General features: G+C 44.8%; 1 protein-coding gene across 2 annotated transcripts; it reads right to left on the bottom strand.

Moving 5' to 3' along the window:
- Window positions 1-61,457: 61,457 nt before the first annotated feature.
- ankhb (ANKH inorganic pyrophosphate transport regulator b) lies at window positions 61,458-252,540 on the bottom strand. Of its 2 annotated transcripts, XM_068058489.1 has the most exons (12): window positions 252,134-252,539; window positions 182,916-183,132; window positions 173,948-174,066; window positions 156,721-156,804; window positions 153,939-154,109; window positions 146,962-147,096; window positions 141,412-141,504; window positions 125,953-126,039; window positions 90,215-90,344; window positions 82,454-82,577; window positions 77,401-77,500; window positions 61,458-63,932 (listed from the first exon to the last, which is right to left on the bottom strand). In XM_068058489.1, the coding sequence occupies exons 1-12, from the start codon at window positions 252,230-252,232 to the stop codon at window positions 63,819-63,821; spliced, it is 1,473 nt and encodes a 490-aa protein (XP_067914590.1). In that variant the 5' UTR covers window positions 252,233-252,539; the 3' UTR covers window positions 61,458-63,818. The 2 variants fall into 2 exon arrangements, with proteins under 2 accessions (XP_067914590.1, XP_067914597.1); XM_068058496.1 differs by lacking the exon at window positions 77,401-77,500 and having other exon boundaries at window positions 252,134-252,540.
- Between the last annotated feature and the right edge of the window lie 35,818 nt (window positions 252,541-288,358).

Genomic DNA, 288,358 nt, shown 5'->3' with positions numbered 1-288,358 from the left:
TATTCCATTTTCATCCATATGTCTATCCAATGACCACTTAAATGCCCTTAAAGTTGGCGAGTCTACTACTGTTGCAGGCAGGGCGTTCCACGCCCCTACTACTCTCTGAGTAAAGAAACTACCTCTGACATCTGTCCTATATCTATCACCCCTCAACTTAAAGCTATGTCCCCTCGTGTTTGCCATCACCATCCGAGGAAAAAGACTCTCACTATCCACCCTATCTAACCCTCTGATTATCTTATATGTCTCTATTAAGTCACCTCTCCTCCTCCTTCTCTCCAACGAAAACAACCTCAAGTCCCTCAGCCTTTCCTCGTAAGACCTTCCCTCCATACCAGGCAACATCCTAGTAAATCTCCTCTGCACCCTTTCCAAAGCTTCCACATCCTTCCTATAATGCGGTGACCAGAACTGCACGCAATACTCCAGGTGAGGTCTCACCAGAGTTTTGTACAGCTGCAGCATGACCTCGTGGCTCCGAAACTCGATCCCCCTACTAATAAAAGCTAACACACCATATGCCTTCTTAACAGCCCTATTAACCTGGGTAGCAACCTTCAGGGATTTATGTACCTGGACACCAAGATCTCTCTGTTCATCTACACTACCAAGAATCTTCCCATTAGCCCAGTACTCTGCATTCCTGTTACTCCTTCCAAAGTGAATCACCTCACACTTTTCCGCATTAAACTCCATTTGCCATCTCTCAGCCCAGCTCTGCAGCCTATCTATGTCTCTCTGTACCCTACAACATCCTTCAGCACTATCCACAACTCCACCGACCTTCGTGTCATCCGCAAATTTACTAACCCACCTTTCTACACCCTCTTCTAGGTCATTTATAAAAATGACAAACAGCAGTGGCCCCAAAACAGATCCTTGCGGTGCACCACTAGTAACTAAACTCCAGGATGAACATTTGTCATCAATCACCACCCTCTGTCTTCTTTCAGCTTGCCAATTTCTGATCCAAAGCACTAAATCACCTTCAATCCCATACTTCCGTATTTTCTGCAATAGCCTACCGTGGGGAACCTTATCAAACAAACGCCTTACTGAAATCCATATACACCACATCCACTGCTTTACCCTCATCCACCTGTTTGGTCACCTTCTCGAAAAACTCAATAAGGTTTGAGAGGCACGACCTACCCATCACAAAACCGTGCTGACTATCGCTAATGAACTTATTCTTTTCAAGATGATTATAAATCCTGTCTCTTATAACCTTTTCCAACATTTTACCCACAACCGAAGTAAGGCTCTCAGGCCTATAATTACCAGGGCTGTCTCTACTCCCCCTCTTGAACAAGGGGACAACATTTGCTATCCTCCAGTCTTCCGGCACTATTCCTGTCGACAATGCCGACATAAAGATCAAGGACAAAGGCTCTGCAATGTCCTCCCTAACTTCCCAGAGAATCCTAGGATAAATCCCATCTGGCCCAGGGGACTTATCTATTTTCACACTTTCCAAAATTGCTAACACCTCCTCCTTGTGAACCTCAATCCCATCTCGACTAGTTGCCTGAATCTCAGTATTCTCCTCGACAACATTTTCTTTCTCTACTGTAAATACTGATGAAAAATATTCATTTAACACTTCCCCTATCTCTTCTGATTCCACACACAACTTCCCACTACTATCCTTGATTGGCCCTAATCTAACTCTAGTCATTCTTTTATTCCTGATATACCTATAGAAAGCCTTAGGGTTTTCCCTGATCCTATCCACCATGACTTCTCGTGTCCTCTCCTTGCTCTTCTAAGCTCTCCCTTTAGATCCTTCCTGGCTAGCTTGTAACTCTCAAGCGCCCTAACTGAGCCTTCACGTCTCATCCTAACATAAGCCGCCTTCTTCCTCTTGACAAGCGCTTCAACTTCTTTGGTAAACCACGGCTCCCTCGCTCGACAACTTCCTCCCTGCCTGACAGGTACATACTTATCAAGGACACGCAGCTATGAATTAATGCTGAGTGACATTTGGGTGGACCATGGTTGTCCAAACTAAAGCATCTTGAATAAATTGACGTCATTTGGTGCAATCAACAGCAGGAGGTGAAAGTAGAGAAATAAAATGGTAGCGTTTGTATGCAGCGGTGATAACATGGGAAGCTAACATGCAATTCATATTTGAATGCAACCTGTTATTTACATAATTGGAAGTGAAAGATTTGCCAACTTTCAAATAAGCGCAAACCAGGCACCCCTCCCATTTACAAATACTGATTTACCTGTTCTCCTGAAATGATAGAATGGCCTCCTTCTGTGCTGTAACCATTCGGCCCATCATGGCTCACTGCAAGAGTAACTCAGCTAGTCCCACTCCTTTACCCGTAGCCCTGCAAATTATTTCTCTTCAGATAATTAGCCAGTTCTCTTTTGAAAACCGAGTGGAGGGAAACAGCACAGCTTAGTGCTAGCGGCCAGAGAGCGGTGTGACACAAAGCGAGGAACAATCGGCCGGGGAGTGGGGGGGGAGCAGCGAGGACTGGAGCGAGCGGCTGAGGGGAGGAAGTATCGAGGCGTGGAGCAAGTTGCCAGGGGGTGGGGGAAGAGCTCCAGCTTCAAAGTCTGCCATTCAGCTGCTTCTTCCAGCTGAGTGGGGGACTGGATACCCGATGACGCTTTATTGTGCACATGCCAGGATGGACAAGGCGCGGATAGGTTATGCCATTGGCGCAGCGCGATGATGTCATCCAGCGCAGGTGCCACTTAGCCCTGGCAAGATGTAGCAGCGCATGTGCCCAGTTTGGCGCACTCTGATGATGTCAGTGGGCTGCTGCATTGTCAGGAGTCACTTTGTTCAGAAAAACCCAGGTTGCCAAGCAGGTTAGTCATGTGACTAGCTGGTCTGACCACGTCTGTTTGTGGATTATCTTGGCTTAGCCGGCCCTGGAATGTCTCTTCTTACACACAATACCTGGTGCTCAAAGTCCATTGTGGGTTAAGTTGTCCCTCCAAGCACCGTCTGTTAGTATGCAAATGTTTTTTCCAGTCACGGCTGATCTTTTTAACAAGTCATTTCCTCGTTTCCTCGCTCCACCAACAGTTTAAAATCAATGTTCATATGACAAAATGAATATGCCTCATTCTTGGCAGGTGGGGGGGGTTTGCAAGTCCCCTCCACACCCAGTGGAATGAAATGTGATTTGAGAAAAGCGCATTTCATTAAAAAGCGTTGAGATGTAAAATATAAGATACAGGAAAAAGCATGCGTGGGTGTGTGTGTGTGTGTGTCTCTCTCTCTCAGTCATTCACATTCATTCATAAACCCTAAAACTTATTACAGCCTGTGTTTTCTCGTTAGCAGTGCTGCCTTAAACTGCCCTTTTTGGCATCCCAATAAACGTGGTTCTTTGGGGAGGTTTTTCTTCAGTTTGCCCATTTCCATGACTGCCTCGGCTCTTTGTCCCTATTGAGGTCTGCAAAAAGGCTGGGGTGGGGGGGGAGGTGGGGTGTTGGGGGTGGGATTTAATTAGCCATAAGTTGGAATTCTATCGCACAGGAGAGTCAGTATTGTGCGGGTCTATCCTGAACTCTCTCTCAGCTTTGCTGAATCATGCAAAGGCTTTTGACTTCAGGGGATGGGTGGTTATCTTTTTTCCTGACTGGGGGTGGATTCTTTGCTAATCTCCCCTTTGTCTTCTGGGGCACTCCTGCCTGCAGATATTTGTGCAGCCTCTACTACACTCCCCTGTGGCACTTTCAGGGTGAGGCATCACCTTCAAGGTTTCTCTACCCCCTAGAGGTCTTTCTTTGTTTCTGCAGGGTCCTGTAAACGCTGTAAGCAACTCTGTTGGGGTGCCTGTAGTGTCTGCATTTGCAACGATGGATGTGGGGTCTAATTTTTCAAATCATTCGGGGTTGGCTGACATCGCAGTAGGGGTTTTCATCTGGGCTTCTTCAAGTCGCTTCAGCTCTCTCTCACCCAACTCTTTTTCTCGATCTTCCCAGCTGCCATGCTCCATCTGACTGGAGCCAGGCTCCCTACTGGAATGCAGCTTTTTATCGAATGGGCAATAAACTATTTAATCTCAGACAACTTCAATCAAAAAGTAAGACCATCCCGACTTCAGTCATTGAGCTCCAATATGCTTATGACGCTGCAGTAAGGGCTATGTCAGAAATAGATCTTTAGAGAATCGTCAACGTATATATTGAGGCATATGAGAAGATGGGACTTACACTCAACGTTCAGAAGACAAAAGTCATTCATCAGAAAGCTCCAAATACAAACGCCCCATTGATTAGGAATCATGATGAGTGCCTGAAAAATGTGGAACACTTACAGTATAGAACATAGAACAGTACAGCACAGTACGATGTTGTGCCGAACCTTTAACATACTCTAAGATCAAACTAACTACCTACCCTTTGTTCTACTATCATCCATGTACCTATCCAAGAGTCGCTTAAATGTCCCTAATGTATCTGCTTCTACTACCACCACTGGCAGCGCATTCCACGCACCCACCACTCTCTGTGTAAAGAACCTACCTCTGACATCTCCCCGAAACCTTCCTCCAATCACCTTAAAATTATGCCCCTGGTGATAGCCTTTTCCACCCTGGGAAAAAGTCTCTGGCTATCCACTCTATCTATGCCTCTCATCATCTTGTACCCCTCTATCAAGTCACCTCTCATCCTTCTTCGCTCCAATGAGAAAAGCCCTAGCTCCCTCAATCTTTCTTCGTAAGACATGCCCTCCAGTCCAGGCAGCATCCTGGTAAATCTCCTCTGCACCCTCTCTAAAGCTTCCACATCCTTCCTATAATGAGGCGACCAGAACTGAACACAATATTCCAAGTGTGGTCTAACCAGGGCCTTATAGAGCTGCAGCATAACCTCGCGGCTCTTAAACTCAATCCGCCTGTTAATGAAAGCCAACACACCATACGCCTTCTTAACAACCCTATCAACTTGGGTGGCAACTTTGAGCGATCTATGGACATGGACCCCAAGATCCCTCTGTTCCTCCACACTACCAAGAATCCTGTCTTTAAGCATGTATTCTGCATTCAAATTCAACCTTCCAAAATGAATCACTTCACACTTTTCCAGGTTGAACTCCATCTGCCACTTCTCAGCCCAGCTCTGCATCTTGTCAATGTCCCGTTGCAACCTACAACAACCTTCCACACTATCCACAACTCTAGCAACCTGCGTGTCATCGGCAAACTTGCTAACCCAGCCTTCCACTTCCTCATCCAAGTCATTTATAAAAATCACAAAGAGCAGAGGTCCCAGAACAGATCCCTGCGGAACACCACTGGTCACCGAGCTCCAGGCTGAATACTTTCCATCTACTACCACCCTCTGTCTTCTATGGGCCAACCAATTTTGTATCCAGACAGCCAAATTTCCCTGTATCCCATGCCTCCTCACTTACTGAATGAGCCTACCATGGGGAACCTTATCAAATGCCTTGCTAAAATCCATATACACCACATCCACTGCTCTTCCTTCATCAATGTGTTTTGTCACATCTTCAAAGAATTCAATAAGGCTGGTGAGGCATGACCTGCCCCTCACAAAGCCATGCTGACTGTCTCTAATCAAACCATGTTTTTCCAAATAATCATAAATTCTGTCTGTCAGAATCCTCTCCAATAATTTGCCCACTACCGACGTAAGACTGACTGGTCTATAATTCCCAGGGTTATCCCTATTCCCTTTCTTGAACAAGGGAACAACATTTGCCAACCTCCAATCATCCGGTACTACTCCAGTGGACAGTGAGGACACAAAGATCATCGCCAAAGGCGCAGCAATCTCTTCCCTCGCTTCCCGTAATATCCTTGGGTATATCCCGTCTGGCCCCGGGGACTTATCTGTCCTCATATCATTCAAAATTTCCAGCACATCTTCCCTCTTAACTTCAACCTGTTCGAGCATATCAGCCTGTTCCACGCTGTCCTCACAAACGACAAGGTCCCTCTCACTAGTGAATACTGAAGCAAAGTATTCATTTAGGACCTCCCCTACCTCCTCCGACTCCAGGCACAAGCTCCCTCCACTATCCCAGATCGGCCCTACCCTCACTCTGGCCATCCTCTTGTTCCTCACATAAGTGTAGAACGCCTTGGGATTTTCCTTAATCCTACCCACCAAGACTTTTTCATGTCCCCTTCTAGCTCTCCTAAGTCCATTCTTCAGTTCCTTCCTGGCTACCTTGTAACCCTCTAGAGCCCTGTCTGATCCTTGCTTCCTCAACCTTAAGTAAGCTTCCTTCTTCCTCTTGACTAGCTGTTCCACATCTCTTGTCATCCAAGGTTCCTTCACCCTACCATCCCTTCCCTGCCTCATCGGGACAAACCTAACCAGCAGTCGCAGCAAGTGCTCCCTAAACAACCTCCACATTTCTGTCGTGCATTTCCCTGAGAACATCTGTTCCCAATTTATGCTCCCCAGTTCCTGCCTATCTTGGAAGTTATCTTTCATAGGAGGCTGACATTGTTGACGAAATCCAGCATTTCCTGAAATCTGCTGGTGCAGCCTTTGGCCACCTGAGGAAGCGAGTGTGTGAGGATCAGAACATCAAAACTGAAACCAAGCTCGTGGTCTGCCATGCTGTTGTGATCCCTACCTTACAGTATGGGGCTGAAAGATGGGCAACTTATCAATGCTGCCTGCGGAACATCTTACATATCAAGTGGGAGGACAAGCGCATCAACATCAGTGTCCTCTCACAAGCAGCACCACAAGCATCGAGGCTATGATTATCCACCATCAGCTTTGTTGGGTTGGTCATTTAGCCCGGATGTCAGATACCAGGCTCCCAATACAGGTGGTCTTCTCCCAGCTCAGACAGGAAAGATGCACCAGAGGAGGACAGAAGAAGCTCTTCAAAGATGTGGTGAAAGCCTACATGAAGGAATGCAACAGTGACATCAGCTCCTGGGAGACCATCACCCTGGGCCAAACCTGAAGGAGGCAGAGTGCGTGGGAAGGATCCCAGTATTTTGAGACCCAATTATGTAAAAATGAAGAGGAAAAGAGAGAGGTGAAAAGAACAAGCCACCCGAACTAATAATATACGACCAGCCAACCACATGACAACAAACGCCTACGTGCCATAAAGTCTGCAGATCCCAAATCGCCCTCATCAGCTATCTTCGGACTCATGGAAGACAATGATCCTCACCTGCGAGGGATAGCCAATAATATTAATAATGAAAGTTCAGAGCAAGAAAAATGGTGGGACTAACAAATCCAGAGCCTGGAGAGGATAAAGAGAAAAAGGAAAGCTTATAACAGATACTGAAGGCTCAAAACTGCAGAAAACCTAGAGGAGTATAAAAAGTGTAAGAGTGAAATTAAAAAGGAAATTAAGAAAGCAAAAAGAGGGCATGAAAAAATATTGGCAAATAAAATCAAGGAAACCCCAAAGTTTTTTATTATAAATACATAAAGAGCAAGAGGATAACTAAAGAACGCGTGGAACCTATTAGGGACCATAGGGTAGCCTGTGTGTGGAGGCAGAGGATGTGGGTATGGTTCTTAATGCATAGTTTGCATTCACTTTCACAAAAGAGAGGGACAATACAGACATTGCAATCAGGGAAGAGGCGTGTAAAATATTAGGTAAAATAAACAATGAGAGAGGAAGTATCAGGAGTTTAACATCTTTAAAAGTGGATAAAACCCCAGGCCAGTAGAAATGTATCCTGAGGCTGTTAAGGGAAGCAAGAGAAGAAATAGCTTAGGCTCTGACCATTGTTTTCCAATCCTCCCTGGTTACAGATGTGGTGCCGGAGGACTAGAGGACAGCTAATGTTATACCATTGTTTAAAAGGGGAGAAAGGATAAACTGGCTAATTACAGACCAGTCAGCCTAACTTGGTGGGAAAATTATTGGAACAGATTCTGAGGGACAGGATAAATCTTCATTTGGAAAGACATGGATGAATCAAAGACAGAGAGCACCGATTTGTTAAAGGAAGGTCGTGTCTGACTAACATGATTGAATTTTTGAGGAAGTGGCAAGGATAGTCAATGAGGGTAGTACATTTGATGTAGTCTATACGGATTTTAGAAAGGCTTTTGATAAGGTCGCACATGGAAGATTGGTCACAAAAGGAAAAGCCAATGGGATCCAAGGCAAAGTGGCAAGTTGGATCCAAAATTGGCTCAGAGACAGGAAGCAGGTTGATGGGTATTTTTGTGACTGGAATGGTGTTTCCAGTGGAGCTCTGCAGGGCTCAGTACTAGGTTCCTTGCTTTTTGTGATATATATAAATGATTTGGATTTGAATGTAAGGGGTGTGATAGAGAATTTGGCAGATGATACAAAAATTGACTGTAGAAAGCTGGAGACTGCAGGAAGATATCAATGGACTAGTCAGGTGGCAAATGGAGTTCAATCTAAACCTCCTGCACCTTACCTTAAGTCGATGCACCCTGATTATTGACCCCTCCGCTAAGGGAAAAAGTTTCTTCCTATCTACCTATCTATTCCCCTCATAATTTTGTATACCTCAATCAGGTCCCCCCTCAGCCGTCTCTGCTCTAAGGAAAATAACCCTAGCCTATCCAGTCTCTCTGCATAGCTGAAATGCTCCAGCCCAGGGAACATCCTGGTGAATCTCCTCAGCACCCTCTCCAGTGCAATCACATCCTTTCTATAAGGGGCGACCAGAACTACACAAAGTACTCCAGCTGTGGCCTAACTAGTGATTTATACGGCTCCATCATACACTCCCTGCTCTTATATTATATGGCTTGGCTTATAAAGGCAAGTATCCCATATGCCTTCCTAACCACCTTATCTACCTGTGCTGCTGCCTTCAGTGATCTATGGACAAGTACACCAAGATCCCTCTGACCTGTACTTCCTAGGGTCCTACCATCCATTGTATATTCCCTTGCCTTGTTAGTCCTCCCAAAATGCATCACCTCACACTTCTCATGATTAAATTCTATTTGAAATTGCTCTACCCATCTTACCTATATCGCCATGTAATCTAAGGCTAGACATGATCTCCCCCTGACAAAGTCATGCTGACTATCCTTGATTAATCCCTGCCTCTCTCAAGTGGTGATTAATCCTATTCCTCAGGATTTTTTCCAATAGTTTCCCTACCACTGATGTTATTCTCACCGGCCTGTAATTACCTGGTTTATTACTGCTACCCTTCTTGAATAATGGCACCACATTCGCTGTCCTCCAGTCTTCTGGCACCTCTCCTGTGGCCAGAGAGGATTTGAAAATTTGTGTCAGAGCCCCTGCTATCTCCTCCCTTGCCTCACATAACAGCCTGGGATACATCTCATCTGGGTCTGGGATTTATCCACTTTTAAGCCCACCAATGCTGCTAATACCTCCTCCCTTTCAATGCTAATTTGTTCAAGTATATCACAATCCCCCTCCCTGATCTCTACACCTACATTATCCTCCTCCATAGTGAACCCAGATGAAAAGTAATCATTTAAAACCTCACCTACGTCCTCCTGCTCCACACACAGATTGCTAATTTGGTCGCTAATGGCCTACTCTTTCCCTGGTTATCCTCTTGCCCTTAATATACTGAAAAACCACCTTGGAATTTTCCTTTATCTTGCCCACCAGTGTTTTTTCATGTCCCCTCTTCGCTCTCCTAATTACTTTTTTAAGTACCCCCTACACTTTCTATACTCCTCTAATGCCTCTGCTATTTTCAGCGCTCTGAATCTGCCATAAGCCTTTTTTTCCCTATTCAATCCTCTATATTCCTTGTCATCCAGGGTTCCCTGGATTGTTGGTACTACCCTTCACCCTTATGGGTACATGTTGGCTCTGAACTCTCACTATTTCCTTTTTGAATGGCTCCCACTGATCTGATGTAGACTTTCCTACAATTAGCTGCTCCCAGTCTACTTTGGCCAGATCCTGTTTTATGATATTGAAATTGGCCTTCCCCAATTCAGTACCTTAACTTCCAGTCCATCTTTGTCCTTTTCCATAACTACCTTAAATCTTACAGAGTTATGGTCACTATCCCCGAAATGATCCCCCACTGACATTTCTACCACTTGTCTGGCTTCATTCCCTAGGATTAGGTCCAGTACTGCCCCTTCTCTTGTAGGACTTTCTACGTGCTGGCTCAAAACGCTCTCCTGTATGCACTTTAAAATTCCGCCTCCTTTAAGCCTTTTGCTCTAAGACTATCCCAGTTAATATTGGGGAAGTTGAAATCCCCTACTATTATTACCCTATTATTTTTACACCTCTCTGAGATTTGCCTACATATCTGCTCGTCTATCTCTCCCTTACTATTTGGAGGCCTGTAGTACACTCCCAGCCAAGTGATTTCCCCCTTTTTGTTTTTGAGTTGTGCCCATATGACCTCATTTGAGGAACCTTCTAAGATATCATCCCTCCTTACTGCAGTAATTGACTCCTTGATCAATAGTGCAATGCCACCTCCTCTTTTACCACCCACCACCCCCCATCACACCTGAAGATTCTATACCCTGGAATATTGAGCTGCCAGTCCTGCCCTTCCCTGAACCATGTCTCCGTGATAGCAATAATATCATATTCTCATGTGTTAATCAATGTCCTCAATTCATCTGTCTTACTCGTAGGACTCCTTGCGTTAAAATAGATGCAATCCAGCCTTGCATTATTCACTTGTGTCTTATCAGGTCTATAGTTGCTCTGCCTTTCCAATTCTATCTTTGCTTTCCTGTGTGCTATCCTATCTGTTCTACTCACACCAACACTCTCCATGGCTGATTCAGCAGGTCGGGCATAGACAGGGAGCACTTGAATGATGGCACCAGTCTTCCCAGCAACTCCCGCCTCCCCCGCGCTCCTATTCGATTGAGGTCTGCGTGTAGCCAAATAATTCGCACTTTTGATTGGTGGATTGGGGGACGGATACAAAACTTTGGCGGGTTGTAGGGCCTAGCCCGATGCCCCAATGATTCAGATCCTTTGTAATTATTTTCGCTGCTGGTAATTTTAAATGTCTTGCTCCAAGCCTTTAAGCTTCTGTTTCAAAGGTTATTTAAAATTACCACAGCCGCCAATGTTTTTACCATGGATTATGGTGTCCGTGTACAGACACGTTGCCGATCCCTGCCTATAGAATACATCCAGTAGTGTAATGTTGTTCCTTAGCTCTAACCAAATAGATTCTGTCCCTGACCCCTCTACAACATCCTCTCTCTCCAGAACTTTAATATTCTTCAATACTGCTACCCCATTTCCTTTCTTTCCCTCCCTATTCTTGCCTGACACTTTGTATCCAGGAATATTTAGTACTCAGTCCTGCCCTTTTTGAGCCTTAACATCTCATACCCATGTGGCTATCTGCGCTTGCAGCTCACCAATCTTATGTACTACACACCATGTATTCACATACACGCACAGTAAACCTAATTTAGACCTAATTGCATTCCCTCTTCCTCTGAACCCACCTAATACCTTGTTATTTCTTCCTCTAGTGCTATCTGTCTCTCCCAATTCTTTGTCCATCTTGTTTTTCCTCTCTAATGTTACCTCCTCGTTCCCAACCCCCTGCCAACTTAGTTTAAACCCTCCCAGTAGCACTAACAAACTGTCCCACAAGGAAATTACTCCACGGGAGTAATCCAGAATCGAAACTTTGAGGTCCTGCTTGCTAGTTTCTTTCCTAACTCCCTAAAATCTATTGTTATGGCCACATGAAGCGATGTGAGTGATTGCCACTGTTCAACTCCTCACCGCAGCAAGTGTTTTGTTATTAGGGTTTAATCCCTTGTTGTTTAATTTTCAAACAATGACAGGTTTTCTTGTAGGTTTTAAAAATCAGAAAATCAATTGTTTATTGATCCTTATCGCCTTATCCCGAAATTGTCACAACTGCTTTCACACGTGCATTTGTTCTCTCGTGTGCACACACACACACAAAGAGACAGATAGAGAGGGGATAAAAAGGAAGGTAATTTTTAGTGGGGGGAGTTCACAATAAAACTATTGAATTTTCTTGGAAATCAAGTTCTCGATGGGTGCTGGCCTGAGATGATTGTAGATTTCTCTCTTGATTGAAAGTTCGGTTGAAGATGGTGGGGCATGTCTGGTTTACTGCTGTCTAATGCAGATGTAGGATTTTACAGCAGGGCACTTGCCTCTGGCTTTCTGGAAGACAAGCTGCTAGATATTGCTTTTCTTTCTCTCTCTCTCTCCGGCTGTAGGCTGTCTTTTTTAAGGTAAAGCTGTGTCCTGGTAGGACACCTTCTCATCTCTTCCCCATGGCGATTGCACAATGGCCCAGGGATGGTTACTTCACACCTTCTTTGTTTCAGAAGAAGACATTCAATTCTGGAATGCTTTTGGATGGGGTGCAATTGATACCTCTTAGCTTTGAAGATTTGTCCTTTGTTTTTGTCAGACAGTTTGCATACACAAAGGCCAGTCCCTTTACCTTCGGTGGCCATTTTGGACCATTGTTCACTTTTAAAAATAAAGGTTCACTTTTTTTATAAGGCAAAGTCAGTTTTTCATAACTCCTCCCAAGTTAGTCCATAGCACTGTACTTCTTGTGTGCGTGACAGCTTCCACAAAAGGAGAAAAAATGAAAATCCTTGGATTTAATTTTTTTATTGTTTCTTTTTGTGGATTTAGAAAGAAGGGAATAAACAGTAAGAAAGTTTAAGTTTAAGAAAATTTATTTCATTCCACCATCTTACAACTGCTGCAGATGACATTGTTTGTAGCAGCCATTTCAGGTTCAAGTTTAAGTTTTTTTTTAATCATCCTTCTTTTGGATGAGGTACCATTAAAATTTGCATTTCTTTTGGATATGTCTTGTCAAGTAGGGTTGTAGGTTCTCTTGCACCAGTTTGTACTACTTTAGGTACGTTAATCTCCAGGATCAGGTGAATCTTGGTGAAGTTTGTAGTGTGCAAATTTCTTTTACAGCTTGTGGCAAGGTTCCCTGTCTGTACAAACTTTAACCCCTTAACTACTGCTTTCACAATACATTGCAAATACCATTCAGGTTCTGGCGCATTTCTAGGGTGATACTTTTTTTTTTTAGCCCCTGCGAGGTGCCTGGGATTTCCTCCTGCCCTTTGTTCTTGCAGAGTTCTGAATCTAAATTGTTCGGTTTGATTTGTTTTGGATTTGAAACCTGAGTGTTTGAGTCTTCAGTGGGTAAATCTGCACTGACCTCATTTTTAGTTTCCCTGTGATTTTCATATGTTTAGTTTAGAGATACAGCACTGAAACAGGCCCTTCGGCCCACCGAGTCTGTGCCGACCATCAACCACCCATTTATACTAATCCTACACTAATCCCATATTCCTACCACATACCCACCTGTCCCTATATTTCCCTACCACCTACCTATACTAGGGGCAATTTATAATGGCCAATTTACCTATCAACCTGCAAGTCTTTTGGCATGTGGCAGGAAACCGGAGCACCCGGAGGAAACCCACGCAGACACAGGGAGAACTTGCAAACTCCACACAGGCAGTACCCAGAATTGAACCCGGGTCGCTGGAGCTGTGAGGCTGCGGTGCTAACCACTGCGCCACTGTGGTTCACTTTAGGGTATGTTACCTTCCCTTTTCCTCTTACTTCGGAGTTAAATGTTTCTCAAATCTGCCCCATGTTCTCTGGGACACTACTGCTCACAGGTGGTTGTCCAGCTTCCACTGCACTTCCCTGTGGCACTTCAACTAGGTGAGGCATCTCCCTCGCTCTTGGCTTTCCTGTTTGAGAACTTTCCTCATCCTTATTTAAACCTTTGAAAAAGGTTTCAGCTAACCATATATCTGGTGCTTTTCCTTCAACCTGTATGGATTCTATCTTTGCTTCTTGAAATATTTTTGGCTCTATCTGGGCCCTTTTAAATTTTCCTGGCTCTATCGCCCACTTGTGGGATTTTTGGGACTTCCCCAGGCCTCTGCAGCTTTATAGAGTTTTGTTTGCTCCCCTCAGTTTCTGCAGTCTTTGTAGACTGTTCTGAACCTCTGAATACAATACTGTGCTTCCTGCCAGGTCATTGCCCAGCAATAGGTCTACCTCCTGCATGGGTAAGCTCGGGATGATTCTGATTGTCACTACCCCAGTGACCAACTTACTCTGCCAGGTAAATTTTAATTTAAGGGAACCATTTGCCAGTAAGCCCTTTTGCGAATACCATGGTATTTGTTCTGCTTTCTGGTGACATTTCTGTCAGTTTAGCTGCCAGTATGGTTTGATAACAACCAGTATCCCTGAGGATGGTTCTTTCCTTGTCTGGTGTCTGGGACACAAAAGGAGTACATTTTCCTTTGTGTAAAAAGTTTGGTGATATTAAACACCGGCTTACCACTTTAAACGCCACAGATACAAGCTTGACTGCAATGCCTCCTGCTGGTTTTTTGGCATGCCTGGACATGCCCAGATTTGCCACACTGGAAACATGTCGGGCAGACCCCGATTGGTTTATCACCTGGATTCCTTCTTTTAAAAGTTGGAGACTGGTCGAGCTTTTCTTCCCTGCTCTTCTTTTATCTCGAGCTCATTTCTGCTTCCTCTGCATCCCTGCTATCTTTCCCCAGCTTGTAAGAATTACTAGACCCAAATTTATTCTGAGTTAGAGATTAGTGTATTAATTCATAGTTATGGCCATTTTAGCTCCTTCCTTACTCTTTTGACTCTTTGTTCTTTGATGTGGGTTCTTACACTACTCAGGATGCTATTTTTAAACTCTTCCAGCATCATCACTTCTCTCAAATTTTCATATAAGGATTCTAGCTTGAGAGATCATATCCAGCGATTAAAAGCCATGTGTTTAATTGTTTCGAATTCAATGTATGCCTGTGTGGTTCTTTTCCGGGTGTGTCGGAATTTCTGTCTATATGCTTCAGTTTGAAAGTAAACTTAATTTCCTTTTGTTTTCGGCGGAGGCCAGGGGGCTGCTGGGTAAGTAAAACACTATATATTTGGGCGGTTTAAAATAACTTTCCTTTCATTGCAGCAGCTTTTTCGGGAGCAGAGAGTGCGAGCGAGTGAGCAGCTGGGAAGGTCAGTTTGAAAGTAAACTTAATTTCCTTTTGTTTTCGGCGGAGGTCAGGGGGCTGCTGGGTAAGTAAAACACTATATATTTGGGCGGTTTAAAATAACTTTCCTTTCATTGCAGCAGCTTTTTCGGGAGCAGAGAGTGCGAGCGAGTGAGCAGCTGGGAAGGTCAGTTTGAAAGTAAACTTAATTTCCTTTTGTTTTCGGCGGAGGCCAGGGGGCTGCTGGGTAAGTAAAACACTATATATTTGGGCGGTTTAAAATAACTTTCCTTTCATTGCAGCAGCTTTTTCGGGAGCAGAGAGTGCGAGCGAGTGAGCAGCTGGGAAGGTCAGTTTGAAAGTAAACTTAATTTCCTTTTGTTTTTGGCGGAGGCCAGGGGGCTGCTGGGTAAGTAAAACATTATATATTTGGGCGGTTTAAAATAACTTTCCTTTCATTGCAGCAGCTTTTTTGGGAGCAGAGAGTGCGAGCGAGTGAGCAGCTGGGAAGGTCAGTTTGAAAGTAAACTTAATTTCCTTTTGTTTTCGGCGGAGGCCAGGGGGCTGCTGGGTAAGTAAAACACTATATATTTGGGCGGTTTAAAATAACTTTCCTTTCATTGCAGCAGCTTTTTTGGGAGCAGAGAGTGCGAGCGAGTGAGCAGCTGGGAAGGTCAGTTTGAAAGTAAACTTAATTTCCTTTTGTTTTCGGCGGAGGCCAGGGGGCTGCTGGGTAAGTAAAACACTATATATTTGGGCGGTTTCTGAACCCGAGACACCACACTTGTAGTGTCTCCCACCCGCCCTCCCCCTCTAACCAAAAAAAAGGACTCGGTGGGGTTTATATAAGGTAAGGCTTTTTCTATTTCTCTGGTTTTATCGTGATTGGTAAAAACTTTTCATTCCTTTTTCATTTAACTAAGTTAAGCTTAAGATTAAAAATGGCAGGAGATCTCAGACCCGTGTCATGCTCCTCTTGCTCAATGTGGGAGCTCAGGGACATGGCTGATGTCCCTGACTCCTTCACGTGCAGGAGGTGTGTCCAACTGCAGCTCTTGTTAGACCGCATGACGGCTCTCGAGCTGCGGATGGACTCACTTTGGAGCATGCGCGATGCTGAGGAGGTCGTGGATAGCACGTTTAGTGAATTGGTCACACCGCAGATTAGGATTGCTGAGGGAGAAAGTGAATGGGTGACCAAAAGGCAGAGAAAGAGCAGGAAGGCAGCGCAGGTGTCCCCTGCGGTCATCTCCCTCCAAAACAAGTATACCGTTTTGGATACTGTTGAGGGAGATGGCTCACCAGGGGAAGGCAGCAGTAGCCAGGTTCATGGCACCGTGGCTGGCTCTGCTGTTCAGAAGGGCGGGAAAAAGAGTGGAAGGGCTATAGTCGTAGGGGATTCGATTGTAAGGGGAGTAGATAGGCGGTTCTGTGGTCGAAAACGAGGCTCCCGAATGGTATGTTGCCTCCCAGGTGCACGGGTCAGGGATGTCTCAGATCGGCTGCAGAACATTCTAAAGGGGGAGGGTGAACAGCCAGTTGTCGTTGTGCACATAGGCACCAATGATATAGGTAAAAAACGGGATGAGGTCCTACAAGCAGAGTTTAGGGAGTTAGGAGCCAAGTTAAAAAGTAGGACCTCAGAGGTAGTAATCTCAGGATTGCTACCAGTGCCACGTGATAGTCAGAGTAAAAATGAAAGAATAGTCAGGATGAATGCGTGGCTTGAGAGATGGTGCAGGAAGGAGGGGTTCAGATTTTTGGGACATTGGGACCGGTTCTGGGGGAGGTGGGACTATTACAAATTGGACGGTCTACACCTGGGCCGGACTGGAACCAATGTCCTTGGGGGTGCTTTTGCTAACGCTGTTGGGGAGGGTTTAAACTAATGTGGCAGGGGGATGGGAACCAATTGAGGAGATCAGTTGACAGTAAGGAGGTAGTAACAAAAGACTGTAAGGAATTAGATAATGAAGTCAGTGTGACTAAGGGGAAGAGCAGGCAGGGAGCAGATGATGAATGTAAAGGGACTGGCGGTCTGAGGTGCATTTGTTTTAATGCAAGAAGTGTAGTAGGTAAGGCAGATGAACTTAGGGCTTGGATTAGTACCTGGGAGTATGATGTTATTGCTATTACTGAGACTTGGTTGAGGGAAGGGCATGATTGGCAACTAAATATCCCAGGATATCGATGCTTCAGGCGGGATAGAGAGGGAGGTAAAAGGGGTGGAGGAGTTGCATTACTGGTCAAAGAGGATATCACAGCTGTGCTGAAGGAGGGCACTATGGAGGACTCGAGCAGTGAGGCAATATGGACAGAACTCAGAAATAGGAAGGGTGCGGTAACAATGTTGGGGCTGTACTACAGGCCTCCCAACAGCGAGCGTGAGATAGAGGTACAAATATGTAAACAGATTATCGAAAGATGTAGGAGCAACAGGGTGGTGGTGATAGGAGATTTTAATTTTCCCAACATTGACTGGGATTCACTTAGTGTTAGAGGTCTAGATGGAGCAGAATTTGTAAGGAGCATCCAGGAGGGTTTTCTAGAGCAGTATGTAAATAGTCCAACTCGGGAAGGGGCCAGACTGGACCTGGTGTTGGGGAATGAGCCCGGCCAGGTGGTTGTAGTTACAGTAGGGGACTACTTTGGGAATAGTGATCACAATTCCGTAAGCTTTAAAATACTCATGGACAAAGACGAGAGTGGTCCTAAAGGAAGAGTGCTAAATTGGGCGAAGGCCAACTATACCAAAATTCGGCAGGAGCTGGGGAATGTAGATTGGGAGCAGCTGTTTGAAGGTAAATCCACATGTGATATGTGGGAGGCTTTTAAAGAGAGGTTGATTAGCGTGCAGGAGAGACATGTTCCTGTGAAAATGAGGGGTAGAAATGGCAAGATTAGGGAACCATGGATTACAGGTGAAATTGTGAGACTAGCGAAGAGGAAAAAGGAAGCATACATAAGGTCTAGGCGGCTGATGAAAGACGAAGCTTTGAAAGAATATCAGGAATGTAGGACCAATCTGAAATGAGTAATTAAGAGGGCTAAAAGGGGTCATGAAATATCTTTAGCAAACAGGGTTAAAGAAAATCCCAAAGCCTTTTATTCATATATAAGGAGAAAGAGGGTAACTAGAGAAAGGATTGGCCCACTAAAGGACAAAGGAGGAATGTTATGCTTGGAGTCAGAGAAAATGGGTGAGATTCTAAACGAGTACTTTGCATCGGTATTCACCGAGGAGAGGGACATGACGGATGTTGAGGTTAGGGACAGATGTTTGATTACTCTAGGTCAAGTCGGCATAAGGAGGGAGGAAGTGTTGGGTATTCTAAAGGGCATTAAGGTGGACAAGTCCCCAGGTCCGGATGGGATCTATCCCAGGTTACTGAGGGAAGCGAGAGAGGAAATAGCTGGGGCCTTAACAGATATCTTTGCAGCATCCTTAAACACGGTTGAGGTCCCGGAGGACTGGAGAATTGCTAATGTTGTCCCCTTGTTTAAGAAGGGTAGCAGGGATAATCCAGGTAATTATAGACCGGTGAGCCTGACGTCAGTGGTAGGGAAGCTGCTGGAGAAGATACTGAGGGATAGGATCTATTCCCATCTGGAAGAAAATGGGCTTATCAGTGATAGGCAACATGGTTTTGTGCAGGGAAGGTCATGTCTTACCAACTTAATAGAATTCTTTGAGGAAGTGACAAAGTTGATTGATGAGGGAAGGGCTGTCGATGTCATATACATGGACTTCAGTAAGGCGTTTGATAAGGTTCCCCATGGCAGGCTGATGGAGAAAGTGAAGGCGCATGGGGTCCAAGGTGTACTAGCTAGATGGATAAAGAACTGGCTGGGCAACAGGAGACAGAGAGTAGCAGTAGAGGGGAGTTTCTCAAAATGGAGACGTGTGACCAGTGGTGTTCCACAGGGATCCGTGCTGGGACCACTGTTGTTTGTGATATACATAAATGATTTGGAGGAAAGTATAGGTGGTCTGATTAGCAAGTTTGCAGACGACACTAAGATTGTTGGAGTAGCAGATAGTGAAGGGGACTGTCAGAGAATACAGCAGAATATAGATAGACTGGAGAGTTGGGCAGAGAAATGGCAGATGGAGTTCAATCAGGGCAAATGCGAGGTGATGCATTTTGGAAGATCCAATTCAAGAGTGAACTATACAGTAAATGGAAAAGTCCTGGGGAAAATTGATGTACAGAGAGATTTGGGTGTTCAGGTCCATTGTTCCCTGAAGGTGGCAACGCAGGTCAATAGAGTGGTCAAGATGGCATACGGCATGCTTTCCTTCATCGGACGGGGTATTGAGTACAAGAGTTGGCAGGTCATGTTACAGTTGTATAGGACTTTGGTTCGGCCACATTTGGAATACTGCGTGCAGTTCTGGTCGCCACATTACCAAAAGGATGTGGATGCTTTGGAGAGGGTGCAGAGGAGGTTCACCAGGATGTTGCCTGGTATGGAGGGCGCTAGCTATGAAGAGAGGTTGAGCAGATTAGGATTATTTTCATTAGAAAGACGGAGGTTGAGGGGGGACCTGATTGAGGTGTACAAAATCATGAGAGGTATAGACAGGGTGGATAGCAAGAGGCTTTTTCCCAGAGTGGGGGATTCAATTACTAGAGGACACGAGTTCAAAGTGAGAGGGGAAAAGTTTAGGGGGGATATGCGTGGAAAGTTCTTTACGCAGAGGGTGGTGGGTGCCTGGAATGCGTTGCCAGCGGAGGTGGTAGATGCGGGCACGATGGCGTCTTTTAAGATGTATCTAGACAGATACATGAATGGGCAGGAAGAAAAGAGATACAGACCCTTAGAAAATAGGCGACATGTTTAGATAGAGGATCTGGATCGGCGCAGGCTTGGAGGGCCGAAGGGCCTGTTCCTGTGCTGTAATTTTCTTTGTTCTTTATTCTTTGTTCTTTGGTACGAGCTCATATACATTTACAATTGCAGTTTTAGTTTGTTCATAGTCTGAGGAACTTTCTTCTGATAACAGGGAAAAAGCCTCACAAGCCCTACCCACAAACTCGCCTTGTTTGGAGAGTCCAAAATTCTTTCAGCCATTTTAGCCTGGTAGCTATTTTCTCAAATCAGATAAAATATGACTCAACCTCCACCACATTAAATTTTGGCACTCGTCTCGAGTTCCTCAGTACATCAAAGTTTTGCTCTGAATTGGGGATAAGGTTTGAGTGGCTGGCAACATGCTCACCTTGTGCTTGTAGCCTTTCTAGCTCAAACTTTCTGGCTGCGTCCTCTCTTTCTTTCTGAAACTGAATCTCTTCCCTTTTCAACTGCAGCTGTCTTCTCTTTCTCCTTCTAAAACTGCATCGCTTCCTTTTTCATCTGTAACTGGATTCTAGGTAGAATTATTTTTTCAGACTCTGATGCTAGCCTTTCTTCTAGTTCAGGGGTAAGTTTAAAATAAGCGACATGGGGAAAAACTTTTTCACACAGCGAGTTGTTAAGGTCTGGAATGTGCTGCCTGAGAGTGTGCTGGAAGCAGGTTCAATTGAAGCATTTAAAAGCCTGTTATATGAAAAGGAAGAATGTGTTGGGTTACGGGGAGAAGGCAGGGGAGTGGCACTAGGTGAACTGCTCATTCAGAGAGCTGGTGCAGACACCATGGGCCAAATGGCCAAATGGTCAGGGAGTCTAGAACACGGGGACACAGATAAGGAGTCAATCATTCAGGACTGAGATGAGAAATTACGACATTCAAATGGTTGTGAATCTTTGGAATTCTCTACCCCAGAGGGTTGTGGATGCTCCATCACTGAATACATTTAAGTGTGGGATAGATAGATTTTTGGTCTTGCAGGGAATCAAGGGATATGGGGAGCGGGCAGGGAAGTGAAATTGAAGCCCAAGATTAGCCATAATCGTATTGAATGGTGGAGCAGGCTCGATGGGCCATATGGTCTATTTCTGCTCCTATTTCTTGTGTTCTTGTGTTCTTCTGCGCTGTAACAATTCTGTGATTCTAGTTGGCTAGATTTTTCACCAGTTCAGGATTATTTGCTTATTGTCTGAAAGTGCACCTCTGTAGCTAAGCTTATAAATTTTCAACACATAATTTATTTAACTTCTCATGGGATATCTCTCCCTGGTCTACAAACTCCTTAGCATAAAATGTGGTTATCTCTTTTGTTTTTACCACTGTAGGGAAAAAAACAGAAGAAAACCTGTTTGTTTATTTTTCCACAGTTTTAGAGGTCAAATTTCCTCCCGTATGCCAAATCTGTTGTTTGTCTGGTGGTTCAGATCCTGGCTTCGAGCCCCCAATTTGTTACAGCCATGTGGTGTGATATGGATGGTTTCTACTGTTCAACTCCCTACCTGACGGCAGCAAATGTTTTGTTTTTGGGATTAATCCCTTGGTGTTTTATTTTTCAAATAGACTGCGACAGGTTTTCTTGTAGGTTTTAAAAAACAGAAAATCAATTGTTTATCAATCAATGCACCTTATCCCGAAATTATCACAACCGTATCCACTCATGTATTCACTCACATGCTCGCAGCACACATACACACACACACACATGAGACAGATAGGGAGGGAAAAAAAGGAAGGTGACTTTTAATGTCGGGGGTTGTGGAGGGGAGGGCGGGTGGGGGGGGAAGGCCATGATAAACCTGTTGGATTTTCTTGAAAATCAAGTTCTTGATGGGTGCAGGCCTGAGATGATTGTAGAGTTCTCCCTTGATTGAAAGTTCAGTTGAAGATTGTACGACACTTCTGGTTCACTGCTGCCTAATGTAGATGTAGGATTTTACAGCAGGGCATGTGCCTCTGGCCTGCTGAAAGACAAGCTGTAAGATGTTACTTCTCTCTCTCTCTGGCTCTAGGCTGTCTTTTTAAAGTTAAAGCTGTGTTACTTCTCACTTCCTGGTAGGAGATGTTCTCATCTGTTCCCCGTGGTGATTGCACAATGGTCCAGGACGTGGCTACCTCACACCTTCTTTGTTGCAGAAGAAAACATTCAATTCTGGAAGGTTTTAGAATGGGGTGCAATTGACACCTCTTAGCTTTGAAGATTTGTCTTTTGCCTTTGTCAGACAATTTGAATATGCAAAGGCAAAAGTCCCTTTTGCTTCGGTGGCCATTTTGGACCATTGTTCACTTTTTAAAATAAAGGTTAATTACTTAGACAAAGTCAGTTTTTCATAACTCTTCCGAGTTAGTCCATAGCATCGCACTTTCAGTGTGTGTGACACTATCTGCTGGACCTCATCTCTCTTTCTACCTATGTCATTGGTACCCATATGGACCATGACCACTGACCGTTCACCCTTTTCCCTCAAACTGCTCTGCAGCTGCTCAATGACATCCTGGACCCTGACACCAGGAAGGTAACATACCATTCTGGAATCACATCTGCGGCTGCAGAAATGCCTGTCTGGTCCCCTAACAATAGAATCCCCCATCACTATTACTTTCCTAATCTACCTTCTGCCCCTCTGTACAGCTGAGCCAGCTGTGATGTCGTGGACTTGACTCTGGTTGCACTCCCCACAGTAACCATTGTCCTGAGTGAGATGCACTCCAGGGACTCATACACTACATGCCTGGTCTTCCTTGACTGCCTGCTGGTTACCTATTCCCTCTCTGGCTGAATACCTTTCAGAAGTGCGCTCTCCACGAAACTCTCAGCCTTGCAATGCAGTAACGCCAGCTGCCGTTCAAGCAATGAAACCCGGAGCTTGAGCTGCTCCAACTGGTGAAACTTCCTGCACATGTGGTTGTCCAGAACATGAGAAGCATCCACCTGGAACAGGATGTGCACTCCTCAGGACTGAGATGCCCTGCCATGCCTTTATTTATTAGACAATTAGCTGACTTAGCAGAAATAAACTTAAGACTTAATACTGCTTTGGCTTATTTTCTGTGCTTCAATTTCCTATGTTTCATTGGTGAATGCTGTATTTGTATTGGACAGTTATAATGATAAAAAGGCGAACAGGCCTTTCATAGTGTCACAGAGTCACTACGGCACAGAAGGAGGCCATCTGACCCATTGGGTCCATGCCAGCTTTCCGTAGAGCAATCCAGTCAGTCCCATTCCCCTGCTCTATCTCCATATCCCTGCAAGTTTATTTCCCTCAAGTGCCCATCCAATTTCCTTTTGAAATCATTGATCATCTCTCCTTCCTCCACCGTCGTGGGCAGCGAGTTCCAGATCATTACCACACGCTGCATAAAAGGTTCTTCCTCATATCCCTCCTGTAACTCTTACCTAAAACCTTAAATCTGTGTCTCCTGGCCTGGTCCTTGTGTGATCAGATAATGGGAACAGCTTTTCTTTGTCTACCTTATCTAAAAAAATCATAATCTCTTGTGCACCGCTATCAATCACTGTTGCTCCAAGGAGAACAACCCCAGCTTCTGCAACCTAACTTTGCAGCTAAATTCGCTCATCCCTGGAACTATTCAGGTAAATCTCCTCTGCAGCCTCTCAAGGACCCTCACATCCTTCCTAAAATCTGGTGATTGGAACTTGACACAGTTCTTTAGTTGTGGCCTAACCAGAGCTTTATAAAGGTTCAGCATATTTTTTGTGCTTTTATACTCGATGCATTTATTTATGAAGCCCAAGATCCCATATGGTTTACTAACCACACTCTCAATATGTCTTGCCACCTTCAAAGTTCTATGCACATGAACCCGCAGTCCCTCTTTTCCTACACACGCTTTAGAACTGTGCCATTAAAGGTCTCTCTCTATCCCTTCTGCCAAAATGCTTCTCTGTATTAAATTCCATTTGCCACTTGTCTGCTCATTCTCCTAGCCTATATATGTCCTTTTGCAGTCGATTGGTGGTAGCTTCACTGCCGCAGCTCTAAGTTTGGTTATCATAGGCATATTTTGAAATTTCACCCTGTGTTCCAATTTCCAAGTCATTTGTATATATTAAAAAAAGTGGTCTTACCACTAAATTTTGGGGAACACCTCTGTCTACCATCCTCCAGTCTGAAAAACATATACCATATACCAGGACTCGCTGTTTTCTGTCCTTAGCCAATTTTTTTATCCAATTGGACACAGAGCCTCCTATTTAATCGGCTTCAGTTTTGTTAAGCAGCCTTTTATGTGGTACTTTATCAAATGCTTTCTTAAAACCCATATAGACAACATCCACTGCACTCCCTTCATCAACCTTTGCTATTGCTTCATCAAACTTTCAAGTAATTTACTTAAACACAATCTGCCTTTTACAATTTGGTGCTGGCTCTCCTTAATGAACTAAAACTTCTCCAAATGCCTGTTAATTTTTCCTGAATATCGGTTTCAAAAACCTTACCCACTACTGATGTTAAACTGTGGTTACTAGGAATGTCCTTCTTCCCTTCCTTGAACAAGGATGTTGATGCGTGGCGGGCTGTCCTGTTTGGAACTGTGAAACCTTTGGGGTTGCGCCCTCACTCTGCTGCTGACAAGAGAGCAGTGAGTGGTAGGTGCAGGTATGGAGAACTCTGGGCAGATGGTGTCTTCTGGTGATGATCAGGTCAAATTGGTGCCAATGGCCAGATCTTGGATGACGCCATGATACCTTGTGGCGCCATTTGCTCTGAAAGAAAGTGTCGTTGATGCAGAGCTCACACTGGGCACAATGCTCAAGAAGTCGTCGTCCATCGTCATTGATCTTGCCCCAGCCGATGATGACGTTGGTGGCGAATCTCCATCCGATCCAACACGTGCGTTGAAATCACTCCAATTGAATAACTTCTCACCATTTGGAATATGCTTCAGAACGTCATGTAGAGAGTCATAGAATGGATACTTATCTAAGAGGTTGGTATTCAAAGTTGGTGCATGAGCACAGATGATGTTGGCAAGGCCTCGATCAGACAATAGATGTAGAGAGATGAGGCGTTCAGAAGTTGCTACCAGTGTCTCAATATGTTGCTGAGTGCAAAGACTACTTCATGTTTTTGAGGTGCATTCAGGAGAACTTTTTTGGCCAGTATGTAGCAAGTCCAACAAAAGAGGACACAGTTTTAGACTTAGTTTTAGGAAATGAAGATGGGCAGGTAGAAGGAGAGCATTTTGGTGGTAGTGATCATAATTCAGTCAGTTTTAACATAATTATGGAAAAAGATAAGAATAGAACAGAACAGCAACGCACCAAGGCTCCTTAGACAGCACCTTCCAAACCCACGACCTCTACCACCTCGAAGGACAAGAGCAGCAGATGCATGGGAACATCACCACCTGCAAGTTCCCATCCAAGTCACACACCATCCAGACTTGGAACTATATCGCCATTCCTTCACTGTCGCTGGGTCAAAATCCTGGAACTCCCTTCCAACAGCACTGTGGGTGTACCTACCTCACATGGACTGCAGCGGTTCAAGAAGGTAGCTCACCATCACCTTCTCAAGGGCAATTAGGGATGGGCAATAAATGCTGGCAAAGCCAGTGACGCCCACATCCCATGAATGAATTAAAAAAAAGTTAGAGTTCTCAATTGGGGCACGGCCAATTTTACTAAGCTGAGGAGTGATTTAGCAAAAGTGGACTGGAAGCAGCTACTTGAAAGTAAATGGGAGGCTTTCAAAGGGGATATTCAAGGGGTTCAGAGTAAACATGTTCCCACAAAGAAAAAGGGTGAGACTGCCAAATCTAGAGCCCCATGGTGTCAAGGAGCTTACAGGGCAAGATAAGGCAGAAAAGGAAACCTTATGCCCGACACAGAGAACTCAATACTACAGAAAGCTGAGAGGAGTATAAAAAGTGGAGGGGTTAAATCAAAAAGAAAATTAAGAAAGTAAAGAGAGGCCATCAAAGAATATTGGCAAGCAAAATCAAGGTGAATCCAAAGATGTTTTCTCAATACATTAACAGTAAGAGAATAACTAAGGAAGCAGTAAGGCCCATAAAAGATCAAAGAGGTAAACAAGGAGTAGGGGCGGAAGATGTTGGGATTGTTCTTAATGAATACTATGTGTCTGTCTTCACAAAAGAGGGGGACGATGCAGATATTGTAGTTAAGGAAGAGGGGTGTGAAGTATTGAATGTGATCAACATAGGGAGAGAGGAAGTTTTAATGGGACTAGCATCCTTGAAAGTTGATAAATCACCAGGGCCGTATGAAATGTACCCCAGGCTGTTAAAAGAAGCAAGAGAGGAAATAGCGGAAGGTCTGACCATCATTTTCCAGTCCTCACTGGAAGAAGGTGTGGTGCTGGAGGATTGGAGGATTGCTAAGGTTGTACTTCTGTTTAAAATGGGAGCAAGGGATAGACTGAAAAATTGCAGCCAGTCAGTCTAACCTCAGTAGTGGGCAAATTATTAGAATCTATTGTGAGAGACAGGATAAACTGTCACTTAGAAAGACACAGATTAATCAAGGATAGTCAACATGGATTTGTTAAGGGAAGGGCTTGTCTGACCAACTTTATCGAATTTTTTGAAGAAGTAACAAGGAAGATAAATGAAGGCAGTGCAGTTGATGTGGTCCACATGGTTTTTAGCAAGGCTTTTGACAAGGTCCCACATGGCAGACTGGTTATGAACATACATACGAACATAAGAATTAGGAGCAGGAGTAGGCCACTCGGCCCCTTGAGCCTGCTCCGCCATTCAATAAGTTCATGGCTGAACTGAATACTCCACATTTCCACCTACCCCCGCTAACAAAGAACAAACAACAGTACAGCACAGGAACAGGCCATTCGGCCCTCCAAGCCTGCGCCGATCTTGATGCCTGCCTAAACTAAAATCTTCTGCACTTCCGGGGTCCATATCCCTCTATTCCCATCCTATTCATGTATTTGTCAAGATGCCTCTTAAACGTCATTATCGTACCTGCTTCCACCATCTCCCCCGGCAGCAAGTTCCAGGCACTCACCACCCTCTGTGTAAAGAACTTGCCTCGCACATCCCCTCTAAACTTTGCCCCTCTCACCTTAAACCTATGTCCCCTGGTAACTGACTCTTCCACCCTGGGAAAAAGCTTCTGACTATCCAGTCTGTCCATGCCACTCATAACTTTGTAAACCTCTATCATGTCACCCCTCCACCTCCGTTGTTCCAGTGAAAACAATCCGATTTTATCCAACCTCTCCTCATAGCTAATACCCTCCAGACCAGGCAACATCCTGGTAAATCTCTTCTGTACCCTCTCCAAAGCATCCACGTCCTTCTGGTAGTGTGGCGACCAGAATTGCACGCAATATTCTAAGCGGGGCCTAACTAAAGTTCTGTACAGCTGCAGCATGACTTGCCAATTTTTATACTCTATGCCCTGACCGATAAAGGCAAGCATGACGTATGCCTTCTTGACTACCTTATCCACCTGCGTTGCCACTTTCAGTGATCTGTGGACCTGTACGCCCAGATCTCCCTGTCTGTCAATACTGCTAAGGGTTCTGCCATTTACTGTATACTTCCCATCTGCATTAGACCTTCCAAAATGCATTACCTCAGATTTGTCCGGATTAAACTCCATCTGCCATTTCTCCGCCCAAGTCTCCAACCGATCTATATTCTGCTATATCCTCTGACAGTCCTCATCACTATCCGCAACTCCACCAACCTTTGTGTTGTCCCCAAACTTACTAATCAGTTTAGAGAGAGATACAGCACTGAAACAGGCCCTTCGGCCCACCGAGTCTGTGCCGACCATCAACCACCCATTTATACTAATCCTACACTAATCCCATATTCCTACCACATCCCCACCTGTCCCTATATTTCCCTACCACCTACCTATACTAGGGGCAATTTATAATGGCCAATTTACCTACCAACCTGCAAGTCTTTTGGCTTGTGGGAGGAAACCGGAGCACCCGGAGGAAACCCACGCAGACACAGGGAGAACTTGCAAACTCCACACGGGCAGTGCCCAGAATTGAACCCGGGTCGCTGGAGCTGTGAGGCGGTGCTAACCACTGCGTCACTGAGAGTGAGAGTGCCAGAAACAGTAGGTGTGGAAAGGTTATCTGGCTGGTGGGCCAATCAATGCAGCTGCTATAATCTGAATGTGGTCATGCTGTGTCACTCTTAGTGGGAGCTAGGACAGGCAATGCCATGCCACACCACATAGTTGCTGCATGAAAGCACCTGATCTACCAGTCAACATCAATCTCTGCCCTGTTAGGTACCTCCGAAGAAGTGAAGGAACTTAGTGTAATTGAAACTTGCAGATGGAGATATTTCACCCTATATTCATTGTTCTGCTTATCGTGAGGATTCATATGCGCCACAGCCAAAACCAACAGGCAAGGTAGAGGCCCCTGGCGTGAGCGGCACCAGCCCCCAAGGCAAGCTCACCACTACAGATCGCCGCGCATCTACAGGTCCCGTATGAAATACGTGCAGATGTCTGAGCACCAGTATCAGAGGCGACTGCAGATGTCAAGAGAGGCAGTGACACATCTCTGTGCCCTGCTCAACGAAGTCCTGCAGCCCATGGGATTTGGTGGACATCCAATGCCTGTAGCCCTCAAAGTGACAGCAGCTCTTAACTTCAACGCCTCTGCATCATTTCAGGGGCCCACTGGAGAGCTTTGCGGGGTCACATAATCAGCAATGGACCACTGCATCAGGGAGATCACCGATGTACTGTGTACTGGAGAGTAGGTGACTATGTCCACTTCACAACGGACCCTGAGAGCCAGGCCCAGAGGGCCATTGGTTTCGGTTCCATCGCGGGATTTCCACAGGTGCAAGGGGTCATAGACTGCACACATGTGGCCATCAAGGCTCCCGCCAGGTGACCAGCTACATATGTAAACTGTAAGGGCTCTGGAGCTGCGGATGGACTCACTTTGGAGCATCCGCGATGCTGAGGAGGTCGTGGATAGCACGTTTAGCGAATTGGTCACACCGCAGATTAGGATTGCTGAGGGAGAAAGGGAATGGGTGACCAAAAGGCAGAGAAAGAGCAGGAAGGCAGCGCAGGTGTCCCCTGCGGTCATCTCCCTCCAAAACAGGTATACCGTTTTGGATACTGTTGAGGGAGATGGCTCACCAGGGGAAGGCAGCAGTAGCCAGGTTCATGGCACCGTGGCTGGCTCTGCTGTTCGGAAGGGCGGGAAAAAGAGTGGAAGGGCTATAGTCATCGGGGATTCGATTGTAAGGGGAGTAGATAGGCGGTTCTGTGGTCGAAAACGAGACTCCCGAATGGTATGTTGCCTCCCAGGTGCACGGGTCAGGGATGTCTCAGATCGGCTGCAGAACATTCTGAAAGGGGAGGGTGACCAGCCAGTTGTCGTTGTGCACATAGGCACCAATGATATAGGTAAAAAAACGGGATGAGGTCCTACAAGCAGAATTTAGGGAGTTAGGAGCCAAGTTAAAAAGTAGGACCTCAGAGGTAGTAATCTCAGGAATGCTACCAGTGCCACGTGATAGTCAGAGTAGAAATGAAAGAATAGTCAGGATGAATGCGTGGCTTGAGAGATGGTGCAGGAGGGAGGGGTTCAAATTTTTGGGACATTGGGACCGGTTCTGGGGGAGGTGGGACTATTACAAATTGGACGGTCTACACCTGGGCCGGACTGGAACCAATGTCCTTGGGGGTGCTTTTGCTAACGCTGTTGGGGAGGGTGGCAGGGGGATGGGAACCAAATGAGGTGGTCAGTGGACAGTAAGGAGGTAGTAACTAAAGCCTGTAAGGAACTAGATAATGAAGTCAGCGTGACTAAGGGAAAGAGTAGACAGGGAGCAGATGATGAACGCAAAGGGACTGGTGGTCTGAGGTGCATTTGTTTTACTGCAAGAAGTGTAGTAGGTAAGGCAGATGAACTTAGGGCTTGGATTAGTACCTGGGAGTATGATGTTATTGCTATTACTGAGACTTGGTTGAGGGAAGGGCACGATTGGCAAATAAATATCCCAGGATATCGATGCTTCAGGCGGGATAGAGAGGGAGGTAAAAGGGGTGGAGGAGTGCATTACTGGTCAAAGAGGATATCACAGCTGTGCTGAAGGAGGGCACTATGGAGGACTCGAGCAGTGAGGCAATATGGGCAGAACTCAGAAATAGGAAGGGTGCGGTAACAATGTTGGGGCTGTACTACAGGCCTCCCAACAGCGAGCGTGAGATAGAGGTACAAATATGTAAACAGATTATGGAAAGATGGAGGAGCAACAGGGTGGTGGTGATAGGAGATTTTAATTTTCCCAACATTGACTGGGATTCACTTAGTGTTAGAGGTCTAGATGGAGCAGAATTTGTCAGGAGCATCCAGGAGGGTTTTCTAGAGCAGTATGTAAATAGTCCAACTCGGGAAGGGGCCATACTGGACCTGGTGTTGGGGAATGAGCCCGGCCAGGTGGTTGAAGTTTCAGTAGGGGACTACTTTGGGAATAGTGATCACAATTCCATAAGTTTTAGAATACTCATGGACAAAGACGAGAGTGGTCCTAAAGGAAGAGTGCTAAATTGGGGGAAGGCCAACTATACCAAAATTCGGCAGGAGCTGGGGAATGTAGATTAGGAGCAGCTGTTTGAAGGTAAATCCACATTTGATATGTGGGAGGCTTTTAAAGAGAGGTTGATTAGCGTGCAGGAGAGACATGTTCCTGTGAAAAAGAGGGATAGAAATGACAAGATTAGGGAACCATAGATTACAGGTGAAATTGTGAGACTAGCGAAGAGGAAAAAGGAAGCATACATAAGGTCTAGGAGGCTGAAGAAAGACGAAGCTTTGAAAGAATATTGGGAATGTAGGACCAATCTGAAACGAGGAATTAAGAGGGCTAAAAGGGGTCATGAAATATCTTTAGCAAACAGGGTTAAGGAAAATCCCAAAGCCTTTTATTCATATATAAGGAGCAAGAGGGTAACTAGAGAAAGGATTGGCCCATTCAAGGACAAAGGAGGAAAGTTATGCGTGGAGTCAGAGAAAATGGATGAGATTCTAAACGAGTACTTTGCATCGGTATTCACCGAGGAGAGGGACATGACGGATGTTGAGGTTAGAGACAGATGTTTGATTACTCTAGGTCAAGTCGGCATAAGGAGGGAGGAAGTGTTGGATATTCTAAAAGGCATTAAGGTGGACAAGTCCCCAGGTCCGGATGGGATCTATCCCAGGTTACTGAGGGAAGCGAGAGAGGAAATAGCTGGGGCCTTAACAGATATCTTTGCAGCATCCTTAAACACGGGTGAGGTCCCGGAGGACTGGAGAATTGCTAATGTTGTCCCCTTGTTTAAGAAGGGTAGCAGGGATAATCCAGGTAATTATAGACCAGTGAGCCTGACGTCAGTGGTAGGGAAGCTGCTGGAGAAGATACTGAGGGATAGGATCTATGCCCATTTGGAAGAAAATGGGCTTATCAGTGATAGGCAACATGGTTCTGTGCAGGGAATGTCATGTCTTACCAACTTAATAGAATTCTTTGAGGAAGTGACAAAGTTGATTGATGAGGGAAGGGCTGTAGATGTCATATACATGGACTTCAGTAAGGCGTTTGATAAGGTTCCCCATGGCAGGCTGATGGAGAAAGTGAAGTCGCATGGGGTCCAGGGTGTACTAGCCAGATGGATAAAGAACTGGCTGGGCAACAGGAGACAGAGAGTAGCAGTGGAAGGGAGTTTCTCAAAATGGAGACGTGTAACCAGTGGTGTTCCACAGGGATCCGTGCTGGGACCACTGTTGTTTGTGATATACATAAATGATTTGGAGGAAAGTATAGGTGGTCTGATTAGCAAGTTTGCAGATGACACTAAGATTGGTGGAGTCGCAGATAGTGAAGGGGACTGTCAGAGAATACAGCAGAATATAAATAGATTGGAGAGTTGGGCAGAGAAATGGCAGATGGAGTTCAATCAGGGCAAATGCGAGGTGATGCATTTTGGAAGATCCAATTCAAGAGTGAACTATACAGTAAATGGAAAAGTCCTGGGGAAAATTGATGTACAGAGAGATTTGGGTGTTCAGGTCCATTGTTCCCTGAAGGTGGCAACACAGGTAAATAGAGTAGTCAGGAAGACATACGGCATGCTTTCCTTCATCGGACGGGGTATTGAGTACAAGAGTTGGCAGGTCATGTGACAGTTGTAAAGGACTTTGGTTCAGCCACATTTGGAATACTGCGTGCAGTTCTGGTCGCCACATTTCCAAAAGGATGTAGATGCTTTGGAGAGAGTGCAGAGGAGGTTCACCAGGATGTTGCCTGGTATGGAGGGCGCTAGCTATGAAGAGAGGTTGAGTAGATTAGGATTATTTTCATTAGAAAGACGGAGGTTGAGGGGGGACCTGATTGAGGTGTACAAAATCATGAGAGGTATAGACAGGTTGGATAGCAAGAAGCCTTTTCCCAGAGTGGGGGATTCAATTACTAGGGGTCACGAGTTCAAAGTGAAAGGGGAAAAGTTTAGGGGGGATATGCGTGGAAAGTTCTTTACGCAGAGGGTGGTGCGTGCCTGTAACGCGTTGCCAGCGGAGGTGGTAGACGCAGGCACGATAGCGTCTTTTAAGATGTATCTAGACAGATACATGAATGGGCAGGAAGCAAAGAGATACAGACCCTTAGAAAATAGGCGACATGTTTAGATAGAGGATCTGGATCGGCGCAGGCTTGGAGGGTCGAAGGGCCTGTTCCTGTGCTGTAATTTTCTTTGTTCTTTGTTCTTTGTTCACTCAATCAATGTGCAGCTGGTATGTGATCACCGGAAGTGCTTCATGCAGATCTGTGCCTGCTTTCCAGGCAGTTGCCATGATGCCTTCATCCTGCGCCATTGCCGTTCACTGAACTGGCTCAGATGGAGGAGTGGCTTCTTGGAGACATGGCTCCTGACACCAGTGAGACACCCCACTACTGCTGCAGAGGACAGATACAACGCCAGCCATGGAGCTACAAGAGCCACCATCGAGCAGGCGATCAGCATCCTGAAAATGCGCTTCCACCACCTGGATAGATCAGGTGGTGCCCTGCAGTTCAAGCCAGAAAGGGTAGCTTGAATCGTTGCTGTTTGCTGTGCTCTGCACAGTTACGCACTCAATATGGGGGAGGCCTTGCAGGATGGGGAGAGACGTGAGCAGGACTCATCCTCAGATGATGAGGATGCTGAGGACTTACAGCAGGAAAGACGTGCAGGAGGGCAGAGGGCATCCAGGCGCTGCATGCAGGGTGAGCAGCAAGCTAGGGATGCACAGCAGCGCCTTATTGATCAAAAGTTCTCCACTGCATAGAAACCATGAGCTCTGCAAGCCACACAGCACCCTCTCTCACCTGCTGTGTAGCAGTCTGCATCTGCAACATCTTTCTCTCAACCATTAGAGGCAGCAGCAGACTGAGCCATTATCCATATTACTGCATTTGTGGATACGCACATGAGTAATGCTGGCATGACAATGATGTTATTCCATACACTGGCAGTTCTGAAAGGCCAATGATGTAAAGGGATGAGACATAAGGTGTACATGCTGACACACGTCATTCACACAATAAAAAACACACATATATCAGTGAAAAACATTTAGTGATATACTTATTTACACTGTTGTGGTACATGTGCATTCCCATTTGTGTCAGTGTGTTTTTTTAAATGCTTGTGTATGCTCTTTCACAGAGCCACCTGTGGACTAGCAGCCTGGCTGGAGGGAGACTGCTGATCTGATTGCCCTTTGGCTGTGGATGACTTGGGCGGTTGTCCTCTGCGTGCACGAGGCCTGGGGGGCCCTGGCTGGCTGGGGGAATCCTGTGTCAGCACAGAACTCTCCTCTGACGTCATGGCTGCTGGTGTTTGACTCACAGGTGGAGGGGAGGAGGGTCCGGCGTCCACATTGGAATCACCTTGAGGGAGGACCCCAAATATGGTGCGCTGGCTCGCCTCCTCCATCTCTGGGCTCATTTGAACCCCTCTGGTCTTCCAAGAAGGACCAGGGGCAGGGACAGTCTCTTGCCTTTCCACCGCTGGTTGGATGTCATGGCTGCGGTGGGGGATTGCAGGTTGGTGTGAATTAATGTAATTTGGCTCACCAAGGGAGCCGCCACCATCTCAGTGGATGATGCCAGGCGCTCGTATGCCTGGGACATGGCAGCTGTCATGGCCTGGATAGACTCTCCCATCATCTACTCAAGGCTGCGCATGGTATGTGGCATCTCCACCAGATGCCAGGACTGCTGCTGCAACTCAAGCATGCCATTTGCTGTCGACAGCAGAGGGTCATCAGTAGCCTGGGGCTCAGCATAAGCCTGGCCACCCACAGCCCTCCGACTGTCGGGGGCCTTGGCTGTCTCAGCCTCAGTCGGCTGCTCGGGCATGTGTGCAGTGCTCTCCCAGCTTGTGACTCAGACTCTAAGGCCCACCAGATTCCCACTGAGGTGACAGTATCTGTGCTGGTGGAAGGTCCGTTCGTATCATGGAATGCTGCTTCCTCGGAGGATGCCTCTTCCTTCGAGGTGTGGGAGGTGTTGTGGGCTGCCAGGGTCGATTCAGAACGCTGACCTGGAAGATACAATGGGAAGAGCACACTGTCAGTCTTGATGTTGCGTATATCACAATTATAACAGCATTGGATCACACAACAGTGATCACTGTTTATATCAAGTGGACGTATGTTCACCCAGGACCCTGAGGTCTACGTCACCGAATGAGCATTCCACATGGCTAGCCGATATCTCCAGGGCCTCCTCCTCAGTGTCTGTGAACTGTCTAATGTCTGGCACTCCTCCGCTGGTACGACTGGCCTCCCTTGTATTGTGTGTCGTCTTCACCTGGAGGAGCAAGGAGGCAGATATTAAGCATGGCAGATCAACAGCACGACACGTCACAAGTGGGGTGCTGGGCACAAAGGCAGTCACTGGGAATCAAGCTCTCCACTGGTTGCATTCATACCTAGCATATAAGTCAGAGCGAGACCAGCGGTGTGTAAAAAATGCAGTGACAGCGGGAAAGAAGGAGACTGAGTGAGACCAGTGGTGTTTAAAAAGAGCAGCCACAGCGGGAAAGAAGGAGACTTGAGCGAGACCAGTGTGTTTAAAAAGAGCAGTCACAGCGGGAAAGAAGGAGACTGAGCGAGACCAGCGGTGTTTAAAAAGAGCAGCCACAGCAGGAAAGAAGGAGACTGAGTGAGACCAGCGGTGTACGAAAAGAGCAGCGACAGCGGGAAAGAAGGAGACTGAGTGAGACTAGTGGTTTTCAAAAAGAGCAGCCACAGCAGGAAAGAAGGAGACTGAGTGAGACCAGCGACAGCACGCCTCAGTTTTGAAAAAAAAAAGCCAACAGTGACATCACAGGAGAGCTGCAAGGTGATTGGTTGGTCAGTAGCAGCTGTTAGAATATCTTAAAAAAATAAGGAGTAAGTTTTTTTTGTTGAAAATAAAACCTCTGGTGATGAGGTGAGTACTACTAAAGTGTTTTTTTTAAGGACTTTAGATTGGAGTGCGTAGAAGAAGGCCCCTACTATAATTAGTATTTTTTAATTAAGGGAGTAACTAATTAACCTAAGGGTAAGTCATGGCAAGAGAGCTCAGCCCCGTGATAGGCTCCTCCTGCGCTATGTGGGAAATCAGGGATGCTTCCAGTGTCCCTGATGACCATGTGTGCAGGAAGTGTATCCATCTGCAGCTACTGACTATCTGCATTACGGAGCTGGAGCTGCGGGTGGATTCACTGTGGAGCATCTGCGATGCTGAGGACATCGTGGATAGCACGTTTAGTGAGGTGGTCACACTGTAGGTAATGGCTGCACAGGCAGAAAAGAGATGGCTGACCACCAGACGGAGTAGTATGCACAGGCAGGTAGTGCAGGAGTCCCCTGTGGCCATCCCCCTCTCAAACAGATATACCGCTTTGGATACTGTTGGGGGGGATGACCTCCCAGAGGAAAGCAGCAACAGCCAAGTTCGTGGCACCACGGAGGGTTCTGCTGCACAACAGGGGAGGAAAAGGGTTGAAAGAGCTATCGTGATAGGGGATTCTATCGTAAGGGGTGCAGATAGGCGTTTCTGTGGCCACAAACGAGGCTCCAGGATGGTATGTTGCCTTCCTGGTGCTAGGATCAAGGATGTCTTGGAGCGGCTGCAGGACATTCTGAAACGAGAGGGTGAGCAGCCAGAGGTCATGGTCCATATTGGTACTAACGACGTAGGCAGGAAGAGAGATGCGGTCCTCCAAAGTGAATGGAGGGAGTTAGGCAGAACGTTAAAAAGAAGGACCTCTAGGGTTGTAATCTCAGGATTACTCCCTGTGCCATGTTCTAGTGAGGGTGGGAATAGGAGGATTAGGCAAATGTATGCGTGGCTGAACAGCTGGTGTAGGCGGGAGGGCTTCAGCTGCTTGGATCATTGGGATCTCTTCTGATGCAGAGGTGACCTGTACAAGAAGGATGGGTTGCATCTAAACTGGAGGGGGACCAATATCCTTGCGGCAAGGTTTGCTAGCACTACTCGGGAGGGTTTAAACTAGTCTGGCAGGGGGGTAGGACCCAAAGTAGGAGCGTCTCAGATGAGATAGTTGAGGCAAATTAGGTTAAAGCAAACAAGTCCAGTAGGCAGGCCGGGCAGGGGCAGGACAGGAAGCGTGGAAGGTCTGGTCGGCTAAACTGCATTTACTTTAATTCAAGAAGCTTTACAGGTAAGGCAGATGAACTCAGAGCATGGATCGGTACATGGGATTGTGATATTATAGCTATTATGGAAACGTGGTTGAGGGATGGGCACGACTGGCAGCTCAATGTTCCGGGGTACCGATGCTTCTGGCGTGACAGAAGTGGAGGTAAGAGAGGAGGGGGAGTTGCACTATTGATTAAGGAGGTCATCACGACAGTACTTAGAGAGGATATCCCGGGGGGAATGTCCAGCGAGGCCATATGGGTAGAACTTAGAAATAAGAAAGGGGCGATCACTTTGATGGGATTATACTATAGGCCTCCCAATAGTCAGAGGGAAGTGGAGGAGCATATATGTAGGGAAATCACAGATAAGTGTAGGAATTATAGGGTTGTTATAGTAGGTGATTTTAACTTCCCTAATATTGACTGGGACTGCCTTAGTGCTAAGGAATCAGATGGGGACGAGTTTGTTAAGTGTGTCCAGGATAGTTTTCTGAAGCAGTATGTAGATGGCCCTACTAGAGAAGGGGCTACACTCGACTTCCTCTTAGGAAATGAGGATGGGCAGGTGGTTGATGTGTCAGTGGGGGAGCACTTTGGGACCAGTGACCATAACTCTATTAGCTTCAAGATAGTAATGGAAAAGGATAGGACTGGTCCTCAGGTTGAAGTCCTAAATTGGGGGAAGGCTAATTTCGATGACATCAGGCAGGAACTCTCAAAAGTTGTATGGGAGAGGCTGTTTACAGGTAAAGGGACGTCTGGCAAGTGGGAGGCTTTTAAAAGTGAGATAGGAAGAGTTCAGGGCTGGAATGTTCCTGTTAGATGGAAGGGCAAGGCTGGCAAGTTTAGGGAACCTTGGTTGACGAGGGATATTGAGGGTCTGGTCAGGACAAAGAAGGAGGCATATGTCAGGTATAGGCAGCTGGGATCGAGAGAGTCCCTCGAGGCGTATAGGGGATGTAGGACTACACTTAAGAAGGAAATTAGGAGGGCAAAAAGGGTCCATGAGATTTCCCTGGCAGATAAAATAAAGGAGAATCCTAAAAGATTCTATAAGTATATTAAGAGTAAAAGGGTAGCTCGGTCCCCTTAAGGATCAGTGTGGCAATCTATGTGTGGAGCCATGGGAAATGGGCGAGGTCTTAAATGAATATTTCTCGTCCGTATTTGCCGTGGAGAATGTCGTGGAAGCTAGTGAGTTCAAGGGAGGGAACACCGGTATCCTGGAGCATATCAACATTACAAAGGAGGAGGTGTTGGAGGTTTTGAAGTGCATTAAGGTGGATAAATCCCCAGGGCCTAACCAGGTGTATCCTACTATGATATGGGAAGCAAGGGAGGAGATTGCTGGGGCTCTGGCAGAGATTTTTGTATCATCGTTAGCCACGGGTGAGGGACCGGAAGACTGAAGCATAGCTAATGTTGTGTCTTTATTTAAGAAGGGTAGCAGGGATAAACCAGGGAACTACAGGCTGGTGAGCCTCTCATCAGTGGTGGGAAAATTATTGGAAGGGATTCTGAGAGACAGGATTTATATGCATCTGGAAAGGCATGGTCTGATTAGGGATAGTCAGCATGGCTTTGTGTGTGGGAAATCATGTCTCACGAATTTGATTGAGTTTTTCGAGGAGGTGACCAAGAGTATTGACGAGGTCTGGGCGATGGACGTTGTCTACATGGACTTTAGCAAGGTCTTTGACAAGGTTCTGCATGGTCGGCTGGTCCAGGAGGTTCGAACACATGGGATCCAGGGTGAGCTAGCAAATTGGATACAAAATTGGCTTGGTGATAGGAGGCAGAGGATGGTAGTGGAGGGTTGTTTTTCAGATTGGAGGCCGGTGACCAGTGGTATGCCGCAGGGATTGGTGCTGGGCCCTCTGTTGTTTGTCATATATATTAATGACTTGGATGTGAATGTAAGGGGCATGATTAGTAAGTTTGCAGATGACACCAAAATTGGTGGTATAGTGGACAGTGAAGAAGGATGTCTAATGTTATAACAGGATATAGATCAACTGGGAAAGTGGGCAAGGGAGCGGCAAATGGAATTTAACGCAGACAAGTGTGAAGTGATGCATTTTGGGAAGTTAAACCAGGGCAGGACATATACAGTGAATGGCAGGGCCCTGGGGAGTGTTGTTGAGCAGAGAGACCTTGGGGTGCAAGTACATAGTTCCCTGAAAGTGGCAACACAGGTAGACAGGGTGGTGAAGAAGGCATATGGCATGCTTGCCTTCATGGCCGAGGCATTGAGTACAAGAGTTGGGACGTCATGTTACAGTTGTACATAACATTGGTTAGGCTGCATTTGGTGTACTGTGTGCAGTTCTGGTCGCCGCACTACAGGAAAGATGTGATTAAGCTAGAGTGGGTGCAGAAAAGATTCACAAGGATGTTGTCTGGTTTGGAGGGCTTGAGTTATAAAGAGAGATTGGATAGGCTGGGTCTGTTTTCCCTGGAATGAAGGAGGCTGAGAGGGGACGTGATAGAGTTATATAAAATTATGAGAGGCATAAATAGGGTAGATAGCCAGAGTCTGTTTCCCATGGTAGGGGTAACTAAAACTAACGGGAATAGATTTAAAGTGAGAGGGAGGAGGTTTAAAGGGGATCAAAGGGGTACATTTTTCACACAAAGAATAGTGGGTATCTGGAATGAGCTGCCAGAGGAGGTGGTGGAGGCAGGAACAGTAGTGACATTTAAGAGGCATCTGGACAGGTACTTGAATGAGCAAGGCATAGAGGGATATGTAATGAATGCAGGCAGGTGGGATTAGTATAGATAGGCATTACGGTCAGCATGGACGCAGTGGGCCGAAGGGCCTATTTCTGTGCTGTACGGCTCTATGACTGTGGTTGCTGGAAGCTAATTATGTCAGCCCCAGGATAACACTGCAGAAGTTCCTCAGGGCAATATCCTAGGCCACCCATCCTCAACTGTTTCATTGACATTCCCACCATGATCAGGTCAAAAGTGGGGACAATCGCTGATGATTGCACAGTGTTCCGTTTCATTCACTACTCATCGGATACTGAAGAAGTCTGTCCCCTCATGCATCAAGACCTGGACCACATTCATGCTTGGGCTGATATGTGGCAAGTAACATGTACACCACTGAAGTGCCAGGTAATGACCATCTCCAACATGAGAGTGTCTAACCACCTTCCCTTGACATTCATCGGCAATACCGTCACTAGCTCTCTGACCATCAAAATCCTTCGGGGTCACCTTTGACTAGAAACTTAAATAGAGCAGCCAATTATATATTGTGGCTGCATGAGGGCAGTGGTTGGGGTAATCTGCAGCAAGTAACTCATCTCTTGACTCCCCCATCTACAAGGCATAAGTCAGAAGTTCCTCAGGGTAGTGTCTTAGGCCCAACCATCTCCAGCTGCTTCATCAATCATAAGGTCAGAAGTGGGGATGTTCGCTGATAATTGCACAATGTTCAGCACCATTCACGATTCCTCAGATACTGAAGCAGTCTGTGTAGAAATGCAGCAAGACCTGGATAATATCCAGGCTTGGGCTGATAAGTGGCTAGTAACATTCGAGCCACATAAGTGCCAGGCAATTACCATCTGTAACAAAAGAGAATCTAACCATCTCCCTTGGCATTCAATGGCAACGCGATTGCTGAATCCCCTACTATCAACATCCTAGGGGTTACCATTGACCAGAAAGTGAACTGGAGTAGCCATATAAATACTGTGGCTACAAGAGCAGGTCAGTGGCTAGGAATCCTGCAGTGAGTAACTCACCTACTGACTCCCCAAAGCCTGTCCACCAACTGAAAAAGATAAGAAAAATAGGATTTTTATATCGGAGCTCTGTGACACAGAAAAAAGCATTTGCATCAACTACTTGCTCAGTTTTTGAAGGAAACAGCAGATGAGATATGTTGTTCCAAACTAGTATACAGTCTAACTTCTGAGTACGGAGATAGGTGCTTTAAAAACAGTTCTTTTACAGGCGGCGTTGAATAGCAATTTAGTAGGCCTTCGTAAAATGCAGGAAGAAGACGAAATGACACACTGAAATTCACTGAGTCTTTTAGGGACTTGTGAGAAAACGAGATGGGTTATAATCTTCTGTTCTTCCTTGGAATTCTTTCCTTTTTCTCTCCTTCTTTGGCACTTTAGCAGCCCTTGCCTTTTCTCCTTCCAGACTTGACACATGCACACTCTGACTAACAGCCGAACAGCTTGGCAGTTTTCTGTCCCTGTTGCCATGGCCTCCGCTCATAGCCTAGCCCGAACCAGGTGACAAACAGTAACACTGTTGTGATCCAGCCCTCACTGTCCCCTTGACTAAACATTTATTTAGCCTACTAAAAGTCCCTTTTGTAAAAAAATTATATTTTAACAGAACAGAGCCACTTTCATAACAAAAGCAGGATAAGTATTGAAGCAAAGACAGAAAGCTATTGGGAGAGAAGTCAGTGAGATTAATTTTGGATCGGAAAAGCAGACATGATGTGATTAATAGCCTCTTTCTGTGCTGTAAATGTCTTCGGCTCTATGGTTAAGTGTGAATCTCTAATTTCAATTAAAAGCTTTGTTCTTTTGAGTTGTTTTCTCATCTCTGATAATCTTAATTTTGTCACTCCAGTGTCCTAAAATGTTGGTACTCTACAGTTTTGTAACTTAATCGTGACATTACTTTGCAGAAAGAGATCACCAGGAGAATCACAACATTGGAGAAGAATCTGCTTCAATGACGTGTTACGATAACAAATCTGTTTAGAAGGAATATTATAAAAATGAACATCAAACCTCTGAATAAGCTAAAATTTCATGTTGCTAACAGCTTACACCAGTAATTATTCAAAAGCTTGTGGTGACCTGCATTATTTCAACTATTCACTTCATCAGTTAAAGAACTGGAATACTCTTGCTGCCAATTTAGGGAAAGTTCTGCATTAATAAAAGCACTCCCCAGTTCTCAAATGTAAATCAGGCAAAATGCCAGCATCCCCATATCACTATTTAATAGGAACATGGTGTGCTCCTTTTCACAGAAGACAAGAGTATTTGATCTCTGTCTATGGCTCTATAACTTGAGTCTTATTCCTGTTTATCGAGCAGCTACTTTTCTTGGGAATCTGCTCCACAGCTGTACAAAGGAAGAGCAGGGACATTCTTCTAATGTAGATTCAGTTAGAGCTCGTCAATCACAAACTTGTTGCTACTTGCATCACCTGCATCAATATGTCTCGGTAGAAGATCCAGATCATGCTCTCTCTTGATCCTTTCCCCAGTGTAAATAGTGCTTAAAATTGTTGGCCCCAAATCATAAGCATCACGCTAAGCGTTAGAAAAATAAGCCAATGGGTTGGCTGCATGTAATCTGGTAAAGTTAGCTAGTTTGTACAAAGTGCTTGAATGTTACTGGTGTTTTTCAGTGAACCGACCCTTCAGATACTTATAGCCATGTTTGATGGTCACATTCTATATGAAAGGCATCTTCAAGTTCATGTTTACTATAAATCAAAAATGTACAATGTTAGGCTAGCAAATGTTTTTTAAATTGTTATTCTGCTCAGAACACATACTGTCCATCTGACTGCTCACCACCTCTGGTCCAGTACACCTACTCAGCATCTATGCTCCAACACTCTGCTCCCCATCTGAAGCTGAAGACCAGTTCTACAAGGAACTCCATAATATCATTAGTAGCATCCCCAATACCGAACATCTGTTCCTGCTGGGGGACTTTAATGCCAGGGTTGGGGCCGACCATGACTCATGACCCTCCTGCCTTGGGCGCTATGGCATTGGAAGGATGAATGAGAATGGACAGGGACTGCTTGAGTTGTGTACCTATCATAACCTCTGAATCACCAACTCGTTCTTTCATACTAAACCCTGTCACCAGGTTTCTTGGAGGCACCCAAGATCACGTCGTTGGCACCAGCTGGACCTCATCGTCACAAGGCGAGCCTCTTTAAACAGTGTTCAATCACACGCAGCTTCCACAGTGCGGACTGCGACACCGACCGCTCCCTGGTGTGCAGCAAGGTTAGACTCAAACCAAAGAAGCTGCATCACTCCAAGCAGAAGGGCCACGCGCGCATCAACACTAACAGAATTTCTTATCCACAGCTGTTACATAAGCTTCTAAATTCACTTGAAAAAACCCTTCAAAATACTCCCACAGGTGATGCAGAGACCAAGTGGGCCCACATCAGAGATGCCATCTATGACTCAGCAATGACCACTGATGGCAAACGTGTGAAGCGGAATGCAGACTGGTTTCAATCTCACTTTGAAGAGCTGGAACCTGTCATAGCGGCTAAGCGCATTGCACTGCTGAACTTCAAGAAAGCCCCCAGTGAGTTAACATCCGTAGCACTTAAAGCAGCCAGAGGCGCTGCACAAAGAACAGCCAGGCGCTGCGCAAACGACTACTGGCAACACCTATGCAGTCATATTCAGCTGGCCACTTTCACCGGAAACATCAGAGGAATGTATGATGGCATGAAGAGAGCTTTTGGGCCAACCATCAAGAGGATCGCCCCCCTCAAATCTAAATCAGGGGACACAACCAATGACCAACGCAAGCAAATAGACCGCTGGGTGGAGCACTACCTAGAACTGTACTCCAGGGAGAATGTTGTCACTGAGACCGCCCTCAATGCAGCCCAGTCTCTGCCAGTCATGGATGAGTTGGACGTACAGCCAACAAAATCGGAACTCAGTGATGCCATTGATTCTCTAGCCAGCGGAAAAACCTCTGGGAAGGACGGCATTACCCCTGAAATAATCAAGAGTGCCAAGCCTGCTATACTTTCAGCACTCTACGAACTGCTTCGCCTGTGCTGGGACGAGGGAGCAGTACCACAGGACGTGCGCTATGCCAATATCGTCACCCTCTACAGGAACAAGAGTGACCGCAGTGACTGCAACAACTACTGTGGAATCTCCCTGCTCGGCATAGTAGGGAAAGTCTTCGCTCGAGTCACTTTAAACAGGTTCCAGAAGCTGGCTAAGCGTGTCTACCCTGAGGCACAGTGTGGCTTTCGAGCAGAGAGATCGATCATTGACATGCTGTTCTCCCTTCGTCAGCTACATGAGAAATGCCGCGAACAACAGATGCCCCTCTATGTTGCTTTCATTGATCTCACCAAAGCCTTTGACCTCGTCAGTAGACGTGGCCTCTTCGGACTACTAGAAAAGGTCGGATGTCCACCAAAGCTACTAAGTATCATCACCTCATTCCATGACAATATGAAAGGCCCAATTCAGCATAGCGGTGCCTCATCAGACCCCTTTCCTATCCTGAGTGGCGTGAAACAGGGCTGTGTTCTTGCACCCACACTGTTTGGGATCTTCTTCTTCCTGCTGCTTTTACATGCGTTCAAGTCTTCAGAAGAAGGAATTTTCCTCCACACAAGATCAGGTGGCAGGTTGTTCAACTTTGCCCGTCTTTGAGCGAAGACCAAAGTACGGAAAGTCCTCATCAGGGAACTCCTCTTTGCTAACGATGCTGCATTAACATCTCACACTGAAGTGTGGCTGCAGAGACTCATCGACAGGATTGCGGCTGCCTGCAACGAATTTGGCCTAACCATCAGCCTCAAGGAAACGAACATCATGGGACTAGACGTCAGAAATGCTCCATCCATCAATATCGGCGACCACACTCTGGAAGTGGTTCAAGAGTTCACCTACCTAGGCTCAACTATCACCAGTAACCTGTCTCTCGATGCAGAAATCAACAAGCGCATGGGAAAGGCTTCCACTGCTATGTCCAGACTGGCCGAGAGTGTGGGAAAATGGCACACTGGCACGGAACACAAAAGTCCGAGTGTATCAAGCCTTTGTCCTCAGTACCTTGCTCTACGGCAGCGAGGCCTGGACAACGTATGTCAGCCAAGAGCCAAGTCTCAATTCATTCCACCTTCGCTGCCTCCGAAGAATCCTTGGCATCAGGTGGCAGGACTGTATCTCCAACACAGAAGTCCTTGAGGTGGCCAACATCCCCAGCATATACACCTTACTGAGCCAGCGGCGCTTGAGGTGGCTTGACCATGTGAGCCGCGTGGAAGATGGCAGGATCCCCAAGGACACATTGTACAACGAACTCGTCACTGGTATCAGACCCACCGGCTGCCCATGTCTCCGCTTTAAAGACGTCTGCAAACGCAACATGAACCTGTGACATTGATCACAAGTCGTGGGAGTCAGTTGCCAATGATCGCCAGAGCTGGCTGGCAGCCATAAAGGCGGGGCTAAAGTGTGGCGAGTCGAAGAGACTTAGCAGTTGACAGGAAAAAAGACAGAAGCGCAAGGGGAGAGCCAACTGTGTAACAGCCCCGACAACCAATTTTATCTGCAGCACCTGTGGAAGAGTCTGTCACTCTAGAATTGGCCTTTATAGCCACTCCAGGTGCTGCTTCACAAACCACTGACCACCTCCAGGCGCTTACCCATTGTCTCTTGAGACAAGGAGGCCAAAGAAGATTCTGCTTAAAATAAACTATTATTTTACTGTTTTATTTTTAAAAATCTTTCAGTAGTGCAGAAGTGACCTTGCAGACATATGCTATTATGATCCCCGAAAAGTTGCTCTGGAATCCGACTGGAGGATGGTAGTATAGTGGTAATGTTACTGGATGAGTGATCCAGAAGCCTGGACTAATGGTCTAGAGATATGAGTTCAAATCCCACCATAGCAGCTGGGGGAATTTAAATTCAATTAGCTAATAAATCTAGAATTTAAAAAGCTTGTGTCAGTAATGATGATCATGAAACTACTGGATTGTTGTAAAAACTCATCTGGTTCACTAATACCCTTCTGGGAAGGAATACCTGGTCTGGCCGACATGTGACTCCAGACCCACCAGTAATGTGGTTGACTCTTAAACGCTACTCAGTTGTATCAAACCACTACAGAAAAGTTAAAGAATAAAACCAGACAACATCAACCTGGAAACAGCAAAGACCTCCTTTCATAGAAGCAAAATACTGCGGATACAATAAATCTGAAATAAAGAAAGAAAGTGCTGGAAAAACTCAGCAGGTCTGGCAGCATCTGTGGAGAGAGAAGCAGAGTTAATGTTTCACATCAGTGACCCTTCTTCAGAACTGGCAGATATAAGAAATGTAAAAAGATTTTAAGCAAGTAAAGTGGGGGTGGGGCAAGAGATAACAAAAGAGGTGCTGATAGGACAAGGTCAAAGAATAGCGAACCAGGTCATGGAGCAAAGGCAAACAATAGGTGTGCTGAAAGACAAAGCATTAATTAATAAGTAGAGGAGTAACTAAACCAGAGGGAGGAGATTACTGTATTTAGCATTTAATATTTATAGCAGAAATCTAGTGCCAGGGACCATATAGTTAATTGTAACTTAATTTAGTAAGGATTTAATAAGTATTTATTTCAAATTAATTTATTAATTAGTGCTAGAAATGTCAGTTAGAGGGGTAAAGTGCTTCACCTGTGAGATGTGGGAGGTCCGTGACGCTTCCAGCGTTCCGGACAACGACATCTGCAGGAAGTGTACCCAGTTGCAGCTCCTCACAGACCGCATGGATCGTTTGGAGCAGCAACTGGATGCACTTAGGAGCATGCAGGTGGCAGAAAGCATCTTAGACAGGAGTTTTAGAGACGTGGTTACACCCAAGGTGCAGGCAGATAAGTGGGTGACCGTTAGAAGGGGCAGGCAACAGTGTAGGAATCCCCTGTGGCTGTCCCCCTCTCTAACAAGTATACAGTTTTGGAAACTGTTGGGGGGGATGGCCTATCAGGGGAAAACAACAGCAGCAGCCAGAGCAGTGGCACCACGGCTGGCTCTGTTGTTCAGCAGGGAGGGACAAAGCGCAGATGAGCAATAGTTATAGGGGACTCTATAGTCAGGGGCACAGATAGACACTTTTGTGGACGTGAAAGAGACTCCAGGATGGTATGTTGCCTCCTTGGTGCCAGGGTCAAGGATGTCTCTGAATGGGCAAGGGGCATTCTGAAGGGGAGGGTGAACAGCCAGAGGTTGTGGTACACATTGGTACGAACGCCATAGGCAGGAAGAGTGATGAAGTCCTGCAGGGGGAGTTCAGGGAGTTAGGTAGTACGTTAAAAAACAGGACCTCCAGGGTTGTAATCTCGGGATTACTCCCTGTGCCACGTGCCAGTGAGGCTAGAAATAGGAAGATAGTGCAGCTAAACACATGGCTAAACAGCTGGTGCAGGAGGGAGGGTTTCAGATATCTGGATCATTGGGATCTCTTCCGGGACAGGTGGGACCTGTACTAGAAGGACAGGTTGCATCTAAACTGGAGGGGCACAAATAACCTGGCTGCGAGGTTTACTAGCGTCACTCGGGAGGGTTTAAACTAGTGTGGCGGGGGGTTGGGAACCAGAGCAGTAGGTCAGCAGGTGAAGTAACTGAGGGGGAACTAGTAAATAAGGCCAGTAAGATGGAGAGGAAGAGCAGGCAGGGAGATGTTGCTGAGCACAGCGGGACTGGTGGTCTGAAGTGCATTTGTTTCAATGCGAGAAGTATAACATGAACTTAGAGCTTGGATTAGGACTTGGAACTATGATGTTGTTGCTATTAGAGAGACTTGGTTGAGGGAAGGACAGATTGGCAGCTAAACGTTCCAGGATTAAGATGCTTCAGGTGGGATAGAGGGGGATGTAAAAGGAGTGGGGGAGTTGCATTACTGGTTAAGGAGAATATCACAGCTGTAGTGCGGGAGGACACCTCGGAGGGATTATGCAGCGAGTCAATATGGGTGGAGTTCAGGAATAGGAAGGGTGCAGTCACAATGTTGGAGGTTTACTACAGGCCTCCCAACAGCCAGCCGGAGATAGAGGAGCAGTTATGTAGACAGATTTTGGAAAGATGTAAAAGCAACAGGGTTGTTGTGGTGGGTGCTTTTAACTTCCCCTATGTTGACTGGGACTCACTTAGTGGCAGGGGTTTGGATGGGACAGAATTTGTAAGGAGCCTCCAGGAGGGCTTCTTGAAACAATATGTAGATAGTCCAACTAGGGAAGGGGCCGTACTGGACCTGGCATTGGGGAATGAGCCCGGCCAAGTGGTCGACGTTTCAGTCGGGGAGCATTTCGGGAACAATGATCATAATTCCGTAAGTTTTAAGGTACTTGTGGATAAGGATAAGAGTAGCCCTTGGGTGAAGGTGCTAAATTGGGGGAAGGCAAATTATAATATTAGGCAGGAACTGAAGAATTTAGATTGGGGGGCGGCTGTTGGAGTCTAAATCAACATCTGACATGTAGCAGTCTTTCAAACATCAGTTGAATAGAATCCAGGACCGGCATGTTCCTGTGAGGATGAAGGATAAGTTTGGCAAGTTTCGGTAACCTTGGTTAACGAGGAATATTGTGAGCCTCGTCAAAAAGAAAAAGGAAGCATACGTAAGGGCTAGAAGGCTGGGAACAGTCAAAGCCCTCGAGGAATATAAAGAAAGTAGGAAGAAACTTAAGCAAGAAGTCAGGAGGGCTAAAAGGGGTCATAAAAAGTCATTGGCAAACAGGATTAAGGAGAAACCCAAGACTTTTTATACGTATATAAAGAGCAAGAGGGTAGCCAGGGAAAGGGTTGGCCCACTCAAGGACAGAGGAGGGAATATGTGTGGAGGCAGAGGAACAGTGGGGCGGCACAGTGGCGCAGTGGTTAGTGGCGTAGCCTCACAGCTCCAGCGACCCGGGTTCAGTTCTCGGTAATGCCTGTGTGGAGTTTGCAAGTTCTCCCTGTGACTGCATGGGTTGCCGCCAGGTACTCCGGTTTCCTCCCACAGCCAAAGACTTGCAGGTTAGTAGGTAAATTGGCCATTGTAAATTACTCCAAGTGTAGTTAGGTGGCAGGAGAATTGAGGGGAGGTGGGGATGTGGAAGGGAATATGGGATTAATGTAGGATTAGTATAAATGTGTGGTTGTTGGTCGGCACAGACGTGGTGGGCTGAAGGGCCTGTTTCAGTGCAGTATCTCTCTATGACTCTAAATGGGCGAGGTGCTAAATGAGTACTTTGCATCGGTATTCACCGAGGAGAGGGACATGACGGATGTTGAGGTTAGGGACAGATGTTTGAATACTCTAGGTCAAGTCGGCATAAGGAGGGAGGAAGTGTTGGGTATTCTAAAAGGCATTAAGGTGGACAAGTTCCCAGGTCCGGATGGGATCTATCCCAGGTTTCTGTGGGAAACGAGAGAGGAAATAGTTGGGGCCTTAACAGATATCTTTGCAACATCCTTAAACACGGGTGAGGTCCCGGAGGACTGGAGAATTGCTAATGTTGTCCCCTTGCTTAAGAAGGGTAGCAGGGAAAATCCAGGTAATTATAGACCGGTGAGCCTGACGTCAGTGGTAGGGAAGCGGCTGGAGAAGATACTGAGGGATAGGATCTGTTCCCATCTGGAAGAAAATGGGCTTATCAGTGATAGGCAACATGGTTTTGTGCAGGGAAGGTCATGTCTTACCAACTTAATAGAATTCTTTGAGGAAGTGACAAAGTTGATTGATGAGGGAAGGGCTGTGGATGTCATATACATGGACTTCAGTAAGGCGTTTGATAAGGTTCCCCATGGTAGGTTTAAATTAGATTAGATTAGAGATACAGCACTGAAACAGGCCCTTCGGCCCACCGAGTCTGTGCCGACCATCAACCACCCATTTATACTAATCCTACACTAATCCCATATTCCTACCAAACATCCCCACCTGTCCCTATATTTCCCTACCACCTACCTATACTAGTGACAATTTATAATGGCCAATTTACCTACCAACCTGCAAGTCTATTGGCTTGTGGGAGGAAACCGGAGCACCCGGAGGAAACCCACGCAGACACAGGGAGAACTTGCAAACTCCACACAGGCAGTACCCAGAATCGAACCCGGGTCCCTGGAGCTGTGAGACTGCAGTGCTAACCACTGCGCCACTGTGCCGCCCTGTAGGCTGATGGAGAAAGTGAAGGCGCATGGGGTCCAAGGTGTACTAGCTAGATGGATAAAGAACTGGCTGGGCAACAGGAGACAGAGAGTAGCAGTGGAAGGGAGTTTCTCAAAATGGAGACGTGTGACCAGTGGTGTTCCACAGGGATCCGTGCTGGGACCACTGTTGTTTGTGATATACATAAATGATTTGGAGGAAAGTATAGGTGGTCTGATTAGCAAGTTTGCAGACGACACTAAGATTGGTGGAGTAGCAGATAGTGAAGGGGACTGTCAGAGAATACAGCAGAATATAGATAGACTGGAGAGTCGGGCAGAGAAATGGCAGATGGAGTTCAATCAGGGCAAATGCGAGGTGATGCATTTTGGAAGATCCAATTCAAGAATGAACTATACAGTAAATGGAAAAGTCCTGGGGAAAATTGATGTACAGAGAGATTTGGGTGTTCAGGTCCATTGTTCCCTGAAGGTGGCAACGCAGGTAAATAGAGTGGTCAAGAAGGCATACGGCATGCTTTCCTTCATCGGACGGGGTATTGAGTACAAGAGTTGGCAGGTCATGTTACAGTTGTATAGGACTTTGGTTCGGCCACATTTGGAATACTGCGTGCAGTTCTGGTCGCCACATTACCAAAAGGATGTGGATGCTTTGGAGAGGGTGCAGAGGAGGTTCACCAGGATGTTGCCTGGTATGGAGGGCGCTAGCTATGAAGAGAGGTTGAGTAGATTAGGATTATTTTCATTAGAAAGACGGAGGTTGAGGGGGGACCTGATTGAGGTGTACAAAATCATGAGAGGTATAGATAGGGTGGATAGCAAGAAGCCTTTTCCCAGAGTGGGGGATTCAATTACAAGGGGACACGAGTTCAAAGTGAAAGGGGAAAAGTTTAGGGGGGATATGCGTGGAAAGGTCTTTACGCAGAGGGTGGTGGGTGCATGGAACGCATTACCAGCGGAGGTGGTAGACGCAGGCACGATGGCGTCTTTTAAGATGTATCTAGACAGATACATGAATGGGCAGGAAGTAAAGAGATACAGAACCTTAGAAAATAGGCGACAGGTTTAGATAGCGGATTTGGATCGGCGTAGGCTTGGAGGGCCGAAGGGCCTGTTCCTGTGCTGTAATTTTCTTTGTTCTTTGTTCTTTGAGTACTTTGCATCAGTATTCATCAAAGAGAAGGACTTGGTGGAGGATGTGTCTAGGGAAAGGAGTGTCGATAGTCTGGGTCATGTTGATATCAAAAAGGAGGAGGTGTTGTGTGTCTTGAAAAACATTAAGGTAGATAAGTCCCCAGGGCCTGATGGGATCTACCCCAGAATACTAAGGGAGGAAATTGCTGGATCCTTGACAGAAATCTTTGTATCCTCATTGGCTACAGGTGAGGTCCCAGAGGACTGGAGAATAACCAATGTTGTTCCTTTGTTTAAGAAGGGTAGCAAGGATAATCCAGGAAATTACAGGCCGGTGAGCCTTACGTCAGTGGTAGGGAAATTATTGGACAGGATTCTTCAGGACAGGATTTACTCCCATTTGGAAACAAATGGACTTATTAGCAAGAGGCTGCATGGTTTTGTGAAGGGGAGTTCTTGTCTCATTAACTTGATTGAGTTTTTTGAGGAAGTGACGAAGATGATTGATGAAGGAAGGGCAGTGGATGTTGTCTACGTGGATTTCAGTAAAGCCTTTGACAAGGTCCCTCATGGCAGACTGCTACAAAAGATGAAGTCACACAGGATCAGAGGTGAACTGGCAAGATGGATACAGAACTGGCTCGGTCACAGAAGACAGAGGGTAGCAGTGGAAGGGTGCTTTTCTGAATGGAGGGCTGTGACTAGTGGTGTTCCGCAGGGATCAGTGCTGGGACCTTTGCTGTTTGTAGTATATATAAATGATTTGGAGGAAAATGTAGCTGGTCTGATTAGTAAGTTTGCGGATGACACAAAGGTTGGTGGAGTTGCGGATAATGATGAGGATTGTCAGAGGATACAGCAGGATATAGATCGGTTGGAGACATCGGCGGAGAAATGGCAGATGGAGTTTAATCCGGACAAATGTGAGGTAATGCATTTTGGAAGGTCTAATACAGATGGGAAGTATACAGTAAATGGCAGAACCCTTAGGAGTATTGACAGGCAGAGAGATCTGGGCGAACAGGTCCACAGATCACTTAAAGTGGCACGCAGGTGGATAAGGTAGTCAAGAAGGCATACAGCGTGCTTGCCTTCATTGGTTGGGGCACAGAGTATAAAAATTGGCAAGTCATGTTGCAGCTGGACAGAACCGTAGCAGGCCGCACTTGGAATATTGCGTACAATTCTGGTCACCATACTACCAGAAGGATGCGGAGGCTTTGGAGAGGGTACAGAAGAGGTTTACCAGGATGTTGCCTAGTCTAGAGGGTATTAGCTATGAGGAGAGGTTGGATAAACTCGGATTGTTTTCACTGGAACGACGGAGGTGGAGGGGCGACATGATAGAGGTTTACAAAATTATGAGTGGCATGGACAGAGTGGATAGTCAGAAGCTTTTTCCCAGGGTGGAAGAGTCAGTTACTAGGGGACATAGGTTTAAGGTGTGAGGGACAAAGTTTAGAGGGGATGTGCGAGACAAGTTCTTTGCACAGCGGGTGGTGAGTGCCTGGAACTTGCTGCCGGGGGAGGTGGTGGAGGCAGGTACGATAGCAACATTTAAGAGGCATCTTGACAAATACATGAATAGGATGGGAATAGAAGGATACGGACCCCAGAAGTGCAGGAGGTTTTAGTTTCGACAGGCATCATGATCGGCGCAGGCTTGGAGGGCCGAATGGCCTGTTCCTGTGCTGTACTGTTCTTTGTTCTTTGCAGATAGGGTGTTAATGGACTGAAAACTGAACAGCCACAAGCACAAACAGGAAAAAAAACAATGGGTAGACACAGTAGAAACAAACTAAAATAAAACATACACACACAAAAAATAAAACAGAAAAAAGAAAAATAACTGAAGATGAAAGTAAAATGGGGGGGGGCCCGTCATGCTCTGAAATTATTGAACACAATCTTCATTCCGGCAGGCTGTAGTGTGCCTAATCGGTAAATGAGATGCTGTTCCTCGAGCTTGCATTGATGTTCACTGGAACACTGCTGCAATCCCAGGACAGAGATGTGAGCATGAGAGCAGGGGGGTGTGTTGAAATGGCCAGCAAATGGAAGCTCAGGGTCATGCTTTCGGACTGAGCGGAGGTGCTCCAGTCTGTGTTTGGTCTCCCCAATGTAGAGGAGACCACATTGTAAGCAGCAAATACAGTATACTACATTGAAAGAAGTACAAGTAAATCTCTGCTTCACCTGAAAGGAGTGTTTGGGGCCTTGGATAGTGAGGATGTAGATGGACAGGTATTACACCTCCTGCGATTGCAGGGAAAGGTGCCGTGGGAAGGAGATGAGGTGGTGAGGATAATGGAGGAGTGGACCAGGGCGTCGCGGAGGGAATGATCCCTTTGGAATGCTGAAAGGGAGGGGAAGATGCTTTTGGTAGTGGCATCACGCTGGAGGTGGTGGAAATGGCAGAGGATGATCCTTTGGATGTGGAGGCGTTTGGGGTGGAAAGCGAGGACAAGGGGAACCCTGTCGTGGTTCTGGGAGGGAGGGAGGGGAAGGGGTGAGAATAGAAGTGCGGAAAATGGGCCGGACACGGTTGAGGGCCCTGTCAACCACAGTGCGGGGGGAATCCTCGGTTGAGGAAAAAGGAAGACATATCAGAAGCGCTGTCATGGAAGGTAGCATCATCAGAGCAGATGCGTCAGCGACGGAGAAACTGGGAGAATGGAATGGAGTCCTTACAGGAGGCAGGGTGTGAAGTCGAGGTAGCTGTGGGAGTCAGTGGGCGTTTAATGAATATTAGTGGACAGCCTATCCCCAGAGATGGAGACAGAGGAGTCGAGGAAGGGAAGGGAAGTGTCGGAGATGGACCATGTAAAGGTGAGAGAAGGGTGGAAATTCGAAGCAAAGTTGATAAAGTTTTCCAGTTCGGGTCGGGAGCAGTAAACGGCATCGATAGTCATCAATGTACTGGAAAAAGAGTTGGGGGAGGGGGCCTGAGTAGGACTGGAACAAGGAATGTTCGACATATCCCACCAAAAGACAGACATAACTAGGGCCCATGGGATCCAGGGTGAGCTAGAAAATGGGATACAAAATTGTCTTGGTGATAGGAGGCAGAGGGTGGTTGTGGAGGGTTGTTTTTCAGATTGGAGGCCGGTGACCAGTGGTGTGCCGCAGGGATTGGTGCTGGGCCCTCTGTTGTTTGTCATATATATTAATGACTTGGATGTGAATGTAAGAGGCATGATTAGTAAGTTTGCAGATGACACCAAAATTGGTGGTATAGTGGACAGTGAAGAAGGTTGTCTCAGGTTACAACAGGATAGAGATCAACTGGGAAAGTGGGCAAGGGAGTGGCAAATGGAATTTAACGCAGACAAGTGTGAAGTGATGCATTTTGGGAAGTTAAACCAGGGCAGGACATATACAGTGAATGGCAGGGCCCTGGGGAGTGTTGTTGAGCAGAGAGACCTTGGGGTGCAAGTACATAGTTCCCTGAAAGTGGCAACACAGGTAGACAGGGTGGTGAAGAAGGCGTATGGCATGCTTGCCTTCATGGCCGAGGCATTGAGTACAAGAGTTGGGACGTCATGTTACAGTTGTACATAACATTGGTTAGGCTGCATTTGGTGTACTGTGTGCAGTTCTGGTCGCCGCATTACAGGAAAGATGTGATTAAGCTAGAGTGGGTGCAGAAAAGATTCACAAGGATGTTGTCTGGTTTGGAGGGCTTGAGTTATAAAGAGAGATTGGATAGGCTGGGTCTGTTTTCCCTAGAACGAAGGAGGCTGAGAGGGGACATGATAGAGGTATATAAAATTATGAGAGGCATAAATAGGGTAGATAGCCAGAGTCTGTTTCCCATGGTAGGGGTGACTAAAACTAACGGGAATAGATTTAAAGTGAGAGGGAGGAGGTTTAAAGGGGATCAAAGGGGTAAATTTTTCACACAAAGAATAGTGGGTATCTGGAATGAGCTGCCAGAGGAGGTGGTGGAGGCAGGAACAGTAGCGACATTTAAGAGGCATCTGGACAGGTACTTGAATGAGCAAGGCATAGAGGGATATGGAGTTAATGCAGGCAGGTGGGATTAGTATAGATAGGCATTATGGTCGGGATGGACGCGGTCGGCTGAAGGGCCTGTTTCTATGCAGTACGACTCTATGACTCTCTGTGGGTACCCATAGCAACACCTTTTACTTGAAGGAAGTGAGTGGAGTTGAAGGAGAAGTTGTTCAATGTGCGAACGAGTTCAGCCAGGTGGAGGAGGGTGGCTGTAGATGGGGGACTAGTTGGGCCGCTGTTCAAGGAAGAAGCGGAGAGCCCTCAGACCATCCTGGTGGGGGGCGGAGGTGTAGAGAGATCGGATTTTCATATTGAAGAGGAAGCAGTTGGGGGCCAGGAAACTGGAAATTGTCAAAATGACATTGGGCGTAGATGGGAAGAGACTGGATCAGCGGAGACAAGATGGAGTCAAGATAGGAAGAAATAAGCTCAGAGGGGCAGGAGCAGGCTGAATCAATGGGTCTTCCGGCACAGTCGTGTTTGTGGATTTTAGGAAGGAGGTAGAAGCGGGCTGTCCTGGGTTGCGGGATTATGAGGTTGGAAGCTGTAGAGGGAAGATCTGAGGGCGGCACAGTGGTTAGCACCGCAGCCTCACAGCTCCAGGGACCTGGGTTCGATTCCGGGTACTGCCTGTGTGGAGTTTGCAAGTTCTCCCTGTGTCTGCGTGGGTTTTCTCCGGGTGCTCCGGTTTCCTCCCACAAGCCAAAAGACTTGCAGGTTGATAGGTAAATTGGCCATTATAGATTGTCACTAGTATAGGTAGGTGGTAGGGAAATATAGGGACAGGTGGGGATGTTTGGTAGGAATATGGGATTAGTATAAATGGGTGGTTGATGGTCGGCACAGACTCGGTGGGCCGAAGGGCCTGTTTCAGTGCTGTATCTCTAATCTGTGGACAGTCACTTGATGTTTGGCGGTGGGGTCATGGTCCAGGGGGAAGTAGGAAGAAGTGTCTGAGAGTTGGCACTGAGCCTCTACAAGGTAGAGGTCGGTACACCAGACAACAACAGCACCACCCTTGTCTGCAGGTTTGATGACAATGTCGGGGTTAGACCTGAGAGAACGGAGTGCCTCAAGTTCAGAGGGGGACAGGTTAGAGTGAGTGAGGGGGGCAGAGAAATTGAGATGACCAATGTTTCACCGACAGTTTTCAATGAAATGATCAAGAGCGGGTAAGAGGCCAGAGGGAGGGGTCCAGGTAGAGGGAGAATGCTGGAGGCGGGTGAATGGGTCTGCTGGTCGGGGGGAGGACTCCTGGTCAAAGAAGTGAGCCCGAAGGCGGAGGCGATGGAAGAAGAGCTCAATGTCATGCCAAGCGCGAAATTCATTGAGGTAGGGGCGTAAGGGGATAAAAGTCCTTTGCTAAGTACAGAACGTTCAGCGTCAGAGAGGGGGAGGTCAGAGGGAATAGTGAATACACGGCAAGGGGTCAGATCAGAAGGGGTGGGGTCAGAGGCAAGTGAAGGGGAAGAAGGATCTGGAGGGGCATTAGTCCCCATCAGCTGCTGGAGCTTGTGTTCCTTGACACCTGAAAGGAAGAAAAAAAGTTTTTTGTTAATGCGTCTGATGAGACAAAGAATGGTGGGCGCAGTGGTTAGCACCGCAGCCTCACAGCTCCAGCGACCCAGGTTCGATTCTGGGTACTGCCTGTGCGGAGTTAGCAAGTTCTCCCTGTGGGTTTTTGCCGGGTGCTCTGGTTTCCTCCCACAGCCAAAGATTTGCAGGTTGATAGGTAAATTGGCCATTATATATTGTCCCTAGTATAGGTAGGTGGTAGGAGAAGGTGGGGATGTGAGAGGGTATTGGGATTAATGTAGGATTCGTATAAATGGGTGGTTGATGGTCGGCACATACCCAGTGGGCCGAAGGGCCTGTTTCAGTGCTATATCTCTAAATAAAAAAAAAAAATGAAACTGCGGAGTAGAACAGCTTTGAGATAAGGTGAGGTGGTGCTGCTGGAGAGAGAGGTCCAGTGTGCAGAAGTGGCGGCGCATGGCACTGAGTGTGGATCTCAGGATGCGGTAAGAACAGCAGTCCGAGGAACGTTGTATTTCTTGGAGATACCTGTAATCCTGGGTGGATTCAAAACATTATGGGTGAAACTGCAGTTGGAATCCACGTGGAATAAGTCGGAGCTGGAGACAGTCACTGAGGAAGGAGATGTGGCTGTGAAAACGAGTTTTGGTAGACACTTTATCAAACACCAGGAGGGAAATAGAAAATAAGGAAGGTGAACAAGGTGAAAGAGAAAAACAAAAATCCCGGAGAAGAGCAGAACTTCTGAAGCAGAAGAGCAAAGACCTCCTTACCAGCATCTGGGGATGTGCCAAAAATGGGAGAGCTGTCGCACACACAAGTCAAGCAACAGCCTGACCTGGTTATGCTCACTGAATCACACCATACAGCTAATGTCCAAGATATCATCTCTGGGTATGTCCTGTCCCACTATCAAGAGAGACCCACCATAGGTGGTGGCACAGTATTATATAGTCGGAGGTGGTTCTGGGAGTCCTCAACATTGACTCCAGAACCCAGGAAGTCTCATGGCATCAGGTCAAACATGGTTAACGAAACCTCCTGCTAATTACCACCTACCAACATCCCTCAGCTGATGAATCAGTACTCCTCCATGTTGAACACCACTTTGAAGAAACACTGAGTGCAGCAAGGGCACAGAATGTATTCTGGATGGGGGACTTAGAGTCATAGAGCCATACAGCATAGAAATAGGCCCTTCGGCCCACCACGTCCATGCCGACCATAATGCCTATCTATACTAATCCCACCTGCCTGCATTAATTCCATTTCGAACTTCAATGGCACCAAGAATGGCTCGGTAGCACACTACTGACCAAGCTGTCCGAGGCCTGAAGGACATATCTGCCAAACTGGTTTGTGGCGGGTGGTGAGAGAACCAACAAGAGGGAAAAACCTATTTGACCTCATCCTCACTGATCTACCTATCGCAGATGCATTGGTAGGAGTGACAATTGCACAGTCCTTGTGGAGACAAAGTCTTGTCTTCACACTGAGGCTATGCTCCATCGTGTGTGGCACTACCACTTTGCTAAATCGGATAGATTCAGAACCAATCTAGCAGCTCAAAGCTGTGCAACCATGAAGCATTATGGCCATCAGTAGCAAAAGAATTGTATTCAACTACAATCTGTAACCTCTTGGCCCGGCATATCCGTCACTCGACCATTACCATCAAGCCTGCAGACCAACCCTGGTTCAATGAGGAGTGCAGGAGAGCATGCCAGGCATACCTCAAAATGAGGTGCCAACCTGGTGAAGCAGCAACAAAGGACTGTGTGCACACTAAACAGTGGAAGCAATTGTAATAGATAGAGCGAAGCGATCCTGCAACAAACGGGTCAGATCAAAGCTCTGCAGTTCTGTCACATCCAGTCATGAATGGTGGCGAACGATTAAACAACTAACTGGATGAGGCTCCACAAACATCCTCATGATAGTGAAGCCCAGCTTTTCAGTGCTAAAGACAAGGCGGAAGTATTTGCAACCACCTTCAGCCAGATGTGCTGAGTGGATGATCCATTTTGGCCTCCTCCTGAGGTCCACAGCATCACAGATGCCAGTCTTCGCCCGATTCGATTCACTCTATGTGATATCAAGAAATGGCTGAAGGTACTGGATACTGAAAAGGCTATGGGCCCTGACAACATCCCAGATGTCGTACTGAAGATTCGTGCTCCAGAACTAGCTGCACCCCTAACCAAGCTGTTCAAGTATAGCTACAACATTGGCACCTACCCGACAAGGCGGAAAATTGCCCAGGTATGTCCTGTCCACAAACAGCAGACAAAATCCAATCCGCTCAATTACTACCCCATCAATTTACTCTCAATCATCAGCAAATTGATGGAAGGTGTTGTTGACAGTGCTGTCAAGCAGCACTTACTCAGCAATAACTTGCTCACTGATGCTCAGTTTGGGTTCTGCTAGAGCCATTTGGCTCCATACCGCATTACAGCGTTGGCCCAAACATGGACAAAAGAGCTGTATTCTAAAGGTGAGGTGAGAGTGACTGCCCTTGACATCAAGGCTGCATTTGACTGAGTATGACATCAAGGAGCCCTGGCAAAATTGAATCAATGGGAATCAGGGGGAAAACTCTTGAATGGTTGGAGTCATACCAAACACAAAGGATGATGATTGTGGTTGTTGGAGGCCAATCATCTCAGTCCCAGGACATCGCTGCAGGAGTTCTTCAGGAGAGTGTCCTAGACCCAACCATCTGACCTTTCATGCAACATAAGGTCAGAAGTGGAGATGTTCACTGATGATTGCACAATATTCAGTACTGTTTGCAGCTCCTTAGATACAGTTGGAAATACTCAGGAGGTCAGGCAGCATCCATGGAGAGTAAAACAGAGTTAATGTTTCAGATCCATGTGACTTTACATTTCTAAATTTTGCCAGTTCTGATGAAATAGGTTTTGAGCAAGTAAGGTGGCGGGGGCCAGGGGGGTGGGGAGGGGGAGAACAAAAGGGAAGGTCTGTGAACCTGTGATAGGGCGGAGGGCAGAACAGATTAAATGACAAAAGCTGTCCAAACGTTTACACCATGTTTCTCTCTCCACAGATGCTGCCTGACCTGCTGAGTATTTCCAGCATTTTCTGTTTTTGTTTCAGATTTCCAGCATCTGCAGCATTTTACTTTTCCTCAGATACTGAAGCAGTCCGTGCCCGCATACAGCAAGACCTGGACAACATTCAAGTTTGGGCTGATAAGTGACAATTAACATTCATGCCACACAAGTGCCAGGCAATGACCATCTCCAAGAAGGCAGAACCTAACCATCTGCACTTACCATTCAACAGCATTACCATTGCTCCCACCAAAGTCCTACGGGTTCACCACTGACCAGAAACTTAACTGGACCAGCCAAATAAATACTGTAGCTACAAGAGCAGGTCAAAGGCTGGGAATTCTGCGGCAAGTAACTCACCTGATTACAGAAAGCCTGTCTGCCCTCTGCAAGGCACAAGCTCGGAGTGTGACGGAATACTCTCCAGTTGCCTGGATGAGTGCAGCTCCAACACTCTAGAAGTTTAATACCATCCAGGACAAAGCAGCCTGCTTGATTGGCACCCCATCCACCATTTAAACATTAATTTCCTCCACTATGGCACAGTGGCAGCAGTGTGTACCATCTACAAGATGCACTGCAGTAACTTGCCAAACCTCCTTCGACAGCATCTTCCAAACCTGTGACCTCTACTAACTAGATGCACAAGGGCAGCAGATGCATGGGAACACCACCACCTGCAAGTTCCCCTCCAAGTCACACACTACCCTGACTTGGAAATATATTGCTGTTCTTTCACTGTTGCTGGGTCAAAATCCTGGAACTCCCTCCCCACATCACCCAGACAGCAGTGGTTCAACAAGTCCATCACCTTCAAGGGCAATTAGGGATTGCCAGCAACACTAACATCCCACGAATGAATAAAAAAAACCAGGATTGCCCTAATTACAGAACTTACCATTGGCAGTATTTGTGGTTGTATATTTGGGATTCGTCTGTGATGACATTCTTGTGTTTGATATTTTTTAAATGGGTGCTAAGAATGGGCTGCTATCTTCACTAAAATAGCGGACAAAGAAATACCGTTCAAATGAGTTGAGCATTCGACTATTATCAACAGTAATTGTTTGACTCATGCTTTTGTGCAACTAGTGGACATTACGCTCAAATTATGTAGAAGTCTTTTTCTCCTTTACTAAAACCAAATGTTTCAGATTTTTTTTTTAAAAACATGATGATTCCAATGAAAAGCTGCACGAGCCACTTTTATATAACAGTGAACCCAAGACATCTTTTCCCCAATGTCTGTACTTCCCCTAACTTAAAAGATATTGAAGCAACGTCCCTAACTGTAAAATGTCTTACTGCAGTTTGTCTTAAATTGTGTTTGCTGGAAAACTGCTGAACAGAGTCAGGGAGGAGGAACAAATTGGAGTAATGTTCATGTATGGGTTAAATGGGCTATAGAGTCACTGATCAACTCAGGGTTGCTGCTGTCATTCTCATGTGGATACTACATAGAGTTGAACTGCCATAAGGGGGAAGGGTAGACAGGAGCAAAGAATAAAGGAACAATTTCAATACGTCATCACACTGAGTTAACGTTTCAGGTATGTGTAACCTTTCATCATCACTTGTTCTCCAAAGGATTGGGTAATATCCACCTTTTGTGCTTACTGCTTTGTTATTGTGTGTAACTAACATTACTTGACCAGTAAAATTTAAAATTATTGTGTCACCGTATTGGTTGGCTTGTTAAACTGATCTACTTACATAGGAACATAGGAGCAGGAGTAGGCCATTCAGTCCATCGAGCCTGCTGTACCATTCAATACGATCATGGCTGATCATCCACTTCAATGCCTTTTTCCCACACTAGCCCCATATCCCTTTATGCCATTGGTATTTAGAAATCTGTCAATCTCTGCTTTAAACATACTCAATGACTGAGCTTCCACAGCTGTCTGGGGTAGAGAATTCCAAAGATTCTCAAACCTCTGAGTAAAGAAATTTACATTGGGGGGGGGGCTGCGGTTTCCTCATCCAGGGGAGGAAAGTTCAATCTCACTATTACAAGTCATAGCTGATGCTTTGTACCAATCATTTCCCACTCAATAAATGTAGTGGGTTGTTAGGAAAGTGGTCCAATCCAGCAATGCATGCTTAGTATTTTTTCTGCAGCAATGCCAGTTGGCATAATTTTCTCAAGTACATATTCCCTGGCAGGGTTGACTGAAATTTGGATCATGAATGCTATTTTACATATGCAAAAGTTTTATATACAGCACTATGAAAACATAATCAAGGCAAGAAATAAATCATTTTAATTGAGTAGCCAACTGAAAAAAATGGTACAAGCTCAAAGATCCAAAATAATAGATTCAAATCTATTAATACCATGAAAAAATATACATACATTATATATAGAAAGAACATTCTATATTTGGCATTTTAAAATTATGCTTGCATATTAAACATAGTACATCGTCAACTGCTTTAAATATAATTGATGGAAACTTGTAGTTTTTAAAAAAAAACTATTCATTGCTTAGTGAGATTTGAATTAAAGCATGTTGTATAACCAGTTAGTTATAATAAAGAGGACTGTTTCCACTCAACTACACACAACATTCATAACTTCATTGACATGAAATATCTAACAAATTAGCAATAATGTCAAGAATCATGTTAAGAGAACTTGTGATGGTTAAATGCAAGGAAAATAGCCAGCGGCCTCCTTCATTTTCTGAAAATTATACAGGAGAATACAGAAAATTGTGAACTTGAGTATTTGGAATTCACAATAGAGCCTGACCACTTGTTACACTAATTAGAAAATGTTTTCACTCCCCGCAAAACACTTTTGCAGTCAAACCCTTTTATACCCTGCAATTTGCTCACAAAACATTTTGAGTAACGATATATCATTACTGCAGTGCCTGCACTGAAATTCCATTAACTTCCCACCTGCTGCAAAGTGTTTCTAATATGCACTATTATTCGTTTACAAAATGGGTGACTGTGTGATTTAAAAAAAAATCTTTTTTGTTTTAACCTATTTTCCCTAAATTCTGCTCAAGGAGTCGGTGCTGAAACTTGGAGTACTTTCCACTTTGTGTCCCAATTGCAGCATCAAGCACTTTCTGGCCAAATGTAGTACAGTTAGCTAGAGAGTAAAACTTTTTCTACTCTGCCCCAGGGGCGCTCTTCTGTCCCAAACTCAAGAGTGCACCCTACAATACCAGAGTGACACATTCCCATTTCAAACAGTCATCCATGTGGCCTCTAAATGATATCGCTATTTTAGCAACAAATTAAATTATTTGATGTGGTTCCATACTCATTGTGAACTGGAGCAAGACTACCCAATTGGTATGAAAGGGTTTTCTACTGTATAACATTGTAATTATATTTATTCATCCAGTGAAGCAAATGAAGGCAAGGAATGATGAGATTAAAATAGTTTCCTTTAAAATGAATGTCAGCCAATCTGGGACTGGGAACAAATGGTAGAGGTTATCTGAAGCAAATTGGGAGCTTCTCAAATGGATTGTGCACATCCTCAGTATAGTCACCCAATAAACACGGATTGAAAGCTAGGCAGCTTTGAGTCCTTGATATAATGTGCAGAGAAAAATGTTGCTTTGTGCAGTAAAGGGGTATTGGTACAACTGGACCAGATCTGTGCACAGAAACCAAACAAGAACGGAGCTGTAACATTCGTCATCTGTAAGAAACAGCCATTCCTTAGCATGTAAACCCTTCGCTCTAACAAACTACAATGGAAAGAAAATAGAGTATGCATTTGAATTATATGGTACCCCCTGCTTTACAATATGCAATGCTTAAAATCAGTATACGTGTATCAAAATGGTGTCACACATTTGTTTATACGTGGGTAACAAAATGTTTTTGAACACATTAAAAGTTGTCAAATTTCACACCATCTTAAAATCTAATTTCTTTCAAGTATTGTTTTCTCATGTCATTTAATATTACGAGTTCATGAATTTCAAGTCAGGTCCTTGTTTTTCCGTATTAATTTCCCTATGTTTACTGTTTTACTTACAAGTCACCACCACATGCATACCTTTCTCAATATACTGCTATCAAACTCTTCCGGTATGTAAAAAAATATTTCGATATGTTCAACTTTGTTGTTTTTTTAAAACTGTGTCCTTTGTAGTTATGGTGCCTCGAGCTCTCCATCTCATGAGCAGCAACATTATGGCAATAAGTCACACAGGTCACTGGAAACCTAACTGCAATTGTACATTTAAAAAAACCACAACATAATACTATTCAAGCAGTTAAATAAAACAAAAATCCCAAAGATACACCCTTAGTTTATCAAAAGATATCAATGGAGAACAAGGCGGCAGTATCATCAACAGAAGAAAGGTGAAGGTGCTTTGGTTTTAGATGTCAGCCAACTTAACTGGAAGACTTTCTGGATGTTCTCTTTTGAAGTTGCTTTCATCCATGTATTAGCCAAAATGAAACAACACTGCATGCAAGAAGGTCCCTCCCTGTCTGAGCCTGTTTGATGGCAAGAGCAATTCAGCAACATAATCAGAAGTTGTCTTTGGTGTCGGCAGACACTTACCGGAAAAATAAAATGAAGAATGGAAGCAGGAAAAGTGAAGGGAATACTCGGTTTAACATTATATTGTACCATAATGATGCCTGCAGTGTGTAAATGATGCTCACTCATCTTCATCCAACTCCACTACCTCAGACATTTCCTCAGGGCTAACTGCGGAATTCATTGCCGAGTCCTCCCCCTCAGCTGCTGCTTCATCCAGGGATCTCTTCTTTTTCTGTATAAAAACACAATTTCAGCATCACCGATTACAATTCAGCAATTTGATGCCAATCATTGAATTCCATTTATACTTGTTTCTGCATAGGGCAAAATTTGGGGCTGTAAGATTGTACTTCATTCCTTTGACTTAGAATAATAGTCATTTACAGCACAGAAGGAGGCCATACTGCCCATTGAGTCCATGCCGGCTCTCCGCAGAGCAATCCAATCAGACCCATTCCCCCCCTCGATGCCCGTAGCCCTGCAAGTCTATTTCCCTCATATGCCCATCCAATTTCCTTTTGAAATAATTGACTGTCTCTGCTTCCACCACCCTCATGGGCAGTGAGTTCCAGGTCATTACCACTTGCTGCATAAAAAAGTTCTTCCTCACATTCCCCCTGCATCTCTTGCCCAAAACCTTCAATCTGTGTCCCCTAGTCCTTGTACCATCGGTTAATGGGAACAGTTCTTCCTTGTCTAACTTATCTAAGGCTGTCATAATCTTGTACACCTCTGTCAAATCTCCCTTCAATCTCCTTTTCTCCAAGGTTAACAACCCCAGATTTTCTAACCTAACCTTGTAACTAAAACCCCTTATCCCTGGAACCATTCTGATAAATCTCCTCAGCACCCTTTCAAGGACCCTCACAATTTTCCTAAAGTGTGGTGACCAGAACTGGACGCTTTACTCAAGTTGGGACCTAACCAGAGCTTTATAAAGGTTCGGCATAACTTCCCTGCTTTTGTACTCTACTCCTCTATTTATGAAGCCCAAGATCCCATTTGCTTTGCTAACCACTTTCACAATATGTCCTGCCCCCCCAGGTCCCTCTGTTCCTGCAAACTCTTCAGAACTGTGCCATTAAGTCTATAATGCCTCACCCTATTCCTTTGGCCAAAATGCATCACTTCACATCAGTCTGTATTAAATTCCATCTGCCACTTACTTGTCTGCCCATTCTGCTCATCCATCTACCTCCTGTTGCAGGCGGTTCACATCATCCTCACTGTTTGTCACTCCTCCAAGTTATCAAATTTTGAAATTTTACTCTATATTCAAAGATCCAAGTCATTTATATGTAGCAAAAAAAGCAGTGGTCCTAGCACTGATCCTTGGGGAGCAGCACAATCTATCATCCTCCAGTCTGAAAAGCAGCCATTTACCGCAATTCACTGTTTTCTGCCCTTAAGCCAATTTTTTATTCAATTGGATACTGACCCTCCTATTCCACGAGCCTCAATTTTGTTAACCAGCCTTTTATGTGGAACTTTGACAAATGCTTTCTTAAAATCCATATAGACAACATCCACTGCAATCCCTTCATCAACCTTCTCTTACTTCATCAAAAAATTCAATTAGATTAGTCAAGCATGATTTGCCTTTTACAAATCCGTGTTAGCTATCCTTAATTAACTCAAACCTCTCTAAGAGTCTGTTGATTTTTTTCCATGATTGTTTCTAAAACCTTATCCACCACTGATGTTAAACTGACTTGCCTGTAGTTGCTAGAACTGTCCTTACACCCTTTCTTGAATAAGGCTGTTACATTTGTCATTCTCCAATCCTCTGGCACCTCCCCTACATCCAGGGAAGATTGGAAGGGTTTAGCAAGCCCTTCTGCTATCTCCAGCCCCACTTCATTTAGCAACCTAGGATGCAAGCCATCCAGACCAGGTGACCTTTCTACCCTAAGCATGGCCAGCCTCTCCAGTACCTCCTCACTGTCAATTTTTACCCTATCCATTGCCTCTACTCTCCTCTTAACATTTTGTCAGATTCCTCTTCCTTAATAAACACTGATACAAAGTACTCATTAAGTATTCTAGCCTTGCCCTTTGCCTCTAAGCATTTCTTACTCTCTTTGACTCTAACAGGCCCCATTCCACCTTTTACTACTCGCTTACTATTTACATGAAGGTAGAAGATTTTGGGTTCCCTTTTATGTTGACTGCCAATCTATTCTCATATTCTCTTTGCCAGTCTTACTTTCCTCCTCACCTCCCCTCTCAACCTATTGTATTTGCCCTGGTTGTCAGTTAAGAATTCATCTGACATGCATCATACACCCTTTTTATGTTTCATCATAATCTCCATTTTCATCGTCATCCAAGGAGCCCTGTTTTTGGTTCCCCTACCTTTCGCTCTTGTTGGAATGTGCCTAGCTTGTACTGAAGCATCTCTTCCTTAAGATAACCCGTTGTGCCACTACAATTTTTCCTGTCAGTCTTTGGTTTCATCTTATCCTGGCTAGATCCCTTCTCATTGCATTGAAATTAGCCCTCTTCCAATCTAGCCATTCTATCTTACAGTGTTTCTTGCTTTTCTGCATTACAAGTCTAAACCTAATGATATGATGATCACTCTTACCCAAGTGCTCCCCCACAAACCCTTGGTCCACCTTATTTCCCAACATCAGATCCAGCAATGCCTCCTTTCTAGTTGGGCCGAGAACATACAGATGATGGAAGTTCTCCTAAACACATTTCAGAAATTTCTCCCTCTCCTTTCCCTGTACTCTAAAGTTATCCCAATCGATATTTGGGTAAATTAAAGTCCTCCAATATCAACACTCTATAGTTCTTGCACATCTCTGTAATTTCCCTGCAGATTTGATTAGATTAGAGATACAGCACTGAAACAGGCCCTTCGGCCCACCGAGTCTGTGCCGAACATCAACCACCCATTTATACTAATCCTACACTAATCCCATACTAATCCCATATTCCTACCAAACATCCCCACCTGTCCCTATATTTCCCTACCACCTACCTATACTAGTGACAATTTATAATGGCCAATTTACCTATCAACCTGCAAGTCTTTTGGCTTGTGGGAGGAAACCGGAGCACCCGGAGAAAACCCACGCAGACACAGGGAGAACTTGCAAACTCCACACAGGCAGTACCCGGAATCGAACCCAGGTCCCTGGAGCTGTGAGGCTGCGGTGCTAACCACTGCGCCACTGTGCCGCCCTATCTCTATCTCTCTCTCACTATTTGGAGGCCTAGAGAATATCCCGAGTAGTGTGATCATATCCTTTTACAAGAACACAAGAAGTAGGAGCAGAAGTAGGCCCATCATTTTGCTTCTCAACTCTAACCAAATGGATTCTGTCCTTGCACCCTCAAATACATCCTCTTTCCAACACAACAATATCTTCCCTAATCAGTACTGCCACCCCACCTCCCTTTATTCCTTCTCTATCTTTTCTGAACACTTTATATCCTATATTAAGCACCCAGTACCAATCATTTTTAAGCCACGTTTCTATTATTGCCACTACATCATATTCCCATACTATTATTAGTGCTTGTAGCTCACCAAGCTTAGTCACCCCACTTTGTGCGTTTACATACATGCATTGTAATCCTGTGTTTGCATTCCTCGTGGCCCTTCACAATCTACTCCTATTTAATATGGAACTACTACTTTCTCAAGTACAGTCCAACACTCACATTGGGCATTTTACCCCTCTTTTCTACTTCTATATGCTGGTGTCCATCCCCCTGCCAATTTAGTTTTAACTCTCCCCAACCACACTAGTGAACCTCCCTGTGAGGATATTGGCCCCACTCCTCAAGGTGCCAACCATCCCTTTTGAATAGGTGCCTTCTGTTCTAGAACTGGTCCTAATGCCCCAAAAATCTGAAGCCCTCCCTCCTGCACCATGTTTCAAACAACACATTAATCATCTTCCTACTTCTACGCTTGCTAGCATGTGGCACTGGGAGTAATCTTTGAGGTCCTACTATTTTCCTCCCTAGCTCCCGAAAATCTTACTGTAGGACCTCAATACCCTACCCTTTCTATGTCATTGGCACCGACGTGTACCACAACTTCTGGCTCACTCCCCTCCCTCTGAAGAATATCCTGCACCCTCTCCATGATGTCCTTTATCCTGGCACCAGGGAAGCAACACGCCATGTGAGACTCATGATGATGGTTACAGAAATGCCCGTCTGTCTGCCTGACTATAGAATCATCCATAACAATTGCATTTCTCCCCTTTGCTGCTTGCTCCTGTACAGTCCCTTGCCCATTGTTGCCGTGGACTGGACTGCACTCCTTCAGGGTATCGTCACTCCCAGCAGTCTCCAATGCTGAGAACCTGTTTGAGAGTGGCACACACCCTGAAGACCTCTGCACCTCATCTTCCAAATGGCCACCTACCTAGTATCCTGAACTCTCACTGCAAGTGGAGTTGACCACCTCCTGGAAAGTACAATCCAGGAAACTCAACTGTTCCCTGATTCTCGGCAGTGACTCCAGTTGCCCCTCAAGCTCAGAAATCCTGAGCTCGAGCTGACGCAGCTGGAGACACTTCATACACATGTGGTCGCCCAAGACATGTGAAGTGTCCTGGAGCTCTCACATGGCACAGGAATTGCAAGCACCAGGTTGCAGCTGCCCATTCACGATCTAACAAAAAAGCTCTAGTTGGTACCTTGTTTGAAACTATTAATTTTATAATTTTATTTTTGTTGTCTGCACCTGATCCCGCGCTATTCTATGACAGAGCTGGAGAGGTGGCTGACAATCTGCTGCACTTAATACTGAAGATTAGAAAATCTCTACGTGAAGAATTGAGGTACATGAGCTGCAGCCTATTGTTCTGTGCCACATGGGGCTGCAATCCCAATGTTCTGTGCCTTTGCTTATTGGAGGCTGTACAGCTTTTGTCAGCCAGATCATTCAGCTTTTTATGATACATCTAGCCAATTAACGAAAACTGAGATATTTACCAGACTGTATTTGAGGGCCAATTCAGAAGTCTGCAGCAAGAATGGCAGAAGGAAGACCCTGGGTGGCCCCACAGTTCAGAAATACCTCCTCCAGACTCTCTTCCAGGCTGCAAGGGCAAGACGGGAGGTCCTCTTCCCTTGGACTGGAAGAGACTGGCCCACCTGACTAAGCAAGCCTGGATGGGGATTGCAGAGGAGGTCAGCAGATGTGGGGTCACCCAGAGAAACTAGATACAGTACCCCAAGCACAGAGCTTATTCGGTTTGTCAAGGTGTGTAGTCCATACTTCTTTTCACTTTGGGGCTTGCAACTGGCAACATGATAGGGTGTGTTTGGTGGAAAGGGAGTCACCACCCAGTTGGTGCCAAAGGGATCAGGAAGAAGCATATCCTGTCAGGTTTATGGCTGCATTTCAGTGAGAGTGCCTGTCTGTCATTGCTGACCCCCACAAAGTCCCTCAAGGTTGACCGCAATGCAAGGGCCATTCGTGTGCCTCCATTCCCCATCATGGACCGCTGGGCTGCCACCAGCAAAGGCGTTGCGCTCATCCCCATGGAGAAATTAACAGTGTTCTTTCCTGTTCCTTGGCTGCATAAAAGTAAGGCTTTATTGGAATTTTTGGTAAAGGGCATAAAGGTCACAAGAAACTGCAATCTATTTATGCGTCCTGGGCCTCCATTGTGTGTACCTCACTGCGTCTTGCGCCTGTGGTTCAAGGAGTCCCTCATCTTGCATTGCCTGGTTAGCAGCCTCCTCCACATCCTCATTGTCGGAGGAGGCATCATGATCGCGCTGTCATCATTGTCCAACACCTCCCCTCTCTACCGCCAGGTTGTGCAGTGCACAGCAAATCAATACGGGAGACTCTCCCTGGGGGATAATTGAAGGGCTCTATGGCATCGATCAAAGCACCTGAATCACATCTTCATAAACCCAATGGCCTGCTCGATGGTTGATCAGGTTGACCCATGGCAGGTGTTGCACCTTTCCTCTGCATCTGTGTGTGGGTTTCTCAAAGGCGTTAGTAGCCATCTCCGATCAATTGGGCTGGAAATGCTGTGGCACCTGGGGCTGCTGAAGTATGTAGACATTGTGGCTGCTTCCTAGGAACTGAGCATACACCCGAAGGAACTGCTGTTGGTGGTTGCAGATCAGTTGAACATTCCGCGATTGGAAACCTTTTTTGTTGATGAAGGCCACTGGCTGGACCATGGGATCCTTGATGGTCACATGCGTCCAGGGGCAGGGGGAATCCAGCAATGGCCCCGAACCCAATGGACCTCTCCGCCTGATTGTCTGGATCTGTGTGACAGAGCACATAGTTGTCGGCCCTCTTGAACATGGCATTGGTCATCTCCTTGATGCACTGATGGGCTGCAGACAGGGAGATCCCACACATGTCCTCAGTGGATCCCTGGAAAGACCCTGAGAGCCAGTGATCTTCAGCACCACTGGCATTGGATATCCACCAACCCCCATGGATCACAGCTTGTCCTGCAACATGGCACAGAAATTAGTGATTGCTCTTTGCCGACACCACTGCTCAGACCTCCGGAGCTAGTTCAGTCTCGGACAGTAGACTCTCTCCTGGGGATAGCTTCTTCTGCAACCTCTTGCTGGTCCTTAGGTTGCTGAAGTGGCGCTGCTAGTGCCTGGACCTCCCTCCCTCTCAGCTGCTCCTCCTCCTCCTCAATGGAGGCCCTGAAGCCTGGATGGATGGCCTCTCTCCTAGTCCTCGGCCTTCCATCCAGATGGCCCCACCTGCTTTCCCTGAATCGTTCCTTTGCAGAAAGTGTTACTGCTCCATTTCACCTTGGCAGCACGTCCCCGCAGTGCTGGCACCTTTTATCCCCTTCTGCTGTTGAGTGGCAATGCCCTCTGTGCACCACCCTCCTGGCTCAGCACCCTGGCTCTCTTGATGGCTGGCTGAGAGCGCCAGAATTGTGTTCCTGCTTCTTTGCCACCTCCTTTAACCAGGTGAGTCTCTGAAGCCCCATGGGTCACATGCACCATCAGTTATATCAGAAATGTGCCATAAAATTCTAGGTAATTGGCCTATTAAATATCTTAATTGCTGTCCTGCCGCACCATGTTTGCCAGCGTCAGTAAAATCCAGAAGCGACATAAAGATGCTGAATTTCTGGCCAAACCTTTTCCATTCGGATTTTATGGCAAACTCCTCCCTGACCCACGGCCTCCAAATGCATTCTAAGTGGCCCAGTAAAACTCCACCCATAGGGCCAGAATTTTAAAGGCCGCTGGGGGTGGGGGTGGGGGCAGGGGCAGGCACGCACGCGATTTGAAGATCGTGTTCTCAGAAGTTGGCGCTGGATCCCACCGTGTCCAGATTGCGACGCCATTTTTAAAGGGGCGACACAAGGGAGGGAACAGCAACCCCACACGCCTCCAATTAAGTGCCTGTGGAGCTCATTGTGGAGTTCGTTAACTGGCTTGCCAGCAGCTGTTTGAAGTTTCTAAAGGTAGGGAATGTGAAGAACATCATGTCTGGAACATGGCAGGGTGCACAAGTCATGAACACTGTGGGGAGGCCATGAGGGATATGGCTAGGTGTTAAGACCAGGTTTGAAGGGGTCTAGGGTTCCCTCTCAGTCTTCACCTGGTCTTACCATAACAGGGTTTCATTTTAAACTCCCCTGTGTTTTTAGCTCCCCCTTGGTGAATCCTTGTTCACTGCTTTCCAATTATAAGACAAAGAAACCAGCCAAACAGGTTTTCTTAGGTTTAAAGAAGAAAAGTTGAACTTCAATAAATTTAAACTCTAATTCGGTTAACGACCACGGATCCACGATGCGTCCACGCTAGCATGCATACGCAACACACACATGCAGATACAGAAAAGAGCAGAAGAAATAAAGTGTAAAAGTTTGAGGCAATATCTGAAGATGGCTTTGGTTACTGTTCTTCGAGCTTGCGGTAGAGTCTTGCTTTTCGTTAGGGCCCAGTTCTTCTTGAACTTTGCCCGCTGTAGGAGACTTTTCTCTCTTGAGGTTCACGTCTTCAGTGGATTTGGAGTTCTGTGAGAAAGAGATGGGAGCAGACAGGAGGACGTCTCAGTCTAAGAGCAAACAGTCTCTCTCCCAAACTCTGTACAATTAAAAAAAAAACTCAGGTTGCCCAGCAGGTTAGTCATGTGATGACCTGGTTTGACCACGTCTGTTTGTGGATTCGGCCATCTTAGAAGTCATCCTGGAATGTGAGCTTTCTCACCTTCAATGTCTGGTGATCAAATTCCATTGCGGTTTGAATGTGTCAGGGAATGGTCCTTTGTCTCCACAAGCCCTGTCTGTTGGTATGTAAATGTTTTTTTCCAGCCACGGCTGATCTGTTTAACAAGTCATTTCCTCTTTCCAGCAATAGTTTAAAATCAATGTTCATTGATTAACATGCCTCATTCTTGGCAGGTGGGGGTCTGCATGACACAAGGGCTGATTAAGATAATGCAGAGGTACAAAATAAAGCTCAGCTGCTTCAAAAGTGCCAGAGAGTGGCCATTGCTGGAGCTGTAAGACTTGCTTTTCTCAGTGGTGAGTGGCAGAATCCAGAGAGAGACTTGAAGTTGCTAACGTCACTGGGGCACCTGGGCTTGGCAGGGGAAGGAAGGCCTGTTGAGTGCACAAAGCCCAGCTGAGGACATTGATATGTGAACAGGCTACTCTGACATTGGACAGAGCAGACAGGATGAGCTGCAGCAGATGCAAACTCCTGGACAGCAGGAAGCCAGAGGAGCACAGTAGGGGCTGCAAGGGGAGGAAGGCGCTACTGAGACATCGGGTCTACCACCCAAGATTCAGCTACCTGCAAGTGACAGAGCACCAGTGCCTTGGAAGCTATGCTTATCCAGGCAGATGGTCTTGGACTGTGTGCTCTGATCCAAAATGACCCGAGGCCTCGCAGCCTTCATGGCAGTCCCTTATCTGCAGTCGCTGTTATCCTGAATTTCTATGCAACCAGGTCATTCCAGGGATCAGCTGCGGACCTAGCTGGCATCTCGCAGTCGACAGCTCAGCACACCATTAGGCAGGTGACGGATGCCATTTCAGGAGGGTGGGGGACTACACCCATTGTGACAGAGATGGGCTTTGCTGCCATCGATGGATTCCCTCAGTCCCAGGGAGTCATCGATTGCACCCACATAGCCATCAAGGCACGCTGTGACCAGCCAGTGAGATCCATCAACAGGAAGGGCTTCCACTCCCTCAATGTTCAACTGGACTGCAACCACAACAAGAGCTTCCTCCATGTAAGCGCTCCCTTTCCTGGCAGCTGCCATGACTCTTTCATTCTCTGCCAGTCCAGGCTGCTTCAGTATTTAACTCTATCCACCAAAGTGCATGGATGGATGCAAGGGGACAAGGGAAATCCCTCGAAGAGATGGCTACTGACCCCTCCATGGGAGCCCCAGACAGAGGCCAAGAGGCGATACAACCAATGCCACCTGCTCAGCAGGCCAACTATTCAGCAGGGCATTGGGCCTCTGAAGATACGATTCCAGTGCCTGGACTGATCGTGTGGTGCCCTCCAATGCCATCCTGCAATGGTCTCTGTCATTGTGGTGGTCTGCTGCGCTCTCCAGAACATGGCCCTCCAGAAAGGTATCGACCTTGAGGACAGTGAGGCCCTGGAATAAGACAGCTCATCGGGGGAGCATCAGGGGGTAAGACAAGAGGAGGAAGATGGGGTGGAGGGGGATAACACTGAACAGAGATGTGTCTCTTCAGCATGACAAGGTGGCCTCCTCCTGCCATCCTCTGGGAAGAGGGCCTCCCTCCTCTCTCTCATGGCCCTAGCATTATATCCAGGCGGGCATCAATGAAGCTAGGGTCTGCCCTGCCCCCAATGTCAGGCCTCCAGCTCCCCTGTGACATTTCACTTCCCTCTGGTGCTTTGGAAGGCAGATCTCTCCCTCAGGACAACCAGCGAGCTCAGTGATGACTGCCGTGGAAGTCTACATGAGTCCCACACTTGATCTGACTCATCTCTATTTCCGGTCCCACTGGCTCTAAGTGGACAAGAAACCTGTCGCCATACCAACTAAGGGCTTATCCATTTGAAAATCTAAATCTGATATACTTTCCCACCGGAGGCAGTTTTCTAACCCAAAACCAGATCCAGTTCCTGTTTCCCGCCTCCTTAATGAAAATCCAGCCCATAGTGTCAAGAGAATAGACCCACCTTCATAGGCCTTGGCTATAGCTGCCATAATTTTTTTTTTTCCTTTCAATGCTTTTTAGAGCCTCCGTTTCAATGAGGACTGTCCAAAACGGAACAGGAGCAATTGGGCACTGACTTTTTCAGTCTATCGGACCTCCTGATTAGGACTAAGGCCTGAATAGCTGGTCTTTGCTTCTGTAGGCCTGCCATAAAGAAGAAAAAAAAGGATCTGCAGCCTGTCTCCTTGGACAAAGAAGCTGTGTAGTTCAAAGAGATTACATTGGATAATACAGCATGGAGAAAGTATGTACTTCATTCTTCCCATACTAAAAACCCATATACGACAACATGTTCTGTACAACTCGGACTAGATTATTTTTCTTTAGGCATCCTTTCTGTTAATTTTCCTATTCAATCAGGCAATAACCTGTGTTTGTGTGATAATGGATAACGCACTCAACTTTTCTCAGCTTGGTACTTCATTTGTCTATTAGTTTGTGGAATCTTTGCTGTTTGTAGTATATATAAATGATTTGGAGGAAAATGTAGCTGGTCTGATTAGTAAGTTTGCGGACGACACAAAGGTTGGTGGAGTTACGGATAGTGATGAGGATTGTCGGAGGATACAGCAGGATATAGATCGGTTGGAGACTTGGGCGGAGAAATGGCAGATGGAGTTTAACCCGGACAAATGTGAGGTAATGCATTTTGGAAGGTCTAATACAGGTGGGAAGTATACAGTAAATGGCAGAACCCTTAGGAGTATTGACAGGCAGAGAGATCTGGGTGTACAGGTCCACAGGTCACTTAAAGTGGCAACGCACGTGGATAAGGTAGTCAAGAAGGCATACGGCATGCTTGCCTTCATCGGTCGGGGCAGAGAGTATAAAAATTGGCAAGTCATGCTGCAGCTGCACAGAACTTTAGTTAGGCCACACTTAGAGTATTGCGTGCAATTCTGGTCGCCACACTACCAGAAGGACGTGGAAGCTTTGGAGAGGGTACAGAAGAGGTTTACCATGATGTTGCCTGGTCTGGAGGGCATTAGCTATGAGGAGAGGTTGGATAAACTCGGATTGTTTTCACTGGAACGACGGAGGTGGAGGGGCGACATGGTAGAGGTTTACAAAGTTATGAGCGGCATGGACAGAGTGGATAGTCAGAAGCTTTTTCCCAGGGTGGAAGAGTCAGATACTAGGGGACATAGGTTTAAGGTGAGAGGGGCAAAGTTTAAGGGGGATGTGCGAGGCAAGGTCTTTACACAGAGGGTGGTGAGTGCCTGGAACTTGCTGCCGGGGGAGGTGGTGGAAGCAGGTAGCGACGTTTAAGAGGCATCTTGACAAATACAGGAATAGGATGGGAATAGAGGGATATGGTCCCCGGAAGTGCAGAAGGTTTTAGTTTAGGCAGGCATCAAGATCGGCGCAGGCTTGGAGGGCCGAATGGCCTGTTCCTGTGCTGTACTGTTCTTTGTTCTTCATCTCTCCTCATAATTTATCCCTTGGAGTCCAGGTATCATTCTCTTATATTTCATTCTCTCTAATTCGCTTTCTGAACCTGATTTGACATGGAATTAAATATTCTAACACTTCCTCATTCAGATTCTGCACTGCTTATTAACCATTCTATATCTCTGTCAATTAGAGTGCATGGTTGCTTGCCCTGTTCACACAGTTTCTGGATGCCCTGCAGAGGGTGCTGTGCTGAAATGGCTTTCTAATCATGGTGAGCTCCAATACAAAATCCCATGTAAAGTTTGCAAATATAATGATCAGCTGACATTTGCCACTGAAGCAAAATTCGTCTCCTTGTGTTTTAATCGGCTGATTTGCACACCTGCTGAGAATGCAATTTGAATAACTTCTGGTTTCAGTTTACTATGAATGTGATTGTGGTCTGGAGTCATTAGCCCATTGTTCTGCTTTTCTCCACAAGTTTTCCATCAGCAGTCCAGGTTTTCAGTTTTCCTTCCCCTCCACTCAGAATCTCAAGTTTCCTAGGAACCTGCTGTTGTCATGTAGTGACCTTTTACTGGAACAGGGAGGGTGTATCATAATAAGGAGGTCATTACCAAAGTTTCACTTTGAAGTTGGAATTTGGTATTTAGTTATCACTATATGAATATTAGTAAAACTTAAGTGACATGGATATGGTTGAAACAGAAGATAAAGCTGCACACATGAGGTTGTCAAACCTCGTGAGTCACTCAGCAGCTCTGCAATTTCAAAGTAGAAGGCGTTTTGGATGGAATATTTTTGACTTGTCTAATGACTACAGAGAGATCACCTTCGTATCAATTTATAAAATGGCATGGTGAGGAAAAGTCTTGACTGTGTGGGAATGCTTCTACAATAAATGTGAAAATGTTTGGTTATAAACATGTTGTTGGATGTGGTGTTTAGTTCTGATTCTAGCTGACACAAAAGCAATTTAATCACAAGCAGCTTTGACTCTCTGTTTAACAGCTTTTGGTTGACAATGCAATGTAACAAAGACAGCATTTTCCTGGTTTGTGTATTCTTGAGATAATTAATTCAGGTAACAGAGAATGGCAAAGATCTACACCTTTTCCAGTATCTTTGACCAGGAAAGGTTGATTCCAGGGGATGAAAAGAGGTCAACTGAAGCATCTGAATACATCAGAGTCGTCAATACAGGAACATTTTTATGTCTGCAATACTGAGTTGAATTTTCAATACATTATTAAATTCACACAGAATTAGCAATGAGGTAACACCAATGAGGGCCTCGATGAGACTGCACCTGGATTTCAGTGTACAGTTTTGGTCTCCTTACCTAAAGGAGGATATACTTGCCCTACAGGGAATGTTCAGTAGGTTCAGAGTAGGTTCAGTAGATTGATTCGGTTTACGGGATTGTCCTTTAAGGAGAGTTTGAGTAGACTAGGCCTATATTCTCTGGAATTTAGAAGAATGAGAAGCAATCTCATTGAAACTTATAAAATTCTTCAGGGGCTTGACAGGGTGGATGGGATAGTTCCCCTAGCATGGGAGTCTAGAACTAAGGGCAACAGTCTCAGAAAAAAAAGGTTGCCCATTTAGGACAAAGACGACTCAGAGGGTTGTGAGTCTTTGGAATTCTCTACCTCAGAGAGCTGAAGATTCAAAACAGAAACTGATAGATTTTTTGGATACTAAGACAAGCAAGGGATATGGGAACAGTGTGAAAAGGCTTCGCTGAGGCAGAAGCTCAGCCGTGATCTTAGTGAATGGTGGAGCAGGCTCGAAGGGCTGTACGGCCTACTCCTGCTCCTAGTTATTATGCTCTTTATCCTTCTCTTTGGGGGCTGTTTTAACTTTTATCGCTAGGTGAAAGGCGAATGATAACGAATCGGAAGCTTGTTTGACACCTCTTTTTCATTGAAGTCATTTGCTATCACCTGTTTTTCACTTAAAAAATTAAAATGACCTCTATAACTCTCTTGCAAAAGCTGAAATAGTGCTACATCTTTAGGGCACAATTTTGCAGGTAACTGTTCCTGTTACACACACTGGCACAGTAACAAAATAAAACAGCTATCAAGAGAGCTGAGGAAAAACTTTTACCTCTTTACGATAAACATAACAAGATGCTATTGCTACCATGGCCGATTCTCCCAGAAAACCAGCAAGAAGTGAACCAACCCCTAAAGAAGCTCCATGGATCCTGAGAAATACAGAAACACTTTTATAAGTAGATGTAGCAGAATCATTGCAAAAGAAAAGGAAACAATTCAGAAGTCTCATTACTAGCTGCAGGGTGCAAAACTGTCTAAAACATGATAAAATCCAACTAGTTTAATATTATTTAGTTTATTAACTAAAGGACAGTGATTACTATATTTGTTGATCATCTATTATTTTCTATTGAATGCAACAAAGGAACCTCGAGGACATTTCAAAGTAGAGTGTTTATTTGGCCAGTGATTACTTCACTGTGAATAGAATCCATTTTAGGGAACTGAAATTACTCTAAAAATTACCAGCTCCAATATCTGCTATTTTAATAGAGTGGTTAACCTTTTCATTTTAAAGAAGTTAGAGGGTAGGATGAAGGAGAAAAAGGGGGCATATGACAGATATCAGCTTGATAATACAAGGGAGAATCAGGCTTAATATAAAAATGTGCAGAGCAGAAGTGAGAAAGGAAATAAGTGGGCCAAAAAGACAGTACGAGAGCAGATTGGGAATTAAAATAAAAGGGAATCCAAAAATCGTCTATGGCTTACGAACAGTAAACAGGTTGTCAGAGGAGCAGTGGGGCTGATTAGAGACCAAAATGGATTTCTATTGGTGGAGCAAAAGGCATGACTGAGGTACTTAAAGGAGTACTTTGCCTCAGTATTTACCAAGGAAGAGGACTTTGCTAAAGCTACAGCAAACAAGGAGCTTGTCGGCATACCAGATGAAATAAAAATAGTTAAAGAAAAGGTACTAGAAAGGATGGCAGTATTTAAAGTGGGTGATCCAGATGGGATGCATCCTTGGTTGTTGTGGAAAGAAAGAGTAGAGTCATAGAGTTATACAGCACAGAAACAGGCCCTTTGTGTCCGTGCCTGCCATCAAGCACCTAACTATTCTAATCCCATTTTCCAGCACTTGGCCCGTAGCCTTGTGGAGGTGGAACTTGTGGAGGTGCTGCCACAATCTTTCTAATCCTCCTTAGATACAGGGATGGTGCTACAGGACAGGAGGATTACAAATGTTACACCCTTGTTCAAGAAAAGGCCAGAAGGATAGCTTGGGAATTACAGGCCAGTCAGTTTAACACTGTTGGTGGAAAAGCTTTAAGAAATAATAATCAGGGAGAAAATTAATGGGCACTTGGACAAGTATGACTAATAAAGGTGAGCCAGCACAGATTTGTTAAGGGCAAATTATGTTTGATTAACTCGATTAAGTTTTCTGATGAAGTAACAGAGTGTGAATGATGGCAATGCAGTGAATATTGTGTATACAGACTTTGAAAATGTGTTTGATAAAGTACCACATATTCGGCTTGTTAGCAAGACTGAAGCCCATGGGATAAAAGGGGCAATAGCAGCATGGATACAAAATTGGCTCAGGGATTGAAACAACGTTGTGGTGAATATCTGTTTTTTGGGTGTGAGGAAGGGTTCAGTACTAGGATCATAGCTGTTTTCAATATATAATAATGACTTGGACTTGGGAGTACAGGGCACAATTTGAAACTGGGAGATGACATAAAACTTGGAAGTTAGTAAACAGTGAAAAATATAGTAATTGACTTCAACAGGATGTATACAGACTGGTGGAATGGGTGGTCACATGGCAGATGAAATTCAATGCAGAAAAGTGCAAGGGTGATAGCTTGTATTGTCTCTCCTCATTCTTCCTACAAAAGGTAAGTGGTACAATTTTAAAGGGGAGTGCAAGAACAGAGACACTTAGTGGTGTTCCTGCACAAATCTTTGAAGGTGACTGGACAAGTTAACAAAGCAGTTAGTAAAGCATATGAGATCCTCGGCTTTATAAATAGAGGCATAGAGTACAATAGCCAGGAAATTATGCTAAAGCTATATAAAACATGAGCTTGGCCCCAGTTGGAGTTCTGTTCAATTCTCGTCACCACACTTTAGGAAGGAATTGAAGGCTTTGGAGAGATTTACTAGAATGGTTTCAGGGATGAGAGATCACAGTTACAAAAACAGACTAGAGAAGCTGGGGTGGCTAAGAGGAAATTTGATAGAGGTGCTTAAAGTCATGAAGGGTTTAGTAAATGAAGAGAAACTGTTTCCAATGGCTGAAGGGTTTATAAGCAAAGTGCACAGATTTAAGGTGATTGACAAAGGAATCAAAGATGACATGAGGAAAACCTTTTTCATGCAATGAGTAGTTGGGATTTGGAATACACTGCCTGACAGGGTGGTGGATACAGATTCAATAGTATGGGGAAAGAGCTGAGGAGTGGGACTAAGTGGAGTGGGACTAAGAGTCAGTGCAGATTTGATGGGCTGAATGGCCTCCTATTGTGCTGTACTACTCTATGATTCTACGATTAGAAAGAGTGTAGAAAAAGACTGATCCCAAGTGCAAAGGGCATGAGCTATGAAAGAAGGTTAGAGAAGTCTAGGTTCCTCAGGGGAGATTTTTCTGGCCATGTGGTTAAGTGCAATGAGTAGAGAGAACAAAAACAATCAGGCCGCAAAGGGGCTGGATAGCCAGCCAAATCTTTTATCCATAAATTTACATAATTGGAAATTTGTGAAGACTCCTTTCTGATGGAACACTCCAACCTGTGACTAAGAAAATCTCTTTACAGTGTGCTGGAGAATTTGTTGACTGCTTTTCATTTCTAATAGACAGAAAATACAATTGCCTTTCGTAGAATCAATCTCCCAGGCTGTCCACAATGCAAGCTACTCAGCACAGTTCACACACTACCATAATGTAATAATTTTATACATCTATGGGCTCCTCATAAACTGATAAAGCACTTTATAGCGCAAAGGAAACGATCAGATGTCAAGAGGGAGGAAGGAAAACAGAAACTTAAGGGACTGAAAACAAAAAAAAGGTTTCTTTTTAAAGAAGAGTTTTAAAAGTGTAGAGATAGGTGGAGGGATTTAGGGAGAGAGTTGCAGAAGGCAGGAATGTAGCAGCTGAATGGGTGGATGGTGATGGAGAAACAGCATATTTATGGCAGCGATGTCAGATTGGAGGAAAGGGTTGAGGTAGGGTGGTGTGTGAGTTTTGAGATCAAGAGAAAGAAGAATAAAATCAATTCAAAAAGGCAGAGGGAGACAGTGAGTGATGGCTATGGCATTCTGAACGAGTTGGTAACTTGGGGAGGTGGGCAAACTGGCAAGGAGAATACAACATATGCCAACATGCAACCAAAGATTAACTCCAGCAATAAAATAATTTGGAGAGAGGCTGCTAGGTGATTTATCATTAACTTGAAGCCGGAGTGTAATTTCCCCCTTTAAAGTTGCATCTTACTTGGTGCACACAAACCTTTCACAATGTCTCGAATAAAAAGTGCAATATAACCATAAATACCTTTACAAATCTTAAAAGAAAACCTGCATTATAAAGTGTTTTTGGGCAGCTGCCATCTATTGTAGTACATTGGTTAAAGTATCAAAAGATAACTGGGTAAAGATTTTCCAAGTTTCTATCAGTGGCAAGGTACTTTTGCTGGCGTGAGCAAAGATCTTAAAATTACAAGCAGTGCATCTGTGATTTTCCTGATTTGTACCTGTGGTGAGTCAGCACTTGGACAATCTGGTCCCGCTAAGTCTCTTGCTACTACAGCAGAGCAACTAATCAAGTTTTATATAATTATACACAAAACAATATCAAATTCAGACTAGACATTGGAAACATTCCACCATTCTGTTTGACTACTGGTAATGCTAGTAGTGAGAAAAATGCAGACGTTGATCTTGTGCCTCCTGACTTTATTTCATCCCCAATAACTAGTGTCATAGTGAACTCCCCCATCTCCCAATTACTAGTCTTGTAATAGTGAATATATGAGTTACATTCATCCAGTTTGCCTGCTGATTAATCTCAAATAAAATGCATTATGATTAGATGATTTGCTGCTCTTACTTGGGTCAGCAGCTCTGGCCCAATGAGAAGGTCTCAGACAGTTTAATGGTAAGACAATTACCAAGACAGTTCACCCAGTTATGTGCTTGAATTCAAATGAAAAGCTGAGATTTGGTGTCTTTTAACTGAATTGTGTCAGATAAAACTTTTCAACTAGGGAGGGGTATTAACATTAGTTCCAGTAGGAGGGAAACTTACAGCCTGGTGCAAAGAGATTAATATGTGAAAAGCAGGGAAAATGTCCAAATTTAAGAGTAACTGAAGAAAGGAAATCTGAGCAAAGTACTTGAAAATTCTCACTTTGTTATTCAGCGCATGAATCTCTCTTCTGAATGTGCAGTGAGCTCAGCTCTGTCAGATACATTGAGCTGAAGGAATAGCATTAAATGTGGCCTTCAGTAGAAGAAAGACTTGCATTTATCTGGAAATACTCAGCAGGCCAGGTAGCATTTTCTATTTTTGTTTCATATTTACAGCTTGTGCAGTATTTTGTTTTTGTACTTGCATTTATCTAGTGCCTTTCACAATCTCAGGACATCGCAAAGCTACAGCCAATAAAGTACTTTTGGAATTCACTGTTGTAATGTAGGAAATGTGGCAATCAATTTGCACACAGCAAGGTCCCACAAATAGTAATGTGACAATGATCAGATCTATTTTAGCGATATTGGTTGAAGGGTAAGTACTAGCCAAGAAACCAGTGAAATGTCCCCTGCTTTTCTTTGAAATAGTGTCACAGTATCTTTTATGTCCACCTGAGAGGCCAGATGGGGCCTTGGTTTAATCTTTCATCCGACAGTTAAGCTGACAATGCAGTACTCTCTCAGTACTGCAGTGTCAGCCTAGATTGTGTGCTCAGTGTTCTGGAGTGGGACTTAAAGCCACAACCTTCTAAATCAGGAGGTGAGTTTGCTACCAACTGAGCCATGGCTGACACTAGTACAATTAAGCACTTGATGCAAAGCACAAAATGTCCCATTCCGCACAAAGTCAACAACCACCCAAGAATTACATTCTAATCACAGCCACTACTCATACTGACCCCATATAAGGGAGCACAATTAGACTTGTAATGAGTAGCACTATCCTCAGCACTGAACTGGGTGCCAACACAAATGTCTTCTTCAAGGTCATCAGCCAGCCAGTCAGGTGCGCTCGAATTGTAACTGTGTAAGAAAGAGTGAATGGTTAATGACTCATTTAAAAAAAAAGCACAAGTAGAGTTACACAATTACAGATTTCATTTTAGTTTCAAATAGCCAAAAAAGATCTATTTCTGCATCATCATTAGAGGTTAGAGTCAGGCAGGCATATTCAAAAAAGACATTTTCTTTTGAGTATGTGCTAAAATCAAAATAAAGTGATCTATGTTGTCCTTTGCTGTGTGTACTATAATATTAAAGAGCTGAAAATCCCCAGACGCGATGAAGCAGAAATCATGCTCAGCTCTGCTCACGACCCCACCAAAGTATCCAAGGTCAACGAATCAGAGTAATGTTAGCCGGGTAACCAAGCCTACATGGAAACATCTTTGGCTCTGAATGGAAGTGGTGGGAGTAAGAAGGAAGGACAGGAAAAAGGAGTGCAAATGGGTGATGCTCTGTATGAAGAACACAAATTCATAAAATTGCTCAATAGTGCGACCATTAAGGGACAATTTATTTAGGTTAATGCCTAATTTTCCCCTAACAGTGATTCTCATTGAACAGTTAAATCAGTAAGCTAGGTGCTATTGCATTGGGATGAATTTTGCACAAATTACTGTTTCACTATCTGATTTTGTGTACTATACTACATAGTATGGAAAAAGGCAAACCCTACAAATCAACAGAGGCTATTGTACGGGAGATGAAACACATCCTGACAAGTTCAATGGATGGAAAGTCACGTGCATCCATTAATGGGTGCGTTATCCACCCCACCCAATTTTTCTCGATGTGCTATGCCTAGGCAGTCCTTTATACGGAAAGATGATTAAAACATGTCCCATTATGTCTTGTATATAGATATATTTGTTACAAAATATATCAACCTATTTCTATCTAGTAAAAGCATCACGCTACCCATTGTAGCACTGAATCATAAAAACCAGAAGTCGATTGTAAATTTGTGTTGCATTAGCTGCCATATTTGTTACCAAACACCCCTTGGATCAGGAGCAAAACAACACACACATGGAAGTGGGGCAAGGCCAGGATTGAGCCCAGCTTTAATGCCCTCCATAGTTAAATAGCTGTCTATTTCTTCTGCCTAACCTCATAAAAGGGAAAGCCACCTTTGTGAGGTAACAGAGTAGTTTGGGACCCATGGCACCCAGACTGCTTCTGGAGAGGAATGAACAGAATGCAGACTCTTTGAAATCTCTTTCCAATCATAATTGATAATGAATAAAATCATTTCTGCCATTTTTGGACAGACTTTATTATTGATTTGTTTTTCTTTCCATAATTTACTCATTTCCTGTCCTAGAATTATTAACATTAATGTTCAAAGATTTTGAGGAACTTGATGACACTCCCCTTTCTGTCATTTCACAGGGCTGGTTTAAAGTGAATGGGATGAAGGGCTTTTGCCTCAGGTAGCTGGAAAGATCCTGAGAGTTTAGGCAATTTCAACTCAGATCTTAGTGAACATGGCCTCATTCAACTAACAGGAGAAGTCCAAGCGAAAGTAGGGGAAAGTGCAATTCCCACCTGTCTGGTGTAGTGGGTCATCCCATCATAGGATCAGCCTAATTAAAATATTTGGATGAGTTAATCAGGAAAGCCACTGACTTGGAGCTCACTCACTGAAGCATAGTAACGACCAAATTGCTGACTTCAAGGGGAAGGCACACAAAGAAAAATGGATTTGCAACACAGCACAAAGCTTTGTTGAAAAATAACAGCATTGATTTTAAGTGCACCATCCCACCCACCCCCTGCGACAGGCAGTAAGTAGTCACATCAGGTGTTAAAATCCTGAAATTCAAAGTTTAACAACAACAATTTACATTTATCTAACAACTTTAACATAGTAAAGCTTCTCAATGTGCTTCACAGGGGTGTTATCAAAGTAAATTATGAAACAAAACAAAACCAAGCCACATATTGGGAACAAAAACGAGAAATGCTGGAATCACTCAGCAGGTCTGGCAGCATCTGTGGAAAGAGAAGCAGAGTTAACGTTTCGGGTCAGTGACCCTTCTTCGGAACTGACAAATATTAGAAAAGTCACAGATTATAAGCAAGTGAGGTGGGGGTGGGGCAAGAGATAACAAAGGAGAAGGTGCAGATTGGACCAGGCCACATAGCTGACCAAAAGGTCACGGAGCAAAGGCAAACAATATGTTAATGGTGTGTTGAAAGACAAAGCATTAGTACAGATTAGGTGTAAATACACTGAATATTGAACAGCAGCAAGTGCAAACTGAAAAAAAACCTGAAAAAAATAGTGGGTAAGCAAACTGAACAAACTAAGATGAAATGAAATAAATGCAAAAAAAGATTGTAAAAAATGTAAAAAAGAATTTAAAAAAACAAACAATAACTAAAAATGAAAGTAAAATGGGGGGCTGTCATGCTCTGAAATTATTGAACTCAATGTTCAGTCCGGCAGGCTGTAGTGTGCCTAATCGGTAGATGAGATGCTGTTCCTCGAGCTTGCGTTGATGTTCACTGGAACACTGCAGCAATCCCAGGACAGAGATGTGAGCATGAGAGCAGGGGGGAGTGTTGAAATGGCAAGCAATCGGAAGCTCAGGGTCCTGCTTGCGGACTGAGCGGAGATGTTCCGCAAAGCGGTCACCCAGTCTGCGCTTGGTCTCCCCAATGTAGAGGAGACCACACTGTGAGCAGCGAATACAGTATACTACATTGAAAGAAGTACAAGTAAATCGCTGCTTCACCTGAAAGGAGTGTTTGGGGCCTGGGATAGTGAGGAGAGAGGAGGTAAATGGGCAGGTATTACACCTCCTGCGATTGCAGGGGAAGGTGCCCTGGGACGGGGACGAGGTGGTGGGGGTAATGGAGGAGTGGACCAGGGTGTCGCGGAGGGAACGATCCCTTCGGAATGCTGACAGGGGAAGGGAGGGGAAGATGCGACTGGTGGTGGCATCACGTTGGAGGTGGCGGAAATGGCGGAGGATGATCCTTTGAATATGGAGGCTGGTGCGATGAAAAGTGAGGACAAGGGGAACCCTGTCACGGTTCTGGGAGGGAGGGGAAGGGGTGAGGGTAGAGGTGCGGGGAATGGGCTGGACACGGTTGAGGGCCCTGTCAACCACAGTGGGGGGAAATCCTCGGTTGAGGAAAAAGGAGGTCATATCAGAAGCACCGTCATGGAAGGTAGCATCATCAGAGCAGATGCGTCGGAGACGGAGAAACTGGGAGAATGGAATGGAGTCCTTACAGGAGGTAGGGTGTGAAGAAGTGTAGTCGAGGTAGCTGTGGGAGTCGGTGGGCTTATAATGGATATTGGTAGACAACCTATCCCCAGAGATGGAGACAGAGAAGTCGAGGAAGGGAAGGGAAGTGTCAGAGATGGACCATGTAAAGGTGAGAGAAGGGTGGAAATTGGAAGCAAAGTTGATAAAGTTTTCTAGTTCGGGGCGGGAGCAGGAAACGGCACCGATACAGTCATCAATGTACCGGAAAAAGAGTTGGGGGAGGGGGCCTGAGTAGGACTGGAACAAAGAATGCTCGACATATCCCACAAAAAGACAGGCATAACTAGGACCCATGCGGGTACCCATAGCGACACCTTTTACTTGAAGGAAGTGCGTGGAGTTGAAGGAGAAGTTGTTCAACGTGAGAACAAGTTCAGCCAGGCGGAGGAGGGTGGTGGTGGATGGGGACTGGTTGGGCCTCTGTTCCAGGAAGAAGCGGAGAGCCCTCAAACTATCCTGGTGGGGGATGGAGGTGTAGAGCGATTGGACGTCCATAGTGAAGAGGAGGCGGTTGGGACCAGGAAACCGGAAATTGTCAAAATGACGTAGGGCGTCAGAAGAGTCATGGATGTAGGTGGGAAGAGACTGGACCAGCGGAGAAAAGATAGAGTCTAGATAGGAAGAAATATGTTCAGTGGGGCAGGAGCAGGCTGACACAATGGGTCTGCCGGGACAGTCCCGTTTGTGGATTTTGGGAAGGAGGTAGAAGCGGGCTGTCCGGGGTTGTGGGACTATGAGGTTGGAAGCCGTAGAGGGAAGATCTCCAGAGGAGATGAGGTCAGTGACAGTCCTTTGGACGGTGGCTTGATGTTCGGTGGTGGGGTCATGGTCACATATTGGGACATGTTACCAAAAGTTTATTTAGAGGTAGGTTTTTAAAAAAATATTGCAAAGGAGAAGAGAGGGAGAGAGCCAGAGAGGTTTTGGGAGGGAATTCCAGAACTCAGGACTTAAGCAGCTGAAGGCACAACCGCTTATGGTGGAGCAATTAAAAATGGGCATGCACAAGAGACCAGAATTGGAGGAGCGCAGAGATCTCAGCGGGTTGTAGGACTGGAAGAAATTAGAGGGATATGGAAAGGCAGGGCCATGGAGGGATTTGAAAACAAGGATGAGAATTTTTAAACTGAGGTGTTGCCAGACCAGGAGCAATGTAGGTCAGTGAGCACTGAGATGATGGGTGAATGAGACTTGGTGCACATTAGGATACGGACAGCAGAGTTCTGGATGAGCTCCAGCTTATGGAAGATGCAAGGTGGGAGGACAGCCAGGTGGGCATAGAATAACTGAGTCTTGAGGTGACAAGGGCATGGATGAGGGCTTCAGCAGCAGATAAGCTGAGGCAGGGCAGAGGCAAGTGACGTTATGGATGTGGTCTGGGTGATGGAGAGGATATGGGTTGGAAGCTCAGTTCAGGGTCAACTAGGTTGTGGACGGTCTGTTTTAGCCTCTGACAGTGGCCAAGTAGAGGATGGAGTCTGAAGTTATTGGCTTTGGTTTCCCAAATATTTAATGGAGGAAATTTCTGCTGATCCAATACAAGCAGCATGACAGATCAGATGCATTGGAGGGGTTGAGAGAGGTGCTGATGAAGTAGAGCTGGGTATCGTCAGCTTACATGTAGAAACTTGATGTGTTTTCAGATGATGTTGCTGAGAGGCAACATGTTGATGAGAAATAGGAGGGGTCCAAGGATAGATCGTAGATCGTTATGGTGTGGGAATGGGAAGTGAAGATATTGTAGGCTACTCTTTGGCTACGACTGGATAGACATGAATAGAACCAGGTGAGAGTATTCCCATCCAGCTGGACAATGGAGGAGAGATGTTGGAACAGTATAGTGTGATCAACCACGTTAAAGTGTGCACAGAGGTTGAGAAGGATGAGGAGGGATAGTTTACCACAGACAAAGTCCTTTAGAATGCTATTCGTAACTTTGATAAGGGCCATTCATTGCTGAAGTGGTGCAGAAACTGATTGGAGGGGTTCAAACATGGTGTTCTGGGAAGGATGGGCACAGATTTAAGATGCAACAACGCATTTAAGGACTTCAGAGAAGAAAGGGAGGTTGAGATAGAGGTAAATGTTTGCAAGGTCAGAGGGGACAAGGGTGGGTTTTTGAAGTGGTGGGGTGATGATAGCCGAATTGAAGGGGTGGGGGCAGTGCCTGAGGAGAGCGAACAGTTAACAATATCAGCCAATGTGGGTCTCATGATTAGATTAGATTAGATTTGATTAGAGATACAGCACTGAAACAGGCCCTTCGGCCCACCGAGTCTGTGCCGAACATCAACCACCCATTTATACTAATCCTACATTAATCCTACACTAATCCCATATTCCTACCAAACATCCCCACCTGTCCCTATATTTCCCTACCACCTACCTACACTAGTGACAATTCATAATGGCCAATTTACCTATCAACCTGCAAGTCTTTTGGCTTGTGGGAGGAAACCGGAGCACCCGGAGAAAACCCACGCAGACACAGGGAGAACTTGCAAACTCCACACAGGCAGTTCCTGGAATCGAACCCGGGTCCCTGGAGCTGTGAGGCTGCGGTGCTAACCACTGCGCCGCTGTGCCGCCATGGACCAGATGAGCTTGGATAGAGCATGAGGGAAGTTTGGCTGAGTTGGATCGGGCACTGGAGGGAAGTGGCTGAGGCAGCTGAATGGATGGTCCAATTTTAGTGATAAAGAAGTCAATGAGCTCCTTACACTTGTTATTGGAGGTAAGTGTGGAGGAGGCAGGGGGCAAGAGGTTTAAGAAGACAGTTTGTAGTGCAGCAGAGAAGCTGGGGTTTATCTTTCCATTCTAGGATGATCCTGGGCTTGTTGGTGCATTATGTAGTGCAGCCAGATCTGCCAATAAACAGCTAAACCAGTTGTCTGCCCTAAATGTTCACGTCTGCATTCCTTAGGCTTAAGGGAGCAGGAATGGGGGCTATAACAGGAGAACCACCAGGGAGGGACCAAACTACAACAGCTTGCATTTATATAGCTCCTTTAACATAGTAAAAATGTCCCAAGGTGCTTCACAGGTGTGTTATCAGACAAAACTGAGTTTTAACATCATATTATGTTTCTGCTGGCACAATCAGCAACTCTTACACTACTTATTTATTGTATAGAAGCACTTAAAACAGAAGTTGCTTTGGCCATCTTGGCTGCTGCTACTCCAGAATTACACTGTGGGTTGGATACTTGGCTGCTGGTACCTCATAATTACATTACGAGTTGATTCCAGAGTATCAATAGCAACACAAAAATAACTATGCCCCTGCAAATTGTTTCAATGAGAAGGCATAATCATGGCCTTTGTTTTCTGGAAATAGACCTTCAGTGGCCAGGGAAAATCTGTACAAGCCAATAATGCCAAAATTTGCATTGTTATCCTATATTGTTGGGCTCAGTTTCTTATTGGCCAGGAAAAAAATAGCTGTTTATGTTTACCAATGGGAGACATAACCCTTTTGAGCTGGTGCTCCATATCTCCAGAGACACGAACACTGCTTCATTTTCATTGCAGCACAGATACCAAAGTTGAGACTACAGCTAGCTGCATCCTACAATATAAAGGCAGCCATCACACAAACTAGCTTTTAAATTGGAAAAAATGCTAAAATGACCCAGGAACTGCTAAGTACACACGTCAGAAGTCGAATTCATGCTGGGCAGCAATCCAGTCAGTAAAATCCACCAATATTGTCAGGGGTAGTCTGCCTCTGTGGAAGGCAGCTTAAAAATGGTTTCAATTTTTTTTTTTGAGGTGGTCCAACAGGTTTTAATATTTGGCACAGAATTAACAGAATATGCTTATGTGAGTCATTGAATGTTCCAACAGTTCAAAACCCAACTGTCACAACCACTTGTAATTTTCAGAAGAAACTCCCTCCTGCAAATAATTATACTAAAAATACTAACAACTTTTTCAATAAATTTAGTGAGAGGAATTTCACCTGCTTTGTTTCTTCTGGGAGAGGTGACTGGGTCATTTGTGGGACCTTTTTGGTAATCCTCCCTTGACACTTTAAAAGAAAAATTCTGAATGATCATTTGGGAGCAAAGGTAAAGGACTATTAGGATTTTCATGAATAGAATGGGGCTCTTAAGCTTCCCTTAACTCTTGTTTTCATTCTAAATTCCTCTTGCATCATCCTGAAGAAGCCACACAATCATGAAGAAGCAGACCAACAAGAGTAGGGTAAACTGAGTAACTGCATCTAATCCTGTATTTCACCCATTGTTGCTACAGCAAGGCCTGATCTAAACCATTGTTCTGTAGCCATTTCTGAAAAGTACAGTGCCATTTAGTAGTCAACCAATTATAACATCTCTTGAATGTTGAGGCATTACTTTTAATAAAGCTTCATACCTGGGAACGGGAAGAAGGAGAAGATCCGCAGTGGAATCACACAGAGCTCAGCAAAAGCTAAATTCACACCGATCAGATTAACCAGAATTTTCTCTGACAGATGTGGAGTCCAGAACACAACAAAGCATAACTGGGGAAACAGGAGAAATTTAAGTTAGAAAACATCACAGTGCAGCTTAACAATTATCTGAAAATCACTGTGTGACCACAAATCACCTCCAGATTCAGAACTTCAACTTGAAGTATCAGGTTTAGTTTTTCAAGGATTCCCACACTGGTGAGACATTGCAGACAGCAGAAAGCTTCTCAGGAAGTGGTTGTAATTTTCCGATAAGCTGACTGCTGCATGAGGCCCTGCCTGTCGTGTAGACTCTTAAAAAATCTGACAAAATGTATTCAATCTATTTGAACACCTGTCGCAGATACACAAGTTCATGTTATCAAGTGGTATTAGCTTTTTATAGCTGCAATGGGACTTTCTCACTTTTACTGGATAGCCATCAAATGTCCAGGCACAACATGGGACAGCTATCATGAGCACTTAACACTGGGAAAGAAGGACCATCCCCCTTTGCTTGCTTTATTAGATTAGATTGTTTTGTCTATTTCTGAGATCAGTGTCATTTTTGTTTTACTGCAGAGGAAATTGACTGTATTGTCTAGTGTTTGTACATCCATCTTGCAGGTCACTCTCTACAATTGAGACTAAATATGCAGCCTTGCCTATGTACCATAGGCCAAGCCTACCAACTGAAGAATGGCCCCAGCACACAAAATAGGTAGTTACATGGGCTTTGAAAGGTAGATGTACACAACAGGTGAAATGTTCAACTTCAGCTGACGAATAAAATGGGTGATCGAGGATTGACCAGCCTTTAAACGGAAAGGAAAATCCAATGGAGTGTGTAACAAGCTATGTGCGATCACCTGTTTACACTCCATATTTGAAAGTTCTGCCTGACATTCAATGGAACTGGAGGAAAAAAAAAGTCAGGATGATATGAAAGTCTGAAGCGGAACATTTGAATGTTAAAGGCACAAAAATAGTTATTTTAATAACCACTCTCCCTAAACTCCAGTTCACAAAGACACCTTTATCCTACAAATCAGTTCACAGACATTAAGGGCTACAAATTGGTGTACTCTGGTTTTTGGGCATAGGGACATCAATGCTGCTGTACACACATCACTTCAATGGCTAGGAGACCTTTATTTGCCCTCAGAATGCCCCTCTCTTTTGCACTCTGGTGACTACCGACCAGGAGGCATACCATCTGGGTCTATCTTTGAACTCACCTTTCCAGACGTAACAAGGTCACTGAAACACTTCTGGCACTGCACCCAGTTCTTCCTCACCACGCCTCTGCTGCTGACCTCGTTAGCCACCTCCAAGCCATGCTCTCTCAGTGAGCCTTGCAGGTTTTCTATTGCCACTGGCAGGGAATAGGATGTTTCTGCACTCAGTCACCACCTCCAGTGAGGTGTCACAAAAATGGGGGGACAGGAGGGGGCCTCCCTTCTCACTGCCCTTTTCTCTGGTCCTTCCACCATCCCTTGGGCGAACAGCAACCTCAGTAATGGCTTCCGTCTGCCCTTTAAATTGGGCCCGCCACTGCCTCTGTCCCAACTCCTTTCCGCATCCACTGCCGCTAATTGGATGGAAATGTGATTCTAGGCCCATTAGCTCATTTCCATAACAAAATCACAGCTCCAGTGTGTTCAATTCTGGGTACTGCCTGTGTGGAGTTTGCAAGTTCTCCCTGTGTCTGCATGGGTTTTCTCTGGGTGCTCCGGTTTCCTCCCACAAGCCAAAAGACTTGCAGGTTGGTAGGTAAATTGGCCATTATAAATTGCCCCTAGTATAGGTAGGTGGTAGGGACAGGTGGGGATGTGGTAGGAATATGGGATTAGTGTAGGATTAGTATAAATGGGTGGTTGATGGTCGGCACAGACTTGGTGGGCCGAAGGGCCTGTTTCAGTGCTGTATCACTAAACTAAACTAAACAATTGAGTGGAGTAGAATTGTCTCCTTTTGCTGATTTTTGGTGTTTAATAAAGACAGGATGTCATGCCTATAAAAACGGTACTGTATATAAAATACATTTAGCACTGTTAGGTACAGCGAATCATTAACCACTGTTTCCATTAGGAATTGTGCACTGCCTGCAACATGACTGCAGCACTAGTATTCTTTGTGAATATTATCTTTATTTGAATCTTTTTGATTCAATGTAACAGAACAGACTATTTACATAGAATCACAAACAGCACAAAAACAGGCCATTCGGACCAACAGGTTCATGCTGGTGTTTAAGCTCATCAGTCTCCTCCCCCCTTACTTCATCTCACCCCATGAACATATCTTTCTATTCCTTTTCCCCTTACGTACATATCTAGCTTCCCCTTAAATGTATCTATGATAATTACTTCAACCACACAACGTTTCTCCTGAATTCCTTATTAGATTTATTCGTGGTCAACTTGTATTCATGGTCCCTGGTCTTGAACTCACAAGTGCAATCTTCTCTATGCCTACCTTATCAAATCCCTTCATAATTTTAAAGTCAGGGTTTCATTGGTACAGTAATGCCACGGCCAAACTCAGAAGTCACAATGTTTTGAGAGCTGGAGGTTGATACAATTATCTAGGAAACAGACATCACCGTGCATCGCACACAAATTAAAATGGCCTTTCATCAGAATTTATAATGTACATTTAAAATACAAAGTAATCCTGTACTTCACATACTAATGTAACTGTATGTCAGAGTGCCTGAAGAAGTTTAAATTACTAACAAAACAAGCTCAAACTCTACACTTTTCCAATATGCTGAGCAGCTGATGGTTGAAATGCCTTCCTGAAGAATGTGACAAATTCTGAAATTATACAATTTCTATGGTGGATGTGTGAGTTTGTAAGAAACCTTACTGAAAAACCTTTAATAACATATAAGGAAAGAGCTTTGAGTAAAGCATCCTGGAACAATAGTTCTTAACATGTAATGTAGGTTAAGTCTTGCTGGTGATTGCATTTAAAAATATATGAAATTATCTCCTGTATTCAAAGACAGACTAAATATTGATGGATATAGTCCAGATGGATTTCAAGTTACATGCAGAATATATTGTATTGATGGGCTGATGTCATGACATTGTGCATTGCAGTACTTTTGTGCAGCGCAACAGGAGGCTGACTACCCCATTTACTCAGTTCCATTTACTCTGAACGGTGACAGTTGCAAGCTAAAATCTCCTATCTTGGAGGCTGTGGCAGTTGCGGAAATATCAGATAGTAACTTTTGTTACTTATTATCTCTGGTTTGATTGTATTCCAGTAATGGAGTGAAACTGAACCTTTATCAGTTGTTATGAGAATACACCAGGTGCCTAACTATGTAGGGACGCTATAACTAGATATCTGCTCCTTTCTAACTGATCTTGTCAGCTTAAAAAGCAATGTTACTTTCTATTGACTTCAATGGAAATGAAATTTGGTGGGGTGTATAACAGCCGGCCAATCCACTACCAGCAGTTTTTCTACGCGATGGTGAATGTTAACATCTACCTACTTCAGTTTAAAATTCAGTCATTAAGCACAGTTCTGTCTTCCATCCTTCAGCCAACTTCCTACCTATGGGCCGGAATTTTACCTGTGAAAAACAGGACTCCACCGAGGCGTCAGAGACGTAATATGGCAGTCGATGATGTCGGGTCGGGTCCCCAACGTCATTACGCACAAACGCCATTCTATGCAGGTCGGATGGCGGGCGAGATCGAGGCACCACTCATGGTCAGTTTCCAATCAATTAAACAGTAATTTAGCTCGTTGAAACACCAATTGACAGCAATTTTACGTTGGCTGTCAGATTTTACATTGCTGTCAAACAAGTCGAGGGGTGTGCTAGGAACCCGGCAGGTTTAAAAGAACGGCAGGCTGTGAAGGAGTTGGAGGTACTGTTTTGTTGGTTCTTTATTCATTGTTATTTATTTGTGTGACTTTACAGTTTGTGGTAGTTTCACCTTGTTCAGCAGGGTTCATCTGAGTGTTACTCACTCCTGATCGGGCCCCAGCAGTATTGATTTCTTGGGTGAAAGGGAGGGGGTTGTGTGTGCCTGTCCTTACAGCAGGGTGGTAATACCTGAACTAATTGCAACTGTGGAACACAGCAGCAATGGGAATTGTGCACTCTGGAGGCAGCTCATCTAATGAGGAGGACTATGCTGCAAGGAGGGACAGGAGGACAACTGGCCAGGGGAACACGCAACCAGCTGGCCCAGTGCAGCCTCGTAATGGGAGAGGGAAAGAAGGTGGCAGAGTGGCCCGGGTGCAACCACCTGTCAGATGAGCCTACCTAGCAGGCAGGGTCTATCGCCCACTTTTGAGCTACCTGCAACTGTCACAATGCCAATGCCGAAGAGGATTGCGGCTGCCATGGGAGACTGTCACATCTCTGTGTGAGATGCTGGCAGGGGAAGTTGCTTCAAACTGCATGGCTGGCCATCCAGTGCCGGTCGCACTGAAGGTAACAGTAGCGCTGAATTTCTATGCATCAATAAACTCGTTCCAAGTTTTATTGGCAGATATGTGCAGAGTTTCACAAGCATCAGCGCATCACTACATAAAGGTTGTGACTGATGCCATTTTCAGGCGTGCCAACCGTTTCATCAACTCCAAGACGGACACCAACGTCAGGCCGAGACAGCCAGAGGCTTCAGCACCATTGCTGGGTTCCCCACGGTCCAGGGTGTAATAGACTGTACTAATGTGGCCATTAGAGCACCTGCAGGTCAGTCAGGGGCCTTCATTAATCACAAGGAGTTCCACTCAATGAATGTTCAGCTCGTCTGTGACCACCGAGGGCATCATGCAGGTGTGTGCATGTTATCCTGGAAGCAGTCACGATGCTTTCACTCTGCGGAACTCCCAGGTGCCAGCATTATTCAGCCCTCCTGAACGACTGCAAGGATACATGGCGACAGGGGTTACCGCTGAAGATACGGCTGATGACCCCAGTGAGGAATCCAAGGAATGATGCAGAGGAACATTAGAATGAGAGTCGGTCGGCCACTCGAGTGACAATAGAACAGACTATAGGTCTTCTCAAAATGAGATTTAGGTGTCTCGATTGCTCAGGTGTAGCCCTGCAGTACTCGCCATCAAGGGTCACTAGAATTATTGTCATCTGCTGCGCCTTACATAACCTGGCGATGGAGAGAGGAGAGGCCCTGGAGGATGATCAAGGTCAGCACGAGGCTTCCTCAGACGAGGATGGTGATACGGATGAAGAAGAGGGGCCGCAACCACCTGAACGGCAGGGAGAAGGAACTGAAGGCCAGGTGGAGTTGAGTGCTAGAGAGACCCGGGAGGCTCAAATACTCAGGCGTTTCTCCTGAACAGAGTCTCATCAACCATAAACTGACTTGGCAGTCTGAGATGAGGCATTAACAGCAGCTGGAAGGGCAGAGGCACTCACCTTCAGGGGGAAATCTGATCTGAACCAGGCCATCTCTCCATCAAACACCACACAGCCCAAATTTGTCACCTCTCAAATAATCCTTCTCATGAAGAGCAACCATATCACCTACAACATCAGCAATGACCTGTGACATGTAAAAATGCCAAGTGAAAAATTTTATAATTTTTAGTGCGTTTATACATCAAATATTTACGAATTGCACCAGTGACCCCAGAGTGCTGTTAGTGTGAATTTTAAAAAATGTTTGTGAGTGCTCACGGGTGTGGACGATCCCTCGCCACCAGCCACACCAGAGGCAGGTGGCTGATCAGGCTGCCGGGTTGCTCTGGATGACTTTGGCGGGCGTCCTCTGCCTGCCCAAGGCCTTGCGGGCCGCGGCATCTCAATGTGACCCTGAGAAGTCTCAGGAACACCCTCTGACACCCTGGGAGTATGCGGTGCTGATGTCACTGGCAGAAGAGACAAGGAGCTGCAGGGGCCTCAATAGGGTAGACGGGGAGAACCTGTTTCCCTGGTGGAGGGGTCAGTTAGCAGGGGACACAGATTTGGGGTGATTGGTAGAAGGATTAGAAGGGACATGAAAAACTTTTTCACCCAGAGGGTGGTGGGTGTCTGGAATTCACTGCCCGGATTAGTAATAGAGGCAGAAACCCTCAACTTATTTAGAGGGACCTGGACGTGCGCCTGAAGTGCTGTAACCTGCAAGGCTGCAGCCCGGGTGCTGGAAAGTGGGATTAGATTAGGTGACCAGTTTTTTTTTAGCCCGCGCAGACACGATGGGTTGAATGCCTCTTTCTGTGCCGTAACTTTTCTATGGTTGTATGGACTCTGCTCCTGCCTCAGCTCATGTACTGCTAAAACGTTCTTTTCCTTTGTTATTTCTGAACCTGATTATTCTAATGCATTCCTGGCTGGCCTCGCACATTCTGCCTTCCATAAACTTGAGATCATCCATAGCTCTGCTGCCTGTGTCCTAACTCGCACAAAGTCACATTCATCCATCACCCCTGTGCTCGCTGACCTACATGGGCTCCAGTGGTGGCAACGCCTTAATTTTAATATTCTGATCCTTGTTTTCAAATTTCTCCATGGCCTCACCCCTCCCTATCTCTGTAATCTCCTCCAGCTGCATAACCCGCCAAGATACCTGTTCTTCTCCAGTTCTGGCCTCTTCAGGTTCCTCAAGGTTAATTGCTGCACTATTGGTGGCTGTGCTTTCAGCTGCCATTGCTGTAAGCCCTGGACTTCTCTCCCTAAATTGCTTCCCCCTTTAAACCGCTCCTTAACACCTACCTCTTTATTATATTATTGTGTTACATTATAGGTGCTATCTAAATACAAGTTGTTGTTTCATAATGCAGAGAAATGTAATGTTATCTACTTTGGTAAGAAAAACAGAAAAATGAAAGATTTAAAGGGTGGGGGACTGGAAAGTGTTGATGTTCAGAGGGAGCTTGGTGTCCTTGTATATAAGATTAACATGAAGGTGCAGCAAGCAATTGGCAAAGCAAATGGTATGTTAGCCTTCATTACAAATAAATACGAGTAAATCCTATGGGGTCTTGGTGGGACCACATGTGGAGTGCTGTGTGCAGTTTTGGTCTTCTTACCTGGGATGCGGGACAGAGGGAGCAGACATTTCTGTGAATTTAGAAGAATGAGAGGTGATCTCATTGAAACATGGAAAATTCTTAGGGGGCTTGACAGGGTAGATACTGGGAAGATATTTCATTTGGCTGGGGAGTCAAAAACACTGGTCGCAATCTCAGAATAAGGGGTCGGCCATTTCGGACTGAGCTGAGAAACGATTTCTTCACTCAGGATCGTGAACTTTTGGAATTCCCTACCCCAGAGAACTGTGGATGTCCGGTTGTTGAGCAAATGGTTAGTTTGATCTTAGAGTAGGTTAAAGGTTCGGCACAACATCGCGGGCTGAAGGGCCTGTACTGTGCTGTACTGTTCTATGTTCTAGGATGCATCAGGAGCGCCCTAAGAAGAGCTCCCATATGAAATCGGCTGCTCCCCTATGCCCTCTCAAGGCTCAATTGGTCCTATGTGCTAACCTCAGAGGGATGAGCAGCTTCCAAATGTCGCCTGAGCATTAGAATCAGATCTCTAATGCTCTGGTCCATGGAGGCCATTCCCTCTGTGAGGTTATGCATTGCATTTCAGACTGGCCCCTCCACTGCAGCCACCAATCTGTCAATGGAGGAGGCCAGATGGATAGATGACAGAGAATGTGCAGTACTCAAGCCCTGGATGGACATCTCCAAAGTCTGAGTCATAGCACTCAAAGTATCTGTTAACTCTGCCAGATCTCCACGCACCGCACACTGCACTTGCAGCATCTCCCGCTGAATGGATGTCAGCAGAGGCTCATCATCAACAAGGGGCTCAGCACTGGCCTGGCCTCCCACAGTCCTCCGATTGTCAGACGCATCGGCCGGTACTGCCTCTGGCAGCTGGCCTGGTAATTGTGTGGTGCTAACACCAGGTTGTGACCACAAATCCGAGGAGCCACGCATTCCAACCGAGGTGAATGTCTCTGATTTGGCGCTTGGTGTGGGGCGAGGATGCGACGCCGCACCCTTTGAGGTCCACTCCTTCTCCTCAGAGGTGGATGCATCAGCCAGGGAGACGTTGCCTGGCCACTGCTGTGCTTTACCTGCAGGGAAAATCGGAATGACCAGTTGTGATCAGCATTCCTGTTTGGAAGACATGTTATAGACTGCATTGTGGGCACATCTGTGAGATTTTACAATTGAAAGCACTCTTCAGTGCCTGAGACAATCGCCGCACCACACGCCACCCCCCACCTCCCCCACCCGACCACACACTGGGGAACTCACTCCCCTGGCCAGGTGCGCCGGCCTCGCCATCAGCTATAGCATGTCCTCCAACATCCCCTGCCAGCATTAATACATCCTCCTCCAGTCTGCTCAAATATGCCAGCTTGGCCAAGCCACCACCGGTCTGGGACCTCTCTCGGGCATTATATGCCCTCTTCTCCTGTGTATACACAAAGGAATTAGTTAAGACATATCACTTGGAAGATCACACACTCACCCCTTGGACTGAGCGCTCAAACCAATGCCAGTGAAATGCATGGATGGAGCTCATCTGGACCACTGAGCATCGCAGATGTGCCCATTCTGTGGGCCAAGGCATGGCTGCAACCAATCACTGAACATGGATGGCCTCGACCCTGTGTTGTCACATAAAAGATGAGATGAATGCGGAATTCCCCTTACCTGGGCAGAGCGCAGAAGATCATTGACCCGCTTGCGGTACTGGAGCCATGTCCTCCTAACAACTCCACGGCTGCTGACTTCCTCCACTACCTCCAGCCACGCCTTCTTTGTGATTTGGGAAGGCCTCCTTCTTCCGTTGGATGGGAAGAGGACCTCTAGCCTTGCCTGAGCTGCCTGGAGGAGGATATGTAAGGATTCCTCTGAGAAGTGGGGGGCCATGCAGCTACTTCTCCTTTCCATTGCTGCAATTAGGTTCTGGTGGGGTTCTGTTTTTTCTCAAAGTGTTGGCTTGGTGGGCACTGTCAGTCCTCCAACAGTCCTTTCACCCTCAATCCCTTGGTTTTCTCTCGCAGATGTGCAGTGTCTCCTCTCACTTGCTTCAGGTAAGCCTCTCAGAGTCACAGAGATTGCTGACAACCCTTTGAAATGGCTTTCAACAAACTCTTCCAGCTCTTGCCACGCCCCCGCTGATGTTCAGCCTCCCGCCAGTATGCGCCCCTTTCACTCAAATACGCCACAGGGCCGCTAATGGCTGCCTCGCGTGTGATACCGGCAGCAACGAGGCGCAGAGCGGGACCAAGTTCTTCACCCATTTCCGCCTCATTGGACACTGAGCAGCCGAGAGCAGTAAAATTCCGGCCATGGCGTGTCATGAAAATCCTACATGCCAAATGGGAAATATCTGTGTTCACTACGGAGAAGGACAATGTAGGTGCAGAGATCAGGGAGGGGGATTGCGATATACTTGAACAAGTTAGCATTGAAAGGGAGGAGGTATTAGCGGTTTTAGCGGGCTTAAAAGTGGATAAATCCCCAGGCCCAGATGAGACGACACTAAGATTGGTGGAGTAGCAGATAGTGAAGGGGACTGTCAGAGAATACAGCAGAATATAGATAGATTGGAGAGTTGGGCAGAGAAATGGCAGATGGAGTTCAATCAGGGCAAATGCAAGGTGATGCATTTTGGAAGATCCAATTCAAGAGTGAACTATACAGTAAATGGAAAAGTCCTGGGGAAAATTGATGGACAGAGAGATTTGGGTGTTCAGGTCCATTGTTCCCTGAAGGTGGCAACGCAGGTCAATAGAGTGGTCAAGAAGGCATACGGCATGCTTTCCTTCATCGGACGGGGTATTGAGTACAAGAGTTGGCAGGTCATGTTACAGTTGTATAGGACTTTGGTTCGGCCACATTTGGAATACTGCGTGCAGTTCTGGTCGCCACATTACCAAAAGGATGTGGATGCTTTGGAGAGGGTGCAGAGATGGTTCACCAGGATGTTGCCTGGTATGGAGGGCGCTAGCTATGAAGAGAGGTTGAGTAGATTAGGATTATTTTCATTAGAAAGGCGAAGGTTGAGGGGGGACCTGATTGAGGTGTACAAAATCATGAGAGGTATAGACAGGGTGGATAGCAAGAAGCTTTTTCCCCAGAGTGGGGGATTCAAATACTAGGGGTCACGAGTTCAAAGTGAGAGGGGAAAAGTTTAGGGGGGATATGCGTGGAAAGTTCTTTACGCAGAGGGTGGTGGGTGCCTGGAACGCGTTGCTAGCGGAGGTGGTAGATGCGAACACGATAGCGTCTTTTAAAATGTATCTAGACAGATACATGAATGGGCAGGAAGCAAAGAGATACAGACCCTTAGAAAATAGGCGACATGTTTAGGTAGAGGATCTGAATCGGTGCAGGCTTGGAGGGCCGAAGGGCCTGTTCCTGTGCTGTAATTTTCTTTGTTGTTTGAGATGTATCCCAGGCTGCTATGTGAGGGAAGGGAGGAGATTGCAGGAGCTCTGACACAAATTTTCAAATCCTCTCTGGCCACAAGAGAGGTGCCAAAGGAGTGGAGGACAGCGAATGTGGTACCATTATTCAAGAAGGGTAGCAGGGATAAACCAGGTAATTACAGGCCGGTGAGTCTAACATCAGTGGTAGGGAAACTATTGGAAAAAATCTTGAGGGACAGGATTAATCTCCACTCGGAGAGGCAGGGATTAATCAGGGATAGTCAGCATGGCTTTGTCAGGGGGAGATCATGTCTTAACAAACTTGATTGAATTTTTCAAGAAGGTGACTAGAATGTATAGATGAGGGTAAAGCAGTTGATGTAGTCTACAAGGACTTCAGTAAGGCTTTTGATAAGGTCCTGCATGGGAGATTGATTACGAAGCTAAGAGCCCATGAGATCGAGGGCAATTTGGCAAATTGGATCCAAAATTGGCTTAGTGGCAGAAGGTGATAGTCGAGGGCTGTTTTTGCGAGTGGGAGCCTGTGACCAGTGGTATACCGCAGGGATTGGTGCTGGGACCCTTGCTGTTTGTAGTGTACATTAATGAGACAGTATTTATTTATAGGAAGCGATTCGTCATCGGCTGTCCCTCGATTCAAGGATGACGGCTACTCAAGGTCACTAGTTTCTGCCATGGGTCTTCAGGTGACTGAACAGGCCGATTCTCGACCGCAGATCTTTGGGCACACGGGGCACTACGTCCCACAAGGAAGTAGGATCCAGAGGTGAGGATTTGCTTCTTTTCCTTTCCTTCTCTGCCGCTGCTCTGCTTCATCATTAAGGCTTTTGGACTCAAAGCATGATGCAGCTTGATGGACAAGTTGTCGCCATTTTGAACTATGGGACGCAAGCTCTGCCCAGTCATCAATGTTAATGCTGCCGCGCTTCAAAAAGAGCTTCAAAGTGTCTTTAAAGCATTTTCTTTGTCCTCCGCTGGAACACTGGCCATTTGAGAGTTGAGAAAACAGTACCTGGCGAGGGAGACGGTTTTTGGCCATCTGGACACAGTGTCCAGTCCATTGAAGTTGGTTTTGCAGCAGTTTTGCCTGAATGCTTGTGGAGCTGGCTTCAAGAAAGGCACTAGTTTTTGTTCAACGGTCCTTCCATTGAATCCAGAGGGTGCGGTGGAGGCATTGCTGATGGAATTTTTCTAGCGCTCTTATGTCGCTGATACATAGTCCAGGTCTCACTGCGGTACAGAAGTGTGGTGACAACAACTGCTCTGTATATGAGGATCCCCTCCGTGGATCACCACCTTGATGTGGTGGACAGGCTTGAGCGCTCCGACGATCCCTTCAGCAATGCCATTGCTCCTTGCTCCCGGCAAGGTCAGGGGGAGGCGGTGGACAAAGTGCAGTCCAAAAAGTCCTCAACGGCAGAACAGGCGAAGGAAGGCTGTGCATCTCACCAGCTGCGAAGGCGGGAGAAGGCTGCAACGGCAAGGTGGGCCCGGTCATTGTGGTTCAACACATCACCGAAATCTGACCACCAATCCGTCAAAATCATGTGGACAATGATGGTGCCCCAAGATCCCCACATTAAACAAGGTCTTCTACAGGCTTCTACCAGAGTCTATTTGCTCAGTCCTGTGGTGGAGAATTGGCGATGGGCACAGGGCTGTGAACCTGGGAGTCCCGAGTCACACAGGCGACAGGAAGCGATTAACTATAGTTCAATTATGTCGCTATTATAATCATTTCTCAAACAAGCTTGTCTTAGAAATGGCTGATTACCCCACACATTTCTTTTTCGACCTTTGTTAATTCTGCATGCCTTTCTAATTGTATAAGATACTTTGCTTGGCAGAATGTAGCATGAATACTTTAAGCTAACAGGTTTATCGTGATCACCTTATATGTTTTCTCTCAATGATTGGGAGCACAGTGATATGCACTGCTCCATTTTTGGAAGGGTTTTATCAATTTGTTCACTGCTTTTTATAGCAGTTCGGGAAATAACAGTCTTTGTTGTGCATTGCCTTAAAGGTAGTGTCAAAGTTTTATACATTTTAAGCTGAAACAAAATGTGCTTTTGTTTGTAAATAGAAGTTAACTTGGTTAACATGGTTATCATGGTTACACTAAAAATTGTGTGAAACTGATCATTAGCCCTGTGGACCTAGAGAGCTTCGAACTGGCCCTTTGAGAAATAATGCTATTCCTTTAGTTAGGACTGGTTTGAACCCATGCCCAGAGATGTCTGCCAATCCATTTTGCTACATTTGCCTTCAAGTTTTAAAGCAATGGTTTTCAATTATTTCGGTGAGTTAGTTTCCAAATACTCAGCCATCAAAACAAAAGCAGAACTGTCACTCTATATCAACAAAACAATGTTTTGTGCATAGTCAAAAATATTATTCATTCTCACTAGGTCAAAACCACAGGAATTCCCTGCCTTACAGCATTGTGGAAGCATCTTTACCACATAGATTGCAGTGGTTCAAGAAGGCAGCAGAGACCCAGCTTCTCAAGGACAGCTAGAAATGGAAAAGAAATGCTGATCTCAACCAGCAATACCCACATTTCAAAGAAAGATGGGAGAAGGAGGGGGGAGAAGGAGGAGGATAAGGAAACAAACAAAGAGGAGGATGAGGAGGGATAGAAAAAAGATGGTGGGCAGGAAGGAGAGTGAAAGAGAGGGGGATCGGGAAGAAAAAGACAGGGAAGTTTGCTCAGCAGCAAGAAGCAGACAGATTTTTATCTGAGTAAGGGTGGCCCTATCTTTCACAACAAGAAATTCTGTTGGGGAAGGGCTATCCAACAGCCAGACCATGAAATTCTGCTGAGAGGGGGAGGGGGCAGGGAAAGAGGTTAGTGGTGGGAGCAGACAGCATCCTCACAGAAAGACATGCAATTCTGCTCAGTGAGATCAAGCTGTCCTGCATAGTTTGTCTGGAAGTTAAGGGGCAAGATTGTCCGACCATCTACCAGCAAAATTATGGTCACTGAGGGTGGGGTTAAAGTCCTTCCTTCTGACTGGAGCCATAAGATCTGTTCCCAATGGAGAGAAAGAAAGAGTTACAACCTGTGGCTAGCTGTCTTAAAGTTGTGAGGGAAGGGGAGAATGGCGAGACAGTGTACAGTGGCTGGTTGTGTCATTGATGATTTAACCATCTGCAGAGCCAGAGATGTGTGGAGCGTTGAAGGTCGATATAATTAAGGTTGATCAAATGTTCCCAGGTTCCTGAATGTAGATGATGAATAACAAAATCAGGTTATTTCACTGTCTTACCTCAGTTTGAGGTTGTGGAAAGGTCTTTACACACTGCTTAGTGTTACTCAGCTGTAAGTGACAGCAGCATCAGTTCAGTTCAGAGATACAGCACTGAAACAGGCCCTTCGGCCCACCGAGTCTGTGCCGACCATCAACCACCCAATTATTCTAATCCTACACTAATCCTATATTCCTACCAAACATCCCCACCTGTCCCTATATTTCCCTACCACCTACCTATACTAGTGGCAATTTATAATGGCCAATTTACCTACCAACCTGCAAGTCTTTTGGCTTGTGGGAGGAAACCGGAGCACCCGGAGGAAACCCACGCAGACACAGGGAGAACTTGCAAACTCCACACAGGCAGTACCCAGAATTGAACCCGGGTCACTGGAGCTGTGAGGCTGCAGTGCTAACCACTGCACCACTGTGCCGCCCCTGGTGAGGATAGTATTGGCTTGGCATTATAATCAAACAGCCTGTTTATGCCATACCTTTGCATGAATCAGCCCTTTCAGGAGATGAGGGAAGAAAAGGAGAACATTAAAGAACAAGGAACAGTACAGCAAAGGAACGGGCCATTCAGCCCTCCAAGCCTGCGCCGATCTTGATGTGAAAAATTGTACATATATTTCAACTTTAAATGGTTAAATGAAAGGATGACTTTTTAAAAAAAAGATATGCAAATCATAAAGAGCTTTGAGGAAAAAAAGGTGTGCGAGTAATATTCAAAATCCTACCAGCATATTCAAAGCTGCTTTGTGGGACCAGGACGTGCTCGGTTTGACTGCCAGCCTGCGCTGAGCTAAGTCAGGGGAAATGGTTGAAAAGATATATAATTAGCCTTGGCTAGGGAATGAAAAACAAATCTTCCAGCATTCCTACACTTGATTGCTGTCCAAATGATCCCTGCTGGGAAGTGTGTGTATGTGTACACATGGTGAGGATAGTATTGGCTTGGCATTATAATCAAACAGCCTGTTTATGCCATACCTTTGCATGAATCAGCCCTTTCAGGAGATGAGGGAAGAAAAGGAGAACATTAAAGAACAAGGAACAGTACAGCAAAGGAACGGGCCATTCAGCCCTCCAAGCCTGCGCCGATCTTGATGCCTGCCTAAACTAAAACCTTCTGCACTTCCGGGGTCCGTATCCCTCTATTCCCATCCTATTAATGTATTTGTCAAGATGCCTCTTAAACGTCTCTATGGTACCTGCTTCCACCACCTCCCCCGGCAACAAGTTCCAGGCACTCACCACCCTCTGTGTAAAGAACTGGCCTCGCACATCCCCTCTAAACTTTGCCCCTCGCACCTTAAACCTATGTCCCCTAGTAACTGACTCTTCCACCCTGGGAAAAAGCTTCTGACTATCCACTCTGTCCATGCCGCTTATAACTTTGTAAACCTCTATCATGTCGCCCCTCCAATTCCGTCGTTCCAGTGAAAACAATCCGAGTTTATCCAACCTCTCCTCATAGCTAATGCCCTCCAGACCAGGCAACATCCTGGTAAACCTCTTCTGTACCCTCTCCAAAGCCTCCACGTCCTTCTGGTAGTTATTACTCTGAAACTGAAATAAGTAAAGTTGAAGAATGCACTGGATAAGATAATACCTTTTCTCCTTGCTAACATATTACGATGCTCTTCCCAAAAGAAAATTGGAAGTGATGCTGGCCCGACTGAAATTGCAGAGTATGGAAAAAGGACATCTACATATTGAGAAAATCATATTTGTTGGAACAGGAGCTGCTTGCAAAATGTCCAATTTTCTACAGTATAGGAGATGGAGTAAATAATTTTCTCAACACATTGGAGTTTTAGATGTTGACCTGATAGGTACATTATTCTTACTATTTTTAAATGAAAGGTGTGCTTATTTTTAATCTTGCTCAACTTTAATCTGCTTGAGGGATGATGCAGAGAGAGACACATTCATTGACCACTATTCATTAATTCTACATTTTCATTACAGATTAGAGTTAAAAATGTGGACAAAGCAAATAATTTGACTCATCCCATATCATTTAAAGTCAAATTGTTCAATTAATTGTGACTGAAGATGAAGTGCAAGTTGGAAGAAAGCTAATGCAGAGAGTGCCAAATTATAGCTTGTGAACAATCTTTGGCCTGCAAAGCTCCATTGCCTGCTCGTTGATCTATCCCTGGCCTCACTTTCCTGCAATGCAACTACTATCTATTGAGTTTTTATTTCTATTTAAACTTCAAGAACTGTTGATGGACTTATTAATGAGTTTTCAATGTTTTTGTAGAGGAAGTCAAAAGTAACACGCAGATCAGAAGATGAGCTTTGTATTTAACGCAGAATTCAAAATGGAAAATAATCTTGTCCTCCCAAGAGGAATGTTCAGTTCTTTGATCTGTAAAGTGAACAAATCTTAAACATAACAGGTGAATTAATAATAAGTCCAATCAATTTTTTTAATTCTTCAAAGTTTACCATCCAATGAGAGATCTTTCTTCGTTCTCATGGAAGGGACCCAGCCATGTTAAAAAATGGAGATGCAGATATCTGACTTTTTTAGTTTAGTTTAGAGATACAGCACTGAGACAGGCCCTTCGGCCCACCGAGTCTGTGCCGACCATCAACCACCCACCTATACTAATCCCACACTAATTCCATATTCCTACCACATCCCCACCTGTCCCTATATTTCCCTACCACCTATACTAGGGACAATTGCAAATGGCCAATTCACCTATCAACCTGCAAGTCTTTGGCATGTGGGAGGAAACCGGAGCACCCGGAGGAAACCCACGCAGACACAGGGAGAACTTGCAAACTCCACACAGTCAGTACCCAGAATTGAACCCGGGTCGCTGGAGCTGTGAGGCTGCGGTGCTAACCACTGCGCCGCCACTATGTTTTCTGCATAAACATCAAGGCGCTGGTATTCTTTTCTGGCTATGAAAATACTGAGAAACACTGGTTATATATATCTTAATAAACTTACCACCTACATTGAAAAATAGTTGGAAGAGACCTTACCTTATTTCTACATATGATACACCCCTCTCCCTCTCAGGTACTGGTTATTGGGAAGCTACTTCTGGGATCCAGCTAAGGGGCAGTAAGTCTAATGGTGCAGGAGGGTTTGAGTCAGTGGTAACAATAAGATTGATGTGGATGAGGCCCTAGAAACATTAATCCAAGTCCACACCAAGTGTTTTTCTTAATGAGTAACTAAGTCTAATCCCACTATATTGCTCCCTCACTCCTACACCTTTAATATTATTCTTTTTCAAACTTGTCTAATTCCCCTTGAAAAGAATTTTAAAGCTTCAACAACTGTTTGCAACAAATTTCACAGTCGAACCATCCTCGATGGAAAGCGCCTTCTCTAATTGTTTTGTGATTATCTTAAATGTACTCTCTCTCATTCCTGTCGCACTGACTACTGGAAACAATCCATCACCATTTATCTTATCAGAGGCCCTTCATACATTTGATGACCTCCATTCAGTCAGCTCTGAACCTCCTCAACTTTAGTAAAGTATACTGTAAATTCTCAAGTCTATCATAACTGTAATGCCTAATAAATCTAACTGCACCTTTTCCAATTATATGATTTTACAAAGCAGCACCTATTACTTCAACTGCAGCCTTGTACGAGTTCAACATGACTTACTTACACTTGTATTCTATACTTCTGGATACAAAACCAAAGATTGTGTTTGTTGCCATCATTAGTAACTTGTGTAAGCTGCTCTGTTCCTTGGCTTTATTTAAAATAAGGTATGTTTCGATTCCCTGTTCTTACTTCCACAATCTATTACTTCACATTTTTCTATACTAAACTGCATCTACCATCTATCTGCTCATCCTACTAGCCTATGTCTTTCTACAGTGTTTCACAATCCAGGTAATAACTGGCCATACCGCCTCATTGGGTGTTATTGCCATATTTTATATTGTTGCCTAATTCCTAAGTTCAAATCATCATGTATATACAATGAATAAGAGCCATCCCAATACAGATGTATGTGAAACACCAATCACCACTTATCTTTAGCCAAAGACACTTCTTGTTCCCACATCTCCCTTAGAAATTCTCTCGAATGGCATATGACTTGCTTGGGCTAGATTCATTGTAAAACATTCTCCTGAACTCTAAAGTGGAGACAAGTGTCCAAGAAGTCAGGAATGGGAGTAGACTTTTCTACAATGCTAATATTTCTTCTGTGAAAACTGAGGCACTGTATTTATTTAATGTATCTGCCATTCCCTCAATCTCCACTAGGGGTATTCAATAGTCAGCACGGTTTTGTGAAGGGTAGGTCGTGCCTCACAAACCTTATTGAGTTTTTCGAGAAGGTGACCAAACAGGTGGATGAGGGCAAAGCAGTGGATGTGGTGTATATGGATTTCAGTAAGGCCTTTGATAAGGTTCCCCACGGTAGGCTATTGCAGAAAATACGGAAGTATGGGGTTAAGGTGATTTAGAGCTTTGGATCAGAAATTGGCTAGCTGAAAGAAGACAGAGGGTGGTGGTTGATGGCAAATGTTCATGGAGTCCTGGAGTTTAGTTACTAGTGGTGTACCGCAAAGATCTGTTTTGGGGCCACTGCTGTTTGTCATTTTTATAAATGACCTGGAAGAGGGTGTAGAAGGGTGGGTTAGTAAAGTTGCGGATGACACGAAGGTCGGTGGAGTTGTGGATAGTGCCGAAGGATGTTGTAGGGTACAGAGGGACATAGATAGGCTGCAGAGCTGGGCTGTGAGATGGCAAATGGAGTTTAATGCGGAAAAGTGTGAGGTGATTCACTTTGGAAGGAGTAACAGGAATGCAGAGTACTGGGCTAATGGGAAGATTCTTGGTAGTGTAGATGAACAGAGAGATCTTGGTGTCCAGGTACATAAATCCCTGAAAGTTGCCACCCAGGTTAATAGGGCTGTTAAGAAGGCATATGGTGTGTTAGCTTTTATTAGTAGGGGGATCGAGTTTCGGAGCCACGAGGTCATGCTGCAGCTGTACAAAACTCTGGTGAGACCGCACCTGGAGTATTGCGTGCAGTTCTGGTCACCGCATTCCAGGAAGGATGTGGAAGCTTTGGAAAGGGTGCAGAGGAGATTTACTAGGATGTTGCCTGGTATGGAGGGAAGGTCTTACGAGGAAAGGCTGAGGGACTTGAGGTTGTTTTCGTTGGAGAGGAGGAGGAGGAGTGGTGACTTAATAGAGACATATAAGATAAACAGAGGGTTCGATAGGGTGGATAGTGAGAGTCTTTTTCCTCGGATGGTGATGGCAAACACGAGGGGACATAGCTTTAAGTTGAGGGGTGATCGATATAGGACAGATGTCAGAGGTAGTTTCTTTACACAGAGAGTAGTAGGGGCGTGGAACGCCCTGCCTGCAACAGTAGTAGACTCGCCAACTTTAAGGGCATTTAAGTGGTCATTGGATAGACATATGGATGAAAATGGAATAGTGTAGGTCAGATGGTTTCACAGGTCGGCACAACATCGAGGGCCGAAGGGCCTGTACTGCGCTGTAATGTTCTAATAGTTAGGGGAACAGGCATTTCTGTGGCTGCAGACATGAATTCAGGATGGTATGTTGCCTCCTTGGTGCCAGGGTCAAGGATGTCACTGACAGTCGACACAGCACTCTGAGAGGCTGTGGTCCATATTGGTATCAACTAGGTAGAAAGAGGGATGAGGTCCTGCAGGCAGATTTTAGGGAGCCAGGAAACAGACTAGCAAGCAGCACGCCAAAGGTAGCACTCTCCGGATTACTCCTGGTACCATGTGCTTATGAGTATAGAAATAGGAGGACAGAGTATATGAATGCGTAGCTGGAGAGACGCTGCAGGAGGGAGAGCTTTAGATTCCAGGGCCACTGCAGCCAGCTCTGGGAAGGTGGAACCTATAAGGGCCAGATGGGTTGCACTTCAACACAGCCAGACTGACGCCCTCATGGGGAAGTTTGCTTGTGCTGTTGGGGTAAACTAACTTAGCAGGGAATGTGAACCTGGGTGTAGCATTATAAAGGAGAAACAAGGTGCACAAAGGAAAGCACAAGAGGAAAAAATAAGACATTAGGTGGGATTAGACAAAGATGGAATATTATGAATAAATTAGGTTTACAGTGTACATATGTAAATGCACAAAATGTGGTAAATATAGCTGGCCAGCTGCAGGCTCAGATAACCACATGGGAATATGATGTTGTGGCAATAACATGGATCAAAAAAGGGTAGGACTGGGAACTAAATATTCCTGGATACAAGGTGTTCAGGAAAGATAGGGGCCGGGAATTTATAAAGCTTCAGACGATGGGCTCCATGATGGGGCGGGGGGAGGTGCGGGAATCATTCCGACAGCAGCCCACCACAGAGTCCGACACCGGGAGGGCCAGGCCTGATTTTCCCGGTGGTGGCGAGGCTCTGTGGTGGCCCCCCTGCCGCAGGGCGATGGGACCCGAATTAAAATATTCAAATTAGCATGCATTTAAATAAAATTGACTCCAATCCTACTGTCGGGCCGCACACACGCACCTTCACTGTCACATTTGGGGAAAGCAGGCGCCGCAGTGGTCGGGAAGGGGGAAACCTCTAGTGCAGCGGGGTGGGGGGAACAGGGATGGGGTCAAATTTACATCATTAGTGTAAGGGATGGTGGGAAAGGGTGACTTTGTTCAGTTTGGGGGAGCGGTGGAGGGGGGTAAATAATGAATTTTGTTATTGGGGGTGTGGGAAAGGGGTGGCAGATTTTTAATCAGTCCAGTGAGAGGGGTTTATAACTTTAAAAATTTGAATTAGGCGGCAGGGCTTTAAAAAGGGTGCCAGCGCCTGCGCACAGGCAGCTGATGCCATTGCCCGGGTCAAAGAGACCGCCCTCTCCACGTGATTGAGAGGGGGACAGCCTGACCGGCATATTATTGTGAGCCTCACAGAGGCATGGCAGTGCATTTTTTTCACCGCCGAGAGCAGCAGTAGGTGCATAGAATTCAGCCCAGGAAAGGAAAGAAAGGAAAAACAAGAAATGCTGGAATCACTCAGCAGGTCTGGCAGCATCTGTGGAAAGAGAAGCAGAGTTAACGTTTCGGGTCAGTGACCCTTCTTCGGAACTGACAAATATTAGAAAAGTCACAGATTATAAACAAGTGAGGTGGGGGTTGGGCAAGAGATAACAAAGGAGAAGGTGCAGATTGGACCAGGCCACATAGCTGACCAAAAGGTCACGGAGCAAAGGCAAACAATATGTTAATGGTGTTTTGAAAGACAAAGCATTAGTATTAGCATGAGTGATTCCAGCATTTCTTGTTTTTGTTTCAGATTTCCAGCATCCGCAGTATTTTGCTTTTATTTTAGTGTTTAATTCACTGCCACTTCTCTTCCAGGAATGCCTACCATGAAGAAGTTCTGCTCTTCTCTCCGACGGGATTTTCGTTTGTCTCTTTTACCTTGTTCACCTTCATTGCTTTCTATTTCCCTCCTGGTGTTTGATAAGGTATCTACCAAAACTCGTTTTCACAGCCACATCTCCTTCCTCAGTGACTGTCTCCGGCTCCGACTGATTCCACGTGGATTCCAACTGCAGTTTCACCCATCATGCTTTGAAACCACCCAGGATCACAGGTATCTCCGAGAAATACAACGTTCCTCGGACTGCTACTCTCGCCGCATCCCGAGATCCACACTCAGTGCTATGCGCCGCCATATGCACACACTGGACCTCTCTCTCCAGCAGCACCGTCTCACCTTATCTCAAATCTGTTCTACTCCGCAGTTTCATCTCATCTTACGTCTCATCCGACGCATTAACAAAAAACTTTTTTTCTTCCTTTCAGGTGTTAAGGAACGCAAGCTCCAGCAGCTGATGGGGACTAATGCCCCTCCAGATCCTCCTTCCGCTTCACTTCCCTCTGACCCCACCCCTTCTGATCTGACCCTTTGCCGTGTATTCACTAGACCCTCTGACCTCCCCCTCTCTGATGCTGAGCGTTCTGTACTCAGCAAAGGACTCAGTTTTATCCCCTTACGCCCCCACCTCAATGAATTTCGCGCTCGGCATGACGTTGAGCTCTTCTTCCGTCGCCTCCGCCTCCGGGCTCACTTCTTTGACCAGGAGTCCTCCCCCCGACCAGCAGACCCATTCACCCGCCTCCAGCATTCTCCCTCTACCTGGACCCCTCACCCTGGCCTCTTACCCGCTCTTGATCTCTTCATTGAAAACTGTCGGCGAGACATTGGTCGTCTCAATTTCTCTGCCCCCCTCACTCACTCTAACCTGTCCCCCTCTGAACTTGAGGCACTCCGTTCTCTCAGGTCTAACCCCGACATGGTCATCAAACCTGCAGACAAGGGTGGTGCTGTTGTTGTATGGCGTACCGACCTCTACCTTGCAGAAGCTCAACGCCAACTCACAGACACCTCTTCCTACCTCCCTCTGGACCATGACCCCACCACCGAACATCAAGCCACCGTCCAAAGGACTGTCACTGACCTCATCTCCTCTGGAGATCTTCCCTCTACAGCTTCCAACCTCATAGTCCCGCAACCCCGGACAGCCCGCTTCTATCTCCTTCCCAAAATCCACAAACGGGACTGTCCCGGCAGACCCATTGTGTCAGCCTGCTCCTGCCCAACTGAACTTATTTCTTCCTATCTAGACTCTATCTTTTCTCCGCTGGTCCAGTCTCTTCCCACCTACATCCGTGACTCTTCTGACGCCCTACGTCATTTTGACAATTTCCAGTTTCCTGGTCCCAACCGCCTCCTCTTCACTATGAATGTCCAATCGCTCTACACCTCCATCCCCCACCAGGATGGTTTGAGGGCTCTCCGCTTCTTCCTGGAACAGAGGCCCAACCAGTCCCCATCCACCACCACCCTCCTCCGCCTGGCTGAACTTGTTCTCACATTGAACAACTTCTCCTTCAACTCCACGCACTTCCTTCAAGTAAAAGGTGTCGCTATGGGTACCCGCATGGGTCCTAGTTATGCCTGTCTTTTTGTGGGATATGTCGAGCATTCTTTGTTCCAGTCCTACTCAGGCCCCCTCCCCCAACTCTTTTTCCGGTACATTGATGACTGTATCGGTGCCGTTTCCTGCTCCCGCCCCGAACTAGAAAACTTTATCAACTTTGCTTCCAATTTCCACCCTTCTCTCACCTTTACATGGTCCATCTCTGACACTTCCCTTCCCTTCCTCGACTTCTCTGTCTCCATCTCTGGGGATAGGTTGTCTACCAATATCCATTATAAGCCCACTGACTCCCACAGCTACCTCGACTACACTTCTTCACACCCTACCTCCTGTAAGGACTCCATTCCATTCTCCCAGTTTCTCCGTCTCCGACGCATCTGCTCTGATGATGCTACCTTCCATGACGGTGCTTCTGATATGACCTCCTTTTTCCTCAACCGAGGATTTCCCCCCACTGTGGTTGACAGGGCCCTCAACCGTGTCCAACCCATTCCCCGCACCTCTACCCTCACCCCTTCCCCTCCCTCCCAGAACCGTGACAGGGTTCCCCTTGTCCTCACTTTTCATCCCACCAGCCTCCATATCCAAAGGATCATCCTCCGCCATTTTCGCCACCTCCAGCGTGATGCCACTACCAGTCGCATCTTCCCCTCCCTTCCCCTGTCAGCATTCCGAAGGGATCGTTCCCTCCGCGACACCCTGGTCCACTCCTCCATTACCCCCACCACCTCGTCCCCGTCCCAGGGCACCTTCCCTTGCAATCGCAGGAGGTGTAATACCTGCCCATTTACCTCCTCTCTCCTCACTATCCCAGGCCCCAAACACTCCTTTCAGGTGAAGCAGCGATTTACTTGTACTTCTTTCAATGTAGTATACTGTATTCGCTGCTCACAGTGTGGTCTCCTCTACATTGGGGAGACCAAGCGCAGACTGGGTGACCGCTTTGCGGAACATCTCCGCTCAGTCCGCAAGCAGGACCCTGAGCTTCCGGTTGCTTGCCATTTCAACACTCCCCCCTGCTCTCATGCTCACATCTCTGTCCTGGGATTGCTGCAGTGTTCCAGTGAACATCAACGCAAGCTCGAGGAACAGCATCTCATCTACCGATTAGGCACACTACAGCCTGCCGGACTGAACATTGAGTTCAATAATTTCAGAGCATGACAGCCCCCCACTTTACTTTCATTTTTAGTCATTTTTAGTTATTTTTTCTTCCTTTTTTTTGCATTCCTTTTTAAATTTTTTGCATTTATTTCATTTCATCTTAGTTTGTTCAGTTTGCTTACCCACTGTTTTTTTCAGGTTGTTTTTCTTCAGGTTTGCACTTGCTGATGTTCTATATTCAGTATATTCATACCTAATCTGTACTAATGCTTTGTCTTTCAAAACACCATTAACATATTGTTTGCCTTTGCTCCGTGACCTTTTGGTCAGCTATGTGGCCTGGTCCAATCTGCACCTTCTCCTTTGTTATCTCTTGCCCAACCCCCACCTCACTTGTTTATAATCTGTGACTTTTCTAATATTTGTCAGTTCCGATGAAGGGTCACTGACCCGAAACGTTAACTCTGCTTCTCTTTCCACAGATGCTGCCAGACCTGCTGAGTGATTCCAGCATTTCTTGTTTTTGTTTCAGATTTCCAGCATCCGCAGTATTTTGCTTTTAAGGAAAGAAAGGAGATGGGGTGGCAGTATTGATTGAGCAGGATATTACACTGCTGGAGAGAGCGGATCTCCTGGAGGTGTCAAGGACTGAATCTATTTTGGTTTGAGTTAAGAAACAATAGAGGTACCATTACACTGCTGGGTGTATTCTATAGGCCACCAACTAGTGAGAAAGATATAGAGCAGCAAATTTTCAGGGAAATTAGAGAGGTGCAAAAATTATAGAGTAGTTATAATGGGGGACTTTAATTATCCTAATATAGACTGGGATAGTAATAATGTAAATATAATAATGTAAAAGATAAGAGGGGGAGGAGTTTCTGAAATGTGCTCTTGATCAATATGTTTCCAGAGAGAGTTCCAGGATTTTGACCCAGTGACAGTGAAGGACCAGCAATATCGCTCCAAGTCAGGATGGTATGTGACTTGGAGAGGAACTTGCAGATGGTGGCCCTCATGCATCTGCTACTCTTGTCCTTTTCGGTGGCAGAGTTGTTGATTTGGAAGGTGCTGTCAAAAGAGCCTTGGCGAGTTCCTGCAGTTTATCTTGTAGATGGGATACACTGCAGCCACTGGGCACCGAAAAGCAACTATAAACCACAACTCAGCCAACTTTGTATCCATGCTGCCACTGTCCCTTTTATTCCATGGGTCTCAATTTTGCTGGCATGCCTATTATGTGATACTTTTATCAAACGCCTTTTGGAAGTCCATATACACCACATCAAGACATCAACCCTCTCTGTTACCTCATCAAAAACCTCAATCAAGTTAGTTAAGCACAATTTGTCTTTAATAAATCCATGCTGGATTTCCCTAATTAATCAACCCTTACCAAGAGATTGTTAGCTTTTAGAAATTATAATCTGTCACAAAACTTTACCACCACTGAGGTTAAACTTGTAGTTGCTGGCTTCATCCTTACACCCATTTTTTGAACAAAGGTGTAACATTTGCAATTCTTCAGTCCTCTGGCACCATCCCTGTATCGAAGGAGGATTGGAAGATTATGGCCAGTACCTCTGCAATTTCTGCTCTTACTTTTCTCAGCAATTTAGGATTATTCCCATCCAGTCCTGGTGATTTATCAACTTTAAGTGCAGCCAGCTGATCTAATACCTCCTCTTTTATCAATTTTTAGCCCATCCAGTATCTCAATTTTATTTTATTTCATTTATTTTATTTAGAGATACAGCACTGAAACAGGCCCTTCGGCCCACCGAGTCTGTGCCGACCAACAACAACCCATTTATACTAACCCTACAGTAATCCTATATTCCCTATCACCTCCCTACACTAGGGGCAATTTACAACGGCCAATTTACCTATCACCTGCAAGTCTTTGGATGTGGGAGGAAACCGGAGCACCCGGCGAAAACCCACGCAGACACAGGGAGAACTTGCAAACTCCACACAGGCAGTACCCAGAATCGAACCCGGGTCCCTGGAGCTGTGAGGCTGCGGTGCCGCCCATATTATGGAGGAGTCTGGCACCAACTTAGCACAGAGCTTTGCGCAGAACTTGGAGCCTATTCTTTCTGGCATGGAAGTGGTGGCCAACTGCATGAGAACACTTGCAGACCCAACCATGATGCAGTGTCTCATGGCTGATGTCTTAGCTTCCAGTGGATATGAAGAAGCCATCTGACGCCCAAGTGCCACAGTTGTGACTGAAGTTATACAAGTCAGCTTGCTGCCATGGAAGCTTAGATTGCTTTCAAGCAAGCTCAAACTGCTCCCCTGCAGTTTCAGCTTGCTGCTACACATGCTAAGACCTCTGCCATCATGACTGCAGATACCAGGGTTCAAAGGGGCTTGCAGGGTGTCACAGGTCATCCTTCAACAGATTACTTGGATTGCTGCGACACCACCCCGGGGGAGTGGCAGTGCCTCCATGAAACACAGACCTGTTGTCCACCTTCATGATGACAGCATTCCTTCAGTGTCCTTGCTGGGTCAGCCAGCCCATGCCCATGACGGTGCAGTCCAAAACCTGGCCTTCTATGGTTAGAGCTGTTCCAGGTCAACCTCCAAGGCCATCCGCAGTCTCCTCCACTGAATGGGATCTCACAGAAACCTATAAAATTCTCACAGGACTAGACAGGATAGATGCAGGGAGGATGTTCCCGATGGCTGGGGAATCCAAAACCAAGGGTCACAGTCTCAGGATACGGGGTATGCCATTTAGAGTCATAGAGTTATACAGCACAGAAACAGGCCCTTCAGCCCATCGTGTCTGTGCCGGCCATCAAGCACCTATCTATTCTAATCCCATTTTCCAGCACTTGGCCTGTAGCCTTGTATGCTATGGCATTTCAAGTGCTCATCTAAATACTTCTTAAATGTTGTGAGGGTTCCTGCCTCTACCACCTCTTCAGGCAGTGCGTTCCATTTCCAACCACCCTCTGGGTGAAAAACTTTTTCCTCAAATCCTCTCGAAACCTCCTGCCCCTTACCTTAAATCTATGCCCCCTGGTTATTGAGCTCTCTGCTAAGGGAAAAAGTTTCTTCCTATCTAACCTATCAATGCCCCTCATAATTTTGTATCCCTCAATCATGCCTCCCCTCAGCCTTCTCTGCTCTAAGGAAAACAACCCTAGCCTTTTCAGTCTCTCTTCATAGCTGAAATGCTCCAGCCCAGGCAACATCCTGGTGAATCTCCTCTGCACCCAGTGCAATCACATCCTTCCAATAGTGTGTTCCCTAGATCTGTAACTCCAGCTGTGGCCTAACTATCGTTTTATACAGCTCCATCATAACCTCCCAGCTCTTATATTCTATGCCTTGGCTAATAGAGGCAAGTATCCCATATGCCTTCCTAACCACCTTATCTACCTGTGCTGCTGCCTTCAGTGATCTATGGACAAGTACACCAAGGTCCCTCTGACCCTCTGTACTTCCTAGAGTCCTACCATCCATTGTATATTCCCTTGCCTTGTCAGTCCTCCCAAAATGCATCACCTCACACTTCCCAGGAATAAATTCCATTTACCACTGCTCCGCCCATCTTAGCAGCCCATCAACATCGTCCAGTAATTTAAGGCTTTCCTCCTCACTATTTACGACACCACCAATTTTCGTGTCATCTGCGAACTTACTGATCATACCTCCTATATTCACGTCTAAATTATTAATGTACACTACAACAGAAAGGGTCCAAGCACCGATCCCTGGTCACCACTGGTCACAGGCTTCCACTCGCAAAAACAACCCTCGACCATTACCCTCTGCCTCCTGCCACTAAGCCAATTTTGGATCCAATTTGCCAAATTGCCCTGGACCCAATGGACTCTAACCTTCTTAACCAATCTCCCATGCGGAACCTTATCAAAAGTTCATGTAGACTACATCAACCGCTTTACCCTCATCGACACATCTAGTCACCATCTCAAAAATTCAATCAAGTTAGTTAGACACGACATCCCCCTGACAAAGCCATGCTGACTATCCCTGATTAATCCCTGCCTCTCCAAGTGAAGATTAATCCTTCAAATTTAAGGATTAGAATTTTTTCCAATAGTTTCCCAACCACTGATGTTGGACTCACCGGCCTGTAATTACCTGGTTTATCCCTGCTATCCTTCTTGAATAATGGTACCATATTCGCTGTCCTCCAATCCTCTGGTACCTCTCCTGTGGCCAGAGAGGATTTGAAAATTTGTGTCAGAGCTCCTGCTATCTCCTCCCTTGCCTCACATAACAGCTGGGGATACATCTCATCTGGGCCTGGGGATTTATCGATTTTTAAGCCCGCTAAAGCAGCTAATACTTCCTCCCTTTCAATGCCAATATGTTCATGTATATCACAAATCCCCTCCCTAATCTATACACCTACATCGTCCTTCTCCATGGTGAACACAGATGAAAAGTAATCATTTAAAACCTCACCTATGTCCTCCGGCTCCACACACAGATTGCTACTTTGGTCACTAATGGGCGCTACTCTTTCCCTGCTTATCCTCTTACCCTTAATATACTTATAAAATGCCTTGGGATTTTCCTTTATCTTTCCCCCCAGTGTTTCTTCATGTCCCCTCTTCGCTCTCCTAATTACTTTTTTCAGTACCCGCTACACTTTCTATACTCCTTCAGTGCCTCCACTGTTTTCAGCACTCTGAATCTGCCATAAGCCTCCATTTGTTTCCTGATCTAATCCTCTATATCCCTTGACATCTAGGGTTCCCTGGACTTGTTGGTCCTACCCCTCACCTTAACGGGTACATGTTGGCTCTGAACTCTCACTATTTCCTCTTTGAATGACTCCCACTGGTCTGATGTAGACGTTCCTACAAGTAGCTGCTCCCAGTCCACTTGGGTCACTTAGAACCAAGATGAGGAGAAATTTCTTCACTCAGAGGGTGGTGAACCTGTGGAATTCTCTACCACAGAAGGCAGTGGAGGCCAAGCCATTAAATATATTCAAGAAGGAGATAGATATATTTCTTAATGCCAAAGGGATCAAGGGATATGGGGAGAAAGCGGGAACAGGGTACTGAATTAGATGATCAGTCATGAACTTTTTTGAATGGCGGAGCAGGCCCGAAGGGCCGAATGGCCTACTCCTGCTCCTATTTTCTATGTTTCTATGAAAGTCAGCAGCCTTCCACCAGCCATGCTGCAGCCACTGGGGTAGCATGCTTTAGGAACACTAACTCGGACAGACAAGGCACACAGAAGACAGGGAATTTGCAAGGATGATTAGTTGACACTTGCATATGGGATATAATGTTTTGATTTATAAATTTTGTTCAGAATGTTTATTTTGTGCTGGCTGATGGTCAGTAACAGAGGGAAGCTAAGGTGGTGAATGGAGAATTGGGGTTGTGTTTACTGTTCTCACAGTTGGGCGAGCTGATCCAGGACAGAAAGGGACTGCATTAGTTGCCTCCTCCCTTCCTCCTTCTCCTCCGTAGATGCTCATTGTATAGCTGGTGGTAAGGGCTGTGCATCATGCAGCAGACCACCACCGAACTTGACACATGCTCTGCCAAGTACTGTAGGGCTACTTCAGAGTAGAAGCGTTATTTAAGCAGCCCAATGACTGAGTAAATCACATTTCATGAGGTAGCATGACTTTCGTTATATGCATGCTGCCTATGTGTGTGTTGCGCACTGAAGACTTTGAGCCGTATCATCAAAGGGTAGCCTTTCTCACCCAGAAACCAGAGGGTGACTAGTCATGGTGGCACAAATGCAGCTGGCACAGCAGATTGCCGCAGATTGAAAGCATCATGACTGCTGCTGGGATATCAGGCAATGATCTGCATGATACTCTGTGTACGGTTGCACATTAGCTGGTCATTGAAGGAGTAGAATCCCTTTCTGTTGTAGTGCACCTCAGTTGACACGTGGCACTTGCAAAGCGATGTTCATGCAGTCTATGACACCCTGCACCATGGGGAAGTCTGCAATCCTACAGAAACCATGTATTCGCTCCAAGTGCTTCTCTCTGGCAAGAGATACTGAAATCTATTCAGCTCTCTTGTTCCAGCCTGGAAGGTTCATCACCACAGTCACCTTCACAGACAGTGGCAGTGCCATCCTCACCCTGCTAAAATTGCAGTTGTAGGTGTAGTAGGTGGCAGATTTCAGTGAGAACGTCCTTCGTGAAATGGAGATGTCTGGCACACTGTTTCTCACTGAGGTTCAGGAAGGAGAATTGCTACATAAATACCCTAGGCAAAAATGGCCTCCTGCTGAGATTCCTTCTCCCCCCACTCCTCCTCCTCCCTTTTCCAGAAGGTTGTCCTGCTGTGTTGTCTCTTCTCATTTTCCGTTGTGCTGCAGACCAAGAGAGCTGCATATCTGGGAGCAAGTAGTTTGTGTAGAATCCTCAAAGTCAGCAAAAACTCCTTCAGCACATGCCACACCAATCCCTGTGGCCTTCAGCAAGTTTGAACCACTCTAGAAACCACCAACACTTCCATAATCACAGCAGCAGCAGTAGAAATCAATTAGCAACTAATCTGAAAGTAGCTGATGATCCCTTTAAATAGCACAGGTGGGTGTGGCTCCTTCTTGCTGAAGAATGCATATACAGATGTGCAAGGTAGAGAGGACATTAGCTGGAGCATCCAAATTAAAAATGGCAGTGCTTTTTCTTTTACTCATTCGTGGGATGTGGCTGTCGCTGGTGAAGCCAGCATCTATTGCCTATCCCTAATTGCCCTTGAGAAGGAGGTGGTGAGCTGCCTTCTTGAACTGCTGCAGTCCTGGGGGTGTAGGTACACCCACAGTACTGTTAGGAATGGAGTTCCAGGATTTTGACGCAGCGACGGTGAAGGAACGGCGATTTAGTTCCAATTCAGGATGGTGTGTGGCTTGGAGGGGAACTTGCAGGTGGTGGTGTTCCCATGCTTCAGCTGCCCTTGTCCTTCTAGGTTGTAGAGGTCGCAGGTTTGGAAGCAGCTGTCGAAGGTGCCTTGGTGAGTTGCTACTGTGCATCTTGTAGATGGCACACACTGCTGCCACTGTGCATTGGTGTTGGAGGGAGTGAAAGTTGAAGGTGGTGAACGTCAAGGGGAGATGGTTAGATTCTCTCTTGTTTGAGATGGTCATTACCTGGCGTGAATGTTACTTGCCACTTATCAACCAGTGTTGGCCCCCTGGCTTGATGCTAACAGTAGAGTTGGGGATATGCTTGGCCATGAGGTTACAGGTTGTGGTCGAATACAATTCTGCTGCTGTTGCTGGCCCACAGTGTCTCATGGATGCCCAGTTTTGAGTTGCTTGATCTGTTCGAAATCTACAGCACGGTGGTAGCGCCAACAACATGATGATGGTACCCTCAATGTGAAAATGGGACTTTGTCTCCATAAGGGCTGTGCGGTGGTCACCCCTATCAAAACTGTTATGGACAGATGCATCTGCAACAGGTAGATTGGCGAGGACAAAGTCAAGTAGGTTTTTCCCTCTTGTTGGTTCCCTCACCACCTGCCACAGACCCAGTCTAGCAGCTATGTCCTTTAGGACTTGGCGAGCTCAGATGGTAGTGGTGCTACCGAGCCACTCTTGGTGATGGACATTGAAGTCTCCACCCAGAGTACATTTTGTGCTCTTGCTACCCTCAGTGCCTCTTACAATTGGTGTTCAACGTGGAGAAGCACTGATTCTTCAGCTGACCGGGTGCAGTAGGCCATTTCAGAGGGCATTTAAGAGTCAACCACATTACTCGTGGGCCTGGAGTCACGTGTAGGCCAGACCAGGTAAGGATGGAAGATTTCCTTCCCTAAAGGATATTAGTGAACCAGATGGATTTTTACAACAATCGACAATGGTTTCAGTCACCACTAGACTAGCTTTTATTCCCGATATTTTATTAATTGAATTCAAATTCCACCATCTGCCGTGGTGGGATTTGAACCCATGTCCCCAGAGCATTAGCCTGGGGCTCTAGGCTACTAGTCTAATGACATTACCGCTACGCCACCGCCTCCCCTTGTGTGGTGTCAAACCAGGGATACATGCTGATTGACGTCACAATCTGCCGACTTTGCATAATTATGGAGATGCTCCCTGCTCGTGCATGCTAATTCTCTTGCAAAAATGGCCTGCAGCGTGGCTCACACCAGAAGTGTGCACATGCACCAAGGATTCTATTTTGGAGTCAAAACAGTATCTATAGTGATGAACATTTTGGGTGCGAATGAGCAAAGACTCTAGTTTCCTACTTTTGTTTCCTATACTGTGCATTAACATACATATTTTAGTTTAGATTTTCTTGATTTGACATTTGTGGTCATATTGCTTCCTATTTAACCTCTTTCAGATTCTAAATTGCCTATTCTACTTTCTCCCTTCCCGCTTTCCATATTAGTTTAACTCTCCTTCACATATATGGATAATCTCTTTCCAAGGATACTGCTCCCAGCTCTCTTTAGGTGTAGGTCATCCTGTTGTTACACTCCAGAACTGGTTCTAATGTCCCAAGAATCTGAATCCTTCCCTTCAGTTACACATTTTATCCCACTAATCTGACTTGCCGTATTGGCCATTGAATGGCTCTCGTGATAATCCCAGGATGCTTGAGGTCCTTCTTTTTAATCTCGTTCCTTAGTCCTGGAACTTTCTTTGCAGGAAACAAATTCTATTCTTCTTCACGTTATTGGTTCCACGATATCTGGCTGACCACTGTTTCTTTCCAAAAGCTTCTGTACAAATTCTGTTACATTACGTGCCCTGAATCCTGGGGAGCAACACAGCATTTGGGACTAAAATTTACAAGCAACTGCCTACTCCTCTCACTTTTGAGTTCTTGCACTTAACACCCTCCTAATTGACATCCACTTTTAATCAGATACTATTTCTCTGACAGTAACTGCATTCATTCCCCTGCTGTCTTTGAAACAGCAATGGAATTACCTCAGCAAGACAAAGCTGTGCATTCTTGCATTTTTAATTTCCTATTATAGGGTCTTTACTTATCCCTGGGCAGAATTGGCTTCTGGTCTACAGCAGTTGAACAAAAATAGCTACAGAATGTCAGCTGTGCTAACATTTGAATAAAACACGTCTCAAATTGGTTGCAGTGGTTTTACTGCTTGTGGGATTGATGGACCAACAGAGAAAAAAACTAAGTCTTAAACTATATACTGAGGACTGCAAAACATGCGATTATGATCTTAATAGCAGTTTAAAATTAAAATTATATTGCCTCACCCTATCCCTTCTGCCAAAATGCCTCACCTCATATTTCTCTGTATTAAATTCAAACTGCCACTTGTCTGCCTTTCTGCTCGCCCAACTATGTCTTGTTGTAGTCGATTTATATCATTCTCATTGTCTGATACACCTCCAAGTTTGGTACCATTGGCAAATTTTGAAATTTTACTCTGCATTCTAATATTGAAGTTACTTATATAATCGAAAAAAGTTGTGGTCCTCGCCCTCAACCTTGGGGAGTACCACCGTCTACCATCCTCCAGTCCAGAAAGTCCACGATTCCCTCTGCAACACCCTGGTCCACTCAGTCACCCTCAACGTCCCCCCCCACCCCTCATGCAAGCACAGGAGATGCAACACCTGCCCTTTCACCTCCTCCCTCCTCACCGTCCAGGGCCCCAAGTACTCATTCCAAGTGAACAGTGATTTAGTTGTACTTCTCTTTCAATTTAGTATCCTGTATTTACTGCTGACAATGTGGTCTCCTCAACGCTGGGGAAACTAAACGTAGACTGGGCAACTGCTGTGCAGACCACCTCCATTCAGTCTGGAAGCACGACCCTGACCCTAGAAGATGATTTCTGGGTCCCCTTTTACTTATGTAAATGCACAAAGTGTGGTGAATACGGTTGCTGAGCTACAAACACAAATAGCCATGAGGGAATATGGTGTAAAAATGGTGAGGACTGGGCGCTTAATATTCAAGGATACAAAGTATTCAGAAAGATAGGGAAGGATAAAAGGGAGCTGGGGCATCAGTTCTGATGAGGAAAGACATTGTACTGTTGGAAAGAGAGGATGTCCTTCAGGTTGTAGAGAAGCAAAAGGGTATGATTATAATTACCCAGATATCGATTGGGATAATATTAGGGTAAAGGGAAAGGAGGGGGAGGAATTTCTGAAATGTGTTCGGGAGAACTTCTTGACCATATTCTCTCTTTGCCAGTCTTACTTTCCTCTTCACTTCCCCTCTCAACCTATTGTATTTGGCCTGGTTCTCACTTGAAGAATTTACCTGACATGTATCATGCACCCTCTTTCTGTTGTTTCTTCATAGTCTCCATCTCCCTCGTCATCCAAGGAGCCCTGGCTTTGGTTCCATTACCTTTCACCCTTGTAACCTGTACCTGAAATACCTCCTCCTTAAAGATCACCCACTGCTCCATTACAGTTTTTCCTGTCAATCTTCAGTTTCATTCTACCCTGGCTACCCATTCTACCCCTTCCATTGAAGTTAACCCTCTTCCAAGTTAGAAGTTCCACTTTATATTCTTCCTTGTTCTTCTCCATTACAAATCTAAACCTTATGATACAATGATCAGTCTTACCCAAGTGCTCCCCCACAGACACTTGGTCCACCTCCTTCCCCAGCAGCAGATCCAGCAATGCCTCCTTCCTAGTTGGACTCAGAACTGGTCAAGAAGTTCTCCTGAACATATTTCAGAAATTCCTCCCTTTCCTTTCCTTTTACTCTAACATTATCCCAATCAATATCTGGGTAATTATAGTCCCCCAATATCACCACTCTAAGGTTCTCGCACATCTCTGTGATTTCCCTGCAGATTTGCTCTTCTATCACAATTTGGAGGCCTATAGAATACTCCCAGTAGCATGATCAGACCCTTTACCAATTTACTTTAGAAAATCTAAATTATTTTTTCACTAGTGGCGGCACAGTGGCGCAGTGGTTAGCACTGCCGCCTCACAGCTCCAGGGTTCGATTCTGGGTACTGCCTGTGTGGAGTTTGCAAGTTCTCCCTGTGTCTGCGTGGGTTTTCTCCGGGTGCTCCGGTTTCCTCCCACAAGCCAAAAGACTTGCAGGTTGGTAGGTAAATTGGCCTTTATAAATTGTCACTAGTATAGGTAGGTGGTAGGGAAATATAGGGTCAGGTGGGGATGTTGGGTAGGAATATGGGATTAGTGTAGGATTAGTATAACTGGGTGGTTGATGGTCGGCACAGACTCGGTGGGCCGAAGGGCCTGTTTCAGTGCTGTATCTCTAATCTAATCTAATTTCCATTTATATACTCTGATTCTACCTGCTTACTGAGTAATAATCTCAATTTACCATATCTACAGCAGTTAATATATTTTATATACTTTGATGAGGTCCAACTTATTTCTATACTATGAAGCATCTCAAACTTTCCTCACAGCCCTTATATTTTATACTTTGGGTCTGTTTTATTGATCTTACTGTATCCTTTGAATGTAATTTTTTTTGTGTGTTTACCAGAACTGTACATGGTATTCGAAGTGTGGTCTAAAGTGTAGTCTAAAGTCTTGGCATAACTTCAATAGGCTAATATCCTACTGCTCTTGCTACATATACTAGAGGTCTATTAGTTTCACATATTAGACACTAAAAGTGACCAATGCACCATGATCCTTTCTAAGTTAATTCATTTCTATTCACTGTCCTACAAAGTTGTTCACCAGTGTTGCATTTTATTTACCTCCTGTCTGCCTAATAACACAATCAACCTGACTCCCTTTGCAATTTTTTTTTGCTGTTTCCTACATCTCTACTGCTCTTCCTATTTTCCATGATTAGCAAATATGACAAGTTTCAAACTGGTTTTAAGATTGAGGTCAAATATTTCAATAGACACACACCTGTTGTTTGAATCTCAAGGATAAATGCAATTTATGAAAGATATCAAACTGTCTCCCAACATCATCAAATTAACTTAGGAACAACATGAGATCATCTGGAGGTTGTATACTCACTGTGACGGAGATAGCCAAACAGGTGAAAGTAAATCTCTTGATATGTGACTTATTGATGATGTGCCCAAGTTTATTGCTTGGATTGTTCTGTAATAAATTAAAAAGACTCAGTTGCTAACTTCATTTTCTATAAATTGTTATGACTGACCGCTCCAGTCAAAGCCCCCAATCAAAATATACGATTCTGATTGTGGTGGGAGAAATGCACTGTTAATTCAATCCCTTCCCTCCACATATCATTCTAAACTTTCCAAATTAAAGAAAAACCCAGCCAAATTGTACAATTTATTAACTCCCAAATGAGGCTAATCAAACCAGGTGTCTTTAAATCAACAAATTAACTGTTTAATTAGAAAAATTAAATTCTTAAACACTACTAAGATATAAACAACATTTAAAATAGAAAATAAATTAGAGTCCTTGCAAATTTACGCTCCTGCGGGAGGTGAAAAAGTCCAAGGTTGCTTGAAGTCTTCCCAGCCACTCGATGGGGAGAAAAAAGGTTCTTCAACAGTAGAACAGTCCATAGTCTAATTCCAGCAGTAAGTGATGCTTTCTTTCTCCAGCAATGACCGCAGTAGATCAACAACTCGTAGCCACTTTCAATAGAATCAACCTGGTTTTAGAATATTTTAAGGATAAAAGATTGTCACAGTCTAACTTCCTTTCCTTCAGTTTAAATTAGCTGAGCTCTCCTTTCAGGTGCTAACAGACAGCTGCCTGTGTCCTCTGTTAGAACAGGCTGTTTGCACTATAATCCAGTTCAAAATTAAATTGTAACAAATGTATCTCTTGATGCTCAATCCCAGTGGCTGTATCCAAGGCAACGAGAATGCACCCTTTCAATTGCAGTCTCCAAATGGCTGTATCCAAGGCAACGAGAATGCAATCTTTGACTCAGTCTTGAGCTTGCTGCCTTAAAGCAATTCGGCTCTTTTTCCAGCCTTAAAGGCACATTGCATTCTTCCCAGAATAAAAAACTACAGCATCATAACAAAATAAAATTCAGGATTTGAAATATCCATTCTTGTAAAAGCTGGGAAAGTACCCGTTTTGGTCCATGTTAACGAAAATATTTTTTTAAATTGTAATTTTTGAGAATTCAATTTCATTAGCAGCAATTAACAGCTAATCAGGACACAATTGCAATGATGATTGTTTTATTGCTGCTCAAGCGGTTAAAAGCCCATGGGATCCAGTTAAATGTAGCAAACTGGATACAAAATTGGCTCAGTGGCAGGAAACAAAGGGTAGTTGTTGCGGGTGTTTTTGCGACTGGAAGGCTGTTTCCAGTGGCATTCGCCAGGGCTCAGTACTAGTTCCCTTGCTTTTTGTGCTATATATTAACAATTTGGATGTAAATCTAGGGTACATGATCAGGAAGTTTGCAGAAGACACAAAAATTGGCCAGGTGGTTGATAGTGAGGAGGATAGCTGTAGACTACAGGAAGATATCAATGGACTGGTCAGGTGGGCAGAAAAGTAGCAAATGGAATTCAACCCAGAGAAGTGCGAGGTGATGCACTTGGGGAGGCCAAACAGGGAAAAGGAATACACAATTAAAGAGAGAAAACTGAAAGGTGTAGAGGAAGTGAGGGATCTTGGAGTGAATATCCACAAATCTATGAAGGTAGCAGCTCAGGTCGATAAGATGGTTAAGAAGGCATATGGAATCCTTTCCTTTATATTCTGTAATAAAATAGAATATAAAGGGCAGGGGGTTATACTGGAACTCTATAGATCATTGGTTAGACCACAATTTGAGTATGTGCGCAGTTCTGGTCACCTCATTACAGGAAGGATGTAATTGCACTAGAGAGTGTACAGAGGAGATCTATGAGGACGTTTCCGGGACTGAAAAAATACGGTTATGAGGAAAGATTGGATAAGCTGGGTTTGTTCTCCTTGAAACAGAGGAGGCTGAAGGGAGATTTGATTGAAATGTGGAAAATTGCGAGAGGCCTGGAGAGAGTGGATGTGAAGGGCCTATTTACCTTTGCAGAGAGGTCAGGGACTAGGGGGCATGGATTTAAAGCATAGAACCATAGAAAAATTATGGCACAGAAGGAGGCCATTCAGCCCATCCTGTCCATGCCAGCCGAAAAAACTAGCTGCCCAATCTAATCCCAGCTTCCAGCACGTGGTCCATAGCCTTGCAGGTTACAGCACTTCAGGTGCATGTCCAGGTACCTTTTAAAAGAATTGAGGGTTTTTGCCTTCACCACCATTCCTAGCAGTGAATTCCAGACACTCACCACCCTCTCGGTGAAAAGGTTTTCCTCATTTATCCTCTAATCCTTCTACCAATCACATTAAATCTGTGTCCCCTGGTAATTGACCTTTCCGCTAGGGGAAACAGGTCCTTCCTGTCTACGCTATCTAGGACCCTCATAACTTTGTACACCTCAATTAAGTTACCCCTCAGCCTCCTCTGTTCTAAGGAAAACATCCCTAGCCGATCCAATCTTTCCTCATAGCTGCAACTTTCAAGCCCTGGCAAAATTCTTGTAAATCTCCTCTGCACTTTCTCCAGAGCAATTATGTCCTTCCTGTAATGTGGTGACCAGAACTGTACGCAATATTCCAGCTGTGGCCTAGCAGTGTTTTATACAGTTCCAGCATTACATCCCTGCTTTTGTATTCTATACCTCGGCCAATAAAGGAAAACATTCCCTATGCCTTTATTCACCACTCTATCTACGTGTCCTGCCACCCGTGGACATGCACTCCAAGGTCTCTCACTTCTTCTACCCCTCTCAATATCCTTCCATTTATTGCATATTCCCTCGCTTTGTTTGTCCTCCCCAAAAGCATTACATCACACTTCTCTGGATTAAATTCCATTTGCCACTTTTCCGCCCACTCAACCAAACCATTGATATCACTCTGGAGTATACAGCCATCCTCTTCACTATCAACTACATGGCCAATTTTTGTGTCATCAGCAAATTTCCCAATCATGCCTCCCACATTTAAGTCAAAATCATTAATATACACCACAAACAGCAAGGGACCCAACACAGCGCTCTGTGAAATGCCACTGGAAACCACTTTCCATTCGCAAAAACATCCGTCAACTACTACCCTTTGTTTCCTGTCACTGAGTCAATTTTGGATCCCATGGGCTTCCATTTTACTGATCAGTCTGCCATGTGGGACCTTGTCAAATGCCTTACTAAAATCTATGTAGACCACATCCACTGCACTACTCTCATCAATCCTCCTTGTTACTTCCTCAAAAACCTCAATCAAGTTATTAAGACATGACCTTCCCTTATCAAATCTGTGCTGACTATCCCTGGTTAATTCGTGCGTAAGTGGCAGTTTATCCTGTCCCTCAGAATTGATTCTCAGAATTTACCCACCACCGAGATCAGACTGACTGGCCAATCCCTCGCATCCTTTTTAAACAATGGTACAACGTTTGCAGACCTCCAATCGTCTGGTACCTCGTCTGTATCTAGTGAGGATTTGAAGATGATCCTCAGAGCATCTGCTATTTCCTCCCTGGCTTCCTTTAACAACCTGGGATGCAATTCAACCAGCCGTGGCGATTTATCCACTTTCAAGGATGTCAGACCCTTGCATAAAGGCCTGCTCAGTTCGGGAAATAGAACCCCACCCGAACCCGACCGATCCACAGTGGACCTGAGCCTGACCCAGCCTGAGTCCCTCCAATTTAGCCCAGAACCCGACCTGGCCGAGCACGACCCAACCATCCCTTTACTTACCTTCCGACTGGGAAGCTCAATGAAGCTGCAGCGCGTGCGTGATTACATCATAGGGACGTCACTCACTCACTACGCAGACTCAGTTTCATCCCAGACTCCCAGCTCAGCTAAGTTTTTTATTTTTAATACTTACTGGCACTTACCATGTTTGTCCGGCATGACCCAAACCGAGCATGACTCAGATTCGGCCCAACCCGATCCGAGCCCGAAAGCCGCACCCGGAAGAGGGGTCTGACCCGATCTGATCCGACACATGTCATCGGGTCCCATCGGGTTCGGGTCGGGTAGCAGGCCTTTATCCTCTAGTACTTCTTCTCTCATTATGCTTATCTTATCTAATATTTCACACTCCTCCTCTTTAACTACAATGTCTGCAGCAACCCTCTCTTTGTGAAGACAGAGACAAAAACTCATTAAGAACCTTGCCCACATCATCTGCTTCCACGCTTAAGTTTCCTTGTCCATCTCTGATAGGCCTTACCCTTTCCTTAGTTATCCTCTTACTCTAAATGTACAGAGAAAACATCTTTGGGTTTTCCTTGATTTTACCTGTCAATAATTTTTCATGTCCTCTCTTGGCTTTTCTAATTTCCTTTTTTACTTCACCCCTGCACTTTCTATACTTCTCCAGGCTTTCTAAAGTATTCAGTTTTTTGTGATTGTCATAAGCTTTCTTTTTCTGCTTTAACTGACCCTGTAAGCTTCAAGATAACCAGGGGCTCTAGACTTGGCAGTACCTTTTATCTTTGTGGGGACATGCCTACACTGTGCCTGTAGTATCTCGCTTTTGAATGTCTCCTACTGGTAAGTGATAGAAGGATCAGAGGGGTGGTAAGGAAAAATTGTTTCACCCAGAGGGTGCCAGGGGTCTGGAACTTAGTGCCTGAAAGGGTAGTCGAGGAAGAAACCCTCAACTCATTTAAAAATTGTCTGGCTATGCACCTCAAGTTCTGTAACATGCAGGACCAAATGCTGGAAGGTGGGATGAGACTTGGGTGGCCTCCTGCTGTGCTGTAAACTTTCTATGATTCGATTTGACCATCCTCATTGTCAAAAAGCTTGACTATTTAGTGGTGTAGCTTGCAATTACTGGAAGAAATATTTGAACATCTGCAGAAAGCAAGCTAAATTTCTCAGAAGCCCCTGAAAGTGTTGGTAAGCAAGTTCGTAACTGTGAAGGCAACATTTTTGGTGGGAGAAGAGGAGATTGTGGCATGCAAAGCTTGTGTGAATCATGGCATTATATGACAGACACAATCAATGACTGTCAGTTCTTAGCAGGAAACCTGGAAAAAGAGACATTATTATCAGAACATAAATGTAAGGCATGAGGAGCTCCTTAGCATCTGTATGGGCATGAGGAAATGTAGCAAAATAAAAAAAAACACAAAAATTGCTTTACTGACAAGAGGGAAAGGTTAGTAAGAATTCAGCAATTAAGATTTCATGAACAAAGAACAAAGAACAGTACAGCACAGGAACAGGCCATTCGGCCCTCCAAGCCTGCGCCAATCTTGATGCCTGTCTAAACTAAAACCTTCTGCACTTCCGGGGACCGTATCCCTCGATTCCCATCCTATTCACGTATTTGTCAAGATACCTCTTAAATGTCGCTACTGTACCTACTTCCACCACCTCCCCTGGCAGCAAGTTTCAGGCACTCACCACTCTCTGTGTAAAGAATTGCCTCGCACATCCCCTCTAAACTTTGCTCCTTGCACCTTAAACCTATGTCCCCTAGTAATTGACTCTTCCACCCTGGGAAAAAGCTTCTGACTATCCACTCTGTCCATGCCACTCATAACTTTGTAAACCTCTATCAGGTCGCCCCTCCACCTCCGTCGTTTCAGTGAAAACAATCCGAGTTTATCCAACCTCTCCTCATAGCTAATACCCTCCTGACCAGGCAACATCCTGGTAAACCTCTTCTGTGCTCTCTCCAAAGCCTCCACATCCTTCTGGTAGTGTGGCGACCAGAATTGCACGCAATATTCCAAGTGTGGTCTAACTAAGGTTCTGTACATCTGCAGCATGACTTGCCAATTATTATACTCAATGCCCCGACCGATGAAGGCAAGCATGCCGTATGCCTTCTTGACTATCTTATCCCCCTGCATTGCCACTTTCAGTGATCTGTGGACCTGAACGCCCAGATCTCTCTGCCTGTCAATACTCCTAAGGGTTCTGCCATTTACTGTATACTTCCCACCTGCATTCGACCTTCCAAAATGCATTACCTCACATTTATCCGGATTAAACTCCATCTGCCATTTCTCCACCCAAGTCTCCAACCGATCCATATCCTGCTGTATCCTCTGACAATCCGCATCACTGTCCGCAACTCCACCAACCTTTGTGTCATCCACAAACTTACTAATCAGAACAGCTACATTTTCCTCCAAATCATTTATATATACTGCAAACAGCAAAGGTCCCAGCACTGATCCCTGCGGAACACCACTAGTCACAGCCCTCCATTCAGAAAAGCACCCTTCCACTGCTACCCTCTGTCTTCTATGACCGAGCCAGTTCTGTATCCACCTTGCCAACTCATCTCTGATCCCGTGTGACTTCACCTTTTGTACCAGGCTGCCATGAGGGACCTTGTCAAAGGCTTTACTGAAGTTCATGTCGACAACATCCACTGCCCTTCCTTCATCAATCATCTTCGTCACTTCCTCAAAAAACTCAATCAAGTTAGTGAGACACGACCTCCCCTTCACAAAACCATGCTGCCTCTCGCTAATAAGTTCTTTTGTTTCCAAATGGGAGTAAATCCTGTCCCGAAGAATCCTCTCCAATAATTTCCCTACTACTGACGTAAGGCTCACCGGCCTATAATTTCCTGGATTATCCTTGCTACCCTTCTTAAACAAAGGAACAACATTGGCTATTCTCCAGTCCTCTGGGACCTCACCTTTAGCCAATGAGGATACAAAGATTTCTGTTAAGGCCACAGCAATTTCCTCCCTTGCCTCCCTCAGTATTCTGGGGTAGATCCCATCAGGCCCTGGGGACTTATCTACCTTAATGCTTTTCAAGACGCCCAACATCTCCTCCTTTTTGATAATGACACGACCCAGACTATCTACACTCCGTTCCCTAGACTCATCCTCCACCAAGTCCTTCTCTTTGGTGAATACTGATGCAAAGTACTCATTTAGTACCTCGCCCATTTCCTCTGGCTCCACGCATAGATTCCCTCCTCTGTCCTTGAGTGGGCCAACCCTTTCCCTGGCTACCCTCTTGCTCTTTATACATGTATAAAAAACCTTGGGATTCTCCTTAATTTTGCTTGCCAATGACTTTTCATGACCCCTTTTAGCCCTCCTGACTCCTTGCTCAAGTTCCTTCCTACTTTCTTTATATTCAAGGGCTTTGTTTGTTCCCAGCCTTCTAGCCCTTCTGAATGCTTCCTTTTTCTTTTTGACTAGGCTCACAATATCCCTCGTTTTCCAAGGTTCCCGAAACTTGCCAAACTTATCCTTCTTCATCACAGGAACATGCCGGTCCTGGATTCTAATCAACTGACGTTTGAAGGACTCCCACATGTCAGATGTCGATTTACCCTCAAACAGTCGCCCCCAATCTAAATTCTTCAGTTCCTGACTAATATTGTTATAATTAGCCTTCCCCCAATTTAGTACCTTCACCCGAGGACTACTCTTAACCTTATCCACAAGTACCTTAAAACTTACGGAATTATGGTCACTGTTCCCGAAATGCTCCCCTACTGAGACTTCGACCGCCTGGCTGGGCTCATTCCCCAATACCAGGTCCAGTACGACCCCTTCCCTAGTTGGACTATCTACATATTGTTTCAAGCAGCCCTCCTGGATGCTCCTTGCAAATTCTGTCCCAGCCAAGCCCCTAGCACTAAGTGAGTCCCAGTCAATATAGGGGAAGTTAAAATCACCCACCACAACAACCCTGTTGCTTTTACATCTTTCCAAAATCTGTCTACATATCTGCTCCTCTATCTCCCATTGGCTGTTGGGAGGCCTGTAGTAAACTCCCAACATCGTAACTGCACCCTTCCTATTTCTGAGCCTCGCTGCATGACCCCTCCGATGTGTCCCCCCGCAGTACAGCTGTGATATTCTCCTTAACCAGTAATGCAACTCCCCCACCCCTTTTACATCCCCCTCTATCCCGCCTGAAGCTTCTATATCCTGGAACATTTAGCTGCCAATCCTGTCCTTCCCTCAACCAACCCTCTGTAATAGCAACAACATTATAGTTCCAAGTACTAATCCAAGCTCTAAGTTCATCTGCCTTACCTGTTATACTTCTCGCATTGAAACAAATGCACTTCAGACCACCAGTCCCGCTGTGCTCAGCAACATCTCCCTGCCTGCTCTTCCTCTCAGTCTTACTGGCCTTATTTACTAGTTCCCCCTCAGTTATTTCACCTGCTGATTCCCACCCCCCGCCACACTAGTTTAAACCCTCCCGAGTGACGCTAGCAAACCTCGCAGCCAGGATATTTGTGCCCCTCCAGTTTAGATGCAACACGTCCTTCTTGTACAGGTCCCACCTGTCCCGGAAGAGAGCCCATTGATCCAGATATCTGAAACCCTCCCTCCTGCACCAGCTGTTCAGCCACGTGTTTAGCTACACTATCTTCCTATTTCTAGCCTCACTGGCACGTGGCACAGGGAGTAAACCTGAGATTACAACCCTAGAGGTCCTGTTTTTTAACTTTGAAGTATACTATGCTCCAGTCATAAATTTTAGCAAAAATGGTAGATTTGAGAATACATTACTGTTGGGTGAGAAATTGCTTACTGAGTAGGAAGTGCAGTCAGTCATCTACTTCAGTATCATTACAGGACACTGAATCCTAACTTCTGATTCTGGATGAGTGGAAACAGTGCAGCTAGGGACAGTTTGAGTCTATCTGAGTGATGCTAATGTTAACATGGACTGTATATTGGTCATTTGAGTTTTAGAGCAGACAACATTTCCTGTACTCTGGAGCCAGCATCCGGATTGGGATGTTGACCATTTTTTTTGTACATATGGCTCAATTCATAGTTTTCATTAATTAAAAAAAGTGTGGGGAGGTGGTGGAAGGAAACAATAAAACTATATTGTATACATATATAAACTACAGAAAAATGATTGCAATGATTTCTCACTGCACTGCAGTACAGGTCTTAGTAGCAAGAATGTTTAATCTTCTTTATTCTGTGGCAAGATAAGGGCATTCGGACCATCCAACTCCTTCCACTGTTAAATAACCAATATCTCAGAGTGAAATCTACCACAGCCCTCAAGTCTCTACACATTAGCAAGATGGAGACTTACTCCAATGCAGAGACTGTTCAAAGGGTATTGGCAGATTCCTACTTCTGATCACTTGGCTAAGCATGGCCATCTCATTTATGAGCGACAAACTGCTGTTGACTGACAACCATAGAAATGAGCATACTGCAAAATGGATAAACTAAAAATCTAGTCAAAAAGAGAATGTTTCATTAAATCTAGAGTGGTACATTATATTGACAAGGAGACAGGGGCACACAGTTATTTAATAGTTTTAATAAATATAATAATATTTTCATCTGTGTTCACTATGGAGAAGGAAGATGTATATGTAAAGATCAGGGAGCGGGATTGCGATATACTTGAACAAATTAGCATTGAAAAGGAGAAGGTATTAGCGGTTTTAGCAGGCTTAAAAGTGGATAAATCCCCAGGCCCAAATGAGATGTATCCCAGGCTGCTATGTGAGGTAAGGCAGGAGATAGCAAGGGCTCTGACACAAATTTTCAAATCTTCTCTGGCCACAGGAGAGGTGCCAGAGGACTGGAGGACAGCGAATGTGGTACCATTACTCAAGAAGGGTAGCAGGGATAAACCAGGTAATTACAGGCCAGTGAGTCTAACATCAGTGGTAGATAAACTACTGGAAAAAATTCTGAGGGACAAGATTAAGCCCCACTTGAACAGGCAGGGATTAACCAAGGATAATCAGCATAGCTTTGACAGTGAGAAATCATGTCTAACAAACTTGATTGAATTTTTTGAGGAGGTGACTAGATGTGTAGATGAGGGTAAAGCAGTTGATGTAGTCTACATGGATTTCAGTAAGGCTTTTGATAAGGTCCCGCATGGGAGATTGGTTAAGAAGCTAAGAGCCCATGGGATCCAGGGCAATTTGGATCCAAAACTGGCTTAGTGGCAGGAAGCAGAGGGCAGTGGTCGAGGGTTGTTTTTGCGATTGGAAGCCTGCTACCAGTGGTGTATCGCTGGGATCGGTGCTAGGACCCTTGCTGTTTGTAGTGTACATTAATGATTTAGATGTGAATATAGGAGGTATGATCAGTAAGTTCACAGAGGACACAAAAATTGGTGGTGTCGTAAATAGTGAGGAGGAAAGTGTTAAATTACAGGACGATAAAGATGGGCTGGTAGGATGGCACAGCAGTGGAAAATGGAATTTAATCTTGAGAAGTGTGAGGTGATGTATTTTGGGAGGACTAACAAGGCAAGGGAATATACAATGGATGGTAGGACCCGAGGAAGTACAGAGAGTCAGAGGGACCTTGGGTGTACTTGTCCATAGATCACTGAAGGCAGCAGCATAGCTAGATAAGGTGGTTAGGAAGGCATATGGAATACCTGCCTTTATTAGCCGAGGCATACATGTAACTCCAGACCCCAGCCATGTAGTTGACTCTTAACTGCCCTCTGAAATAGCCTAGCAAGCCACTCAGCTGTCAAGGGCAATTAGGGATGGGAAACAAATGCTGGCCTTGCCAATGACACCCACATCCCATGAAAGAATAAAAAAAGTTACATTTCAAATTCAGTGCAATTCATGCATTTAAAAAATTGTTTTCAAAAATAAAGGATTAATTATGCTTTTATTGTAGAAGATAACAAACCAAAAGAAAGATTGTAGCTACATGAACTTTGTTTGCTGGTACAGGCATTTTGTTTCCTAATTTTTTATGCAATCTGCATCTTCAGCCATAACAAAAAAAAAATTAGAATTAGAACATTACAGCGCAGTACAGGCCCTTCGGCCCTCGATGTTGCGCCGACCTGTGAAACCATCTGACCTACACTATTCCATTTTCATCCATATGTCTATCCGATGACCACTTAAATGCTCTTAAAGTTGGCGAGTCTACTACTGCTGCAGGCAGGGCGTTCCACGCCCCTACTACTCTCTGAGTAAAGAAACTACCTCTGACATCTGTCCTATATCTATCACCCCTCAACTTAAAGCTATGTCCCCTCGTGTTTGCCATCACCATCCGAGGAAAAAGACGCTCACTATCCACCTTGTCCAACCCTCTGATTATCTTATATGTCTCTATTAAGTCACCTCTCCTCCTCCTTCTCTCCAATGAAAACAACCTCAAGTCCCTCAGCCTTTCCTCGTAAGACCTTCCCTCCATACCAGGCAACATCCTAGTAAATCTCCTCTGCACCCTTTCCAAAGCTTCCACATCCTTCCTATAATGTGGTGACCAGAACTGCACGCAATACTCCAGGTGCGGTCTCACCAGAGTTTTGTACAGCTGCAGCATGACCTCGTGGCTCCGAAACTCGATCCCCCTACTAATAAAAGCTAACACACCATATGCCTTCTTAACAGCCCTATTAACCTGGGTAGCAACCTTCAGGGATTTATGCACCTGGACACCAAGATCTCTCTGTTCATCTACACTACCAAGAATCTTCCCATTAGCCCAGTACTCTGCATTCCTGTTACTCCTTCCAAAGTGAATCACCTCGCACTTTTCCACATTAAACTCCATTTGCCATCTCTCAGCCCAGCTCTGCAGCCTATCTATGACCCTCTGTACCCTACAACATCCTTCGGCACTATCCACAACTCCACCGACCTTCGTGTCATCCGCAAATTTACTAACCCACCCTTCTACACCCTCTTCCAGGTCATTTATAAAAATGACAAACAGCAGTGGCCCCAAAACAGATCCTTGCGGTACACCACTAGTAACTAAACTCCAGGATGAACATTTGCCATCAACCACCACCCTCTGTCTTCTTTCAGCTAGCCAATTTCTGATCCAAAGCTCTAAATCACCTTCAACTCCATACTTCCATATTTTCTGCAATAGCCTACCGTGGGGAACCTTATCAAACGCCTTACTGAAATCCATATACACCACATCCACTGCTTTACCCTCATCCACCTGTTTGGTCACCTTCTCGAAAAACTCAATAAGGTTTGTGAGGCACGACCTACCCATCACAAAACCGTGCTCACTATCGCTAATGAACTTATTCTTTTCAAGATGATTATAAATCCTGTCTCTTATAACCTTGTCCAACATTTTACCCACAACCGAAGTAAGGCTCACAGGTCTATAATTACCAGGGCTGTCTCTACTCCCCTTCTTGAACAAGGGGACAACATTTGCTATCCTCCAGTCTTCCGGCACTATTCCTGTCGACAATGACGACATAAAGATCAAGGACAAAGGCTCTGCAATCTCCTCCCTAGCTTCCCAGAGAATCCTAGGATAAATCCCATCTGGCCCAGGGGACTTATCTATTTTCACACTTTCCAAAATTGATAACACCTCCTCCTTGTAAACCTCAATCCCATCTAGCCTAGTAGCCTGAATCTCAGTATTCTCCTCGACAAAATTTTCTTTCTCTACTGTAAATACTGACGCAAAATATTCATTTAACACTTCCCCTATCTCCTCTGATTCCACACACAACTTCCCACTACTATCCTTGATTGGCCCTAATCTAACTCTAGTCATTCTTTTATTCCTGATATACCTATAGAAAGCCTTAGGGTTTTCCCTGATCCTTTCCGCCAATAACTTCTTGTGTCCTCTCCTTGCTCTTCTTAGCTCTCCCTTTGGATCCTTCCTGGCTAGCTTGTAACTCTCAAGCGCCCTAACTGAGCCTTCACGTCTCATCCTAACATAAGCCTTCTTCTTTCTCTTGACAAGTGCTTCAACTTCTTTCGTAAACCACGGCTCCCTCGCTCGATAACTTCCTCCCTGCCTGACAGGTACATACTTATCAAGGACACGCAGTAGCTGCTCCTTGAATAAGCTCCACATTTCGATTGTTCCCATCCCCTGCAGTTTCCTTCCCCATCCTACGCATCCTAAATCTTGCCTAATCGCATCATAATTTCCTTTCCCCCGCTATAATTTTTACCCTGCGGTATATACCTGTCCCTGCCCATCGCTAAGGTAAACCTAACCGAATTGTGATCACTATCACCAAAGTGCTCACCTACATCTAAATCTAACACCTGGCCGGGTTCATTACCCAGTACCAAATCCAATGTGGCATCGCCCCTGGTTGGCCTGTCTACATACTGTGTCAGAAAACCCTCCTGCACACACTGGACAAAAACTGACCCATCTAAAGTACTCGAACTATAGTATTTCCAGTCGATATTTGGAAAGTTAAAGTCCCCCATAACAACTACCCTGTTACTCTCGCCCCTGTCGAGAATCATCTTCGCTATCCTTTCCTCTACATCTCTGGAACTATTTGGAGGTCTATAAAAGACTCCCAACAGGGTGACCTCACCTCTCCTGTTTCTAACCTCGGCCCATACTACCTCAGTAGACGAGTCCTCAAAAGTCCTTTCTGTCGCTGTAATACTCTCCTTGATTAACAATGCCACACCCCCCCCTCTTTTACCATCTTCTCTGTTCTTACTGAAACATCTAAATCCCGGAACCTGCAACATCCATTCCTGCCCCTGCTCTACCCATGTCTCCGAAATGGCCACTACATCGAGATCCCAGGTACCAACCCATGAGCAGCCAATTAGGGCGTACCTGTTAATAACACACCTTTCACATTTCTCAAGTAGCTGAATTACCACATAACCAGTGTAAATAATGAATTCTTCATTGAGGTGTGAAAATAGCACGAAAACGATGCTAAACCCATTTCATCTGCTTTGGTAGATCCACTGCCTTGAATCGTTTTATTTTACGAGCAATGTGCCTCCTACGCTCCCCAGCTGTATTCTCCTTGAATTCCTGCTGTACTATTACTGCCATCTTTTGATTTTTGTTTTCCTGACCTATTTGTGCCATATAAACTCTCCTACCTATGTCAAAAGTAGCAGTGTTCAAAGATGTCCATTCTTGATTGATCACAAACTACAGGAGCCCAGGCATCTGCTCCAAATGTCAAGACTGGTACATCAAGACATAGGAACACAGGAGTAGGAGTAGACCATTCAGCCTAGCGAGGCTGCTCTGCCAATCAATATGATCATGGCTGATCATCCACTTCAATGCCTTTTTCCCACACTATCCCCATATCCCTTTATGTCATTGGTATTTAGAAAGCTGTCAATCTCTACTTTAAAGATACTCAATGACTGAGCGTCCACAGCCCTCTGGGGTAGAGAATTCCAAAGATTCACAACCATCTGAGTTAAGAAGTTTCTCCTCATCTCTGTCCTTAGTGGCTTCCCCCTTATTTTGAAATTGTGTCCCCTGGTTCTAGACTCCCCAACCAGGGGAAACGTCTTAGCTGCATGCACCCTTTAAGTATTTCTAGATTTCAATGAGATCAGCTTTCATTCTTTGAAACTCTGGAGAATACAGGCCCAGTTTCCCCAATCTCTCTTCATAGGACAGTCCCGCCATCTCGGGAACAAGTCTGGTGAATCTTTGTGGCAGTCCCTCTATGGCAATAATATCCTTCCTAAGGTAAGGGGGCCAAAACTGCACACAGTACTCCAGGTGCAGTCTAACCAAGGCTCTATACAATTGAAGCAAGACTTCACTACACACAAACTGCAGAATCTTAGCTTGTTGAATAGTTTGATTCTTGACTTTGATTTGTTCTTGTCAACAGATTGCTTAATTCCTTTGTACTATGTAACAACCAGCAATAGTTGCTGCAAAACTTCTGCAGGGATGAAATCTGCTATATTATTTACTTTCCTTCGTGCTCTATTAAAACTTTGAAATCTTGCCTTCCTTTGTAAAACTACCTCACCAGTTTGACTATGAGTCATTAGCACATTAAAAACAATTCCCAAACAAAAGCAAGAAATGCTGGAGTCACTCAGCAGGTCTGGCAGCATCTGTGGAAAGAGAAGCAGAGATAACGTTTCGGTTCCGAAGAAGGGTCACTGACCCGAAACGTTAACTCTGCTTCTCTTTCCACAGATGCTGCCAGACCTGCTGAGTGACTCCAGCATTTCTTGTTTTTGTTTCAGATTTCCAGCATCCACAGTATTTTGCTTTTAAAAACAATTCCCAGTTGTCCATGAACAAAGATTAACAATCCTCAACACACAGACTTTCACAAATACAATTTTTAGCATGACATTAGTTACAGTAAAAACATAGGGACAGTCATTACTGCTTTCCACTGGTTTTACCCATTTTTTTGGCTAAACATTATTCAGAAAAGGAAAATATAGCACTTAAAAATACTCCTCCAGAAGCTGAAATCAACCTCCTTTACGGAAAAAAATTTGCATCACTGCTCGATGGACAATTTGTATCTAAACTACATGAACTTACAAATTCAGAGCAGGGTACATAAGCAGATACTACTTGAAGATATATTAAATACATTAAAAGCCTACAGCATTGGCTAGAAAACAGCGATGTATGTATGTCAGCAACTTGCATATTCTACATTTATCTTGACCTGCTTCTCGAATATCCTGTGTTAACAAATATGTTTTTCCTATTTTTTTTTGTTTGACAGCTCATTCGTTTTCCATACTCAGCATTACCTTATCAAAAGCAGGGTAAACAGCTCGGAGCTCAGTCAGCCAGCCATAAGGCATGTGGCCCACTGGATACGTGGCCGTTAGAACAGCAACAGCCTTAAAGTGAAAAGGAAACAGAAATAAAATGTTAGTAAATTTACAAAAAGCTGTATGTATAACTTTTTCATATATCCAGATACCATTGCAACATAGGGGGCAATTTTCAGGTTTTGGTTGCAGATATTAAACTGGCAGTTGTGTATCATACACCCAATATACACCCTGTCTGATTTTCTGGTTCTTGATATCCATGAGGGAAGAGATAAAGGTATTTGCTCTGGTAAATTAGGGATTAGTCAGCTACTTAACAGTTACATGGGGCTAGATTTTACTTTGGGTGGATAAACGTCGGTGGCAAACCTGCTTTCACCTCGCTTGGGGATCTGTCCTGCATTTTGCGGGTCCCCAGGCTTTATCTGTTCTGAGGCGGGACTTCCACCTGCTTGAGGGAGGAAGTCCCACCTCATTGAGCTGCCAACCAATCAGTGGGCCAGCAGCGCCACCGGGAGCGTTGGCCACTACTGGGATGCAGCCCAGCCAACCGCAGAGGAAGACATGGAGCTGGGATTTAAGGTAAGTTTTGGTTGCCTTGCCGGGGCCCGACCAATTACCCCTGGTGAGGCAAGGGTGGCCGTTTGGGGGGAAGGCGTGTTGGGTCCTGGGGATGGTTGGGGAAGCGGAAGCGGCCTTCCATCGGGCACCTGTGCCCAATTATCAGGGCCCATCCCCGGGGCGCTGAGAAGCCACCTGCTTTTCCCAGGTGGCTTTCCCGGCTCCAGCACACCTGCTTACCACGCGTAAAATCCGCGTATGGACAGGCGAAGGCCCTTAACTGGCCATTAAGTGGCCACTTATGGGCTTGATTGGCCTGGGGCGGGCGGCCCATTTTTCACTCCCCCCGCCCTACGTTAAGGCGGGGCAGAGGCGGCTGTAGGTCGGGAAAGCCTTCCGGAGCCTCCCGCTTCATTTTAAAATTTCAGCCATGGACTTCAGATTAGCTGATATCATTGCTATCAGCTGTGGCTTGAAGGAGCTAAAAGCAAAACAAATACAGGCCTGGAGTGACCTTTGCTTTCTCTGGAGGTTGGCTGCAGGTCATCTTGCAGCATTAGACTAGTCTGTCACTACCCTCCTAATGAAGCACAGCCTCCTCATGCATTGTTCTTCTGTCAAGGGCAGAAATGTTAGTCATGGCCTGTACCATTTGTTGGGAGGATAAGGCTGGTTCCAAGTATTCCTCTTGCTGCATAGCATTCTTGTTTCCTTTCTCCTGCTACTCTTCCCCTAAGCATACCAAATATAGTTTTGTGCTCAGGAGGGATATCTATACTGCAAACGATAGGGCTGCTTGCAATAGTGACCACACATAAATCACTTCTGTAAATCCTCTTCACACTTGTACAGTGCCTCTAATTATCAGAAAATCACATTCTGCAGGGAGAAACAATGTACTGCTGGTACCAAAATTGGCCCCATTTACTTTATTCCTACTTTTCTGTCCTTTTCCATTGCCTTTTTCATTCTTGATTTTGAAATACTTATCTAATTTTAAGAAAATGGTTACGATCTCTACCTCAGCATGCAGTATTTACAAAAAATGAATCAGAATTCATTAAAGTACTGCTTTAACACAATTACATAGGAACTGTCACATCATAGCTACATTTCTAAATGCTATGATACTTGTATTATTAATAGTGCATGCGATAGCTATGTTTTTGCAAATTATTAATCAAATGCTTCAGCAGCACATCACCTGTAGCAGATGTTCAATCTTTCAAAAAAGCTACTGAAAATTATTTATAGAAGGGTACAGGCATCATGAATGGTTGACCAATCTTTTTTGTGGAGTTTGGGAAGGGAGAAAAGGCAGAGGAGCTGTAACCACACATGTAACTCACAATGATGATATGTGCAAGTGATGTGATGGTACGGTTTAAGAAAATGTGCATTTGTAAACAAATTTTAAAAGGTTTTACTTAACGCTTTTTCTATGAAGGTGGTTGTAGTGTTTTGAAATTGCATTGTACATTTTGTCCACTTCAGGCTACCATACAGACATATACCAGCAGAGGGTGTCTGTAAGAAAATAAAGGAATCCATGTTTTTAACAGCATGCAGCTGTTCTGTGTCTGACTAACTCTGACTGAACATTAACTGTTTAGTCTCAAGAACATCTCAATGGCGATCAGCGAAAAATTGCAAACATTGCTTTCAGGTATGAAACCCTTGGAAGGCGTTTGTCTACTTTCTGCAGACAGCATTTTAAGTTGGAGACTTAGAGAATGTATTGAGGCTGTGTTAGACACACACAAGAAAGTATATACACATACACACAGACCTCTCCAAAATAACTATCCAATCAAAAAAAAAATCTTGGATCACCAGAGAGAAGCTTTTCTCTGAAAGAAACGCGATCACCGGATCCCTGAACACTCAGTATCACTGCGTTGCTGACCAATATGGTGTTGTCTCTGCCAACTTTATCACCTTTTGATGTGCATTCATCTGTATTCCACACCGGCAAAACTGGCTGTGACGTTTCAACGGCCCAATGGCAGGTTTTGCAATCACGATGACAAAAGGAAAAAGGCCTTACCTCTCCACTATGGAGGTGAAGAACTAGAAGATATTTTTGAGGCACTTTGCCTGAGCAAATGAGTATGATTCAGCAAGAAATACATGAACAACCTACTTCAAGCTCAAGAAAAATACCATACACGAATCAACTGTCTTCCGATACATTAAGCAAGAAGCAAACGAGACAATTAACCAATATTGCATGTGATTGAGGAAACTAGCAACCAAATGTGACTCTGCTGATGTTGAACATGTCAAATAGGAAATCTAAACATAAAAAAATGAAGGTTATCTCTCTAGTCAACTACACCGAACAGCACTCGAGAAAGACAGAAAACTGTCAGAATTGCTGAAATTAGCAAGATCACTATCGCTTTCACCGTCCAGAGCTACTGAAGTTGAGGTTGCCAATAGTAACTACCACAGTCCAATTACAACTCATAGGAACTGTCACATCATAGCTACATTTCTAAATGCTATGATACTTGTATTATTAATAATGCATGCGATAGCTATGTTTTTGCAAATTATTAAACAAATGTTTCAGCAGCACATCACCTGCAGCAGATGTTCAATCTTTCGGACACTGCAAAGCAACAAAAACAGTCTCACAAAGTTGCGACTTAGCCAAAGAATGTTTTCACTGTGGCAGTGCTAACCCACACTGGACAGAGTCCTGCTACTAATAAACAATGTAAAGCTTGTGGAAAATCCAACCACTTTGCTCGTGTTTGTCACTTATCAACAAAATCATCTACTAAGACCAATACTAACAGAAAGACGCCACAGTAAAAGGGCGCGAGGATGTAGCCAATATAGAGGCGGATGACCCTGAATATACTTTTGTGCTCTTTGTCGGACACATTGGCTTGTTGGACATAGATGCGCTCATAGATACAGGAGCATCTGTCAATGTCATGGGAGACCAAAACATTCAACAAACTTCAGGATCGCCCCATTCTCTTTAACCAGGGAATATGAAAATTTTCCTTTACAATAATGACAAACTGCTAAAAGTTCTCGGGACTTTTGAATCACCAGTCTCATTCAAAGACACTAAAATGAATGCTGTATTCTGTGCCATATTTGGCGAATGTGACACTTGTCAGTTTCTCGACAGCAACAGATCTGCACGCAATTGCTACGCATAACAACATTTTCAAACTGTATGCTGACCGCTTCACTGGTATTGGCAAACTGAAAGGTGTTACATGCAAGCTGCATGTAGACCAGGGTTGTCAAACCTATTCGTGTGGGGGAGCCACATTACAATTTTTGTCTTACATGGGGGGGCCGGTGAGACAATTTTGGAAAGATTAAAATTTATCTTACTATTGATCAAAACAACAACAAAGGTGCATTTTTGTGAAGAAGCTTTAAATGAGAAGACTAATTTATTGACTTACTTTCTGGTCACTATGTTGGACACTAATTTAGTGAGATACCTGGCATTTTCTTTCTTGCAAAAATAGTCATGTTTGCCTCCATACTTGTAGTGATGGATAGATGTCATTCTGTCAGGAGTGATCTTGATCACTCTCTCTCCCTCTTTCTCTCTGCCCCCTCTCTATCTCCCTCCCTCCCTGCCCCCCCTTCTCTCTCTCTAACAGTTGCAGAGAGCGGGAATGCTCAGCAGATGGGTGATCAGTTTTTTTTCAAAATCTCAAGTCAGTTTCACAGCTGACAGATCCTGACATTGTTTACAGCAGTTTTCTAAATTCGGACAGATTCGGGGTTTTCCAGAGGGCTTTTAAAAAAATGTCACCTGATCCATGGAAAGTTGAAGCCATCGCAAACACTGTGGATCCTACAAATGCACAGCAAGTCCAGAGTCTGTTAGGATTCATCATGTACTCTAGTTGCTTCATTCCTGACTTTGCTACGTTATCTGCCCCCCTACTAAATCTGACAAGAGACCAAGTGGGCGTGGACTAAATCACACAAACAGGCAGTACACCACAAGTGGATCAATGAGCACTGCTAAGCAGTTTTCAAATCATCACATAAAACGCGTTATTCTTCAAAGCACTGAAAACACAATTCGCAAGCATTGAATCCGATTCTGACATCGACATCTCAGATAAAGAACATGAGCCAACTGAAACTACAACTGATATCAGATGATATTTGACTTGTGAGAGAAAATGTCCACCATACTTAAGTGATTATGTTACGAGGTGAACTATTGTCAGTTGGTGAACAAATCTTTCATCTCATTGTATATGACTGAGTCCATTGTTAGATTAATACAAAAATATAGAATATGTAATAGCGTTGCTGGTAAAGTTGAATGTTCAAGTTATGCTTAAGTTTATTGTTTACACTTTCGGAAACAAACCATTGAAGCACGCTAGGTCTCTCATTTACTAAGAAGGAGAGGGAGGCAGTGTTTTGAAAATTGCATTGTGCATTTTGTCGACTTAAGCCTACCATACACACATATACCAGCAGAGGGTATCTGTAAGGGAATAAAGGAATCCATGTTTTTAACAGCATGCAGCAGTTCTGTGACTTACTAACTCTGACTGTTTAGTCCCAAGAATATCTCAGTGGTGCTTTTCTTTTAGCAAACATTGCTACATAACAAAATAGCTGCAAATGGAAATAAGGGCATGTTCTCATTTTTAATGCTACCAGGTAAATAAAAGGACTGAATTGATTGTTTTTTAAAAACACATAATCAATCTCCCATAATGGCAATAAAATCCACATATCTGCAATACGCCAAGATGGATGGAAATACCGCTTGGAACCACCAACAACGAATATAAAGCTCCATCTTGTGTTACCATTGAAAAAAAAACTGGGGCTTGGTAAAAATGTGCCTACGTTAGGTTTGCACATAAATCCTCTGGATCTGAATTATGAACTTACAATGTCATTAACTTTGTAGCAGCAGGCACAAACATTTTTATTGAACTGAAACAAATTCACCTCCGTGGCTGTTGGACTGCCTCCCAAGTCTCGAGACACAAACAGATTGACTATGGGTCTGCTGATTCGCTGAGTCGCTAGAATCAAGGCCAAAGGCCACCAGAAAGCCAACATCTTCTTTATTGTGGCTTCTCCCTACAATGTGAAAAGAACAAGTTCAGATTCAACACAGTCAAACATTATGGGCAGAATTTTCTGAATTTAGTCCTTGGCAAAATAGCAGAACGTTAGCGGGTCAGGAATCTGTTTGATTAGGTAGTGGGCTTTGCCAAGGCTCTTGAACTGCGCCATGGCATTAGCATCCCACTTCTGGGTTCTGTCAAAGGAAGGATTTCTAAATAATGGGACCATGGCATGGGGGACAATGGCTCAAAAACACTTTGATATTTGAGACTCCTGCAACTACAGGAATTGAGAAGAGATCCTGGGTCTCTCCCTCTTACCTGGACGTCCTGCTGTGGGATCTAAGGAATACAGTGAGGTGATCTTTTCAAGCACATGACCTGTTCAACCAAGCATGCATGGAAGTGGCTGAGGAAATCCGCAGAAGTGTGGTCCCTCCAACCCTTTCTATGTTACCCTTTGTTTCCCGCCACTGAGCCAATTTTTATTTTTTTTTTAGAGATACAGCACTGAAACAGGCCCTTCGGCCCACCGAGTCTGTGCCGACCATCAACCACCCATTTATACTAATCCAACACTAATCCCATATTCCTACCGCATCCTCACCTGTCCCTATATTTCCCTACCACCTACCTATACTAGGGGCAATTTATAAAGGCCAATTTACCTATCAACCTGCAAGTCTTTGGCATGTGGGAGGAAACCGGAGCACCCGGAGAAAACCCACGCAGACACAGGGAGAACTTGCAAACTCCACACAGGCAGTACCCAGAATTGAACCCAGGTCGCTGGAGCTGTGAGGCTGCGGTGCTAACCACTGCGCCACTGTGCCTTGCTGCATTTTCCTGGATCCCATGGGATTTTATTTTTTTTAACCAGTCTGCCATGTGGGACATTGTCAAAAGCCTTGCTAAAATCTATGTAGACTACAACAACTGCACTACCCTCATCCTTGTTACGTCTTCAAAAAATTTGATCAAGTTGGTCAAACAAAATCGTCCCTTAACAAATCCATGCTAACTATTCTTGATTAACCTGTGCCTTTTTAAGTGACAGTATATCTTGTCTCTCAGAATAGATTCCAATAATTTGTCCACTACTGAGGTTAGACTGACTGGCCTGTAATTATTCGGTCTATCCTTCACTCCCTTTTTAAACAGAGGTTTGATTTAGAGATACAGCACTGAAACAGGCCCTTCAGCCCAACGAGTCTGTGCCGACCATTAACCACCCATTTATACTAATCCTACGCTAATCCCATATTCCTACCACATCCTCACCTGTCCCTATATTCCCCTACCACCGACCTATACTAGGGGCAATTTATAATGGCCAATTTACCTATCAACCTGCAAGTCTTTTGGCTGTGGGAGGAAACCGGAGCACCCGGAGGAAACCCAAGCAGACACAGGGAGAACTTGCAAACTCCACACAGGCAGTACCCAGAATTGAACCTGGGTCGCTGGAGCTGTGAGGCTGCGGTGCTAACCACTGCGCCACTGTACAACGTTAAAAATTCTCCAATCCTCCGGCACAACACCAGTATCCAGTGAGGACTGGAAAATGATGGTCAGACCCTCTGCTATATCCTCTCTTGCTTCTTTTAACTGCCTAGGATACATTTCATCTGGCCCTGGTGATTTATCAACTTTCGAGGAAGCTAATCCCATTAATACTTCCTCTCTCCCTATGTTTATCACATCCAATAGCTCATACTCTTCCTCCTTAACATAGAAACATAGAAAATAGGAGCAGGAGTGGGCCATTCGGCCCTTCGAGCCTGCATCGCCATTCAATACGATCATGGCTGATTGTCCAAACTCAGTAGCCTGTTCCCGCTTTCTCCCCATAACCCTTGATCCCTTTAGACCTAAGAACTATATCTAACTCTTTCTTGAATATTTAATGAATTGACCTCAACTGCTTTCTGTGATAGAGAATTCCACAGGTTCACCACTCTCTGGGTGAAGAAATCTCTCCTCATCTCAGTCCTAAATGGCTTATCCCTTATCCTTAGATTGTGATCCCTCGTCCTGGACTCCCCCACCATCGGGAACATCCTTCCTGCATCTAGTCTTTCCAGTCCTGTTAGAATTTTGTAGGTTTCTATAAGATCCCCTCTCATTCTTCTAAACTCGAGCGAATACAAGCCTAATCAACCCAATCTCTCTTCATACGTCATCCTGACATCCCAGGAATCAGTCTGGTGAACCTTTGCTGCACTCCCTCCATAGCAAGAATATCCCTCCTCCGATAAGGAGACCAAAACTGCTCACAATTCTCCATGTGGTCTCACCAAGGCCTTGTATAATTGCAGCAAGACATCCTTGCTCCTGTACTCGAATCCTCTCGCTATGAAGGCCAACATACCATTTGCCTTCTTAACTGCCTGCTGCACCTGCATGCTTACTTTCAGCGACTGGTGCACAAGGACACCCAGGTCTTGCTGCACCTCGCCCTTTCCCAATCTATCGCCGTTCAGATAATAATCTGTCTTTCTGTTTTTGTCACCAAAGTGGATAACCTCACATTTATGCACATTATACTGCATCTGCCATGTATTTGCCCACTCATTCAACCTGTCCAAATCACATTGGAACTTCTCTGCATCCTCCTCAAAGCTCACACTCCCATCCAGCTTTGTGTCGTCTGCAAACTTGGATATATTACATTTAATTCCCTCATTTATATCATTAATATATATTGTGAATAGCTGGAGTCCTAGCACTGATCCCTGCGGTACCCCACTAGTCATTGCCTGCCACTCGGAAAAAGACCTGTTTATTCCGGGTTTTTGTTTCCTGACTGCCAACCATTTCTCTATCCATGTCAGTATCTTACTCCCAATCGATGTGCTTTAATTTTGCACACTAATATTTTATGTGGGACCTTATCGAAAACCTTCTGAAAATCCAAATACACCACATCCACTGGTTCTCCCTTATCTATTCTATTCGTTACATCCTCAAAAAATTCCAGTAGATTTGTCAAGCATGATTTCCCTTTCGTAAATCCATGTTGACTTTGTCCGATCCTGTCATTGTTTTCCAAGTGCTCTGCTATTACATCTTTTATAATGGACTCTAGCACTTTTCCCACTACTGATGTCAGGCTAACCAGTCTATAGTCCCCTGTTTTCTCTCTGTCTCCTTTTTTAAATAGTGGCGTTACATTAGCTACCTTCCAATCCAATGGAACTGTCCCAGAGTCGACAGAATTTTGAAAAATGACCAGCAACACACCAGCAATCTACTATTTCTAGGGCCACTTCCTTAAGTACTCTGGGATGTAGGTTATCAGGCCCTGGGGATTTATCGGCCTTCAATCCCATCAATTTCCCTAACACTGTTTCCCTACTAATACTGATTTCATACAGTTCCCCCTTCTCACTAGACCCTATGTTCCCCAACATTTCTGGGAAGTAATTTGTGTCCTCCTTTGTGAAGACAGAACCAAAGTTATGTATTTAATTGGTCTGCCATTTCTTTGTTCCCCATGATAAATTCCCCCGTTTCTGACTGTAAGGGACTCACATTTGTCTTCACTAATCTTTTTCTCTTCACATATCTATAGAAGCTTTTACAGTCAGTTTTTATGTTGTCTGCAAGCTTACTCTCATACTCTATTTTCCCATTCTTAATCAATCCCTTGGTCCCCCTTTACTGAATTCTATACTGCTCCCAATTCTCAGGTTTGCTGCTTGTTCTGGTCATTTTATATTTCTCCTCCTTGGATCTAATACTATCCCTAATTTCTTTTGTTAGCCACGGTTGAGCCACCCTTCCTGTTTTATTTTTGCGCCAAACAGGAATGAACAATTGTTGTAATTCATTCACGCGCTCTTTAAATGCTAGCCATTGCCTATCCACTGTCAACCCTTTAAGCAATGTTCCCCAGTCTATCATAGCCAACTCGTGCCTCATGCCTTCATAGTTGCCTTTATTTAGATTCAGGACCCTAGTCTCGGAATCAACTCTCTCACTCTCCATCTTAATGAAGAATTCTATCATGCTATGGTCGTTCTTCCCTAAGGGACCCTGCACAACAAGATAGTTAACTAATACTTTCTCATTACACAATACCCAATCTAGAATGGCATGTTCTCTAGTTGGTTCCTCAACGTATTGGTCCAAAAAACCATCACGTACGCACTCCAGGAATTCCTGCTCTACAGTATTATTGCTAATTTGATTTGCTCAATCTATATGTAGATTAAGGTCACCCATTAACTACAATATCTGCATCGTCCCCCTCTTTTGTGAAGATAGATGCAAAGTATTCATGAAGAATCTTACCAACATCTTCCGCTCCTACACATAGGTTATCTTTTTGGTCTTTTATGGGCCCTACTCTATCCTTAGTTATCCTCTTACTCTTAATGTATTGATAAAACATCTTTGGGTTCACCGTGATTTTGCTTGCCAATATTCTTTCATGCCCTCTCTTTGCTTTCCTAATTGCCTTTTTGATCTCACCCCTCCACTTTCTATACTCCTCTTGGCTTTCTGTAGTATTGAGTTCTTGGTGTCGGACATAAGCTTTCCTTTTCTGCCTTATCTTACCCTGTAGGCTCCTTGACATCCATGGGGCTCCAGATTGGCTGCCTCACCCTTTTTCTTTGTGGGAACATGTTTACCCTGAAACCCTTGAATCTCCCCTTTGAATGCTCCCACTGTTCTGACACTGATTTACCTTCAAGTAGATGTTTCCAGTCCACTTTCGCTAAATCACTCCTCAGTTTAGTAAAATTGGCCTTGCCAGAATTGAGAACACTAACTCCTGTTCTATCTCTGTCCTTTTCTATAATTATGTTAAAACTGACTGAATTATGATCACCACCACCAAAGTGCTCTCCCACTGCCACTCCTTCCACTGCCAATTCATTCCTCTCTCTCCATGCATCTCCTCACATCCCCATCTGGACAGCCAATGCTCATCTTATTGCCCTCTCACACCAATGCCTCAAACCCTCCTCAAATGCTGTCCTTCCCCGCTACTCCACAAGCCATTGATAACAGTCAATTCTCTTCTTTCCCTCCTTGAAGAAGACAGCGTACAACCTCAGAGAGAGGCAGAGACCAGTGCGGGGATGGGAGAGGAACCCTCCAGTGACAAGCACGTTGATAACCACAGGTAACATATGCCCATCTGGTCTACTGGGAAGGAGGTCTTGTTTCAGGAGGCCGCAGATGTCAGCAACAACCTCCTGTGAAAGCCTGAGCCTCCTGAGGCACTGGTGCTCAGACAGCTGATCCTCTCCTAGTAGATCCTGTGTTAGAACACAAGAATGCAAGAAATAGGAGGAGTAGACCATATGGCCCCTCGAGTCTGCTCCGCCACTCAATACGATCATGGCTGATCTTAAGCTTCAACACCACTTTCCCAGCTGCTCGTCATATCCCTTGATTCCCCGAGAGACTAAAAAATCTGTCTATCCCAGGCTTAAATGTATTCAACTATGGAGCATCCACAACCCTCTGGGGTAGAGAATTCCAGAGATTCACAACCCTTTGAGTGAAGTAATTTCTCCTCATTTCAGTCCTAAATGATCGGCCCCTTATCCTGAGACCACGCCCCCATGTTTTAAATTCCCCGACCAGCAGAAATAATTTCTCAGTGTCCACCCTATTCAGTCCCTTCAGAATCTTGTATACTTCAATGAGATCACCTCTCATTCTTCTAAACTCCAGAGAGTATAGGCCCAATTTACTCAGCAGTTGGGGTCTCGCCTCCTTGGAGCTGCATCTCTAGGTAACTGGTGCTGCTCCTGCTGCTGGTGGTGGTGGTATTGCTGCTCCTCTTGCTCCTAGTCAGAGGTGCAAGGTGGAACTGCATAAGCCAAGGTGAAGGCTGGCAGCAGAGAATTGCAGCTCAAGGTGACTGAAGTGCAGGACAGGTGAAAATGCTGCCAGAATCATTGTGAATGAGGAGGTAGTTGAAATACTGGATGGGCCAAAAATTGTTAAAGAGGAGGTATTAGAAAGGCTGGCTGTACTTAAAAATGATAAGTCACTGGATGAGATGCATCCGAGAATGCTGAGAGAAGGGTGGAAAATGCAGAGGTGCTAGCCATAATCTTCCAATCCTCCTTAAATCTTGGGGTGGTGCCAGAGGACTGGACAATTGCAAATGTTACAACCCTTGTTCAAAAAATGTGCAAGGGTAAACCAAGTAACTACAAGCCAGTCAGTTTAACCTCGGTGATAGGGAAGCTAGTAGAAACAATAACCTGGGACAAAATTAACACAGTCACTTGAACAAGTATGGATTAATTAAGGAAAGCCAGCATGGATTTGTTAAAGGCAAATCGTGTTTATCTAACCTGATTGAGTTTTTTGATGAGATAACAGGTTGATGAGGGCTTTGCGGTTGATGTGTCCTAAATGGACGTCCAAAAGGGAGTTGACAAAGTGCCACATAACAGGCTTGTCAGCCAAGGTGAAGCCCACGGAATAAAAGTAACAACGGTAACGTGGATATGAAGTTGGATGAGCGACACGAAACAGAGAGTAGCGGTGAACAGCTGTTTTCAGACTGGAGGAAGGTATATAATGGGGTTCCCCAGGAGATGGTACTAGGACCACTACTTTTCTTGATATATGATGATGACCTAGACTTGTGTGTACAGGGCACAATTTCAAAATTTGTAGATGACTCGAAACGATAGATTCAAGAGGACATAGACAGGTTGGTGGAATAGGTGGACAAGTGGCAGAGGCAATTTAATGCAGAGAAGTGTGAAGTGCTACATTTTGGTAGCTCTACAACCTAATTCCTGAATTATCTGTTCCTCTTACACTGGCTAAACTGTTCAAAGTCTTTCCTTGTTCTAACTCAATGACCTTGATATTTACCCCCATTTCAGGTCCACTTCTCTCAGGAATGATATCATGCACATTCCTATAGTACCCAAGGCCCACCATGGTAAAACGGACCATCACTCCCATGTACAACGCCAGAATCGGAATCAGGAGAGGCTCTGTGCATTCCAGATGACTGTGAAGCAAGATGGATACAAATACAATCTGGAAAGAAAATAAATTAGATTAAGCTAAACAGAAGTTTATGACTTCAAATAGCTAAATTAATGTGAATTACAGATTAATGAATTTGCTGAGACCAAAATCGTTTGACCACCAGGCCTTTGTAATATTGACTTTGTAAAGTTAATTATATGAATCTGCCATTTCAGTAACAGTTTACAATCTACATAAACGCCTTGGGACAGTTTACGTTGAAGGTGCTATACAACTGAAAGCTGTTACATTCAATTGCTGATAATAGAGTGCAAATTAGGAAGAAATTATTACTGGCTGAGTTCTGAAGAAAATAAACACTCTTCCGCTTTCTATATTCGGACCAACATCAGGTACAACGCAGGTCAGTTTCCACCTTGTTGCCTCCCTTCCTGCTTTCAAGAACTGCTTTTTCAACCACGCCTTTGGTTTCCATCTTCACCCTTTTCTTTCTCTTTGTGCGATGGTGTAAAAAGGGATGGCGGGAGTAGAAAAAAAGGGAGTAAGGTATTGAGTGGGTTGGCCCATATCTGGACTCCTCCTCCCCGATACACAAAAAGATCTGAAACTGCAGTATCAAGGGAGGGCAGTTAATATTGTAGGCAACACAAAGCTGGGGATAACTGTGGAATCAAGAGGCAACAGACAAGATTCTACAAAGGAAGATCGACAGGGTACATATTTAGTCAATGATAAATGAAGTTCAATACGATTAAATGTTGCACAGTATTAGATATTGAAAATATTCCATGGATAGGACACACCTTAACAAATGGGAAAGTGAAAAAGCCCTGGGGTGTTAGCTGTCTTATCACTTACATGTCAAACACATGAGGTAGCAATCAACAAAGGTGACAAGAATGCTAGGTGATACTGCCAAATCCACAGATGCCATGCTAAAGCTTTACAATGAACCAGTATTTCCAGCATTTCTTGTTTTTATTTACAATGCACCAGTCTGGCCACACCTGGAGTGCTGCATAGATCTATGACATAAGGCAGTCATCCACACCCGAAAGGCAATGCAGGGTTCAGCAATAAGGCTCACTTGCAGTGTGAGAAGGGTGAGCAATGAAGGATGAATAATATGTGAGGCTTCACAAAAAAGGTTTCATAGGGGAGAGAGCAGAAGCATCTAAAACATGGTTGTCCAACATACAGCCCGCGGCCCAGAATCTGGCCCGCCTATCCTGTGTGACTGACAGCGAGCTGGCCGTGGCTCGGCTGCACTGGCAGAGTGGTGATCACAACACTCACCCAGACTGCAGCGCTGGATACCGTACGCTTGTCCTACCTGCCTCATGAACTGCTGAGGAAGGTGAGCAATTTAATCTGAGCATGTGGGGACAGCTGCTGCGCAGCCAGTTGCTCTTCTGGTGGGAATAAGCACATGTCTCCTTGGGGATTTAACATCTTATTTTTGTTTCCTTGTGGTTGTTTGCTCTCTAGTGAAGGGCTATGACTCACAAGTGTTACTGGGCTTGTACTGAGAACTGACATAGGAGGAATAAGGAGCCCACTAGCAAGACCCCTGGATAAGGGGCTGTTTGGACCGGAGACCCAACAGAAAGCCAAGCAGTGATGATGTTCATCAGTTCTCACTTCTGATGGGAAATGTCACAGCACCTGCCTGGAGCTTCCCCATTGTTCCTAACTGGCCTGCTGTTGCCACTAAGAACCCATTACTTTGCAAACGCTGCCCTTGTGAAATATTTACAGCACTGATGGATGTTCCACTATATTGCTGTACAGGTGTCACTGTATAACACTGAGATGCAGTACCGGTGGGGACAGGTCTGTCATTGTATAACATTGAGTACAGGTGCCACTTAGGATTCTTACAACAAGCAGTGAAGGATGCCTTTCATCCAATTAGTCATCCCTTTCGATCTTTTTTTTTAAAAAGTGAAAGAATGGTTCAATATCCCACTCTAAAACTGGTTCTCCCTCCTTTATATATTTAATAAATGCACCATTTCTAAGTTATATATTTTTCTTGTATCTTATTTGTAACACCTTATTTATTAAGGGCTCCTCGTCGAAAAATGTTAAAAACCTTAAATTCAGACTATGAGGAGGCACATAAGCTTATATTCAGTATTTTTTATGTAATGCAAGTGTTAAACTTTGATCACAGTTTAAGCCTTCATATAGATCTTACTGCATTATTCTACAGAAAGGATCTTGCATAAAACATTCACGTGCTACAGATATCATGAAAACCAGCATTTGTACATCTATGCGATTCCTGTATTTTATATCCAATAACCCTTTGTTTCTTGGCAGATTTCAAAATGACCATTTCATGTTTCCAAAGTAGAACAGTCCCACAAGTCACATGGAGAAATCAGATTACATCAATTACACTGAATATATATTTTAGTAACAATTACCAAATTATTTATTTTAAGACAGTTATTTAGCAAAATATAATTGAAATTCTTATGTATATCAGAAAATGAAGAAGGAATTGCAGGAAAAAAAATGCAAAATATTGAATGCTCTACAGGAAATGCTTAGATACAGATGAAGAGTGTTAAAACCCTTACACTTCCCCCGTTACCCACCCCCCCCCCCACCCCCCAACCATCCTTGAAGTCACAAATCAATGATATCTTACCTGAGCAATAACATCTGATACTGAGGCACAGCCCACCAATAAGCTGTACTTATGTTTCAGTAGAATGCCAGCATGGGTCCAAGCCTAAAAAAAATGTTAAATCCAATTCATTCAGGTAACATTTCCATTTGATATCAGTAATATATAATGAATTTCCAGGTAGTTTTTAATTAAAAATAAGAACAGTTTATACATTGAAACTATGATGGAACCAATTTCCATTGATGCCAGTGGCAGAGGAATATCCATTTATGTAAAGCTGTTCTGTTCAGAGCCAGAGAAAAGTCATTCAAACATTTCTTTTTAATTTTGAAGGGGATTTGGTGCAGGAGAAGAGGAAGAAGGCAAGACCTCCCTCATTTTCTTGCTGTATTCTTCTTCTTTATCTGCCTGTTCTCCCACCTCAAGTCAAGAAGACTGTTCCCATGTCATTGCCAATGCCCCTTATACTGCCAGCTGCTAGGAAGCACCCAATGACTAATGCAGCCTAGAATCTTCCCTCGTTTTCCTTCTCTTGTTTGGAATGCACTGCAGAAGGGAGTGCACTACACTCAACCTTAGGAAGAAAAAAAAAGAGGTCAAGGAGAAATCAGTCAGAGTTTCTGTGCCTGGTGCATATCCAGACATTCACATTGGAAAGTAGAGGCGTGTGAATGCCAGGTCAGGACAGGACTGCACTTCACAGTGTGGCATCTCACATCCAACCTGCCAATACATGAACAAAGACCAGGAGAGGTCTTGGAAAACATCCAAGAAGTCATACCCAATCTATGTCAAGGAAAGAAACTGCCATGGAAAGAAAGTAAAATCTAAACAGATCTTGTGTTCAATCTGGTAAAAGTGTTGCATAAATACTACGATACTGAAGTTCAATGAATCTCTGTTTAATGGGGTGAAATCGTTTACTTTCCTAAACTGTGAAAGTTTGCAAGAAATCTGCACTCAGTAACTATCAAGCCCACAGATTCTGAATACCAGAATGTCAGAATCACCCAAAACTGTTCCAATTGCTGAACCTGTCAGCACAAGCCAAAATTTGAAGTTATACAAAATTTAATCTCGTACTCACAGAATGAAAAGTCATTCCAGAGAAGTAATTTCTACAGGACAGCACATTTAGAAGATGTGCCATGACTCTGTGGCAAAGCAGAATAAAGAATGCAGCATTATCCCAAATATGTGCCTGTTGTTTGTATGAACGAAAGTTCGACTTGCATTTACAGCACTGAGTTCAAACCTGTGGCGATCTCTGTTGTGTTTGGCTTGTAATTAATTCCAAGGTTCCATTCCAAATATGCTTATATATTTTGATTAAATCCACTGAAGAAGCATATTGAACTGAACTAATTTGTCTGTATAATTGCACACACTTCCTAATGAGTGGCTATAATGGGATAATAAGTTCTCAAGGTTACCAAGTACGCCAATTTGTGAAATGTGCTCTCAGAAATGCAGTAGTTATTTCAAGGTTCAATAAAAATCTTCATGATTAAACAATTATTTTTCCAGGAAGTCCTTAATGATGCACAACAAGGCAATGTCCATTTTAATTAAAAGATGGGTCACAGACAGATTACTGCTCTTACCCTGGCTTGGTCAAGCAACTGGGGTATATTTCTCCATGAGAAATTTAAAAAAAAAAGTGTTTACTAATGTGATGACAACTGCGCAGTAAAGTGATTTTCTTTGAACTTTATGCAGAGGAGAATTCACCCCCAGGTGTATCGTTCCCTTGCACCTGTATTTTGAGTGTACTGGAACTAATAGAGTACAATGCATTCTGTCCATCCCTGGACAAGTACACCAAGTCAATGTTCTTACCTTTGAACGGTATTTTAGTACAAGTGAGGAAGACTGCAGTATAAACAAAAAGGAACTAATTTTGTAGTATTTATGCCATAAAAAGGTGTATCGATGGGATAAATAATCAGGAGTCAAGTGGCATACATATTCAGCGAGGGGTCTGAGACTATCAAAAACATAATCTAAAGCCAGAAGTGCAATTTCAGTATTGAAATCTATTATTTGTAAGGAGTATTGTGACGTTTTAGGGATGGAGAGGTGGGGTGAGGCATGCATTTTGGTCTTTTATTTCACATATGATGGCACCCAATCAGAAGAATCAATGATCATAATGCAGGAACTGCAACTTTATCAGGTGCTAATCTTCAAAAAATTACTAGGAAGTCAACTGACAATGTACAATGCACAAATTAATCATTACTTTCACTTGATTATTATAAATTTTGGGCATCAGTGGAGTACAACCTTTTGCACCGTACTAATGTGAAAGTCCAATATATAACGTTGCTAGTTTAGTAGGAATAAGGTGTTTGGCACTAACACTGAGACTACATAGATGTGATATTAATGCTGCGAATCAGCTAGAGCTTTTATGCAGTAAATCTGGAGTCCATACTCGGTGCCTGCATTCAATCTTTTTAACGACTGCCCTTCAGCTCTTTTGGACATTATACCAGATTCCAAAATTGCTGAAGGATAGATTTCTGCAAGAACAAGTCACCTGCATTTGAGAGAGAACAGTCAAACCCCATTTTAAAAGTTTACTGGTGGACCTAAAATCCATCTATCTTTTCTCTTTTTAATCATAAATCGCACCAGAAGCTGAAGGTCAGGAAACAGCAAACACTCTGTGCCTTCATTTGAGAACAGAGTTGTACAGAACTTCCTACTAATTAGTGATGCAAGATGGAAGTATATAGTCATAGGCCGAAATTCAGTGGAGGTGGCGGAAGTCCGGCCCAAAGCAAAGGGCGAAACCATTTTGGTGGATGGCGGGAACCAGTACTGAATTTTACCAGGAGCAGCCAATTAAGAGGCTGCTGCCAGGGCTGCCATCCTACGAAGGATGGCGACCCGCCACCAAGAGCTGCCAGCCCAATCAGAGGTATAGCAGTGACAATTGTTGGGGCCGACCTGCAGGATGAGGGTGCATTGATGGCTGGAGGCAGGAAGAGGTCCTTAATTGGCCACTTGAGTGGCTCAATTGGGCCCATCTGCCACCTTTCCCGCTGCTGACAAAATGACATATTGAGGCGCTGGGGGAACGTCAAGCACGCCACCCTTTTTGGTCAGCTTTCCTGTTTCCCAGCCTGTCCCCAAACGGTGAGTAAAATACAGCCCAAGGAGTCATTATGGCACAGAATGAGGCCATTTGACCCATAAAGTCCATGTCAGCTTTCTGTAGAGCAATCCCGTCAGTCCCATTACCCCGCTCTATCCCTGGAGCCCTGCAAGTTTATTTCCCTCGTGTTCATCCAATTTCCTTTTGAAATTACATAATCTCCACTATCACCACCCTCGTAGGCAGTGAGTGCCAGGTCATTACCACTCCCTACGTAAAATGAGTTCTGCCTCACATCCCAGCTGCATCTGTGTCCCGAGTCCTTGAACGATCAGCTACTGGGAACAGATTTTCTTTGTCTACCTTAATCTAAACTGGTTATAATCTTGTACACCTCTATCAAATCTCCCGTCAATCTCCTTTGCTCCAAGGACCCCAGCTTCTCCAACCTAACCAGTGCTTTATAAAGGTTCAGCATAACTTCCTTGCTTTTGTACTCAATACCTCTATTTATGAGGCTCAACATCTCTTGTACTTTGATAATTACTCTCTCTAATCAAAAAAAGGCAGTGGTCCTAGCACTGAACCTTGGGAACACCACTGTCTACCATCCTCTAGTTCGAGAAACAACCATTTACACAACTCGCTGTTTTCTGTCGTTAAACTAATTTTTTTTATCCAAGCTGTTCCCACCACTGTTAAAATTATAATGGATTTGATACAATATAACTGGAACAAATGAAAATTGGGGCTATATTGATTAGACTTTAATATTTATTACCTCTTCGGACAAGGCTGCTGGTTCAAGTCCTATACCAGGTGTTCGAGGTCATAATTGAAGTACTGCACCAGAGTACAGACAAAGGCATAGCTGCATTATCAGAGATGCCACTAATTAGATGTTAAACCAAGGCCCCCAGACAACATTAAAGAACCCATGGCACGGTTTGAAAAAAAATACATTCTCCCACTTCATTGCTTTAGCTAAAAACGTCCCCTCAATCTATACCATGAAATATAGATTAACTGGCCATTCATCTCATTTCGATTATGTGGCATCTTGCTGTGCACAGAAATGGCTATCAAGTTTGTCTACATGATTATCATAACTGCACTTCAAAGTAATTCACTGCATGCAGTTTGCATTCACCATAAACATGTTAACTTGATGGAGACCAACTGAATAGTGGAAGGATGACGAAAAGAGCGGTAGTTCAGGTATCTATCAATATGTGTGGGCTTGCGGTAGACTAGGTATGCTGGTATGAGACATGGTAATAAGAACATCAAGGAATGGTATGGAAAGTTGTTGTTCCGTCTCCATAGTGAAATTGCTGTTCTTTTCATTATCCCTCATCTTCAATCAGTGTCTAACACCCTTATCAGAAGAGCCTACTCCATTAACGATAAGAAACATCTACAAGAACTGTGCCATATCAAGCTTACACTTCAACTCAGTGGATTTCCTTCCCACAAGATCAACACACATCCACCTGTCACTTGCACTGCAACAACTGCCTCAATCAATACAAGAGTCAGCCTCCCACACATCGGCTCCACCTTGCACAGACTACAATGTATACTCAAGTCAGCGGACATAGAAGTCCGACATAAGTCATCCAGGAAGTTCCACTCCATCCTTCATACCCACAAAGACAACAAACTAGGAATTTACAGAATACCATGCGACTGCGAACTTGCCTACATTGGACAAACAGGCCGCAGCCGATAGACGAGATTCAAGGAACAAGAAGCCTGCTTCAAACACAGTGAAGGGACAAGTCAGCTATCGTCAAGCATGCGCAACTCAATAAACATTGCACTGAATGGCCCAATTCCAAACACATCTCCTCCATTATGCACTGCTTACATAGATGCATCAAGGAAGCTATGGATATCTGTCAAAACCACACCATCCCCCAAGACAGTGGCCTGCTCATCAGTGATATTTGACCATCCCTAAAGAACAAAGAATGGTACAGCACAGGAACAGGCCATTCGGTCCTCCAAGCCTGCGCCGATCATGATGCCTGTCTAAACTAAAACCTTCTGCACTTCCGGGGCCCATATCCCTCTATTCCCATCCTATTCATGTATTTGTCAAGATGCCTCTTAAACGTCACTATTGTACCTGCTTCCACCACCTCCCCCGGCAGCAAGTTCCAGGCACTCACCACCCTCTGTGTAAAAAACTTGCCTTGCACATCCCCTCTAAACTTTGCCCCTAGCACCTTAAACCGATGTCCCCTAGTAACTGACTGTTCCACCCTTAGAAAAAGCTTCTGACTATCCACTCTGTCCATGCCACTCAGAACTTTGTAAACCTCTATCATGTCGCCCCTCCACCTCCGTCGTTCCAGTGAAAACAATCCGAGTTTATCCAACCTCTCCTCATAGCTAATACCCTCCAGACCAGGCGACATCCTGGTAAACCTCTTCTGTACCCTCTCCAAAGCCTCCACGTCCTTCTGGTAGTGTGGTGACCAGAATTGCACGCAATATTCTAAGTGTGGCCTAACGAAGGTTCCGTACAGCTGCAGCATGACTTGCCAATTTTTATACTCTGTGCTCCGACCGATGAAGGCAAGCATGCCATATGCCTTTTTGACTACCTTATCCACATGCGTTGCCAGTTTCAGCAATCTGTGGACCTGTATGCCCAGATCCCTCTGCCTGTCAAGGGTTCTAAGGGTTCTGCCATTTTCATGACCCCTTTGAGCCCTCCTGACTCCTTGCTTAAGTTCCTTCCTACTTTCTTTATATTCCTCAAGGGCTTCGTCTGTTCCCAGCCTTCTAGCCCTGACGAATGCTTCCTTTTTCTAAATGACTATTTACTGTATACCATTTACTGTATACTTCCCACCTGTATTAGATCTTCCAAAATGCATTACCTCACATTTGACCGGATTACACTCCATCTGCCATTTCTCCGCCCAAGTCTCCAACCGATCTATATCCTGCTGTATCCTCTGACAATCCTCATCACTATCCGAAACTCCACCAACCTTTGTGTCGTCCGCAAACTTACTAATCAGACCAGCTACATTTTCCTCCAAATCATTTATATATACTACAAACAGCAAAGGTCCCAGCACTGATCCTTGCGGAACACCACTAGTCACAGCCCTCCATTCAGAAAAGCACCCTTCCACTGCTACTCTCTGTCTTCTTTGACGGAGCCAGTTCTGTATCCATCTTGCCAGCTCACCTCTGATCCCGTGTGACTTCACCTTTTGTACCAGTCTGCCATGCTGGACCTTGTCAAAGGCTTTACTGAAGTCCATATAGACAACATCCACTGCCCTTCCTTCATCAATCATCTTCGTCACTTCCTCAAAAAACTCAAGTTAGTGAGACATGACCTCCCCTTCACAAAACCATGCTGCCTCTTGCTAATATTTTCATTTGTTTCCAAATGGGAGTAAATCCTGTCCTGAAGAATCCTCTCTAATAATTTCCCTATCACTGACGTAAGGCTCACCGGCCTATAATTTCCTGGATTATCCTTGCTACCCTTCTTAAACAAAGGAACAACATTGGCTATTCTCCAGTCCTCTGGGACCTCACCTGTAGCCAATGAGGATACAAAAATTTCTGTCAAGGCCCCAGCCATTTCCTCCCTTGCCTCCCTCAGTATTCTGGGGTAGATCCCATCAGGCCCTGGGGACTTATCTATCTTAATGCTTTGCAAGACACCCAATACCTCCTCCTTTTTGATAGCGACATGACCCAGACAATCTGCACTCCCTTCCCTAGGCTCATCATCCACCAAGTCCTTCTCTTTGGTGAATACTGATGCAAAGTACTCATTTAGTACCTCGCCTATTTCCTCTGGCTCCACGCATAGATTCCCTCCACTGTCCTTGAGTGGGCCAATCCTTTCCCTGGCTACACTCTTGCTCTTTATATACGGATAAAAAGCCTGGGGAGTCTCCTTAATCCTGCTTGCCAATGACTTTTCATGACCCCTTTTTGCCCTCCTGACTCCTTGCTTACGTTCCTTCCTACTTTCTTTATATTCCTCAAGGGCTTCGTCTGTTCCCAGCCTTATACTTAACACTCTAACCCCGATTTAAAATAATCGTAAAAAGTAGGCTACACATTCACGCACACATTCACATGAGAATCACACACATTCACAAATAGATTACAGAGGGAAGAATAGATTTGGTAGTTGGATTAAGGTCCAGAATAAATGGAACTAAAGTACACAGTCTGTGAAGTGGATGATTCGGTAGTCTGGCTGGAGGTGTACTCTTAAAATCCTTGGTTGGTCAAAGTGCACTTTGGCTGGCCTGCTTAGCCTAGGGTTTTCTTGAAGGCAGAATTATAGTTGGCTCCCTTCCCCTGGTTGCTGGCTGTAGCAGTCTATATGCTTGGAGAGTGCACACGGTTTCCAAACTTGATGTTTTCTGGGGAAAGAGAAAGAGAAAGAGAGAGAAAGGGAAGCATGCAGCTTTCTGCTGCTGCACACTCTGAGTTACTCCTTGTCTTTCTTGTCTGAGTGTAACAAAACTTCTGTTTTTTCAGAGCTGGACAGACGGTCACACGGTTCTCTCAATCCCCTTTGTTTTTAATGAGATACAAGGTTTAGAACTGGCCCCACAGGTTCCAGGATGCCAATATTTACACTTGGAGGATTTTCTCTTTTGAAGTCAATGTGCCAGAATGGTCTTGACTGCCGTGCTAATGAAGCAATCCTCGGTAATTCAATTACTCAGAGCAAGCCATTGTTCTGGGCCCAGGGCTTCTCAGACTTTTGTCTGCAGTTCAGTCTCCTGGTATTTCAGATGCAAATTGCAGTGGCCATCTTGGCTACTAGTTTTTAAAAAAAGTTACTGTAGGATTTTTTTCCATTAAAACTCTAGTGTCGGTTTCTAACCAATGAAATTAATATTTCTCATTTGGCATATCGTGATTTCCTGACAACCAGTTCTGCAAGCAACATACCTTGACAAGGACAACAGTATGTATTGACTTACCATGAGATGCTGCTGATTGGTCAGCGATAGTAAGAGCATTAGCACATACTGACCTATCACGGAACACAATTAGCTGACTAATAGCAGCATGAACGAGAACATGTCATGACCCATCAACAGTAAGTCCCGCCCCCATTCCCATACTCCACCAGATATAAACCTACTGTTCCACCTGTTTCAGTTATTCCTCCACACGATGGGCAGAGTATGCAGCCCGAAACATCGAGGCCTGGCAGTTCTTCTAAGAACTCCTTTTCCAAGGAAACAACTGCTCGGTTTAGAGCAAATTCACATTGTGTAAAACCACAAAATCGTCTTATTCAATGTTACTACTCTCACCATAAAAACCTTCAAACAAATTTTAATTATTAAACTAGTACGACTGAAGCTTGGAATAGGACTGTTTATAATCATACAATCAAGACAAATGCCTCCTTTATTACTGATGCTGGCTTAGAGTCGAGTTAGTCAGCATCATGGAGTTACACAGTGGCTCCTTACTGCTTAAATGGGGGAAAACAGGACACCACATACACATACTTCAAAGCATATGCAATGCTCAGCTGTCATCTGAGTAGCAGTGAAATGCATGTTAGTGAAAAGCCAAATTCTTGTTGGCCCTTACTACTATTAAAACTAGCCCAGCAGGCCACCTGCCAACTTTTTAATGCAGTCAATGTGACACTACCTCTAAACACTAGCCAGTATGATTTCAGTTATCTGGCACATTTTACATTCACTGCACATATGTCGGGCTGGATTTTATTAGCCCCCCGAGGAGTGATCGGAGGCGGTGGGCATGGAGTATCACGACAGGTGGGGGTGCCAAAGAACCTGTTACCTCCCCGTCGCCCAGCGATCTTCCCACGGGTGGGATAGGCTGATGATGGCCTTCCTGCTGCCACTGGGATCTTACCAGCAGTGGGCTGGGCGGGGTGGGGGGTGGGGGTGAGGGGTCCCTCCTATAAGGGGCAATTTGTGGCCCACAGAGAACCCTCACCAGGAACATCCCCGGGAACCCCCTCCCCCTTGACCATAAGACCACCCTCAAGCACCCGCTTGCCGGACTGGTCCTGGTGACCCCACCTCATTTTCCTTGGGTCCGGGGTTCCACTGCTGGGCCTGGGACTGAGGCCTCTGCAGTTCCAGCAGTGGCCACCGGTCCCGGTGGCATTGCCGATACTGTTGAGCTGCCTGCCCTCTGATTAGCTGGTAGCTCATGGAGGTGCGATCCCCGTCCTTAAAGGGACGGAGATCCCGCCTCCTGAAACTTACATTTAAAAGCACCGAAGCATCGCGTCAGGGTGGGGGAGAGGTGGCTACGAAAATGCAGCCTGCTGAAGATGAGGTTTCTATGTTTCAATAGATCTGGGGGAGACCTACAATATGCACCCTCAAGGGTATCCCGCATCATTATTGCCTGCTGCACACTGCACAACCCAACGCCCCAGAGGGGAGCCAGAGGAAGTCACTGAGTGAGCAACATCCTCAGCAGGAGCAGGATAAGAATGAGGTGTCTCAACAGGTGCCAGTTGATAAACATGTCACCCGGGGGGGAGGGGTGGAGGGAGGTGGAGGGGGGTCAGGCCTTAGGACACTGACAGACTTGGCAGGAAGATTCACAAAGAACAAAGAAAATTACAGCACAGGAACAGGCCCTTCGGCCCTCCAAGCCTACGCCGATCCAAATCCTCCATCTAAACCTGTCGCCTATTTTCGAAGGGTCTGTATCTCTTTACTTGCTGCCCATTCATGTATCTGTCTAGATACATCTTAAAAGACGCTATCGTGCCCGCGTCTACCACCTCCACTGGCAATGCGTTCCATGCACCCACCACCCTCTGCGTAAAGACCTTTCCACGCATATCCTCCCTAAACGTTTCCCCTTTCACTTTGAACTCGTGTCCCCTTGTAATTGAATCCCCCACTCTGGGAAAAATCTGCTTGCTATCCACCCTGTCTATACCTCTCATGATTTTGTACACCTCAATCAGATCCCCCCTCAACCTCCGTCTTTCTAATGAAAATAATCCTAATCTACTCAACCTCTCTTCATAGCTAGCGCCCTCCATACCAGGCAACATCCTGGTGAACCTCCTCTGCACCCTCTCCAAAGCATCCACATCCTTTTGGTAATTTGGCGACCAGAACTGCATGCAGTATTCCAAATGTGGCCGAACCAAAGTCCTATACAACTGTAACATGACCTGCCAACTCTTGTACTCAATACCCCATCCGATGAAGGAAAGCACGCCGTATGCCTTCTTGACCACTCTATTGACCAGCGTTGCCACCTTCAGGGAACAATGGACCCGAACACCTAAATCTCTCTGTACATCAATTTCCCCCAGGACTTTTCCATTTACTGTATAGTTCACTCTTGAATTGGATCTTCCAAAATGCATCACCTCGCATTTGCCCTGATTAAACTCCATCTGCCATTTCTCTGCCCAACTCTCCAGTCTGTCTATATTCTGCTATATTCTCTGACAGTCCCCTTCACTATCTGCTACTCCACCAATCTTAGTGTCGTCTGCAAACTTGCTAATCAGACCACCTATACTTTCCTCCAAATCATTTATGTATATCACAAACAACAGTGGTCCCAGCACGGACCCCTGTGGAACACCACTGGTCACACGTCTCCATTTTGAGAAACTCCCTTCCACTGCTCCTCTCTGTCTCCTTTTGCCCATTTTCTTCCAAATGGGAATAGATCCTATCCCTCAGTATCTTCTCCAGCAGCTTCCCTACCACTGACGTCAGGCTCACCGGTCTATAATTACCTGGATTATCCCTGCTACCCTTCTTAAACAAGGGGACAACATTAGCAATTCTCCAGTCCTCCGGGACCTCACCCGTGTTTAAGGATGTTGCAAAGATATCTGTTAAGGCCCCAACTATTTCCTCTCTCGCTTCCCACAGTAACCTGGGATAGATCCCATCCGGACCTGGGGACTTGTCCACCTTAATGCCTTTTAGAACACCCAACACTTCCTCCCTCCTTATGCCGACTTGACCTAGAGTAATCAAACATCTGTCCCTAACCTCAACATCCGTCATGTCCCTCTCCTCGGTGAATACCGATACAAAGTACTCGTTTAGAATCTCACCCATTTTCTCTGACTCCACGCATAACTTTCCTCCTTTGTCCTTGAGTGGGCCAATCCTTTCTCTAGTTACCCTCTTGCTCCTTATATATGAATAAAAGGCTTTGGGATTTTCCTTAACCCTGTTTGCTAAAGATATTTCATGACCCCTTTTAGCCCTCTTAATTCCTCGTTTCAGATTGCGCCTACAATCCCGATATTCTTTCAAAGCTTCGTCTTTCTTCAGCCTCCTAGACCTTATGTATGTTTCCTTTTTCCTCTTAGCTAGTCTCACAATTTCACCTGTCATCCATGGTTCCCTAATCTTGCCATTTCTACCCCTCATTTTCACAGGAACATGTATGTCTCTCCTGCACGCTAATCAACCTCTCTTTAAAAGCCTCCCACATATCAAATGTGGATTTACCTTCAAACAGCTGCTCCATATCTACATTCCCCAGCTCCTGCCGAATTTTGGTATAGTTGGCCTTCCCCCAATTTAGCACTCTTCCTTTAGGACCACTCTCGTCTTTGTCCATGAGTATTCTAAAACTTACGGAATTGTGATCACTATTCCCAAAGTAGTCCCCTACTGAAACGTCAACCACCTGGCCCGGCTCATTCCCCAACACCAGGTCCAGTATGGCCCCTTCCCGAGTTGGACAATTTACATACTGCTCTAGAAAACCCTCCTGGATGCTCCTTACAAATTCTGCGCCATCTAGACCTCTAACACTAAGTGAATCCCAGTCAATGTTGGGAAAATTAAAATCTCCTATCACCACCACCCTGTTGCTCCTACAGCTTTCCATAATCTGTTTACATATTTGTACCTCTATCTCACGCTCGCTGTTGGGAGGCCTGCAGTGCAGCCCCAACATTGTTACCGCATCCTTCCTAATTCTGAGTTCTGCCCATATTGCCTGATTAGATTTTTTAGATTAGAGATACAGCACTGAAACAGGCCCTTCGGCCCACCGAGTCTGTGCCGAACATCAACCACCCATTTATACTAATCCTACACTAATCCCATATTCCTACCACATCCCCACCTGTCCCTATAATTCCCTACCACCTACCTATACTAGTGACAATTTGTAATGGCCAATTTACCTATCAACCTGCAAGTCTTTTGGATTGTGGGAGGAAACCGGAGCACCCGGAGGAAACCCACGCAGACACAGGGAGAACTTGCAAACTCCACACAGGCAGTACCCGGAATCGAACCCGGGTCCCTGGAGCTGTGAGGTGCGGTGCTAACCACTGCGCCACTGTGCCGCCCACTGCGGCTCACAGCTCGAGTCCTCCATAGTGCCTTCCTTCAGCACAGCTGTGATATCCTCTTTGACCAGTAATGCAACTCCTCCACCCCTTTTACCTCCCTCTCTATCCCACCTGAAGCATCGGTATCCTGGGATATTTATTTGCCAATCATGCCCTTCCCTTAACCAAGTCTCAGTAATAGCAATCACGACTCTCTTGATCTGCAGACATTTCACTTGAGGACAAGAGAGACAAACTGAGCGAAGAATCCCTCTCCCAGAGGCATCCTTGCTGTCCTGTCATTGGAGACCCTCAACATCTGTGTGCCCGTGATCTGTATGAGCAAAGGCCTTCATCAAAACAGGCGATCACGAGTCCCTCACCTTTTACAGACCATAGTAATTGGATTTAACATCTGGCTAAGGTCAACTATTGCATTGAAATAAAAATACAATGCTTCAGAAGTTGTATTTCACCAACTTTAACTTTCATTATACATTACACAAATTTCAAAGTAGCAAAACAACATCAACCAGTGCTAGTCCATGCATTTAGGTGCACGCTTACGGTAACTTCTACGGGGTACTCCCCTTGCGCCTCAAAGTTTCTATGGAGGCAGGCTGTTGCTTTTCCTGCTCCAGTGCATTAGGTGGCCGTGACCTGTGTCCTCAGGGTGCCTGAACCCTACTTTTCCTGTTCTGGATCCAGGTTCTGGCAATGACACCTCGGCTGCTCACAATGTCTGCCACTTCCATGCCTTCTTGGTGACACTTGCCGGCCTCCTCCTCCTGACTTCTGGAAAGAGGACCTGCCTCCTTTCGCGGACTGCTTCCACAAGTGCTTCAAGGGGGGGTATCGCAGAAGTGTGGCGCAACCCTTCCTCTTTCTGTCGCCATCTCTCCACTGCCTTCTCAGCTGTCCATCCCCTCCTTCTTGCCTGTGGGTTCAACCTGGCTGAATGCTGCACTGGTGTCTTTAAAAATCCCAGCTGTGTGCGTATCCCAGCACTAGGGCCCACCCGCCAACAGTAATTGAACAGCTCCCTTGCCAGAAACACTATAATTGGCTGCTATTGGTAAAATGAAGGGGGAGGTCTCGCTGCTTGCCTGTGTATCCCGGTGCCACGTATTTCCACCCGATGTCAGGACCTCTGCGCAAACAGTAAAATCCTGGCCTATGTTTCAATGTGATTTCATATGCCCCTCACCCCCCGCCCCATTAACACAAAACCATTTGCTTAGCCATTATTATTTAATTGTCTTCAATTTTGTTTTATAGCATTTATACCCTGACTCTTATTTTTGCAATATAAGCGATAACCTCATGCAATAATCAAAGTCAAAAGGAAGCAACTAACTAACATGTGGATATGGACGTGGAGACAGGAGTGTGAACACACAGCCATATGTAGGCTGCATGAAAGAGAGAGAGCAAAATGGAAAAATATAGAGGGGAGAGTTCTTTGTACAGTGGGCTGTAGTTCCCCTGGGGAGGTGGGACAGAGAGAGAAAGATGAGAATGAATGGTTTGTGCACTGGACCTTAAACATATTTTCAGCGAGTTGTGGGTGCCAGTTGTGCCTCCTGAGATAGCGTGTCAGTGTACTGGCCCCCATTTTGGAGGATGGTAGGGGAAAGAGGAAAACAACAACTTATATTTATATCAGAACAAAGAGAATTACAGCACAGGAACAGGCCCTTCGGCCCTCCAAGCCTGCGCCGATCCAGATCCTCTATCTAAACATGTCGCCTATTTTCTAAGGGTCTGTATCTCTTTGCTTCCTGCCCATTCATGTATCTGTCTAGATACATCTTAAAAGACGCTATCGTGCCCGCGTCTACCACCTCCGCTGGCAACGCGTTCCAGGCACCCACCATCCTCTGCGTAAAGAACTTTCCACGCATATCCTCCCTAAACTTTTTCCCTCTCACTTTGAACTCGTGACCCCTAGTAATTGAATCCCCCACTCTGGGAAAAAGCTTCTTGCTATCCACCCTGTCCATACCTAAAAGAGTCTATAGGGCCTTTAATGTAATAAAACATCCAAAGGCATTTCAAAGGAACATTATAAAACAAAATATGACACCGAGCCACACAAGGGGATATTAGGTCAGATGACTAAAGGTCGGTAAAGAGATAGGCTTCAAGGAGTGTCTTAGTTCCTTACAGTCATTTACGGCAGAGGAGGAGGCCATTTGGCCCATCAAGTCTATGCCAGTTTTCCATAGAACAATCCAGTCAGTCCCACTCCCCTGCTCTAACCCCGAAGCCCTGTAAAGCTTATTTCCTTCAAGTTCCTTTTGAAATTATTGATTGTCTCTGCTTCCACCACCCTCATGGGCAGCATGTTCCAAGTCATAACTACTCACTGTGTAAAAAGTGTCTTCCTCACATCCCCCTGCATCTCTTATGCAAAACCTTAAATCTGTGTCCCCTACTCCTTGTATCATCAGATAATGGGAACAGCTTTTTTTTGTCTACCCTATCCAAATCAATCATAATCTTATCAACCTCTATCAAATCTCCTCTCAAGGATCCTCATATCCTTCCTAAAGTGTGGTGACCAGAACTGGACGCAATACTCTAGTTGTGGCCTAACCAGAGCTTTATAAAGGCTCAGCATAACTTCCCTGATTTTGCACTCATTACTTCTATTTATGAAGCCCAAGGTCCCCACATGCTTTGCTGGCCACACTCTCAATAGTTCCTACCACCTTCAAAGATCTATGCACATCCACCCCCAGGTCCCTCTATCCCTGCACGCTCTTTCGAACTGTGCCATTAAGTCTATATTGTTTTTCCCCATCCATTCTGCCAAAAGGCATCACCTCAGACTACTCTGTATTAAATTCCATTTGCCATTTATATGTCCATTCTGCTAGCCTATCTATGTCCTGTTGCAGTTGATTTGTAACATCTTCAATGTTTGCCACTCATCTAAGTTTGGTATCATTGGCAAATTTTGAAATGTTACACTCTATTTCAATACATAAGCAGTGGTCCTAACACTGACCCTTGGGGAACACCACTGTCTACCATCCTCCAGTCTGAAAAACAACAATTTACCACAACTTGCTGTCTTCTGTCATTAAGTCAATTTCTTTACCCAAGCTGACGCTGACCCCGCCCCCCCCTATTCCATGAGCCTCAATTTTGTTAACCAACGTGATATGTAATTTATGTGGTACTTTGTCAAATGCTTTCTTGAAATCTAAATAGACAACATCCTTTGCATTCCCTCCATCAACCTTCTTTGTTACTTCATCAAAAAATTCAATTAGTCAAGCACGATCTGCCTTTTGAAAATCCGTGCTGGCTCTCCTTAATTAGCTCAAACTTTTCCAAGTGCCTGTTGATCTTCTTCCCGTATTATTGTTTCTAAAACCTTATCCACCACCATGTTAAACTGACATTAAAAGGAGGAAAGCTAGGTAGAGGGGCAGAGAAGTATAGGGAGGGTATTCCAGAACTTAGGGCCCAGTCAACTAATGGCCACTAATGGTGAAGCGATTAAAATCGGGGATGCTCAAGAGGCCAGAATTAGAGAAGCGCAGATATCTCAGATGGTTGTTTGGCTGTAGGAGATTACAGAGATAGGGAGGGGAGAGGCCATGGAGGGATTTGAAAACAAGTTTAAGAATTTTAAAATCAAGACATTTCATGACCGGGAGCCAATGAAAGTCAGTGAGCACAAGGATTGATAGGGGAGCAGGACTTGGTGCGCATTAAGACATGGCAGCAGAGTTTAGGACAACCTCAGAGAAAAGGAATAAAAAGGAAAGGGAAGGGGAAGCATAATGGGATTTTAGCAGTACATGCATTAATGTTTAAGTTGTAACAAAGATATTTGTTATGACAACTTTAATGAGCCTACTTTCTTGTGGACATGGAAATATCTCCCCCCTGCCCAAAACAGTTCAGGAAAAAACAACTGAGAAACAGACACAGAAATAAACAGCTCTGTAAATTCCTGTTACATAATGGGCTGTTTCTCATAACTTCCCTGTTGATCATACAACAGATGGTGTCTGAGTGGAACAGAGTTTGCAGTTAAGAATAATTAACTTATTTTAGATTTCACTGCTCAACGTTAAGTTGCTTTGCGATATATAAGTAACAATCTTGTGCTCAAGTAGAAAGTTGGGATTATAATGCTGTTACTTCTGTGCTAATATCACATCGAAAATAAAATTATGCTTTATGATGTAAAACCTCTGCCATTATGAAATGTGGGTCACTGCTGATCACTTCATATCTCCTGACGTACCTTTGAATAGAAAAACCATTATTGGATAGTCAAATGCAAAAGGCACTGTAGGTAGTTTTCGGTTGTTGCTGCTTAGCTCTTCATCATCCCTTGTCACAGCATGGAAGTGCACTTCTCCATTGCAGAGGTAGATTTCCTCACAATGACCCTAACTATTTGTCCACTTTTCCATCCAAACACACAAAATTTCATTTGAATAAGGCAAAGATCTGCATGAATTAGAGCATGTGGTTAAAGTGATAATTGCATGTGATTCAGGCCCTTACTCGTTTTAGTTAATATGATGTTAAAAAGGGAATCTAAACCGTTGTGGTGCAACTAGCAGTAGCTTATTAATACCCACAGCTAAACTTTACTCCTTCGCCCATTTAGCAGGGTTAAAAATAAGGAATCCAAAATGTCTGAACACCCGTCATTTCTATTTTTCATCGATAGTAACAGGTTCATATGAAAGATCAATGTTAGACTACCGCTGTAGGAAACAGAAGCCGAGGGAACACAGGTACTGTTCATTAAAAACCAAAATCATGTCTCAGTTTACCAATGAATCCAGCATCGGGAAAGCAGCCAGGTAGAGGAAGGCCTTTCTCGTTTTACTTCCCACAGAATCATCCACATGATGTAATTTGTTGATGATGTAATATCCCAGATCTGTATATGCTGAAAATAGAACAGAAAAAATAAGGGGCAAAATTGAGCATGGTCAATTGTCACAGCGAACAGCTGATAGACTTACTATATGTACACAGGTTCTGGGGTCATTCTTCATATCTTCATTTTAAATTAAAATCCTTTCAATGCAGTAAGGCAGCAGAAAACTCCACCTATAAACATAAACTGTAGCTTAAGCTACATATTGCCCTAATCTTTTTTGATGGGTCAAATGACCCCCTTCTTAGCTGTAATGACTCTACGACTCTAAGCTACCTCGCTCACTGCCGGCACATATCAGAAAATAAACACCATTATCTAAAGATCATCCTATGGGAAAGACAGACTGATCAATAGTTCCACTCCTATACATACTATTGCAGCATGCAGATTCAAACCAGGCAGTTTCCATTTATTAATTGTATATCATTTGGGTGTTAATTGTATTCAGCTGGTGGGTACTAATTGGGGATTAAATATATATTTTATATATAGGAACAGGCTGAAAGGGTTTTTTTTTGTTGGAGGTGCATGGTATGCAATGTGTGCGTGTCTCTGTGATTAAAAGCTTGTGAGTAAATGAAGACTAGATTCTATCCTTCACTGCCTGGTTATCCAAATGCTGACAGCATTTGCTGTATTACAATGCAACTACAAGTTTAAAATCAACAAAATTAGCTGCAATCTAAACTAAAACATCCAAGGATTAGTAAGCATTTTTTTCAGTAAACTTTCATGCTTAAAGGAGGCAAGCGACATTTGTATTGCGGAATGGAGCAATTTTCTATTTCAGACATTCAGAATCAGTCATGTCAGGAGTAGTGTGGCCAGTGATAGAATGAAGCCCTCTAATACCCTGCACTGTCACTGCTTTAAATGCCAATCTCTACCGCACCCATCTGAATTTTTCCATTTCCCACATCGACCATCCGTGTAACCTTTCTGCCAAGGCTGAATTTTATACTGAATCATGCATTGTGAACAGTTTTATGCTGTGGATCTGCATCCAATAGAAACATATGCAAGCCGAACTCATTATAGCCCAAATATATTCTGCTAAAAGGAAAGAACAAACTAAACACTAGTGAGACTCCATGGATGAATACAGACGTAAGGGAACAATTGAGGGTTAGGAAAGAGGCATGCATTAAGTACATTGGCAGCAAAGGAGTGTATGGTAAGGGAGAATACGAAGAGGTTTGGAGAGAAGTCCAAAAAAATTAGGAAGACAAAGAGGAACTATGAAATTAAATTATCAAGAAACATAATACAGTAAAATATTTTACAGGCACATCAAAGAAAAGGAAGGCTGGGATGGGAATAGGACCATTAAGAAGTAGGCAGGATAATACCACAGGTAACGATAGAGCGATAGCAGAAATAATAATTAATTATTTCGCTTTGATATTTATCAGGGAGATAGAACAGGTAGGCATGACTAGAATGATGAGATGAGTAATGAGATAAGTGCATTTAAATTAAAAAGGGGATGTATTGAATGAACTAATCAAACTCAAAGAGGAAAAAACCCTTGATCTGGATGGATTGCATCCACTCATTTAAAATAATCTAGGGAAGAGATAGCAGAGGCATTACTACATATGTTTAATAATGCATTAGAAAAAGATGTAGGGCCAGAGCACTGACAGATAGTTAATGTGATATCTATATTGAAGAAAGGGGACAGAACATGTCCAGGGAATTATAGACCAGTCAGCTTAACATCAGTATTAGGAAAAATAATGGAATTCCTGCTAAAGGAGAGAGCAAAAGAACATCTAGAAAAGAAGAACATAAATAATGAACAGTCAGAATGGATTTCAAAAGGGAAAATCTTGCTTAACCAACCTTACTGAATTTTTTGAGGAGGTAACAGAGAGACAATGGTAATTTGTAATTACTTGGATTACTTTGTAATTACTTAGATGTAATTTACTTGGATTTTCAAAAGACCTTTGATAAGGTGCCCCATAATAGACTAACGAATAAGGTCAGAGAACATGGAGTCAGCGTATCAGGGTAGTTTGGATTGCTAGCTGGCTTCAAGACAGAAAGAAGAGAGTGGGAGTAAAGGGTAGTTATTCAGAATGGCAGAAGGTGGGAAGTGGTGGTCCACAAGGATCAGTGCTGGGACCACTGCTGCTTACAATTTAATTAATGATATGGACTTTGGAATCAAAAACACAATTTTCAAATTTGCGGAGGGGATGATCAATACTGAGGAAGATGCAACAAATTACAGGAGGAAATTAATAAACTTGTAGAATGGGCAAATAATTGGTAAATGAAGTTCAACAGATAAATGTGAGGTAATATATTTTGATAGGAAGAATAAGGAGGTCACTTATTAGGTGGGGTAGAGGAACAAAGGGATCTCGGAGTTCAAATACACCAGTCACTAAAAGTTGCGTCACAGGTTAGCAAGGCAATTAAAAAAAAAGCAAACCAAATACTAAGCTTTATTTCTAAACCAGTATCGAACCTTGGTTAGATCATGCTTAGAGTATTGCGTGGGGTGTATGAGTGTTCAGATAGAAGTAGTACCCTTGTATATTCAGTTAGCTGCATCCAATTTGTAGGATGCACTGAAATCAGTGGTCCTCATTTACACCCAGCTCTCACTGCTGGCTCCAAGCGCCACACGCCGGCACACCATCTCAGCTGATGGGTGAAACGCAGTGAGGGGAGAAATGATGAATATGACACCACCTGGCCTTTTCAACCTCAGGTGTCTTCAGGCTCACACAAAGACACAAGAAAAACTCATCCGTGAACTTCTTTTCGCTGATGATTGTGCTCTCCTGGCCCACAGTTAGGGAGACCTGCAACCTATCACAACACATTTTTCCGAGGTGGCACAACTCTTCGGACTAAAATCAGTTTAAAGAAAACTGAAGTTCTGCATCGACCTGAACCCCAAGAAGAATATAGATCACCAAGCATTGTCATATAGGGAACAGAGTTGAATGCCGTCAAGCAATTTACTTATTTGGGGAGCGTCATCGCGTTTGATACCACCAGACTAGGAAGGGGACAAGAGGCTTTCTAAAGCAAACAGAACATTTGGCAAACTGTACAAATGTGTGTGCAGTAACCACAGCCTCAGAGCACAGATCAACTCAAAGTGTACAAAGCCATATTCCTCACCATCCTTCTGTATGGTGCTGAGTCATGGGTCCTATACTGCTGTCATGTACGCCTTCTAGAGCGCTTCCATCAGTGCTGCTTCTGCAGCATCCTCAAGATCTGCTGGCAGGACCGCATCACAAACATTGAAGTCCTGGAAACAGCCAACATCACCAGCATCAAGGTCATCCTTCTGCAAAGCCAACTGCGTTGGGCGGGTCACATTGCCCGGATGGACGACAGTTGCCTGCCCAAGATCATGTTTTATGGAGAGTTGACAATGGGTAAAAAGAGGGCCACATGCAAACGTTTCAAAGACTCCCTGAAGAAGTCCCTCTCTGTGTGCCACATCGACCATCGCCAGTGGGAAGCACAGGCCATAGATTGTGATGCCTGGAGATGCGACATCAGAAGGACTACAGACACCTTTGAAACTGAGCGAAGAACCAGCATGAAGGAGAAAAGAAGAAAGATAGATCTAATTGCCCCCAGCAGAGACTACACCTTCACTTGTACCTGCCGTGGAGAATCTGACGGTCACAGATGGGCCTGACTAGCCACCAGCGGGTCTGCAACTGATGACTACAAACTTCCCAAAATCTTCGTCCGCGAAGAAATGCCAAGACAGAGTATTGCGTGCAGTTCTGGTCACTAAATTATAAAAAGAATATTGAGGCACTGGAGAGGATGCAGAGAAGATTTACAAGAATAATACCAGAAATGCGTGGGTATACATATCAAGAAAGGATGAACAGTTTGCGCCACTTTTCTCTTGGAAAAAGGCTAAGGGTTGATCTAATAGAGGTCTTTAAAATTATGAAATGTTTTGATAGAGTGGAGACAGAGAGAAAGTTTTGAAATCCAATTGGGATTTCAGAAGAAACTTCTTTACACGAAGAGTGGTGAGAATGTGGAACTTGCCACCACAGGGAGTGGTTGAAGCGCATAGTATAGAAGCAATTAATGGGAAGCTAGACAAGCATATGAAGGAGAAGGAAATAGAGGGTTACGATGATAGATTTAGATGAGCAAAGTGGGGAGGAGGCTTGAGTGGAGCGTAAACAGCAGCACGGACTGGTTGGGCTGAATGGCCTGTTTCTATCCCAGTTTCTGTGCTGCATATCCTATGGAATCCTAAGTAAATAGCAGAGATTTTCATCTCATCAGTTTGGGTTGACATCTAAAGCCAGGTCCAAGAAATGTACGAAACCTTGTATCTGCCAGTCCTTTTCCTTCTCTTTTTAAAAAAAAAATCATTCGTGGGAATTGACCATCGCTGGCCAAGCTAGCATTTATTGTCCATCCCTAATTGTCCCCAAGAAGGTGGTGGACAGTCGCATTCATGAACTGCTGCAGTCCATCTAGTGTAGGTACACCCACAGTGTTGTTAGGAATGGAGTTCTTGGATTTTGACCCAGCAACAGTAAAGGAACAGTGAAAATGATATAGTTCCAAGTCAGGATGGTGTGCAAATTGGAAGGGAACTTGCAGGTGCTGGTGTTCCCATGCTATTGCCGTCCTTCTCCTTCTAGGTGGTAGACGTTGCATGTTTGGAAGGTGCTGTCAAAGGAGCCTTGAGGAGTTGCTGTAGTGCACCTTGTAGATGGTACACACTGCTTCCACTGTGTGCCGGTGGTGGAGGGAATGTTTAAATTGGTGGATGGGGTGCCAATCAAATGAGCTGCCTTGTTCTGGATGGTGCTGAGTTTCTTGAGTGTTGTTAGAGCTGCACTGATCCAGGCAAGTGGAGAGTATTCCATCCTGCTGACTTGTGCCCTGTAGATGGTGGACAAACTTTGAGAAGACAGGAAGTGAGTTACTTGCCGCAGAATTCTCAACCTCTGACCTGTTCTTTTAGCCACAGTACTTATATGGCTGCTTCTGGTCAATAGCAACCCCCGGGATATTGATGGTGGGGGATTCAGTGATGGCAATGCCATTTAATGTAAATTGTAGACTTTGTAGTGTAGTGGTTATGTGATTGAAACTTGTTCAATCCTGAAACTTCCTTCCCCCACCTCAAAAGGTTGGAGGAAGGGGAGGGAGAAAGAAAGAGGGGGAGGGAGAAAGAAAGAGAGAGAGAGGAAAGAAAAGAGCACACAAGAGATATTATCGTTAACAAAAAAAACATTTTCACATTTTGCGCAGTTTGAACCAAGTTGGAACTGATATTAGTGAAAATAATGTTATAAATAATTATGGTATTCTTTTGCATGGTGTATACTTAAATATCCCATAAACAAGCTGCAGGTTATGTTTTAAAGAATGTATTACGGGAACTAGAAAGGTGGAGGGACGGGGGGAGTTAAGGGAAAGACAAAAAAAAACGAAGTGTTCCTGGAACTGAATTTGCCTTACAATTTGCATTTAGTATTGATTAATTTTGATATTCAAATCAAATAATTTAGATTTATAGAAAGCAGCATTTTAGAACTGACAAAATATATTTTTCGAGCTAGTGAGCAAATGTGCACATGCACAGAGAGTTAGTCTGGAGCCCTATGTGGCACAAAAGCCTCTGGCTGCTAGTGACATTGACTACCAACATAGTCTAAAGTGTCCCAGGCCATTTACACATGCCAGACCGCTCAACAGTGTTCAAATGTTCTTAAAATATGTTATTTTGATTGAGTAACCTCGGTGAAGGAAAATCCCATATTGCAGAGCACTACCAAGGCTGGTAAAATAAGGAAGACAGCGGGATTAATCAAGAAACAGTGATTACACAATGCTAATCTTAAGTGCTTGTATGAAAATTCGAAGAAATAAGGAATTCCTTAGTATTTATGTTCTATTTTACTTGCAGCAGGAATCACTGTAACGCTGCCGTCACCACCTTGTATTTATATAACACCTTTAATGTAGTAATATGACCCAAAATGTTTCTTAGGAGTGTTATAAAGCAAAATCTGACACCAAGCCACATAAGTCAATATTAAGACAGACAGCCAAAAGCTTGATTAAAGAGGTAGGTTTTAAGGAGCATCTTAAAGGAAAAAAACAAAAGGTTGATGGGGGAAGAGGATAAGTGGGTGTATTCCAGAGCTTAGGGCCAAGGCAACTAAAGTCATGGCACCAAATGGTGAAACAATTAACATTAGAGATGTTCAAAAAGCCAGTATTGGAGAAGTGCCGATATCTCAGAGGGTTGTTGAACTGAAGGAGATTACAGAGATAGGGAGGGGTCAGACCATGGAGGGATTTGAAAAAGTCGAGAATTTTAAAATCAAGGGGTTGCTTAACCACGAGCAATGTAGGTCAGTGAGCACAGAGGTGATGGGGTGATGGGTGAACAGGACTTGGTGTGAGTTAGGACATGGGCAGCAGAATTTTGGATGACCAAGTTTATGAAGGTTAGAAGGGTGGGAAGCCAGCCAAAAGTGTGTTGGAAAACTCAAGTGTCAAAGTCACAAAGGCATGGATGAGGGTTTAAGCAGCAGATGAGCTGAGGCAGGAGTGGAGTCAGGTAATGTTATGGAGTTGGAAATAGGTGGTTTTAGTGATGGCAACGGTATGTGGCAGGATGCTCATCTTGGGGTCAACTATGTCAAGGTTGCAAAGAGTGTGGTTCAGCCTCAGACTGTTGCCAGGGAGAGGGAAGCAGTCATAGCTAGGGAACAGTTTGTAGTAAGGATGGAAGACAATGACTTCGGTCTTTCAATACTTAATTGGAGGAAATGTCTGCTCATCCAGTACTGGATGTTAGATGAGCAGTCGGATAACTTAGCGACAGTGGAGGCGTTGTGACAGTTGATGGCGAGATAGAGCCGAGTGTCGTCAGTGTATATATCAAAACTGATGCTGTGTTTCCAGATGATGTCGCCAAGGGACAGCATGTTAATGAGAAATGGCGGGACACCAGAAGTAATGGTGCACGATTGGGAAGAGAAACCATTGCAGGTGATACCTTGTTTATGAATGACTAGATAAGAATGGAACCAGGCAAGTGCAGTCACACTCAGCTGGATGACAGCAGAGACGTGTTGGAGGAGTATGGTGTTGTCAACCGTGTCAAAGGCTGAAGATAGGTTGAGAAGGACAAAGCTTTTTGGAGGTAGTTTAACAATGGGGTGGGGGGAATGTGGGGTTTCCACTTGAGTTCAGAGGAGATGAGGCCTAAAATGTCAACAGGTGAAGGAGAATTAAAGGTTGAGCCAAAGGCGAGGTGGTAGCTTTTGTTTGGGTTTGACCAGAAGGAAACCTTTCTCTGAAGAATTGAAAGAAATAAGATTTTCATTCACCTTTGAAGGGCACATGAAGGTCAAGAAGTCATGATTCAACCACTGTACTGTAAAGTGATTCATCAGGACTCTTCATTTCCATTCCCTGCTTATCACTTAAACTAAGCAGAGGTACTTTTCCATAAAAGGCATTTCTCTTGTGTCCATCCTAATCCTCACCTCACATTATTTTATGCCACTTCTTTCCAAATCATTTCCAGCTCTACCTCTGCACAACATGATGAAATTTGATCCTTTAGTATCTGGCCTTGTAGCACTCAAAGGTAGTTTCCATTGCAGTAAATTTATGAAGCACAGGTAACCTAGAATTGTGTCTTTATGAGAGTACGTTCAATACTTCTGTGGAACAGGGGCACAAAGTTAGCAGGGCTACTGAGTAGGCACAGCAGCTGATTTCCAGAAGTAAAAGAAAAAGGAATTCTAAAGTGTGGCCTGTTCATCAAGCCACATTTTAGTTTCAGGATGATGCTTACATATCCTTCATTACTGCCCGAGGCTGATGTAAGCAGAATGGATCTAAGCATCCTGGAAGACATGCAAACCTTCTTCAATATTGAAAATGAGAAAGATGTTCAGGAAGGCAACCAAAGGCTGGCTCAAAATCAGGGCATTAAGTCCCTTTATTACTGACCTTCTGATAGCTATAAATCTTTAAACCAAAATGTGTTTATCTGCTTTGTGTACACAGACTATTCCAATGCATTCCTGGATGGCCTCCCATGTTCTACCCTCCATAAACTTGAAGTCATCTAAAATTTTACTGCCCACGTTCTAACTTGCACCAAGTCCCATTTACCATCCCCCCTGTCTGTGCTCACTGGCCTACATTGGCTCCCAGTTAAGCAATGTCTCAATTTTAAAATTCTCATGTTCAAATCCCTCCATGTCCTCACCCCTCTCTATCTTGAATTTCCTCCAGCCCCACAACTGTCTGTGATATCTATGCTCCTCCAATTTACGATTTTTGAAAACACCCAATTTTAATCACTCCACCATTGATGGCTGTGCCTTCAGCTGCTAAAGCCCTAAGCTCTGGAATTTATTCCCTAAATCTCTTGCTTCTCTACCTCTCTTTCCTCCTTTAAGATGCTCCTTAAAACCTACCTCTTTGACCAAGCTTTTAGTCTTCAGCTCCAATATCTCCCTGTGTGGCCTGGTGTCAAATTCTGTTTGATAACACTCCTACTAAGCATGTTGGACATTTTATTATGTTAAAGGCGCCATATTGTTGTTATTGTCGTCAAGTCCTGGGAAAAAATCAATAGTGTTTCCTTCTTTATGATGCACGTCTGGTGCTGGAGCATGATAAAGATAAAGGAATTTGCCTAAATTTCAAAGTCTTTTTTTTCAAAAAACTGAAAAGCATACAAGACAGCCCAGTATCAGTACAGAGAAGTTCAATCAAACATCTGATATTTATTTGCATAACGAATTAACTGACATGCACCTAACTTTCTAAATCATGTCAGAGATGTGAAAATAGAGGATTACCTATTAGAATGTGAAAGATGGCAGCCACAGTACCAGCTGTGACCATACAGAGAACAGCCTTTATTCTTTCTCGCCGACTGTGAACAAATACCAGTCCCACGTTCTTAAAGTCACTCATTGGCCCAGTGAAGAACTTCATGAGGGAGTAGGCCAGCCCATAGCTAGCAAGCATCTCGATGGCATCCTCTTTAACAGCTGCTATACCCCTGTTTAGTGCCTATTCAGAAATGACAGTAGATGGGAAGGAAGCAGTCAGTATGTAATCCATAGAATTATCTTTTAAATTTACATACAATAAAGGTTTTAACATGGTTTTACTCAAGAGTGTGAAAAATCCAGAATACACCAGCAGCACTAACAGACACTATGGTACGATGGTTCACAAACCTAACATAAACAAAATGTTCTATTCATAAGGAAAAAACATCCCCCCCCTCCCACCACCCCCACCCCCAAGAATGAGGCAGCACAAGAATCAGCTCTTAAACATACTGTGAGTAATTGCTGTTACAACAATGGAGCATTTGAGTGATCGTGAACAAGGCCTCAAATTTGCCTCTATTCTAATGCTATCAGCCTTTCAGTTTGTGATTAAAAAAATTCTTATCTAGTCCCCATGCCATTTGACTTGTAAAATATCATGCTGCAGCTATCTATTCTGTTAAAATGATCAATTTGATGTACTACAATTTCACAATAAATCCAAAGAGAAGGCAGATAGTACATTTTTTGATAAAGGGTGTTTACTATTGAAAGATGGATCTACTGTTGTAGTTGGGCATCAAAACTGAGGGCTAGATAAGCTGGTTGTCTGCTTTTCCTGCAGACAGGGTAATTAGCGATTTAGACTTTCATTGGCAATTGGCGTTACCCAGAGGGGAGGAGGGCGAGAGGGTCGGCAGCGGCGGAGGCAGGCTGTGACTTGGAAGAAGATGCTAGGGGCCTGTTTACAGGGCTGCCAGCAACCGATATGGCTCTCAGACTTGGCATGTTATTATGATTCAGTTCTGTGGACTTAAAGACCTTTGAGCTACAATCAGCACTGCAAACCACCCTCCAGCCTACCTGGACCACCCCTTCAGTGGAATACCAGCAACCCATCTGCAGCCTGGGACCACCCAGACCACCCCTTAATTTGCCAGTAACCACATGGGTGCCCCATCGGACCCACAGCATCCCATGGGAAGACCTTGAAACCTGTGCAACCCGTTTGTGGCCATGACAGATGCAATAACCCAGGTGCTCCCATGGTTCAGCGATGATTCCCTGCATGTCCTCCTCCAGGCTGTTGGGGCAAGGCGGAAGGCTCTCTTCCCTCGAGACTGAAGGAGGAGACCTCCCCAATGAACCAGGCGCGCCAGAATGGAGAAAGCAGAGGAGGTAAGTAGCCATTGGGTCATCTGGAGAACCTGGTTCCAGTGCCACAGGCAGGTCAACAACCTTCCCTGCTCTGCCAGGGCGAGGGACAAACTGCAGTCTACCTTGGATCGAAGCAAATGGGTAGGTGTGCGGGTGCGGATATTGGGACGTTGAAGCCCACCAGATGGAGGTAATGGTTGCAGCTCTGACAGGGGATGCGTGCCTGGCACACCTCACTCACACAATGTTGCAGCCAACTTCCAGACTAACACTTCCATGACACTGGCCCCAGAGGCTGCAGCAAGCTCACCAACCGGGTGGTCTCTGTAGTCTGGACACTGAAATGATTCTCATGTGACTCCACAGGAGAAGAGGCCCTGGAATGCCAGAGATAGGGCATGGACTGGTGGTGGCATCCCCCTGATGGCCATCTTGATGCCAATGGAGGAAGAGGCACTACAGCTGGCTGGTGACCAGGCAGAGCGATTCATCAAAGATAGTGAGGCTAGAGCACCTATTGAGCAGGATGAGTTCCCCAGGTAATGGGCATAAGGGGAGCACAAGCGAGCATGAGGGATGGTCGCACGTTCTAAGTTACAGACATGTGGCCGATCTGCAACCAATTCTGTGCTTCTGTCTGGAATGTCACACAGGCCTGGTCTTTCTCAACAACAGCCAGGCAACATCTCCAGGGGACAACTGTCCACTTCTGAGGAGGAGGAGGGGACGTCAGAGGGTGCAGCATCACATCCTCCAGCTGCTCAGATACTGTCACCCCAGTGGGTAAACCCATGGATAAAGATTTGGGGTCACAATCTGGTACCATTACTTCACAAGTGCTGGACCAGCTGTTGGAGGCTGTGACACCCAGGGCCTCTGACACTCGGACTGAGAGACCAGACCAATGCTGAGTCCCAGGCTGATGACGAGCCTCTGGAGTTATCCGTAAGGTGACAGATGCTGCAAGTGCAGCATGAGGTGAGTGAAGATCTGAGGGAAATTCCAGAGGGTACGTGTGCCCTGACTCGAACAGTGGAAGAGTCCATTCACACCATGAATGCTGGCCTTTCCCTCTCGTCTGCATGCATCGCTTCCTCCATCGAGAGATAGAACATAGAACATTTCAGCGCAGTACAGGCCCTTCGGCCCTCGATGTTGCGCCGACCTGTTGGAGACTCTACTGGAAAGCCACATCCAGCAGGCCAGTCAGTGGATGCTGGAGATACCATCGCCTTGTCACTGAGCGCGAAGGATCAGTGGCAATGCAAGAGGGGGATGAGGCACCTGGATTCTACACCAGGATTTCGTACCTCCTTGTTGACCTGAGAAGGACAAGTGTGCCTTGCGACGGCAGAGGAGCAACAGCAGTGTGTATCTGGGGGCTTGTCTCAGGGCGCTCCTGGTGCAGACAGTGGGTCTTCAGCGCCTCTGCCAGTGACACCAGCACCTCAAGTTGCTGCAGTGACAGAGGAGACTCCTGCGACTGTTCAGAAGCCCCTCAATACGTCAGGGCCCTCCTGGCCTCAGGCAGCTAGAGGACAGCCGCCGAGGTTATCCCAGGCCATGGGGTAGCTTGGTCAGCAGCCTGCCTCCACCACAGCTAGCAGCGAAGATGGAGCACCACCAAGGAGCACTCAAAAAAGATTTAAGAAATCACTGTACCTGCACTTGGGCTTCATGGGTGTGCATTCCATTTTTGTGGCATGTTGAATGGTGTAGTAAGCCTTTATTAAATGTCACTTTTTACTTATGACCGTCTCAATACAGTGATGGTGGCCATGGTGGTATGCACGTGTGGAAGGTGTGACTCAGGGGATGGTTGGGGTTTACCATGGTGTGCGTGCTGCTCTGGTGGACCATTGCCAAAGCACCTTGCACTGACGGATGAGTGGTTCTGGGCTTCCAGCAGAGGCGAGTGGCTGCAGTAAGCCTGGAATATGGATCTTTAGTGGATTAGATGGCTAACATGCTGCAGATCAGGAGAAACGTCTTAGTACAACAGCTTCCTGATCCTCCCTGGCACCTGAATCTGGAGGCCCTCCAAGCAGTCCCACAGAACGGTTAGGATGCTGCGGCTCCTCTTCGGCACCCTCCTCATCTGAGGATGCCTTGCGTTCACCCATGTCTTCAGCGCCAGGTTGTCCAAGGTGCAGCAGATAACCACAAAACCCTCGCTGGTGCATACTGAAGGGCACCACCTGAGTAATTCAGGCACCTAAATCTCATTTTGAGCAGACCATCAATCGCTCTAGTCATAGCATGCCTCGTGTTGGAGCGTTCCTCTGCCTCGGTCCATGGGTTCCTCATTGGTGTCATCAGCCATTTCTTCAGTGGGTAACCCCTGTCACCAAGTATCCATCCTTGAAAAGCTGTGGCAACTCGGACTGCTGGAGAATCTAAGTGTCATGACTGCTCTCAGGATAACGAGCACACACCTGCAATATCCGCTGGCGATGGTTACAGATGAATTGGATGTTGAGGAAGTGAAATCCCTTCTGGTTGATGAAGGCCTCAGGTTGGCCTGCAGGAGCCCTGATGACCACATGTGTGCAGTCAATGATTCCGTGGACCAGGTGGAGTTCAGCTATGGTGCCGAAGCCTCTGGCTCTCTCGGACTGACTGTCCTCATTGGTTGTAAACTTGATGTATTGATTGGCCCTCCTGAAGGTCACAACCTCGATGCAGTGATCCGCGGCTGTTTGGGAGACGCCACAAATTTCTCCAGTGGCAGCCTGGAATGAGCCTGAGGTGTAGCAATTCAGGGCAACTGTGGCCTTGAGAGCCACTCACGCAATTAGAGCTGACCTCCCCTGCCATCGTGTCGCACAGAGTTGTCACAGTTTCTCAGGTCAGGTGCAGTCGTCGGAGGAACTGGCGCTCTGACATCTGGAGGAAGGCCATTCACTGCTGGCACACTCTGCATATTGGTTAGCCTCATCTCCTCGCAGGTCTTTGTGCCAGGTCCACTCTATGGCCTTCTGCCCCTTCCCCATCACGAGGCTGTACCTGCAGGTGCCCAGCAAGTCGCTGTTGTACTTGGCCGCTTGCCCGCCTCTCCCTCCTTTTCCAGATCTCTTCCTCATTGGAGGAACCTCCTCTGGAATGGACGATGCCCATGCCACCTGCGGCTGAATAAATAATGGGGGCACCTTTCCAGTTGGTGCTGAGAGGAAAGGTAATCCGTATGCCCTCTTAGAAATCTCTTCCAAGTTGGCCCTGCCAGTAGGATCACTTGCCTAAGTGGGCAAAAGTGAGCCAACGATTTCTGCTCTTCTCCTTTCACTCTCATTTCATATGAAGCCTCAACTTTAGGCCCCTGTATCTGCCACCCCGTCACTGCTCATTTAAAACTGCCGAGGTTCCAACCCTCCTCCACCCGTGTGGCCCGTGCGTGTCCCGTAAAACACTGCAGGGCTCATAAAATGCAAATCAACTGGATTTCCAAATATCTTAATCGGCCTTTATCGGATGGCAAGTGGAGACCCCTGCTACCTCTGACCACATCCACCTCTCTCGGAGGAAAAATTCCAGCCAAGCTTTATAAACACCACGGCTAACCTCAAGACCTACGCATGTCAGGGTTGCCAACACTTTTAATTCCTACTACCAGCCTGCCCTTATCCCACACTAACAACAGGTGCCTGGCCTGTTCTAGGAACAGTGCAAACTGTTGAATGGAAAAGTGAGTCTTGCTGTGTATAAAATTGCTGCCAAGTTTACCGACCTACAAACGTACAATGTAAATGAAGCATTTTGAGTCATAACTATGTGCTATACCTATATGCACACAAATCGTTCTTTCATAAAACAGATAACAAGGGGTAAACAGATATCTATATATATTGCAGAATCACAGAATCACTTCAATTGAACTAATTCCAACAATAGGGAAAATCCATGCAGGCTATCAATGGAGAAAATGCCCATTTTAATGCTGTTTTCTGTGCTGATTAACTCTTCTGCTGTACCTGTTGACTGCAATTACAACTATAGTTGGCAAACACAGCAAAAAACAAAGGTCAACAACAGTGCAGATAGCTGGCTACAAGCCTGGGGGCCAACTTAATGTTGGAAGCCAGAGAAATAGCAGGGGCAGATTATCGACTAACTCAGCCCAACCCACTATGAAGCACTCATGTGAGGATCAAGGTAGGCTGGAGGAGGAAAATCAGGACAGGTACAGTAGCAGTTGGGTGGGGACAGGCTTTTTTTAAAAAAAAAGACCTCCTGTGCTATTGCTCAGGCTGCAAATGGGCCTGAAAGTGGCTGTACCAGGAGAAGAGACAGTGGTTTCAGAGCCAAGCTCATACTTAGGTCCCTGATAGTGGTGGGGCTGGTGTGATAAAAATTCCATGTGAAATTAGATCTAAAAATAAATCCATCTCCTTGTCATGAGTTTTATTGCATTTATTCTAAAAATATTCATCAGCCTATAATGTAAAAAGTCCTAAAATAAAAGCAAAATACTGTGGATGCTGGAAATCTGAAATAAAAACAAGAAATGCTGGAACCACTCAGCAGGTCTGGCAGCATCTGTGGAAAGAGAAGCAGAGTTAACGTTTCGGGTCACTGACCCGAAACGTTAACTCTGTTTCTCTTTCCACAGATGCTGCCAGACCTGCTGAATGGTTCCAGCATTTCTTGTTTTTATTATGTAAAAAGTCCTGCTGCCCTGAAGCTTAATCTCACACACAATCACAGAATTGTTACACTGCAAGAGGCCATCCGGCCCATTGTCTCTGCACCAGTTCTCCGAATGAGCAATTCACCTAGTGCCACTCACCCGCCTTCTCCCCGTAACTCTGCACATTCTTCCTTTTCAGACAACAGTCTAAGTCCCTTTTGAATGCTTCAATTGAACCTGCCTCCACCATCAATTCTGATTTTAACATCTGGACTTCGATGCTCCCTGTATCAGACCTGTGTAACTGAGCACTGAATTAAAAAAGTGATTGGATATTAAGGTAGTGGTTTTCAGACTTTTCTGCAAATATTACAGCACGCCTGAGAACCCCTCGTACAGACAACATTCATAAAACTCCTGTTCTAACGTCCAAGAGACAGGGTCAGCCACCAAAGAAACAAAAAGTGCCATTGTTGCACAAAATGTGTCATAATATACAGCACCAGAAACACACCACTAAGTCAACAAATACAGAAAAATTCATAAATCCGATGACCCCCTCAAAAACAAAACCCCTGGCAACCATGGTTGAAGGCAGGAACCATCACAACATTTAAGAAGTATTTAGATGAGCATTTGAAACACCATTGCATACAAGGCTACGGGCCAAGTGCTGGAAAATGGGATTAGAATAGATAGGTGCTTGATGGCTGGCACAGACACAATGGGCCGAAGGGCCTGTTTCTGTGCTGTATAACTCTATGACTCTATTATGCCTTCAAGTATAACAGCATCAATAGATAACTAGCTAAATATTTTAAAGATTAAAAATAGAATAGTTAGATACGATGGATAGATCAGGCAATTTAAATGCAGTAAAGGGAAACATGTATTAAACAGATAAGTCATGAGACACAGAGATTACTATCAATAGACTATGCACGATGAATAACAGAACTGCTCTAAATAATTCAAACCGCCTCTTCAGTCTCCCATGATGTTGCACATGTGGTCAAAACCCAAGTGAAATCTACAGGTGAAGCAGGGTTAGAGGGTTCAGATAATTGAATCTGTGAGGACAGATGTGATTCAGTTGCCATTAATAAATAAATACAGATTTTTTTTTAAGATCTCATTTTTATGTAATACTCCGATCTAATATGATTTAAAGTCTAAAAAACAAACAGTTCAGCAATTTGGGAAGCAGAGAATTGAAGTTGATTGCAGCACAGCAGTTTATCTACGTTACAGACAGAGGAATTGGGAGATACAAAACAGAGATGCTACAGCACCACTACTGGCAGGAGGGTGTAAAATAGAGTGTGACAAGCTTACATTATAAATGTAGCCATAAGAATTTATAATGGGAAATGTTGACAGGATGTCACAACATATTCAAGATTTTGAATATATTATAGATTTTTATCTGCAGTTGGTAATAAACTTTTCCATTCTCATAGTGGTTATACTAGTCTCAAGCCACACTGAAGGCTTTTCAAGAAGTAACAGTATAAAGGGGTTCATATTACGGGTTCGTGCTGTCGATAAGTGAATCTTGCTCTCCAACAGTGGAAATTGGAAATAGGTCGGGAAAGCATGGGCAGTGCATGGCTATGTTTGAGAGAAAGAGAGAGAGAGGTTTTTTTTTGCTGTCTTACCTATCTTATTTTAAATCTCATTATCTATTCTTTCTCTGTGAGCTGAGGGTCAGAAGCAGTTGTTAATAATTCATTTGTTATCTTTGTCATTACCCTTGACCACCATCAAAAACAGATTCACTCATCATTCATTTTATTGATGTTTGTGGGTCATTGCTGCGTGCAAAATGGTGGTTCCCTACACAATAGTGACTACATAATTTCAGACATTTTGAGAAAATGTATAATGTGCAAAGTGCAAATTTGTTTTTTCTTGCATTGGTATAAAAGCATTTGAGATTCTGATTGAATCCCTCATTATTTTCTGCTATTATTCTAATTGCATCACTACATTTTCACATCTTCCTGTATTTTGTTAATGGTTAATTGCTAAATTTTGCCATTTTCTGCACCTCTCTACATCATATTCTCCATTTAATTAAACCCCAATTACTAAAATCATATTCTGAACCAACAGCTAAGTCCCTCATTATTTGTTAAGCTACAGTTGTATAAAGCTGACCACATCTGGAGTACTGTGCCCAGTCCTGGGAACCGCATCTCCGGAAAGATATACTGGCCTTGGAGGGGGATGCAATACAGATTCACCAGATTAATGCAGGGGCTGAAAGGGTTTTATTATGAGAACAGGTTGCATAGACTAGGCTAGTATTTGTTCTAGTATAGAAGATTAAGTGGTAATATAATTGAGGACCTTATGATTAATGGATTTTAATAGGGTAGATAGAAAAACTATTTTCTCTGGTGGGAAGGATCCAGAACAAGGGGTCAATACCTTAAAATTACAACTAGACTGTTCAGCGGTACTGTCAGAAGGCACTTCTCCACACCAAACAGTAGTGCCAATCTGGAGCTCTCTTGCCTAAAAAGCTGTTGAGGCTAAGTCAATTGAAAAATTCTAAACGGAGACAAATGCATTTTTGTTAGGTAAGGGTATCAAGGTTTACGGAACCAAGATCGGTAAATGAAGTTAAGGCATTGAGCAGTTCATTTTTATGTCAATTAACCCCCTCTCTGCACAACCAGGGTGAGAGCAATGATTTTAATGTGGACAAAGCTGGAGGTGAGGGCGGGATTCAACAGAAGTGTTTTGCTGTATGGAGGGCCAAAGATTACACAGTTGGAAATTTGAAAGTGTAGTTGTTTGTGACTCGGGGGAAGATACAGAATAAAGTGGGGTCAGGAGGAGGAAGGGGATGTGGCTGGAGAGCGTTATAAGGATGATCCATCTCGGCCTTCTCCTGAGGTCCCTAGCATCACAGATGCCAGTCTTCAGCCAATTCGATTCACTGCACGAGATAGTAAGAAATGGCTGAAGGCACTTAGATACTGCAAAGACTATGGGCCCTGACAACATTCCGGCAATAGTACTGGAGACTTGTGCTCTAGTCCCTAGCGAAGCTGTTCCAATACAGCTACAACACTGGCATATACCCGGCAATGTGGAAAATTGCCCAGGTACTTCCTGTCCACAAGAAGCATGACAAATCCAACCCAGCCAATTATCGCCCTATCAGTCTACTCTCGATCATTAGCAAAGTGATGGAAAGGTCATCGACAGTGCTATCAAGTGGCACTCGCTCAGCAATAACCTGCTTACTGACACTCAGTTTGTGTTCTGCCAGAGCCACTCAGCTCCTGATCTCATTACAGCTTTGGTTCAAACATGAACTCCAGAGGTGAGGTGAGAATGACTGCCCTTGGCATCAAGGCAGCATTGACTGAAATAAAGACAAAAAGTGCTGGAAATACTCAGCAAGTCTGGTAGCATCTATGCAGAGAGAAGCAGAGTTATGTTTCAGGTTCAGAACTGACTAAGGGCAGCAGATGCATGGGAACACCACCACTGCAAGGTCCACGCCAAGTGACATACCATCCTGACTTGGAACTATATTGCAGTTCCTTCACTATCGCTGGGTCAAAATCCTGGAACTCCCTTCCTAACAGCACTGTGGGTGTACCAACACCCCAAGGACTGCAGCAGTTCAAGAAGGCAGCTCACCATCACCTTCTCAAGGGCAATAAGGGATGGGCAATAAATGCTGGCCTAGCCAGCCATGCTCATATCCCACAATCGAATAACAAAAAGGAAGTGATCAGTGATGGCCTTAAAGTACTATAATGATCTGGTTTCAATGGCAAAAATGTTTAATATTTTATCAAATATATGTCTAATTTTGTGTTCCTTTCCTAGCTGTAAACCAAAGGTATACAACCAAGAGAAAATTCCTTAACTCATTTATTCTAAACAATTCAAGCCCAGAGTCCTGTTCTACAAAGTGCTGTTTCGACAGAGCACTAAACACGGGGAATTTGGTGAGTGAGGGAATTTTACGGGTTGATCTCTTCCTAAAATATAGTTAAGTTTTGCATTGAACTTAACTTGTAGTTTCTTTCACAGTGTTAGTGGTAAACAAGCTGCCTGCTAATGGCAGTTGCAGAGTTAGCTAATTAGGTGACTAGTTAGAACTGGTAATTAATGTCAGCCGTTGCTGACTCAGGCCTTTGGAATTTTTGCTAATATAAATACAGGACACTTGAGCTAATGCATGGAGTCCAGTTCTATGGAGTACTGCTTCAACAGAGTACTAAACTTGGGGAATCTGAGAGCTGAGGTATAGAGACACCAATTCAAATTAATGGTTTAAACAAGGTACTCACTAGATTCTTTTCTGAAGAGGAAATAAAAGATTTTACTTTAGATCATGGATGGGCTGTCAAAACCCATTGCTTGCAATTCCTGCACCATGTGGGTACTTCATGACACTTCATGTGTCTTGGGGAACCACATGTGTAGGAAATGTATCCAGCTTCTTGAGCTTGAACTCAGGGCTTCTGAGTTGACGGGCAGCTGGAGTCACTGCAGAGCATCTGGGAGCATGAGAGTTTCCCAGAATGTGTGTTCCAGGAGGTGGCCACCCCACAGTAAGAGACAGTTCAGGATAGTAGATGAATGGCCATCTGGAAAAGTAGGGGGAGGCAGGAAGTACAGAAGTTTTTGGGGTGTGTGGCACTCTCAAACTGGTACTCAGCTTTGGAGACTGCTGGGAGTGACAACACTTTAAAGAAATGCAGTCCACACCAGGGCACCAATGGACAAGGGACTGCATGGGAGGCATAGCAAAGCATAGAAATGCAATTAATACAGGAGATTACATAGTTCGGGGGACAGACAGGCATTTCTGTAACTGTCATCAGGAGTCGCGCATAGTGTGTTGTCTCCCTTGTGCCAGGGTAAAAATCATGGCAAGGGTGCAGAATATTCTGCGAAGGGAAGGGAGGAACCAGAAGTTGTGGTGCACATTGGTGCCGACGACATAGAGAGGGCAGGTATTCAGGTCTGACAGTCAGTCTTTCAGGAGCTAGGAATGAAGTTAAAAAGTAGGACCTCAAAAGGTAGCAATCTCTGGATTCCTCCCAGTACCATGCACCAGCAAGAGTAGAAATAGGAAGACAGGAAGGATCAACGTGTGGCTTGAGGCATGGTGCAGCAGGGAGGGTTTCGGATTCTTGGAGCAGGATACAGTATTCAAAAGGGACAGGACTGGGACCAATGTTCTCATGGGGAGGTTCACAAGTGTAGCTAAGAAAGGTTTAAACTAAATTGACAGGGGGAGTAGGTGGGCACCAGCATATAGAAGTAGAAAAGAGGAATAAGGTGTGTAAAGGACTGAGAGGGTTGGATAGTACTAGAGAAGAAAGCATATCATATTATATAGTGTCAGGCAAACCCCTCCACTTACCAAGACGGAGGCACATATTATTTCGCACATGAACATTAAAACTTAAAATTGCAAGCCCTGACTGGAAGGACATTCTCATAGTACTAGCAGTGTTGGAATAATGGGGACCCAGTTGTTGCTTCCCCAATACATGGAAGAAGTGGTCAGATCAGTTTTAGTCACATGATTAACTGACTGTTGCAGAGAATTTGAACTTCCAACAAAGCTTCCTGAACTGAGACAAAGCCGTATACTCATGGAGTGAAGATCTCTCCTGGAACTGAAGGAAGAATTACCTCCTCTCGTGTCTGCCTGTCCCATCGACTTCCCACGGAACTGAATCTTGTGAAAACACGTTAAACTCAAACAGAGAGAAAAGTTTCCTACGTGAACAAGGTTTTAAGACGACTACTGGGCCGTAACGAAAAGCTAGACTACTTACAAAAGGGCTTCAGTGAGCTCGAAGCACTGTAACAAGATATTACCTCAAACCCTTCTCTATTATATTTTCTTCTCTTTTCTGTTCCTATCTGCGTGTGTATATCATGTGTGCATGCTCCTGTGGGCATGTCGTATATCTGTAGGCGTGAACCATATTAGAGCTTAAATCTTAAGTTTTAATAACATTTCATCTTTCTTCTTTAAACCTGAGAAAGCCTGTGTGAATCAGTTTCTTTGTCTTATAATTGGAAAACTGTGAACAAGGATTCATAAAAAGGGGAGCACAAACCACAATGCGTTTAAAATAAAACCCTGTTACAATAAGACCAGGTGAAGGTAGTAACAGACCCCTAAACACATTTCTCACCAGGTCGTAACAATAGGAACAAACTAAATAGGATTATGAGTAATACAAAGACAGGTTTAGAATGCATGCTTGTAAACGGACAAGGCATGGTGAATAAGGTCGGTAAGCTACAAGGCCAAATAGTCATGTAGGAATATGATGTAATGGTAATAACGGAAATGTGGCATAAAAATGGTGAGGACTGGGTGCTTAATATTCAGAAAAGAAAGGGAAGGAAAAAGGGGAGGTGGGGTGACAGTACTGATCAGGGAAGACATTGTAGTTTGGAAGAGGGGATGTCCTTGAGGGGGCAAGGTCAGAATCCATTTGGTTACAGTTACTGCCTCCAAATAATGAGAGATGGAGGAGCAAATCTGCAGGGAAATCACAGAGATGCACAACAACTATAATGTGGTGATTTTGGGGCACTTTAATTACCAACTTTCGATTGGGATAATGTTACAGAAAAGGGAAAGGAAGGGGAGGAACTTATGAAATGTGTTCAGGAGAACTTTCTCGACCAATATGTTCTTGGTCCAACTAGGTAGGAGGCATTGCTGGATCTGGTGCTGGGGAACGAGGTGGGCTAAGTGTCTATGAGGAAACAATTGTGGAAGACTGATCATCATATCATAAGGTTTGGATTACGAATGGGAAGAACAAGGAACAATTTAAAATGGAACTTCCAAATTGGAAGAGGGCTAACATCAGGGTTGAGAGGGGATCTAGCCAGGGTAAAATGGAACCAAAGAATGACAGGAACAACTGTAACGGAGTAATGGGTGATCCATAAGGAGATGTTTCAGGTACAGGTTAGATACATTCCAACAAGAGGGAATGGCAGGAGAACCAAAGCCAGGGCTCCTTGGATGATGAGGGAGAAAGAGAATATGATGAAACAAAAAAAAGAGGGTGTATGATGCATGTCAGGTAAATTCTTCAAGCGAGAACCAGGCCAAATATAAGTTAGATTATATTTATTTATATATTTTATATTTAGAGATACAGCACTGAAACAGGCCCTTCGGCCCACCGAGTCTGTGCCGACCAAGAACCACCCATTTACACTAACCCTACAGTAATCCCATATTCCCTACCACCTACCTACACTAGGGGCAATTTACAATGGCCAATTTACCTATCACCTGCAAGTCTTTGGCAGTGGGAGGAAACCGGAGCACCCGGCGAAAACCCACGTGGTCACAGGGAGAACTTGCAAACTCTGCACAGGAAGTACCCAAAACTGAACCCGGGTCCCTGAAGCTGTGAGGCTGCGGTACTAACCACTGCGCTACTGTGCCGCCCGGTTGAGAGGGAAAGTGAGGAGAAAAATAAGACTGGCGAAGAGAGAGTCTGAGAATAGAACAGCACTTAACATAAAAGGGAACCCAACAAACCTCTACCGGCATGTAAATAGTAAGCAGGTAGTAGGAGGCAGGGTGGGCCTATTAGGGACAAAGAATGTGATATATGCTTATAGGGCCAGAGCAAGGCTAGAATACTTAATGAGTACTTTGTATTGGTCTTTACTAAGAAAGAGGATGTTGACAAAATAATTGGCAGAAGCGGAGATGGTAGAGGTTATGGATGAGGAGAAAATTGACAGGAAGGATGTACTGGAATCGGTGGAAAGAGAAACAGAGTTAGTGTTTCAAGTCTGTGACCTTTCATCAGAACTGGCAAAAGTTAGAAATGTAATGGGCTTTGAATAAGTGAAAGGGGGTGGTGGGAGAGAAGAACAAAAGGGAAGGTATGCGATAGGGCACAGGGCAGGAGAGATTAAATGGCAGAGATGTCAGAACAAAAATGCAAAGGGAGTGCTATAGTTGCAGTAAAAGACAAAGCAAAGATGTTTGGTCTAGATGGCTTGCATCTCAGGCTGCTAAGAGAAGTGGGGGTGGCGATAGATAATGGAAAGGCTTGCTATAATCTTCCAACCTTCCCTAGATTGGGGAGGTACCAGCGGATTGGAAAGTGGCAAATGTGACACCCTTGTTCAAGATAGGGTGTAAGGACATGGCTGGTAACTATAGGCCAGTCAGTTTAACATCATTGGTGGGTAAGGTTTTGGAAACAATAATCAGGAAAATAATTAACAGGTACTTGGAGAGGTTTGAGTTAATTAGGGAGAGCCAGCTCTGATTTGTAAAAGGTAGATCGTGTTTGACTAATCTAATTGTATTTTTTGATGAGCTAACAGAGAAGGTTGATGAAGGGAATGCAGTAGATGTTACCTATTTCGATTTTAAGAAAGCATTTGACAAATTGGTACATAAAAGACTGCTTAACAAAATTGAGGGTCATGGAATAGGAGGGCCAGTGTCAACTTAGATAAAAAATTGGCTTCAGGACAGAAAACAGCGAGTTGTGGTAAATGGTTGTTTTTCAGACTGGAGGATGGTAGACTGTGGGGTTTCCCTAGGTTCAGTGCTAGGCCCACTGCTTTTTTGACATATACTCAAATCTGCAGGGCTACGGACCAAATGCTGGAATGTGGGATTAGAATGGGTGGATCATTTTTTGTCCGGCACAGACATGATGGGCCAAATGGCCTCCTTTTGTTCCTTAAACTTTCTATGATTCTATTCTATTAATGATTTGGATATTAGAATACAGAGTAGAATTTGAAAATGATGATACCAAACTTGGAGGGGTAGCGAACGGTCAGGATAATACTAATTGACCGCAACAGGACATAGGCTAGCATAAGTGGCAGATGGAATTTAATACAGGAGAAGTGTCAGGTAATGCATTTTGGCAGAAGGAATAGGGAGATGCAATATAAACTAAATGGCACAGTTCTAAAGAGTGTGCAGAGACAGAGGGACCTTTGAAAGTGGCAGGAAATATTGAGTGAGGAATTAGCAAAGCATATAGGATATTCAGCTTCACAAACATACATTAATATATTAAGTACAAAAGCAGGGGATTTATGCTTAAACTTTATAAAGCTCTGGTTAGGCCACAATTAGAGTATTCATCCAATTCTGTCACCACACTTTAGTAAGAATGTGAGGGTCCTTCAGATTTGATAGAGGTGTACAGGATGATGACATGTTTAGATAAGGTAGACAAAGAAAAGCTGTTCCCATTAGCTGATGGTACATGGACCAGAGGACACAGATTTAAGTTTTGGGCAAGAGATGTCGCAGGTTGGGGGAGCAGGTGGTAATGTGAAGAAGAACTTTTTTATGCAGCGAGTAGTAATGACCTGGAACTCTCTGCCTACAAGGATGGTGGAAGTGGAAATGATCAATGATTTCAAAAGGAAACTGGATAGGCACTTGGGAAATAAACATACAGGGCTATGGGGATAGAGCAGGGAAATGGGACTGACTGGATTGCTCTACAGAGAGCAGGCATGGACTTGATGGGCCAAATGACTCTATGAGGGATCAATTAAAAGGAAAATGATATCTGACACTAGCATGAAAAATATGTGCCACACTTGCAATATGATTTCTTGTTCACATTTGGTGTCAAAGAACAAAGAACAGTACAGCACAGGAACAGGCCATTCGGCCCTTGATGCCTGCCTAAACTAAAACCTTCTGCACTTCCGGGGTCTGTATCCCTCTATTCCCATCCTATTCATGTATTTGTCAAGATGCCTCTTAAACGTTGCTATCGTACCTGCTTCCACCACCTCCCCCGGCAGCAAGTTCCAGGCACTCACCACCCTCTGTGTAAAGAACTTGCCTCGCACATCCCCTCCAAACTTTGCCCCTCTCACCTTAAACCTATGTCCCCTAGTAACTGACTCTTCCACCCTGGGAAAAAGCTTCTGACTATCCATTCTGTCCATGCCGCTCATAACTTTGTAAACCTCTATCATGTCGCCCCTCCACCTCCGTCGTTCCAGTGAAAACAATCCAAGTTTATCCAACCTCTCCTCATAGCTAATGCCCTCCAGACCAGGCAACATCCTGGTAAACCTCTTCTGTACCCTCTCCAAAGCCTCCACGTCCTTCTGGTAGTGTGGCGTCCCCGACTTCATGCTAATATCAGTATTACACAAATGATGACTGTAGTTCTGTTCCTGGTTCACGTACCAGAATGAAGTGCTAACCACTACAAATAGGGGACAAGCGCACGAGGGCACAATAATGTCTGCCAAGTGAAGCGGTACAACTTAATTCAAAAGTGCTCTGGGGTGACATGGGTTATGACATCTGGTGCCTCAGATAGTGTATCTACACATGAATGATTTTTTAAATCATTGTTATGTCTGGAAGATGAGGAAGAGGGAGGGAAAATGATGCAAATTATTATTTTAGGCATGGGTAATACAGCAGTGCGAAAGGAACCCTTTTCCTCCACCTGCCATGATGTAATCCACACTTTGAAGTTTGTTACTGTCACTGGCTATCAGACTGAACAAAAACTGTATGTTATTTTATTAAGAATGAATAAAAGAAAAAAAAAGCACAACAGAAGATATCATTGCTACAATAAAATAAAAGCAAAATACTGCAGATGCTGGAAATCTGAAATAAAAACAAGAAATGCTGGAAATACTCAGCAGGTCTGGCAGTATATGTGCAGGGAGAAGCAGAGTTAGCGTTTCAAGTCAGAGACCCTTCTTCGGAACTGACAAATATTAGAAATGTAAAAGGTTTTAAGCAAGAAAAGTGGGGGTGGGGCAAGAGATAACAAAGGTGAAGGTGTTGATAGGACAAGGTCACAGAGAAAACTGACCAGAAGGTCAAGGAACAAAGGCAAATGGTATGTTAATGGTGTGCTGAAAGACAAAGCATTAGTACAGAGAGGGTGTGAATGACTGGAAAGCACAAAGCACTTTACCAACTTAATAGAATTCTTTGAGGAAGTGACAAAGTTGATTGATGAGGGAAGGGCTGTAGATGTCATATACATGGACTTCAGTAAGCATTTGATAAGGTTCCCCATGGTAGGCCGATGGAGAAAGTGAAGGTGCATGGGGTACAAGGTGTACTAGCTAGATGGATAAAGAACTGGCTGGGCAACAGGAGACAGAGAGTAGCAGTGGAAGGGAGTTTCTCAAAATGGAGACGTGGTGTTCCACAGGGATCCGTGCTGGGACCACTGTTGTTTGTGATATACATAAATGATTTGGAGGAAAGTATAGGTGGTCTGATTAGCAAGTTTGCAGACGACACTAAGATTGGTGGAGTAGCAGATACTGAAGGGGACTGTCAGAGAATACAGCAGAATATAGATAGATTGGAGAGTTGGGCAGAGAAATGGCAGATGGAGTTCAATCAGGGCAAATGCGAGGTGATGCATTTTGGAAGATCCAATTCAAGAGTGAACTATACAGTAAATGGAAAAGTCCTGGGGAAAATTGATGTACAGAGAGATTTGGGTGTTCAGGTCCACTGTTCCCTGAAGGTGGCAACGCAGGTCAATAGAGTGGTCAAGTAGGCATACGGCATGCTTTCCTTCATCGGACGGGGTATTGAGTACAAGAGTTGGCAGGTCATGTTACAGTTGTATAGGACTTTGGTTCGGCCACATTTGGAATACTGCGTGCAGTTCTGGTCGCCACATTACCAAAAGGATGTGGATGCTTTGGAGAGGGTGCAGAGGAGGTTCACCAGGATGTTGCCTGGTATGGAGGGCGCTAGCTATGAAGAGAGGTTGAGTAGATTAGGATTATTTTCATTAGAAAGACGGAGGTTGAGGGGGGACCTGATTGAGGTGTACAAAATCATGAGAGGTATAGACAGGTTGGATAGCAAGAAGCTTTTGCCCAGAGTGGGGGATTCAATTACTAGGGGACACGAGTTCAAAGTGAAAGGGGAAAAGTTTAGGGGGGATATGCGTGGAAAGTTCTTTACGCAGAGGGTGGTGGGTGCCTGGAACGCGTTGCCAGTGGAGGTGGTAGACGCGGGCATCATAGCGTCTTTTAAAATGTATCTAGACAGATACATGAATGGGCAGGAAGTAAAGAGAAACAGACCCTTAGAAAATAGGCGACAGGTTTAGATAGAGGATCTGGATCGGCGTAGGCTTGGAGGGCCGAAGGGCCTGTTCCTGTGCTGTAATTTTCTTTGTTCTTTATATGATAGTCTGGATGGATTCTGCAGCACATAAGAAAGCTAATCATTCAATTTTGCCATATATCACTGCTCACAAACTGAACACTGTGCGAGCACACACAGTTACTGAAAACAATCACTGTCACTACAGAAAAAGTACTAGGAAAACTAATGAGACTAAAGGCTGGACCTGATGCCCTGCATCCTATGGTCTAAAACAAAGTGGCTGCAGAGATAGAGGATGCATTGGTTGTGATCTTCCAAAATTCCCTAGATTCTAGAAAGGTCCCAGCAGATTGGAAAATCGCAAATGGTAGGGCATATGGGATTACTGTAGGGTTAGTATAAATGGGTGGTTGTTGGTCGGCACAGACTCAGTGGGCCGAAGGGCCTGTTTCAGTGCTGTATCTCTAAAAAAAAAACTGGCTGCGACTGGGCGACCCCCTCCAAGCCTACAGACCGCCACAGCTAGCAACCAGGGGAAGAGAATCAACAACCAATTCTGCCTTCAGGAACCCTGAGCAAAGTAAGCCAACCATGGTGCACTTGGACCAGCAAGGACTTCAAGACTACAGCTTCAGCCAAGGACTACTGGACTTACAGACTATATTTTAAGTTCCATTTATTAAAGAATGTTTCCCTGTGTAATCTATTTGTGTTTGTGACTCTCATGTGAATGTGTGCGTGACGGTGTAGGGTATTTTTAGTATTTTAAATCAGGTTAGCATGTTAAGTGTAATAAAGTTACCACTTTCCTGTTTAAACTCAAGAAAACCTGTCTGATTGGTTCTTTTGCAATCATGTTAGAGGAACAAGGTCAAACACTCACTGAGGTGGTAAGCACAACCACTTTTTTTAAAAAAGGTATAAACCCTGTTGCGGTCAAACGAGAGGAAGTGCAAAAAAGGAGCCTGAGACCCCGTCCTCACCTGGCCCTAACACCTGGCAGCAGCAGCGGCAGCTGATAAATCAGAAGGGGGGAGCGTGGACCATCTACTGCATTTTCCAGAAAAAGCAAGGAGTAACAGAGGATAGCAGGTAGATGATTGGTTCCTGAGTTATTAAGGGTTTTATTTTCTCTCTCGTCTAGGGCAGTGGTTCAAACAAGCACCAGGAAACTATAAAGTACAGTATTAAATTTACAGCTTAGATTAATTAATAAAATTCTAATTGGAGAAAGTATAGAACTAATAAGAGTATTAGAACAGAGCAGATCTAGAGACATTAATTAAAATTATTAGTTTATACAAAGTACTAACTAGATTATAAACCGGGGAAGAGAGATATTTTTCTTCGATCATGGATGGGCAGTGCAACCAGTTGCTTGCAATTCTTGCACCATGTGGGAACTTCAGGCGTCTTGGGGGACCATGTGTGTAAGAAGTGTCTCCAACTGCTGGAGCTGGAGCTCAGGATTTCCAAGCTTGAGGGGAAGTTACAATCACTATGGAGCATCAGGGAACAGGAGGGCTTCTTGAATTGTATGTTCCAGGAGGTAGTCACCCCATAGGCAGTGAGAGTTCAGGATAGTAGATGGGTGGCCATCCGGAAGAGATGGAAGAGGCAGGAGATACAGGAGTCTTCAGGGCGTGTGCCACCCTAAAACCAGCACGCAGCTTTGGAGGCTGCTGGGAGCGACGACATCTTGAAGGAGTGTTGTCCAGACCATAGGACCAATGGGCAAGAGGCGGCACAAGAGGGAGCAATAAAGCGTAGAAATGCAGTTGTTCTAGGAGATTCCATAGTCAGGGGGATCGACAGGCATTTCTGTAGCTGTCATGGTGAGTCCCGTTTAGTGTGTTGCCTCCCTTGTGGCAGGATAAAGGACATCACAGAGAGGGTGCAAATTATTCTGCAGGGGGAAGGGAGTTAACCAGAAGTTGTGGTATATGTAGCCACCAACTGCAGAGAGAGCAAGTGAGTTAGGGAGGAAGTTAAAAAGTAGGACCTCAAAGGTTTCAATCTCTGGATTACTCCCAATGCCACATCCTAGCGAGTACAGAAATAGGAAGATAGGGAGGATCAATACGTGGCTTGACGCATGGTACAAGAGAGAGGGCTTCAGATTCTTGGGACATTAGGACCAGTTCTGGGGCAGGAGGTACCTATTCAAAAGGAACGGGTTGCACCTCAACAAGACTGGGACTAATGTCCTCACAGAAAGGTTCACTAGTGTGGTCAAGGAGGGTTTAAACTGAATTGTCGGTAGGGTGGGCCCCAGCAAAAAGTAGAAAAGAGGAATAAGGTGCATAAAGGTGTGAGAGTGTTGGATAGTACTAATGAAGAAATAATACCGTACTAGATAGGAGCAGACCAAGAAAGACTACGCCAAATACAAAGATAGGTTTCGAATGCATGAATGTAAATGCACAAAGTATGATAAGATTGGTGAGTTACAAGTACAAATAGGCATGTGGGAATATGATGTAGTGGCAATAATGGAAATGTGGCTTAAAAATGGTGAGGCTTAATATTCAAGGATAGAAAGTGTTCAGAAAAAGGGAAGGAAAAAAGGGAGGTGGGGTGATAGTATTGATTCGGGAAAACATTGTAATGTTGGAAAGAGAGGATGTCCTTGAGGGGATAAGGACAGAATCCATTTTACTGGAGTTGAGAAGCAAAAAGGGTACGATCATGATATTGGGGATATTCTATATGCCTCCAAAAATGAGAGAAAGATAGAGAAGCAAACCTGCAGGGAAATCAGAGATGTGCAAGAACTACAGAGTGGTGATATTGGGAGACTTTAGTTACCCAAATATTGATTGGGATAATGTTAGAGTAAAGGAAAGGGGGGTGGGTGAGGGGGGGGGGAGGGCTGGAGGAGAAGAGGAATTTTTGAAATTTAGTCAGGAGAACTTCCTTGACCAGTATGCTCTCAGTCCAACAAGGAAGCAGGCATTGCTGGATTTGGTGCTGGGGAATGAGGTGGGCCAAGTGGACCAAGTGTCTCTGGGGGAACACTTGGGTAAGATTGATCATTGCTTTAGATTAGCAATGGGGAAGGGCAAGGAAGAAGATAAAGTAGGACTTCTAAATTGGAAGAGGACTAACTTCTACGGGATGAGAGAGGATCTAACCGGGGTAAAATGGAACCAAAGATTGACAGGAACAACTGTAATGGAGCAATGGATGACCTTTAAGCAAGAGATGGTTCAGAAACAGGCTAGGTACATTCCAGCAAGGTTGAAAGGCAAGGGAACCAAAGCCAGAGCTCCCTGGATGATGAGGGAGATAGAGAATATGAAGACACAAAAAAAAAAGAGGGTGGATGACGCATATTGGGTGAATTCTTCAAAAAAGAACTCGACCAAACAGAATAAGCTAAGAGCGGAAGTGAAAAGGAAAATAAGACTGCCAAAGAAAGAATATATGAGAATAGAATGACAGTGAACATAAGCGAACCCAAAAATCTTCTACCAACATGCAAAAAGTGGGTAATAAGAGGCGGGGTGGACCCATTGTGGACAAAGAGGGTGATATATGCTTAGAGGTGCAGGGCAAGGCTAGAATATGTAATGAGTACTATGTATCAGTGTTTACCAAGGAAGAGGATGCTAACAAAATATCAGTAGAGGCGGAGATGGTAGAGGTAATGGATGGGGTGAATATTGAGAGGCAGGAGGTTCTGGAAAGGCTGGCTCTGCTTAGGGTGGATAAGTTGCCTGGCCCGGATGGCTTGCATCCCTGGTTGCTAAAGGAAGTGGGGATGGAGATAGCTGAAGGGCTTGCCATAATCTTCCAACCTTCCCTAGATACAGTGGAGGTGCCAGAAGATTGGAGTGGCAAATATGACACCCTTATTCAAGAAAGCATGTAAGGACATAACTAGCAACTACAGGCCAGTCAGTTTAACATCATAGTTGCGCAAGGCTTTAGAAATCAGGGAAATATTCAACCGCCACTTGGAGAGTTACTTAAGGAGAGCCAGCACAGATTGGAAAATGGCAGATCACGTTTGACTAATCTAATTGAATTTTTGATGAAGTAACAGAGAAGGTCGATGAAGGGAAAGCATGTATATTGTCTATATGGATTTTAAGAAAATCTTTGACAAAGTATCACCTAAAAGGCTGGTTAACAAAATTGAGTCTCATGGAATAGGAGGGTCAGTGTCAGCTTGGATAAAAAATTGGCTTAAGGACAGAAAACAGAAAGTCATAGTAAATGGTTGTTTTTCAGACTGGAGGATGGTAGACAGTGTTCCCCAAGGATCAGTGCTGGGACCACCGCTTTTTTTTGCTGTACATTCCAATATCCAAATTATTCAAAGATAGTAACATTTCAAAATTTGCTAATGATACCAAACTTGGAGAAGTGGCAAACAGTGAGAATAATACCAATCGACTGCAACAAAACATGGAGAGGTTAGCAGAATGGGCAGACAAGTGGCAAATGGAATTTAAGACAGACACGTGTGAGGGGATATACTTAGGGGATAGGGAGAGGCAATATGGACGAAATGATCCAGTTCTAAAGAGTGCAAAGGGACCAAAGGACCTCGGGCTTCATGTGCATAGATCTTTGAAGGTGGCAGAACATACTGAGCGGGTAGTTAGCAAAGCATATGGGATCTTGGGCCTCATAGAGGTATTGAGTACAAAAGCAGGGAAGTTACGCTGAACTGTCCGCTGATTGGCCACCAGTTCATGGAGGCAGGACATCCTGCCTGATCAGGGTGAAAGCCATGACCTCAGGCAATTAATTGACTTAGCCATGCAAAATAGCGTTGTGGCTGTCAGGGCCAGCAGAGGCAGGCTCACCCCTGGCTTTCCAGCCCGTGGGTGGAGCCACTGCCTCCTCATTAAATCCCAGCCAAAGACTATGATTCACAAAGAAATGAACCGGAGCGGAGAGCAGTCAGACCTCTTCCAGCGCGCCGGAGTTTTGAAAAAAAAGGCAAACCATGACGTCCGAGGATAGCTGCAAGGTGATTGGTTGGTGAGTAGCAGCTGTTAGAATATCTTAAAAAAAAAGGGGTAAGTTTTTTTTGTTGGAAAAAAAATCTCTGGTGATAAGGTGAGTGAGTATTACTAAAGTGTTTTTTTTAAGGATTTTAGATTGAAGTGGGTAGAACAAGGCCCCTAGTGTAATTAGTATTTTGTAATTAAGGGAGTAACTAATTAACCTAAGGGTAAGTCATGACAGGAGAGCTCAGCCCCGTGATATGCTCCTCCTGCACTATGTGGGAAATCAGGGATGCTTCCAGTGTCCCTGGTGACCATGTGTGCAGGAAGTGTATCCAGCTGCAGCTACTGGCTACCCGCATTACGGAGCTGGAGTTGCAGGTGGATTCACTGTGGAGCATCTGTGATGCTGAGGACGTCGTGGATAGCACGTTTAGTGAGGTGGTCACACCGCAGGTAATGGCTGCACAGGCAGAAAAGAGATGGGTGACCACCAGACGGACTAGTGGGCGCAGGCAGGCAGTGCAAGAGTCCACTGTGGCCATCCCCCTCTCAAACAGATATACCACTTTGGATACTGTTGGGGGGTGGGGGGGGGGGGATGACCTCCCAGGGCAAAGCAGCAACAGCCAAGTTTGTGGCACCACGGAGGGCTCTGCTGCACAGAGGGAAGGAAAAGGGTTGGAAGAGCTATAGTGATAGGGGATTCTATCGTAAGGGGTGCAGATAGGCGTTTCTGTGGCCACAAATGAGACTCCAGGATGATATGTTGCCTCCCTGATGCTAGGGTCAAGGATGTCTCAGAGCGGATGCAGGACATTCTGAAAGGGAGGGTGAGCAGCCAGAGGTCATGGTCCATATTGGTACTAACGACATAGGCAGGGAGAGAGATGAAGTCCTCCAAAGTGAATACAGGGAGTTAGGCAGAAGGTTAAAAAGCAGGACCTCGAGGGTTGTAATCTCAGGATTACTCCCTGTGCCACGTTCTAGTGAGGGAAGGAATAGGAGGATAGGGCAAATGAATGCGTGGCTGAAGAGTTGGTGTAGGCGGGTGGGCTTCAGCTACTTGGATCATTGGGATCTCTTCTGGTGCAGAGGTGACCTGTACAAGAAGGACGGGTTGCATCAAACTGGAGGGGGACCAATATCCTTGCAGGGAGGTTTGCTAGTACTACTCGGGAGGGTTTAAACTAGTCTAGCAGGGGGGTGGGATCCAAAGTAGTAGTCCCTCAGATGAGATAGTTGAGGCAAATGTAGAGGTTAAAGCAAGCAAGTCCAGTAGGCAGGCCGGGCAGGGGCAGGGGCAGGACAGGGAGCGTGGAAGGTCTGGTAGGCTAAACTGCATTTACTTTAATGCAAGAAGCTTTACAGGTAAGGCAGATGAACTCAGAGCATGGATCGGTACATGGGATTGTGATATTATATTACGGAAACGTGGTTGAGGGATGGGCAGGACTGGCAGCTCAATGTTCCGGGGTACCGATGCTTCCGGCGTGACAGAGGTGGAGGTAAGAGAGGAGGGGGAGTTGCACTATTGATTAGGGAGGACATCACGGCAGTACTTAGAGAGGATATCCTGGGGGGGAATGTCCGGTGAGGCCATATGGGAACTTAGAAATAAGAAAGGAGTGATCACTTTGATGGGATTATACTATAGGTCCCCCAATAGTCAGAGGGAAGTGGAGGAGCATATATGTAGGGAAATCACAGATAGGTGTAGGAATTATAGGGTTCTAATAGTAGGTGATTTTAACTTCCCTAATATTGACTGGGACTGCCTTAGTGCTAAGGGATCAGATGGGGAAGAATTTGTTAAACGTGTCCAGGATAGTTTTCTGAAGCAGTATGTAGATGGTCCGACTACAGAAGGGGCTACACTCGACCTCCTCTTCGGAAATGAGGACCGGCAGGTGGTTGATGTGTCAGTGGGGGAGCACTTTGGGACCAGTGACCATAACTCTATTAGCTTCAAGATAGTTATCGAAAAGGATAGGTCTGGTCCTCAGGTTGAAGTCCTAAATTGGGGGAAGGCTAATTTCGATGGTATCAGACAGGAACTCTCAAAAGTTGAATGGGAGAGGCTGTTTACAGGTCAAGGGACGTCTGGCAAGTGGGAGGCTTTTCAAAGTGAGATGGGAAGAGTTCAGGGCCGATATGTTCTTGTTAGATGGACGGGCAAGGCTGGCAAGTTTAGGGAACCTTGGTTGACGAAGGATATTGAGGGTCTGGTCAGGACAAAGAAGGAGGCATATGTCAGGTATAGGCAGCTGGGATCGAGCGAGTCCCTCGAGGAGTATAGGGGATGTAGGACTACACTTAAGAAGGAAATTAGGAGGGCAAAAAGGGGCCATGAGATGTCCCTGACAGATAAGATAAAGGAGAATCCTAAAAGATTCTATATTAAGAGTAAAAGGGGAGCTAGGGAGAGAGTAGGTCACCTTAAGGTGCAGTGTGGCAATCTATGTGTGGAGCCACGGGAAATGGGCGAGGTCTTAAATGAATATTTCTCGTCCGTATTTACCGTGGAGAAGGTCATGGAAGCTAGTGAGTTTAAGGGAGGGAACAGCGATATCCTGGCGCATATCAACATTACAAAGGAGGAGGTGTTGGAGGTTTTGAAGCACATTAAGGTGGATAAATCCTGAGGGCCTGACCAGGTGTATCCTAGGATGCTATGGGAAGCAAGGGAGGAGATTGCTGGGGCCCTGGCAGAGATTTCTGTATCATCGTTAGCCATGGGTGAGGTACCGGAAGACTGGAGGATAGCTAATGTTGGGTCTTTATTTAAGAAGGGCAGCAGGGATAAGCCAGGGAACTACAGGCCAGTGAGCCTCACATCAGTGGTGGGAAAGTTATTGGAAGGGATTCTGAGAGACAGGATTTATATGCATCTGGAAAGGCATGATCTGATTAGGGATAGTCAGCATGGCTTTGTGCGTGGAAAATCATGTCTCACGAATTTGATTGAGTTTTTCGAGGAGGTGACCAAGAGGATTGACGAGGGCAGGGTGATGGGCGTTGTCTACATGGACTTTAGCAAGGACTTTGACAAGGTCCCGCATGGTAGGCTGATCCAGAAGGTTCGAACACGTGGGATCCAGGGTGAGCTAGCAAATTGGATACAAAATTGGCTTGGTGATAGGAGGCAGAGGGTGGTAGTGGAGGGTTGTTTTTCAGATTGGAGGACAGTGACCAGTGGTGTGCCGCAGGGATCGGTGCTGGGCCCTCTGTTGTGTGTCACATATATTAATGACTTGGATGTGAATGTAAGGGGCATGATTAGTAAGTTTGCAGATGATACCAAAATTGGTGGTATAGTGGACAATGAAGAAGGTTGTCTAAAGTTCCAACAGGATATAAATCAACTGGGAAAGTGGGCAAGGGAGTGGCAAATGAAATTTAACACAGACAGGTGTGAAGTGATGCATTTTGGGAAGTTAAACCAGGGCAGGACATATACAGTGAAGGGCAGGGCCCTGGAGAGTGTTGTCGAGCAGAGACCTTGGGGTGCAAGTACATCGTTCCCTGAAAGTGGCAACACAGGTAGACAGGGTGGTGACGAAGGCGTATAGCATGCTTGCTTTCTTTGGCTGAGGCACTGAGTACAAGAGTTGGGACATCATGTTACAGTTGTACATAACGTTGGTTTGGCCGCATTTGGAGTACTGTGTGCAGTTCTGGTCGCCGCACTACAGGAAAGATGTGATTAAGCTAGAGAGGGTGCAGTAAAGATTCACAAGGATGTTGCCTGGTTTGGAGGGCTTGAGCGATAAAGAGAGTTTGGATAGGCTGGGTCTGTTTTCCCTGGAGCAAAGGAGGCTGAGAGGGGACATGATAGAGGTATAAAAATTATGAGAGGCATAGATAGGGTAGATAGCCAGAGTCTGTTTTCCATGGTAGGGGTGACTAAAACTGGAGGGCATAGATTTAAGGTGAGAGGGAGGAGGTTTAAAGGGGATCAAAGGGGTAAATTTTTCACACAAAGAATTGTGGGTATCTGGAATGAGCTGCCAGAAGAGGTAGTGGAGGCAGGAACAATAGCAACATTTCAGAGGCATCTGGACAGGTACTTGAATGAGCAAGACATAGAGGGATATGGAATTAATGCAGGCAGGTGGGATTAATATAGATAGGCATTTTGGTCGGCATGGACGTGGTAGGCCGAAGGGCCTCTTTCTATGCTGTACGACTCTATGACTCTATAATACAGTAAATGAGAAATAGGAGGCCTTCAAAGAGGCCATACCTTGTGTACACAATAGAGGCTTTCCCACGAGGTTTAAGGTGCGAGCGGCAAAATTTAGAGGGGATGGGCGAGGCAAGTTTTTTTTACACAGAGGGTGGTGAGTGCCTGGAACCTGCTGCCAGGGGAGGTGGTGGAAGCAGATACGATAGCGACGTTTAAGAGACATCTTGACAAATACATGAATAGGAAGGGAATAGAGGGATCTGGGCCCCGGAAGTGCAGAAGGTGTTAGTTTCGGCAGGCATCAAGATCGGCGCAGGCTTGGAGGGCCGAATGGCCTGTTCCTGTGCTGCACTGTTGTTTGGTCTTTTGTTCTTTGAGGGGTGAAGTAAGTGCATCTAAAGCTAGGGCTCCCTGATTGACTAACGTTAGAGACTGAAATGAAGTAGGAAAAAAGAGGCTTATGATCAATTTCAGGTTCAGAGTCCAGGAGAGAACCAAGCTGAATATGGAAATTACAAAGGAGATCTAAACAAAAAGAAATAAGAAGGGCAAAGAAAGAGTCTGAGAATAGATTAGCAGCTGATATAGAAGGGAACCCAAAAGCCTTTTATAAACAAATAAAAATAGTAAAATGGTAGTTAAAGAAAAGGTGGGGCCAATTATGGACCAGAAAGACCTTCTTATGGAAGCAGAGGGCATGGTTAAGGTTCTCAATGAATGCTGCCAATGTCACAGTAAAGGAGCAGGTTGTAGAGAAATTGGATAGGGACTCAGTAAAAAAAAAAGTCACGTGGTCCAGGTGGAATGCATTCTATGTTTCTGTGGGAAGTAAGGGTGAAGACAGTGGAGACTCTGGCCACAATCTTCCAATCCTCTTTCGATATGGTAGCCATGGCAGAGGACTGTAGGACAGCAAATGTTACATCCCTGTTCAGAAAAAGGAGCTCGAGAAAACCCAGCAACTACAGGCCAGTCAGCCTAATGCCGAGACAAATTTAACTTGGAAAAATATGGTTTGAAATGACAACCAGCGTGGATTTGTAAAAGACAAATTGTGTTTGACTAATTTGATTGAGTTCTCTGATGAAGGTGTGTATATTGATGTGTATATGAACTTCCAAAAGTGTCTGATAAAGTACCATATAATAGACTCCTCAGCAAAAGAAGTCCACAAGGGATTAAAAAGGCAGTGGCAGTAGATACAAAATTGGCAAGAGAAGGAAAGCAGAGCATAGTGGTGAGTGGCTGTTTTTCAGGCCGGAGGGAACTATAAAATGATGTCCCCCAGGGGTCGGTATAAGCAGCACTACTCTTTTTGATATATATTAATGACTTGGACTTGATATATAGGGCAAAATTTCCAAGTTTTCACATGGAAGGTATGGCAGTAAATGAACAGTGGGAAACATTTAAAGAAACAATTCAAAGGGTTCAACAAAAGTATATTCCGTTCAAAAACAAAAACTTGTCAAGAAAGACCCATCTCATTCAGGAAGTTAAGGAGAGTATTAGACTAAACGAAGAGGCTTACAATGTTGCAAAGAATAGTAGCAAGTCTGAGGATTGGGAGTGTTTTAGAAACCAGCAAAAGGCCACCAAAAAGTTAATAAAAAGGGAAAAAAACATGAAAGTAAACTAGCCAGCAACAGAAAAACTGATAGTAAGAGCTTTTATAAGTACATAAAAAGGAAGAGAGTAGCTAAGGTAGACGTTGGTCCCTTAGAGGCAGAGACAGCAGAAATCATCATGGAGAATGAGGAAATGGCATTGAACAAATATTTTGTGTCTGCCTTCACAGCAGAAAATACTAGTTCCATACCAGAAATAGACAGTAACCTCGGGGCTAGATAGAGTGAGGAAATTAAGGATATTGATTTCAGCCGTGAAAAAGTATTGTGAAAATTGAGGGACTAAAATCTGAGCAGTCCCCGGGACCAGATGGCCTACATCCTAGGGTTCTAAAAGAGATAGTTGCAGGATAGTGGATGCACTGGTTATGATTTTCCAGAATTCCCGAAATTCAGGAATGGTCCCATCAGATTGGAAGTTGGCAAATGTTATGCCTCTTTTCAAGAAAGGAGGTGGAGAGAAAAGAAAAAAAAGGCCAGTTAGCTTATCAGTCATTGGGAAGATGCTATTATTAAAGAAGTCTTAAGAATGCACTTGGAAAAGCATAGTATGATTAGATTAAGTCAGCATGGTTTTACTAAAAGGAGATCCTGTTTGACAATTTTATTATTTTTTATAGAGTTTTTTGAGGATGTAATTAGTAGTGCAGTATACCTGGATTTCCAAAAGACATTCGATAAGGTGCATAATAGGCAAGATGGTGTTGGGGGTAATATATAAGCGTGATACAGGATTGATTAACAGACAGGAAGCAGAGAGTGGGCATAAATGGGGCATTTTCAAGTTGGCAGGCAGTGAATAGTGGGGTGCTGTGAGGATCAGTGCTGGGCCCTCAGCTATTTACAATCTTTCTTAATGACTTGGATGAAGAGACAGAGAGTAATGTATCTAAGTTTGCGGATGATACAAAGCTCGGTGGAAACGTAAGCTGCGGGGAGGACATAGAGAGGCTGCAAAGAGATATAGACAGGCTAAGTGAGTGGGCAACAAGATGGAAAATGGAATATAATGTAGGAAAGTGTGAAGTTGTTCACTTCGGTTGTAAAAATAGAAAAGCAGAATATTTTTTAAAAGGTGTGAAACTGGTAAGTGTTGGCCTTTATTGCAAGGGGATTGGAACACAGGAGTAAATAAGTCTTACTAAAACTGTACAGGGCTTTGGTGAGACCGAACCTGGAATATTGTGCGCAGTTTTGGTCTCCACATTTAAGAATGGATATACTTGCACTGGAGGCAGTGCAGCGAAGATTTATGAAATTGGTCCCTGGGATGAAGGTGTTGTCCTATGATGAGAAGCTGAGTAAATTGGGTCGACATTCTCTGGAGTTTAGAACAATAAGAGGCGATCTAATTGAGATTAATTGAGGGCTTAGTGAGAGAGAGGAACTGAAGGAAATCAGTATTAGTAGAGAAAATGGTGTTAGATTAGATTTTTTAGATTAGAGATACAGCACTGAAACAGGCCCTTCGGCCCACCGAGTCTGTGCCGACCATCAACCACCCATTTATACTAATCCGACACTAATCCCATATTCCTCCCAAACATCCCCACCTGTCCCTATATTTCCCTACCACCTACCTATACTAGTGACAATTTATAATGGCCAATTTACCTATCAACCTGCAAGTCTTTTGGCTTGTGGGAGGAAACCGGAGCACCCGGAGAAAACCCACGCAGACACAGGGAGAACTTGCAAACTCCACACAGGCAGTACCCAGAATTGAACCCGGGTCGCTGGAACTGTGAGGCTGCAGTGCTAACCACTGCGCCACTGGGGAAATTGATGGGATTGAAGGCCGATAAATCCCCAGGGCCTAATGGTATGCATCCCAGAGTACTTAAGGAAGTGGCTCTAGAAATATTGGCTGCATTGATGGTCATCCTCCAAGACTCTACAGACTCTGGAACAGTTCCTACAGATTGGAGGGTAGCTAATGTAACCCCACTATTTAAAAAGGGAGGTAGATAGAAAGCAGGGAATTATAGACCAGTCAGCCTGACATCGGTGGTGGGGAAAATTCTACAGTCCATTATCAAAGATTTTGTAGCAGAGAACAGTGGTAGAATCGGGCAGAGTCAGCATGGATTTACGAAAGGGAAATCATGCTTGACAAATCTACTAGAATTCTTCGAGGATGTAACTAGTAGAGTGAATGAGGGGGAGCCAGTGGATGTGGTTTATTTGGACTTTCAGAAGGCTTTTGACAAAGTCCCACATAAGAGATTAGCGTGTAAAATTAAAGTGCAAGGGATTGGAGGTAGTGCATTGCGATGCATAGAAAATTGGTTGACAGACAGGAAACAGAGTCGGGATAACTGGGTCTTTTTCAGAATGTCAGGCAGTGACTAGTGGGATACCGCAGGGATCGGTGCGAGGACCCCAGCTATTCACAATATACATTAATGATTTAGATGAGGGAACTAAATGTAATATCTCCAAATTTGCAGATGACACAAAACTGGGTGGGAGGGTGAGTTGTGAGGAGAATGTAGAGAAGCTTCAGGGTGATTTGAACAAGTTGAGTGAGTGGGCTAATGCATGGCAGATGCAGTATAATGTGGATAAATGTGAGGTTTGGTAGCAAAAACAGGAAGGCAGATTATCTGAACAGCTATAAACTGAGAGAGGGGAATACTCAATGAGACCTGGGTGTTCACGTACACCAGTCGCTGAAGGTAAGCATGCAGGTGCAACAGGCGGTAAAAAAGGCAAACGGTATGTTGGCCTTCATAGTGAGAGGATTCGAGTACAGGAGCAGGGATGACTCGCTGCAATTATACAGGGCCTTGGTGAGGCCACACCTGGAATATTGTGTGCAGTTTTGGTCTCCTTATCTGAGGAAGGATGTTCTTGCTACAGAGGGAGTTTTTTTTATTCATTCATGGGATGTGGGCGTCACTGGCCAGGCCAGCATTTATTGCCCATCCCCAAGTGCCCTTGAGAAGGTGGTGGTGAGCTGCCTTCTTGAACCGCTGCAGTCATTTGGGGTAGGTATACCCACAGTGCTGTTAGGAAGTGAGTTCCAGGATTTTGACCCAGCGACAGTGAAGGAACGGCGATATAGTTCCAAGTCAGGATGGTGTGTGACTTGGAGGGGAACTTGCAGGTGGTGGTGTTCCCATGCATTTGCTGCCGTTGTCCTTCTAGTCGGTAGAGGTCGCGGGTTTAGAAGGTGCTTTCTAAGGAGCCATGGTGCATTGCTGCAGTACATCTTGTAGATGGTACACACTACTGCCACTGTGCGTCGGTGGTGGAGGGAGTGAATGTTTGTAGATGGGGTGCCAATCAAGCGGGCTGCTTTGTCCTGGATGGTGTCGAGCTTCTTGAGTGCTGTTGGAGCTGCACCCATCAGGCAAGTGGCAAGTATTCCATCACACTCCTGACTTGTGCCTTGTCGATGGTGGACAGGCTTTGAGGAGTCAGGAGGTGAGTTACTCGCCTCAGGATTCCTAGCCTCCGACCTGCTCTTGTCGCCATGGTATTTATATGGCTACTCCAGTTCAGTTTCTGGTCAATGGTAGCCCCTAGGATGTTGATAGTGGGGGATTCAGCGATGGTAATGCTGTTGAATGTCAAGGGGCGATGGTTAGATTCTCTCTTGTTGGAGTTGGTCATTGCCTGGCACTTGTGTGGCGCGAATGTTACTTGCCACTTATCAGCCCAAGCCTGGATATTGTCCAGGTCTTGCTGCATTTCTACACGGACTGCTTCAGTATCTGAGGAGTCACGAATGGTGCTGAACATTGTGCAATCAGCAGCGAACATCCCCACTTCTGACCTTATGATTGAAGGAAGGTCATTGATGAAGCAGCTGAAGATGGTTGGGCCTAAGACACTACCCTGAGGAACTCCTGCAGTGATGTCCGGGAGCTCAGATGATTGACCTCCCACAACCACAACCATTTTCCTTTGCGCTAGGGATGACTCCAGCCAGCGGAGGGTTTTCCCCGTGATTTCCATTGACTTCAGTTTTGCTAGGGTTCCTTGATGCCATACTCGGTCAAATGCTGCCTTGATGTCAAGGGCAGTCACTCTCACCTCACCTCTTGAATTCAGCTCTTTTGTCCATGTTTGAACCAAGGCTGTAATGAGGTCAGGAGCTGAGTGGCCCTGGCGGAACCCAAACTAAGCGTCACTGAGCAGGTTATTGCTAAGCAAGTGCCGCTTGATGGCACTGTTGATGACACCTTCCACCACTCTACTGATGATTGAGAGTAGGCTGATGGGGCGGTAATTGGCCGGGTTGGACATGTCCTGCTTTTTGTGTACAGGACATACCTGGGCAATTTTCCACATTGCAGGGTAGATGCCAGTGTTGTAGCTGTACTGGAACAGCTTGGCTAGGGGCGCGGCAAGTTCTGGAGCACAGGTCTTCAGTACTATTGCCGGAACATTGTCAGGGCCCATAGCTTTTGCAGTATCCAGTGTCTTCAGTTGTTTCTTAATATCACGCAGAGTGAATCGAATTGGCTGAAGTCTGGCATCTGTGATGCTGGGGACTTCAGGAGGAGGCTGAGATGGATCATTAACTCGGCACTTCTGGCTGAAGGTTGTTGCAAATGCTTCAGCCTTATCTTTCGCACTGATGTGCTGGGCTCCCCCATCATTGAGGATGGAGATATTTGTGGAGCCACCTCCTCCAGTTAGTTGTTTAATTGTCCACCACCATTCACGGCTGGATGTGGCAGGACTGCAGAGCTTAGATCTGATCCGTTGGTTATGGGATCGCTCAGCTCTGTCTATCGCATGCTGCTTACGCAGTTTGGCACGCAGATAGTCCTGTGTTGTAGCTTCACCAGGCTGACACCTCATTTTGAGGTATGCCTGGTGCTGCTCCTGGCATGCGCTCCTACACTCTTCATTGAACCAGGGTTGGTCTCCTGGCTTGATGGTAATGGTCGAGTGGGGGATATGCCGGGCCATGAGGCTACAGATTGTGGCTGATTACAATCCTGCTGCTGCTGATGGCCCACGGTGCCTCATGGATGCCCAGTTTTGCATTGCTAGATCTGTTCGAAATCTATCCCATTTAGCATGGTGATAGTGCAGCGAAGGTTTACCAGACTGATTCCTGGGATGGCGGGACTGACATATGAGGAGAGATTGAGTCCGTTAGGGTTATATTTGCTGGAGCTCAGAAGAGTGACGGGGATCTCATAGAAACCTATAAAATTCTAACAGGACTTGACAGGGTAGATGCAGGAAGGATGTTCCCGATGGTGCGGGAGTCCAGAACCAGGGGTCATAGTCTAAGGATATGAGTTAAACCTTTCAGGACTGAGATGAGGAGAAATTTCTTCACCCAGAGAGCAGTGAGCCTGTGGAATTCGCTACCACAGAAAGCAGTTGAGGCCAAAACATTGTATGTTTTCAAGAAGGAATTACATATAGCTCTTGGGTCTAAAGGGATCAAAGCCTATGGGGCGAAAGCGGGAACAGGTTACTGAGTTGGATGATCAGCCATGATCATAATGAATGGTGGAGCAGGCTCGAAGGGCCGAATGGCCTACTTCTGCTCCTATTTTCTATGTTTCTATGAGACATGCAAGATTCTTAAAGGGCTTTAAGCAAGTAAAGCCGGGGTGGGGCAAGAGATAACAAAGGAGGTGTAGATAGGACAAGGTCACAGAGAATAACCGACCAGAAGGTCATGGAGCAAAGGCAAACAATATGTTAATGGTGTGTTGAAAGACAAAGCATTAGTACAGATAGGGTGTTAACAGACTGAAAAATGAACAGCCCCAAGTACAAACATGAAAAAAACAGTGGGTAAGCAAACTGAACAAACTAAGATGAAATAAAATAAAATAAACAAAAAAAAAACAAAGAAAAAAGAAAAAATAACTAAAAAGTAAAATGGGGGGGGCCCTTATTTTTAGTTATTTTTTCTTTGTCTTTTTTGTTTATTTAATTTTATTTCATCTTAGTTTGTTCAGTTTGCTTACCCACTGTTTTTGTTTCATGTTTGTACTTGCGGCTGTTCAATTTTCAGTCCGTTAACACCCTACCTGTACTAATGCTTTGTCTTTCAACACACCATTAACATATTGTTTGCCTTTGCTCCATGACCTTCTGGTCAGTTATTGTCTGTGACCTTGTCCTATCTACACCTTCTCCTTTGTTATCTCTTGCCCCACCCCTGCTTTACTTGCTTAAAACCGTTCACATTTCTAATATTTGCCAGTTCTGAAGAAAGGTCACTGTCCTGAAACATTAACTCTGCTTCTCTCTCCACAGATGCTGCCAGACCTGTTGAGTATTTCCAGCATTTCTTGTTTTTATTTCAGATTTCCAGCATCCGCAGTATTTTGTTTTTATTTCTTAAAGGGCTTGATAGGGTAGAAGCTGAGAGACTATTTCCACTGGTTGGGGAATCTAGAACACAGGGACACAGTCTCAGGATAAGAGGCCAATCATTCAGGACTGAGATGAGGAGGAATTACTACACGCAAAGGGTTGTGAATCTTTGGAATTCTCTACCCTGGAGGGTTGTGGATGCTCCATCGTTGAATACATTTAAGGCTGGGATAGATAGATTTTTGGTCTCATAGAGAATCAAGCGATATGGGAAGCAGACAGGAAAGTGGAATTGAAGCCCAAGATCAGCCATGATCATACTGAATGGCGGAGCAGGCCCGATGGACCGTATGGTTTACTTCTGCTTCTATTTCTTGTGTTCTTGTGACACGAAACTCAAATGTAGCAAACAATGAGGGGGATAGTAATGTCCTCCTGAAGTCTATAAGTCAGATGGGTGAGAAATGGGCACACATGGCAGTCGCAATTTAATGCAGAGAAGTGGGAGATTCACATACACAAACCTTTGAAGGTAGCAGGACAAGTTGAGAAGGCTGTTAAAGAAGCATATGGGATCTTTGGCTTTATAAATAGAGGCACAGAGCACCAAAACAAGAAAGTTATGCTGAACATTTATAAATCACTACTGGAGTATTTTGTTCAATTTGGGCACCACATTTTAGGAAGTATGTCAAGGTCTTAGAAAGCGTGCAAAGGCGACTTACTAGAATGGAACCAGGGTTGTGGTACTTCAGTTACACAGAAAGACTAAAGAGTCGGGGGTTGTTCTCCTTAAGGCAGAGAAGGTTGAGCAGAGATTTGACAGAGTTGTTCAAGATCATGAAGGGTTTTGAGCAAATAAGGGGAAACGGTTTCCAGTGGCAGAAGGGATAATAATCAGAGGGCACAGATTTAAGGTAATTGGCAACAGAACCACAGACGAGAGATGAGTTTTTTTTTAAAGGCAGCAAGTTTCTATGATTTGGAATACACTGCCTAAAAGGGTGGTGGAAGCAGATTCAATAGTAAATTTCAAAAGAAATTGCACAGACACTTGAAGGTGAAAGATTTGCATGGCTATCGAAAAAGGATACCGGAATGGGATTAATTTGAAAGCTCTTTCAAAGAGACAACACAGGCACAATGAGCCTTATGACCTTCTTCTGTGTTGCATCATTCTATGATTCTATGAACTGGAATACCAGTTGATAAGAATTAAAGTGCCAGTAGAAATGCAAATAGCAAAAAGCCAAAACATTACAAAAGGCTTCGTTTACACATATGTGTCCCTTAAAAATCTACCATTGCCACAGCTGATTCCCTAGCAATGTAGAGCACCCATTTTAGAAACTATATCCTGCACAATCATCAGAAAATTGAATTTAATCAAATCGAGATAGTCACCAAGAAATTAAACAATGGTGAGAATGTGGAACTCGTTACCACAGGGAATGGTTGAGCTAAGTCGCAGAAATGCATTTAAGAGGACACTACATGTGCACATGGGAGAAGGGAATAGGGAGTTATGCTGATAGAGTTAGATGAGGAAGAATGGGAGGAGGCTTGAATGGAGCATAAATGCTGCCATGGACTGGTTGGGCCAAATAGAATATACAGCACAGGACCAATCTATGTGATTAGTCTGTTATGTGGCACCTTATGGAAAGTCTTTTGGAAATCCAAATAAATGACATCTACATTTACTGCATTACCCTTGTCTACACTCTGGGTTGAATTGCTGAATTTTACAGCCCCTCCGATGTTGGGGGTCGGAGCAGGGGGAGGGGGACTAGAAAATGCCTCCGGGAGAGGGCCGCCACACGCCCCGACGCCGGGAGGGCATGGTCCAATATTGCGGACAGCGGTGAGGCCTCGTGGCGCAACCCCCCCACCCCCGCCACTTGGCGACGGGACCGCCATTTAAACATGAGGAGCTACTTAACATGCCGCATTATGCACCCTGTTGCAAGTTATCAAACAGTTTAGAATATTGAGCTGAATGAGCGCCTCTCACATGTCTTCCCATTCCTGACTGATAAAAGCCAGCGGAACAGAGGTTGCAGTGCTCAGAGCCTGTGAAGGTGAGTGTTGCGAGATGGGTCTTAACTCTGCATTCATGTACAGAGGTGGGTGGGGGATTGTATTAAAGGGGGCACAACTCAGCATTCGTGTACGGAGGTGGGTGGGGAGGGCAATAAAAGGATCATAACACTACATGCAGGTATGGATGTAGGTGGGGGAGGGCATTAAAGGGGGCACAACACTGCATTCATGTACGGAGGCACTGCGTACCCTCACTCTGTATAGGGGGCCACCCTGCGCCCTTGAATCTTTGGGGGAATGAAGGAACAATGGCATTCTAGGACCCCTTTGTGTGTGTGGGGGGCCACAAATGGTAGGCGGTTAAAGGTAATGTCGCTGGTGGGCCAATCCAGGCAACTGCAACAATTTGAATGTGGTCATGTTGCCCCACTCTTAGTGAAAGCCAATACAGGCAATGCCATGCCACACCATGTAGCTGATGCATGAAGGCACCTGAAGTATCAATCCAGATCATTCTTTGCCCGGTTAGATGCCATGTTTTCCTAATCTCAGTGCAAGCCGTGATTCTTAATACAGAAAGCAGGCAATTTGTTTCCAAGATTTTCTTCCTCTGATCAAACTCTTGGAGATGTACATAATAAAAGCAAAATACTGCAGATGCTGGAAATCTGAAATACAAACAAATATCTTATTTTTATTATCTTGGAGATGTATAGGTGGAATCATCCTCTAGCTATGTGCTTAATGCAAACATAATGCAGCACTGCCAAGAATTGTCAATTTTTGCCCCACTTGGAAGTTCCCAAAAGGTCTGACACAAACCATAATGGGCTATTTAATTGCAGTGATAGCAGTGCCATTATCTATACTCAGAAAGTGATTGGAATATGGACCTTGTACATGGAATAGTTGAGGCAAATAGCATTGATGTATTTAAGGTGAAGCTAGATAAGTATAGATGAGGAAGAAAGGAACAGAAGGCTATGTTGACAAGGTGAGATGAAGCAATGTGAGAGGAGACTCAAGTGGAGCATAAACACTTGCATATGCCAGTTGAGCTGAAAGTATGTACAGAACAGGAACAGTACAATGTAACATTGAGCCAAAATTTCAACAGGCTGCAGAGGTGGGACTGGAGGTGGATGGGCCCACAATTTCCCGCCACCAGCCCACATACTGGTCTCCCGCCTCCGGGCAATTTTCGTTCAGTGATGATTGGGGAGGTGACAGCTCATCAAAAATTTTGGATCGGGCATCAGGTGCATGACAATGCAGGGTCAGGACCTGGAAATGCACCCAACGTTGGGGTCCCAACCCCCAACTGAATTCCCCTGAAATTTCCAGAATTGTTTCCAATTTTCCCTCGACTGTTCTACCCACTGAATTTTGTCAAGATTTATCCCTAATCAAAAAATGTTGCAGTATAAAATGTACCATTCAGGCACAAAAAAAGTGATCCTTGCAATTTCGATCAACATCATTAGAAAGCTCAAGCACTTTCCAAGCCTCAAAGTATAAGCATTTTGACAGCAGGCAGAAAAATGGAGAAGTCAGTCGCTCGTGAAATAAAAACAAGAAATACTGGAAATACTCAGCAGGTCTGGCAGCATCTGTGGAGAAAGAAGCAAAATTAACGTTTCAGGTCAGTGACTCTTCTTCAGAACTGACAAATATTAGAAATGTAGAAGGGTTTAATCAAGTAAAGTCGGGGGTGGGGCAAAAGATAACAAAAGAGGTGCTGATAGGACAAGGTCACAGAGAATAACTGACCAGAAGGTCATGGAACAAGGCAAAAGGTATGTTAATGGTGTGGTCAAAGACAAAGCGTTAGTACAGAGAGGGTGTGAATTGACTGTAAAGCACAAAGCACTCCAATTACAAACATTACATTTTTTTTTAAACAGAAACAGTGGGTAGGCACAGTAGAAACAAACTAACCAAACTAAAAGAACTAAAATAACCAAATAAAAAATAACTGAAATTATTGAATGCAATGTTCAGTCCGGCAGGCTGTAGTGTGCCTAATCAGTAAATGAGATGCTGTTCCTCCAGCATGCGTTGATATTCACTGAAACACTGCAGCAATCCCAGGACAGAGATGTGAGCATGAGAGCAGGGGGTGTTGAAATGGCCAGCAATCGGAAGCTCGGGGTCATGCTTACGGACTGAGCGGAGGTTTTCCGCGAAGCAGTCACCCAGTCTGGGTTTAGTCTCCCCAATGTAGAGGAGACCACATTGTGAGCAACTAATACAGTATACTACATTGAAAGAAGTACAAGTAAATCACTGCTTCACTTGAAAGGAATATTTGGGACCTTGGATAGTGAGGAGAGGAGGTAAATGGGCAGGTATTACACCTCCTGCGATTGCATGGGTAGGTGCCGTGGGAAGGGGACAAGGTGGTATGAGTAATGGAGGAGTGGATGAGGGTGTTGCGGAGGGATCGATCCCTTCGAAATGCCGACAGGGGAAAATGCATTTGGTAGTGGAATCCTGCTGGATGTGGCTGAGGATGATCCTTTGGATCTTGAGGCTGGTGGGGTGGAAAGTGAGGACAAGGGGAACCCTGTCGCGGTTCTGAGAGGGAGCGGAAGGGGTGAGAGTACAGGTGCGGGAAATGAGCCGGACACGGTTGAGGGCCCTGTCAACCACAGTGGGGGGGGAAATTCTCGGTTGAGGAAAAAGGAAGACATATCAGAAGCACTGTCATGGTAGGTAGCATCATCAGAGCAGATGTGTCGGAGACAGAGAAACTGGGAGAATGGAATTGAGTCCTTACAGGAGGCAGGGTGTGAAGAAGTGTAGTCGAGGTAGCTGTGGGAGTCGGTGGACTTATAATGAATATTAGTAGACAGCCTATTCCCAGAGATGGAGACAGAGAAGTCAAGGAAGGGAAGGGAAGTGTCGGAGATGGACCACATGAAGGTGAGAGAAGGGTGGAAATTAGAAGCAATGTTGATAAAGTTTTCTAGTTCCAGGCGGGAGCAGGAAATGGCACCAATACAGTCATCAACAAAAAAGAGTTGGGGGAGGGGGCCTGAGTAGGACTGGAACAAGGAATATTCGGCATATCCCACAAAAAGACAGGCATAACTAGGACTCATGCGGGTACCCACAGCATGTACTAGTATCTAGTACCCATAGAACAAAGGCTGCGTTTGCTGACAGCGCTACCACTAGGTGGCGCTGCAGTGGCACATGCACAAATACAGCATGTGCCACTAAAATGTCACAGTCTGCGACTTCAGGCAGCTGCCAGGACTAAAGATGGCGCTGCTCAAATAATCAGACGAAGGCAACCTGACCTAAACACAAGGCAGCACACAATTGCAGGAGGAGGAAAGCGAGTGAGTGAGCGAGCCGGGGACAGGAGGTGGGAGGGTGCAGCGGGCCGGGCCAGAGAGAGCAGCAGGGGGGGGATCGGAGCAGCCGAAAGAGCAGAGCACCGGCAAGAGCAGCGAGGGGGGGAGCGGAGCTTGACGCATGGGTGAATACGTTAGCATTGCATTGCTGTACGCACAAAGCGCATGCGCGGAGGCTGACCAGGCGCGTTGCCCAAAGATGCACACGTCACGCGATGACGTCATCGGCGCATGCGCTAACCAGTCCTGGCAAGTCGGAACGCAGCACACGTGCAGAGAGCAGGAGCACGTCTGCGCATGTGCTCACCTTGGCGCAGCCTGATGAGGTCAGTGGCCAGCTGCACTGTCAGGAATCACTTTGTAGAACAAAAACTCGTGAAATAAATGTTGCATCACAGCATTCCTCAAGCATTCTCCTCTTTGCCAACAATTTATTGCAGAACATAAACTGACAATATTGTTCATCATTCGTAAGGTAGGACAGTACAGTTCAAACACTACGTAATTAAACTCTTTTGATGAAATGAAATCAGCACCATTTAACTGATATCTATAATTCACTTTACAATCTGTTAGATCGTTCTTAAAGGAAGATTCACTCCAATCTTCAAAAGATATTTTGAAATCATACTATACTTTTTCAGATTCTTTAGAAAATACACACCAGATGGATCATTCTATTATTCCAAAATAATTCACTGACCTCAGGAATGTGACCAACGGTCATGTAACACTTATTTAAATAAGTATCACCAGTAGAGCTGTATTATTGTGCATTAAAAATATATTTTTGTAATTTATCTCAGAAGTAGCTTCATATTTCTCTAAAAAATGAAAACTGTCAATACTTAATAAATACCAATTTACAAAATAAATCTGCTTATAGCTAGGCCTAATATAAAGTAACCAATTCCAAGGGTAGCAGGGAGGACAAACCTTTAGCTCTTACTCCACTTATCCCCAGTAAAACAACTGAATTCTCAATGACAAATGCAACGGTTTGCCAATAAATGCTGTGCTTAGATTGATGCACTGTGTGGATCAGGAATTATTATTGGATTCCACATAAAATTAGTCAATTTGTAAACTGCTGCATGTCAGCTCAGGTTAACCTGCATTGGGAGGGGAAGAAAGCAAAGGAACATAGTTCTTGGGCACCGTAGAGTCCCATAAAGTTTGAATTATAAATAAATGTAGCATCTAAAATGCTCACATAATTTACATTTGCTTTTTGGTTAAAAACACATGATGCACTAGTGTAATGAGGACTAAATGGAAGACTTGAAAAAAAGCATGAAAGGGGTGACTTACATTACAGATCAGGCTCAAACTTAATGGTAGGTTCTTGAAACAAGAGAAATAAGCAGGATTGTAACTGGATGGATGTCAGGAAAACCCAATATGCCAAATGGGAAATATTAATTTCATCAGTTGGAAACTTACATTAGACTTTTAATGGAAAAATCCAATATACATTTGAAACACTGGGAGTTTGAACTGGAGACGAAAAGTCTAACAAAACCCAGCCAGAACAATGGCTTGGTCTAAGTGATTGAATTACCTAGAATGGCTTTATCAGCAGTCATCAAAGCCATTCCCACCCATTGACTTTGAAGAAGACAACCCCTTTCCATGTGTGGATGGATACCCTAGGGCATGTAGCACCTTGAATTTCATTAGAAGATTCAGAAAAAACCTCATTTAAAAAAAGGGGTTTGATAGAATCATGTGACTGCTTGCACAGCTTGAAGAAAATGTAAGTTTCACAGAATCACAGAATAATACAGTGCAGAAGAGGCCCTTCAGCCCATCGAGTCTGCACCGATGCATTAAAGACACCTGACCTGTCTACCTAATCCCATTTGCCAGCACTTGGCCCATAGCCTTGAATGTTATGACGTGCCAAGTGCTCATCCAGGTACTTTTTAAAGGATGTGAGGCAACCCGCCTCTACCACCCTCCCAGGCACTGCATTCCAGACCTTCACCACCCTCTGGGTAAAACAGTTCTTCCTTAAATCCCCCTTAAACCTCCTGCCCCTCACCTTAAACTTGTGTCCCCTTTTAACTTACCCTTCAACTAAGGGGAACAGCTGTTCCCTATCCACCCTGTCCATGCCCCTCATAATCTTGTACACCTTGATCAGGTCACCCCTCAGTCTTCTCTGCTCCAGCGAAAACAACCCAAGCCTATCCAACCTCTCTTCATAGCTTAAATGTTCCATCCCAGGCACCATCCTGGTGAATCGCCTCTGCACCCCCTCCAGTGCAATCACATCCTTCCTATAATGTGGCGACCAGAATTGCACACAGTACTCCAGCTGTGTCCTTACCAAAGTTCTATACAACTCCAACATGACCTCCCTGCTTTTGTAATCTATGCCGCGATTGATAAAGGCAAGTGTCCCGTATGACTTTTTCACCCCCTATTAACCTGCCCTTGTGCCTTCAGAGATCTATGGACAAACACGCCAAGGTCCCTTTGTTCCTCGGAACTTCCCAGTGTCAGGCCATTCATTGAATACTTCCATGTCACATTACTCCTTCCAAAGTGTATCACCTCACACTTTTCAGTGTTCAATTCCATCTGCCACTTTTCTGCCCATTTGACCATCTCGTCTATATCTTCCTATAACCCAAGACACTCCACCTCACTGTTAACCACTCGGCCAATCTTTGTGTCATCCGCGAACTTACTGACCCTACCCCCCACATTGTCATCTATGTCGTTTATATAAATGACAAACAATAGGGGACTCAGCACAGATCCCTGTGGTACACCACTGGACACTGGCTTCCAGTCACTAAAACAGCCGTCTGTCATCACTCTCTGTCTCCTACAGCTAAGCCAATTTTGAATCCACCTTATCAAGTTACCCTGTATCCCATGTGCATTTGCTTTCTTGATAAGTCTCCCATGTGGGACCTTGTCAAAAGCTTTGCTGAAATCCATGTAACCTACATCAACTGCACAACCCTCATCTACACACCTGGTCACATGCTCAAAAAATTCAATCAAATTTGTTAGGCATGACCTCCCTCTGACAAAGCCATTTACAGTCTTAAATTGCAAAGTATAAACCTATTGCTACCTCAGTGAAAGGAACCTCTAATTTCAGTAGATAAGGTTTGGCCGGGGGTGGGGGGGGGGGGGGGGGTGGCGGTGTGGAGTGGGTGGGGGGGGGGTGGTCGGGGTTGCATCAGTTGTAGAGGAAGGTAAATAATTGACTTTAGTTCTTGACCACATACATATTTTATTGCTGATTAAAATCAGTCTTTTTAATAGGCATTTGCTCTTGTTTGACAGAAACTAAATAGAATATTTTGTTTTGTATGAGGTATATTCCTATTCAGAGGATGTACTGTGCTGCAGAGGCACACGCTTGCTGTGTGTTGTACTGTACTTTTTTCATTTACTCTGATTCAGCACTATATCTTTTTTGCAGAGTATTGCAGAGTATTTGCAGGCCATGTGAGCCGCATGGAAGATGGCAGGATCCCCAAAGACACATTGTACAGCGAGCTCGCCACTGGTATCAGACCCACCGGCCGTCCATGTCTCCGCTATAAAGACGTCTGCAAACGCGACATGAAATCGTGTGACATTGATCACAAGTCGTGGGAGTCAGCTGCCAGCATTCGCCAGAGCTGGCGGGCAGCCAAAAGACAGGGCTAAATTGTGGCGAGTCGAAGAGACTTAGTAGCTGGCAGGAAAAAAGACAGAGGCGCAAGGGGAGAGCCAACTGTGCAACAGCCCCGACAAACAAATTTCTCTGCAGCACCTGTGGAAGAGCCTGTCACTCCAGAATTGGCCTTTATAGCCACTCCAGGCGCTGCTTCACAAACCACTGACCACCTCCAGGCGCGTATCCATTGTCTCTCGAGATAAGGAGGCCCAAAAGAAAGAAGAAAGAAAAGAATTAGTTTATATAAAAAAGGAGCAATGAGAAGAGTGTAGAACTGGTCCATTTTCAGTCTTTGGGGCCTAGTACATGATCGGGAAGTGAATGACAACCTACACATGGTTTCCCTGTCCGTGCTAGTTCATCAAGAACTTGCCTGCTAATGTCATCAAGATGACAACCATACAGCCGTAAGTGGCCTCCTGGTCTGAAAAGCATGAAATCAAACGTGTCAACCAAAGGCCCCTTTCATTTACAATATGCTCAATGGCGATTTTCCTTGCACATTTCCATCTTGGTACCTCTGAACTTCTCACTGACATTAGGAGCTTAATTGTCAGTCTTGAACCAATCACAAATGAGGAATGAGTAATGTGACCTTTTTTTTTTAAACATGTAAGATACAATAACCTGTGAAGAAATAATTAACCAAGGACATCAGGACTGGTCAAAACATAGACAGGATATATTAGAAACTGTCAGTTTTTCCAGCGGCTACCATCCCAGAACATTTACACAGGAACCTATTTGATTTGTTTTAAAACCTGCTTTCTGTCTTCCTCCCTTTTTGAATAAAGGAGTTACATTCGCTATTTTCCAATCTAACGGAACCTTCCCTGAATCTAGGGAATTTTGGAAAATTAAAACTAATGCATCAACTATCTCACTAGCCACTTCTTTTAACACTCTAGGATGAAGTCCATCAGAACCCGGGGACTTGTCAGCCCGCAGCTCCAACAATTTGTTCGGTACCATTTCCCTGGTGATTGTAATTTTCTTGAGCTCCTCCCTCCCTTCCATTTCCTGACTTACAGCTAATTCTGGGATGTTACTTCTATCCTCAATAGTGAATATCTGTTCAATTCATCTGCCATCTCCTTATTACTCATTATTAATTCCCCAGACTCATTTTCTATAGGACCAACGCTCACTTTGTTAACTCTTTTAAAAAAAAATCTATAGAAACTCTTACCATCTGTCTTCATATTTCCAGCTAACTTTCTCTCATACTCTAATTTTACCTTCCTTAGCAATCTTTTCGTCATTCTTTGCTGTTTTTTATATTCTGTCCAATCTTCTGACCTGCCTCCCATCTTTGTGCAATTATAGGCTTTTTCTTTAAGTTTGAATCTATCTTTAACTGTTTTAGTTAACCACGGTTTCGAGCAAGTCACCTCTTACTCTTCTAAACTCTAGCAGATACAAGCCTAGCCTGTCCAACCTTTCCTCATAAGACAACCCACCCATTCCAGGTACTAGTTGAGTAAACCTTCTCTGAACTGCTTCCAAGGCATTTACATCCTTCCTTAAATGAGATCAATACTGTACACAATACTCCAGATGTAGTCTCACCAATGCCCTGTATAACTGAAGCATAACCTCCCTACTTTTGTATTCAATTCCCCTTGCAATAAACATATCCAACTTCTCAAAGATGCCAAACAGCCAGGTACCTTTTTTCTGCCCACTGGCAGAAGAAATACTCATAGGACATCTGTTTCACAGCTCATGAAGGTAAAGGACAGCTTTTCACCTGCTTCCAGGAGATCCCAAAGAACTTTCTTCACTCACAACACCAACCCAGCATCATACATGTAGCGATAGAGATGCCAATACCGAAGTTGAGATGGAATTTACGTAAGGCTTCATGGTCCACCTTCATTAGCATTAATGAAAATACAATCAAGGGAATACTGCTGTCCCCAAATAACTAGGACCCTTTTGCTCAACTTCAGAAATTGGTGAGACAGCCGCACTCCATCTTTTCGGCACCCTTCACCACCGAGGAGGAGGACCCAGCTGTGACAGCCAACAAATTCAGAAGGTCACTGGCATTTACCCAGAATTCTTTAAGAACCAGGACTCAAATGGATGGATGTGGCTTTCCAAACTCACCTCCAATATCCTAGACACTGGAACAATCCCGAAAGTTTGGCGCCATTCCAAAGCTTTTGTTATCCTGAAGCTAGGAAAGCCAGCCAACGATCCCAAAAGCTACCATCCCATCCCCCTTCTGTCTACAATCTACAAGGTGGTCAAATGACTCATCCTTAACTGAATAAAACCAGTTTTAGAAGCCATCCTCCCAAACTAGCAAGCAGGCTTCAGAGAAGGAAAGAAATGCTCTGACCAGGTCCGTTCACTCACTCCCAACATTGAGGCAGGGTTCCAAAAGTAACTGAAGACTGGAACTGTCTTCATAGACTTGTCGTCAGCATAAGACTGGTGCAAAGGCCTGCTGCTGATGCTTTCAACAATTATTCAGTGCCGCAAAACTTTTAAGTTCATAAACACCCTAACAAGCAACCCTAAGTTCCGTGTCTACCTTGTTGACAAGATCAGCTGAACATGCACCTTAACAAGGGTCTGCCACAGGGGTTGGTGCTTGCACTGGCCATTTTCACCATCCATATGGCGACATACCCTGCAGCACCCCAGAAGTTCATCTATGACAATGATAGAACACCACTGATGCAGATATCAGTACTAGAGGAAACAAGTAGGACACTCAGAAAAGGCTTGGAACTGCTACAAGTCTATCGAAAACAGTTGTGTCAGCATCCAATCTGCAAAACACCATCGCCAGGAAAGAATTCCACATTTCCTTCTGCAGAAGGCGACGTACCCCTGACCCACCACCCCCCCCACTCAAAATACCTGGGCGTCACCCTGGACATGACTCTCACCTATTGGACACATCAAATTAACACCAGTCAAAAAGTAAAAACCAGGTTGAACCTGGTTCAGAAAGTCATTGAAACGTTATGGGGGAGAACAGCCAGAACACTTCACACCACAACGTCTACTGTGCTGCAGAATACTGCTCTGCCTCATGTCCACAAAGATCATAGACATGCAACTAATTGCTACCAGGAGGACAGTATTAGGACTGCTTTAGTCCATTCCAACTGAGTGACTCCTGATGCTGTCCCACATTGCACCACCCGCCACGTGCCACCATGCTTGGTGAGATGGAAAAAAAAAATCACAATCAATGCCAACCTTCCAATTCATGAAGACTTGAAAGAAACCACCACAAAAGCACTTAAAATCGTGCTATCCATTCTAAGAAACAGTAACTAATATTCATGCCGCTCGCATCAACCCACTACCCAGACGGATACAATTGTGGGACACATGCAGCATAAAGATTCAACACTGCATCACTGATCCAACATCAGAGGTTGCCGGCTTTGACCTCCCTCAAAAGTTAGTGGATAGTGCTCAACCAAATCTACACAGGGCATGGATGATGCAGCCATCAGCTCAAGTGGTACATGAGGGATGACCCAATGTACAGTTGTGGCCTTGGAACATATCACGTCAACCTGCCCACTAAGATCTGTTGCAGGAGGCACCTCATTTCTCCACTTGGCATCTCAGGAGGCCATCAAATGGATAGCCAAACTGGACATCGCATTCTAAACTTTTCCTGTTATATTAAAGTAATAAGAGTACATGATCAGCTGCTCTAAAAAATTTGATTACAAAAATCAATGATCCCAAATCCTTATAGGTTACCATAATATTCTTTGAAAATGTGTTTTAAGACTGGCACTCCAACTGTGTGGCCCAACAGTAAAACATAAGAGGGTAGGGTTGGGATAGAGGAGGTGTCAGGCATTCTTTCTTAATCTGCCAGAATCAAGAAACTAATTTTCACATAAAATTGAAGTAATTTCTCAGTCCATGATAAGATTACAACTCTCAGAATAATAATAGGAAAATAAAGGAAATACTCTTCTGCATGCGAGATACTGATTCATTTGGATCACTTCTGTTCCCAGTATTGCAACCAACCATGTCCACTTATTTGGGTTATTAAGTGTTTGAGCTACTTCCTAATCAGGTTTCATCTTTACTCCATTTCCAAAATCGGGTGGGTTAGTTTTACAGGGTTTGAACTATTGGCTGCAGTCTCTCCCAGTGGCCTAGTAGATAAATACACTTCCCTGTATGGGACTAGGGCTTGTTTATCTGCAACACAAGTGGGATGGACCACATTTCCAGTTGGTCCCCTTGGAGAATATGACAGTTTGTCTGGGATGTGTAATTTGATTCTGCCTGCTGTACAGTAATTCAATGTTCTCTGCAATGTGTAATTTGATTCAGTCATGGTCAAACAGGCAAGCAGGCTTCAGAGCTCACAGTGCTGCCACACTAATTGAACAATATAACTGAGGAAGGTTTTTTTCTTCTTTTCATGGGCATCGCTGGCAAGGCCAGCATTTATTGCTGAGTGGCCTGCTAGGCCATCTCAGAGGGTCTGGAGTCACATGTAAGTAAGGACAGAGTACTGAGATGAGGAGAAATTACTTCACCCAGAGAGTGGTGAGCCTGTGGAATTCGCTACCACAGAAAGCAGTTGAGGCCAAAACATTGAATGTTTTCAAGAAGGAGTTAGATATAGCTCTTGAGGCGAAAGGGATCAAAGGATATGGGGGGGAAAGCGGGAACAGGTTACTGAGTTGGATGATCAGCCATCATCATAATGAATGGTGGAGCAGGCTCGAAGGACCGAATGGCCTACTCCTGCTTTCTATGTTTCTATGACAGCATACTTCCTTCCCTAAAGTACATTAGCGAACCAGATGGGCTTTTATGACAATCGATCATAGTTTATTTAGTTAATTGAATTTAAATCTCACCAGCTGCCGTGGTGGGATTTGAACCCATGTCCCCAGTGCATAGCCTGGCCCTCTGGAATACTAGTTCAGTGACATTACCACTACGCCACTGTCTCCCTGTACAGATCACGAGCGAGAAGTGACATGGTAGAATGCACAAAGCTAGTTAGTTGTGAAGATCCTGTTACCAAATGAACTGAAATTGTAATTATAGAACATAGAACATTACAGCGCAGTACAGGCCCTTCGGCCCTCAATGTTGTGCCGACCTGTGAAACCATCTGACCTAAACTATTCCATTTTCATCCATATGTCTATCCAATGACCACTTAAATGCCCTTAAAGTTGGCGAGTCTACTACTGTTGCAGGCAGGGCGTTCCACGCCCCTACTACTCTCTGAGTAAAGAAACTACCTCTGACATCTGTCCTATATCTATCACCCCTCAACTTAAAGCTATGTCCCCTCGTGTTTGCCATCACCATCCGAGGAAAAAGACTCTCACTATCCACCCTATCTAACCCTATTATTTTATATGTCTCTATTAAGTCACCTCTCCTCCTCCTTCTCTCCAACGAAAACAACCTCAAGTCCCTCAGCCTTTCCTCGTAAGACCTTCCCTCCATACCAGGCAACATCCTAGTAAATCTCCTCTGCACCCTTTCCAAAGCTTCCACATCCTTCCTAGAATGCGGTGACCAGAACTGCACGCAATACTCCAGGTGCGGCCGCACCAGAGTTTTGTACAGCTGCAGCATGACCTCGTTATAAAAGCTAACACACCATATGCCTTCTTAACAGCCCTATTAACCTGGGTGGCAACTTTCAGGGATTTATGTACCTGGACACCAAGATCTCTCTGTTCATCTACACTCCCAAGAATCTTCCCATTAGCCCAGTACTCTGCATTCCTGTTACTCCTTCCAAAGTGAATCACCTCACACTTTTCCGCATTAAACTCCATTTGCCATCTCTCAGCCCAGCTCTGCAGCCTATGTCCCTCTGTAACCTACAACATCCTTCGGCACTATCCACAACTCCACTGACCTTCGTGTCATCCGCAAATTTACTAACCCACCCTTCTACACCCTCATCCAGGTCATTTATAAAAATGACAAACAGCAGTGGCCCCAAAGCAGATCCTTGTGGTGCACCACTAGTAACTAAACTCCAGGATGAACATTTGCCATCAACCACCACCCTCTGTCTTCTTTCAGCTAGCCAATTTCTGATCCAAAGCACTAAATCACCTTCAATCCCATACTTCCGTATTTTCTGCAATAGCCTTCCGTGGGGAACCTTATCAAACACCTTACTGAAATCCATATACACCACATCCACGGCTTTACCCTCATCCACCTGTTTGGTTACCTTCTCAAAAAACTCAATAAGGTTTGTGAGGCACGACCTACCCTTCACAAAACTGTGCTGACTATCGCTAATGAACTTATTCTTTATTATTATTATTATTGTTGTCTTTGGCTGGTAAAATAAGACTTTATATCCTAGTTACTTCTTTGGGGTTTTGTTTTTTTTCTTCTGGAAGTGACAACAATTCTTTAATTCAGAATGAAGGGACCAAATCAAGGTTTATAGCTTTATTGCAGAAACATTGCTTATAATAGAATGGCAAATACTCAATGACCTCAGGATTTCAGTGGTCTCAATGGAGCAGGAATCTAGTAAGGATTTGCTAGTCAATAAACAAACAGGTGTGTTGGGTACAGATTTGTGTGTGTGTGTGTGTGTGTGTGTGTGTGTGTGTGTGTGTGGGGGGGGGGGGGGTCATGAACTTGAACAGAACTGATTTGCTGGGTTATGAGGAAAAAGCTGGAATGTGGGACTAAATTGGACAGCTCTTTCAGAGATGGCATGGGTGTGATGGGCAGAAATGTCCTCCAGCTGTGCTGCAAGATTCTATAATTTAGCATACATGTAGTCCTGTACTATAGCTTTACCATGTTGGTACCTCATTTGCAGATATACCTGGTGCTACTCCAAACATATTCTTCCATACACCTGGCTTGGTATCAATTTCAAGACCATGGCTGGCATTTTCTGCTTCCCAGCACGAGACTTTCCATCCATTCATTCATTCCAGCCCCTGATTTTCTGCCCATGGCTCTGGTATTGCATTACTGAGTTCACCATCCAGGGTTGAGGTGGTCCTAAACTTCAATCACCAGATGTCTCATACTTGAGCCGTATCAATCTTAAAAACTCATTGCTTCTCTCCCTCTCTCATCTTCTCCCCTGCCTCCCCCACCCCCTCCCCGCGCCACTTAAAGAGAATAGCCACTAAATGTTAAGAGAACTCACAAATTGTGGATCTGAGGCCTTGCTTGGTAGACAGCACAAACTAGACGCTACTTACAAGTGGCCTGATAAGCAGCACAACACACCATTTCAGTGCATGACTGTTATTCTCTGGATTGCAGCATTAACTATACCTTATAACTATTTCGAGATGTGCCCAAACATTTAATAACAATCCAAATCTCCAGGCAAGGCAACATCACGGGCTTGGCTGGGAAAGGCAACAACGTGCTTCGGTAGACCGGCCCCACTTCTGGTTTCTTGGTCCTAGAGCCGCCTTGTCGAGCGTGGGGCCTGCTGAAGCCTGTTGTTCCCAAGCCTGTAACCTGAAGGCAAGCAGTTGCAACTTCTCAGCCCACTTGTTAGTAATTCCTTGTTCTTGCTATCTACCCAGAGCGGCCTCATATCCGCATTTACTCCAGGATCAGAAACCAAGGTGCTTCAGCCAGCAGGTCTCGCCATTATTAGAGACTGGGCGCATGCGCAGACACCACCAGCTGAGTGCGCATGCGCAGTCTCAAACAGGCCAATTCGCCTGTTTCAGTTAATTGCTACTGAAGCCATGCAGACCAGGACTGTCCCAAGTTCAATCCAGAATCTGTGCTGAGTAAACTACCTTTATCAGGATGGCATTACAAAATCGGCAATTGGCAAAAGCTAAGAAGGCAGGACTCTAATGCTGACCCAATGACCTTTGCTAGAAAGTATGAGATATCAGAAGAGGACAGAATTAGACTCAGATGCATTGAACCCTGGTGGCTAATGTCAAAGGTCACACATGATTGATGAGTTACTTGGATGAAGTGCTCAAAAGGTTGCTGGCACCTGTGGAACCATAGCCCAGTATGAATCAGTACATTAGGATTGGAATACAGAAATCTTGTAGGCAGTGTCAGAAGGCAGAGGTTAAAAATGGTTGCAGAACCAGCAGCCAACAGAAGTTACTGGCCCACAAAAACTGAACAAAAATGTGCTGGTCTGTCAGCAGAACAGAAATTAAAAATGCATTATCTTTAAGTGCATAATGAATACTTTGTGTCTTTCTTCACAGAAGAGGGGAGTGATGCAGTTAAGGAGGAGTAGTGGCATGAGGTGAATTACTCATTTGGAGAGCTGGTGCAGACACGATGGGCCGAATGGCCTCCTTCTGCACTGTAACGATTCTGTGATTAGTGTGAAATATTGGAGGCGATAAAATTGAGAAGAATTATTAGAAGAGGCTCTGACCATCATTTTCCAATCCTCTCTACCTACAGGAATGGTACTGGAGGATTGCTAATGTTCAACCATTGTTTAAAAAGGGAGAAAGGGATAGACTGAGTAATTACAGGCCAGTCAGCCTAACCTCGGTGGTGGGAAAATTACTGAAAAAAGTGAGAGACAGTATTGATTGTCAATTAGAAAGGCATGGATTAATCAAGAGCAGCCAGCATGGATTTTTAAAAATCAGGTCTGATAAATACGATTTAATTTTTAAAGCGACAACAAGGAGGGTCGATGAGGGTAGTGCATCTGATGTAGGCTACATGGATTTTAGCAAGGCTTTTGACAAGGTCCCACATGGAAGATTGGCCAGGAAAGTAAAAGCCCATGGGAGACAAGGGAAAGCAGCAAGTTGGATTCAAAATTGCTCAGTGACAGGAAGCAAAGGTCGAGAGGTTTTTTTTGAGACTGAAAGACTGTTTCCAGCAAGGTTTCACAAGGCTCAGTACTAGGTCCCTTGCTGTCCGTGGTATATATCAATGATTTAGACATAAATGTCTCGGGCATGATAAAGAAGTTTGCAAGTGATACAAAAATTGGCCATATAGTAGATAGTGAGGAAGAAAGCAGGAAGATATGAAGACTGGCCAAGTGGACAGAAAAGTGGCAAATGGAATTCAATCTGGAGAAGTGTGAGGTAATACATTTGGAGAAAGAAAACAAAGGAAGGGAATACACAATAAATGGTATGATCCTGAGAAGTGTGGAGAAACAGAGGGACCTTGGACAGCATGTCCACAGATCCCTGGACATAGCAGGACAGGTAGATAAGGTGATTAAGGCGGCATATGGGACGTTTTCCTTTTTTAGCCGAGGCATAAAATTATATAAAATATTAGTTAGGCCACAGCTACAGTTCTACGTATAGCTCTAGTTAGCACAATACAGGAAGGGTATCATCACATAAAAGAGTAAAAGAGAGTACAGAGGAGATTTGCGATGATGTTGGCAGGAATGGAGAATTTTAGTTGTACGGAACTATTGGATAGGCTGAGGTTGTTTCCTTTAGAACGGAGGAGGCTGAAGGGATGTTTAATTGAGCTGTATAAAATTATGAGGGGCCTAGATAGAGTAGATAAGAAGGACCTATTTCCATTAGCAGACATGGCAATAACCAGGGGACTTAGAAGGATTAAGGAAAAGTGGAGGGGAAAGTTTTTCCCCCAGAGGATAGTAGGGGCCTGGAACTCACCGGAAGGGTGGTAGATGCAGAAAACCTCAACACATTTTAAAAGTTCCTGGATGTGCATTTGAAGTGCCATAACCTACAAGGCTATGGACCAAGAGCTGGAATGTGGATAGTTATTTTTGACTGGCACAAATACAATGGCTTCATTCTGTGAAATACATTTGTATGATTCTATGATACATGCTAGTTGAAAATGTTCAAGGAACTTTGTAAAAGCCTATGTTCCTGCATGTGGGAACACAGTGCAGAAATCATACACTAACAGTGGAACTTGTTAAATGATCCATCTGAGTAGTTGCACACCAACTGTCAATGGTCTATTGTTAAAAGTTCTCATCTCAATCCAGTGCAGCTGAGGTAATTCATCGTCTTTTTTTTTTATTCATTCAGGGATGTGGGCGTCGCTGGCTATGCCAGCATTTATTGCCCATCCCTAATTGCCCTTGAGAAGGTGGTGGTGAGCTGCCTTCTTGAACCGCTGCAGTCCATTTAGGGTAGGAATATCCACAGTGCTGTTAGGAAGGGAGTTCCAGGATTTTAACCCAGCAACAGTGAAGGAATGGCGATATAGTTCCAAGTCAGGATGGTGTGTGACTTGGAGGGGAACTTGCAGGTGGTGGTGTTCCCATGCATTTGCTGCCCATGTCCTTCTAGTTGGTACAGGTTGCAGGTTTTGAAGGTGCTGTCTAAGGAGCCTTGGTGCATTGCTGCAGTGCATCTTGTAGATGGTACACACTGCTGCCACTGTGCGTCGGTGGTGGAGGGAGTGAATGTTTGTAGATGGGGTGCCAATCAAGCGGGCTGCTTTGTCCTGGATGGTGTCGAGCTTCTTGAGTGTTGTTGGAGCTGCACCCATCCAGGCAAGTGGAGAGTATTCCATCATTAAGGGCGGCACAGTGGCGCAGTGGTTAGCACCGCAGCCTCACAGCTCCAGGGACCCGGGTTCGATTCCGGGTACTGCCTGTGTGGAGTTTGCAAGTTCTCCCTGTGTCTGCGTGGGTTTTCTCCGGGTGCTCCGGTTTCCTCCCACAAGCCAAAAGACTTGCAGGTTGATAGGTAAATTGGCCATTATAAATTGTCACTAGTATAGGTAGGTGGTAGGGAAATATAGGGACAGGTGGGGATGTTTGGTAGGAATATGGGATTAGTGTAGGATTAGTATAAATGGGTGGTTGATGTTCGGCGCAGACTCGGTGGGCCGAAGGGCCTGTTTCGGTGCTGTATCTCTAATCTAATCTAATCTAATCACATTCCTGACTTGTGCCTTGTAGATGGTGGACAGGCTTTGGGGAGTCAGGTGGTGAGTTACTCGCCTCAGGATTCCTAGCCTCTGACCTGCTCTTGTAGCCACGGTATTTATATGACTACTCCAGTTCAGTTTCTGGTCAACAGTACCCCCTAGGATGTTGATAGTGGGGGATTCAGCGATGGTAATGCCGTTGAATGTCATGGGGAGATGGTTAGATTCTCTCTTGTTGGAGATGGTCATTGCCTGGAACTTGTGTGGCGCGAATGTTACTTGCCACTTATCAGCCCAAGCCTGGATATTGTCCAGGTCTTGCTGCATTTCTACACGGACTGCTTCAGTATCTGAGGAGTCACGAATGGTGCTGAACATTAGTGAAGGTATACCCTCCTTTATGTATTTTTGTGAACTTTGGGAATTCCACACGGTTCAATATATGGGACATATTTCTACTTATGCTTTCCAGTAATTCACAAATTATGACTTGACTACACCTAGCATATACAATGACAAACCTGCTACTAAGAGAGTGTTTACTGAAAGATAGTGAAGTTGGTAAATGACAACAGTTAGAGCAGTGGTTCTTAAAAGTTCTTGGTTGGTTTAATAATCACAGATCCCCCAACTAAATTACACTATATGAAACTCATAACTTCTGGGAAAACTTGTACTTGGCCCCTTTCTTTGAGTTCAGGTACTTCCATATTTAAAAAAGATCCCTTCTGTTGAACAAGGCTGAACTTAACTGGCAACCACTGCCTTGGTAAATGCAGGCCTACCTAGTGATCTTCCTGCCGCTCTCAGCACTTCTCCATTCACGCCCCCCTCAGAGGTGAGCCAGCCAGTCCACTCCGTGATTCATGGCCGGAATTCTACGCCTCCCTCCGCCCAAAGAGCAGAAAGGTGGCCGGGGGGGCATAAAATAGAGCGCGAGGCTCCGGGGCTCTTCCTGACCCGCTCCCACCTCCTCTTTACGCAGGGTGGCGGTGGCGAGAAACGGTCTGCCCGCCCTAGGCCAATCAAGGCGTTTAAGTGACCGGTTAGCGGCCTCTGCCCGCCGCCACGGGGATTTTATTTGAGGCTGCACGCCATTCCAGGCTTGAGAGAAGCCGCCTGACAAAAGCAGGCGGCTTTCTGATGGCTTGGGGGGGCGTTGGGACCCTCATGATCAGGCACCCTGTGCCCGAGAGGGCCTTCCCTGCTGCCCCAACCACCCCCAACACCCAATATGCGCCCCCCCCCACCCCCGTCCCCCTGATTGACCACGCTTGCCTCGCCGGGGCCCGACCGATCACCCCCGGCGAGGCACCAAAAACTTACCTTTGTCCCGGGGCTCCATCTTTCCAATGGCTGGGTGTAGTCCCACTAGTGGCCACCGCTCTTGGTGGTGCTGCTGGGATGAACAGCTGCTGACCTGCTGATTCGCTAAAGCATTTGACACATTCCTTGGCATTCAGTTATTTTATATAACAAACATTGGCATCTTCAGTTGAAATTTCTCTGCAAAAGTTAGTGTTTTTATTATTTAGGGTTCAACTTAATGTTGCCTGCTAATCTTTTCCCTTCATAAGGAATATGTCAGATACCGCTTTACCTTGTAATCACCTTTTCCAATCTACTTGTGCTAGGTCCCTTCTTAAAATTACTGAAATTAGCTCTTCCAAATTTGAGCATTTTTATTTTTGGTAGTTTCTGGCCTCTTTCCATAATTACTTTAAACTGAATCATGTTGTGGTCAGTGTTAGTTGGATGATATCCTGCTGTATCATACTCCACTTTCCAGACCTGACCCAATGCTGCTTCCTTCCTTGTTGGACTGAACAAAGAACAGTACAGCACGGGAACAGGCCATTCGGCCCTCCAAGCCTGTGCCAATCTTGATGCCTGTCTAAACTAAAACCTTCTGCACTTCCAGGATCCGTATCCCTCTATTCCCATCCTATTCATGTATTTGTCAAGATGCCTCTTAAACATCTCTATGGTACCTGCTTCCACCACCTCCCCTGGCAACAAGTTCCAGGCACTCACCACCCTCTGTGTAAAGAACTTGCCTCGCACATCCCCTCTAAACTTTGCCCCTCTCACCTTAAACCTATGTCCCCTAGTAACTGACTCTTCCACCCTGGGAAAAAGCTTCTGACTATCCACTCTGTCCATGCCGCTTATAACTTTGTAAACCTCTATCATGTCGCCCCTCCACCTCCGTCGTTCCAGTGAAAACAATCCAAGTTTATCCAACCTCTCCTCATAGCTAATGCCCTCCAGACCAGGCAACATCCTGGTAAACCTCCTCTGTACCCTCTCCTAAGCCTCCACATCCTTCTGGTAGTGTGGCGACCAGAATTGCACGCAATATTCTAAGTGTGGTCTAACTAAAGTTCTGTACAGCTGCAGCATGACTTGCCTATTTTTATACTCAATGCCCCGACCGATGAAGGTAAGCATGCCGTGTGCCTTCTTGACTACCTTATCCACCTGCGTTGCCACTTTCAGTGACCTGTGGACCTGTACGCCCACACCAAAGACGTGCAGGTTGATAGGTAAATTGGCCATTATAAATTGCCCCTAGTATAGGTAGGGGAATATAGGGACAGGTGGGGATGTGGTAGGAATATGGGATTAGTGTACGATTCGTATAAATGGGTGGTTGATGGTCGGCACAGAACCGGTGGGCCGAAGGCCCTGTTTCAGTGCTGTATCTCCAAATAAATAGATAAATAAAAATAAATAAAATCTCTCTGCCTGTCAATACTCCTAAGGGTTCTGCCATTTACTGTATACTTCCCACCTGCATTCTTTCTTTCTTTGGCCTCCTTATCTCGAGAGACAATGGGTTAGCGCCTGGAGGTGGTCAGTGGTGTGTGGAGCAGCGCCTGGAGTGGCTATAAAGGCCAATTCTAGAGTGACAGACTCTTCCACAGGTGCTGCAGAAAAATTTGTTTGTCGGGGCTGTTACACAGTTGGCTCTCCCCTTGCGCTTTTGTCTTTTTTCATGCCAACTGCTAAGTCTCTTCGACTCGCCACACTTTAGCCCCTCCTTCATGGCAGCCCGCCAGCTCTGGCGAACGCTGGCAACTGACTCCCACGACTTGTGATCAATGTCATAGGAACTCATGTCGCGTTTGCAGACGTCTTTAAAGCAGAGACATGGACGGCCGGCGGGTCTGATACCAGTGGCGAGCTCGCTGTACAATGTGTCTTTGGGGATCCTGCCATCTTCCATGCAGCTCACATGGCCAAGCCATCTCAAGTGTCGCTGACTCAGTAGTGTGTATAAGCTGGGGATGTTGGCCGCCTCAAGGACTTCTGTGTTGGAGATACGGTCCTGCCACCTGATGCCAAGTATTCTCTGGAGGCAGCGAAGATGGAATGAATTGAGACGTCGCTCTTGGCTGACATATGTTGTCCAGGCCTCGCTGCCATAGAGCAAGGTACTGAGGACACAGGCTTGATACACTCGGACTTTTGTGTTCCATGTCAGTGCGCCATTTTCCCACACTCTCTTGGCCAGTCTGGACATAACAGTGGTAGCCTTTCCCATGCGCTTGTTGATTTCTGCATCTAGAGACAGGTTACTGGTGATAGTTGAGCCTAGGTAGGTGAACTCTTGAACCACTTCCAGAGCGTAATCGCCAATATTGATGGATGGACCATTTCTGACGTCCTGCCCCATGATGTTCGTTTTCTTGAGGCTGATGGTTCGGCCAAATTCATTGCAGGCAGCCGCAAAACTGTCGATGAGACTCTGCAGACACTCTTCAGTGTGAGATGTTAAAGCAGCATCATCAGCAAAGAGGAGTTCCCTGACGAGGACTTTCCGTACTTTGGACTTCGCTCTTAGATGGGTAAGGTTGAACAACCTGCCCCCTGATCTTGTGTGGAGGAAAGTTCTTTCTTCAGAAGACTTGAACGCATGTGAGAGCAGCAGGGAGAAGAAAATCCCAAAAGGTGTGGGTGCGAGAACACAGCCCTGTTTCACGCCACTCAGGATAGGAAAGGGGTCTGATGAGGTCCCGCTATGCTGAATTGTGCCTTTCATATTGTCATGGAACGAGGTGATGATACTTTGTAGCTTTGGTGGACATCCAATCTTTTCTAGTAGTCTGAAGAGACCATGTCTGACGAGGTCAAAGGCTTTGGTGAGATCAATGAAAGCAATGTAGAGGGGCATCTGTTGTTCGCGGCATTTCTCCTGTATCTGACGCAGGGAAAACAGCATGTCAGTGGTCGATCTCTCTGCACGAAAGCCACATTGTGCCTCAGGGTAGACGCGCTCGGCCAGCTTATGGAGCCTGTTTGGAGCGACTCGAGCAAAGACTTTCCCCACTATGCTGAGCAGGGAGATTCCACGGTAGTTGTTGCAGTCACCATGGTCACCTTTGTTTTTATAGAGGGTGATGATATTGGCATCGCGCACGTCCTGAGGTACTGCTCCCTCGTCCCAGCACAGGCATAGCAGTTCATAGAGTGCTGAGAGTATAGCAGGCTTGGCACTCTTGATTATTTCAGGGGTAATGCTGAATGCTGTCCTTCCCAGGGGCTTTTCCGCTGGCTAGAGAATCAATGGCATCACTGAGTTCCGATTTTGTTGGCTGTATGTCCAGCTCATCCATGACTGGTAGAGGCTGGGCTGCATTGAGGGCAGTCTCAGTGACAACATAAATAAAATCTCTCTGCCTGTCAATACTCCTAAGGGTTCTGCCATTTACTGTATACTTCCCACCTGCATTAGACCTTCCAAAATGCATTTCCTCACATTTGTCCGAATTAAACTCCATCTGCCATTTCTCCACCCAAGTCTCCAACCGATCTATATCCTGCTGTATCCTCTGACAATCCTCATCACTGTCCGCAACTCCACCACCCTTTGTGTTGTCCGCAAACTTACTAATCAGACCAGCTACATTTTCCTCCAAATCATTTATATATACTACAAACAGCAAAGGTCCCAGCATTGATCCCTGCGGAACACCACTTGTCACATCCCTCCATTCAGAAAAGCACACTTCCACTGCTACCCTCTGTCTTCTATGACCGAGCCAGTTCTGTAGCCATCTTGCCAGCTCCCCTCTGATCCCATGTGACTTCACCTTTTGAATCAGTCTGCCATGAGGGACCTTGTCAAAGGTTTTACTGAAGTCCATATAGATAACATCCACTGCCCTTCCTTCATCAATCATCTTTGTCACGTCCTCAAAAAACTCAATCAAATTAGTGAGAGACGACCTCCCCTTCACAAAACCATGCTGCCTCTCGCTATTAAGTCCATTTGTTTCCAAATGGGAGTAAATCCTGTCCCGAAGAATCCTCTCTAATAATTTCCCTACCACTGACGTAAGGCTCACCGGCCTATAATTTCCTGGAAATATATTGATCAAGAAAGCTGTTCTGTACACATAGCAGAAATTCCTTTCATTCCCTACCATGAGCATCATGTTTTTTCCAATCTATATTAGGGGAATTAAAGCCTCCTAAGATTCCTACTCCATGTCTGTTACATGCGTTTGAAATATGCCAACAAATTTGCTCAACATCTCCTTCTCACTGTTTGGAGCTCCATAAAAATCTCCCAACAATCTAACAGCTCCCACTCTGTTCCTTAAATTAAGATGAATAAATTCAGTCTTGGAATCATCTAGTATATCCTCTCAAAATGGAAAACTTAGCAAGTGCCACTAGTTTGAGAGATTCCTGCACTACCTACATCTTCCTCCTACCCTGTCTCGTGATCACCCACTCCCTCACCTCCTGCACCTTCATAATAATTAATCTAACTGCCTCTAATCAGTAGAATTTTGGAATTAATATTTTATTAGGTATTGGCTAGATTCACATCAATTCATGATCAGTGAACAACGAAAGTCTTTAATCAATATTTTTTAAATATTTGGAAGACAGCAAGTAAAAGACTGCAACTGAATCTACTGGCCGACATCATCCAAAATGCTCAATCAAATTGCAGACATATTATTCCCTTCAACCATCTATAATTACAAGTATGCAGCGAAATATGGTTTAGGAAGCACCCTAATAAACTCTTTATAAAGGATCCAGACAATTCAGTTTCTGGACCAACACTGTTGACCAAATTTCAGACCCTCACAAAATCAGGATATGGAGGATAAATGTCAACAGGTTAGAGAAAATAGACAACCGATTGATACAGATCACTTAACTCATCAGTGCTCTAAGCATGATTGAATTCTGTTGGCTGTGACACATGCAGTTTGCTTTCAATAAATTACATGTTTTCTACATCTAACCCATTCATCCATATGGCATGATTACTATTTGTGTCTATAGTTTAAAGTCATGCAAAATGCTGTTTTTGCTTCATTTACCGTTCAGATGCAACACTCTTGTGTGGTCAAGCCTCACAGTTCAGTCCACCATCTTAATGCTGGCCTGAGCCTGGGGTCAGTGCTAGAGTACAAGCAAAAATCAAGAACTGATTGGCTGTGAGTTTGTCACTGCTGTAGCTCAGTGCAAGCATATTACATATCATATGTTGGTAAATCTTTTAACGCATCTGGGATAGGCATTATATTAATGCAGCAACTGAAGATTTCCAATGTTCTCTCATGGAAAGAATAAATACCAGGCTGGAGATCACACATATTCCATATTTCATAAGTTTTTCCAAAAATTTGCTAAATCCATAAAAATATTGTACATTACAGCACTGTCAAATTCATTTTTTGTTGTGATAGGGAAGGACTGAGACATGAGAGTACCAAGTCATCACTGCCACCATTAGTTTTGAGGTGCTGATCAGCAGTATGAATGAATACACATTATGCTGTCACTCGTGTTAGTGAAGTATAATGTGTTTGTGTAAAATTATTAATTTTTTTTGTGATCATAGGAACGTTGATCTCATAAACCCTGGAATAATGACACTGCATTTTAATCAGCTTACAAGGCAAGTAATTCCAATGAGGTGCCTCAATTGGCCCATCTGACTTCATCTGAACAGAGACCCCACAACCTTCCCCTACCCTTTCAACATCTAGTTGCTTCTGAAATGATTCCAGGGTTTTCATCACTCTCTACCTGGAAGTCTATTCCTTTTTTTTTCAAACAGAGTGAAAAAAACAAGTTCCTCATAGTCTTAAATTTAATGTTTTACTACTTATGCTCCTTGTCCACAGATTAGTTAATGGGGAAAGTTCTGTTGTTTGTGGCCAGTACTAGCACTGCTGCCTTCAAAAGGAACATCTTTGGTCAACACCTCCTAAATGATTCTCTGTTGCCTATGGCATTGCCATAAATAAGCAGCTGTGTCACATGTAGCTGTGCAGTGGCTGGTGGACCATTGCATTTTGCTTTCTGAACGCGAGTCATTAGGACTTCATTAAGACTAAGCTTGAGCACTTACAACTTTACTAGTATGTTCAACTGGATTGGGAAAAGCACCCAGCGGTGCACAGTTCTGGTCTCCATATTATAAAAAGGATATAGCAGGACTGGAGAAGGATGATACCAGAACTATCAGGAAATATTGAACAGGTTGGAGCTTTATTATTTAGAAAAGAAAAGGCTGAGGGGTGACCTGGTAGAGGTCTTTAAAATAATGACAGGGTTTAATAGGGTAGACATAGAGCAGATGTTTCCACTTGTGGGGGAGTCCTGAACTAGAGGCCATAAAGAGAAGATAGCCACGGATAAATCCAATAGGGAATTAAGGAGAAACTACCAGTTGGACCTCATCGTCACAAGGCGGGCCTCCTTAAACAGCGTCCAAATCACACGCAGCTTCCACAGTGCAGACTGCGACACCGACCACTCCCTGGTGTGCAGCAAGATTAGACTCAAACCAAAGAAGTTGCATCGCTCAAAGCAGAAGGGCCGCCCGCGCATCAACACTAGAAGAATTTCTTATCCACAGCTGTTACATAAGTTTCTAAATTCACTTGAAAAAGCCCTTCAAAACACTCCCACAGGGGATGCAGAGACCAAGTGGGCCCACATCAGAGACGCCATCTATGACTCAGCAATGACCACCTATGGCAAACGTGTGAAGCAGAATGCAGACTGGTTTCAATCTCACTTTGAAGAGCTGGAACCTGTCATAGCCGCTAAGCGCATTGCACTGTTGAACTTCAAGAAAGCCCCCAGCGAGTTAACATCCGTAGCACTTCAAGCAGCTAGAAGCGCTGCACAAAGAACAGCCAGGCGCTGCGCAACTGACTACTGGCAACACCTATGCAGTCATATTCAGCTGGCCTCTTTCACCGGAAACATCAGAGGAATGTATGATGGCATTAAGAGAGCTTTTGGGCCAACCATCAAGAAGATCGCCCCCCCTCAAATCTAAATCAGGGGACACAATCACTTACCAACGCAAGCAAATGGACTGCTGGGTGGAACACTACCTAAAACTGTACTCCAGGAAAAATGTTGTCATTGAGACCGCCCTCAATGCAGCCCAGTCTCTGCCAGTCATGGGTGAACTGGACGTACAGCCAACAAAATCAGAACTCATTGATGCCAGCGGAAAAGCCCCTGGGAAGGACGGCATTACCCCTGAAATACACAAGAGTGCCAAGCCTGCCATACTTTCAGCACTCTACGAACTGTTTTGCCTGTGCTGAGACGAGGGAGCAATACCACAGGACATGCGCGATGCCAATATCATCACCCTCTATAAGAACAAGGGTGACCGCGGTGACTGCAACAACTACCGTGGAATCTCCCTGCTCAGCATAGTGGGGCAAGTCTTCGCTCGAGTCGCTTTAAACAGGCTCCAGAAGCTGGCTGAGCGTGTCTACCCTGAGGCACAATGTGGCTTACAAGCAGAGAGATCGACCATTAACATGCTGTTCTCCCTTCGTCAGCTACAGGCGAAATGCCGCGAACAACAGATGCCTCTCTACGTTGCTTTCATCGTTCTCACCAAAGCCTTTGACCTCGTCAGCAGACGTGGTCTCTTCAGACTACGAGAAAAGATTGGATGTCCACCAAAGCTACGAAGTATCATCACCTCATTCCATGACAATATGAAAGGCACAATTCAGCATAGCGGCGTCTCATCAGACCCCTTTCCTATCCTGAGTGGCGTGAAACAGGGCTGTGTTCTCGCACCCACACTGTTTGGGATCTTCTCCTCCCTGCTGCTCTCACATGCATTCAAGTCTTCAGAAGAAGGAATTTTCCTCCACACAAGATCAGGTGGCAGGTTGTTCAACTTTGCCCATCTAAAAGCGAAGACCAACGTACGGAAAGTCCTCATCAGGGAACTCCTCTTTGCTGATGATGCTACACCAACATCTCACACTGAAGAGTGTCTGCAGAGACTCATCGACAGGTTTGCGGCTGCCTGCAACAAATTTGGCCTAACCAACAGCCTCAAGAAAACGAACATCAAGGCTCAGGACGTCAGAAATGCTCCATCCACCAATATCGGCAACCACGCTCTGGAAGTGGTTCAAGAGTTCACCTCGGCTCAACTATCACCAGTAACCTGTCTCTCGATGCAGAAATCAACAAGCGCATGGGAAAGGCTTCCACTGCTATGTCCAGACTGGCCAAGAGAGTGTGGGAAAATGGCGCACTGACACGGAACACAAAAGTCCGAGTGTATCAAGCCTGTGTCCTCAGTACCTTGCTCTATGGCAGCGAGGCCTGGACAACGTATGTCAGCCAAGAGCGACGTCTCAATTCATTCCATCTTCGCTGCCTCCGGAGAATACTTGGCATCAGGTGGCAGGACCGTATCCAACACAGAAGTCCTCGAGGCGGCCAACATCCCCAGCATATACACCCTACTGAGCCAGCAGCGCTTGAGATGGCTTGGCCATGTGAGTCACATGGAAGATGGCAGGATCCCCAAGGACACTTTGTACAGCGAGCTCGCCACTGGTATCAGACCCACCGGCCGTCCATGTCTCCGCTTTAAAGACGTCTGCAAACGCGACATGAAGTCCTGTGACATTGATCACAAGTCGTGGGAGTCAGTTGCCAGTGATCGCCAGAGCTGGTGGGCAGCCATAAAGGTGGGGCTAAAGTGTGGCGAGCCGGAGACTTAGCAGTTGGCAGGAAAAAAGACAGAAGCGCAAGGGGAGAGCCAACTGTGTAACAGCCCCGACAACCAATTCTATCTGCAGCACCTGTGGAAGAGTCTGTCACTCTAGAATTGGCCTTTACAGCCACTCCAGGCGCTGCTCCACAAACCACTGACCACCTTCAGGCGCTTACCCATTGTCTCTCGAGACAAGGAGGCCAAAGAAGAAGAAAAAGAAGAAGACTTCACCTAGAGAGTGGTTAAAATTTGGAACACATTACAACAAGGTGTAGTTGAGATGAATAACATAGGTGCATTTAAAGGGAAGCTAGATAAAGAATTGAGGGAGAAAGCAACAGAATGAGATGACAAAGGACTGGGAGGAGGCTTGTGTGTCGCATAAACACCAGCACAATCCTCTGCTTCGCTCTCCACAGATGCTGCCAGACCTGTTGAGTATTTCCAGCAGTTCTTGTTTTTATTTCAGATTTCCAGCATCTGCAGTATTTTGCTTTTATTGTTATACCAGTCCAATCCTGTTGGCCGAATGTTCTGTTTCTTCACGGTAATGTCCGTGTAAAACAACTTTTCTACTATCAAAGAACCAGACTGAGACAGCCCCACAATTATTAAAGATCAAGCTGACTCAATGTCTGTTCTCCTGCTAGAACAACATTATGCAGGCAATTATTTTAACAAACAAATGAAATGTTGTATGTATCAGACTACACAATAAGGAACACATTCAGTGACAGACTTTCTGCCTGTTCTAACCTATTTAGAACCATTTGCATTGCTCCATTTATTCCACATCACAAGTGGATAGTATTTAAAAGTCACAATTGTGACCCTCTTTCCCTGGATGACATCCCCAAGTGTCTATCCAAAAAGACCAATGATGCAATTTTTGCTTACATTTGCCAGTACTAGCACTGCTGCCTTCAAAAGGAGCATCTTTGGTCAACACCTCCTAAATGATTCTCTGTTCCTCCAAGAGTAGCACCACAACTTCATTTATATTACAGGAGTTGCTGACTTGGTTATAGCCAGAATGGTTTCATCAGTACTGACCATGTCTGAAATAAATAAGAGCAAAATACTGCGGATGCTGGAACTCTGAAATGAGAACAGAAGGTGCCAGAAATACTCAGTAGGTCTGGCAGCATCTGTGGGGAGAGAAACAGAGCTAACGCTTCCAGTATTTCCAGCACTTTCTGTTCTTAGGCTTGGAGGGCCGAATGGCCTGTTCCTGTGCTGTACTGTTCTTTGTTCTTATGTCTGAAATAAATATGGTCATAATAGAGATTTGCATAAAGGCAAAGTTCGGGTCTAGCCCAAACCCCTGTTGAGATAAGTGCATTCAGATTTTCTTTGACCTAGGCTAATGGTTATCCCTACAAAGTATGCAATGGTCTGTGGCTCGGCCAGCTTGAGCAGCTAATTTTAACTTCCAAAATTATATACACAACCTTTAACGTATCAAAATATCCCAAGATGTTTTGCATAAATATGGATAAGATAAATAGACAATGAACAGAAAAGGAGGAGAGCAAAGAGGTAGGTTTTATGGTGCATATGAAGGTGGAATCGATGTAAAAATTTAAAATTTCAGAGCACAGGACCATGATGCTAATAGCTGGGGTATGAATGGCAAGGTGGACTGGGAATATGCATAATGGGCAAGTGGTAGAAGAGCAGAGGTTGCAAAGTTAAACTTATGGCTGGATAAGATTGCAGAAGTAGGCTGGAGTAAGATTGTGGAGGGAACTTTGGGGAATGAGGAGCCATGGATGTTGGTGAGGAAAAGGGTGATTAAACTTCAGCTAGGTCACCCAAATGCCCATTCGTCATGGGCTAAATTTTATTATCCTGCTGCCGGGAGCGGTGGCGGATGCACAAAATGGCAGTGGGCCCGCCTGTGACGTCAGCGGCCATGCTGCATTTAGCATAACGAAGATGGCCATGCCCTACCAATCACATGGCGGGGGCAGCAGCGGAGACTCCATTCACAGTGTCACATGATGTTGGTGCAGGTGCTGGTGCCATATTTAAAAGGCTGCCAGCTCTGTATATATCATTTCTGTTCTCCTTGGACCTCCGGCTTCCTTCAAAAGCTATCTGGGCAAAGAAGTGTGTAAATTTTGGTTCTGCAGGATGCCTGTGGTAGTTCTACAGTGGGGATAAATGTTGGTCTGACAACTTTTCAATAAGTGCGAGCCATCATGACCATACCAAAACCATTTATACAACACTGTAATACCTCCCACACCGCACCCCCCTCCCCCAGCCTGATAAATACAACCTATACATTTTCAGAGTTCCCCACCTTCACACACAATCCCCTTGCAGAGTGTCCACCTCCCACATACAATCCACTTACGTTCCACCACCTCCCCCATCCACAATGCACTTGCAGTGCTCCCCCACCACCTCGACAAACAACCCTCTTGCAGAGTCAGCATAGCGGCAATGTCCACCGCAAACTCAACTTCCCTTACACACTCCAGTGAAGTTACCTTCCCTCTCGAGGCACCAAGAACTCTTGCCTTGGTGACACCAGATTTTAAAAGACGCAAAATTGAAGGTATGCGAGTGTCGCACATCAAACACAAAATTGAGAATGCCTCATTGAATCACAGTAAAAGACATTCAAAATAGTATGTTAAACATTTAAATGATGATGCCATTGCAATGGGACGGTAGTGCCGCCACGGTACTTTACTACCTCTGGCAAAATAGGAAATGAGCATTACAGCACCGGGTTCTGTGGCGGACATCTCCGCAGGGATTCTCTGGCCCCCTACTACATCTGCTAACAATTCCATCTTCAACAGGAGCGTAAAATCCAGCTCCATGTGTGAGCCTTCATATTGATTGTTGACGGACTAGTCAACAGGGATGGCATCATAATTAAACTCAACCTATACTCTTTTGATATCCATTCATGCTCACTTTGCAGCACAAGTCAGTGGACAGCAACTGACGGTGGAAACCCTGATGATCACCTTTCTATCCTAGAAGTGATGAGCTGCAGCATGGATGTATAATTGATATGGGTGTAGGAAGCTGTCACTGATGACTTAACGCTACCTCAGAAACTGCATTGACCATTTCACCATGAGTGGAGGGGAAACAAATAAATTCACAATTAATTTTTTAATAACGGAGATGTTCCTCATTTTAGCAAGATCCATTTTATGGATTGTGTTGGAAATCTTTTGCCAAGCTTGGGACCTTGTTAGTGTGTCCTTCCTTAATGCGACAGGCAGTAACTAAAACACAAGCTGAATCAACAGTATGATGTAAACACAATAGATTAATTTGTAGACACACAATCTGCCTGATTAAATGAATGTTTCCCTCAATTGCAGCTGGAAAGATAGCAGTCGCCAGAGGCAGACCCTGATGGACAGCATGATTAGGAGATATTGGAAGTGACAGGCAATATATTTAAAATCTAGACATATGTGTATGTATGTGTTATCTCAAATCAGGACACATGCATACACATATGTTTGAGAGCGGGATCGAAACATCTCCGAACCGATAACGAACCACAGGAGGAAATGAGACAAACATTCTATCGTAGGATGCAGAATTCTGCGTAACAAGGATGAGGATGGCAACTGATGGCAACAATTTATCCCACCCTTACATCCACGCACCTTGATCGAGATTCCACTGGATTCAAATTCGCTGCATATATGACATTTATCATTTGAAAATCTTACATCAAAAAACACAGAATAATCATCCGGGGGCTGCCTCTCCCCAAGTTCCGCCTCAGTCCGACACATTGATTATACACCACCCTGCAGATAGGGGGCCATCACTGTCTTAACAACAGAGAGCACAGCTGATCAAGGTTAACATCCTCACTCCACTCATTCTTGTCGCACAGAAGAAAGCTGCTTGTCGGTTTAATGCCTTACTGCCAAAATTTCACGCACTCACTTAAAATAGCGCATATTAAACATAACGGCACATAAAACAGAGAGCTCTCACAGCCGATCGGCATCAATACTACTGGAAAATAAAGTACGTCATTTACAGACTGAAAATAAAATTACTGACCTGTTCCCCAAGGTCTACCGCTATATTGGTGATCGCCAGGGGTACGAGAAATCGCACCAGTGGCCAATAATGGATCTGAAATCCCGTCACTTTCAGCATGGTCCCTGCTTCTTCCAGTCTATATATGCGGATGGATGAGACTGGGAAGGAGGGTGGGGAGGGATTCAGTAGAAACAAACCGGATTAGAAGAGCTGACAATCTCTTTTCTTTCCACACAATATAAAAGAGGAGATCGACGAGAAGTTTCTGCTGGGTATGCCATTGTGCTGCGCAGCAAACAAGGAGTGGAACAATCGTGATTCACAAACACAAACCTTTCCCTGTCACGCTGCCAGCGGCACTCATCACCCACATGATGAGTGGAGAAAAACTGAGAGCCGTCATGACAGCGGGAGGGGCGGTGAGACACAAGCACGTGGCCTTGACACTAGTCCCGCTGCCGAGCCCCTCCCTCAGTACGTCAGTCCTTATCGACAACATACCAGCGACCCGGGTGAAGGTCATACTCATATTCGCTTAAATAATTATAATGCAGTGTATTATTAAATAGGGCACTAGCGGCTGCTGAGCCCCACTGCAACGGGGGAGCGGGGCACATAAAGACAGCTGAGCAAAAAAATGAAACGAGTCAAACAAATTACATTTTGAAAAATGCATCGTAAAACATAAGCAGTGTGGATCCAGGAAAAACAAATGTGCAAAGATTAAAGCATTGATAGGGAGGGAAATTGCTACGATTTTAAATATGTTCCTAAGATTTAAAGAGGAGCAGAGTTGCTGCTGTGCTGGGACAGTGAACGCAGCTCAAAACCGAGCATCCACGAGGTGCTGTGGACCATCAGCAGCAGCAGAATTGTATTCAACCACACTCTGTAACCTCATATCCCCGACTTTACCATTACCATCAAGCTAGAGAATCAACCCTGGTTCAATGAGGAGTGCAGGAAAGCATGCCAGGAGCAGCACTAGGCTTCCTAAAAATGAGGTGCCAACCTGATGAAGCTTCAACATCGAAATACATGCATGCTAAACAGTGGAAGCAGCATGCAAAGACAGAGCAACCAATAGATCAGATCAAGGTCTGCAGTCCTGCCATGTCCAGTCATGAATGTCGGTGAACAAATGTGGAGCGGAGGCTCCACAAACATCCCATCTTCAATGATGGGGGAGCGTAACATATGAGTGCAAAAGACAAGGCTGAAGCATTTGCAACCATCGTCAGCCAGAAGTGCTGAGTGGATGATTCATCTCTGTCTCATCGAGGCCCCCAGCATCACAGATGCCAATTCAATTCACTCCACGTGATATCAAGAAACGGCTGAACGCACAGGATACAGCAAAGGCTAAAGGCCCTGACAACATCCCAACTGTAGTATTGAAGACTTGTGCCTCAGAAGTAGCAGCACCCCTAGCTTAGTTGTTCCAGTGCAGCTACAACCTTTCAGAGCTGCCCGTCACTTTTACCGGAAACCCCTGCCATCTATCAGCCATTCAGTATGCACATAACAGCACCACTGTAACTCCTCATAGTGGACAATGAATCATGTTTCTCTGCCATCCTGCTTATAAATCTGGCAAAGTTTTAGTGTTATACCTCTTTGCCTTTTTAATATAAGCTCATAGGAACATAGGAGCAGGAGTAGGCCATTTAGTCCATCGAACCTGCTCCACCATTTAAAACGATCATGGCTGATCATCCACTTCAATGCCTTTTTCCCACACTATCCCTTTATGTTACTACAAAGAACAAAGAACAAAGATAATTACAGCACAGGAACAGGCCCTTCGGCCCTCCAAGCCTGCGCCGAATTTACCGACTGGTATTTATAAATCTGTCAATCTCTATCCATACTCAATGAGATTCCACAGCCCTCTGGGGTAGAGAATTCCAAAGATTCACAGCCCTCTGAGTAAAGAAATTTCTCATCATCTCTGTTAGAAACATAGAAACATAGAAAAATAGGAGCAGGAGTAGGTCATTCAGCCCTTTGGCCCTTCGAGCCTGCTCCACCATTCAATACGATCAGGGCTGATCATCCGAACTCAGTAACCTGTTCCCGCTTTCTCCCCGTATCCCTTGATCCCAGTAGCCCTAAGAACTATATCTAACTCTTTCTTGAATATATTTAATGATTTGGCCTTAACTGCTTTCTGTGGTAGAGAATTCCACAGGTTCACCACTCTCTGGGTGAAGAAATCTCTCCTCATCTCAGTCCTAAATGGCTTACCCCTTATCCTTAGACTGTGACCCCTGGTCCTGGACTCCCCCGCCATTGGGAACATCCTTCCTGCATCTAGTCTGTCCAGTCCTGTTAGAATTTTGTAGGTTTCTATGAGATCCCCTCTCATTCTTCTAAACTCGAGCGAATACAAGCTTAATCGACCCAATCTCTCTTCATGCATCAATCCTGTCATCCCAGGAATCAGTCTGGTGAACCTTCGCTGCACTCCCTCTATAGCAAGAACATCCTTCCTCAGATAAGGAGACCAAAACTGCTCACAATTCTCCAGATGTGGTCTCACCAAGGCCTTGTATAATTGCAGCAAGACATCCTTGCTCCTGTACTCGAATCCTCTCACTATGAAGGCCAACATACTATTTGCCTTCTTAACTGCCTGCTGCACCTGCATGCTTACTTTCAGTGACTGGTGCACAAGGACACCCAGGTCTCGCTGTATCTGGTCTCCCCCTTTCCCAATCTATCGCCGTTCAGATAATAATCTGCCTTTCTGTTTTTGCCACCAAAGTGGATAACCTCAGATTTATCCACATTATACTGCATCTGCCATGTATTTAGCCACTCACTCAACCTGTCCAAATCACACTGGAGCTTCTCTGCATCCTCCTCAAAGCTCACACTCCCACCTTTGTGTTGTCTGCAAACCTGAATATATTACATTTAATTCCCTCATCTATATCATTAATATATATTGTGAATAGCTGGGGTCCTTGCACAGATCCCTGCGGTACCCCACTAATCACTGCCTGTCACTCGGAAAAAGACCCGCTTATTCCTACTCCTTGTTTCCTGTCTGCCAACCAGTTCTCTATCCATGTCAGTACCTTACCCCCAATCCTATGTGCTTTAATTTTGCACGCTAATTTCTTATGTGGGACCTTATCGAAAACCTTCTGAAAGTTCAAATACACCACATTCACTGGTTCTCCCTTATCTATTCTACTAGTTACATCCTCAAAAAATTCCAGCAGATTTGTCAAGCATGATTTCCCTTTCGTAAATCCATGTTGACTTTGTCCAATCCTGTCATTGTTTTTCAAGTGCTCTGCTATTACATCTTTTATAATGGACTCTAGCATTTCCTCACTACTGATGTCAGGCTAACCAGTCTATAATTCCCAGTTTTCTCTCCACCTCCTAAGTTCTAAGTGGCTTCCCCTTTATTTTGAAATTGTGTCCCCTGGTTCTAGACTCCCCAACCAGGGGAAACGTCTTACCTGCATCTGCCCTGTCTATCCCTTTAAGTATTTTGTAGATTTCAATGAGATCACCTTTCATTCTCCGAAACTCTAGAGAATACAGGTCCAGTTTTCCCAGTCTCTCTTCATAAGACAGTGCCGCCATCCAGGGAACAAATCTGGTGACCCTTTGTTGCACTCCCTCTGTTGCAATAATATCCTTCCAAAGGTAAGGGGACCAAAACTGCACACAGTACGCCAGGTACGGTCTAACCAAGGTTATATACAAGATTTCATTAATCCTGTACTCAAAACCTCTTGCGATAAAGGCTAACATACCATTAGCCTTCCTAATTGCTTGCTGCACCTGCACATTAGCTTTCAGTGACTTATTGACAAGGACACCCAGGTCCCTTTGTATATCTACACTTTCTAATCTCTTACCATTTAATAAATACTCTGCACATCTATTCCTCCTACCAAAATGGATAACCTCACATTTTTCCACATTATATTCCATCTGCCACGTTCTTGCCCAATCACTAAGTCTGTCTAAATCCCTTGAAGCCACTTTGCATCTTCCTCACAACACACATTCCCATCTAGTTTTGTGTCATCTGTGAACTTGGAAATATTACATTTGGTTCCAACATCCAAATTATTGATATATATTGTGAACAGCTGGGGCCCAAGTACTGATCCTTGCGGTACCCCACTAGTCACAGCCTGCCAATGCAAGAATGACCTGTTTATTCCTACTCTCTGTTTTCTGTCTGTTAACCAATCCTTAATCCATGCCAGTGTATTACCTCCTATCCCACGTGCTTTAATTTTGCTAACCAACCTCCTGTGAGGGACTTTATCAAAAGCCTTCTGAAAATCCAAGTATACTACGTTCACCGACTCCCCTTTATCATTCTGTTAATAACATCCTCAAAAAACTCTAACAGGTTCGCCAAACATGATTTCCCATTCATAAATCCATGTTGACTATGCCCAATCAGCTCATTATTATCCAAGTGTCCATTTATCACATCCTTTATAATAGATTCTAACATTTTCCTACTACTGATGTAAGGCTAACAGGTCTGAAGTTCCCTGTTTTCTCTCTCCCTCCCTTCTTAAATAGTGGGGTGACATTTGCTACCTTCCAATCTGCAGGAAGCGTTCCTAAATCTATAGAATTTTGGAAGATGGTCATCAATGCATTCACTATATCCATAGCTACCTCTTTCAATACTCTGAGATGTAGAATATTAGGTCCTGGGGACTTATCAGCCTTCAGCCCCATTAACATCTCCAATGCAACCTTCTTACTCATACTAATTTCCTTCAATTCCTCATTCCCCCTAATCTATTGGATCTCTAATTCTGGGAGACTTCTTGTATCTTCCTCAGTGAAGACAGACACAAAGTAATCATTTAGCTTCTCTGCCATTTCTTTATTCCCCATTTCAAATTCTCCTTTCTCTGCCTGCAATGGACCCACATTTGTCTTAGCCAAACATTTCCTTTTTATGTACCTGTAGAAGCTTTTACAGTTCATTTTTATGTTTTTTGCTAGTTTACATTCATATTCTTTTCCCCCTTTCTTTATCAGATTCTTGGTTCTCCTTTGCTGTACATTAAATCCTCCCTATCCTCAGGTTTACTATTATTTCTGGCAACTTTATAGGCCTTTTCTTTTAATCATATGCAATCCTTAACTTCCTTTGTTAGCCACGGTTGACCACCTTTACTTTTGGGGTTTTGTGCCTTGAAGGAATGTATAGTTGCTGTTAGCTATGTAATGATGTCATACCTTTTAATGTATTAATGTCCACCTCAGCCAATTTTCCTCTCATACCTTCATAATTTCCTTTGTTCAAATGTTATATCCTGGCTTCAGATTGAACTACCTCCCTTTCAAACATCATGTAAAATTCTATCATATTATGGTCACTCATCCCTAAAAGGTTCTTTTACAACAAGATTATTAATTAGCCCTTTCTCATTAAATAATACTAGATCTAAAATAGCCGCTTCTCCAGTCAGTTCCTCAGCATACTGCTCTACTGCTCATCATTAGAAAGGATGTCACGGCTTTGGAGAGAGTGCAGAACAGATGTACCAGAATGATACCAGAGATGGGGGTATTCTGTTATTTCAGAAAGTAGAGAAGCTGGGATTGTTCTCAGAGCAAAGAAGGTTATGGGAAGATTTACATGAGGTATTCAAAATTATGAGAGGTGTAAGACCCCCTCTCTGCTCTAAAGGTTGTTGTCTTTACTCTTGATATCAATAGCACACAACAACTTGGATACTGTTTCACTAAATGTGATACACCTTTATTAAATCTCTAAGCAATAGTACATACTCCCAATGACACTGGTTGCTTAGGAATCCTGCGAGCTAGGGTCTGTCTCAGGTGGTCAGTCCTTCAACAGATCTCGAGGCGCAACTTCGGAATGGCTGACCAGGCCATTCTACTGACTGCAGTAACAATATCCTTGAGGGCTGACCCTGGCCCTTGGCATATAAGGTAATGTTTTGAATTGGGTCATCCAATTGGGTTTCAGTGCCTTATCCCCGGCTATGCCCTTATTGCAGTATTGCAATATTGACCTTCAGTGCCTTATGTGGTCATATCGTACTCTCAGCAGGGGTTGGGGGGGGGGGAGGTTCTAACAGCCCAGGCTACCACATCAGTGGCATATCCTGATCCGTCTGTCTGTGTGTGTATCTGTGGGGGCCTTAGTTCACTTACATTTTCTTTTATTTTTAAAAAGTCCAATTTGAACCCCAGCGAATGATGTCTTTGGTCAGAATTCTTCTCCTTTCATCCCAATGTCCTTCGTCTCCATCATCTTCCCACCATGAGACAAACTCCGCCCACAGGACTCCACCAGAACCAGTTTACATTCATTAATATGAAAGAAATGAAAGCACAGTTTACATGATTAAGACTGATTAATACAATTAAGGCAAATAATGCATAGGCTTACAGAGGTTTTGACAGAGTAGTTAGGGAAAAACTGTTGTCAGTGGCAGAAGGGTTGGTAAGTAGAGGACAAGCCGATTCACTCCACGTGAAATCAAGAAACGGCTGAAGGCACTGGATACTGCAAAGGCGATGGGCCCTGACAACATTCCGGCAATAGTACTGAAGACTTGTGCTCCAGAACTAGTTGCGCCCCTAGCCTAGCTGTTCCAGTACAGCTACAACATTGGCATCAATCCGGCAATGTGAAAAATTGACCTGTGCACAAAAAGCAGGACAAATCCAACCTGGCCATCAGTCTGCTCTCGATCACCAACAAAGTGATGGAAGGGGTTGTCAACAGTGCTATCAAGTGGCACTTGCTTAGCAATAACCTCTTCACTGACGCTTAGTTTGGGTTCCGCCAAGGCCACTCAACCCATGACCTCATTACAGCCTTGGTCCAAACATGGACAGAAGTGCTGAACCCCTGAGGTGAGGTAACAGTGACTGCCCTTGACATAATGGCAGCATTTGATCAAGTATGGCATCAAGGAGCCGTAGCAAAACTGGAGTCAATGAGAACCAGGGGAAAACTCTCTGCTGGTTGGAGTCATACCTAGCACAAAGGAAGATGGTTGTCGTTGTTGGAGGTCAATCATCTCAGTCCCAGGACATCACTGCAGGAGTTCCTTAGGGTAGTGTTCTAGGCACAACCATCTTCAGCTGCTTCATCAATGACCTTCCCTCCATCATAAGGTCAGATGTGGGGATGTTTGCTGATGATTGCACAATGTTCAGCACCATTCGCAACTCCTCAGATACTGAAGCAGCCCACATCCAGATGCAGTAAGAGCTGGACAATATCCAGGCTTAGGTTGATAAGTTGCAAGTAACATTTGCGCCACATAAGTGCCAGGCAATGACCATCTCAAACAAGAGAGAATCTAACCATCTCCCTTTGACTTTGAATGGCATTACCATCACTGAATCCCCCACTATCAACATCATGGGGTTACCATTGATCAGAAACTGAACTGGAGTAGCCACATAAATGCTGTGGCTGCGAGAGCAGGTCAAAAGCTGGGAATTCTGCAGCGAGTAACTCACCTCCTGACTCCCCAATGCCTGTCCACCATCGACAAGGCACAAGTCAGGAGTATGATGGAATACTCTCCATTTGCCTGGATGGATGAAGGTCCAATAACACTCAAGAAGCTCGACACCATCCAGGATTGGCACCCCATCCACCACCTTCAACATTCACTCCCTTCACCATTGACACACAGTGACAGCAGTGTGGACCATATGCAAGATACTGCTGCATCTTACCATATGCAGCAACTCACCAAGGCTCTTTCGATAGCATCTTCCAAACCTGCGACCTCTACCACTTAGAAGGACAAGGGCAGCAGATACATGGGAACACCGCCACCTGCAAGTTCCCCTCCAAGCCACACACCATCCTGACTTGGAAATATATGGCTGTTCGTTCACTGTTGCTGGGTCAATATCCTGGAACTCCCTTCCTAAAGGGACTGCAGTGGTTCAAGAATGCAGCTCACCACCACCTTCTCAAGGGTAACTAGGGATAAGCAATAAGTGCTGGCCTAGCCAGTGATGCCCACATACCACAAATGAACAAAAGAAAACACAGATTTAATAGAATTGGCAAAAAAGGGTACCTAAACCGAACTAATGAAAATAATAAACTAAGTGCCAACTTTCACTCACACACACACACACATACACACACACTAGAGGATTACACAGACACAAGTAGGTTACAGAGTGGGGAAAGGTAGATTGGTTGAGTTAGAGTCCGTAGAAAAAAGGGATATATAGTCTGTGGCGTTTGGTGAATCGGCTGACCTCTATCTGCATTCGGTGGTCCTGAGGCTCTTAGTTTGAAGAGGTAGATGACTGATTCGGTGGGTCTCTTGGAGACAGCAATGCAGATGATTTCCTCCAATGCGGTTTCTGATTTTAACAGGTGTAGGCAAAGGTGATCAGTCAACAAACAGGATTTGAAGCTTTCAAGCTGGAATGGAAAGAGAGAGAGAAAGGGAGACCCCCACTTGGGTCTGCATGTGTCAGAGTCCAGAAGCTGCTCCTCTCTTCTGAAGAAAGACACAAGCTTAAAACCACTGATGGGGTGGGGCTTGTCACATGATCATCACCCAGTGGTTCAAACATGGTAGTAGAGTTTCTCTTCTTGATAAAAAGAACAGGCAGTTCCCTTAAACTTCCTGGGTGTTGGTTCTTGATGGAATGAGCAACCATTTTGTCTCCGCCTCATAAGCTTTGCAATGTAGGATACCGTGTTGCATATTAGGTGACTTAGCTGTTAGCAAAGTCATCTTTTTTATCTGTTCTTTTTTAAATTTCTTCAAAAAATGTAAATTCAGATCTCCAGATAGTGGATTAAAGAAAATTATCACTCAACAAAGCAAGTTGGCGTGAAAGAGACTTTTGGCTAATGTTAAAGCCCATGGAATTGAAGGCAAATTATTGGCCTGGTTAGGAAACTGGTTTTACAGCAAGAGACAGAGAATAGGGATAATGGGAAAGTACTCAAATTGGCAATGATGTCCCACAAGGATCTGTTTCGGTTCTTAACCATTTATCATATTTATTAGTGACTTAGATGGTGGGATAGAAAGCCACATATCCAAATTTACCAATGATACAAAGATAGGTGGCACTGTAAACGGTGTAGATGGAAGCATAAAATTACAAAGAGATATTGAGAGATTAAGTGAATGTGCAAAACTGTGGCTAATAGATATCAATGTAGATGAACATAAGGTCATCCACTTTGGACTGAAAAAGGATAGAGCAGGGTCCTTTCTAAATGGTGAAAAGTTGTAATGGTGGAGGTCGAAAGAAACTTTGGGGTCCAGGTACACAGATCATTAAAATGTCATGAGCAAGTACAGAAAATAATGAAAAAGGCTAATGGATGCTGGCCTTTATATCTAGAGGACTAGAACACAAGGGCGCAAACGTCATGGTCCAGTTATACAAAGACCTATTAGACCTATTAAACACCTGGAGTACTGTGAGCACTTCTGGGCACCACACCCCAGAAAAGATATATTGGCCTTGGACAGAAAGCAGTGTAGATTTATCAGAATGACATCTGGACTCCAAGGGTTAAATTATGAGTAGAGATGACACAAACTAACCCTGTGTTCCCTGGAATTCAAAAGGTTAATGGGTGATTTGATCAAAGTTTTCAATATATTAAGGGGAAAAGATTCGGTAGATAGAGAAAAACAATTTCCGCTGGTTGGGGAGTCTAGGACGAGGGGCATAGTCAACAAATTATAGCCACACCTTTCTGGAGGGAAATTAGAAAACACCTCTAGTCACAAACAGTGGTAGTAGTTTGGAACTCTCTTCCACCAATACCAATTGATCAATTGTTAACTTTGACTCTGAGATTGATAGATCTTTGCTAATCAAAGGTATTTAAGGGATATGGAACAAAGGCAGTATGTGGAGTTAGGTCACAGATCAACTATGATCTCATTGAATGGTAAGACAAGCTTGAGGGGATAAATGGCCTACTAATTCGAAGATTGGTTGACATCCTTCCATCTACGAAAGATGATGGACACGAAGCGAACAATCTATTTAGTTGGGGTATCTTCTCTTGGTGCACCTTTGCTGATAGCTGTGAAGGCTAATTCTTGAGAGGCAGGCTCTGCCACAAGTGCTGCATGTGAAGCTGCCAAGTGACGCTGCGAGTTGTTTTTGTCGCTGATGCCTGTTGCCAAGCTGCTGTAGCATCTGGTCGTCGTGTTAGTACACACTAGTCCACAGGAGGTGTCGACATTTCTCTCTTTCGCCAGCTCATGCCTCCCAGGTGCGGTAGTCGACATTTAGGGCCTTCATGTCACGCTTGCAAGCATCCTCGCAGCGGAGCTTTGGGCGCCCCACTGGCCCCGGCTACCTCACTATACAGATGGTCCTTGGGTATGCAACCGTTTTCCATCCTGCGGATGTGTCGGATCCACCAAAGCTGCCTCTATTTGATTAATGCCAACACACTTGGGAGCTCTGTCTTTGAGAGGACTGCCACATTTGTGATTTTGTCCTGCCGGGATATACCCATAATCTGCCACAGACAGCGAAGATGGAAATTATTGAGCTTCTTTTCCTGGTAGCTCTAAGTTGCCACAAAAACAAGAAATGCTGGATTCACTCAGCAGGTCTGGCAGCATCTGTGGAAAGAGAAGCAGAGTTAACGTTTCGGGTCAGTGACCCTTCTTCGGAGCTCTAAGTTGCCCATGTTTTACAGCCATACAGCAAGATGCTGAGAACACAGGTCTTATAAACCACCAGCTTGGTCCTAAGGGTTAGCTTGGTGTTATCTCACGTGCATTTCGTGAGTCGGCCAAAGGTAGTAGCTACTTTCCCTATGCGTGTATCGAGCTTTCCATTAAGGGACAGCTTGTCTGTCACAATGGACCCAAGGCAGCAGAATTTGCTAACCACTTCCAGTGGGGTATTATCTGCAGAGATGCAGCACCATGTCCCATGACCACAGTTTTCTTGACGCTTGTAGTCAAGGAGAACAAGTTACAGGCATAGGAGGGACAGTCCATGAGTTTCTGTGTGAGAGACTAATGCAGCATCATCAACGTAGAGGAGTTCTGTGATTAGGACGCGATGTGTTTTTGTCTTCACTTTCAGCCTTGATAGATTGTAGAGCTTGCCGTCTGACCTAGTGTGCAAGTATACTCCTTCCATATCTGCAGGAAAGGTGAAGGTCAGGAGCATGGAGAAGAAGATGCCAAACAGATTGGGGGCTAGGACACAACCCTGTTTCACTCCATTCTTTGCTCCAAAACTGTCAGACGTGGAGCCATCAAACTGTACAGTGCAGTGCATGTTGTCATGGAAGGAGTGGATGAGACTGAAGAGCTTTGATGAACAGCCAATTTTTCCCAAAATCTTGTAGAGCCCTGCTCTGCTGACAGTGTCAAATAGCTTAGTGAGATCTAGGAAAGTGACGTAAAGGGGTATACTCTGTTTCCTACACTTCTCTTGTAGATGGCGTATGGAGAAGATCATGTCCACAGTAGATCTGCCAGCACGGAAACCTCACTGTGCTTCTGGGTACACTCGGTCTGCAAGTAAATGGAATCCTTTAAGTATGACCCTAGCAAAAGCCTTCCCTGTGATGCTGAGGAGTGAGATGCTTCTGTAGTTGTCACTGTCTCCTCTGTTGCCTTTGTTATTGTCTAGTGTGATGATTCTGGCGTCACGCGTCGCCTATGGAACAGAGCCTACTTTCTAGCAGAGAAGGAGAAGGTCACAAAGGTGTGGCAATAGATGGGACTTTCCGTGCTTGTGCAGTTTGGCTGGGCCTTAAGTATCCATATTACTGAAGAAAACGGCTTTGACCATCTAAGACATCTTCAACGGTAACAAATGGAAAAATCATTCCCACAAAATATTAGGTGGAGCTAAAAGATCCAAAACAATTTATGAAAAAATTCCAAAACAAATTTGTTTTATTTAGAGATACAGCACTGAAACAGGCCCTTCGGCCCACCGAGTCTGTGCCGACCATCAACCAACCATTTATACTAATCCTACATTAATCCCATATTCCTACCACATCCCCACCTTCCTTCAATTCCCCTACCACCTACCTAGACTAGGGGCAATTTATAATGGCCAATTTACCTATCAACCTGCAAGTCGTTGGCTGTGGGAGGAAACTGGAGCACCCGACGAAAACCCACGCGGTCACAGGGAGAACTTGCAAACTCCACACAGGCAGTACCCAGAATTGATCCCGAGTCACTGGAGCTGTGAGGCTGCGGTGCTAACCACTGTGCCAGGCGCCACCCATGATTCTTCACAACAGATCGAAAGGGGACAAAATACTCCATAAAAGCATGTATGGTAATCAGTCATTGAAGAGCCTGAAAACTTCTTATCACCAACTTTACTCTCAAAAACCTGTACAGAGAACAATGTTGTCAGATTTAGGCCTTACACACAGCACTATTAAACATCATATTTGTAGAATGTTTGAATGCAGTTGAAAGGAACTAAATTCTATAAAGAAAACAAATAATTTGCACTTATATAGTACCTCCCAGAATGTGCTAAGCACTTCACAGCAAAAGAAGCACTTTTGAAATGTAATCATTGCTGTTATGTTGCTACTAACTTGAACACACAAACAGCTTTGTGAGAAATGACCAGTTAATCTGTTTCCTGGTATATTTGCAGGCCCCTGTGTAAAATTAGGTGGCCCTGAACGCAGCTGCAGTTTTATTTTTTGAGTGGTGGTTGTTGATGAAGCAAAAGCAAGAGAAAAGAGAAAGTGAAGAGGAACTATACTGAAAGCTGTCAGAGATTTATATATTGTATTGTTATATGCCATTCATATAAAATTGTACCCAATAGGCACACTTGCATTTTCCATAGCAGTCAGCAGAAGGATAATTCTCCCCTCCTTCAGCCAGGGATATTAAGGTAAGTTGTAACACTGCCACAGTTAAGAACAGCTAATTCTGCATAGGGTAAAGATCAAATCTGGAAACCTCTTTGTATACTTAGCTTGCCAACCCTCCCAAATTGACCAGGAGTCTCTTAGAATCAAAGGTAAATCTACTGGGCTTTGTTGCTAGCCCAGGAGAGAAATAGAGTTTCATACCTCTGGTGTACACCTGCGTACTTCATTTCGCACTACTTCGAACAGCGCGATATCAGGGCACTCCAACCCATGTAGGGGGTATGATGAAGAAGTTTGCAGATAATACAAAAATTGGCCGTGTGGTTGATAATGAAGCAGAAAGCTGTAGACTGCAGGGAGATATCAATGGACTAGTCAGGTGGGTGAAGCAGTGGTAAGTGGAGTTCAATCTGGAAAAGTGTGAGGTAATGCATTTGGGGAAGACTAACAAGGCAAGGATATACACAATAAATGGGAAGATACTGAAAAGTGTAGAGGAACTGAGGGAGTATAGGAATAGGAGGATAGAGCAGATGAATGTGTGGCTGAGGAGGTGGTGCAAGAGGGCGGACTTAAGTTTCCTGGATCACTGGGTCTGTTCCTGGCAAAGGTGGGACCTGTATAAGTTGGACGGGTTGCACCTGAACCGGAACGGGACCAACATCCATGCTGGAAGGTTTGCTAGTGCTGTTGGGGGGGAGGTTTAAACTAATTTGGCAGGGGAATGGGATACAGAGTGGAGGTGCAGTAGGGGGTGATGCACTGTCAAATATAGAAGAGAAACTGAGTCAGTCTGGAAGGCAGAGCAAATATAGACCTGTTAAGGCACAAGTGAAAAATGCAAGGCTGGATTGCATCTGTTTTAATGCAAGGAGTCTTACTAGTAAGGCAGATGAATTGAGAGCATTGATTAGCACATGGCATTATGATATTGCTATCAGAGACATGGTTGAGGGAAGGGCAGAACTGGAAGCTCAATATTTCAGGGTATAGAATCTTCAGGTGAGACAGGGGAGGGGGTAAAAGAGGAGGTGGCATTGCACTGTTGATCAAGGAGTCAATTACTGCAGTAAGGAGGCATGATATCTTAGAAGGTTCCTCAAATGAGGCCATATGGATAAAACTTAAAAGCAAAAAGGGGGAAATCACTTGGCTGGGAGTGTACTACAGACCTCCAAACAGTCAGGGAGAGATAGAGGAGCAGATATGTAGGCAAATCTGAGAGAGGTGTAAAAATAATAAGGTAATAATAGTTGGGGATTTCAACTTCCCCAATATCAACTGGGATAGTCTTAGTGTAAAAGGCTTAAAGGGGACGGAATTCTTAATATGCATACAGGAGAGCTTTTTGAGCCAGTATGTAGAAAGTCCTACAAGAGAAGGGGCAGTACTGGACCTAATCCTAGGGAATGAAGCCAGACAAGTGGCAGAAGTGTCAGTGGGGGAACATTTCGGGGATAGTGACCATAACTCTGTAAGATTTAAGGTTGTTATGGAAAAGGATAAAGAACTGAATTGGGGGAAGGCTGATTTTAAGCTGATATAACAGGATCTGGCTAAAGTTGACTGGGAGCAGCTACTTGTAGGAAAGTCTACATCAGATCAGTGGGAGTCATTCAAAAAGGAAATAGTGAGAGTTCAGAGCCAACATGTACCCATTATGGTGAAGGGTCGGACCAACAAGTCCAGGAAACCCTGGATGTCAAGGGATATAAAGGATTGGATCAGGAAAAAATGGAGGCTTATGGCAGATTCAGAGCGCTGAAAACAGTGGAGACACTCGAGGAGCATAGAAAGTGTAGGGGGGTACTTAAAAAAGGAATTAGGAGAGCAAAGAGGGGACATGAAAAAACACTGGCGGGCAAGATAAAGGAAAATCCTAAGGCGTTTTGTAAGTATATTAAGGGCAAGAGGATAACCAGGGAAAGAGTAGGGCCCTTTAGGGACCAAAGTGGCAATCTGTGTGTGGAGCCGGGGGACATAGATGAGGTTTTAAATGATTACTATTCATCTTTGTTCACTATGGAGAAGGATGGTGTCGATGTAGAGATCAGGGAGAGGGATTGTTATATACTTGAACATATTAGCATTGAAAGGGAGGAAGTATTAGCTGTTTTAGCGGGCTTAAAAGTGGATAAATCCCCAGGCCCAGATGAGATGTATCCCAGGCTGTTATGTGAGGCAAGGGATTAAATTGCAGGGGCTCTGACACAAATTTTCAAATCCTCTCTGGCCACAGGAGAGGTACCAGAGGATTGGAGGACAATGAATGTGGTACCATTATTCAAGAAGGGTAGCAGGAATAAACCAGGTAATTACAGGCTGGTGAGTATAAGATTAGTGGTTGGGAAACTATTGGAAAAGATTCAGAGGGACAGGATTAATCTCGACCTGGAGAGGCAGGGATTAATCAAGGATAGTCAGCGTGGCTTTGTCAGGGGGAGATCGTGTCTAACTAACTTGAGTGAATTTTTCGAGGAGTTGATGAGATGTGTAGATGAGGGTAAAGCAGTTGATGTAGTCTACATGGATTTCAGTAAGGCTTTTGATAAGGTCCCGCATGGGAGATTGGTCAAGAAGGTAAGAGCCCATGGGATCCAGGGCAATTTGGATCCAAAATTGTCTTAATGGCAGGAAGCAGAGGGTAGTGGTCGAGGGTTGTTTTTGCAAGTGGAAGCCTTTGACCAGTGGTGTACCACAGGGATTGGTGCTGGGACCCTTGCTATTTGTAGTGTACATTAATGATTTCGACGTGAATATAGGAGGTATGATCAGTGAGTTCGCAGATGACACAAAAATTGGTGGTGTTGTAAATAGTGAGGAGGAAAGCCTTAGATTACAGGACGATATAGATGGGCGTGTAAGATGGGCGGAGCAATGGCAAATGGAATTTAATCCTGCGAAGTGTGAGTTGATGCATTTTGGGAGGACTAACAAGGCAAGGGAGTATACAATGGGTGGTAGGACCCTAGGAAGTACAGAAGGTCAGAGGGACCCTGGTGTATTTATCCATAGATCACTGAAGGCAGCAGTACAGGTAGATAAGGTGGTTAGGAAGGCATATGGGATTCTTGCCTTTATTAGCCGAGGCATAGAATATAAGAGCAGGGAGGTTATGATGGAACTGTATAAAATGCTAGTTAGGCCACAGCTGGAGTACTGTGTACAGGTTTGGACACCACACTATAGAAAGGATGTGATTGCACTGGAGAGGACACAGAGGAGATTCACCAGGATGTTGCCCGGGCTGGAGCATTTTTTACAACTTTTTTTTTCATGTTTATTTCATTTCATCTTAGTTTGTTCAGTTTGCTTGCCCACTGTTTTTTTTTCATGTTTGTACTTGCTGCTGTTCAACCTTCAGTCCGTTAACACCCTAGTTGCACTAATGCTTTGTCTTTCAACACACCATTAACATATTGTTTGCCTTTGTTCCATGACCTTTTGGTCAGCTATGTGGCCTTGTCCAATCTACACCTTTTCCTTTGTTATCTCTTGCCCCACCCCTGCCTTACTTGCTTATAACCTTTGACATTTCTAATATTTGCTAGTTCCGAAGAAGGGTCACTGACCCGAAACGTTAACTCTGTTTCTCTTTCCACAGATGCTGACAGACCTGCTGAGTGGTTCCAGCATTTCTTGTTTTTATTTCACATTTAAGAAGTATTTAGATGAGCACTTGAAACTCCATAGCATACAAGGCTATGGGCCAAGTGCTGGAAAATGGGATTAGAATAGTTAGGTGCTTGATGGCTGGCACAGACACGATGGGTCAAAGGGCCTGTTTCTGTGCTGTATAATTCCATGACTCTATGATCTTGGTGATCATGTCCACAGATTCCTGATGATGGATGGACAGGTAGATAAGGTGGTCAAGAAGGCATACGGGATACTTGCCTTTATTAACCGAGGCATAGAGCTGGGAGGTTATGCTGGAACTATATAAAACTTTGGTTAGGCCACAGTTGGAGTACTGCATGCAGCTTTGGTCACTGCACTATAGGAAAGATGTCACTGCACTAGAGAGGGTGAGGAGATTTACGAGGATGCTGCCTGGACTGGAGAAATTTAGTTATGAGGAAAGATTGGATAGGCTAGGGTTGTTTTCTTTGGAACAGAGAAAGCTGAGGGAAGGCCTAATTAAAGTGTATAAAATTACGAGGAGTCTAGATAAAGTGGATAGGAAGGCCCTGTTCCCCTTGGTTCAGGGGTCCATAACCAGGAGGCATAGATCTAGGCTAAGAGGTAGGAGGTTTAGTGGGAATTCGAGCAGAAGTGTTTTTCATCCAGAGGATGGTGGGGATCTGGAACTCATTGCTTGAAGGGGTGGTAGAGGCAGACACCCTCATAACATTTAAGAAATACATGAATATGCATTCCAAAAGAGCTAGACAGTGGGATTAGGTTGGATGGCTACTTGCCAACTGACGCAGACACAATGGGCCAAACAGTTTCCTTCTGTGCTGTAAATTTCTGTGATTCTATGATTCTTTGTTCCCAGTGTGAAGGATTGGGGCATGGAAACCAAACCAAACCAGATCTGACCCATGTCAGATTGGTGATCTGTGGATGCAAATTTTAAGTGTTGAATTTCCTGAATTATTATCACTTGAGTTGAGAGTAGATACCCACTGTATCTGGGGCCAGGTGACACAGAGTTGAGTTGAGTACCAGGAGCTTGACTCTGTTTCTGTCTGTGGATTGAGTGATCTTCAGGCAGTAACATAAAAGCAGAGCCAAGGGGCACATGAGAGTTAGATTCCACGTTATATTGCATTCGTAGTTGATAACTGGGTTAATAAATCCTTACAGATCACAGCCAGAACTCAGTCATGGGGTGGAGTGGTGGTAGGTGTTGGGGGCAGTGATGGGGAGGAACTCGCTGAACTGCACCGATTTATTTATCCTATTGCTGGGCAAAGAGGTTATTTATTTGGGTGATTTGGGTGTATTATGGGAATGACTTCTGGTTAATTTTGAATGTTCTGATTTTGTGTGACTGGATTCTTGGTGCTTACTATTTGAATGCCAGCTGATGTTTTATACCACACCTTTCCAGTAACTCCCTCAGAACTATATGAAAGTATCTACATGGAGCACTGTGTAAAAAAACTATAAACTGCTCTTCCTGTGTCTGCTTTCACTTTTTTCTTGTGTTCTGTGTACTTAAGATAGGAACCCAAGTACTTTGTGGTCAGATTCAGCGGAGGTATAATAACAGGAAAATGTAACCACCACCAGAGGGTAGCCCTACTGTTTTCTTTAAATGAGAGCACTTAGTAGCAATGGATTGGCAGTTTTTGTAGCATGAATGTCTGCTAGAAGTTGTCTCAATTTTGGTCAGGATCCTTGGCGAAGAGACGTCAAGTGTCCTTGATCGAGCTGACTTGAAATGCAGTTGGCAGGGGTGAAAGTGCTGTTCAGATCCAATCTGCCAGCCTGTTACACCAATATATTTTTTGTAAGAACTATCTGTGCAATTGATAGCTTTGCTTTGGTATTGAAAGGGTGAAATAGTGAATTGTGATTTATAGCGATAGACAAATAATGTTGAACAGACTTACTCTTATTAAAAAGGCACTCTTGTTTGGAGAAATATAAAACTAAAAATGTTGCCAGGTTTGTAAGTAGGAAGGCAGCATGGCGTGACTAATAATGTGCTGCCATTTCCTTGCAACTAATCCGGTCTGACTTTGAATTTAACTCAAAACAATAGAAGACTCACGAGTGCACTTGCTGCAGTAGATAAAGTATTTGAAGGGGCATACATTGGCCAATATAATTATATTTGAATAGAGTTTTCATAGTAGGCTGTTACTAGCCAATAGGCCTAGAGATACTTAAGTCAAAATTTGCAGATTATGCTGTTATGGCCACGTGGTGTGACATGGGTGGTTCCCACTGTTCAACTCCCCCTCTGACCACAGCAAGACCGCAATAAGAGTTTAGCCCCTTGGTGTTTTATTTTTCAAAAAAACAGACAGTGACAGTTTTTCTTGTAGGTTTTAAAAACAGGAAATCAATTGTTTATTGATCAATATGCCTTATCCCAAAACTGTTGCAACCGCATCCACTCACGCATTCACTCGCACACACACACACACACACAGACCCATATACACACAAGAAGAAAAAGTTAGAGAAGGGATGGAGGAAGGTGTTTTTAGTTGGGGAGAAAGGTTAGGATAAACCTGTTGAATTTTCTTGAGACTCAATTTCTAGATGGTTGCAGGCCTGAAATGATTGTAGATTTCTCTCTTGCAGTTTGGCTGCCTGAGAATGGTTATCCCCTTGTCTGGTGCCTAGGACACAAAAGGAGTCATTTTCCCTTTTTGCAAAAAGTTCTGATATGGGCTCTGCTCTTGCATTATATTAGAACACAGGCTTTTAAGTTTCAAAGCCACACACACAGGCTTGAATGCAGTGCCTCCTGCGGGTTTTTTGTCATACCAACAATTAGTATGAACATGCTCAGATTTGCCACACTGGAAACATGGAGGGTGGACCCCTGCTGGTTTATCTCCTGGGTTTATTCTTTTAAAAGTTGGAGACTGGTTGGGTTTTCCTTCCCTGCTCTCCTCTTCTCTTGAGCCCATTTCCTCTGCATTCCTGCTATCTCTCCCTAGCTTGTACGAGTTACTGGATGCAAATTGATTTGGAGTTAGTGATTTATGTATTCATTCATAGTCGATCATTTTTGCTGCTTCCCTTACTCTTGTGACTCTTTGTTCTTCAATGTGGGCTCTTATGCTACTTATAATATGCCAGGTAGAAAATACTATTGAGAACCAGGCTGAACATAAAATGTCGAACGGGGATGTGAAAAAGAAAATAAGAGAAGCAAAGAGAGAGCATGAAAAGAGACTGGCAGCTAACATTAAAGGGAATCCCAAAGTTTGCTATAGACATATAAATAGTTGAAGGGTGGTAAAAGGAGGAGTTGGGCTGATTAGGGACCATAAAGGGATTTACCCATGGAGGCAGAGGGCATAGTTGAAATATTAAATGAATACTTTGCATCTGTCCTTACCAAGAAAGAAAATGCAATCCAGGCAATGGTGAAAGAGGAGGTAGTTCAGAGACTAGAAGGGTTTAAAATTGATGGGGAGGATGTATTGGATAGGCTGTCAGTACTTAAAGTGGATAAAGCACCAGGACCAGATGAGATGCATCCAAGGATACTGAGGGAAGTGAGGATAGAAATCGCAGAGGCACTGGCCATAAGTTTTCCGTCTTCCTTAGACTCGGGGTGGTGCCAGAGGACTGGAGAATTGCAAACATTACACCTTTGTTCAAAAAAGGGTGTAAAAATAAGCCCTGCAACTACAAGTCAGTCTCTTTAACTTCGGTGGTGAGCAAACTTCTAGAAAGAATAGAACCATAGAACCATTGAAAAATTCCGGCACAGAAGGAGGCCATTCAGCCTGTTGTGTCAGTGCCTTCCGAAAAAACTAGCCGTCCAATCTAATCCCACCTTCCAGCACTTGGTCCATAGCCTTGCCGGTTACAGCACTTCAGGTGCATAAACAAAGAACAAAGAACAAAGATAATTACAGCACAGGAACAGGCCCTTCGGCCCTCCAAGCCTGCGCCGATCCAGATCCTCTCTCTAAACATGTCGCCTATTTTCTAAGGTTCTGTATCTCTTTTCTTCCTGCCCATTCATGTATCTGTCTAGATACATCTTAAAAGACTCCATCGTGCCCGCGTCTACCACCTCTGCTGGCAACGCGTTCCAGGTGCCCACCACCCTCTGCGTAAAGAACTTTCCACGCATATCCCCCCTAAACATTTCCCCTTTCACTTTGAACTCGTGTCCTCTCGTAATTGAAACCCCCACTCTGGGAAAAAGCCTCTTGCTGTCCACCCTGTCTATACCTCTCATGATTTTGTACACCTCAATCAGGTCCCCCCTCAACCTCCGTCTTTCTAATGAAAATAATCCTAATCTACTCAACCTCTCTTCATAGCTAGCGCCCTCCATACCAGGCAACATCCTGGTGAACCTCCTCTGCACCCTCTCCAAAGCATCCACATCCTTTTGATAATGTGGCGACCAGAACTGTACGCAGTATTCCAAATGTGGCCGAACCAAAGTCCTATACAACTGTAACATGACCTGCCAACTCTTGTACTCAATGCCCCGTCCGATGAAGGAAAGCATGCCGTATGCCTTCTTGACCACTCTATTTACCTGCGTTGCCACCTTCAGGGAACAGTGGACCTGAACACCCAAATCTCATCAATTTTCCCCAGGACTTTTCCATTTACTGTATAGTTCACTCTTGAATTGGATCTTCCAAAATGCATCACCTCGCATTTGCCCTGATTGAACTCCATCTGCCATTTCTCTGCCCAACTCTCTAATATATCTATATTCTGCTGTATTCTCTGACAGTCCCCTTCACTATCTGCTACTCCACCAATCTTAGTGTCGTCTGCAAACTTGCTAATCAGTCCACCTATACTTTCCTCCAAATCATTAATGTATATCACAAACAACAGTGGTCCCAGCACGGATCCCTGTGGAACACCACTGGTCACACGTCTCCATTTTGAGAAACTCCCCTCTACTGCTACTCTCTGTCTCCTGTTGCCCAGCCAGTTCTTTATCCATCTAGCTAGTACACCTTGGACCCCAAGCGCCTTCACTTTCTCCATCAGCCTGCCATGGGGAACCTTATCAAACGCCTTACTGAAGTCCATGTATATGACATCGACAGCCCTTCCCTCATCAATCAACTTTGTCACTTCCTCAAAGAATTCTATTAAGTTGGTAAGACATGACCTTCCCTGCACAAAACCATGTTGCCTATCACTGATGAGCCCATTTTCTTCCAAATGGGAATAGATCCTATCCCTCAGTATCTTCTCCAGCAGCTTCCCTACCACTGACGTCAGGCTCACCGGTCTATAATTACCTGGATTATCTCTGCTACCCTTCTTAAACAAGGGGACAACATTAGCAATTCTCCAGTCCTCCGGGACCTCACGTGTTTAAGGATGCTGCAAAGATATCTGTTAAGGCCCCAGCTATTTCCTCTCTCGCTTCCCTCAGTAACCTGGGATAGATCCCATCCGGACCTGGGGACTTGTCCACCTTAATGCCCTTTAGAATACCCAACACTTCCTCCCTCCTTATGCCGACTTGACCTAGAGTAATCAAACATCTGTTCCTAACCTCAACATCCGTCATGTCCCTCTCCTCGGTGAATACCGATGCAAAGTACTCGTTTAGAATCTCACCCATTTTCTCTGAGTCCAAGCATAACATTCCTCCTTTGTCCTTTAGTGGGCCAATCCTTTCTCTAGTTACCCTCTTTCTCCTTATATATGAATAAAAGGCTTTGGGATTTTCCTTAACCCTGTTTGCTAAAGATATTTCATGACCCCTTTTAGCCCTCTTAATTCCTCGTTTCAGATTGGTCCTACATTCCCGATATTCTTTCAAAGCTTCGTCTTTCATCAGCCGCCTACACCTTATGTATGCTTCCTTTTTCCTCTTAGCTAGTTTCACAATTTCACCTGTCATCCATGGTTCCCTAATCTTGCCATTTCTATCCTTCATTTTCACAGGAACATGTCTCTCCTGAACGCTAATCAACCTCTCTTTAAAAGCCTCCCACATATCACATGTGGATTTACCTTCAAACAGCTGCTCCCAATCTACATTTCCCAGCTCCTGCCGAATTTTGGTATAGTTGGCCTTCCCCCAATTTAGCACTCTTCCTTTAGGACCACTCTCGTCTTTGTCCATGAGTATTTTAAAGCTTATGGAATTGTGATCACTATTCCCAAAGTAGTCCCTAACTGAAACTTCAACAACCTGGCCGGGCTCATTCCCCAACACCAGGTCCAGTATGGCCCCTTCCCGAGTTGGACTATTTACATACTGCTCTAGAAAACCTTCCTGGATGCTCCTTACAAATTCTGCTCCATCTGGACCTCTAACACTAAGCGAATCCCAGTCAATGTTGGGAAAATTAAAATCTCCTATCACCACCACCCTGTTGCTCCTACATCTTTCCATAATCTGTTTACATACTTGTACCTCTATCTCACGCTCGCTGTTGGGAGGTCTATAGTACAGCCCCAACATTGTTACCGCACCCTTCCTATTTCTGAGTTCTGTCCATATTGCCTCACTGCTCGAGTCCTCCATAGTGCCCTCCTTCAGCACAGCTGTGATATCCTCTTTGACCAGTAATGCAACTCCTCCACCCCTTTTACCTCCCTCTCTATCCCGCCTGAAGCATCGATATCCTGGGATATTTAGTTGCCAATCATGCCCTTCCCTCAACCAAGTCTCAGTAATAGCAATAACATCATACTCCCAGGTACTAATCCAAGCCCTAAGTTCATCTGCCTTACCTACTACACTTCTTGCATTAAAACAAATGCACCTCAGACCACCAGTCCCTTTATATTCATCATCTGCTCCCTGCCTGTTCTTCCCCTTATTCACACTGACTTCATTATCTAGTTCCTTACAGGCTTTTGTTACTACCTCCTTACTGTCAACTGACCTCAATTGGTTCCCATCCCCCTGCCACATTAGTTTAAACCCTCCCCAACAGCGTTAGCAAAAGCACCTCCAAGGACATTGGTTCCAGTCCGGCCCAGGTGTAGACCGTCCAATTTGTAATAGTCCCACCTCCCCCAGAACCGGTCCCAATGTCCCAAAAATCTGAACCCCTCCTTCCTGCACCATCTCTCAAGCCACGCATTCATCCTGACTATTCTTTCATTTTTACTCTGACTATCACGTGGCACTGGTAGTAATCCTGAGATTACTACCTCTGAGGTCCTACTTTTTAACTTGGCTCCTAACTCCCTAAACTCTGCTTGTAGGACCTCATCCCGTTTTTTACCTATATCATTAGTGCCTATGTGCACAATGACAACTGGCTGTTCACCCTCCCCCTTTAGAATGTTCTGCAGCCGATCTGAGACATCCCTGACCCGTGCACCTGGGAGGCAACATACCATTCGGGAGCCTCGTTTTCGACCACAGAACCGCCTATCTACTCCCCTTACAATCGAATCCCCTACGACTATAGCCCTTCCACTCTTTTTCCCGCCCTTCTGAACAGAAGAGCCAGCCACGGTGCCATGGACCTGGCTACTGCTGCCTTCCCCTGGTGAGCCATCTCCCCCAACAGTATCCAAAACGGTATACTTGTTTTGGAGGGAGATGACCGCAGGGGACTCCTGCGCTGCCTTCCTGCTCTTTCTCTGCCTTTTGGTCACCCATTCCCTTTCTCCCTCAGCAATCCTAATCTGCGGTGTGACCAATTCACTAAACGTGCTATCCACGACCTCCTCAGCATCGCGCATGCTCCAAAGTGAGTCCATCCGCAGCTCGAGAGCCGTCATGCGGTCGAACAAGAGCTGCAGTTGGACACACTTCCTGCACGTGAAGGAGCCAGGGACATCAGCCGTGTCCCTGAGCTCCCACATTGAGCAAGAGGAGCATGACACGGGTCTGAGATCTCCTGCCATTTTTAATCTTAAGCTTAACTTAGTTAAATGAAAAAGGAACGAAAAGTTTTTACCAATCACAATAAACCAGAGAAATCGAAAAAGCCTTACCTTATAAACACCCCACCGAGTCCTTTTTTTTGGTTAGAGGAGGAGGGCGGGAGGGAGACACGACAAGTGTGGTGTCTCCGGTTCAGAAACCGCCCAAATATATAGTGTTTTACTTACCCAGCAGCCCCCTGGCCTCCGCCGAAAAACAAAAGGAAATTAAATTTACTTTCAAACTGACCTTCCCAGCTGCTCACTCGCTCACTCACTGCTCCCGAAAAAGCTGCTGCAATGAAGGGAAAGTTATTTTAAACCGCCCAAATATATAGTGTTTTACTTACCCAGCAGCCCCCTGGCCTCCGCCGAAAAACAAAAGGAAATTAAATTTACTTTCAAACTGACCTTCCCAGCTGCTCACTCGCTCACTCACTGCTCCCGAAAAAGCTGCTGCAATGAAGGGAAAGTTATTTTAAACCGCCCAAATATATAGTGTTTTACTTACCCAGCAGCCCCCTGGCCTCCGCCGAAAAACAAAAGGAAATTAAATTTACTTTCAAATTGACCTTCCCAGCTGCTCACTCGCTCACTCACTGCTCCCGAAAAAGCTGCTGCAAGGTCCAGGCACCTTTTAAAACTTGGCCATGTGAGCTGCATGGAAGATGGCAGGATCCCCAAGGACACATTGTACAGCGAGCTCGCCACTGGTATCAGACCCACCGGCCGTCCATGTCTCCGCTTTAAAGACGTTTGCAAACGCGACATTGTGCAAACGAAGTCCTGTGACATTGATCACAAGTCGTGGGAGTCAGTTGCCAGCAATCGCCAGAGCTGGCGGGCAGTCATAAAGGTGGGGCTAAAGTGTGGCGAGTCGAAGAGACTTAGCAGTTGGCAGGAAAAAAGACAGAAGCGCAAGGGGAGAGCTAACTGCAAAACAGCCCTGACAACCAATTTTATCTGCAGCACCAGTGGAAGAGTCTGTCACTCTAGTATTGGCCTTTATAGCCACTCCAGGCGCTGCTCCACAAACCACTGACCACCTCCAGGTGCTTACCCATTGTCTCCCGAGACAAGGAGGCCAAAGAAGAAGAAGAAGGTACAATGCTACACAACAGACTTGTGAGTAAAGTTATAACTCATGGAATAAAAGGGATGGTAGCTATATGGATACGGAATTGGCTGAGTGACAGGAAACAAAAAGTAGTGGTTAATGGATGTTTTTCAGGCTGGAGGAAAATTTGTAGTGGAGTTCCCCAGGGGTCAGTGTTGGGACCCTTGCTTTTCCTGATATATATTAATGAACTAGACCTTGGTGTACAGCGCACAATTTCAAAGTTTGCAGATGATACGAAACTTGGAAGCATTGTGAACTGTGAGGAGGATGGTGTAGAACTGCAAAAGGACATAGACAAGTCGGTAGAATGGGTGGATGGGTGGCAGCTGAAATTCAATGCAGAGAAATGTGAAGTGATTAATTTTGGTAGGAAGAACAAGGAGAGATGATATAAAATAAAGGGTACAATTCTAAAGGGGGTGCAGGGGCAAAGGTACCTGGGTATATATGTGCATAAGTCATTGAAGGTGGCAGGGTAGGTTGAGAGAGTGGTTAATAAGGCCATACAGTAACATCATGGGACAGGACGTCAGAAATGCTCCATCCATCAATATCGGCAACCATGCTCTGGAAGTGGTTCAAGAGTTCAGCTACCTAGGTTCAACTATCACCAGTAACCTGTCTCTCGATGCAGAAATCAACAAGCGCATGGGAAAGGCTTCCACTGCTATGTCCAGACTTGCTAAGAGGGTGTGGGAAACTGGCACACTGACATGGAACACAAAGGTCCGAGTGTTTAAAACCTGTGTCCTCAGTACCTTGCTCTATGCAGCGAGGCCCAGACAACGTATGTCAGCCAAGAGCGTCGTCTCAATTCATTCCATCTTCACTATCTCCGGAGTATCCTTGGCATCAGGTGGCAGAACCGTATCTCCAACACAGAAGTTCTCGAAGCGGCCAACATCCCCAGCATATACACCCTGCTGAGCCAGCAGCGCTTGAGACGGCTTGGCCATGTGAGCCGCATGGAAGATGGCAGGATCCCCAAGGACACATTGTACAGCGAGCTCGTCACTGGTATCAGACCCATCGACCGTCCATGTCTCCACTTTAAAGATGTCTGCAAACGCGACATGACATCCTGTGACATTGACCACAAGTCGTGGGAGTCAGTTGCCAGTGTTCGCCAGAGCTGGCGAACAGCCATAAAGGCGGGGCTAAAGAGTGGCGAGTCGAAGAGACTTAGCTGTTGGCAGGAAAAAAGACAGAAGCGCAAGGAGAGAGCCAACTGTGTAACAGCTCTGACAACCAATTTTATCTGCAACACCTGTGGAAGAGTCTGTCACTCTAGAATTGGCCTTTATAGCCACTCCAGGCGCTGCTTCACAAACCACTGACCACCTCTAGGTGTTTACCCATTGTCTCTCGAGACAAGGAGGCCAAAGAAGAAGACTGTATCCTGGGCTTTATTAATAGGGGCATTGAGTACAAGAGCAAGGAAGTTATGTTGAACACATATAAGACACTAGTTCTGCCTCGGCTGGATTATTGCATCCAGTTCTGGGCACTGCTCTTTAAGAAAGATGTGAGATCATTGGAGAGGGTGCAGAAAAGATTCACAAGAATGGTTCCAGGGATGAAGAACTTCAGTTATGAAGATAGATTGAAGAACTTGGGACTGTTTTCCTTGGAGAAGAGAAGGCTGAGAGGTGAGTTGTTAGAGGTATTCAAAATGATGAAGGGTCTAAGCAGAGTAGATAGAGAGAAATTGTTCACACTTGTGGAAGGATTGAGAACGAGAGGGCACAGATTAAAAGTAATGGGTAAGAGAAGCAAAAGCGACATGCGGAAAATCTTTTTCACGCAGTGAGTGGTTAAGGTCTGGAATAGGCTGCCTGAGAGTGTGATGGAGGCAGGTTCAATTTAAGTATTCAAAAGGGAATTAGATTGATATATGAAAAGGAAGAATGTGCAGGGTTATGGGGAGAAGGCAGGGGAATGACACTAAATGAAATGCTCTTTCGGAGAGCTGGTGCAGACATAATGGGCTGAATGGGAACCCTACCCAAGAACTTGCCTTGTAAGAGGAGAGTCCAGAATTCTTTTGGCCAGTTTAGTCTGGTAACTATTTTCTCAAATGAGATCAAATATGACTCAACCTCCTCCTCATTAAATTTTGGCACTATTCTTAAGTGACTCAGCACATCAAAGTTTTGCTCTGAATTGGGGATAAGGGTTGAGTGACTAGCAACATTTTCATTATGGGTTTCCAGTCTCAGTAACCTTCTTGCTGCTTCCTCTCTTTGCATCTTTCTTTCCTCTTTCTTCTTTTGAAATACTCTTTCCTCTTTTACCTTTTGAAGCTGAAACTGCCTTTCTTCCTTTTTGTTTTTAAATTGCAGCTCTTCCCTTTTCAATTGTAACTGGATTCTAGACAGAATTATTTTTTCAGATTCTGATTCTAAGCTTTCTTCTTCTAGTTCAGGGGTAAGGTTAACATGTTCCGATGAAGTGTCACTGACCCAGAACGTTAACTCTGCTTCTCTTTTCACAGATGCTGCCAGACCTGCTGAGTGGTTCCAGCATTTCTTGTTTTTATTATGTAAGGTTAACATGATTGGTTAGACTAGGGCGGCACAGTGGCGCAGTGGTTAGCACCGCAGCCTCGCAGCTCCAGCGACCCAGGTTCAATTCTGGGTACTACCTGTGTGGAGTTTGCAAGTTCTCCTTGTGTCTGTATGGGTTTTCTCCAGGTGCTCCAGTTTCCTCCCACGTGCCAAAGACTTGCAGGTTGATAGGTAAATTGGCCGTTAGCAATTGCCCCTAGTATAGGTAGGTGGTAGGGACAGGTGGGGATGTGGTAGGAATGTAGGATTAGTATAAATGGGTGGTTGATGGTCAGTACAGACTCAGTGGGCCGAAGGGCCTGTTTCAGTGCTGTATCACTAAACTTTTCACCAGTTCAGGTTTCTTTGCTTTTTGTCTGAAAGTGATTCCCACCTCTGTAGCTAAGCTTTTTAAATCTTCAATTTTTTAAACTTATCATGGGATATTTCTCCCTGCACTACAAACTTGGTTAATCTGTTTTGTGGTGTATTTAAATAAGGGCCTGCTGTCTGTTTGCAGGCCCTTGTGCAAAATTAGGTGACCCTGAACACAACTGCATCTTTAATTTTTGAGTCGGTGGTTGTTCATGAAGCAAAAGAGAAAAGAGAGCCCCACTGGGGTCCTGCACTGATTAGCTCTCAAAGCTTGTATGATACGTTCAAAAGAAACTCCAAGTTTTCAGAGAGATAGACAGAGGGCTGAATTTTAATTGCACGCCGCGCTCTGCTTTGAACTTGGCGGCCTTCCGACACAGAAATGCAGAATGGATTTCATAAGGGACAGTCATGTTTGACTAACTTGCTCGAGTTTTTTGAGGAGGTAACAGAAAGGGTTGATTAATCTTCACCGCTGATGTAGTAGGGCCCGAAATGACCAACAATTGGCTTTTTCAAATACCTGAACTTTCCCCCCAACCTTCAATCTTTTGCCCTTCAACCCCTTCCCACCATCCCACATCCACTCAAATTTGTTATCCCCACTCCTCCACCCTCCCGCCCTTTAAATTTTATTCCTCCCCCTCTCCACCAGGTTCTCACCTTGGAACTCCGTATGGAGTTCCGAAAGCGCGCGAAGGCCGAATATAGGCCGTAAAATCAGTGTGGGACAGTCGCCGCCTGCAGCTAAATAGATTTACATCTTATTAATGTTAATTTGTATATGGAGATGAAGGGCCCGCCACCGGTAATCTGCGGCCGGCCCTTCTTGACGTCTCGGGGCCGGTACAATTCAGACAGACTGTCACATAATTGACTCAATGTATTCTCTGTTGCACTTTAATGAGATTCAAGTCTAAGAATTTCAATCCATCTCAGGCCTTGTTGTTTCAATGATTATCCCCTGAAGGTACGTCTCCGCTAGGGTTAATCTTCCAAGATTGTTTTGAATGTCCTGTTAATGAAAGCAACGTTAGGTGGTTCATTCAACTGTTCTGGATTGAGAGCAATTTAGACAAGCATCTCCTCTTCGATTCCTTGGAGTGTGAGGTATTTCAATGCAAATTGTGGTGGCCATCTTAGCTACTTGCTTTTTAAAAGGTTGAATGTAGGATTCCAGCTTTCCTTTTAAAAGTTTAGTGTAGGTTTCTAACCGGTGAATTAAAATCATCATTCAGCATAGCATGTTTTCAGGACAATGAAACTAGATTCCTTCTAACTTGCAACTCCAAGTTTGTTTTTAAAATGTTGCTGAGAAATTTTGAGTTTGTCAAGTTGAGGGATGAGAGTGCTAGGGAATGGAAAACACTCCATTTTGGGCACCTTGTTCAGGTGTAGCGTGATTACATAAGAACATAAGAAGGCATTGAATGGAAAAAGTCATTCAATGTTGCAATGCCACCCTTTCCAGTGTATTGATGCTATCATACCCTCCACATATCAATGCAAGGTTCATCATAACTTCCTTGCTTTTGTGCTCTATACCTCTATTTATAAAGCCTAGGATTCCTTTTTAGCCACTTTCACAACCTACCCTGCCACCTTCAATGATTTGTGCACATTATACTCCCAGGTTTCTCTGTTCATGCACCCCTTTAGAATTGTATCCTTTAATAGATATCGCCTCTCCTCGTTCTTCCTACCAAAATGTATCACTTCACATTTCTCTGCGTTAAATTTCATCTGCCCATTCCACCAGCATGTCTATGTCCTCTTGAAGTCTGCCACTATCCTTCTCACAGTTCACAATGTTTCCAAGTATAGAATCATCTGCAAAATGATTTAAATAAGGAAAAAAATTAAAAAGCCAGTATAGCACAAAGATCCTCTAAATTGTGTTGCTGCGTAAAGAATAACATACTGTAAGTGTTTCAGAAATTATCACATCGCTTGCACTGAAATTTAGACTTATAGGCCGTGAAATTTGATAAGACTAGCAAACGGGCATGTTAATCGCGATGCATGATTAAGTTGCACCCATTGCTTCTGAGGTTGACAGCAAGCAAGCTTCGTACTGCCTATTCGTTTAAATGATTGTAGCATGCAGCCAGTGCTGAGCATGCTATTGAGTGGCTGTGTGCCTGAGCAAGGAAGGCAATATTGTAATATTGTAATACTTAAACCCAGCCTGCACATCTCAAAGGTGAGGCACATCACGGCTTAACCAAGTGCTGGAACTGGTTGTAGAAGAGAGCATGAGCAAGAAGAACCCTGATTTATGGTACAACTGACAATGAGCGGGCTCCAAGAGTTTCCGATGCTGCACTGGAGGCCTGAGGAGGAGCAGAGATGGAGAGATATCGGGCTGGATTTTACAGGCTCCCCCAACATCGGGGTCGTGGCAGGTGGCCTGGAAAATACCTCCAGAGAGGCCCGCCATGGGTCTTGATGCCGGGAAGGCCCAGCCCCATATTGCCAGCGGTGGTGAGGCCTTAAGGCAGCCTCCCCACTGCTCGGCGACAGGACCAATATTACCATAGTCAAAAAAATGCTAATCAATGAATTAAATACTTACCCGGACCAGCCATCCGTTCCAGTATCACATTGGTGGTGACAGCTGGCACTGCCACGCCTTCGGATCTCCTTTCCAAGATCCGATGCGAGACACTGCTGGGGAGGGGGAGCAGGTAAGTATTTCAGTGCGGGGAGCAAGGAAAAACTATTCTGATTGATGGAGGGGATGGTGGTAAGGGATTGACGGTAAACATAACTGAACTTTGGTCGGGGAAGGTCAGGTACACAAGGTAAGTATTTTGGGGGGAGTGAGAGTGCAAGGAATGATCTAAATGGATATGGGGAGGTGGTGGGAGAGGGGATAGAAACATTTCTTTAATTTAAAAAATTAAATCTAAACTGCACATTCTTTTAAAAAGTTAAATTAAATGCAAGGACTGGAAGCCCTTTAAAAGTGGCGTTGGCGGCTGCACAGTGGCGCCAGATGCTGTTGCCGGGGACGGACTGCCCGCCCCCTGCACGTCGTTGGTGGGGGGGGGGTGGGGCAATGCGCCCCAGCCATATAAATGAGCTACCGTGTTTAATATCGTGGCGGATTTGCGGAGTAAAGCCCGCACGTGTGGGCCGCCATCTTTGACGCTCGCTGCCGAGATTGGCAGCGAGATTGTAAAATGTAGCCCATCATCTATCTGCAGGGGGACAGGAGGCCTTCCAGACAAGCTCTCAGAAGGCAGTGGTACTAGTTAGCTGTGGTGGTGAATGCCAAGAGTCTAGTCCTGAGGATCTAGATGCAGTGCCACAAGAAGTTCAATGACCTCACACAACAGCTAAGGTGAGTAAATGCATTTTCAAATGGCATAATCTAGCAACTGCACCACAGGTCTCTCACACTGCTCAATGCACCAGATCTCATCACTCACCAACCAACAATTTCTATCAATCACGACTCATGACTAGCATTCACAGCTTCCCTGCTGCAAGCATCACATCCACATCTCACTGGTCACACATACTGGCTACTATTCAACCATAACACCACTTCAAACAAACACATTGCACCATACTCACTGACACAGTTCCAGCTCTCATGTAGGACAAGGTGACGCATGATCCGGTGGCAGCAGCACCTCAACAGTGGGGGACAGCCACGGCTGTACGTCCTTACCTCCATGGAGGAGATGATGCCTGCCATCATTGGAATGGTCATGTCTGAGGCTGTGACCAGCAGCAGAGCTGAAACCATCAAAAATGATAGTATGCTTATCCCTAATCCTCCTTCACACATTCCATAGAATCATAGAAGGTTACATCATTGAAAGAGGCCATTCAGCCCATCGTGTTCATGCTGGCTCTCAGTAACAGCAACTCAGCAAGTCCCACTCCCCTGCCTTTTCCCTGCGTTTCTGCAAATCTTTTCTCTTTGGATAATTATCCAATTCCCTTTTGAAAGCCACGATTGAATCTGCCACCACATCACTCTCGGGCAGTGTATTCTAGGACAAAGAACAAAGAACAAAGAAAATTACAGCACAGGAACAGGCCCTTCGGCCCTCCAAGCCTGCGCCGATCCAGATCCTCTATCTAAACATGTCGCCTATTTTCTAAGGGTCTGTATCTCTTTTCTTCCTGCCCATTCATGTATCTGTCTAGATACATCTTAAAAGACGCTATCGTGCCCGCATCTACCACCTCCGCTGGCAACGCGTTCCAGGCACCCACCACCCTCTGCGTAAAGAACTTTCCACGCATATCCCCCCTAAACTTTTCCCCTTTCACTTTGAACTCGTGTCCTCTAGTAATTGAATCCCCCACTCTGGGAAAAAGCCTCTTGCTATCCACCCTGTCTATACCTCTCATGATTTTGTACACCTCAATCAGGTCCCCCCTCAACCTCCGTCTTTCTAATGAAAATAATCCTAATCTACTCAACCTCTCTTCATAGCTAGTGCCCTCCATACCAGGCAACATCCTGGTGAACCTCCTCTGCACCCTCTCCAAAGCATCCACATCCTTTTGGTAATGTGGCGACCAGAACTGCACGCAGTATTCCAAATGTGGCCGAACCAAAGTCCTATACAACTGTAACATGACCTGCCAACTCTTGTACTCAATACCCCGTCCGATGAAGGAAAGCATGCCGTATGTCTTCTTGACCACTTTATTGACCTGCGTTGCCACCTTCAGGGAACAGTGGACCTGAACACCCAAATCTCTCTGGACATCAATTTTCCCCAGGACTTTTCCATTTACTGTATAGTTCACTCTTGAATTGGATCTTCCAAAATGCATCACCTCGCATTTGCAATGCATCACCTCGCATTCCAGAACCTAGAACCTACCCAAGGTGCAGGCAGATAGATGGGTGACCGCTAGAAGGGGCAGGCAGTCAGTTCAGGAATCCCCTGTGGCTATCCCCCTCTCTAACAAGTATACCCTTTTGGATACTGTTGGGGGAGATGGCCTATCAGGGGAAAACAGCAGCAGCCAGAGCAGTGGCACCACAGCTGGCACTGTTGTTCAGCAGGGAGGGACAAAGCGCAGAAGAGCAATAGTTATAGGGGACTCTATAGTCAGGGGCACAGATAGGCGCTTCTGTGGATGTGAAAGAGACTCCAGGATGGTATGCTGCCTCCCTGGTGCCAGGGTCAAGGATGTCTCTGAACGGACAGGGGGCATTCTGAAGGGGGAGGGTGAACAGCCAGAGGTTGTGGTCCACATTGGGACCAACGACATAGGCAGGAAGAGTGATGAGGTCCTGCAGGGGGAGTTTAGGGAGTTAGGTAGAAAGTTAATAAACAGGACCTCTAGGGTTGTAATCTCGGGATTACTCCCTGTGCCACGTGCCAGTGAGGCTAGAAATAGGAAGATAGTGCACCTAAACACGTGGCTGAACAGCTGGTGTAAAAGGGAGGGTTTCAGATATCTGGACCATTGGGATCTCTTCAGGGACAGATGGGACCTGTACAAGAAGGACGGGTTGCATCTAAACTGGAGGGGCACAAATATCCTGGCTGCGAGGTTTACTAGCGTCACTCGGGAGGGTTTAAACTAGTGTGGCAGGGGGGTGGGAACCAGAGCAGTAGGACAACAAGTGAAATAAATGAGGGGGAACTAGTAAATAAGGCCAGTAAGACTAAGAGGAAGAGCAGGCAGGGAGATGTTGCAGAGAACAGCGGGACTGGTGGTCTGAAGTGCATTTGTTTCAATACGAGAAGTATAACAGGTAAGGCAGATGAACTTAGAGCTTGGATTAGTACTTGGAACTATGATGTTGTTGCTATTACAGAGACTTGGTTGAGGGAAGGATAGGATTGGCAGCTAAATGTTCCAGGATTTAGAAGCTTCAGGCGGGAGAGAGGGGGATGTAAAAAGGGTGGGGGAGTTGCATTACTGGTTAAGGAGAATATCACAGCTGTACTGCGGGAGGACATCTCGGAGGGGTCATGCAGCGAGGCAATATGGGTGGAGCTCAGGAATAGGAAGGGTGCAGTCACGATGCTGGGGGTTTACTACAGGCCTCCCAACAGCCAGCGGGAGGTCGAGGAGCAGATATGCAGGCAGATTTTGGAAAGATGTAAAGGTAACAAGGTTGTAGTGGTGGGTGATTTTAACTTCCCCTGTATTGACTGGGACTCACTTAGTGCTAGGGGCTCGGATGGGGCAGAATTTGTAAGGAGCATCCAGGAGGGCTTCTTGAAACAATACGTAGATAGTCCAACTAGGGATGGCATTGGGGAATGAGCCCGGCCAGGTGGTCGAAGTTTCAGTGGGGGAGCATTTCGGGAGCAGTGACCATAATTCCATAAGTTTTAAGGTACTTGTGGATAAGGATAAGAGTAGTCCTCGGGTGAAGGTGCTAAATTGGGGGAAGGCTAATTATCACAATATTAGGCAGGAACTGAAGGATTTAGATTGGGGGCGGCTGTTTGAGGGTAAATCAACATCTGACATGTGGGAGTCTTTCAAATGTCAGTTGATTAGAATCCAGGACCAGCATGTTCCTGTGAGGAAGAAGGATAAGTTTGGCAAGTTTCAGGAACCTTGGATAACGCGGGATATTGTGAGCCTCGTCAAAAAGTAAAAGGAAGCATTCGTAAGGGCTGGAAGGCTAGGAACAGACGAATCCCTTGAGGAATATAAAGACAGTAGGAAGGAACTTAAGCAAGGAGTCAGGAGGGCTAAAAGGGGTTATGAGAAGTCATTGGCAAACAGGATTAAGGAAAATCCCAAGGCTTTTTATACGTATATAAAGAGTAAGAGGGTAGCCAGGGAAAGGGTTCGCCCACTCAAGGACAGAGAAAGGAATCTATGTGTGGAGCCAGAGGAAATGGGCGAGGTACTCAATGAGTACTTTGCATCAGTATTCATCAAGGAGAAGGACTTGGTGGACGATGAGCCTAGGGAAGGGAGTGCAGATAGTCTCAGTCATCTCATTATCAAAAAGAAGGAGGTGTTGGGTGCCTTGCAAAGCATTAAGGCAGATAAGTCCCCAGGGCCTGATGGGATCTACCCCAGAATACTGAGGGAGGCAAGGGAAGAAATTGCTGGGGCCTTGACAGAAATCTTTGTATCCTCATTGGCTACAGGTGAGGTCCCAGAGGACTGGAGAATAGCCAGTGTTGTTCCTTTGTTTAAGAAAGGTAGCAAGGATAATCCAGGAAATTATAGGCCGGTGAGCCTTACGTCAGTGGTAGGGAAATTATTAGAGAGGATTCTTCGGGACAGGATTGACTCCCATTTGGAAACAAATGGACTTATTAGTGAGAGGCAGCATGGTTTTGTGGAGAGGAGGTCGTCTCTCACTAATTTGATTGAGTTTTTTGAGGAAGTGACAAAGATGATTGATGAAAGAAGGGCAGTGGATGTTATCTATATGGATTTTAGTAAAACCTTTGACAAGGTCCCTCATGGTAGACTGATGCAAAAGGTGAAGTCACATGGGATCAGAGGGGAGCTGGCAAGATGGATACAGAACTGGCTCGGTCATAGAAGACAGAGGGTAGCAGTGGAAGGGTGCTTTTCTGAATGGAGAGATGTGACTAGTGGTGTTCCGCAGGCATCAGTGCTGGGACCTTTGCTGTTTGGAGTATATATAAATGATTTGGAGGAAAATGTAGCTGGTCTGATTAGTAAGTTTGCGGACGACACAAAGGTTGGTGGAGTTACGGACAGTGATGAGGATTGTCGGAGGATACAGCAGGATATAGATTGGTTGGAGACTTGGGCGGAGAAATGGCAGATGGAGTTTAATTCGGACAAATGTGAGGTAATGCATTTTGGAAGGTCTAATG

The sequence above is a fragment of the Heterodontus francisci genome, chromosome 2, assembly GCF_036365525.1.
Source record: "Heterodontus francisci isolate sHetFra1 chromosome 2, sHetFra1.hap1, whole genome shotgun sequence".
NCBI classification, from domain to species: Eukaryota; Metazoa; Chordata; class Chondrichthyes; order Heterodontiformes; family Heterodontidae; genus Heterodontus; species Heterodontus francisci.
Note: the sequence above shows the minus strand (reverse complement) of the source record. Positions and strands in the feature narration are given on the sequence as shown.

What these genes read in the sequence shown, in the direction of transcription:
- ankhb (XM_068058489.1), bottom strand. Translation starts at nt 252,232, where the DNA reads ATGCTGAAAGTGACGGGATTTCAGATCCATTATTGGCCACTGGTGCGA. An exon ending in CTCCTTCTTCCCGTTCCCAG is followed by an intron (nt 82,578 to 90,214) that starts GTATGAAGCTTT and finishes TTTCTTACACAG; the next exon opens with TTACAATTCGAGCGCACCTG. An exon ending in ATTGTGCTCCCTTATATGGG is followed by an intron (nt 77,501 to 82,453) that starts GTCAGTATGAGT and finishes TGTATTTCTCAG; the next exon opens with GATCCATGGAGCTTCTTTAG.